The sequence below is a fragment of the Cervus elaphus genome, chromosome 31 (genome assembly GCF_910594005.1).
Source record: "Cervus elaphus chromosome 31, mCerEla1.1, whole genome shotgun sequence".
NCBI classification, from domain to species: domain Eukaryota; kingdom Metazoa; phylum Chordata; class Mammalia; order Artiodactyla; family Cervidae; genus Cervus; species Cervus elaphus.
Window position 1 is genome coordinate 51818192 of NC_057845.1, and position 288358 is coordinate 52106549.

Here is a 288358-nt window from a genome sequence, read left to right on the forward strand (position 1 = left end):
AGGAGTCCTATAGTAGTTTCAGTGTTAGATACAGTTTTTCCCACCATACATCTGTGCATTTTCTCTTTAGGTGATTGAATGTTTAATTTGTGTGCATAGTTACTCAGTTTTTATGAATTGTTGTATCCTGTTAATGCATATTGCTCTGTGACTCCAGTATATCTTACCTGTACTGACCAAACTTAAATAAAGATTTTTATTGTAACTCCTTAAAAAAAAAAAAAAAAATTTTCTTCAAGTTAATTCAGTCATTTTTATTATTGATTTTACAATGTTGTTTTATTTTCTGCTGTACAACTTGAATCAACCATCAGTTCAGTTGCGTCTGACTCTTTGCGACCCCATGAATCGCAGCACGCCAGGCCTCCCTGTCCATCACCAACTCCCGGAGTCCACCCAAACCCATGTCCATTGAGTCAGTGATGCCATCCAACCATCTCATCCTCTGTCGTCCCCTTCTCCTCCTGCCCCCAATCCCTCCCAGCATCAGGGTCTTTTCCAATGAGTCAGCTCTTCGCATGAGGTGGTCAAAGTACTGGAGGAGTTTCAGCTTCAGCATCAGTCCTTCCAATGAACACCCAGGACTGATCTCCTTTAGGATGGACTGGTTGGATCTCCTTGCAGTCCAAGGGACTCTCAAGAGTCTTCTCCAACATCACAGTTCAAAAGGATCAATTTTTCGGCGCTCAGCTTTCTTCACAGTCCAACTCTCACATCCATACATGACCACTGGAAAAACTATAGCCTTGAATCAACCGTAAGTATACATATATCGCCTCCCTTCCGCCTCCCATCCTACCTCACCAGGTGGTCAGAGTGCCAGGTTGGGCGCCCTATGTTATTTCCTCCCACTAGGAAAAAAATGGTGTTGATGAACCTATTTGCAGGGAAGGAATGGAGACAGATGTGGAGAACAGACTCGGGAGCACAGTCAGGGAGGGAGAATTGGGGCAAATTGGGAAAGTGGCACTGACATATACACAGTCATGGTTAGTGGCTTTTAAGTTTTCCTTTTTTAAAAAGACAACATGTCAGACATTGTAAGCTAGTGTGTTAATCACTATAGCATTTCTTCAAAATGTATTATACTTTAAATTTTTACTGTGGATGGTCAGAAAAAGAAAATATTTAAAAATCATTTCACTACCTTTAGGTTATTAGATTTTCTTTCTTTTTTTTTTTTTTTTTTAACGGCAGGCATCTTTATCCCATCAATAGTGAATGTCTTATAAGAGAGAAGACTTCTGCTAACAGCTGGGTGTGGTGCAAGTGTCCTGAAGGAAGTCAGCTCAAATGTACCCAAAACATCCAGTGGTTTTACCTTTCCTCCACCTGCTTTTCCTACTGCTCACCTCCACTTCACTTGTGAATCCCTAGCAGAGCTATGGCCGAGACAAGGGAAATTATTAGAGAGTTGAAATGTAAGGTGACATCAAGGTATCATCTCCAGACTTGGTGGGACACAACCATTATTTTCCAGAAGCAGGACTTGCAGGTGTGGCGGACAGAAGGTGGGTGATACAGTGTCTAACCACGGGTGCATCTGCTTCTAGGCCTTGTTCCTGTGTCTCCAGGGCTGACGGATCAATACAGTCATTTCCTGGGTAGTTATTGTGTATATTTACCAAAAGGTCACAGAAGCATCTTCCCTGCGAAGACTGAGCTGGTCTGTTATAAGGCGGATACTCCAATATTTCCATAAAACTTTATATTTTATGATATTTTGTGATGATTCATTTTACGAGTCTTGCTTCAGTGATCACAGTTTTTGGTCTCACCTGGGCATGATGGATGACAATGTAGATTGAACAATGTTGCCTTTAGAACATTTGGTATTTTATGATAGGGCACAGTGGGTGGGTGGTCCTAACACATTTTCTCACCCAGGCTTCTAAAGCGCTAGGCAACCTCTGCCAGGAGACAAGCAAAAGTATCTTCATTGTGTGGTTTTAAAATGGGCAGCCTGGCTAATCTACAGCCAAAGACTATGGTTATGGGTGAGGAGACCTTTTTACTTAACTAAGTGCAGCCTCTTTCAAAGGCTCCTGCAAGCAAAACATTTCCTGTTTTCATTGGAGCATTCTGTTGTGTAGTCAGGCAAATTAATCCTCACAATTTGCAGTTAGATCTCCCTTTCCAATTTTCATCCTATTAAGATTTTGTGTAAATTTGCATTGGTGAGACAGTTCTGGTGAATGTAATTTAATAGTTTGTGTTCATCTTGGAGAGGGCTTTAAGTAAAATGTTTCTTCTGTAAAAAAGAACAAATCTTGTCTTCAATTGATCTATAGATTCAGGATAGGTAAGAGGGGGGGAAAGGAACTACAGAAAAGGCAAGATATTTCTCCAAATGTGACTAGGAGGCATGCAATAGAGAATGTCCAAACCAGCTTTTCTTTGGGGCAATCCAAAGGAAAACTAGTGTTTCTGTGGTTGAACTACGGGAGCCCCCACGGCACATAGAACTGTAAGAAGTCCGACATTGGCCTTGAGCCAGAATGGGGGTCATAAATTCTATGTCAGAATCAAGTGTGGACATCAAAATACAGATTCCTAGACACTAACGTGAATTACAGCATCAAAACTACTTGGGATGGAGTCCAAGAAGCTGCAGTTTCCTCAGGTGATGTCTTATATGTCCTAAGATTTGGGAGTCATGGACCTATGCTGTTTTTCTTATCCATGTCTATCTTCGTAGACAATGATAACATCTAACAACTCTCCAAGTGGCTCTATAATCATGGCTTACTCACACGAATTTATAAACCTTTATTCAGACTAATTAGAAAAATCATGACCCACAAGATTCAGCCTCAGAATGAGTCATGAGCACAGTCTAGCCAAAAGTTAATTTCAAAATAACAGCAAGTCTTTCACTTCTGGAAGGTGACTTGCAAGGCATTTATAGGTTTCTGCACAAACCCCCTTCCTCTCCCATCTGCTCTCCCACGCTCATCCTGGGCGGTCTCCACTGCCCCCTTCCTTCACGTGCCTGCCCCAACCACGGGAACAGTTCATTCTTTTATTCCAATTTCTTGTATTTCTGAATCACAAAACTCTAAAAAGTGAGTTTGGTGAGGGAAGGATCTTCTTTAGAGGTTGAAGGGGGTGGGGGGTGGAAATTGGATGAAGACAAAGCCATCTGGCGAGCCTCAGGAGAGTTTGAGAGTCTCTACACAGTTTTATTCCCAAAACGTTTATGGATTTATATATCATGTTCTCAGGATGGAGTAGACTACAGGGAAGAGTTAAATGGGGGTCAAGATATGGAAGCATAAATTTCTGTTTCCTAAGGGAGTTTGGTTCCATTACTATGTTGTTTTGTGGAGGGTGTTCTAATGAGGGGGAGAGAGATACATTGAAACTTAAGCTTTTTCATGGTCTCTCTGAAATGTGTGTGCCTCCCTTTACATCTATAAAAGTTTAAGAAAAAAATTTTCCCCCAGGAGGTGAAATTTTAGAAGTATATGATAAAAAACAAGGGAAACAAAGTCATGTAGTACAACTTCGGCGCAACAGAAAATACTCAGGTGGAATATGATCTCCAGGTGATAGTCATGACCTGCCATGAATCAGTTGTTTTAAAAGTGGGATCAATTTGAAATGAAGGTAGAAAGTTAAAGCTGATATGCACGTGAAAATAGCCGATTTATTATTAAGTAAAAGAACAACCGTTAGTATATTTTGGGGAACGGTAGGGGGGAGGCCCACATCCCAAGACGCATGCTGGCCACTCTCCATGGGTTCTCTCTCATTCTAACAACAGCCTTACAGGTAGCCTTACTCTTATTTTACAGAAGAGAAAACTGATCTTCAGAGTTTAAATAAACCAGCTAACGCAGCAAAACTGGGATGTGGGTGGATCCAAGACTTAAGATCTAGTCAGCCTTCCTGGGGTTTCCCCAGTGGCTAAAGAATCCACTGCACTGCAGGAAACGCAGGAGATGTGGCTTTGATCCCTGCACTGGGAACACCCCCTGGAGAAGGGAATGGCAACCCACCCCAGTATTCTTGCCTGGAGAATCCCAGGGACAGAGGGGCCTGGCGGGAGACAGCTGTGGACTCACAGAGTCAGACACGGCTGAAGCGACTGGGCACGACCTTCCTCTAAGACGTGCCTTCATATCACACAACACTGCCCTCGATTTACTAAAGCTGAATTCTCTTTCTGGAATAGATGGGACAGGCTCAGTGCAGTGGGTTGCCGTGGACTTCTGTGTATGAGCAGCTTGTCAGGGCAAGTGTGTAAGGTAAGGTGACTCAGGGTCTGAAGACGCCGCACCTGGGAACCTGTTTCCTTCAGACCTGGTGCTGCCCAAGGTGAAGCCGGCCACGTCCTTCAAGCCATTTAACCTCAGGGAGACGCGAGCCTCTCCTGCGGGCCCTCGGCCACCACACCCACCTGGCTGAGCAGGACAGGAGGTGTCCGCCCTCCTCTCGGCCCCTTCCTGCGTCCAGGTTTGAGGAACACTTCTGTCCATTCTGGAAGCCTCGGCCCCTCCCTCCTGGCCCAGTTTAGCCGCCAGCACCCTACAGACAACAGGGCCTTCCCAGGTGGCTCAGGGTAAAGAATCTGCCTGCCAGTGCAGGAGACGCAGGTTCAATCCCTGGGGCGGGAAGATCCCTGAAGAAATGGCAGCTCACTCCAGTATTCCTGCCTGGAGAATCCCATGGACAGAGGAGCCTGGCGGGCTAGTCTATCAGGTCACAGAGAATCACACATGACTGAGTGAGCAGGCACACATGTGTATCCTCAGACAACAGCCTCTCACTGCTTATGGCTTCCCCCAGGGATATTCTCCCTCCAGGAGGGCCAATGAGATGAATCAGTACACACACCAGTTCTCTTCCAGCGGACCCTGTTTAGTCCTCACCCACACTCTTGGCTAGGACACTAGAGCCTTCCTTTACGACTGTGGAGTTGGTCCTTGCTTTGGCTCATCATTTCCCCCTCTTGGGGGCCTCCCACCTGCATAAAAACTCTCACTCCTCCATTCTCCACGCCTTCTAAAGTGAAAGTGAAGCCGCTCAGTCGTGTCTGACTCTTTGGGACCCCATGGACTGTAGCCTGCACCAGGCTTCTCTGTCCATGGGATTTTCCAGGCAAGAGTACTGGAGTGGGTTGCCATTTCCTTCTCCAGGGGATCTTCCTGACCCAGGGATCAAACCCAGGTCTCAGGGATTGAACCTAGGTCTTCCGCCTTGCAGGCAGACGCTTCATCCTCTGAGCCACCAGGGGAGCTTCTAAAGCCGTTGATTAAAATCTCACTGTCGGTATCATCTGAGAGGCTCAATATGGTCCTGTGATCTTGAGTGATCTTGAGATACAGATATTGAAATTAATCTTAGTGTATTTTCAGAGACATTCTCTTCAGAGTTTTGTCCCAATGACAGAGCCATGAATTTATGAGCTGGGTAATATTATAAAAACTTGGCTTCATTTCATGATTCAAAATCATGAAATTTCAGCTCTGGAAACAGTCCTTCATTTCAGATGATGAATGAGCTAGACTAGTAATAATCATCATGACAGCAGTGACAATTGTTGGTGTGATGTAACCCTTGTTATACATTTAGGACTAGGATTGTGCTTTACACATATGGGCTCATTTAACCCTAAGGAGGCCCTAACGGTATTAACCAAGAAGCACAACATCTGAGTTCTAGTAACATTATCATGGAAATAGAAATGAGTTATCATAACTAGCTACAAAGCCGCATTTGTTCTTGCTGAATGGGCTTCCCAGGTGGCACCCGTGGTAAACAACCCGCTTACCAAAGCACAGATGCAGGAGATACAGGTTCAATCCCTGGGTCAGGAAGTTCCCCTGGAGCAGGGCATGGCAACCCACTCCAGTACGCTTGCCTGGAGAATCCCATGTGGCCTGGTGGGCTACTATCCATGGGGTCGCAAAGAGTCAGACCCAACTGAAGCAACTCAGCATGCACACACCCCCTCATAGTCAGGAAAATAACCCAAATCCAGCAGAAATCCAAACTTTTAGCCCAGATTAAGACTTATTTCCTCCCACAGCACTGACTTTCTACCATTTTTCATAGAATCACTGTCTGAGAAATTCATGAATCGTCACGGTCCCTCACCTGCAGACATTGAGATGTTTTCATTCTTTCACGTGTGACACCTCAGTGACGTTTTGCCAGCTGTGGCAGGTCAGTAGCAACATATGAATTGAAATTTCTGCCTGAAAATGGTTCCTCAGATGGTCAGAAGGAAGCCCAGAGAGCAAGGGATAAGCACATTATATATGGAATCAACAACTGTCAGTGATTCTTAACTTGCATTTTAAGAACTGAAAAGAAAGTAGGCAATAAGCGCTATCTGTCACATCAAGTACCTGTGAATGCTTTAAAACATACTTTTGTGAATTTTTTAAATCTGTAAGGAAAACTTGATGTTCAGCATTTATGACCTAGCTCATTTTCACCCACTGACTTCCAATAGCAAACGAAACCTCTTTCAGTCATGGAATTGCTGGAACGTCCTGAGGAGGCTCACCTCTCCAAGAAGAAAATATGCTGCCGGCCTGGGAAATGGATTCTATAATGTGACTGTTATGCTGATCAGACTCAGTTGTTCTCGACTTGGCCACGACTGTACAAGATTCGAGGATTCTGGGACAAAGATCTCAAACTAGCTCCTGGTGTTCATAGGCTTTCTGGATACCCGGGAGCTGACCATCGGCCCCTAGAAAGCCGCCAGCTCAGCGTGCCCTGCCCACCATGACTTGGAAGCTGGTCTCAGATGCACTTTACGAGAGGCGAGACCCTTGTCCAGGTTTGACCACTTCTGGAGCTAAGTATGGAGACCGACGCCAGACTCTAATCGCTGCCTTTTGCAAAGAACTTCAAGTGGCTGATGTGGGTTTCTCATCAGCATCGTCTCCTCAAACCAATACTACAATAGACAAAATCTAGGCTCACCCTAACTCATTCAAAGCCTGTCTCCCAAGACTGCATTATTTCTCCTGGAAGAGTTGGATGTTTGCTCTTTAATGACTAGGAGAGGTGATAGGGGCTGTGGACAATGGCAGACTAGATGGTGGAAAGTATGTAGTATATTCCAGGCATTTTTTATTCTCACTATAATTGTAACTAAAAGGTCAGAGGAATTGCTTCTGAATTATTAGTTTGGGACCCAGAATCCCCTTTTTATAGGCATCCATGGTACACAGTTCTTCAGTGGGGGCAGAAATTGGCTGAGAAACCAGTTTTCTTCTACTTTGTGGTTTTCCTGGTATAACAGTGCTGGCCACACGTTTGAATCATCTGACAGCATAAACAATTTTGATTTAGTTGGGCTGAGGTGGAGACTCAGTCCCTGGTATTAACATCCCCAGGTGCTTCTGTTCCGAATCAAACTCGTGTCTACTCGCCTGCACGCAGAAGAGCTGATCTACTGATGCCGGGATGCGGCGAAGGAAAGTGCAGCGTTTGTTTGCAAGGCTGACCAGGGAGTATTAGCCTCTAATGCTCGAAATACCCCAACTCCCCAGTCGTTTCAGGGAAAGGTTTATTAAAGACAGGGTGAGCGAGAGGTTTGCAGGGTGAGTGATCAGCTCATGGACAGTCTAATTAGTCAGGAGTCAACATCAACCTTCTGGTTCCAACCAATTTGGGATCTATGTGCTTGTGGTCAGCGTGCAGTTTAACTTCTTCCACCTGGTGGGGGTTTCAGAATCTGCAAACAGCTCAAGGGTATGCAGACTCAGAAGAACTAAAGGTCCTTGATTGTGTTTAGTGGCTAAGCTATTGTTACTGTCTTGCTTGGTTGTTTTCCTTTGTTTCTGCATTTTCTCATTTTTCTGATTAAATTTTCTCTTTGGAATTTGGGGAAGGCCTCAGAAGCTAAGTTTTCTATAAGCAAAGGCCATGAGGTGGTCTTTCCTGGGAAGGTCCCATAGGGTCCTATTCAGTTTAATTTTAGTTATTTAGCCAGAATTGAGATCCAGCAGGTCTTATTAAAATATGAGTTACAACAGCTTAAATGTACACCAGCAGGTATAGTTTAATGGGCGAAAGTCTGAGAGGCTCAGCCAAAATGTTGACAATTGGTGGTATATATGAAAATGCTTTGTAAATTATGAAGTGCTAAACAGATGAGATTTTTTTTTTAATTAATCCCCAGCAAATACTTCCTAAGAGTGCCTATGCTCGAGGTTCTGAAGTTAGTAGCCTTGGTCTTTTTACCGTTAAGAGACGGTGGCCTAATTGTTTACAATCTAATAAATGGTCATGTTTCAAATAAGTATGTCTTATGAATAGTGGCAGTAATTGCGGTCACCTTATTATAGACCAGACAACCAGATACAGTGTTATAGTCTACAGGGCAGCCAGGGGAGTAATGATCTGCAGCAATTATGACACGAGTTAAAAGCCAGGTTGCTTGCTGCAATTTATAAGCGCTCTCACATGAGGAGAGGCTAAGAAATCAGACAGCCAAAGGTCACTTCTGAATTTCAAGTAGAGCTAGGGCTTCCTTTCAGATATCCTGGGTTAGACAAGACAGTATAACCTCAGATGATTCCCATGTAATTAACTGCATTCTGTGACTGGCAATCATTGCGTGGAGCCAGTGTAGCCCCCAAACAGCACAAATGAATGTCTGATGCACTCAGATCAATAAAAGAAACTGCAGGAAAGCAAACCCTGTACTTCTAGGCATGTCTCATTTGGAAATATAATCTGAGCTCTATAACAAGGAGAGAGTCTCTGCGGAGGCTGAGGGCAGTGTTAACTGCATTTTACGGGCTTCCCAAGTCGTGCTAGTGGTAAAGATCCCGCCTGCCAAGGCAGGAGATACAGGAGACTCAGGTTTGATCCCTGGGTCAGGAAGATCCCCTGCAGGGGGACATGGTAACCCACTCCAGTAGTCTTGCCTGGAGAATCCCATGGACAGGGGAGCCTGGCAGACTACAATCCATGGGGTCACAAAGAGTCAGACATGACTGAAGTGACTTAGCAGGCACATCTGCATTTTACAGACAAGCATACCCTCCTTGGTGGGCTGTATTACACATTTTTTCAAAGTTTTCTCCAACATTATCACATGAGCGCAGTGATAATATAGGCAGGATAGGTTTTGTTAGGTTGGGAATTTAATACTAACACAGGTCATGAGCCTAGTCCAAGAGTCACACATCACTAAGGGTCAGAGTGGGGTCAGAGCCCGGCAATCCCACCCTTTCCAAGGTGCTGCCCCCACTGTCCCTATGGTGACCAGCTGGTGATGGAAGAGCCCTTCTGTGAATCTCATTAGGAAGGCTCAGGATATTAAAGCAAAGATTTAAATCGTATACATATTATTGGTAAACTCACATTGTGCTCATTCAGTCCCGCAGCTTGCCCTTTTTCCTTAGTTTTCTTTCTGTAGACAGGCTAATCACCCATGTTTCTCAGAACTCCTCACCATTCCCTCACTCTTGAGTCCCAGGATTTGTCTGAGGTTGCATAATCTGAGAACTTGGGTTGGCGGTTTTGTTTTATCCTAGTGTTCTGATTATCTTCGCTGATGACGGTTTATCTGGCTCAAACCACCACTCCATGGTTTTGGCACAGAGACAGAACAGAATACACACCACACTGAAATAGTTTCCCTCATTTTTAGCTTATAGATTTGACTACTTCAGCCCTGCATGTCAGGAGTTAAGCATTAGAGAAAAGATGTTTTCCTGTGCCCAAATAGCTCATTAAGTTCCCTTAAAGTTCCCATCCCGTGATCCTTACTTGTAAGATAGATGCACTTCTAGCCTAGAAAGCTTTCATGTAAACAGAGATGAGAGGTAAAGTAAGAGTAACTGCTAACAACTTGAATTTTTGCCGGAGCTCTGTGATCTAGCTCTTCTGAGTAAGAGGAGAAAGGTGATGCTTTCCCTCGAGAAGGGGTTGGTGCTCCAAGAGGTCTGCAATCCCCTTCCGGCCTTTACTGGAAGCCCTTCCCATTCCCCCTTTTTCCTTAGAAGAGAAGCCTGAATTAGGATAGTTCTTTAAGATATTAGCCCACCCTTTTCTTCATCTGTGGCTTTTTGAAAACTCACCATTCCTTGCCTCAACATCTTACCTCCTAACTTATTGCAGTGGGAAAGGCCTACGAACTTTGACTCGGTAACAGTTTGAATTCCAAATTCAAAGAAACTCTTCTACCTCCCTTGTAAGACCTTGGTCTATACAGGAGACAAAGCTTCTGATAAGTCTTTTAGGCCCATTTCCCACTCCCCCCGCATTCCTTCTGTACCAGCACTCAGGCTTCTGTTACCCCACTTCCATTACCCTATTAGTTAACAGCTCCATCCCAGCCCTCACTGAAGGTATCTGACAAAAGATCATTTTCAGAGAAGCTTAAATTCAGTTTGAGAGCTGAAAGTGGCCCTCTGCTTGGAGGCCACCATTATAGTTTGTTTTGCCCTAAGCACAGCAAAGCCAAGATGCCTAGATTTGAGGCAAACAGAATCATTTGCAGCAAGAGAGCAGAACAAAGAGACAGAAAAACAGAGCTCAACTCTTTCCTCCGAAGGCCAGGGCTGGGGGTATATATGGGATGAGGACTAGAGAAGCACGTCTTGGTCTGGGACATGAGGAGCATGGGGAAGTAGGGACAGGTGAGTGGGGAAAAGTGAGTCATCATCGTTCTGCACAGGTGTAGCTAGGCTATGGGCCTCTGCACCTTCAAAGGTCACTGAGCGGACACTCACACATGCCTCGTTGGAGGGTCAGTGGTCCTAGCTAGTCTTAATGGGCTCGGCTTGACCCAGGCACATCTGACGCCAAGGAACCTGGACAACAACTCAGGCAAACATCTCATTGTTGAGGTTACATGCACCTGGGAGGACGTGCAGGTTTTAAAATGATCTTGATTAGAAAAGGCAGGTGAAGGGGATTTAGCCCAAGGTTTCACGCCCAGATGCCTTGGTGTGGCCCTGAGGGTTATGCATTGCCCTTCACACGTGTCACAGAAGCGGCAAGAATGTGGAGCAGGAGCCTCAGGGACTGAAGGCTGGCTTTCCGCTTTGAGATTCTCCAGGCAAATCACTCCTGGCATCGAGGTGCTTTGAGTGCCTCATTTCTCAGCCATGATGTTAGAATCGGTGAAGCCCCAGAAACTGACTGGTTGTCTGCATGGAGCGCAAGGGAGTGTGTGCTCCCCAGTCATGCTCCCGCAGTGACCCTCTGCTTTGGCGAGATCCTCAGTGATCCGTCTCTCTTCTACCTTACACTTTAAGTGAACTGTTTTCTTTATTGAAATACTCAACTATTTTGTAAAAGGTGGGGAATACCAGAGTAATTTAGAGTGCAACCTTTGACGTCAGACTATCAGCGTTCCAATTCTGCTGTGTTGTTTTAGGCAAGTTACTTAGCCTCTCTGTGCTTCAGGGTCCTGATCTGTAAAATGGGAATGATAAAAAATAGCACCTACTCTTGTGTTACTGTTGTGAGAATTCTATAAAATAATAAAGTGTTTTATGACAGTAACTGCTATGGAAATGTTCAGTAACCATTAGCTTTTATTAGCATAATTCAATCTCTTCATTTCTTTGAAGATCTTAAAATGCCTCCACAAAATCTTTCTTAACTAACTCTACAACTTGGTTTTCAATGCATTTTCTGATCTCAGTAAATGTACCTTGAATAGAACAGCCCTGCTATAGTTTGCTGTATTATATTGACTTATTTTCATCTTAAGTCATTTCATTTTGACATGACTTTTATCCACTAGATTATCAACTCTTTCAGGGCACAGAAATCATGTCTTCCACCTACTTACTCACCCCCACCTCCACAACCTTCCAAAACTTGAGTGTGATTTTTCTCCTGTTACCTGCCCTGCTGGGATGGAATTGAAGAGCTCTCTGGCCCTCCTGGTCAAATTGACTAATAATAGGCTGGACAAGTTTTAAAAGTAGCCCTATAGTCCCAAGACCCATCATGAACCATGAAACTAGAGAGTAAGTATAATGCTTTTCTTTCAATCTTTGATTCTTTATTCACTAACTTATTTTTATGAGGATGCATTTGTCATCTGGCTAGATAACATCTTTGAGGACAGGGACCAATTCCCATTCATTTTTGTGCCTACCTTCCTTACATCATGTGTCCCAGGAGCTCAATAAAATATTTGCAAATAGAGTGAGATAATAATGTGGTGTATTAAGGATGTGACTTTGCTCCAGGTAATCCCTTCCATTATTCAGCCCTCCCACGTTCAGCAAAGACAGTCACTGCCTGAGCTGAGACAGGGCAGCAGGAAAGCAGAAATCCAGAGGTCATTCTTAGCTCTTGAGTTTCAACTGTTTAAGCTATTTGGGATTCAAAGCATAAAATTTATGCCATAAACAAAAGATTTGGGAGAACACATAATTAGAGCGAGTCTCTCTAGCGTCTCCTGGCTACTCTCAAGTTAAATAAGAATCCCACAGGCTGGGGAAGTGACAAGTAGGGAAGGAAGGGGGAGTTGCAAGACGGCGGGAAGAAGGCACCGCTCTGTCAAGGTCCAGGCTGGCTGGAAGGTTAGACCAAACAGCAGGTGATGTTGGCAGAGGTAAGGGCAGAAGCAGCAGGAATAAAGGAACAAAGTAGGTGATTAAATGTTGGTGATTCGATAGTTAATCCCACTAGGGGATTGTGAATAGAAAATGTATGAGCTGTTGTTGTTGTTCAGTCGCTAAGTCAGGTCTAACTCTTTGCAACGCCGTGGGCTCAGCACGCCAGGCTTCCCCCTTCACTGTCTCTCTGAGTTTGCACAAACTCATGTCTATTGAGTCAGTGATGCCATCCAACCATCTCATCCTCTGTCACTGCCTTCTCCTCTTGCCCTCAATCTTTCCCAGAATCAGGGTCTTTTCCAATGAGTTGGCTCTTTGCATCAGGGTAGCCAAAGCATTGGAGTTTCAGCTCTATCCCCAGTCCTTCCAATGTCCAATAATCAATATTCAGGTTGATTTCTTTTAGGATTGACTAGTTTGATCTCCTTGCTATCCAAGGGACTCTCAAGAGTCTTCCCCAGCACCACAATTCGAAAGCATCAATTCTTTGGTGCTTAGCCTTTATGGTCCAACTCTCACATCCATACATGACCACTGGAAGGACCTTTGTCAGCAAAGTGATGTCTCTGTTTTTTAATACCTGTAAATTAATGATCATTCAAGAAAGAAAGTTTACTCAACCACAAAGCCAAGCAGTCTTGCTCAGCAACAGAACCACATAACTGAACCAAGAGACATGCCCCCAAACCATAAAACAACTCTAGCGTGAGCCCCACTCCCTGCCCAGTGAGCTCAGTAAATTAGGACATTCTCTCAGCACACATAAAAAGTGATAATTCATAAACCTAGCTTGACCATATAGGGGCAAGAAAACTCCCCTGCTCAGGAGGAGAAGCTGATGATGAAAGCGTAATGTTCACTCAAGAATGATGAAGAAGGTATTCTCCCCTCCCCACTTTCTTTGATTACAAACACGTAAGTCACGAAGTACTCAAGACAGCACCCTCTCACTGTATTCTAATAAATCACTTGTCTATGACTTTTCTTCCAGCTAAATTCTTTCTGTGCAGAGACACAAATGACCAGAGCTCTTCAGAGCCCCTGAAATGCTACCTAATAGTTTCAGAAGCACCTGTGATTTACTGGGTAGAACATATTGAGCTTGGGAGGATAGGCTGCGAGGAGTGTCTGGCCAGACAATCCTGAGCCAGCCTACCAGGCCTCTGTGGCTAAGAGTGGAGACGAACCAAGGGAGAGAATCCGACACAGCAGGCCTAGCCGTGTGGAGACAGCGACCTTCTATGTGAAGCAGGAGATGAGGAGAGATTCTGTCTCAGCAAATGCAAGGGTGGGACAGATGCTCCTCTGCCCTCTGTTAATTCTGTGAGTTTTAGGGGCACCCCTGGGGTTTACAGGCAACCCTGAAAAGTTGAGGGAGAAATCTCCTAGGTAAAATGGGGACTGAAAATAGAACTTAATTATGGAAAACTAAAGCAGCATGTTTTAAATGCCTGAGTGTGTGAGCTGAAATTCTTACCAGCTATATAAATGAAAAATACATTTAAAATCTGTGAGATTAATTGAGATAATCTCTCCAGTTGATCACTAGGTTAAAATTTGGAAGACACAGTAGCCCTCCCTGGTGTAAATATGGGGAAGACAGGGGAAGATGAAGGAGAGAGAGAGGAATGGAAAGGGGTCCATGTATAAAAGGCTACTAGAGTTGTCACTTTCCTTGTTATTTTATTCAATGACTCAGTAAATGTTTGTTCAACATCCACTTTATGCCACTGGGCTTGCTGCCTCGTCTTGGGAAACATGTGGGCCTTAAAGGGGATGATTAATTTTCCATTTTTATTCTTCATATTTCCGCACTTTTGTTTCATTAGGATGAAGACATGCATCACTTGCATTTAAAAAGAGAACAGTGAAATGAGGCAGAGCAAGCCGGAGGTGTAGCAGGAAGCCAGCAGTGCAGCCGGAATGAGTGGAGGACAGGAGGGACAGCGGGCAGGCTCTCGTCGTCCATCACCAGGCTCTGCCGGGACCTCGGCAGAGCGGAAGTGTTAAGAAGTTCAGTATCACCCACGCTGGATGCTTAGATCGCAGACTGCAGCTTCATGTCTAGTTTAGGAAGTAGTTTCCAGGGAACTGGGTGCTTTGCATCCATCTCCAGGTGAAGCATGTGGATGCTCAGGTAAGGACAGGGCAGCCGTGCCCACTTTCACAGCCTCTTAGGAATGGATAGCACATTTTTCATAATGTTTTTAGAATACTGGTGCTGGCCCAGACCCAGCTCAAATGCTCATCAGCCTCCCATCATCTTTCGCTTTGGCAGGGAGTTGTGAGGAGAGACTCATTCTCCCTAGCAAATCGATGGCGTAGCAAGTCAAACGTGGGGAAGGAGGCAGCCCTGGTCAGTCCTTGGAGCCCACTTAACTTCAAGTCCCGCTGTCTCACCCTCTGTGGGTTTATTACGTGATTTCACTGTGTTGTATATTTTAATGGAGACTTCATGTTTTGATGAAGTTACTCACTGCCAGGTTTGGGTCAGGCTGAAGCTAAAGCTCTGGTAGTTCGGCCACCTGATGTGAAGAGCCAACTCACTGGAAAAGACCCTGATGCTGGAGAAAATTGAAGGCAAAAGGAGAAGAGGGCAACAGAGGATAGATGGCTTGATAGTATCACCGACTCAATGGACATCAATTTGAGCAAACTCCAGGAGATGGTGAAGGATAGAGGAGCCCGGTGTGTTGCAGTCCATGGGGTTGCAGAGTCTGACATGACTTAGCAACTGAACACCACCACCCTCAGCTTCAAGTCCATAGGATTTCCATAATGGAAGGGACAATTCCTAGTGCTAGAAATGAAGGAATCTATGTTGTGCCTTGCACAGAGACAGACCTTAGTTTGGAGGACAGCAATTTCCATCACTGACCTCACCTACAAAGATTGGCTAATATAGTAATACCTTTATTCCATCTCTTTTTGTTATAAAATTTTAAAACTCCGTTTTTATTTTTATCATGCATATCATACATGTACATATCTAAAATTAAAAGACTTATAATTTAAAACTTTGAACTTTTTGTTTTTTCCGCTAGCCTTTTATTTACACGTTTACAATTGAGATGTTTATTCTGCTTATGTCTTGATTTATCAATTTTAGACTTTATCTACTTCCTGTTATAGCAAATGACAAGGATTTAACTCTTAAGACTCTTCTACCCATCCCAGTGGTGTGCTGGAGCTTACTCTACCTGCTGGTAGAGGCTGAGAGTTAAATTTTCAGAAAATTTGCAAGCCAAGTATTAAATGATTGTTAGCTTGAAATTGGTCAGGGTGGGCATATTTATACCATGGAAACCAGAAAATGTTACCAGGGCTATTTCCCCCCAGAACACTAGTTGTTAACATTTCCCAGTATACCACTAGTCTTCCTCCTTATTCTTACAATTGTAGATTCATATAGAAGTCAGAAGTTTCATTTTAGTGACTCTGGTAAATTTTGTTCTCTTCATAGCCCATTGGTATACTAAAATTCAATCCTGGTTTGGGGAAATCCCCTGGAGGAGGAAATGGCAACCCACTCCAGTATTCTTGCTGGGAAATCCCATGGACAGAGAAGCCTGGCGGGCTACAGTTCATGGAGTCGCAGAGTCAGACACGACTTAGCAACTGAACAACAAAATTTTTCCTGAGTGTCAAATATCAGCCTACAAGGGAGTGTGATTAGCCAAAGGAATAAACTCAATACTCTAAATTTTGGAATCTATTTACTCTAAGCACTATTCTAATAGGCTTGAGTACAAGCTGAAGCCAGTCAGAAATGGCAGGGGAGGAAAAGACTGGGAGCTTTTTAGTGTAATGATCAGAAAGCTGGGCATGGTATGTTTCACAGCAGGGAAAGGAGCAGAAAAGCAAACACAACAGAAGCGTGTACTTTCAGATTTCTGACATTACGAAGCTTAGCCACAGCGACTTTAGCAGACACACGTACTTCTTGGCATTTCATAAATCTAACAGTCAACGTTCATAATGATGGCTAATATCAAGAAAACGTTTATCAGCATAGGAAAGTCTTCTAGAATGATTTCCACACAGAATAGTAAAACTGCAGAGGAGCTCCATTGAAAGAGTAAATCCTCTGGGTTTCTGGATAGCTGATAGCTTTATTGATCAAATAAATATATGGCTTCTTTTTGTTTTCCTGTGCATAACTGCGTATCATTTCTTGCTACCACCTGATAATGAGCAACTTGTACTCTTCTCGTTTTATGGCTTGATTTTATGCTGAGATCCCCACAGCTTTTGTGGCATTAATCATCACTGCGTAGGTTTACTTGCTTCCTAAGCAAAACGGTATCTTTATGATAAATCATAAAAAGAGACAGAAATCACAAATATCTTTATGATAAATCAATAAAGGAAAGAAATAGTATGGAACTAACAGAAGCAGAAGATATTAAGAAGAGGTGGCAAGAATACACAGAGGAACTGAACAAAAAAGATCTTCATCACCCAGATAATCATGATGGTGTGATCACTCACCTAGAGCCAGACATCCTGGAATGTCAAGTCAAGTGGGCCTTAGGAAGCATCACTACAAACATGTCTAGTGGAGATGATGGAATTCCAGTTAAGCTATTTCAAATCCTAAAAGATGATGCTGTGAAAGTGCTGCACTCAATGTGACAGAAAATTTGGAAAACTCAGCAGTGGCCACAGGACGGGAAAAGGTCAGTTTTCATTCCAATCCCAAAGAAAGGCAATGCCAAAGAATGCTCAGATTACCTCACAATTGCACTCATCTCACATGCTAGCAAAGTAATGCTCAAAATTCTCCAAGATGGGCTTCAAAAAAATGTGAACTGTGAACTTCCAGATGTTCAAGCTGGATTTAGAAAAGGCAGAGGAACCAGAGATCAAATTGCCATCATCCACTGGATCAAAGAGAAAGCAAGAGAGTTCCAGAAAAACATCTACTTTGCTTTATTGACTACACCAAAGCCTTTGGCTGTGTGGATCAAAACAAACTGTGGAAAATTCTTCAAGAGATGGAATACCAGACCACCTGATCTGCCTCCTGAGAAATCTCTATGCAGGTCAGAAGCAACAGTTAGAACCAGACATGGAACAACATGGTTCCAAATTGGAAAAGGAGTACGTCAAGGCTTATTTAACTTGTCACCCTGCTTATTTAACTTATATGCAGAGTACATCACATGAAATGCCAGGCTGGATGAAGCACAAGCTGGAATCAAGATTGCTGGGAGAAATATCAATAACCTCAGATATGCAGATGACACTACCCTTATGGCAGAGAGTGAAGAGGAACTAAAGAGCCTCTTGATGAAAGTGAAAGAGAAGAGTGAAAAAGTTGGCTTCAAACTCAACATTCAGAAAACTAAGATCATGGCATCTGGTCCCATCACTTCATGGCAAATAGATGGGAAACAATGGAAAGAGTTACAGACTTTATTTTCTTGGGCTCCAAAATCACTGCAGGTGGTGACTGCAGTCATAAAATTAAAAGATGCTTGGTCCTTGGAAGAAAAGGTATGACCAACCTAGACAGCATATTGAAAAGCAGAGACATTACTTTGCTGACAAAGTCTGTCTAGTCAAAGCCATGGTTTTTCCAGTGGTTATGGATGGATGTGAGAGCGGGACTATAAAGAAAGCTGAACACTGAAGAATTGATGCTTTTGAACCATTGTGTTGGAGAAGACTCTTGAGAGTTCCCTGGACTACAAGGAGATCCAAGCAGTCCATCCTAAAGATCAGTCCTGAATATTCATTGGAAGTATTGATGCTGAAGCTGAAGCTCCAATAATTTGGCCACCTGATGCGAAGAACTGATTCATTGGAAAAGACCCTGATGCTGGGGAAGATTGAAGGCAGGAAGAGAAGGGGACGAGAGGATGGAATGGTTTGATGGCATCACTGACTCAATGGACGTGAGTTTGAGCAGGCTCCGGGAGTTGGTGATGGACAGGGAAGCCTGGCGTGCTGCCATCTGTGGGGTCACAAAGAATTGGACACAACTGAGCAACTGAACTGAACTGATGATAAATCACGAAAAGCAGAACTTCCACGTCATTTCAGTTGAGCTCTGATATGGCTGTCCCACAGCTGTCCCTGAGAGGATTCCCACTCCAGCGGCACACACATCCCAGACACTTTGGCCACTGTCTGCCTCCACTTCCTGGACACCATGTTGCTGTTCTTGCATAGAAACCACCCATCATGCTTTCCCAAACACAAGGCTGACAGCAAAACTGCTGGCCTGGGGCATAACATCAACACCTTTGAAAAATAACCAAAGTGCTTGATGCTTGATAGCTTATTTTCTAAACTCTCAGGAACACCACCGTCAGAGTCTGAAAAGCCAGTGTGTAGCAGCAGACTTCCGTTGGGAAGCTCACAGCAGGCAGAGGGAGCAGGTTAGCAGCAGCCGCACGAGTCAGACAGAGAATGTGGGGCGGGTGCGTGAGGAAGCATGCAGAGAGAGGCGCAGCCCGGGCAGAGGCGGGGAGTCACGGCATGACCGTGTGCCCAACAGGCTGCTACAGCAAAATCACCAGAGACAGGAAGGCCGACACAAACACGGACTCCTCACCGTCCTCAGGCTGGAAGTCCAGGATCAAAGGCACAGGCAGACTCCGTGTCTGGTGAGGGCCCACTTCCTGGTTCGTAGACAACCGTCTTCTTACCGGGTCCACCCATGGAGAAACGGGCTGGGAGCTCTCTGGGGCCTCTATAAGGCCACTGATCCCACTCACCAAGGCCCTGCCCTCATGATCTAGTCACCCCCAAGATCCCTCGCCTCCAAACACCATCACATTGGGGTCTGGGGTTTCAACATATGATTTGAGAAGGGATCATAAAACATTCAGCCTATAGCATATCAAAATCCTTTTTCATAGTTAAGAACAAAAGCAGAATCTGCCTCATTTTCCTACTGACTTGTAAGCTCTTTGGGGGTAGAGCTGGGTTTGCTTGCATCTACACTACGTTAAATTAATGAGGAAGAAAACACTGTCATGATAAGCATGCAGTCCTTAATGCATATTTGAAAACAAAGAACAAAGGACAATACTGTCCTACAAAAAACTCTGTTTCTGTCATTGCCACAAGGATTAAAATAGCTGTTAATGTTACTCAGGTTTAAAACTCCCAAATTCCTGGCCGTTACATCTAAGGCATCTGTTTTTTGTGTGTTTTTTTTTGGCTTAAAGGCTCTAAAAGCTGTATTTGGTTCCATCCATCCTAATGGACAGCCAATAGCTTTAACTGTACTGAGTTAATTATCCCTTATCTTCTATTATCATGCACAGTCTTCTAAAGTCATCTATTTTTCTATGAGCAGCATTTTCCCATGCCTTTTATTCTAGATGGAATCAGTACATTTTGAAATATACAAATCTATAGGTAAAACAACTGAAATGTACAAGGAAAAGCAGATAGGAAGAATTTAGCCCAATATTTCAGATTGTTACTTTTTAATCTTATTTTTCCTATCCTATGCTTTTCTTTTCTCATTTTTCTATTTTTAAGACATGTAATTCAATATGTAGTATCTCCTCAGGAATGAATAAATTTGAGACAATAGTTGAGTAAGAATCTTTAGAAACTAACATTTATCTGAATTTAAAATTGTACTTTTTTTTTTGGCTTTCCCCAAACTAAATTGGTCAGACATGAAAAAAAGGAAAGGATTATGAAGCATTCTAACTTTTGATTTGAGTATGAACAACATGTTGGCTAATTTTTATTGATTTTATCTGCCAATCCAGATGCAATCACACTTTTAAAAGTAGGTTCCTGTAATTTGCTCTTCTATAAAATGTCACCAATGCATTAAATACTTTGAAAACAGTCTTTGTAAATCAATCTGTGCTTATTAGATTTGTTTAAACGATAGCATTAGAATTCCATGCCGAGATTTAATTTGGTTTTAAAATAACTCCCTACATGCAGAACATTTCCAAGGGCGAGAGGCTAGTTCCCAATTATTTTCATGCCGGCAGTGCTAAATGTGTTTAATGACTCACTTACCTACAAGCTGCGGGTTCTCTGAAGACCTCACAATTCAGTGGAACACACACATTTTACCTCAGGCTATTTTATTTATTGAAAAAAGGAGGAAATGCAGAACCATACCCAAATGATAAGTAAAAGCTCTTACCTTGTTCTTGTCCATGGTATTACAAACTTGATCAACATGTCGACTGGCTTTTTGATTCAGACCTTGCAGACCCAGGCATGTCAAACTCAGGCAGTGTTTGCAGACTGGATGGGTATTCCATTGTAAGTTTTCTGTACCACAAGTCTCGTTAGCAGGGACTGCTGTCTCACCACCTGCTACAGATTTGCTAGTCCCCATCCTGATTCACAGTCTACAGCCTTTTCTCTATTTTCATGTGAGGTCTTTCTGAATTGAGTCTCTCACTCTTCACTAAAACTTGAGGTTAACATAAGCCCTTAGAAAGCTCCTCTAAACCTCTAACAGCTATAGGCTAAATAAGAATAGAAAGCCAGTGAGATTAATTCATCTGTACAATTTTAAGACCAAGGTCATCAGTTAGTATCTGATGGGATTGTTGCTTACTACCATTCAAATAAATACTTTTCTGTAAAGGACAGAGACAATATTTTAGAGCGTACTCCTTGCCATATTGTTAGCCGTAAATTACACCTGTATTTGGAGAAAGAAATGGCAACCTACTCCAGTATTCTTGCATGGAAAATTCCATGGACAGAGGAACCTAGAGGGCACGGTCCATGGGGTCACAAAGAGTCAGACACGATTGTGCATGTACACACACACACACACACACACACACACACACCCCTACATTATTGAGTAGTACAGTGGGGCTTAATGGAAGGAACTTACAATCAAGAAGTGTAGGTTCTAGGCTTTATTCACCACTTATTAACTATTATTACTTCGGTAAGACTCAAGTTTCTCATCAGTAAAATAGTATCAAGAGTCTTTTCCTTCTCAACTGTGAGAGAGGCCGCTGAGGGCCCGCCGAGGCCTGGCACAGGCTGGGAAGTCACTTTCAGTTTTCCACCAGTGCTCAGGCCGCACCAGTGGTAAAAGAGCCGACCTGCCGATGCAGGAGATGTAAGAGACTCGGGTTTGACCCCTGGGTCAGGAAGATCCCCTGGAGGAGAAAACAGCATCCTACTCCAGTACTCCTGTCTGGAGACTCTCATGGACAGAGGAGCCTGGTGGGTTCCAGTCCACGGGGGCACAAGGAGTTGGACACAACTGAGCGACTTAGCCACAGCACGTTTTCCTTCTCACATCTGAATACTGTGAAGATAAATTTAGACGAAGAACGTGTTTTAAGCCATGGGAAAATGAAACATTCTGAGTATTGTTAAAATGAAAGGGACTCTACGTACAGGAGAGGGAAATAAGTAAATAATAAGCAGTAAGAAGAGTTGTAGATGTGACAGCTATAAAGTGTGGTCTGCAGAAAAAGGAAGGTATGGAGCTGTGTCTTCCGGCATGATACTGGCCACTGCCTCCACCCCCTTTTCTGTTCTTGTCTCGTTTGTCTCTCAAACCTGCATCTACCCTACTCTCTGCTGCTCGTTTTATCTCACTCTGGTCCCTGAGCTTATCTGGTCCCAGCCAAGCCCAAACTGCCAGTGGACTTCAAAGCTGAGCCAATGGGCCTAAAAACTGTACCCAAGGTCTAATAATGGAAACGGATTGTCTGTGTGGTCCCCAAGCCATCGTGCTACAATCCATATTTAAGAGTAACAGGATTCCATTACTTCCTCCTAGAGTCCTCTGGTCCCAAGACGAACCTCCTCCCCTAAACTTACTCCACTTTATTTCCCCAATTCCCATGTTGACTCAGTTCATAAGTCTGGTCACTGCTTTCGTCCCTATTCCTTCATCTTCACTATAAAACCCTGCTGGAGCCTAAATGAACTGCCTTGACAGGAAGCGGGAGGTTATGATTAGTTTTCTTTCAAACACATCGATGTGGGTGTTCAACAGAAAATTTCTAGTTTATAATTGGAGTTAGATAACAGGTGTTCAATAAAGTCATGGAAATTGAGGACTTATTCGTTTGGAAGTATTACTTGAAACCATCAGAGTAGATGAGATTTCTTATGCTGAGTAACAAGAGAAGGTGAGATACTGGGGACTCAGTCCTGAGGATTATTCCGTTAGGAAATACGAGGGACACTCTGTTAAAATGTTCAAAAACCGTCTCTAAGGAAGTCCCACTTCAGACTCTTTCTAAATGTCTGCCAGAAAAGTGCTCAGAGGCACTGACTTCTTCTCACCATTAACATTTATTAATCACCAATTCTTAAAGGAAGAATGGACACTGATGATGGCAGAGGAAGATAACGAGTTTTTAAGGGGCCAAGAAAATCCCTTATGGAAGGAAAACTTTGGATAGATCAAGAATGTAAGGACCTGAGATCCACAAACTGTGCTTAGTCATACCAATTATGCTTTAAAAAAGTCTGTATAATGATTACTTGAGATAAAAAGAATTCTTACACTGGATATAACATTTATATCTAAAAATCAGAAATCTTGCTATATAAAACATCAACCAGTCCAAAGATAGAGGGGAAAAAAAATTTCACTTATAATAGGCCATATGATAAATCTAATTAATTACAATAAATATAATTCTAATATGCTAGATGTAGTTGAAGAAAAATTTAAAATTCTAATATAGGTTACTAGTGAAGAAGACTTGAACATAATAGAAAAGCCTATTTGGTCTTGAGTAGACAGATATATATATGCAATTCTACCTGTATTAACCTATAATATTACTACAAACCCATTAAAATACCAGTAAAGTTTGAGGGGTAGATAGTGAATGAACACCTAATTCTCATTCTAAGTTTGAATGAGAATTGCACATGCAAGGATACAAAGGAATATTTCAAAAAATAAAATTATTAACTAGCCCTAGCAAAACAACATGGATCCAACAAGAGAATAAAAGATGAAATGATCAATAGAGAAAATAGAAAATTTTTGTTTTTTAGAACTCAGCAAAAATAAAAATAGAAAATTAACACGCAATAATATGGTATTGCAGATCACTGGGGAAAAGATTGATTATTCATTTGTTAATTCTGGTTCATTGTTATGGCTATCTTGAAACATACACAACAAAGTCAGATTTCTAACTTACCTCTTACATCAAAATAAACTCTAGATTAATCAAAGATTTAGTAATATGATCATCAAAATTATTAGAGAAAGCAAGGGAAACTTTCTTTATAATTTTAGCATTGAAAAGTACTCTCTAAATATGACTAACAGTCCAGAAGCCATAAATGAAATTAAACCAAAAATTTCACGTGACTCAAAACACCATAAAAAATTTTTAAATGAAAAACTGTGAGAAAATATTTGTGATACACATCATATAAAAAAGATATAAAAATATAAAATATTTAATATAAATATAAAAATAGCTCCTATAAATTAGCAGGGAAATATAGCCAAGTTGAAAAATGAACAAAGGCCAAATTATAAAATTCAAAGGAATTCTAACCATGAAAAAGCACTCAGTTTTACTTATAAGAAACGTGCACTAAAGCTAGAAGTATATGTCACTCTCAGCTATTTGACTGACAGCGTAAGAGAGTTTGATAGTTCATGATTTTGGTGAAGGTGGGAGGAAACAGGCGTTCATATATTGTTGGGGGTGTTTATTAATGCAGTTTTTATGAAGTGCTATTAAGCAATATATAAAATGTACATATACTCTGACCCAACAATTCATCTTCTGAAATTTTATTTAAAAAGTACAATTGCACACATGTGAAATGAACATATTTATAAGAATGTTCACTGTTGTGTGCATGTAAATCCAAAAGGATGAGAAAATATAAACGTGGAAAAAAGAATGAATACTAACAATGAGAAAACAGAAAGGGAATATAAAAGAACAACCCCTTTTAAAATTGCTTAAAAACAGCATGTATATTATTTATGGTGAAACAGGTCACCAGCCCAGGTGGGATGCATGAGACAAGTGCTCGGGCCTGGTGCACTGGGAAGACCCAGAGGAATCGGGTGGAGAGGGAGGTGGGAGGGGGGATCAGGATGGGGAATACGTGTAAATCCATGGCTGATTCATATCAATGTATGACAAAAACCCACTGAAATGCTGTGAAGTAATTAGCCTCCAACTAATAAAAAAAATAATAATAAATAAATAAATAAAATAAAAAAATAAATAAAATTGCATAAAAAATATTTAGGAATAAACTTGATCAAGGAGGTGAAAGATTTATATGCTGAGAACTCTAAAATATTAATAATGGAAACTAAAGATGATTCAAAGAAATGGAAAGATATTCCATGCACTTGAATTGGAAGAATTAACATTGTTAAAATGGCCACACTACCCAAAGTAATCTACAGATTTAAAATAATCCCTATCAAATTCCCCATTACATTTTTCACAGACTAGAATAATCCTAAAATTTATATGGAACCTTAAGGAAAGACCCAGAATTGGCAAAGCAATCCTGAAGAAAAAGAAGAAAGTAGGAGGCATAACCCTCACAGATTCAGACAATACTACAAAGCTACATTAATCAAAACAGTGTGGTAATGGCAGACATATGGATCAATGGAACAGAACAGATAGCCCAGAATTAAGCCCAAACACTTACAGTCAATTAACCTTTGACAAAGGGGGCAAGAATATACAATGGAGAAAAGACTGTCTCTTCAGAAAGTGGTGCTGGGAAAGCTGAATGGCTGCATGTCAATAAATGCAGTTAGAACACACCCTCACACCATACACAAAAATAAATTCAAAATGGCTTAAAGACTTAAACCTAAGACATGGGACAATACAACTCCTAGAAGAAAACATAAGTAAAACATTCTCTGACACAAATCTTACCAATGTTTTATAGGTCAGAATCCAGATGCAATAGAAATAAAAGCAAAAATAAACAAATGGGACCTAATCATACTTATAAGCTTTTGCAGAGCAAAGTGAAGTGAAGTGAAGCTGCTCAGTTGTGTCTGACTCTTTGTGACCCCATGGACTGTAGCCCACCAGGCTCCTCAGTCCATGGGATTTTCCAGGCAAGTGTACTGGAGTGGGCTGCCATTTCCTTCTCCGGGGGATCTTCCCGACCCAGGGATTGAACCTAGGTCTCCAGTATTGCAGGCAGACGCTTTACCGTCTGAGCCACCAGGGAAGTCCTTCACAGAGCAAAGGAAACCATACAAAACAAAAAGAAAATCTATGGACTGGGAGAAAATATCTTCAAATGATGTGACCAACAAAGGCTTAATTTCCAAAATATACAAACAGCTCATACAACTCAACAACAACAAAAGAACTAAACAACCAATCAAAAAATGGGCAGAAGACCTAAATAGACACTTATCCAAAGAAGAAATACAGATGGCATTAGGCACATGAAAAGATACTCAACATCACTGGTTATCAGAGAGATGCAAATCAAAACTACAATGAAGTACCACCGCACACCATTCAGAACAGCCATGACTAAAGAACAAATGCTGGAGAGGGTGTGGAGAAAAGGGAATCCTCCTACACTGCTGGAGGGAATGTAAACTGGTGCAGCCACTATGGAAAAACAGAATGGAGATTCCTCAAAAAACTAAAAATAGCACTGCCATATGATCCAACAATCCCATTCCTGGGCATTTATGTGGACAAAACTATAATCCAAAAGGATACACATACCTCCGTGCTCACAGCAGCACTATTTACAACAGCCAAGACATGGAATCAACCTAACTGTTTATCAACAGATGGATGGAGAAAGATGTGCTACAAATGTACACAAGATTACTCAGCCATAAAAGAGTGCAATAAGGCCAACTGGTGCAACACAGATGGACCCAGAGGTTTATCATACCAAGCAAAGTCAGTGAGAAAGAGAAGGTCAGATATCACGTACCATTTATATGTGGAATCTGAAATATGAATTTACCCATGAAATAGAAACGGACTTACAGACATACAGAACAGATTTATGGCTGCCGAGGGAGGAGGTGAGGGGGAAGGAATGAATTGGGAGTTCAGGATTAACAAATGCTGCTATTATATACATGGATAGCTGGATGACTTTGCAGTACACCAGAAACTAATAAAACACTGTAAATCAACTACACTTTTAATAAAATTAGTTAAAAAAAGAATGAAAAGCACAAGCCTTATGAAAGAAAAAAGAAGAAAAATGTAAATGTCCCTCATAAAATGTATATTTATGTAAAATAAATTTTGGTGTATCTATAGAATGGAATAATAAGGAGCAGTTTAAAGATAAGACAGTCCTACATGTACTGACTCTGATATGGAATGATCTTGAAGATAAATTAACTGAGGAAAAAAACCAGCATTTTTGGATGCTATTACATCCATCAACCATATTTATATCCATAGAATAATTTATAAAGTTTTATATACACTGACTGATTTTGGATGAATTCATAAGTAACTGTTAAAAGCATGCCTCTTAAGAAGAGTAATTAAGTAGCTAAAGACAAGAACATGGTAAAAACTTTCACCATATTCCATTTCACCTGTTTTCAATTTTGTACTACATGCATGTACATAAAAATAAAATTACACAATTACACAAACTATTAAATGTTTTATTGCTCTTATCCAAAGTTGCAAACATTCCTAAACAAATAAAAGTTATCAAGGAAAATGTACAATTCTTACACACATGTGTAATATGTATTCACATTATACCTAGAAGATTGGTTCTTTCTGTAACTCAACAATAAAATTATCATATAAAATATATCCCAAAGTTGTTTTGGGAATGTATATTACCTGCTTTACTGAGTGCTGGTTGTAGTGGAGAAGGGGTATAATGTCTTTTTCAACTGAAGTTTCATAAGGAAGTGATTCTGTAGTCTTTGCGTATTGCTCTTAGGAACCACTGTTTTTACAATCTTTTTAGTGAAAACAAAATATAAGCCTAAACGACATATCTATCTTTCTTAGTAGCTCACATGAGAATTAGAGAACTCTGGAAATGGTTTCTGAAAGAACAGGAAGAGTTACAACACAGAACTGGGAAATATGCAAATGATAACTCAGTCTCCATTTTTAAAATATAAAATTTTCTTACCATTAAACAAGATGAACTTTACAATAACAAGAACAGAGGAGATTTCTCTTTTAAAGACTCTTCCTTTTTTTCTTATTAGCATTTTAAAAAAGGGAATGCCTTTTCTGACTTCTAATTTTGAGAAATACTTTCCTCTTTTTCTAAAAGGAGACGATGCCCTGTATCCGTAGTCACTTTATTAACAAAAGCCTTCTGAAAAAGGAGATTATCTTCTTTTAGCAAAGCTTCTAAGTAAGCGTCAATCTGCTCCAGGTCTCCGGCTGGACCACCCTGGAAAAGACAAGCAGCAGTCATAATAGGGGAAGAAGCTATAGGGTTGAGTCTGGTTGTCTGGGTGACCTTGGACCAGTCTTCCCTACAAGTCATGTAGCAACAAAACCCAGTTTGCATCTGAATAACACTTTTAACCTTTTGAAATGATTTTGAATTTAATCTCATTTTATGTCCACAAGTGGTTAGGACCTTGGATCTTCTTCTTCTTCTTTAGTAGAGGTTGTTTAACTGTGGTCTTTTTTTTCCTTTTGATTTAATTACTTGTCATATTCCTAGAGCCCCCACTCATCTCATGTGTGTGTGTGTGTGTTAGTTGCACGCTCTCCTCTTCCATCTTAAAATTCATGAATTTTGAGCCTTAGAGGCAAAAGAGATGGGTGGGCAAATTCTGACTTCCCTGTCTCTCCTTTTTCCCCTGCAGCATCTCCCCACAGCCCGGGCTTGCCGCCCTGACCTGTCCCCCCCTTTCTCTCTCTCTCTCTTTCTCTGCTGGGGTAACCTCACGCTCTCCTTCCCTAAGTTTCTTGATCCATGAGCAGTTGGACAAATGCTCCCTCTTTCTCTAAATCTCAGTCCCCAGGCCCGACCACGGGATCAACTTGCTCTCCAACTGAGCTCACGGACAGAAGGGATTTTAGGAAGGACCTTTCAGGAATAATCCCGATGTTGTCACTGTTTCCCGGTATCTGGCACTGCCGTAGCTTCTCCATCCCTCTTCTGGTCCCAGTAAACGCGCTGTCTGCTTTGCTCCCGTCGCCCTGGATTTGTTCGGTCCTCTAACAAGTCTGCACTACGCCGCCCCCCAGCTTTCTAACTCGGACCCTGTTTCTGCAGCTGGGTCTCCATGATGCCGATATTCACGAGGATTTCAAAATATTCACAGACCCTGAGGCAAGCCCCGTGTGACCTTTTCTGACAATAACGGCTCTCAGCCTATTCAGTCCGGTCTAATCCCCTGGCCCCCGCTTTCTACCCAGCAGGCCAGACTCCCTCCTAGGACTCCAGGCTGGTTCTTGTCCTCAGCTTCCTCATGAGCCGCCCCAACATCTACCCTCTTGTCTCTGCTCTATTCCATCGTAGCTGCTCAGGCAGAGGCAGTGACAACGGAAATTTCCAGTAGGGAAAGCAGGAGCCCTTTGAGCGCCTCTCAATGATACTGGATAAAGCATTTCACGTGACGTGGCGAAAGCCCTTCACCTCTTTACTAAAGTTTGTGAATAAAACAAATTAAGTTAGTGCTGGTATCATTACTTGGGTTACTTTGAGGAAACCCAGGAGAAGCATAAACTACTATTCTTTCATTTATTTTTTCTTAGCTGAACAGATTTGCTATTACGAGAACCAAAAATTTTTATGAACTTTCTTGACAGAGAGCGGTATTCTGTTACTGTGATAAAGAACTTTGGTCTCTAGTTTTTCTCGTTAGTGAAAGAACAGGCATCACTGAAACCCTACCACGTGTGGACCCCATTCACCAGCAAGGCCGTCCTCCAGGCCGAACTCTCCGCGGGGGACAGCTCCCGCCTTCTCACCCTGCATGGCCCAGGAAGGACCCATCTCCTGTCCCAGACTCAGGGCCGACGTCCGAATTTCCTGTGCATCCCAAGACAGTTTTCTCCCCCTTCAGGCCCTGTTCCGCATAATTTTAAAGCAGGTTCTAGGATATCTAAGGGTCTTCCAGGTTACCATGACAATGAGCTGAGCCAAAGGCTGGCCGGGAAGCAGCCTGAGAGCATGCAGGTGCCCACCCACAGTGCTGGGGAAGCAACCGTGTGCGGGCGCTGCGTGTATGATGCCAGCTCGCTCCAGACACAGACCTGCCCCGAGGGCCTCCGCAAAGCTCTCTGAACCCCTCTTAGGGATCTTTCCTAGGAGTCCCACTCAACAACCTTCGTTTACACCCCAAGAAAAGCTGAGCAACACAGACATAGTTCCTGGGCTCACTGTTGATTTCTCAATTTATTTTTTTAACACCTACAGAGACTTTTCAACATTGGCTATATATATTTGAATTTTTGATGTAGTCTCCCCAGCATTTCTATATACTGTAATCAAAGACAGACTGTTCCTTACTGACCCAATCTATCACAGAAGCCCAATTCTTTATGTATTTAAATATACAAAAAACAAATAAGAACAGTAATTCATACTTACATGATATTTCCTGATTTCTCTAACCTCGCTTCTAAGATTAGAAAAGTCTATTTTTAAACCTATGTATTAGGATAAAAATTAAAATGTTTTGTTGTCTGAAAAAAATTTTTTTTAATTCCTACTAGAAATATGCTACTGAGAAGACAGAATAATCGAAATATATCAACAGCCCAAAGCTTCTGATTTTTTTTTTAAGGGAAAAAATAGGCCTTTTAACAGTGTTCTAACTTACACTTTGAAGGCTCATTTATACGTAATCTCCAGGCCTTCTTAGGGAGGGTGAGGGCTACAGGAAGTGACCCGTCCACTCAGTAGGTGGACGACGAAGTCAGGAGAGGAAGTCAGCCCGGGGCTCTCTCCACTGCGTGCGTTCCTACTGCTGAAACAACACTTCACTACTCACCAGCTGAAGCTTCTGCAATAATACGGCCAGTTTTACACGAAGCTTATTCAGTTTTTCTTCAGTCAGTTTCCTTTTTTCTTCACACTGTCCCAGAGATGCTTCATTAGCCTCTTCTCTACTGTTTGCATCACAGATAACAGACTGCATCTTTCTCTTCAGTTTCTTTTCATACTGGACCATGTACACATCACGGATCTGGGAACGGTTTTAAACCGGTTTTAGCATATTTTAAAAAGACTACGTTCCCCTTCATATCACAGTTCTACACAGCTGTCCCTATATGTGTGTGCCCTGGGGAGTCTACGTTTAAGATACACTCATCCCTTACGGGAACTGACAATCTGATGGAAGAGGAAGAGAAAGGAGGAAAAACGTACAACAGTCTAGTGACTGCAATACAAGCAGGCACACCAAGGGCGGCTCAGAAACCCCTGCTTTGAAATGAAGCAGACAGTGAGTGACGGTTGGATCTCTTCTCCCAACAGGGCTACCATATTCCTCAGGACACGAGGGGGCAGGCGCCCGGGCCCCCTCTCCACAGCACCGGTGGCCACAGACGAGCAGCAACGTGGGGCTTCTAGACAGATTATGTGTCACCCGTGACTCAAATCTGGAGCGTCTGAGAAGCACAGAAGCTGCGATAAGAGGAAGTCCTAGTTTGCCAGTCTCCTTGGGTTGTCTGATATGACGTAAAGGCTACGGTTATCTGCCAACATGTATGCCCTTTGCTGATTCAAGAGCCTTGGTGATTTTCCAGGAGCCCATGTTTATTATGCCTCAGACACTTAACGGAGCAGGGAGCCGGCATGGAACAGCAAATGCTGCGATTTCAAAGTGACGTGAACTGCCTGCATCCACATTTTGAGGAGGCCGGGGGTATTCTGAGAAAAGAGATACAGGGCAAGTTCTGTTCTGACCACCATCTGAATGTCTCTGCAATAAGGAGAGTCCCGTGTTCTAACACGCTGGGTCGCCGGGAAAACGGTAAGGCAGCCGGGCCTGTGTTCCGCCACACCTCACCGCACGGGCAGGCCCTGGCCCGGCTCTGTCCGTGTTATTCCGTTTCACTACGCCTTGACCTCCCACACAATTCTCCTTTTTCTATACAATTCTTGAAACAAGCAAACATCCCTAAGTACACTGAATTCTGTTCAGTAGATAGTCACTAACCACTTCCTAAATTCAGGCACTGAATTTTATAATAGGTGATGAAGAGATCAGAAGGTTCATTCTTTGCCCTCCACAACCTTCTAGTCTACAGAATAAGAGAATACAAGTGTGTGAATACTGTATCTTATGGGAGAAAGTGTACTGTGTCCCAAGTCAGGCACAGGTATTACTAGAGTGGAGAGGAGGGTGCGGACTCTCCATTAAACTGAAGAGCATTGAAGTCCTGACTTAAGGTACTTGAGTCAGGTTGAATCAGTAATTTACCTGCAAACGTAAACTTCTCATGTGCTATTAACTGAGGGGATATTTGGGAGTGGGGACCCAAATACCACTCTACAGTGGCAAACATGGGCCATATATATATCATGTGCAGTATTAAAGACAAGACTGCATTGTGAGATCTATAGATTGCCGCATGAAGGAATCTCAGGTATTGTAGAGACTTACACGGCCTGGATGCTTGTCTGAGGGCACAGGGCATTAGACCTGAAACCCCTGACCTGGCTTTCCCTCGTCTTACCTTACTTCCTAAATCCTAGCCCTCGATCTTCCTGGCATACGCCAAGCTCTCTCTTGTCACAGGCCCTCTTGTGCTTGCTGCTTCTTTGTTCAGTAAATTCAGCCCCAGGTCTACACAAGGCTCATTCCTGGCCTCAACTAGTATTAAAACATGGCTCAGATATTCCTTGCTCTCTGACTCTGAAATAGCCTCCCCTTCCCCAACACAGCGTGACTGTCTTGCACAATTATTTTACAGCATATCACACTGTATGTTTATGTCTTATGTAAGTGCATACTATCTATCTTTCCCTCTGGAATGTAACCTCAATGTAAAAAAAAAACGAAAACTGGTTTCATGCACCTTTATTACCAATGCCACAGGGAACTAAACAGTGAAGAGTTGGGATTGCAGATGTTCAGCATTCACCAGCAAGGGGTTTTCACACATGTGGGCCAATCCTGCCTTGAAAAACAGGCTACATTCTGAGATCCTGAGCCATTTTTGAACATCCTTTCTTCAACCTACAAGAAGCTGATGGCTTACAACTAAGGCGACCACCACCTCCTCCAGGAAGCATCACAGACACTTCCAGTGGAGGCTTCCATCAAATCTAGGAAGTGAGATCTCCCACGGCCTGAAGGGAGAGCAGGGTAAATAATTCAACACAGTGGGAATAATGACGGCAGAGTTATAGACAGCTCAGATGTCAGCAGCCAACTATAGTTCTTAGTTTTCAGAACTTTAGAATTTACAGCTTTTGCCATCCTGAACAATAGCCAGGAAAGACTTTCTTATAAAAGGCAACAACAATAATAAAACAAACCCAAACAGAGAAAATCAAAAAGAAATACAGAATATGAAAAACAATATTACTTAGACACATAATAGTATTGCTCATCAGCAATAAAAAGAAACACACAACTGTCACACGTGATGGATTTGAAGGAAATTTCATTGATGAAGAAAGCCACTCATAAAATGACACCTACTCTATGATTCCATTTCAATAACACTCCTCAAATGACACAACTATAGAGATGGATGACAGATTCGTGGTTGCCTGGGGTGAGGGGTGTTTGTGTGTGTGGCACGTGACTATAGCGGGCTACACACTAACACAGGGAGATTTTTGTGGTAAAATGGGAGTTTGAATCCTGACAGGGGTGGTGGTTACACAAATCCACACACAGGATAAAATGAGACACACACTCCACCGATTTCAATTTCCTGGTTTTGATATCATACTATAATTATATGAAATGCTTATATGAAAGATATAAGCATTGGGAAAACTTGGATGAAGGGTACACGGGACCTCTCCACTATTCTATAATTTGCTGGGTATCTATAATTAATTTTTTTTAAAGTTCAAAAGACAGCACTGTTAATACAGTATAGCTTTAAAAATGTTTATACAGCATGCTATATTCAAAATCATATTCAGTCTCTCAAAGTTCACTATCATGTAACCACTGAACTATATTTACTCCAAACACTACTGGCCAACTTAGCCAGTTTCTTGATTTATGCTTCTTCCTTTCTCAGGCTAACATCTCCATGAGGTTTCTATAAAAGGTGACAATTTTGACAACTTTTAAAGCTCAATGTAAAAAGACTTCTGGCTGTTTTAACATTTTAATTAAGGTGGGTAGAGAATTGTTAACAGGATGAGAGGCTTAGTTCTGCTGGGTAAACTCACTCTTGTAGAGGTATTTGTGGCGGATCAAAAATGGAATTCTTCCAAACCCTATTAATTCAGCATGGAATTAGGATTTGAAAGAAAGGATATTCAACTGAGATTTAATTTTCTGCCTGAATTTAAAAAGTCAGAGCTCTGGCAGCTCTGGAGCTCCAGAATCCTAACAAGTTTGCACAAAGTAAGGCAGGCCTACAAGATCTATAGATTTTTGTCTTCTATAGATCTTTGTCTTCTATTTATAAGAATATGCATGTGTTTGTGCAGGCAGGCACTACAGCAGAAATAATCAACTTTGATTCAATGCATGATAGTAAGGTCCAGATGCATCAAAGGTTCTTATTGATGCCTCTAGAATATGAGAGGATTGCTAATTTCAAGGACTCTATAATCTAATTGGGGAGAAAATGGAATACAAGAAACTACTGTAATATAAGGCAGAAAATTTAATTAATGCTAAAATAGAGGTTTTTTTTTAAGGTTCACTCAGAACACAGAAATCAAGATTAGCTAGCTTCATATGGAGAGACTAAGGTAGGCTTGAGATAGAAGGAAGCATTGGCTAAGCTCTACAAAGAGTGGGTAGGACTTCAGTGGGCCACCTGTGGACTGGGGAAGTGGGAAAGAGTATTTGGGGGGGATAGCATGGGCAAAGGCTCAGAGGCTGGCCAATGTAGCAGGCTGGGGCAACTCCATTTTGGATGGAGCAGATGGCTTGCAAAAGGAAAGAATGAAAGACGGTAGTTAAGGTTGGGCTACACAGGACCACCAATGGTGCTATGAATCAGCTGCTGTCCTAGTAGTTACGGACACTGCTGACGCAGTCAGGGCAAGGTGACCAGAGAAGTTCGTAACTACCAGGGGTCCTCTCCTCATTAAACACACATACCTCAAAGCAAGGTGCGCAGTTATCCCCTAACAGATTTCAACAAATGATTTTAATATTAACAGTTTTTATAACCATGCACTTAAGGCTACCAGACATTAACAAAGTCCCTAAGATCATGTGAGGAAACTCATGATTTCAATTGTTCTGTATTTTGCTTGTGATCTCAGTTTCAAAAGGAACTCATAGTCTCCTGACTTTATTTGCTTTGATTCTTTGAGTCCTACTTGCCCTGAACATTAAGAGGATTCTACTCATCCTCTGTTAATATGCTGAATAAACACTTATTCAGTCTGGCCTCCAAGACCCAACAACTTGGTTCCACTACCAAGTGTAGACACTGAAAAAATATCATTTAGAACAGACATGAAGGACATGGATAAACCTGGATATGCTGAGATGTATGACAAACTAATTCTTAGCAAATTTCTAAGTTTTACAGTGTAAATATTTAAAACAGAGTTCCCTAACCAAGAGATGAAGATCTGTTGAGAGACCCAGGAGCCTCACTGGCTTGTCAAGCTGTCTACCACAGAGCTGGGGCCATTCCTGGTGGGACACTGAGCAGCCTGCCCACCACACGCCCTCCCCACACCAGAGCTTACTGTCAGCATCTCCCCGTATACCACTCATCCTGCAACGTCAAGGCGGCTAGTAAGTCAACAAGAATCTCTTATACCAATGGGCTGAGACGCTGCAGTATACCTATCGTTGCTGTTGAGTCACTAAGTCACGTCCAACTCTCTGGAACCACATGGACTGCATAGCCCACCAGGCTCCTCTGTCCATGGGATTTCCCAGGCAAGCATACTGGAGTGGGCTACCATTTCCTTCTCCAGGGGATCTTCCGGACCAGGGATTGAACCCACATCTCCTACGTAGCAGGAGGATCCTTAACCCCTGAGTCACCTGAGAAGCCTGTAATATACCTACTACAAGTAACACATGAAAATTCTGTAAGGATGAACTGTTACAGTCCGGATAAGAATGAGATGGAAGAAGGTGGGGTCGTGAAAAGAGCTCTGGAGTGGGACAAATCTGGGTTCCAACCCTGAATCTCCTCCTGACTTGAATCATGACACTGGAATGTTGTCTTTCTGATTCTCCACTTCCCTACTGCTAACATGGAGACAGTGGCACCTACCTTCCCGGTGACGTGAGAGTCAAATGAGGCCACATAAATAAAAGCCTAGTTTAGTGCCTGACACTAGTGACTCTTAGTCAATCACAGTGTCAGATTCACTGATGAAAATATTAGTGCTAGTATTAGCTAGGATAAGCAGTAGCTAGGATAAGCTACTACTTATCCTAGCTACTAAGATAGTAGCTACTACTATCCTAGCAGTAGCTAGGATAAGATAAAAAATAAGCTGGAAAAAAAGGCTGTCTTTTATTCTATTAGGAAACGCTGACAGCTAAGTCTTCATACTGAAAATGTTCAATTGCAGCTTTCTCAAAAAAAACATTATCCAGAAAATAAATTCATTTTTCAGTTGAACAATGATGAGAAATTAAGAGCTACAATATTCCTTCATTTCCAGTTGCTTATCACAGGCCAGCAGACACTCAGGGAGAGACATCAGAGGCAAATATATCAACAGGGGTATTACATTTAGACACACCCGAAAATTCAAACACTTTGTGACACAGCCTTTTTAGAAGAAATCTAGATTAGGTTCTAATTTTCATTTCAAGTCTGCCTAGTTACATGCTTCGGGGAACTTCTATTTCATTTATAAAACATGAATATTCAAATGTTACTCCATTCCCTACAAAAGGGATAAGGAGATGCCTCTGCTTATGGCTATACTGAACACAACTTCGGGGAGCATGAGTCACCTCCCAGTCTTTACAGATTTGCATGTTATTACGAGAGCTTTCCAGAAGATGGCTGTAAACGTAAGCACCTGGAAGAAGATGCTAGTATGTGTGCTAGTGATGGAGCTGGTGCACCTGTCAGAGCAAACACAGGTGAAGGGTCAGCGGAGACCAAACATCTCCGCGTTGACCCTGGTGCCATGAAAAGTTCCAGACTGTTGTGGCCTCCATGAAGCATCTGGGAACTTCTGGGGTGGCACTTGGCTCCAATGCTAATCCCTTGTATTGACTGGGCCAACTTCACACCTTGCAATCTCAGTTCCCTTAAGTGTGAATTAAAGAAGTTGAGGGCATATGATTTTGAGATATTTCTCCAGTAGAGCCAAAGGACTCTGTGGACTCTCTTCCCCTCCCCCACCAAGGGAATCTTGAAGAACTAGATACACTGTATTATAAGAAAACTTAATTAAAAAAAAAGAAAGAAAAGCGTCTGCTGAGAGAAAGATTATAATGAAATACACCAAAAAATACCAGTGATCTCTGAATGGTTTGGGACAATGGATGAATTTCTTAAAATTCCTTTTAATTTCTTTTATCGGCATTAACTATTTTTATATCCACTTTTAAAAGAGAAAAATCATAAACTTAAAAAACTGTTGATAGAATTTTAGAAACCCAAGAGATATCATATTGTCCAAAACAAGGACGTTGACGTACAAATGATTTCTGATTTAGCACAGTGTATCGAAGATTCAATGACTCTATTTCTTAAAGACTCCGAATGTCACATTTCCTGTTCAAAATATAGTCCAATTCCAAGTGTTTCATAAGCTTTATGGTTGGGAAACATTTGCATCTTTAAAATTCAAAACGATGTTGCTTTGTGACATCTGACATGCTACACATTAATCTAAGTCTTGATAAGTGAATGCAAATTTGATTTTCTTTCAAATGTAACATTTGGAAATGTGTATTATTTCTCCTTTGGAACACAGGATCATTTAGAATATAAATGACTGCACTGAAAGGAAGCTTACCTGGTTGAAACACATTTTCAGCTTTTTGTTTGTCTGTTCTGGGCACTGCTCCAGCTGTTTTCATAAATGATAACAGAACAGGATATTAACTTTTAGAGAATGAGCTGTCTACAGCAGAGTTATAGCGTGTAAGTATCTGGTATAAACAAAGCATCAGAGTCTAGAACTTGCCAATATTGGTACTGTGGGTCTTTTAAGTCTGAGTCTAATTAATTACCTACAGTAGACCTCACCTCATTCTAAAAAGCGATTAAGGTGGCTTACATTATACAATATGGTTTGTAAAATTTGCAGATGAAAAAGAAAATCAAGGTGAGGGAAAAGTAAATGATAAATAATAAATAAAGAGGTTGGAGTCAGGATATCATGGATGGGGACACAACAGAAATAATCTGGGGACAGACACTGACCCATGGGTCGGTATTTAAAGCTAGAGACTAGTTGAGGTCACCTAGAAACATTTAGTAGAAGAAGGTGGGACAGGAACATGTCCTCAGAAATGCCAATGCCTAGCAAACAAATGGAGAAGAGGCGGCCAGCACAGAGGGTGGGAGGGAGGGAAGCAGGAAAGTGAAAATTTTCTGCTGTCATGGAAGTTACACAAAGAAAGTGCTCCAAGAAAGAAAGAGTGGTCAACTGCACTGATGTCTCCAAGAGGTCAGGTAAGAGAAGCGACTGCTGCAGAGGTCAGGAGAGTGGTCACCAGTGGCCTGACGAGGCAGCCCAGCGAAGCCGTGGAGTCAAGCTCCACGGGAAAGAGTGAGCTGAGAGTCGACGGCAAAGCAACAGAAGCCGTGATGCAGGACTTCATCCAGGATCAGACGAAGGCATATGGCACCTCCGAGAATCATCACGCGTGCTCTTTTCACTGATACCTGTGACTTCATCCAGGATCAGGTGAAGGCACGCAGCACCTCTGTGAATCATCACGTGTGCTCTTTTCACTGATACCTGTGACTTCATCCAGGGTCAGATGAAGGCACATGGGACCTCTGTGAATCATCACACGTGGCTCTTCTCACTGATACCTGTGACTTCATCCAGGATCAGGTGAAGGCACATGGGACCTCTGAGAATCATCACACGTGGCTCTTCTCACTGATACCTGTGACTTCATCCAGGGTCAGATGAAGGCACATGGGACCTCTGTGAATCATCACGCATGCTCTTTTCACTGATACCTGTGACTTCATCCAGGATCAGGTGAAGGCACACGGGACCTCTGAGACTCATCACACGTGGCTCTTCTCACTGATACCTGTGACTTCATCCAGGATCAGGTGAAGGCACATGGGACCTCTGCGAATCATCATGTGTGGCTCTTCTCACTGATACCTGTCACTTCATCCAGGATCAGGTGAAGGCATATGGCACCTCCAAGAATCATCACGAGTGCTCTTCTCACTGATACCTGTGACTTCATCCAGGATCAGGTGAAGGCACACAGCACCTCTGAGAATCATCACGCGTGGCTCTTCTCACTGATACCTGTGACTTCATGCAGGATCAGGTGAAGGCACACAGCACCTCTGAGAATCATCACGCGTGGCTCTTCTCACTGATACCTGTGACTTCATGCAGGATCAGGTGAAGGCACGCAGCACCTCTGCTCTTCACTGATCCCTTTTCGCATGCTCCCATCTTTTCCACAAGCGACACCAGGCGTGGGGGTGGAGACGGAGCCCCCCACCCTCTGCACCCGCTGGGCCGCCTCCAGCCCCGTGAGCAGCTCGGGTGGCCTCGGGCCTGCACCCCTCACTCAGCCTGGGCCCAGCCTGCGGGGACTCAGCAGCTCAGGGCCTGCCTCCTGGGAGCTGGTGCCACGCTCAGCCCGTGTGCCCCAGGGGATGCTGGGCAAAGTTTTCCTTCTCATCACAGACAGCTTCGCCCCTGAGAGGAGACTGCGTAAATGTGGACACCATTTCCTTCATCCTTCCCTGTGATGTCCTACTGACTCTAACCCAGTCTTCTCCTTGGTTCCTCATAAAAGGGGGCTGAGGGAGAGTACCTAAGGAACAGGGACCGTTTCTGGGGCAGGGAGGGAAGTCAAGGACCATGTCCTGCTCTTTCCATCTCAGTGACCAACTACTCCCAGTCTGCACAATCTTCCCAGAGTTTAATTAAACTTTGGCCACCTTTGTTTCCCATGCAGCTTTAATTCTCAGCCACCCACTTGATTCACTGAATCTATTCTAGGTAACCCTTTACATTTCTCTGCGCTGCAGATTCAATTCAGGGTATTATGTCATCTTCTCAAAGTTTAAAAAAAAAGCCAGCTTACCTCAAAACTTGCTGTAAGTTCCTCCAGGGATGTGTGGCCAAACTCTGATGGTAGCTGATACTCAGGAAAAAAATACAGAAGAATCTCCCTGGGAACGTAAGCACAGTAGAGACGGGAATACACCAAGAAAAGAGACGCAGCGCTCATCTGTCAGAAACAGACCTGTCTCCTGGGTTCTGTGAAATTGTCTTGGCAAAGATAAACATTCACAACTGGCAAACAGTTAGTTTTTATCACTGGCGTCAGAGTGTTCTACCAAAGGCATGACTGGGCAGAGGGAAGTGGCTGTGCTGTCAAAGGACAGCAGGAGGAATCCTCTGGGGATGGAGTGCTGTGTATCCTGACTGTGTCAGCGCCAATATCCTAACTGATACATTGTTCTATAGCTTTGCAAGATGTTACAAAACCAGATAAAGGGTGCAGGGGACACCTCTGTATTACTTCTTACAACAGCCTGTGAACCTGCATTTATTTTAAAATAAGACGTTGATTAAAGCAAGTGAGCATGAGCTCACGACGCCCATCCCTAAGCAAGCAGTCCAGGAGACCCCTGCACCTACTTGAATGGTCTCCCTGGCAGAGGTCCGAGCCAACACTGCAAATCTCCTGGAGGAAAAGAGGCTGACTACAGGCTGACTGATTTTTTTTTCCTAAAAAATCCAAAGAACTGAACTCTCTGGAGTAATGTTTTCATCCAGGACTATTTCAAGAACTCATACATGGACCCAGCTCCTTCTAGACAGCAATGGTCACTGTCCTGACAGGCGCTTCATTTTGTCAAAAGGCAGGAGCACTCTGTCCTTCTAGTGTGATGACTTTTCTAGGATTAATCACATAGATGACACGTATTTCATTCCTGGGAGAACAGGAAATCTAGAAATTTAGTTACCACATCTTCAAAGTGAATAATGTTATGTTGAAGTGTTCCAAGAACTTCCAAGGGATTTACAAAATTTTTTCAATTATAAAATAACTTGGCACACAAAGAATAAAACAGCTCTTTCTTATGTAATTTACACTCCCAGTATTTTAAGTATATTATTGGTGGTGATATTCATTTGTAATTTTGAGGCGATTTAATCTGAAAAGTTAAAACTCCTCAGGATTTCACAGTAGTGAACGTAAAACACACAGACACAGCACCTCAGAATTATCTGCCTGGCTAGAAGAAGCTGAGTGGGTAGGAGGAAGGAGGACATGGAGTTTCTGGGTATTTGAGCTGAGCAGAAATCAGATGGCATAGAAAGAAAAGCTTCAACTAGACTCCCTGGGAAAGGGGGCCTGGGGTCAAGTTTATGGTGGGTTTGGTGGGGCAGAAGCGGTGAGAGGTTTTTAAGTACAAACCACCCCTTTCCTTCCCTAAATCTAGCCTCCTTCCCTCCAATACAAACACAGAGTTGAAACCGCATCTAAGCATCTCCTTTTCCTGGTGGGTATAAATTCTTTTGGGTTTAGATTCAGAGCTAATCAGCAATCTTCCAAGGAAGTATTTGTAGAGAAACAAATATGTGGAGGTGGTGGCATGTGGTGGGGAATGGGGGAGGGTAAAGGGGCAGGTTGGGGAGAGGCAAAGTCCTGAATCCGTTCTGGATTACTCTCAGTCTGTAAAATCTCTGCATCAAAATTCACATGAAACATCATTATAGTCTGAATAATGTCTCACACATGTGTACTATTATTTCTAAAGACAGAGAGGTAAAGACACAGACACACACAGAGAGAGAAAGATTACTTTTTAAAGTAAAACACTTTATATAAAGGTTTTATGGAATCACTTGTTACAAATAGCTCTTGTCATGGTTGTATTTTCTCAGTATCCTCAAGCTCATTCTCAATATCCTCAAGCTCATTCATTCCACCGACATTTCCCAAACCTCTGCTAAAACCCAGCCTTTATCTAGTGGCGCTTTCCAGAGCCTGGCATCATGCCCCCATGCTAGGAACCCAATGCAATCTTATTACACCGAATTCAGCCTAGTAGAGAATGCAGACGTGGAAGCAAACTACCCAGTAGAGTGTCACAGAGGCTAACACGAGAATGCAGCCTCGTGGTTACCTGGGGGAGGGGCCCGGCTCTGCGCTTGGCAGGCCCCAGAGGAGGAGCTGGAATTAGCCAGCTGGAGGGCAGGGGGTTCAGCCTGTGAAGAGAGAATTGCAGGCCAGCACTGTATGCTGGAGAACTGGGGATTTTCTGATGGCGTTGAGAGCCCTGGTCAGATTCAACCATTCTTTCTAAAGTGCTAAAAATGTGCTAAATGTTGCCATAGGCTTTATATACAAAACTTCATGAAATACTTACGGAAGCTCTTTGATTGAGGATTTAGTCCTATTTCAGTCTCTCTGGTTCTCTAATTGTTAAGGACCCTCATCCCTACCCTGGGACTTCCCAGATGGATCAGTGGTAAAGAATCTGTCTGCCAGTGCCGCAGATGCAGGTGACGTGGGTTCGATCCCTGGGTAGGGACGATCCCCTGGCGGGCTACAGTCCATGGGGCCACTGAGAGTCAGACACAACTGAGAAACTCAGCACACGCCCACCCCGACCTTTAGTCTCCTTCTCTGCCCCCTCCCTCTGGGACCCCAGTGTCTAGCTTTGTACCCTCTTCTCCATATGGCTTCTGCTAAACAGCTCTTCCCTTGGGGATTCTGTCCCATGAGACTGACAAAGAAAACAAATTATTAATATCCTGCTCCTGCAGTTTGCAAGCACAGACACACAGACCTTCATGTTTTCCTTTTCCTGAAAAACTAACTCAGGAAAACTCTTAACACTACTGAAAAGAGGGTAAGCTACCAAGAATCACAAATGTAGGGTCTGAAAGGAGATGCTTGAGAACTCTTTAAAAATTCTTTATTTATTGTCCTGAGTCCCTTTCTTCAAAGATAATCTTCAATGACACCTTCTTCTGTTCCTGAGGATGTATTTCATCAAACCTCTCTCCACCCTCAAACTTTAGGTTCCCTTTAAGACAGAGATAGTGATCCTCTAATCCACAGAAGGTCCCACAAGGAGGTACTCAGCACAAAACAATAGGAATAAACTGCTGTCTGGAGTATCCAGGTGGACGCTGTGTATTCCGGGGGGACTCATGAACTAAGTGGGCTTCCCTAGTAGCCCAGACGGTAAAGCATCTGCCTGCAATGCAGGAGACCCGGGTTCGATCCCTGGGTCGGGAAGATCCCCTGGAGAAGGAAATGGCAACTGACTCCAGTATCCTTGCCTGGAAAATCCCATGGACAGAGGAGCCTGGCGGGCTAGAGTCTACGGGGTCACAAAGAGTCGGACACGGCTGAGTGACTAACACACACACGAACCAAGCGCCACCATTCACGGGGAGTCTTTTTGCAGCAGGAACACCCCTTCTTCCCTTGGAGCATTTGCTCACAGCTCTACCCCCAAACTTGATAATAAAATCAGGAATTTGTCTTTAATAACATTATCTCTCTTCTTGGGAGCTCAAGAAATAAGCACCCTAAAGATCCTTCAGACCTATTGTTTGCCTCCAGGACTGTGATAGTTCTTGGCTATGCTGCCCGTTTCTGCAGAAACCAAGTATCTGCAAGTCTGAGCTGCAAATTTTTATCGAGTTCAACTAGTTGAGCTACAACACGGAAATCAGCTCTGTCTCCATATACATGAAGACCAGGCTTTGAAAAGCTCCAGCTCAGGGCCACTTCCTTTTCAGTCCATGGTCATATCCTTTCTCAACAGAGTACTTTTTCCTGAAGAAAAATCTTTCTTGCATTCACACAGCTCCACTCTTTCTATATACAAGCAGAGATGCACAGAGTTTCCACATTATCTTGCTCTCTTTGAAGCATAAATTAGTTAATAAGAAGCTTGGTCTTGGCTAAGCAGAGGAGCAAGCCTCCTACCTCAGGAAGAGTGAAACTCCCTTCTTCACTCCAGTGAAAAGGCTACAGAAATGACACGGCTCCACTTTTTAAACCCAGGAGTCAAATCCTGATTTCTGATAGACCTCAACTGCTAATTTTTTTTAAAAAAATTGTGATCTTTTCTTTTGCTTCCATAATTCGTAGGCATACATGCTCAATTGCTCAATCATGTCCAACTCTTTACAACCCTATGGACTGTAGCTTGTCAGGCTCCTCTGTCCATGGAGTTCTCCAGGCAAGAATATTGGAGGGGGTTGCCATAACTGGCAGCAACCTGTAAAAAGTAACTTTCTTTTTAAATTTTTTTTGGTATTTTTAAAAGTTAAGGTAACATAAAGCATATTTATACTTTTGTACAGATGAAATCAATGAAGTCTGACATTATCAAATTTACATATACAATGATAAACTAAAAAGGCATTACAGGTTAGCATTTATGAGTAAAAACTGTGAGACCAGATTGCCAAGATTTAAATCCCAGTTCTACCACTTAAGAGTTATGTAATACTGGGCAAATTACTTAACCTCTGCATACCTCAATTTTCTCATCTGTAAAATGGGGATAATGAAACTATCTATTTATAAGGCAGTTGTAAGGTTTAAGTGAGTTAACATATGCAGAGGCCTCAGGACAGGGCCTGGCACACAGTAAGTGGATCATAAATAGTACTGTTGTCATTGGAAGTGATCTGAGATTTGATACTGCTCCAATATTTAGGACCATTTGACAAAATTCAGCAATCCGGATCTCAGTTTACCTTATTTACCTCTTACTAACTAACACAACTCAGATGCACCCCATTATTTGAAAATACTTTAACATCCAGCATTATTATTCACTGCTTTTTACATTAATCCCTTTCAATTTAATTAAAAGTGTTCATTGAAAATCTACTAATATATGTCAGACACGGTGTGGAAGATTCAATCTGTTTTCAAAGGAGTTACTACATTTGCAGATTAAACAAATTAATACATATAAAACAAAAAATAATGCAAGATAGGAAAATGCTAAACTGAGCATAATCAGGTGATAAAATGGACAATAAGAACTACCATTTTTATTAATTTATAAAATGAACCTAGTGGAAGAGGCCCACTTAGCAGTGTTGAAAGGGATAAGGAGGACGTCACATTCGAAGTGACCCAAGTGGAGGGAACATTCCACACCCTGCAAAGGAGCCGACGGCTCTCTTATCTGTGACAAGCAAGAGAAGCCTGGTGGACAACCATGATCATAAAGAATACGGTGCCCTCCACGCGGTAGACAGGCCACCAAAACCTTCATGCCTGGAAGAAGTTAAAGTCTAGTTAACACAAGGACTAACATGTGGACCAAACAGTAGAACAGTGCAGAATAAGGAGAAAAAAAAACAAAACATAATGCGAAGACAAGAAATCTTTCTTCACTGGTGAAATGTAAGAAAACACACTACATCTTGCTAGAGGCAAAAGAGAAAATCGGTACATGAGGAGCTCCTTTTATTCCAGTTAAAACCCGGTGTTGTGTACAATTCTTTTCCCAGTGAATATTTTTATAAAATAATCACCACAAAAAAATTCAAGCCAGTATAGAAAGGAGCTTATTTATTAATTCATTTGGCTTTCAGAGAATTCCATTGATAATACTATGATGATTTTAAGTACTGAAGATTCTGCATATTCATTAGGGAGATGGTTTCTGGGAAATTTTAATTTTCTACTGATGCCTAATGATAGAAGTAGATGCACCCTACAGTCTCAGCACCCTCAATCAGACCATCTCCTTTTTCATCACGTGTAACTCATTAAACTGAACAGTGATGATATACTTAGAGGCAGAACAAAAATTAGACAAGTAAAAAAATAAAGAAAATGATAATGTATAGTTGTACATCCAAACTCTGCTACCATACAACCAGGCAAGTCTCTCCAGGCTTACAGTGTAGAGATAGCAAAGCATGTGTGGTATCTGTATGTGTGTACGTATTATAAAAAGTGTGTGTGTGTGTATGTAAGTGTGTGCATGTGTGTGTATGTAAGTGTGTGCATGTGTGTGTGTAAGTGTGTGCATCTGTATGTATGTGTGTGTATATATATGTAAGTGTGTGCATCTGTGTGTGTGTGTATATGTGTGTGCATCTGTGTGTGTGTGTGTGTGTGTGTGCATCTGTGTGTGTGTGTGTGTGTGTGTGTGTGTACACTGTGATTAAGAGGATGGAATTCCAAATCAGGCAGCCTGGACTCAAACGCAGCCCCGTCCTTGGCAGCTGTGAAATTCTCTGACTTCAAGTGTTACTTGGTTTCTATCTTTTTTTTTTTTTTTGGCCACACCAGGTAGCGTGTGGGACCTTAGCTGGATTGAGACCAGGCCCCCTGCACTGGAAGCTCAGTGTCTTAACTACTGAACCACTAGGGAATTCCCTAGTTTCTCTTTATCAGTTTAACTTAAAAAAAAAAGTTAAAAATAATATCAGCCTTGTAAGTTTGTGTAAGGAGCTAATGTATACAAACCACTTGAGTGAATGAATAAAATATAATAATAATGACTTTTAAATGGTGGCTATTATTATCAAGAAGGTCTGGTTCACTTGAAGCAATGTTCCAGTCATTGGACATGTCATATACATTGTTCATACATTTAAAAATAATATGCACATATTTATTCAGATGTACACAGGCATATTCATATATAATTTATTGCATACTACCATGTCTCAGGGACCAATTGACATGCCTGAATCTCATAACTAGTAAGAATCCAGGATTCAAAGTTATGGCTACCCAACATCAAAGATGAGGATCTTACATAAAACTTCTGATCAAGTACTGACAGAAGGCAAGAAAACAGTTGGAGAATCCCATTCTTTAGGGACTATGCCAGAGGCCACGGCAATCTGACACTGACACCCACCGTATCACTGGGTGATACTGGGGCTGTCCTGAGGTCTGGTTTTCTGTTCTACTCCCACGCTAGTACAAGCCTGCCAACCCTGGCCACATGCAGAGTCGGTGGTCTTGACTTAGTGTTCAGGGATGCAGCACGCTGACTTCACCCCTTGGTCAACAACTTGTCACTGGGTTCCTACTGTCATTAGTGAAAATGCGTCCTGATGCAAAGTTCAAAGTGGATCCACCTACATATAACAGGAGCGCCCCTCTTTCCCCGGGGCAGGACAGGCATCGGACGCATGTTCCTGAAGCACAGCAGGTGGGCCTTCATGCTCATGTAGCGCAGCCCCACGGCCCTGGATGCGGCCACAGAGACTTCCCGAAAGCCCGGGGCAGCTGCAGAAAGGCATCCAATTCTTACAGTCATTTGCAGTTTCACACACAGGACCCTAGACCCCATCATGGGCCTGAGTAGGGGCCCTAGCTCCCTGTATATATGCCCTACCTCTACCTCTCTCTTCCTACCTGTTTGCATTCTTTGCCGACTCTCTTCTTCAGGAAGATGTTGTCAGTCTCTGATGAGAAAGTCAAGGTGTCCTAAGGGGAAATATGCTTCCAGCTAGAGCATGCTGTATGTTTCCTTCTGCTGAACGTCTCTCACCTTAACCAGGCCGCTCACAGTCTCTGAAGCCCAACCAGACCGATGGGCTGCACTGATTTATGGTGTTTCTGCTCCTGACCCCCAGCCTCTCATATGACACCTATTTGAGGGCATTCTTCTGTAGAGTCACTTCTTTGGCTTGATTGCAAAGACCCCTATCTTTGGTCCCTACTTGGAAAATCTCTGAACCTTGAACTTTACACTCATGTCTCCATCCTTGCTGGTAGTACAGATGTGAGACCTGGGCCGTAAAGAAGGCTGAGCGACAAAGAATTGATGCTTTTGAGTTGTAGTGCTGGAGAAGACTCCTGAGAGTCCTTTTGACAGCATGGAGGTCAAACCAGTCCGTCCTTAAGGAGATCAACCCTAAATAACTCATTGGAAAGACTGATGCTAAAGCTAAAGTTCCAATTTTTGGCCACTGGATGTGAGGTGCTGACTGATTGGAAAAGACCCTGATGCTTAGAAAGATTGAGGGCAGGAGGAGAAGGGGGCAACAGAGGGTGAGATGATTGGATGGCATCACCAGCTCAATGGACAGGAATCTGAGCAAACTGCAGGAGGCGGCCATGGCCACTCACTCCAGTATTCTTGCCTGGAGAATCCCACAGACAGAGAAGTCTGGCAGGCTACAGTCCACAGGGTCTCAAAGAGTCGGACACACAGCAACTGAACCACAACTCCATCCTTTGAGGACTGAGATCCAGACATTTAAATCCCTCATTAACCACACCCACGAATGGTAAGATTCTACACTGAAGCAAAAAGTAAAACTTAGTTTCTCCAAATAAGTTCAGTATCTAAAGCTACAAAAAAGACTTCTTAGAAGGCCATACTGTCATTAGGGTCTGAGTGAGGCAGAATAGAAAAATAAAAGAAGGGACACGACGGAGGGAGGGAGGGAAGGAGGGAAGGAGAGAGAGGGGAAGGAAGAAGGAAGGAAGAAATTCAGTAAGAATTTTCTCTTTCCCCTTCACAATAAATGTCCCTCATTCATTTGTTTTTAATAGCCCTTTCTGTCCTATCTTCTGTCCTTACAAATTCTGATTCTTTATTTCACTGGAGAGAAAACTAACAGCCACTATATCACTGGACCATGTCACAGCACGGCAGTTAGTGACAATAATTTGGTTTCCAAAGACACTAACCCACACTATATCTAAATCAGTGCAGTTAGGAGACAGGTCGTTCTATTGAATTTTCTCAATAATATTACCACTCAATCGAGAAAGAAAATCAGCAGTTGTCACTGCTTAGAAAATTCAACAAAGCAGGTAAATATCTTTACCTTAAATTAGATGTCAGTTTTCTTACTGTTTCCTTGACAGACGTGCTTTGAGAAGATTCTGTCAGTGAAGAAGCAGCTATATAACCACCACTCACAGAAACTCTGGCTTTGTATCCAGAACTTGGATTTAAATCTTCCACTGGCATACTGGGCAAAAACAAGCTGAGGTTTAGAATTTCGAAGTGGAAATCATATTAGAGCTAATAAATGAAAAAATATCAATACACAACAAATGAGGTGTCAATATACAACAAAAGAATGCATGGACATAAATGTAATGTTGAAAAGTGTCATTTACACAGCTATATAAAAGCAATTCTCAATTATATGAATACCGTTTATTCCTGAAAAATCTTGTTTCAAGGTTTTTGGGTAACCACAATTAAATAGAACTGGCGGTAATTTATTTTTAACAACAGCAGTCATCCACCACTTGCCTCTTATTTGTTGAAAGAAGTTTTTAAACCCAAGTTCTACTTTAGCCTGTGGGGGAGGGACACTGTTAGCTGCTCAGTCATGTCTGACTCTTGGGGGCCCCGTGGACTGCAGCCCGCCAGGCTGCTCTGTCCGAGGAGTTCTCCAGGCAAGAATACTGGAGGGGGTTGCCATTTCCTGCTCCAGGGGATCTTCCTGACCCAGGGATCAAACCCGGGTCTCCTGCATGGCAGGCAGATTCTTCAGAGTCTGAGCCACAGCCCGTGGGAGGGTAGGTACTGAAGGTGGGTCCAGAAATAAAGCAAAGTCAGTTGAAAGAAATAGTCAAGATCTGAGGGAAGAAGTGTTTCAGGTGAAGGTAATGATACTAGGGTATAAATAAAGCAGGGTCTCTGAGCGATACTTGAGAAGGCCAGGCTGCAGGGGCGGGCCCCCAGGGAGACGCAGACAGAGGGCCTGAGGGGCACCGGCCGTGGCGTGGGGACGGGGGCTTCTTCTAGCAGAGCAGGCGCTCCCACCCGAGGGTTTCTTACATGGGGGGCAGGCAATCTGACGGACACATGTTTTGAAAGGGTAACTGGCTGCAGCATGGAGATTAACGAACAATGATGATCCATGAAGCAGTGTGCAGGGTGTTAACGAGGCCTACGGGTTTCAGTATTAAGAGAATAAAAAAGCTTCAGAGGGCTGAGGGGTACGCAATATGGGAGGCAAACCTGGGTAGGTAGGTTGGGGCAGATGACGCAGAGTCGTGTCTATCAAGCGAAAAGGAGATTTTTGTCATCCCTTCTTGCTAACATTCATGAATTAAGACCACAGCTCTAGAGAGCTTCCTGTATTCACACCATATGGGTCTTTTTTAAAAAACTGGATAATAGTTTATAGCAAATCAAAGTGGTTCTACTGTCAACAGTTCTTTGGCATTAATTGTACTGTCTAACTTCAGCTGATACTGTACTTAAGACTAAGAACATTATAACTAACGCTTAATTGTCCATTAAAGAACATTCACACAGTGTCTGGCACTTATTAACTATAACCTCCTTTATGCTGAAATTTTATTAGAGAAGTCCTTAAAGTTTTTTTTTTATTTTATTTTACCATTTTGGGGAAGCTGGACACTCAGGCTGCTGTTGGCATGGACAGACACGCCTCCCTGAACCTCTGCATCTTCTCCCTCCACATAATGCCAGAGCCTACTTCACAGAGCTGTGCCCGATTATACAAGGTATACACAGAATCTCTGCCTCCTGTTACTAAGTCCTCAGTAGACGGTACCGAGTTAGCACTGTCATTATAATCATCTTCATTATTACTACCACTACTAAATGAATTTGATAAGATTCTTCCATTAAGGTTTTCTTAACTGGATCATAGTTCTAACACTCATATTGTAGTTACGATTCAAAGATTATTTGAAGAAAATCACAAATTCATAAAAATCTAAAAGTAATATATGAAATAATACACAAACACACATACATGACATGTGTATACACATACACACATACAGACATATTCAGACAGAGTGAGGTAAGAATTTGCTTCCTTGAAAACATTTTTTCCTTCTATTGGAGGGCCAAAATATTCAGCTGATTATATTTAAATGTGACAAAAGCCTCGTGTCAAGAATATCCTAGCATACAATGATTATTACACTTACATACATGTATGGAAATAAGATTATAAGCCATACAAAAAAACTAGGTCATGATTTCATAGTCATACCTTACATATACATGACATTTTCATTCTTTGACTATATTAGAGTAATTTGAGTTAGCTGCTTGCTGTGAGTAGGAAGGTAAGCCTGTTCCATTCCTGAATCCTCACAAAAGAAAATGAAAAGGTTTGGGAAAAGAATAAGAAATCTAGGGTATTCTATTCTTTCCTGTCTCCTTTAAAATTCTGTTCCACTTTTAATTGCCTTTGTTTGTTGCTATTATTTTCTCTCTCCTTGTATTTAAACACTGATAATTACTTTTCAACAGTATAATTGTACTCCCTTGGAATTTTGTATAATTGCAGTACACTCACCTTTCCCAGTTAGGTGATGAAGAATTTCTCTTTATTTCTGGGGTATCACTGCACAGCTCCTGTTTTTCTTCAAAAGAACACAGACAAAAATGAAGATACCCACATTTTGGCAATCACACATAAGAGTGAACCAAAAGAGGTGTTAGCAGCTCATTAACAACTTGCATGTAATTTGGCTTTGTATTCAAACACTCTTTTGTTAAAACTGCACCAATATCTTCTCAAGACAATTTACAATAACCTCTTAATACAGTGTACATAGTGTACACGAATCTGAGAGCCTCTGTAGCTTGTTTTTCTGTAGTTTCTTCCTAATGATGCTTATTTTCTGTCACTGGTGTGCACCGGACGACTAACTGGAACTGTCTGGTGCCCCTCCTCTCAGCAGCCTCTGCACCCAGACAATCACTTGTCTTCCCTGGATCTTACTCTCTTCCTTTGGGTTCAAGTTCACAGACATCCCGAAAGACCCCGATCAGAAATGCGCCCCTAGAAGAGAGCTGGGTTTTAAAGCAGTAAGAGACCTACAATCATTGAGTTCGTCTTCTCACTCAGGGAGCCTCAGAATCGAGAGGGCCAGGGAGCTGAGTGCTTTGTTAGCAGTCCACAGAGAAGCAGAAGTGCTTTGATCCCCTTGGACTGGTTTCGAGAGGATCTTGGGGAGAGTCTAAGAAATAAGTCAACGTGTCCTTCTTCCATCTAACTCTAGAATTCTTTGTGATAACTGTGATATTGTTCCACCAAGTAAACCCTTGCTAGAAAGTCCAGGGCAATGAGGGCCAAGGGGAACAGGACAGCAAGAAGGAATGAATGTTTTAGATGGTGAGGACCAGCCCGACTACTCTAAGGAGACATGAGAGAACACACAGGGAGGTTTTCCAAGCACACTGCAGGCAGTGTTGGTTTTACTCAGGGTCTGCATGCAAAGTGAAATTTCTTAACCTAATAGCCAACTAATTCATAATTACAGTCATTTGAAAATATTTCACAATTTGTTCCTTCCAAATCCAGGATGAGTATTTGAAATTAAATGTTAATTTTAGGATCAAAATTGTACGAACAATTTTTCTATTACAACTTGGAAATCCAACAGGCACATACTTGAAGGCACAGTAATAGTTTGAAACTTCTATAAAAGATTGGCTTTAAAATTAAGAGACTCTTACAAAAGAAATCTTGATTGTGTAATGGCAAATTATCCCAATTATGATGAAAAAGAAAAAGTGTGATTTCTTATGGCCCGCACTAATGGGTTCAAATATAAAGATGTGAATGAATGACTGATTAAGCAACAAAGTATAAAGGAAAGGAGTGCTTACATCTAAGAGTGAACACGAAGTGACGGCATGGATCAACACAAAAATGACTGGGAATGACTGAGTCAAAGTGAACAGAGACCTATTTAGGAGACTAAGAAAGCCGTTAGAACTTATTGCAGATTAAGAAGATGACAATGAAAAAATAGTATTTCTGCTGTTTAAGCCAATGGCATAATATTACAATAAAGGAGACAATGGTATAACAATAACATGAACATAATGAATTCTAGTAATAACAATGAATGAACACTAAAGAAAATAAAATTTTCTGAGTCTAGTTTGTTTCCGGCTCCTCTGTCCTGGGAAATTGTCTTTAGATTGAAAATTATAACATGGCAACTTTATGTTTAAAAAAAGGTCAAATCTCTCATCTGAGACAAATTACACCCCATGGATAATAAATGTGTTTGTTGAACTACTGTTAGTGATCTCAGAGGAATCATGCAAAATAGGGAAAGAACTACATGATTGAAAACAGAGGAAGGTCATCATCATTTTCAAAAATAGCTTCTGAAAATGACAGGCCTGATATCAATCCTCAGCAGATTTCTAAATAAAATTCAATGAGGAGGGTGACATCCGTGCACCCTTGGGGATTCTAGGCAGTGAGGTCACGCGGGGGGCATAATTCTCAGGCAGGGAGCGCCCCTGCAAAACCCTTCAAAGTGTGTGAGGCCAGCAGCGCAGTCTCTATCACCTCTCCTCCCACGGCTGGAACAACACATTTAATTTTTCAAAATCCAAACTGCTACCGTAAGATACGTCACATAGGTCAAACTGAGGACGACTCAAGACATTACAACTAATATATGTAAACGGAATTCTTTTTTTTACCTTTTTTCATAAGAGAAACTTCCTTTTCCTCTTGTTTCAATGGAACATCAGTGTCACTTTCATCTAGAATCTGAAAAACAAGCTCTTTATTTAAAGCTGCACCAAAACAAAGGGTATATTGTAAGGTGAAAAAAGGACCTTGAACATCAACGCCCGTATCAGAGAGAGCCCATAAAGCATACTTTAGGGACATGTCATGAAGGGAGACAAACAGACGTGTTGTCAAACATTATACTGGTGTGCAGCTCAAGTATGGTGGCATTAGAAATGTCACATTGACATCTATCATCTCTTCAAGGGAGTATTTACATTCCTACCAATACTGAGACAGATTTTTTAAAAATCCAAATCTTAGGTGGATGTCATGATGACTGTAACACATGGGCCAAGTATTTGATCACCAGGAGCAACCATGGAGCCTCCGTTGTTTGGGAGGGGCAGTCCCAGCCCGAGCTGCTACAGAGCAGACACAGGGAAGGAGCTCGGCATCAGGGCGATGAGCAGGCTGGGGAGGCCGGGGCCTGGGGCGCCCGAGTGTGACGGGGAGGCACACGCGGCCGGGACTGGGGCGCACACCCGGGAAGCTGGGGGAGGGCACGCCTGGTCTCCTGATAAAACAGGACGTCCGCTTCAAGCGGGCTGCAGAGCCTCAATGTGTTAAATGCAGGAGTCAGGAGGGCTGGTGGTACTGACAATGAGGGGGGTGTGTGTGCATGTGTGTGTGTGTGGTGGGGACAGGGGCTAAGTGGAATTGGGAGAATTTGGGGGGTAGAATATGACAATCAGAAGCCAGGTATCCCATACCTTTGTGAACTCTGTAAGCCTATTTTTCAAGGTTCACACAAAATAAATTTATATTTTGGGAATACACTTCTTTAGAGCAGAGAGATGGGGGGTGGGAGGAGTAGAGAGTTTATTTATAAGTGTGAGTCACTCAGTCGGGTCCAACTCTTTGCGACCCCATGGACTGTAGTCCACTAGGCCCCTCTGTCCATGGAATTCTCCAGGCAAGAATACTAGAGTGGGGAGCCTTTCCCTTCTCCAGGGGATCTTCCTGACCCAGGGATTGAACCCTGGTCTCCTGCATTGCAGGCACATTCTTCACCGTCTGAGCCACCAGGGAAGCCTGAGACTGTTTATACCACTCAGGAAAATACACCCAGAAGCTCCTTTCATGTATTTCCAAGTATGTGAGAAGGTGGGGCCAAGACAGTAAAAAAGGACTATGGAGAAGATAGGGGGCAAAGCAAAAGCTCTGTCTGCTCCTTGATCTGAAAACCTCTGAACACGTGCTGAGATGCACCAGGCTCCCGACTACATCACCTGTGTGTGGCATGGGGCTGTCAGCTTTCTGGAGCTCACCCTTTGTGTGTGTATCCTTTGCCTTTCCTGTCCCCTCTGCTAAATGAATGTGGAACAGACAAGCCATCAACCCTTCTTCTCTCCTCTCCCAGGAAACAAAGGCATGTATTTTACATGGTGTTCGGGAAACAGCGCTCTGTCAGGAAGCAGGTTAAATGGGCACACACGTTACCTAGCAACGAAACAGCAGTGAGGCTGTCCGTCACCGTCATTTTCTATTCCACCCAAATCAAGAGAAAGCAAGCCTTGCAGGTAGGGGAAATAAATAAAACTGATTCTAAGCTACTTTGGTCTATTTCAAAATGTTTTTATTCTTACACTGTGAATAAATTCATGTGTTACGAAGTATATAAAATGCATATACTTTCAAAAGTTCATCTTGCAAAATGACTTTAAAATGGATATCTTATTTATTTCTGATGTAACAGAAAATTTAGGTTATCTTCTGATGTGTTGACATGTAAGGAAGATCTACATACTTTAAGCGTCTCTCCTTTGAACTGAATCTTTTTTGACTAGTTTATAAGCAGCATGGGCTTAGCTGGTGGCTCAGATGGTAAAGAATTCACCCAAAGTGCAGGAGACCTGGGTTCGATCTTTGGTCAGGAAGATCCCCTGGAGGAGGGCATGGCTACCCACTCCAGTATTCTTGCCTGGAGAATTCCATGGACAGAGGAGCCTGGAGGGCTACAGTCCATGGGGTCGCAGAGTTGGACAGGATTGAGGGACTAATACTTTCACTTAAGCAGCACACACTATTTCCCACCACAGTTAACAGCAATCACAAGGGAAGCTCAGGAGAGGAAAGAACTACTTAACGCCTTTAGTAATAACCACTTTGTAATAATCTATGATGATCGTGCTCAGATGTGTTCATTTTCTTTGGTAACCTCTCCTTACGATGGAAATCAGACAAGATAAAAGAACCCAAGCTTAACAAAAATGGCAGGACTCTCAGCAGGAACTCTTGGTGGTGGTATTATTAACTCAGTCTCCTGAAATTACTTCTGTGTTTTATTATTTAGCTCTCTGCTTTGAGCTTGCTATGTGTTGGGCTGTTTCCATGAGGATCAGATATGTCCACTCACCGCCCCCCACATGTTACTTACACAAAGCTTTACCATCTCTATTGCAGGAGAGACTTCTTTTCTTTTCCTTTCTTATATTTCCTTTATTCTTTGGCATAGGAATGTTTAAAATATTTTGGATAAAACATTCACAGCCTACAGTATTCCTTTTGAATGACACCGTGTAAATATCTGAGTTCACAGGAAACTGTTTTTTGTTTGTTTACAATGTACTTGTAGTTTTGAAGGTCTGGATTTTTTCAAGCTGAGACAAGAAAATGCGCAGTTGTCTTTTCAATGACACTATTTGTATACTTTGATACTTGTGGAGCTCTTTCACATACATCATTTCATTACAGGAATGTTCTCCAGTCTCTTAGGCTTAACTGTGTCTCACACTCTGCAGTCTGGGGATATCTCTTTCCTAAGATTTTACCTCTAGTCATGAAATAGATAACACTTCCCACATAGTAAATGAGATTACAGTTAAGTCTTAACGAGAGGTTTCAGATACCTTAATTAAAATTATGTTAGCAATGAGTAGAGTGGGATTTGTCAGTTCTCCAAGGGATACAAAGGATCAGCATAATACCACCTGCTCAGTCTTGTGAAGGATCTATTTAAGAGGATAAATAAATCATAAAAAAGTTGGGGAGAGGAGAAAGAACACACCACAGTCAACTGTGTAACAATCTCACTCAACTGTCCTAAGGAAGCCTTAGAACTGTTGATATCACTTTGGTTTTTCTCTCTTTGCCCCTCCCCACCCATTGCAAACATCTTATCCAGGACCCATAAAGGCTACCAGGCCAGTTTGTGCCCTCCTGACAAGTTCTGAGACCCTTCCTGTTTTTACTCTCCCATAGTTAATGTTCTAGGTACCTCCCTTTGGTTTGTTAATTTATTCAATAAAATTGGGTTCCCTGTATGGGTCACACGCTGCTATGATGAAGACAACAGAGCCCTTCCTTTATGGAGCTTATTTTCTAGTGAGGCAGAAAGATATCAAATAAGTAAAATGATAAGTTCTGTAACTCTGCAAGTTCTGTGAAAAAAATAACGCAGGTAAGAGGAGAGTGAATGAGGTTACACAGCTGCCTCTCTGGGCTCACTGTTCTCTTCCACACCCTTCTCTTCCAGGTCTTGGACTTGCTGTGGATTTGTTTATTCCCCCAACTTTCTTCTAGTCTCTCCTCAAACCCGCTCCCTCAGCTTGGCCTTGCTTGCCGCCTCTATATAAACCTGCCGTCCCTCTCACCATCCAGCGATGACCCTTCCGACCCCTTCCTCCGCTCTGTTTCTCGCCTCAGCACTGATGTTGCCCACCACCGAACGCAGCTTACTTATTTATCTTGTCTGTTGTCAGATCCCCCCACTAGAACGGAAAGGCTGTGAAGACGGGGAGTGGTGCCCAATTTTCACCTGCTGAATCTCCAGTATCTAGGTCAGTACCAGATACTCACAGAAATTCACAGAAAGAAATTCACAGATATTCACAGAAAGAGAGTGGGTTAAAAGCAAGTCAAGAAAACCCATGTGGGTCGCTGAGGGTGGGGAGCTGTGGAGTCCAGGCATTATGAACAAGGGGAAAGGCTGTGAAGGAAAAATAAACTTCGAGAGCTGGAGGCCAAGGAAGATGGGGGTGACTAGAGCGAAGTGAGAGAAGGAAGGAGGAAGAGGCAGTGAGGACAGAAAGGAGGTGAGGCCAGGTCACACGGGGCCCTGGAGGGCACTTCATTTTGTTCTAGGTGTGAGCAGCAGCCATCAGAGGGTCCGCCTCCCACACTGTTGGTGGGAATGTAAACTGGTGTAGCCACTACGGAGAACAGGACGGAGGTGCCTTTAAAAACTAAAAACAGAGTTGCCCTATGATCCCGCAATCCCACTCCTGGGCACATATCCAGACAAAGCTCAAAGTTAAAGAGACACGTGGAGCCCTATGTTCATCACAGGGGCCAAGACACACAAGCAGCCTAAGTGTCCACGGGCAGACGGGCGGGCCAAGCAGGTGTGGTGGAACGTTACCCATCCATGAGAAAGGACGAAGCAATGCCGTTTGCAGCAATGTGGATAGACCTAGACATTACCATGCCAAGTGAAGTCAGTCAGAAAGAGAAACGCAAGGACACACGTGACGCCACTTACGTGTGAAATCTGAAATAACCACACAGGTGAACATGTGTGTGAAACAACAGGCTCACAGCCCCAGAGAACAGAACCTTGTGGGTTCCAAGGGGCAGGAAGGATTGGGAGACCGGGATCGGCAGAGGCAAAGTGTGGTCCATGGGATGGGTAACAGCAAGGCCCTCCGTGCGGCAGAGGGGACCACAGTCAGCATCCTGTGACAGACCACAGGGAAAAGAGTGTGACAGAGAATATATATACACACACACACGTATAACTGAGTCACTCTGCCCTACAGAAGAAATCAACACACATTCTAAATCAACTATACTTCAGTAATTTTTTCTAAAAAAGAAGCCATCAGAAGGTTCCATCAGTTAAGTAGGAGAAAAGCATTAATCTGACATATTTTGGATGAGATACTCAGATTTTCACACTGTGGAGTCAAAAATAAGCAGTGGAATCATTTATAGGGCTACTATTGTGGTCCTGGTGAGAGGTGTTACTGAACTGGCCAGGTGGGTAGCTATGGAGGTGATAGAACGGAGTATATATTTGAAGGCTGAGTCAGTAAGATTGGTAGATGGGTTAATAACAGGATGTGAAAGATGGAGAGAAATTCAAGTTTTGGCCTGAGCAGCTGTGAGTGATGGTAACATTACCGATATGGGGAAGCATGCGGAAGTCCCTTGGAATTTTTTCCCTCTTGATTTAGATAAGCTTCTGTGCCCCAACTCATCCTGGTAATTATTATTTTTCTGTCTACATTCAATCCCTCAAATAAAACTTCCGGGAGTTAAATTATAATAAACTGTGGGAAATTCTGAAAGACATGGGAATATCAGACCACCTGACCTGCCTCTTGAGAAATCTGTATGCAGGTCAGGAAGCAACAGTTAGAACTGGACATGGAACAACAGACTGGAACAACATGGAACAACAACAACTTTTCCTATTTTCAAATAGGAAAAGGAGTACATCAAGGCTGTATATTGTCACCATGCTTATTTAACTTATATGCAGAGTACATCATGAGAAACGCTAGGCTGGAAGAAGCACAAGCTGTAATCAAGATTGCCGGGAGAAATATCAATAACCTCAGATATGCAGATGACACCACCCTTATGGCAGAAAATGAAGAAGAACTAAAGAGCCTCTTGATGAAAGAGAAAGAGGAGAGTGAAAAAGTTGGCTTAAAGCTCAACATTCAAAAACTAAGATCATGGCATCCGGTCCCATCGCTTCATGGGAAATAGATGGGGAAAAAGTGGAAACAGTGGCTGACTTTATTTTTCTGGGCTCCAAAATCACTGCAGATGGTGATTGCAGCCATGAAATTAAAAGACGCTTACTCCTTGGAAGCAAAGTTATGACCAACTTAGACAGCATATTAAAAAGCAGAGACATTACTTTACCAACAAAGGTTCGTCTAGTCAAGGCTATGGTTTTTCCAGTGGTCATGTATGGATGTGAGAGTTGGACTATAAAGAAAGCTGAGTGCCGAAGAATTGATGGTTCTGAGCTGTGGTGTTGGAGAAGACTCTTGAGAGTCCCTTGGACTACAAGGAGATCCAACCAGTCCATCCTAAAGGAGATCAGTCCTGGGTGTTCATTGGAAGGACTGATGCTGAAGCTGCAACTCCAGTACTTTGGCCACCTCATGTGAAGAGCTGACTCATTGGAAAAGACCCTGATGCTGGGAAAGACTGAAGGCAGGAGGAGAAGGGGACGACAGAGGATGAGATGGTTGGATGGCATCACCGACTCAACAGACAGGGGTTTGGGTGGACTCCGGGACTTAGTGATGGACAGGGAGGCCTGGCATGCTGCAGTCCATGGGGTCCCGAAGAGTCAGACACAGCTGAGCGACTGGACTGACTGAACTGATGCAAACAATGGCTTCACTGCATCCCCCACCCTAACTCCACATCTCTGCCCCAGTTATTTTCAAATGACTTAAGGACACGGACCCTTGCTGAAATTTCAAATCCTCAGTCCCACCCTTGCCCACTTAGACTCCTCTGGTCAAGTCCTCTTTATATTTATAATGACATCATTGTTCCAGGTTTCCATCTCAAAACTGTCATCACTGTTTATGGTTCAATCTACCATACACCTTTCCAAGTTGTGCTATTTTCCCCTCAGAATGTTCCATTATCTCTTGCCTTCTTGTTCTAAAATCTCCAGGCAGCAGAATCCAACTTGATTTCTTGGTCCTTAGCTTCTCATCTTTGCAGTGCGGCTTGACTATCGCAACATTTTCATAACACAAAGAATTAATTCTTTAGACAAAATCTCCACAGTTCAACTTTCCTTCTCAAAACTGGGCTACAGGTCCTGACTACTTTCTCCCTCAAGTACAAACCCTCAACTGGGTTTCAAAGCTCTTTTCAATGTGATTCTAAGATATCTGGAATTATTTTCATTCTTAATAAGCATCCTCTGTAAGAACCAAAAAAGTTCTCTTCAGAATCCCTTGTGAGCATTAGGTAGCCTTCTGCCTCCATGCCTTTGCCCATACTGTCCTCCACCTGAAATACATTCCTCTCTTCCTTTTCTTGTAAGTCTCTCCCACATTTTAAGACAAGTCCCACTCTTTCCAAAATGTCTTTTTTTATTTGCTCTAGCACATACTCTTTTCCCTGAAGATGTATTAACAGTAAATTACAAATAGTTTTAATTATTTTCATATTTGTGGGACCCGGACAAGAGTGGAATCCTGTAGCAGCCTTGATTCTCATCAAGACACTTCAAAGCAGAATTCAAAACCTGAGTCCATCTCACAAAATCAAATCCAACCATACAAAATATACAGGTTTTACTGAATATTGTGTTGAGAAATGGAGAAAGCATTTACACAAGGCAAAAATCAGCTTAAAATGACGATGAAAACACTCTCGCTGGCTTCTTCGATTGCTAGCTGCCTCGTCTCTCTCTGCACACCTCCAGGCTCCCCAGTTCCGCAGCACCAGCGTTTCTCTGCTTGTGGGGTCACCTCCTTCCCCTCCCTCCCGCCTCCTCCCACACACACAGGGTCGCTCTCCAGCCCCGGCTCTGTCACTTTGCCACACTGCATTGGCACTCTCTCAATTTGCATTCTTTACTCCCACCCCTGGCCCGCCGGAAGGCAACTGCCTTCTTTGGAATTACATAAGGTGGTTTTTAAAAATCTTTTTCATAATATAAAGAATTATTTTCATTCTGTTACAAATTATCCCATGAATTCTCATAATAACCCTAAGAGTAGGTAATATCACTATTCCCCTTTTATAGGTAAGAAAACAGAAGACCTTGAGTTGATACAACTGACATGTGGCATGTAGGGCTGAATATGAACCTGGATCAATCTGTCAGAATTCATAGTCTGTCTCCTTTCCATAAAACAATGCTAACTCATGGTTTTGTAAAATTGTCTTCCAATTTTTCTGCTCCTTTAGGGTAGAGCTAATGGTTTTTGTGTGTCCTTCCAAATCCCTAATGGAGATTCAATAAATGTGTCTTGAATTGGTGTATGGTTGCTGACAGTTCACAAACTGGCCTTTGAATATTTAGATTCATTATAATTCGCCCACGAGACTTTCCTCTAGGTCAAGGGCTGTATCACATATTGTCTTTGTGTCTGGCAATCTGTTGGTGAGTTGATGAATGATGCTGCAGAGGGTGAGTATAGACAATTTTTCTTCCAAAGCCCTTGGGGGCAGCTCTGGTTTTTATCTCATCAAGGGGCTGCTATATCTGAAATTTCTGATACCATCAGCAACAATCATAGGACAATACAGGCTTCTATAGAGGCAAATGGAGAGGGAAATGGCAGTCCACTCCAGTATTCTTGCCTGGAGAATCTTACGGACGGAGGAGCCTGGTGGGCTACAGTCCATGGGGTCTCAAAGAGTCGGACACGACTGAGCAACTAACACATAGAGGCAATGGTAACATCATCAACCAGGAAAACTGACTAAGAAATGCCCTGCTTTTGAAAGTAACATATCTTCAATCATCTGTAATCATATGGCAATATCAATGCACTTTTCTACCAAAATTTTTTTCTGTTAGAAGTCGGAAAATTTTATATATTTAATTTGTGCATTTAAAGAGTGAATGCGGCTGATTCAGGGACTAGCTCTCTAGGTTGTTTATTAATCTTTTTTTGAGTTACTGAGTCATCTTTTCATTTTTGCTGTCATACAGTACTGATGCTAAAACTTACTGTTGTCTTTTGTTTGTTTTTGGATTTGGGTTGCTTCTTGGGGGTACTATCATAGAGCATAAACCTAGACATGGGGAACTCATCAGCTCTTCCAGACCTTCCTCAGCTTCTGTGATCCCCCTAAGGAGGCCCTGTCAATGACCTCAGGGATTCAGAGTTGGTTGATGCCTTTCCTGGGCTGGCATCAGCGTCTTTGAAAGATGCCATAAAGAGCTCATCAGGTGCAACTGGGAAAGGATTTAATTTACGCTGAGACTGGAAGATGGTTCCACCCAGTCATCAATCTTTCTTCAGGTCCAGAAAGTGCCACACTCTGAACTAAATGCTGGAGGTTACATCTTTCAGAGTAAACCCTAGAGACTCCAAATTCTTAAAACACATCTGTCAATGCTGACCTGGCCACTGAGTTTTTTAAATGTCTGTGGTTTTGAAAAATGAAAGGAATCCATCTGTCAGTCTGTTCTTCAGGCCAGGTACAAGGAAAAAAGACTTAAATGACCACAGAGGACAAAAGGGCTAAGACCAATCCAACCAAAAAGGTAGTATATTCCACAGTTATTAAACAGGCAGGTCCAACCTGACTTAAAACAGCCACACCATAGATATTCTTTCATTACCTCAGCAAATGATATTCAGAGCAGTAACTGAAAGAAAGATTATTATAAATACGGAAAAGCAACAAATACCGCTATAGGAAAAGGTAAAGGCTGTTTCACGTTAGAGTCAGAAAATTTGCATAATGTCAACTTGGAGTACAACTTGTGCCCAGATGAACAAGAGCATGCATGTAACAGAAAGTACTTTTATCACCCTGACTTGAGTCTCAGAAATTATTCTTGCTGTACTTTTCTAACTTACTGCTGGCATTGGTAATTTTATTCCCCTCAGGTTCCTGCATTGTGAAGCCTTCTTCTAATTGATCATTTGCTTGCCTGACCATCTGTTGTGGTTTGGCAACCTAATTTTCCCCATCACCTTTCGGAACAGATCCCCGAGGATGTCTGTTCCATTGAGTCACTTCTTACATCTCAACTGGTGACATAACTTGAGACTGCTTACCTCTTTGACAAGATGCTTGAGAATCTAGTCCTATTGCTTCCTTTTTACTTTTATTGCTTCTGTTAAGCGTGGCACAATGACAGCTGATCAGATCCCATCACTTTGAGGGGCACTGGGGTCCTGCGGAGCTCATATGCCAAATTTTTGCCTGGAGTAAAGTTGGACTGCCAATTTATCACAGAACAGTGCACAAGGAGTTTTTAATTGAACTCAGACAAACCCTTAATTACAACAGTACCACGGGGCATTGCTCCAGTAAAGCAGAACTGCCTAGCAAGCTTCGCTCTGACTGGGACTCCTCAGACGTCTGTGAGAGGTGCTGCAAAAGAATTTCTACTTCCTCCCCTTCTGGAGTTAACTGGGACATGTTTGAACTTTACACTTGGGTGTGTAAATGTCTGACACAGAAATGGTTCAGAATAGCCAGTATTCATTAAAAGGGAGGGTGGGGTGTGTGTCTTGAGCATGGAAGATGGAAAATAATATTTTCTGGAGGCCAAGGGTCAGGAGACACCAGCTCATGGGAGGGGTTGACAGTACAGTTATGATCACAACTATATTATTAGACTTACAACCTTAGGAGAGGAGAAAACTCTCCTTTCTAGGAATCAATCCTGAGACGATGATCCTGATGATTACTATGAGATTCTAGGCTGACTGGAAAGAAAAGAGTCAGATCTTGCACACAAAAAGTCAGATTTGGGGGTAGATAAGATAAGAAATGGGTTAAAGGGAAGTTAGCTTAATCTGGGCAATGAATGGATGATGACTGGATTAAAAAAAAATGAATTCAAGACTCTTGGCCGGAGAATGCCCATCTATGAAACTTTGGAAACCTATCTAAGCCAAAACAGGCTGAATGTGAATCAATGCGGTATTTATCTGTGCCTTCAAATCCTGACCCCTGAGTAAGGAGTATTGGTGCACTCCAACCCATCTGTGTGGAACGGCCGGGCTGAACTGACGTGGGGTCAGCCACGGACACGAACAACAAAGGGAGGAGTCCTGACGAGGAGGGGTTAAGGAAGCGGGAGCTAGGGCTGACGGTGACCGCTTCCTGAGAGCATGGTCCTCAACAAGTTTATTTCCCTCATCCGTAAAAAGGGGGATGAAAAGAGAACATACCCCTTCAGTTATTAAAAGGATTAGAGGAGATGACACATGTGAAATATTGTAGCTGAATTTCATCATGGTCACACAGAAAAAGGAAAGGCTAATTCCACGAAAACACACATAGTTCACACACATACAGAGCAGAATTTCAGAAAAAAGTACAGTTTTACAGGAGCTGAGATTTAAAAAGTCTGGACTGCACTAGTTACCTTGAAATGGGGAAGGGAACCACGGCCGTGCTAACAAGATTGAGCAAGATAATGAAAGAGGTCTGCTGCGGTGCAGACTGGTGGTCCCACAAATAACGTCTCTGAAGGTCCAACTGAACGGCTATGTAGGGCATTCAGAAGAGGGCTAAGATGTCCTTAAAAAAAAACACTCCTCATTATTTTCATGACAGTTTTTTAATCTCTAAAAAATGCCTGGAGTTTTAACTGAATCCCAGCTGGATATTTCCGCAGCTCCAAACGACAGGCAAGCAAGGTCTTACCAAGAACACTCTTACTGCATGGATTTTGAAAATGCATGGCCCACGGTGGCTGAAAGGCCAAGCATAAATTAGTATCAAAAAGGGAAAAGTGAAGAGAAAGAAGGGAAACTGCCACAGAGGTGGCATCTGCAAACTATGTGATCAGAAGGAACTGAGATAAGGAAAATGAAGTCCAGCACCCCATGAAGGACTAGGGGGCATTAGAAGTGTGATACACATGAGACACAAACATTCAAAGTGACTCAAAAATAAGGATTACCCCACTGAGAAAGAATATTAAAAAAAAAAATAGCCTCCAGAGACTAGGCCTTGGAGAAAAGACATATAAAAAGCATTCAATCAAGGGCTAAGGGGAGTAGGAGGAGGAAGAAGTTAGGAAACAGATCAGACTGCTGTAACCTTGAGCCCAGCAAATGAGGCGACTTTGGAGATTATGACAATATAACTGAGATAATCAGCAATGGTTGGCTTCAATATCAATCTGAAAATCAATACTTTTATCATTTCACTTGAAATTGCACAACTGTTGGTACAAGAGCCAGGGTAACATGTGTCTGAAACTTGGAAGAGAGGAAAATGGAGCACCCTAATGTGGGAAAAAGAAAATTCTTTCCAAAGGCAGACTGACAGACATTAACAACACACAAAAGAGAGAATGTGCCGATCAGAATAAAGACGTTCTCAGTATTATTTATAATAGCCAAGATACTGAAGCAACCTGTGTCCAATGACAGATAATAAAGATGTGGTGTATGTACAGTGGAATATTACTCAGCCATAAGGTAGAATGAAATCTTGCTATTTGTGACAACCTGGATGTCCGTGAAGGTCACTATGCTTAGGGAAATAAGTCAGATAAAGACAAGTGCTGTACGCCTTCATTTATATGTAAGCATGCACATGCATTCACGCTTAGGGAGCATGTGCAATGTGATACACATGATATGCAGACATCAAAAGTGACTCGAAAATGAGGATTATCCCACTGAGAAAGAATATTTTTTTAAATAGCTTCCAGACACTGTAGGCCTTGAATAAAAGAAGTATAAAAAGCATTCAATCAAGGATTCAGGGGAGTAGGAGGAGGAAGTAGGAAAACAGGAAAACAGATCAAACTGCTGTAACCATGAGCAGGTCATTCGTTTGAACAAATGTAACAGAACAGAAACAGATTCACAGATACAAGAACAAACAGGGGATTGCCAGAGGGAAGTAGGTAGGAGGAGGGGTGAAACAGGTGAAGGAGGTTAAGAGATACAAATTAGCAGCGATAAAGCCAATAAGCTACCAAACATAGGGTGTAGCACAAGGGACGCATTCCACGTTTTATCACAGCTTTGTACTGTACACGGTCTATGAAACCAGCGAATGACTATGTTACATACCGTAAACTAATGTCATGCTGTCAGTCAATAAATACTTCAATAAATATTAAAAAAGAGTGGACATAAAGCCTACTGTTGGGTACTTAAAAAAAAAAAAAAGAGAGAGATGTTCTCTGTGTAATGTGAAAAAAAAACCCAACACACTGGAAGAGCACACGATGAGGGTCCCGGGTCAGGGCCCTTCCAACGTTACCGTTACAACTGGTAACATCATCCCAGTCATCCTGGGCAGGGAAGGGGACACAGCAGGCTGTCTTAGCTGGAAACTCTTTAAATATTCAGGCGCACAGCTCACCAGCGCTGTCAACTGTGCTGGCCAACCCACGCAGACCGGCTCAAAGGGAGAAAACACACGGCGGAAGTCAGAATGCGTCTTCCAGTTGGACTAAGGCTGGGTTTATCTCTCCAATGACTAAACGGCTGCTATGATAGTATACAACAGTCTCATGAGTTTGGATGAAGTGAAATCATTCCTGTGAGATAAGACTTTCTTTGGTGAGCCGAAGATGTATTTCACAGCCTATGACACCCGATGCTTTCAAACTGTGGTGCTGGAGAGTCCCATGGACAGCAAGGATATCAAAACAGTGAATCCTAAAGGAAATCAACTCTGAATGGTCATTGGAAGGACGGATGCTGAAGCTCCAATACTTTGGCCACTTGATGTGAAGAGCTGACTCACTGGAAAAGACCCTGATGCTGGGAAAGATTGGAGACAGGAGGAGAAGGGGATGACAGAGGATGAGATGGGTGGATGGCATCACTGACTCAGTGGACATGAGTTTGAGCAAAGTCCAGGAGATGGTGAAGGACAGAGAAGCCTGGCGTGCCGCAGTTCATGGGGTCACAAAGAGAAGGATACGACTTAGTGAGTGAACAACAGCATGACAGCTGAAAATAAGACCCTGGCTGCAGCAAGTTCACCAAAATAATAAAAACCACCTAACTGTGGCAAGTGGTGGGTAGCCAACCACTCTTCCTTAAGTGATGACCCAATGCAGCCCTGCGTGCCCTCTTTCTTGAAATCTGACAGCTGCACAGTCAGAATTAAAGCTCATGCACACACATGTGCACACACACACACACACACACACACACACACACAAGCATCACACTTAGAAGATAACTGGGGAGGAGCCCAGGGGTTAAGAACAATCTTTTTTAATTTCTAAGTTTAAGGAAGTACAGGCAGACAAACATGTAGAAGCAATTATTTCCTACTTGAATCGCTGCAACCACAGCCAAACAGAAAAATTAATGGGCATCTCTGGATAATGTATAGTATTTATCCAGATTAATTAGATACCATGAATTTGAAAACAGACTTCCTGCTAGGATCACAGGGACATAAATCAATCATACCTCACACATTCATGCAAGTAACACAAGAACTTGAGAAATACTACATAAAAAGACAACAACAATTTTAACATAAATGTCATACTTAATGTGTGAAAAAGCACTTGCTAAAAGCTACATGCAGAGGACAGAGAAGTGACAAAGCAATGGCTACATGAAAAAGACACAAACTTCGAAGATTCTGCAAAGTGGCTGGGGCCTAGTAATATGCAAAGGTACAGTTCTATCACCTTTGGCTTCAAAGAGGTACAGAGGCTGAGTTATTCACAATGCTAGTTATATAGTCCTCTCTTCTTTTCTGGCCTCTGATTAAATGTTGACCCTTTTCCTTTTGAAAATATGTTGGTGCTCACTTCCTTCACATCCTATATTTAATTGTTTCTTACTATCAATATGAAGGGTCTTTTTTTCTTTTCCCATTCACAAATCACTTCTAGAGCTTTTCAACATCCTTTCAGATTCCTTCTTAAAACAATTCTGATTATGGAGGAAATGATATGATGTTTGGGAGAAAAGGGGGTGGCCGGGGAGGGAGAGGATACAGATGAAACAACATCAATCACGAATTGATAACTGTTGGAATGGAACTAGGAAACGGGCACACAGGGGTTGACTGTGCTGTTTGAAATGTTCCATCTTGGAACATTTTTAAAATAAACCTCCATTATTTTTTTTTTTTAATTAGTTGGAGGCTAACTACTTTACAATATTGTAGTGGTTTTTGCCATACATTGACATGAATCAGCCATGGATTTACATGTGTTCCCCATCCCGATCCCCCCTCCCGCCTCCCTCCCCATCCCATCCCTCTGGGTCTTCCCAGTGCACCAGCCCTGAGCACTTGTCTCATGCATCCAACCTGGGCTGGTGATCTGTTTCACCCTTGATAGTATACATGTTTCAATGCTATTCTCTCTGAACTTCCCACCCTCGCCTTCTCCCGCAGAGTCCAAAAGTCTGTTCTGTACATCTGTGTCTTTTTCTGTTTTGCATATAGGGTTATCATTACCATCTTTTTAAATTCCATATATATGCGTTAGTATACTGTATTGGTCTTTATCTTTCTGGCTTACTTCACTCTGTATAATGGGCTCCAGTTTCATCCATCTCATTAGAACTGATTCAAATGAATTCTTTTTAATGGCTGAGTAATATTCCATGGTGTATGTACCACAGCTTCCTTATCCATTCGTCTGCTGATGGGCATAGTGTTATATCATGTACCTTGTGACAATGTTTTTCTGCTGAAGGGCACATAAATTAGGCTAAACTCAGAAGACATTGTGCTTCTCATTGACTCATTTGTAATCGAAACTTAATCCATAATCCTCAATTGCATTTTGAGATAACTTACCTAAAGACTGAACCTAAAGACATGAAAAATGAGGCAGGCATTTGTCTAAATACTCTCACTTACATTATCATGTCGAAAAATTATCATCTAGGCAAAAATAGTTATTCTTATCTAGATTAAAGTTTAGTTATAAGCTTCTTGGAAATCAAGGTACAAAGAGAACTATAGTGAGTAATAAAATTCATATTCTGATAAAAGAAAGTATCAAATAGACTTTTTTTCATGACATTAAATTCTAATATTCAAATGAACCTTTTTATTATTAATATAACACAAGGGGCGCCCTACAACATAACAAAGTCTTCAACATGGCTTCACAGATAAAGTGTTTCTCATAATCCTTGAGTCAATTCTTCCCACACATGCATGATTAGTTGCTCAATCATGTAGGACTCTGTGACCCCATGGACTGTAGCCTGCCAGGCTCCTCTGTCCATGGGACTATCCCAGCAAGAATACTAGAGTGGGCTGCCATTTCCTCCTCCGGAGGATCTTCCTGACTCAGGGACCAAACCTGCATCTTCCTGCACTGGCAGGCGGATTCTTTCCCACTGAGCCACCTGGGAAGCCCTCTGGCTACACACCAAAGACTCTTACCCTGGGGTGAGCGAGGAAAACCACCTCTGCTGGGGTCTATGGTAGAACAGTATGAACATGCGGGTCTTTGATACTGACTACCAAGTTAGAATCAGGGACACACAATCTATACAGAAGCACGTGGGAAGCGTGTCCAGATTTCTTGGAGAGACTTCTCTCTGAAGGGTTTTTGGAAGTGTCCTAATTTAAGTCAGTTTAGAATTATACTTTCTAGTAAGAATCCACACTATGAATTACAGAAAGGTTCATATGCTTTGGATTTGGGCGTGTAGGTAGGTTTTGAGATGAACTTCAAGTTTATACACACACATACAGTTTACATATATATAATGTTATACATATGTATGCATTAACCCAATAGAATGGGGTCACAACAAGTTGGACACAATTGGGCAACTGAACAACAGCATTAAAGCTTTCTCACCCTGACAACTAAAATGAAAAACACTCCAGATTAATGGTCAGGAGGCATAAGTCCCAACTGTATTTTTATGAATTTATGTAGCTTTGGGCAAGTAACAAAGTTTTCTGAGTCCTGTTTCTTCACCTAAAAGCAAGGTAATTCAATTAAAGGTTTCTGTTACTTTGGGCACAAGTGTGAAATACCTCTTCGGTTCCTTTAATCTTTACAAATGTGAATAAATTTCAAGGTATTATTTCGTCAGCAAAGTTTGTCTCACCTGGATTATATCCGAATTGCTGCTGCTGGTTTCAACTTCAACTGAAGTCTTACATTCCCACGTAAGGCTTTGACTCCTCTTTCTCTTCATTTCCCAAGAGGCCTGTAGCAAGGTATTAACAAAAAATATACAAGGATTAGTAGCAATCAATGGCACACATTAAGCCACTGTCACTCTTTCCTTCCTTCAGCCTCTATTAAGTGCTGGCTTCTGTAGGATAAACAGAGGGAATTCAACAAAAAAACATCATAATGCAAGTTCAGTGTGAAATGAGTGGTACAGATTATGGCACTCAACAGGGAAACAAAGGGCTTGTAGTATTTTGCAAAGAGTCTGCACGAATTACTGTCTATATACTGAATATATAATGTTTCGTATGGAGATATATATATATATATACATATATATATATATATATATATATATATATATAGACATTGTTCTTAGAATTTATGTAGATGTTGCTGGGAAGAATAAGATATATATTCATTTAAAAGTATCTATGATGGCTTTCTTTTACTATGTCATCCTTAATCAGTAGATATTGAATATGCCTAGTATGTGAGATATCTGCAGTCATTTAAAAATTTTTTTGACAGTTTCAACGTACATTTTATAAAATATTGGCTGTATTCCCAATGTTGTACAATATATCCTTGTAGCTTATTTTATATATAATAGCTTGTATCTCTTAATTCCCTACACTTACATTGCCCCCTTCCCTTTCCTCACTGACAATGACTAGCTTGTTCTTTATATCCATGTAACTGCTTCTTTATCCTTATAGTCACTAGTTTGTTGTATTTTTTGATTCCATATATGTGATATCATATAGTGTTTGCTGCAGATGGCAAATTTTCACTCTTTTTATGGCTGAGCAATACTCCATTGTACATACATGCCACCTCTTTAGCCATTCATCTGCTGGCGGACACTAGGGTTGCTTCCACACCTTGGCAATCATAAATAATGCTGCTAGGAACTGCTATGAACACTGGGGCACTTGTATCTTTTTAAACTAGAGTTGGGTTTTTTAGAATATATACCCAGGAGTGGGACTGCTGGGTCATGGGGTACTTCTTTTGTTTTTTCAGTGTCTGCAATCAATTTCATTTTAATATAACCTAAACACATACCATTTAGAAAATACCAAGAAAAATTTCTGTACAAAAGTTGATACTATTGCGTTTGGACAAAGCTGGCGAGTTCCTGCTATGAGCATAGCCCAGGAGGCATGACCGAGGAAACCTAATATACTGGAGTAGATGTTATGACCTTTGGTCCACAGTTTGATAGTTCTCAGGGTTAACCTGAAGTTGTCAATGTTTGGTACTAGATGTAAAATTTCACTGGTTACCCTGCAATCATTAAGACTTCTTAGACATATCTAAATTTTAAAGCAGACTTTGATCTAGAAGTCCAAGTCTTTTAGAATAGTCCGTGGTGCTAACCTTGCAAACCAATATCAATCTCTATCCTATTAAAACACTATTGTTTGAGAAACCATACTGTTTGCCACAGTGACTGCACCAATTTACATTCCCACCAATAGTGCATGAGGATCCTCTTTTCTCCCCAACATTTATTTGTGTTCTTTTTAATGACAGCCATTCTGACAGATGTAAGGTGGTATCTCAAAGGTTCTGATCTGTATTTCCCTGATGATTAGTGATGCTGAGCATCCTCTCATGTGCCTTGTTGGCCTTCTGTATGTCTTCTTTGGAGAAATGCATATTTAGATCTTCTGCCCATTTTTTGCCTAGGCAGTTTTATATATATACACACACACACACACACACACACACACAGAGTTCTATATATATATAGCTGTATTAAGTTGTTTGTATATTTTGGAGCTTAATCCCTTGTGGTTACATCATTTGCAAACATTTTATCCCATTCGGTAAGTTGTTTTTTCATTTGGTTTGTGGCTCCCTTTGCTTTGCAAAAGCTTTTAAGTTTAATTAGGTTTCATTTGTTTGTTTTTGCTTTTGTTTTCCATTACTCTAGGGGACAGATCAAAAAAAAAAAAAAATCTTGCTGCGATTTATGTCAAAGAGTGTTCCGCCTATGTTTTCCTCTAGGAGTTGTATAGTATCCAGTCTTACATTTAGGTCTTTAATCCCTTTTGAGTTCAATTTATCAATTACAAAGAAAATACTGCCAAAAAAAAAAAAAAACCCACATGGAGGCTAAACAATACACTACTAAACAACTAGTGGATCACTGAAGAGATTAAAAATACCTAAAAATAAATGAAAACAAAAACAAATTTTTCCAAAACAGAATATGCAGTTCTAGGAGGGAAGTTTATAGTGATACAAGCTTACCCCAAAAACAAGAAAAATCTCAAATAACCTAAAACTTCTTCCCAAGAGTTGACATACAACATGTCTTCATTTCTTCCCCTTCCACTTGCTAATCAATCCATTGTAACCTGGTTTCTCTTCTCTCCTATTCAATAACAATGAAATTCTTCCTGTGATCATTCCTATTACCCCTAAGTCATGAAGTTAGTGGACTTTTTTGCCCTTTGGCCTGGTTGAGTTGACCGCTCAACAGAATTCAGCCTCTCTGATCGTCTACACCCAATATCTCAGCAAACGGGTCAGTGTGCTCTCCTCAAGCCAAATACATGGGAATAAACACATCCACTTCTCTCCCCGCCACATGATGACCTCACCCACACCACCATTATTTCCCCCCAAGGCCACTGCAATAGCCTTTTAACGGCTCTGCCCACATTCATTCTGAGAATGAATTTGCTGAGAATCCATTTTTCATACTAACCCAAAGCAACCTTTTCTAAAGGAAATTTTGATCATACCACTTCCCTGCTTAAACTCCTTCCGTGTTTTTCTGCTGCTTTCAGGATAAATACAAAATCCCTTATCGAAGCATCCACTTGCACGGTCTGATCCCTCCCTGCCCATCCCACACCACAGCCCGTTTCCCTCGCTGCCCCCACAGCTCAGCTGTCTCCCCCGTGTCAGTCACGTCCCACTCTTTGCAACCCCATGGTCTGCAGCCCGCCAGGCCCCTCTGTCCATGGAATTCTCCAGGCAAGAATACTGGAGTGGGGTGCCATTCCCTTCTTCAGGGAGCTGTCTTCTTAAGGAACTTTTTATTCCATGTTCCCTCGTTAGCAAATAATGTTTGCACTGATTGGAAATGATCTTCCTCTCCATTTAGTCACTTAATTGGAATTCAATCCTAAAAGTTATGTCATCACTGTTTCAAGGAAGACTTCCCTGTCCTCCCAGGGCCAACTCTCCTATTACAAGGACTCACACTACTATGTCATAAAAACTGCCTCAGTTCACATTTATCTGTATAATCATTGGATTGTCTGTCTCTATCACTAGACTATAAGTTCAGTGGGGACTTGGGACCATAGGTGGTTTTGCTCACAGCTGAATCCCCTGTAGCTGGCTAACATACTGAAAGGCACATAACTGATGATTTTACACATATATACATATATATATATATTCACATATACATATGTGAATCTCCATGTTTAAGTTCTAAAATGTGCTATTCTAACACAACTTTGTGATCACTTGTATGTTGTCTTTGGAGCATGCAACCTACCCATAAAATAAGTCTACAAATCCAAAATCTTGAAATTCCACAGTTAATGAACAGAAATCAGGAGTTAAAGGAGATATAATTATAAAGTGATAACAACTGCTTTTTATATTATAAGCATGCAAAAGTTGAGTATCTGCTGAATAGATGAATTTTTACACTCAAATATGATGCATAATTCAAACTAAAATTCTGAAGAAGGTAGAAAGATTCAGTTTGGTCTCAAGAAGAGACTTAGGGCCAAAACTTCAAAATTATAGGGAACTGTATTTCAAATAATCTAAGAGAATGAGCTACCCAAAAATGAAGTAAGAAAAGGCTACGTAAGGAGGTAACGAGCCTATATCACTAAAGATTTTCAAGAATCCACATACCATTTTCCAAAGATATTACAAAGGAATGTGTGAGATATTTCTGTAATGTAACTGTTATTCAGAATAATTCTTTTTTAAAGAACCATGCCTGAAATCTTGTCTTCTACCATGCTTAATATAATATCTTACACAAGGCAGAAGCTCAGTGGATATTTGCCAATGGAATTAGTTCCTTGCTTTCAGAGATGATGGCAACTCATTTGAATATTTTCCATGTGGCCCATAGTCACCTTTTCAGAGTAAAGTTAATTTTTAGAAACAGTAAAAAGACATTAGTAATCAAGTTTTATCAACACAGCAGATAAACTAAGCATAAATTTTGGCTTATAAAAGATTTTTTAAAGGTAGTAAGATAACGAAGTGAAGTGAAGGGAACGTGTCAACTGCTCAGTGGTGTCCAGCTCTTTGCAACCCCGTGGACTGTAGCCCTTTGGGACCCCATGGACTGGAGCCTGCTAGGCTTCTCTGTCCATAGGGATTCTCCAGGCAAGAATACTGGAGTGTGTAGCCTTTCCCTTCTCCAGGGGATCTTCCCAACCCAGGGATCGAACCTGGGTTCCCCATGTGACAGGCAGATTCTTTACCATCTGAGCCGCCAGGGAAGCCAGTGAGATAATCGCTGTGGTCACTGAATACTGAATCGGGCACAGGGTAAATGCCCACTCAGTTTTAAGTGTTGTTATTATTATACACTGACGCTAAGGGCAGATACTCAAAGAGGAATTAAATAAGCATCAACACTGTAAGAATGAAAGTGTAATTTTTTTAAAAAAAAATAAACCCATTTAGATAAATGGAAATCCTAGGGCGCACATTCATTATAATCAAGCTCAGCACTTAGTTACGTTATCAACATCACATGTTATTTTTCCAGAACTTGGACTACAGGGATAACTACCTATGTAAAATTTGACCAAGCATTTTTGCTATAAAGCATTGAAAGCAAAATTCTGAAGATTACAGGTTTATCCTATGTGGATATTTCCCTCTTAAATACAGATTAAAATCTTTATCCCACAGAGGTGTTTTTTAGGAGCCCCTCAGTGCTGACATTAGCAATCTGACTTTTCCTCCAAAAGAGACAATGCAGGGAAAAAATAGAAATTGGGACTTTGTCCAGGGAACTCAGATTACAATGTGTATGCTATAATTAGAGTGCTTTAAATGTGTGAAATGAAGCAAAACCTTTAAAAAATGCTATTTCTGGAAAAGTGAATTACTATACATTTTTGTGAAAAAGTAACAACAACAAAAAAAATCACCTGGTCTCTGCTAGCTAGTTTGACACTTTCCAGTGGAACTGCTGGATACCTCTCCTGTTGAGGTTTCACGTTCTTCTGACTGGACTTTTTCATAATTTTAGTCTCTGAAATACACTCTACGTCGGAGTCCGACCCTTCTGTGTTTCTTTTCCAGCTGCTGTGGTCGACCAGAAGCTCGAAGGATGAAGGAGACTCATGCTTCAAGCCATCGCCGGGAGGTCTGGTTCTCTGAATTTTCTTATTTCCCTTAAATAACAAAGAACACGCTTTTAATTTTGGGTAGCTGGCTTATTTATAATTAATTACCATTCGCTTATAATCTTATGACACTAGGTGATATTTACGACTAACAACAGTTTTAAAAATCAGAAGCTTAGAAAATAAACTTCGGCAGAGGTATACTGCTATAATGGCTGATTCAGAATTTGATTCAGCAGAGCTGGGCTGAGTCAAGAAGTCTAATCTTGAAGATGCAAAAGACTCCAAGCTGGTAATACACTCTGCTTCCTGACTTACTCCTGAGCAGAGATTTTCTTGCTTTTGGGTCCCTGGTGCATGTAGGTCAGCTGTCTATTAACTTAAGATTTGGTTGAGGTTTACAATCTCCCCATTTGCTTGTTAAGAAATCTGAATAACCAAGTTGTAAAGAGTTTTCCATAATTTTTTTGTGTGTGATTGATATAACTCTGAAGGTTCAAAAATTTTTAATTTTAGATAATAACAGACATTTGAGGAATAAAATGTAATATGACATTTAGCAAACATAAGAGACAATGTAGGATTTACACATATTTCTAGGTAAATATACGCCCACAGACTCACATGCACTCTCTCTCTCTCTGATTTTATATGCATAATTTTATATAGCATATATATTATAAATAATATATTGGAAAGATATAACTATAAATACATTAAGATATCTAAAACGGTCACCATCTCCACACAGTAAGACAATGGGTGGTTTAAATTTTCTTATTTATACTTTATTTTCTGAGTTTTTCCTAATAAACATGTATTGTTATAATAAAAAATGATGATGGTGAAAAAATATGTATGAGTGCTTCACTTTCTGAACATATTAAACCATGATGACATTTGGCCCTTGGTAAGTCTTATCATTCATATGGGAACTGTCACAAATGACTCAATCCCACTTTAATTACTCACCTTAGATGTTGAAGTTTGGCAGGGGCTAGTGAACTCAGAGACCCTATTCACTGGTATAAACAGAGGCTATTATGGAAAAAAATCATTAGACAAATGTAAGTAAAAACAACTTTTAATTGGCATATAATAATTCAATGTTCTTCATTTTTTAAAGGAAGTGCCAAGCTCACACACTCTTGCCAATGGTTGAGGAGTCCCTTCCGGTTTAGACATACAGTAACGGTATATGACTGGCAGTGGCTGAACAGTACAAGATAATCCAGTGAAGCATCACAAGCAATTACAAGCAAAACATCTTACGAGCAATACAAGGGTGCCGTGGTATCAGAGGTTGTCTCCACAGCCCTCATCTCCCCTCTCTGGAGACCCTTTTTCTCCACATTTTTCTCCAGCATCTGGAACAAACCTTGACCTTTAGCAACAGCCCTGCACAGGTCAGAGCCCTGGGTCTGAGCCTCAAGGGACTGTTGAGGGTACACGGCCCTTACCTGTGTCCCTAGTAACTGACGTCCATATTTGTACGGTGTTATATTCATATCTTACCGGGATATTCTTTTCTTATTTGTAGACAGTTAGCTGCTATCATAGTATCTTAAACACATCATTATAAGAGTTTGGTTTTCCCGGACTATCTATCTGCCAGAATTTTTTATAGGAAGGGTAGGTGGAGGATAAGAGTCTATGCGAGTTTTTCTCTTTTTTTTTTCCATAAGCAAAATATCTTTTCTCATCTCTCCCCAAGAAATTCCTTTCCTCATCTTCTGCAAACATGGCTTTTTGAGTACTTTCATGTGCAATCCACTTCTGTGAACCAAAGCAGGTCCAGTAAGGTTCCTGTTACCTCCCAGCTATTGCAGATAAAGGCTATAGATTTTCCATCTCCAGATGAACCCTTCTTTAGTAAGTGTATTTGTGTTGATTCTTTAGAAGTGCTATTGCTGGGCTCTTTCTTCCATTTCTCTCCTTTTCCTCCTGTGGGATTCTTGCATTATCCTGACTGCCTTGGGCAGCCCTGGGGTATGCTGGTATGTATTTCCTAGCTCGACTGAAACTGGAGTTTGCATTTTTGTTCTCTGTTTCCCTGTTGCTCTTACAAGACTCTCAGGAAAAGAACAGGAAGATGCTACATCTATATAGCCATGTTTATAGCAGAAATCGTGGTATTTATCACATTGTCTCATCGTCATGGTAACACTCGCATCTCTCTCTGAAAGTCATTTTTTATCTGTCGTACCCAACACAGTGTTTAACACTTTATAGGTGCTCAATAAAATGCTGGTGATTAACAGGATAAACAGATGTTCCCAGAGACTATTGCTCATTTCTTTCTCTGTTGAAACACCGCCACAGTTCTATTCTGCACTCATAATGTGACTACTACTTCATTACCTGTCAGATGTTATCACATATTTGAGATGCTTTATATTAAATGTCAGTGTCTTGTTCCTGATAGAGAGAAATGGATTGAGTGTAGCCTAGTAACAATGTATGATGCACTTACATCATTTGGGTTTGTATCATTTTTGGTGCTAGCTCAAAGATAATTACTTTTTGATAAAAAGTTATATTACAGTGAGTTTTTGACCTGAACAACTAATCACATCACTGAAGTTGTAATAAAATTTTTTAATTCCATTCATTTTCCTCTTTTTATATTCATTTCAGACTTGTGTTTCAACAAAAGAACTTCAGACATCACAGAGAAACACAGCAAAAATGTCTCAACTACATTTTGAATAGAAAAATACCACTAGTGGTGGCACATCTTTGCATTTTTTGTAAAACAGAAATCTAGGTAACATAGCTAATCCATTTCAAATTCTGTCTCAGTTACTTAATGAACAGTTGTTTACTAGTGGTAATGTCTTTATCACTATCATCAGCTCTTCAGATTTCAGAGACTCATCATCACCTTAGAAAGCTTGCTAATATTGGTATTTATTTTTACATGATAGTCATAAACTCTCCCAGCAAGACTGTTATATTTCTTTCCATGTTTGGAAAGTCCTGAAAACCACAGATTCAATAGCAAAAGCTGCAGAACATGAAGTATCTCTGCCAGCAGGAAAACCAAAGGATCCTTAAGCCAGGAATAAAGGAGAAAAAGGCTGTGTTGCATAAGAATCATGTGGAGAGCTGGACAGAAAAGCAGATTCCAAGGCTTCTGTCCCAGAGACTCTTGTTGAGTCAGTCTGCTGTAGATCTCAGGAATCTGAATTTTTACAAACATGTGAAATTCTTACACAAATGACTTGATCATCATAGACTCACGGCCCTGGAAGGCAGAGGATTCTACCTTTTAATTTTAAATTCATGCTTAGTGGGACTGTAGAGACAATACTTTTATGTTTCTGTACCATGAAGGCTTTCTGATCAAATTTTACCAAAACTTGAGACCTAGCCTAGAAGAACAAATTTTAGAATTTATGACTGATTATTAGTGAGAGAGTATCTGAAGAGATTTATCCCCCTAGAGGTATGTATTTACATGTTAAGGAATGAATGAGATCTGAGGATACAGAAGCATAGCTAAAGAAGCTAATCTTATCTTTCCCCTGAGAGATTTATTTATATTCCAAAGGGTAACAGTAAGAATCCAGGATCCTTCTCAAAGCGCAAAGAGGTGTGTGTGTGTCTGACAGGCAATAAGGTGGAGTTAGGGAGGAGGCTGTCCCTCTCCTATACAAATAACCAGATTCATTTTTTTTTTCAACTTTCTCGCTGAAGGTACAAACCCCAGCATATGTAGGATAACATATGATCTGCCTCATCTCATCCACTGCCCCAGGGACACAAATCAGGGCAAAAAGGAATCAGAGTGATTATTGCTATAATTAAACAATAGATCTGCTCTGCTCCAGAAAGCTCATGTTTGTATTCAGAATAAAACGAATATATATAGGCATTTCAAACTTAACACCCTGTAAATGAAGATGGGCAACTAATACTCAAAGGCTCTAAAATTGGACAAAGGTGAAAGTAAAAAGTAAAGTATCAGTTGCTCAGTTGTGTCCGACTCTTTGCGACCCCATGGACTGTAGCCCACCAGGCTCCTCTGTCCATGGGATTCTCCAGGCAAGAATACTGGAGTGGGTTGCCATGCCCTCCTCCAGAGGATCTTCCTGACCCAGGGATCGAACCCAGGTCTCCTGCATTGCAAGCAGCTAAAATTGAATGGGTCTTCACAAATATCTAGCTTAATCCCATTTTTACTGGGCTGAAGGGGGAGGGATGGGCTAGGATCAAGGACCAGTGACATCAAACAGACCTGAGGTCACTCAGCTTATAAACGACTCTTCCATAAAAAAGAATCAACTCCTGCCATCTGTGACAACATGGATGGGCCTACAGGGTATAAAGCAAGTGAAATAAGTCAGACAGAGAAAGACAAGTATCACATGATCTCACTTACATGTGGAATTTAAGAGAAAAAAAAAACAAAGCAATTAAGAAACAGACTCACAGATATAAGTTAGTGGCTGTCAGAGGATAAAATGGTGAGGAAATGGGCAAAATAGATGAAAGGGATTAGGAGGCACAAACTTCCAATTATAAAATAAATAAGTCAAGAGGTGCAATGTACAGCCTAAGAGATGTCGTCAGTAATATTCTAATAACTCTATATGGTGGCAGACAGTAGCTAAACATCGTGGTGATCATTTTGTAACATATAAAAATATTGAATCAAAAAAAATATTGAATTATTATGGTATACACTTGAAACTACTATAACACTATATGTCAATTAAAATTCAAGAGAAAAGAAAAGAACGTGGACAAGCAAATCAAGCTAAGGAGTTGAACAGCTACTGTTGGACATCTGCTTTGCCCAGTACTGAGCCAGATGCAATGATGGGGGATGCCTGAGAAAGTGACTCAGGATACCTGCCCTCGAGGGACTTCCACACCAGTTCCTCATGAGCAACAGTAACTCACTTGCTCTAGTGTGAACACAGGGCCCACAGATGTGGCTGTACCACGCATTATCCCTTTTGGAATGACAGGCATCACCACGGAGAAATTAGGCCTTTGTCACAAGAGTAATAAAGTAAAACATTTCGATTACAGTGAGCAGCGTCAGCCTCTTGTTAGACAGAGTGTCACAACAGCTTAGGTGTCATAAATTTTAGATCATGGAAGTTTATGTAAGGAGACTGAAAAGCTTGATAAACAAAAAGATTTTCTAAGGCATCTAGCTCTTATAGGATACAGATTAGAAATCTCAGCATCCTACACAAGAATGACACGTTAAAAAGATTACATTCTAAATGGGAAAATGTGTTCACATTCTTCATTATAAAGTTGTGATCAGATATGCCATTTCATTTTGAAAACCACAGCTGGAAGTTCAGCGAGCCTTCTCTGCCTTCCATTTACTGCTAAAATGTACACGTACTGTGGGAACTGTCAGACCACACGGCCTCAGTTTTTGTGTCCATGCAAGCACCACAAAAGAACAGAATGCTACCGAGTTTTCTCAACAGGCATGGAATTTTACAGAGGCTCTTCCTGTGATGCAAAGACTATGAATGTGACAAATGAAATCCAAATATAGTCTCTATACTCCCACTCAAATGCAACACTTCATTTTGACCAAGTGTGAGAACATTATGGTGTCCAAGAATAGGTGCAGACAGTTTTAAGTCTAACCTACATAGCTTCAACCAATCTAATGAAAAATAGTTATCTTTGTATCTAATTGTGAGGAATTCTGCATAAACCAAATTGTTCCTTCAACCCTTCACTCATTTGGTGAACATCTACTATGTAAAAGGTCCAGGTCTAAGTGTTATTAGGAACACAAAGATGAATAAAAACGTTCCCTTAATCCAAAAATCTTACAGTCAAACATAGGAGACAGATCAGATACATGACTAACTATAACACCAGGTAGAAAGTGAAATGCGGGGACCTCCCTGGTGGTCCAGGGGTTAAGAATCTATCCTCCAAGGAAGGGGATGCAGGTGTGATCCCTGGTCGGGGAACTAAGATCCCACGTGATGAGGGGCAACTAAGCCAGAGAACCACAATTAGAGAGAAATCCACATGCCACAAATAAGACACGGCCTACTCAAATAGATAAACAGAGTCTTAAAAAGTGAAATATGCCCTGAAGAAAGACACACATGAAGGGTAAGAGGAGTGGAAGGAGGAGATATTTTTACAAGCAGGGAAATGAGAGGACCTCAGACAGCAGTGCCGTGAGTTTTGGACCTTGAAGGACTAGGGAAGGGCAGGAACAAAAGGCACGCAGACAACGCACTCAGCATCATGGAAGCAGAGAACACAGAGGAACCTGGGGAGCCTGGGGGAGCTCAGAGGAACCTGGGGGAGCTCGGGTGCTCTTCCCGCAGAAGAGAAGAAACTTACGCCAAAGGACTAGTGTCAGATCAGAGACAGCCTGGACTGCGACTCCAGATGGGAAATTAACATTAATCGGAGGTTAACCCAGAAGGACCCAGAGGATAAAGCAACACAGCACGTCTGCACAAATGAACTGATTACATAAATACACTATACTACCCACTGACTTTGAAAAAAGTGGAAGTATGGGTCAGCCAGTCACGCCCGCCTATGTGCGACCCTAGGGACTGTACTCACAGGCTCCTCTGGCCACGGAATTCTCCAGGCAGTGGATCGTTAACGGATCCTCCAGTGGCGTGGGTTGCCACTCCCTTCTCCAGGGAATCATCCCAATGGTACAAATGCGTAAACACAGAGTAGGCTTCATTCAAGGAAGCAAGTTATCATTTGCCTTATAATGATTTGAAGGCATTAAGTGGATTTAAAGTGGTACCAAAAATCCCTGAATGAAATGGACCTAAAACAATCCTCCCTGTGTGTGATTACGACACAGGTGTCCTGCTGAACAACAGAAAGCAGAAAAGACTGTAAATTGTGACGAAAAGGGCAAAATTGAGTACTGCCAAGTCCTCAAATGCAGAGGACTTGATTCTGTAACTCTGTCTTATGGTTTTAAAATTCTTGTCTAGGTTTACTGAAAAACAGAACGACAATTATCCAGCTGATGGGACAGTTAGTAGCTGAACAATCAAGAGTGACGATGAAAATGAAAATGCTTCATTACTTGGCCAGCAGGTGTCACTTGTCACTCGGTATAGGAAACAGCAGGTGATGAGGAATGAGGGGAAATGCACAGTGAGGAACACTCATTCATCTATTCAGAGAGGAGAAGGAGCAGAATGGGCTGCTTCGGAAGCACAATTTATAAAGTGGCTCTTGGCTTGCTGACACAACACATCAATTACATCTTGGATTTGAGCCCTCCTACTAGGTTTATGAACTTATACATTTCTCTTAACAAATATGATTTGCATTACATCAGCTTGTTGCCTGTGTAAATGTTTTCATATCCTTTTTGACTGTATTTATCGTATGAGATTGTGAGCAGACTGTGTTGGATCTAGGCAAAAAGGAAACCAAAGTTAACTTCACCATTTAAAGATGTATGAGTGATTCAACTTACTGAACTGCTCTGAAATGCACTCTCCTTCTGATGTTGTAATTGTTATACCTGTAATGTGAGGATTAAATACGATACCACCTGTGAAATGATAGTAGCTTTGAACCAACGTGTTTAATTTTCTCCTAGAGGACAAGATCTAACCACTGAGGTACCTCTTCTACCAGCAGTTTTCTGACCCACTGTGAATTCTCTCTCACTAGGGCATCCTGCAGTGGGGCACCTAGAATCTGGACTTTGTCGCTCTGCATACCAGCAGTATGTATAACGGGTGGAGAAGACACCGCGGCTGCTGATTTCTGATACTAGGACCATCATACCACCCTTCCTACCGTTGTTCCATCCTCCCTGGCTGTCAGTGACACAAAACCAAGAACCACAGAATCTAAGATCCTGAAAGGCTTCTGATTTACCAAGTCAACTCCTAGTTTTCCAGATCAGGAGGCCTTCTGCCATTAAAATGGAAAGGCAAGAGAGTAAGAGATGAGGCATGCAGATTTGGGCCACTTTTATGTCTGCTCCCCAGATTTAATCAATGAGTACATGAACCTTGGTGTTCAGAAGCGGAAGAGCGAACAGGAGGCGGGCAAGCCATAATTTCATGGCATGTAACTCATTATTTCCTGATATTGAGAGAATGGGCACTGCTGACAGATACGGTGGAATGATGGTAATACACTAGCCATTAGTTGATCTTCCAGTGGAGTCTATCCCACACCTGAATCGTGTGTGCGGAACCTGAATGGCACCAAGGCCCTGTTTTTCTGATTTTTCCACCCTTCCTATGTCATGGTCTAACAGCACTTCTTCTAAAAAGCAGTCAGGAACACAGTAAATTCTCACTGAATATCGGATGGTTTTGAGTCTTTTTTTCTGGCATCAGGCAGCTATCACCAAATTAGCCTTTGAATACTTTCATAACTAATTTTTGTGAAAGGGGAACTGAGCTCACCTTTCAGAGGTCCTCTATTCAGTAATTACCGTATCTTATAATGACTTACACAGTTTTTAAAAGACAAGTATGTCACAGAAATGCTGAGTTTATTTTTAAAAATACGTAAGCTTAGCACGTAACTTAAAAGACGGGTTCCATGAAGGAAAAAGCCCGTGCTCATCTCCAAGTCTATGTTCATAATGTTCTTCTCACCTAGAATGCCCTGTTCTTTCCCTTCATTTACCCTAAATAGACTTTAAGATACAAGCTATTGTTTTACAGAGGTTGTTAATCTTTAAGTAGCTGTCAGACTTGGTCCTCGAAGGGACTGAATTTATCCAAGGTCATGTTTTACTTCATGATTCAACAACTATCTGCTGAAAACCACTACATGCCAGGCAGTGTTTCTGGTAACAGAGACAGTGAACAAAACCAAAACTATCCTTGCAATCATGGGGCTTACACTCTGGTATTAGAGTTACTCTAGTCCCGCATGCCAAGCACAGGGCAGATCCAAGGGCAAGGAGGTGTTTAATGACCACCTCAAAATTATGCCAGCAACAGAGGGATGGAAAAGAAGGTGTGGTACATGCATACAATGGAATATTACTCAGCCATAAAAAATAAAGAAATAATGCCATTGCCAGCAACATGGATGGGCCTAGAGATTGTCATACTGACTGAAGTAAGCCAGACAGAAAAGGGCAAATATATATGATTTTGCTTATGCGTGGAATCTAAAAAAAAAAGGTGTAAATGTTATTGACAAACCAGAAGGAGAGCCATGGATATAGCAAATAAACTTACGGTTACTAGAGGATACGGGGCAGGGAGGATAAACTGGACGACTGGGACTGACGCATACACACTACTACACATAAAAGAGACAACCAACGAGAATCTACGGAATAGCCCAGGAACCTCTGCTCACCACTCTGTGACGTCCTATGTGGAAACAGATCTCACAGAGAGCGGACACGTGGGTACACTCGATCGATTCACTTTGCTGTGCAGTAGAAACTAACACAATATTCCAGTTCAACTAGACTCCGATGAAAAAAAATTAACTGCTGCTCATGGTTAGGTGGACCCTAACCAAGCTTCTCCTTGATTACCACAAAAACCGGGTCAGTTAAGGACCCCGAACCCTGGAAGCGTGTTAAAGACGTGAGGACTGTTTTCACAAAAGCAGGCGAGGGGAAGATGGTGAGGAGTCTTCACATCCTTTGAAATGTTTGGAGTAGGCTTCTATTTAGGTACTGATAAACTTTTTTGTTTATATCTGAAACAGACTGAATCTATAAACCTGGCTAAATTTTTTATGAAAAACACCAACTACCAAGAGGAATAAGTAGAATGGATGGCTCAAGTCTGTTATTCCATCAGCCTCCATCAAAATCTCTACCTTGATGATGAATAAAACATCCAATCCTAAAAAGAAAAAGGTAATTAAGACTTCATGACTGACACTCACTATCCAAGGGTCAGTGCTGACCTCTATAGGAAAAAATATCCAGAGACTGCAATAAAGATAAAACCAGTTCAAGATGTGCTGAATGCCCTCACAAAAATACAAGGGGTGGTAAGCAAAATAAGAAGTAAAATGAATAAAGATATTTAACATTGAAAAGATTTTTCACATAATTGCTTATTAAAGTAACAACTGGTGATGATATCTTTATGTCTGACCTGTTATAAAACCCAAAAGCAGACACTCTTAAGATATGTAAAAAGTTGAGCAACTTGAGGACTGAAGACTGAATATGTTTCCAAATGACTTTCACTCTCCTCCCTAAAGAAACTCTGAGACTTCAGGCTAAAAGGGGACAGTCAGTGTTTGTTGTCTGTGACCCCAGGTGGAGGCTGACCTGCATGTCAGATCCCCAGCAAAACGAGAGAGGTAAGAAGATGAAGCTGGGGTAGAAAAGAAAGTTTATTTTCCATGAACCCAGGAATACAGGTAGTAATACTGAGTGTCTTAACTCCCAATTCAGGAAGGGAATTTTCTACTCAAATGAGCATTTTATTTCCTGACATCCACACAGGAGTCAACACATTTGGACATATGCTGCTGATCTCCTCAATTTCTATTTGAGGAGCTTGATAGGCAACACAGTTAAAAAAAGCTGAACTTGGGTGCTAAATCTATACAAAGGGATGCAATTACGTTATTAGTTAAGAGATTAAAACTGTAATTCTGCATGTCACTTTTTCTTTCATTTGCAATTGTCATGGTTATCTACATTTATGGATACTGTTTTATTTATTGAATTTTCTTAACAATTAAATAAGACTTTACGTTTCTGTATTAACAGGCTAATATTTTTTAAAAGAATAACTTTTTACCTCAAAACATCTACCCTCAGGGAAGAAGCCTAGTGAGATAAAAAGAGCATAATCTTTGTAGTCGTATACATCTGGGTTGCAAACCTGACTCTGTGACCTTTGACATACTGGCTGACGTCTACAAGGCTGGACACACACCCTAGAATGGAAATATATTCCCCTATTTCTCACAGACTGTTGTGGAGATGGACTTAGATTATCACATATAAAAATACAGTATTGGGCTCCGGCGGGCCCGGCGGCCCCGCCACGCCGTCGCCCACCGGCGGCAGCGGGCAAAAAAAAAAAAAAAAAAAAAAAATACAGTATTATTTGAAGAAGTCCTTTCCCTTTCTGGGTCCCTGGAGTACCTGTGATCACCTCTAAACAGTCCTTAGATCCAAAATGAGAATGAGGTGACAAAGAAAGAAGAAAAAAGAGGCCACACATTTACTTGGGTAAACCACTTTAGTCAATCCGTACTCACGAAATCACCAGCTCAAGAGTCTGGGTAGCTTTTGGAAAGGATTACTGACAGCTCACCTGTTGACGCGGTTCCGCCAGTCGATTCTGACACCTCTGGACTGACTCCTGAAGCCGCTTGTCTCTCTCATTTTTGGATTGTGATTTTGTGCTCGTAGTGCCCAGGGGTATGGAAGGTAGATGCTCTGTCCGATGACAACTTTTCACAATCAAGTACAAGGGAGAACATCAGGAAGAAATATAAAACTATTTACTAACTGCAAAAGGCTATTTACTTCGACAAGGAATTGTCTCTGGCTTACACCCAAAACTCAAATACAGCATTGCTCACATACAGCATTATATTGAGAATTTAGGTAATACATTAAATCTTCACTTTTCTTGGAAAAGAACTTAATGGAAGATGTGGAGGGTATATAGATTTATGAGAAAGGGAGACTATTCATTATTTACTAACGTTTCATTTATCCTGAGTTATCACCAAATGAGAACTTTTGCAAAAATGTTTTTTAGATAACTGAAGCTTAATTCATTACTACCATGCATTATTCTTTTCCAAAAAAAATCTGGGATAGAAATCTGTGGTGGTGGTTTAGTCCTGAGTCGTGTCCAACTCTTTGCAACCCCCATGGATTGTAGCCCTCCAGGCTCCTCTGTCCATGGAATTCTCCAGTCAAGAGTAGTGGAGTGGGTTGCCATTTCCTTCTCCAATGTGTCTCTGTAAAATATACCAAGTAATTCTGCTTCGGAAGCACACAGATCCCTCGTTGAGGACTGAGACTCGCCGTGAAGACCAGTGACTACTGTGATGGGAGGCGGCACCCGAGATCACCTCAGGGGCTTCGGGGCCACAGGGCGGGGCCCCGTCGAGCAGCCCCGCACCCCATCTTCCTCTCCCTGCTACTGGAGGCGCACCAGCTGCTTGGGGACTCTCAGCTTCCTGGCCGTACTGATGGGCTGTCTCCAGTCACCAGTGGGCTAATACATGTATTACATAATCAAGCTGAATTGTCCATAACTTGCAATAAACAGGCTGTGCCTGAGGGCTTCTGTCTTTATGGTTACAAAGAATACTAATGATTTTTGAGACATATGCTTGGGAAGGTTTGAGGCCTTTTTTCCACCCTACTTCTGGTTTCATGGCTATGTTCTGGGGAGCTGAGGCTAGCCAAACTGCTGAAAAACTGAGATACCATCTTATTTCACTTTGGTACGGAGGCCTGGCGGGGACAAGAAGTTCCATTCCCATTGGACATGGCCTCAATCCAGGGCATGGCTGAGGACATGCAATGTGGGAAGGGGTACAAAATGCTGAAGTTGACTCTTAAAGCCTTACACAAGAGTTTTTCTACCACTGGTAGGTACCAAAAAGAGGGGGAAGTGCGTCTCATAGAATACACGGGTGCTAAGCTAGGAAAGGCAGGAGGAGGTTGAGAATAGAGAGAAGGGCTTCTTCAACCTGAAACAGTGCAGGGAAAGCTAAGCATCTCACTCCCATTACACTTCTCTACTTCCCAGGGTTCAGCACATATTTCTCTTGCCCCCACCAACAGAGAAGAGTGAGGACTACAATCAAATTCAAGTACTGCTGTGAAACAACACTTAATTCCACCCACATATGGTATTTGTTTTTACTGTTATTTTCAAAGAAAGGTGGTAGATAAATCAGGGGGACACCTACCTACACACACATATATATATATAACCACATGCAGTGTTCATCTGAAGACATCTGTGGGATAGTACCCACACAGGTTTCTATTTCATTTGAGAAAAGAACCTTGTGGTAACATTAAGCTTTTATTTAGAGAAGAAAAACCTCAATTAATTAAAATGCAATCTGTTTGATTGTCCTCTAAGATTTTTATAAACAAATTAAATCTTAATATGCAATATAACCCATATTTTAAATATTTTTAAATATCCTTTCCAAAACTTAAGACTTTTGGGTCTAGTCAAATGATAGGTATCATTTTTACCCTGCTGGTGATCCCTGTTCTAATATACACAAATACACAGAATGAATGTAATGGAAGCACACTGATATTTATTTCTTGGGTACTGTGATCAAAATGAATAGCTTCCCTCTGTGCTTAAGGTGGAAAACAAACAAAAAAAAAGGTGACTTGGGAAAGAATGACTCCCTTTTAAGCTGCCTGAGTCACCAACACAGAACACTATCATTTGTAAAATGGTATGTTTTACCACCGTAACATATTTGCCTGGAATGAGGCTTCCTGAGCTAAAGATCCCTACAGAGTGTGGGGGGTAGTAAGGCAGGAAGAGCGCACGTTTTGAATCATAGTGCTTGGAGTCCAGTTTCAGGCTTAGGGAGGAATCGTGGACAGGTCACTGAGCCTCCCTTAGCTTCACCGCTTTCTCCTCTGAGAAATGGAGAAAGCTCACAAGCTTATTGTACTGAAAAGACATAACATGTAACTGCAATGTAAGAGGGAGCCATTATGAGGTTTCCTGTCCCAGTTCTGGTTACACAGACATTGTTCATTCAAACGCTGTTCATTGGCTTTAACCCTGCTGACAACTGGCAATTAACTGCTGACAATAAACTGCATTTTCCGTAAATACAAATGATGCCACTTTTCATCCCGTATTGCTGTCCTTTCACTCATCCAGTATTGCCTAAAAAATAACTATACTTCCCTTCTCGTCACTTTAACACACATTTTATCCAAGTCCAACAGTGCATATATATATCAGAGTTTTGCTATTTCATGGCAGAGTCTCAAAGTATGCATGGTCCATTTAAATACACTGAATCAGACGACTGAATGAGGTCATCAGATCAACTTCTCTTCCCATGGGAATCTTCATCTGCATTGCTGTTGATAATCTCCCTTAACGGAAGTATCAACTTTCAAGTAACTGCCCTTACAATCAAGAGTTTTTCTCCATAGCTCCCATTTCTGAATCTCTTGCTATCACTTTAAGCATTGTTTTTTTCCTCATCTTTTCAGTGGAAATGAAATGCAGATGGTCAAAATTATGTCAGCATATTTAAAGAATCAAGGACTTAAGAAATTATAAATATAAGACTTTTTGCATTTCAGGCTTTTAAGGGCCATCCGTTTTCTGTGAACATGGCAAATTTATCTTGCCTGTCATCAGAAATGGCAGTGTTTTGACATATAGAAGAGACAGAATTAGTATGGCTTTGAAACTAATTTTATAACACTCAGTGATGGCATCACCACTTTTCAAGGAGAAGGGACAAGCATGTCAATTCAAGGATAATGGTTAGCTGGAGAAAAGGGAATCTATAAGAGGCCAGATCCCAGTTCTGTGGATCTGAGATGGCCTAAGGCTGGAGTGAGACATAGACATATGGCTAAAATATAATGAAAAAAAAGTGAAAGTGGTAGTTGCTCAGTCGTGTCCTACTCTTTGCAATCCCGTGGACTGTAGCCCGCCAGGCTCCTCTTTCCGTGGAATTCTCCAGGCAAGAATACTGGAGTGGGCTGCCATTCCCTTCTCCAGGGGATCTTCCCGACCCAGGTCTCTTGCATTGCAAGCAGATTCTCTGCCATCTGAGGCACCAGAGGAATCTAAGTTCTCATGACTTATTACTAAGGGGCTCCCAGTGACCAGGGACTTAAGACTGTCCTTAACAGGGGGTTCAGCTGGACCTAGAAAAGATGCAGAGGGTACTATTACTGCACGCTATTTTAAGTGATGGGAAGATGAGTTTAAGAGAGGCTTTGTCATTTGTCCAAGGCTTCACAGGCTAAAGGAGCCAGGAGTCAAACCTAGGCAGTCTGGCCCCAGAGTCTGAACTTTAAACACTATCCTACACTGCATGAAAGTTTTGAGCTCACAGAAAGTGATCGATATTATCACCTTTTTTTTTTTGGACAGTTGGGGGGTGGGACCAATTTTATTTACATTTCCAAGCACAAGTCTTTCCACAGAGAAATTTAAAAAACAAGATGAAAACAACAAAAAAACTTGTTTTAAACAACACATGGGTGAAAATAATGACAGTAACAATGACAACACTATATCCATCAGACTATTCTTAATACTGAAACTGAACCACTACTGTGTTCCTATTTGGGAGACAGTCAAGTTACAGGTTAGGACTAGAATCAGGTTGGCAGTCAGAAGATCAAGGCCAGCAGCTTCATAAACAGTCTTCTCAGCTCCTGTTTGGGCTTCAATTTCCACTTCTCTTAAATGAAGAAGTGAGTCTAGATCGGTGTTTTATAATCGTGCTCCCTGGAGCTCTAGGCTTTTTACAGAGAGCAGGAGACAGAATTGAGAAGTAGATACCTCTGGCCCCAAGATTCTCAGCCTCCAATTCAATCAGGACAGTTCTGTTTTTATCTGTTTTATATACCTGAGGTCAGAGACAAATTTTATTTGGGGATTAAAGAAAAAAAATGTTCTGCTGCAAACCAAGAAAGGGAGACTGAAAAACCCCTTGGGCCATGTGAAATCTAAGAGCCCTATCACCTATGACATTTTTCATTAATCTCTAAATATGATTAACTTGAAGACTCCAGGTTGAAGAGGTTTTAGAAGCAGTTTCTAAATGTTTTCTTCCTTCTTATTTTTTTTTTCCAATTGCTCTTTTTTTCAGGGCTGGATAAAAATAAACAAGAATTATTACCCTAATGTCTGTATTAGCAATATTGATCCACTCATCCAGGTCAAAGAACTTAGAATAAACTCTATGGAAAAGTGATGCTTCACTTAAGGGTGTCTCTGTTAAAGGGGCGCATTAACTCTTTAGCCCACAAGGAAAAGAAGTCAGTCAAAAAGGGTTTGCAATAACGTTGACATCCATCAATATTTAATTGACCTTTTTCCTGTTTTAGTCTGAAGTTCTTCCTCCAAAAGCACAAAGCAATGAAATCAATATATGACTTTAACAGAAAAAGCACATGGTCTAACACTTAAGCATCCAGATAAGACTCCTGCACTATAAGACTGTGCATCGCGTGGAAATGAACGGGAAGGCAGAACTTGAACACCGAGGTAAGGTCTTCCGCCAGTGGGAGTGCAGGGCTGAACACCCAACATTAACAAAAACTTATACCCATGTGTCTTTTAACTTGATGGAAAAGAGCACTAATGGAATATCGTTCTGGAGGTGGCAATAGGCTAGAAAGAGTTAGAACGGATGACAGCTACTAAGCTAAAGTTTATCTATGGCTGACATTTTTCAGCTTCATACACATAAATTATAGGAATTAAAAATGGAAAAAGAATTTTAGAAAACTATCAAAAACTACCTGTTTTCCGAGCGGTTAGGGTTATTAGCACAAATCCAGATGTCAAAGAATTCTTTTTCCTGATAATCAGTAGAAGGAGGCAAGACTCTCCATTTAAGGCAAAGATCTAAAATCATCAAAACAAAAGCCACATACAAGAAAGACCACAATCAAAAGTGAATCTACCATAGTAAGATGTCAGGCTGTATATACCAAAAGTATGAAGCTATCTTTCAGTCCAAAAACAATTGAATTCTTGACCATATACCATTATATTTGATGGCACAAATAGTCCAGGATTCTGAGCTACCTAGGACATCGTCGATAAATTATTATTGTTGCTGCGGTTATTATTATTACTGCCATCATTGCTTAAGTTCTTTCCAGTTGGTTTCTACTGATTCCAGCCAAAAGAATATGAAGTAATAGGTCCCTCTTCACCTTTTCTTAAACTACAAGAAGGCATCCAGACTGACACTTCCCTTTTTTCTGACCCACCATTTATCTGCCAAGACTACCGTCCATCTCCACCCACATGACTAAGGTAAGAAGGAAAATCAAACCCTACCATTTACACGGTTCCTTGTTCTGATTTCGTATAGCTCCTACCCTGCTCTCCAGCCTACAGTTCGTGCTTCTCTGTCTCTTTCCCTCTTTCAGCCCCTCCCCGTTTTCACGCACTCCACGCTCTTCCAGCTCCTCCGCCCTCGAATCCTGAATCCCCTGCACACCCTTTGCTAGCGGCTCTTGGGTAAAGACTTCTTTCTCTCTGTTCATCTAAAATGGAGGCAGTCTGCACAGTGGTTAAGAATACAAATAGTTTCACTACCTACCAAAAGCGGTTCCTGAGGCTTATAAGATATAATCATAACAATTAAAAAGACAACATTAGTGGCCATTTGTAATGGTTAATTTTACGTGTCAATTTGTCAGGGCCATTGGGTACCTGGATATTTGGTCAAACATTATTCTGACTGTCTGTGCTTTGGATTAGATTAATATTTGAGTTGGTAGAATGAATACAGCAGATTATCTTTCCTAATATGGTGGGTCTCAACAAATCAGTTAAAGGCTTGAATAGGGGAAAAAAGTTGATCCTCTTGCAAATAAGAGACAGTTCTTTCTGTCTTGAACCGAGACATCAGTTTTTCCTATCTCCAAACTAGAACTAAACATCAGTTCTTCTTGGGTATCAAATCTGTCAATATTTAGATTGGAACTATATTATCAGGCCTCCTGGTTCTCAGGCCTTAAAGCTCTGGAATTAAACCAATGGCTCTCCCAGGTCTTTAGCTTGCTGACTAAGATCTTGGGACTTGTCAGCCTCCTCAATCATCTGAGCCAATTCCCTATGATTAATATCTATCTATCCATCCATCCATCCATAAATCTATCTATCCTCTTGGTTCTCTTTCTCTGGAGAACCATAATACACTATCCTAAGCACTGAATAAAATCTACATGTGTTAATTAATTGTATTTTCACAAAACTTCATAATGTAACTACAAATACAAACTTCATTTTATAAAAAAGAAAATCGAAGCTCAGAGAAGTTAAGAAATTTGCCCAATTTCACATAGCTTTCAGGTACTAGAGATTGGATTCTGGCAATAAGTTGCACATATCAAATACACACAGTCATTTTTAACCAGTAATATTATCATCCGATAGGTTGCTGCATATAGTCATCAATTTTCTCAATTATACCTTCTAAGTGCCTGTCGTATGTGTTCCTCTTAAATCTCACTGCCATACCTTTATTCAGACCTGTGTAATTCCTCACCTGGATCCTGGATTGTGCCAGAAGTCTTGTCCGCAGAGGTATGACCCTAACCTTTGCTTTAGGCCTTCTCCAAATCACCTTGCACTGAGCTGCCAGAGCAACCTTTCTACAAGTGACATCTAATCAGTCAGGTCCCCTTTGGACCACCCAGGCTCAAGGTTGGGGAGGTGCTCCCTTGTTGTTCGGCTGCTAACTCATGTCCGACTCTTTGAGACCCCATGAATAGCAGCTTGCCAGGCTCCCTTGTCCTTCACTATTTCCCAAAGCTTGCTCAAATTCATGTCCAAGGGGTTCCCTTGGCCCTGTGTAAGGAGCTACAGTGTGATTTTTTTTTGTTTGTTTGCTTGACTACTTCCCCCACTGGATGACAGATTCCCTGCAGACAGCAGAGACCCATAATAAATGCTCAATGCTTCAGTGATATTTCTCTACTTTGGAAAAACTTCCAATGCCTCTTCATTGCTTATTAAAGTTAAAACTCCTTATCCTGGCATTCAAGGCCATTGAACATGTTTACACAACCTAATAATTTTATCTTTTATTATTTACTCATTATTGATTCACTCAGTAGTCAACTGCTAAGTATCTACTATTATTTAACACAGTGTTAAGTATTAAAAATAGGAAAATGACTGTTTCTATTATTCATCACAATAATATTAGTTGACGGGCACACTATATATTAACACGTATTTCCAACTATACCTCTGCTTTCAAAAACTGACTTTAAAGACCATGGCAAAGGCTACCTTGTCATGAAGCCTTGCTTCAATTTTCTCTCTTCCCTTTCTTTGAAACCTCAAAGAACTGTGGGTCTCTTTGACATCATTTACATTATTTTCACCTCTATTACAATTATTTTCATGCTCATCTTAACCTTTCTCCTAGACCTTAATCTCTTGGAAAGCAAGAACCCTGTCTTATTTCATCTTTGTCTTTCTTCTTATTTTTTTTTTTTTAACACAGTGACTTGCAATATTAGGGTCTTACTAAAAGTTTGCTAACTTGAGTGGAATTTAACACTCACCACACTGAATCATGCATGGGATGGCCATGGCTTGTCTTCTTTGATACTGAATAGAATCTGAAGATTTTTCCATGTCCTTATTACCTTGGTATCCAAATTCATTCCAAAATAATGTTAGATTTCTGTTACCTAGAAAAAAAGAATGAAAAAAAAAAGCAGGAAGGAAATAATGAAAGAAAATAAAACCAATAAGATCAAGATGATAAGTAAAGGGAAATTTAGATATAAACACATGTACATATAATATGATTTCAAATATGTAAAAACTAACAACATATAGAAACAAGTGATTAAGATGTTTAACATTGGTTTTCTTTGAGTATGGATGAAATTGGTTTTCCACTTTACACTTTCTTGCATTTTTCCAAACTATATACAGTAGATATGCATTATATTTATAATAAAACTAACCACAATTATAGTTATAAAATATGTCTGTACTTTTATTGTTATAATAAAATACACTGACATTTAACATTTCTTTCTTAAATACTCCTAGGAGGGATTGGACTGATTACAAAGCCACCCTTAAGACTAATGGTACAAATGTTTATCATCTTGCTTCACAGCCAGTTTCTGTTTTATCTCTGGCTCCCTTTTCTCTCAGGCTCTGCTGTTTATGCCCCACCCGTGCCCCAGATTCTAAACTGCTTCCTTGTTTAGAAACAGCACTTGTCACGGAGATCTCTCAGGCATCCTCCCTAAGAGGCTGTGTTCTTATCCACGGATCCAGCAACAGAACTGTTAGGAATCTTCCCTACAAAACATACAGCGCAATGGCCACATATATGAGAGCGCTGTATGAACAGAAACAAAACAAAAAGCCCCGGAGACAAAGTGAACGCCTGGAATTGTTGTTTGGCCACTAAGTTGTGCCCGACTCTCTTATGCAGCCCGCCAGGCCCCTCTGTCCATGGGATTTCCCAGGCAAGAATACTGGAGTGGTTGCCATTTCCTTCTCCGGGGGATCTTTCTGAGCAGGGATCAAACTCATGGCTCCTGCATTGGCAGGCAGGTGGATTCTTAGGGAACTGATAAATCCCATTTTCAAACAAGGGGACACTAGGCAACCTTTAAAATAGAAAGTCAGAGCTAAATATACTATTGTGTCAAGACCTCCAAGACAGAGTTTTAATAAAATTTTTTTAAAAGATGTAAAACAGAAAATCTAGTATAATCAACTTTTGTAATGTAAAAAAAGAGTATACATATAAATTTTGATAGCCATGCTTTTCTTTTCCTAAAAGGATACAAAAGAAAGTTTTAACGGTGGATACTTCTGGAAAAAGGATAGAGAGAGGAAGGCAGGGAAAGGTACTTTTAATTTTCATTTTTTACTTTCTGAACACTTGAGTATTTTTGCATGTGTATTTATTACTTTAAAAATACTTTTTTGACTTTTTAAAATTTATTTATTTTTTCCATTTATTTTTATTAGTTGGAGGCTAATTACTTTACAAAAAAAAATACTTTTTTGAAAAAGAATACATATTTAACATTCTGTCCAATATGGTAATCAACTGGCCACATGTAGCTACTGAGTGCTTGAAACGAGGAAGACACAGAACATTTCATCAAAGTATAAGGTTAAAAAAGTAGGTTCTAAAATATATACCTTGGAAATAAAATATATAAAATAGGGCCAGCTTTATATCCACCTTAATATATGACCAAGTAATCCAAGCAAAACACCAATAAACACCTCTACACTTTCCTATACCTGTTAAGATTTAGGTTCAGAATGTCATATGCCTTTAAGACCAGCAGGGAAGGGACTCAGTCTTGAAAAGGTGCTTTGCAGTTGGATGGGTGGACAACTGCCCCACAAATTCCCTGGTCTCCTACCTTGCCTCTTCACAAAATCTCTACTAGTTCTTGCTTAAATTTCCCTTTGAATTCTGCTCCCTTGGCTTTTCTCAACTCGGACTTTCAGTTTTCTGCTTGTTGCTCAGTACGTGGTTTTGGGCCAGCCCAGACTTCACTCTCTCATGCACACCAGAGCCGGACACACTCTCTGGTGTCTGGAAAGGGCTCCTGAGACCCTGTCCTCTGACTTCCACAAGAACTACTCAACTCTTGCTCTGTGAAGGCAGCAGGAGCTGGAGATTAAAGTCTGGTGACTTTGCGTGCTGTCTCTACCACACACTATTGTGTAACTGTGGGAAGCCAGCAAAGTTTCTTACCCATAAAATGAGTGTCCACTTTAACATGCCTTACATGGCTATCACTAAGAATAAATATGAAGGTGCATTAGAAACTATAGTGCTGTGCAGAAACTTAAGCTGCTGCTGTATCGTATTTGTTCTCTTTAAATGTTACTTCCCCAAGAACGCCTCACCTTCTCAAAAAAGGGACTGTGTTTATTAGGTACTGTACCCTGGACCTAAGAAATCTGCAAAAAGTTTTGCTGCCATTCTTAGCAAAATAGCTCCTTAATGTGTTCTTTGGGATAAAATCAAAGTGAAATAATGTCTCTCCCTGAAAATACCAACTCATCACAGCTAACACAACCCAGAAAACGTATAAAACAAGTGTCAACTGTGAAGCCCGATATAAACATCTTAAGAGCAGGAAAACTACTAGGATGTTAGAAATGCAAGCACATGCCTCTCAAGGATGGGTGACACCTGCTCTGTGATCATATCACTCTTACAATGCTCACACATTATATTTCAGTTCACTTCATGCCTATTTTCTCTCTAAAAAGTGAAATTCTTAAAGATAATGGCTGTGTCTAGGATCTCGTTTTCACTAGCTGACACTCAGAGCTTAACGTTTACTTATAAAACTGAATAATTCTCAAGAATTACTGGCTGTCAATGGCATGAGAACACTCAGTAGCCCAACATCTAATGACCAGGACTGACAGAGGATTCGCCATTTGAAGTCAGTATTAGGACAAAAGAAACAACCAGCTATATTCAATCTGGGAATCAGAAATGGTTTTCCCTAATTGCCAAGGCAATCTTGACTTTTTTTCCCATCAGACAGGAGCTATGCCAATATGCACAGTTTCTAATGTGTTAATAAAACAAATTTCCATTGAATGAACCCTGAAGACTATGTAGAGGCTTCAGCAAGTGGGTAAGTTGGCTAAAGAAATGGCCATGGGAGGAAACATACCACAAAATGTTTTTCACATGTTACTCAGTCTACAGAGATTTATACAACTGTCCTGAGGGGGAAAAAAAAATTTCTCCCATACAAAAAAATAACCCCAAAAGGCTATCAGTGGATTTTCAGCAGAAACCTTATAGATGAGGAGAGAGTGGTATGATACAATCAAAGCGCCAGAAGGAGAAATAAAAACCTGCCAACCAAGGATACATTACCAATACTGAAGCTGTCCTTCAGAAATGAGGTAGAGATAAAGAATTTCCAAAACAAACAAAATTGAGGGAATTCACTACTAGTTCTGCCTTACAAGAAATGCTATAAGAAATTCTTCAAGCTGAAAAGAAAGGAAACTAGTAACTTAAAAATGTGAAAATACAAAACTCACTGGTAAGGGTAAGTATACAGTCAAATTCACAATATTCTAATTCTGTAATGACGGTATGTAAGTCACTTAACTCTAGTATTAACATGAAGGTTAAAAGACAAGGTTTAAAAAACAACCATAGCTACAATAATTTCTTAATGAACACACTATTAAAATATGTAAGTTGTGAAATCAGTCAGTTATTCAGTCACTCAGTTGTGTCCAACTCTTTGCAACACCATGGACTGCAGCACGCCAGGCTTCCCTGTCCATCACCAACTCCTGGAGCTTACTCCAACTCATGTCTGTTGAGTCAGTGATGCCATCCAACCATCTCATCCTCTGTCGTCCCCTTCTCCTACTGCCTTCAATATTTCCCAGGATCAGGGTCTTTTCCAAGGAGTCAGTTCTTCGCATCAGGTGGGCAAAGTATTGGAGTTTCAGCTTCAGTGTCAGTTCTGCCAATGAATATTCAGGACTGATTTCCTTTAGGATGGACTGGTTGGAACTCCTCACAGTCCAAGGGACTCTCAAGAGTCTTCTCTTTTCACCACAGTTCGAAAGCATCAATTCTTCGGTGCTTAGCTTTCTTTATAGTCCAACTCTCACATCCATACATGACTACTGGAAAAACCACAGCTTTGACTAGATGGACCTTTGTTGGCAAAGTAAAAACATAAAATGTCTGTAGGGGGAGGGAGTAAGAAAGTTTTTCTATGTGACTGAAGTTAAGTAGTTGTAAACTTAAAATAGACTGTTATAACGATAACACGCTTTATACTTATAGTTTCATAACCACAGAGCAGGAATCTATAGCAGATGTACAAAAGAGAAAGAGAAAGGAGTCAAAGCATAGTACTACAGGAAATGATCATATAACAAAGGAAGAGACCAAGAGAGAAAGAAAGAAACAAGCTACAAAAAAGCCAGAAAACAACTGATCAGATGGCAATAGTAAGTCCTTATCTATCAATAATTATTTTAAATATAAATGGATTACATTCTCTAATCAAGAGACGTAAAGTGACTGAACAGATAAAAACCAAGACCCAAGCATACGCTGTCTATAAAAGAGTCACATCAGTTTTAAGGATATACATAGGATCAAAGTGAAAGGATGGGAAAAAACATACCATGCAAATGAAAATCAACAGAGTGGGTAGCTATATCCAAAACATACTTTAAGTAAGTTGGAGGAGAAAAGATTATTATTTAATGATAAAGAAGCTGATTCACCAAGAGGCTATTAACATCATGTAAACACATACACTCAACATCAGAGCACCTAAATATACTAAGCGAATATTAACAGACCTAAAGGTAGAAATAGAGAGCAATGCAATAATAGTAGGGGACTGCAATACCCTTCTTTTAACAATGGATAGACCATCCAGAGAGAAAACTGTAAGGAAAAATGGACATTAAATACATTAAATAAAAAATGGACCCAACATTAGAAAATACAATTTCATTCAAAAGCAATAAAATTCACATTCTTCTTAAATGCACATGGAATATTTTCCAGGACAGAACATATATTAGGTCACAAAACAAGTCTTAACAAATTTACAAGGAGTGAATTGTATCAAGTATCTTTTCTGACCATAATGGTATAAAACTAAAATCAACAACATGAAGAAAGCTGGAAAATTCACAAATATGTGGAAATTAAACATCAGCCTACTGAAAAACCAATTACTCAAAGAGGAAATCAAAAGGGCAATTTTAAATATATTGAGGTAAAATTAAGGAAACAATCCCATTTACTACTGCATTAAAAAGAATGAAATGCATAGGAATAAATCTACCAAAGAGGCAAAAGACCTATACCCTGAAAACTATAAGACAGTGATGAAAGAAACCAAAGACAACACAAACAAATGGAAAGATATCCTGTGTTCTTGGACTGGAAGAATGAACATTGTTAAAATAACCATACTACCCAAGGTGATCTGTAGATTCAATGCAATCCCTATCAAACTACCAATGGTATTTTTCACGGGACTAGAACAAGTAATTTTAAAATATTTATGGAAATACAAAAGAGGCTGGATATCCAAAAGAATCTTGAGAAAAAGAAGGAACAGAGCTGGAGGAATAAGACTCCTTGACTTCAGACTATACTGCAAAGCTACAGTCATCAAAACAGTATGGTATTGGCCCCCAAATAGAAATACAGATCAATGGAACAGGACAGAAAGCCCAGGAATAAATCCACGCATAGTGATAAACACTTGCACTAAGAAATAAACAAGAATGATATAACAAATAACATTAAATTAAACACCTCAATGAACTAGAAAAAGAACTAAGTCCCAAGTTAGCAGAAGGAAAGAAATCGCAAAGACCAGAGAAGAAATAAATGAAATAGAGAACACAAAAAACAATAGAAAAGATTAATCAAACTAAGAGCCTCTTTTTAGAAAAGATAAACAAAATTGTAAAACCCTTAATAAGACCTGGTTTCCCTGGTGGCTCAGCTGGTAAAGAATCTGCCTGCAATGCAGGAGACCTGGGTTTGATCCCTGGGTCAGGAAGAGCCCCTGGAGAAGGAAATGGCAACCCACTCCAGTATTCTTGCCTAGACAATCCCATGTACAGAGGAGCCTGGCAGGCTACAACCCATGGGGTCACAAAGAATTCGACATGACTGAGAGATTAGCACTTACTTAGACTAGATAAGAATAACAGTGAAGACTCAAATAAATAAGATCAGAAATGAAAAACAAGACATTACTGTGGATACCAGAGAAATACAAAGGATCTTAGGACACTACAATGAAAAATTATATTCCAACAAATTATATAACATAGAAGAAATGGGTAAATTCCTAGGAACATACAACCTACCAAGACTGAATCATGACGAAACAGAAAATATGAACAGACCAAGAGTGAGTAAAGATATTGAATCAGTCATTAAAAATCTCCCAACAAAGAAAAACCCAGGATGAGATGGCATCAGTGGTGAGTTTTACCAAACATAATAATAATAATAAAAATAATAATGCCTATCAATCTCTTCCAAAAAACTATTCCAAAAGAATTTTTCTTCTCTAAAGAAAGAAAATTTCCAAAATCTTTTTATGATGTCTGCTTTGATTCCAAAACCAGATAAGGAAAGAAAAATACAGGCTAGAATCACCAGTGAACATAGATACTAAAATCCTCAATAAATAGAGAAGGGAATGGCAACCCACTCCATTATTCCTGCCTGGAGAATCTCATGGACAAAGGAGCCTGGCGGGCTACAGTCCATGTGGTCACAAAGAGTTGGACACAGCTGAGTGACAAACACATACACATATAGTCTTTTTAATAAATGGTGGGAAAACTGGATGTACAGACAAAAGAATGAAGCCGGACCCTACTTCACACCACTCATAAACATTAACCCAAAATGAATTAATGATTTAAAGGTAAGATCTGAAACCATAAAATTCCTAGAAGAAAATATACAAAAAGCTCCTTAACATTGGTCTGGGCAATGAATTTTGTTGTCATTGTTTCTGATATAACACTAAAAGCATAGCGGAACAACAACAACAACAAAAAAAAGTGGGAGTATATCAAACTACAAAGCCTTTGTATAGCAAAGGAAACACTCCAAAAAAAAAAAAATGAAAAAGCAACATACAGAAAGGGAGAAAATATCTGCAAATAATTTATATGATAAGGTATTAATGTCTAAAATAGATAAATAACAAAAAATTGAATACCAAAAAAAAAAACCCTCTTATTGAAAAATGGTCTGAAGACCTGAACAGACAATTTTCCAAAAAAGACACACAAACGGCCAACAGGTACATGAAAAGGTGCTCAACATCACTAACAATCAGGGAAAGCAAATCGAAATCACAGTAACTTAAGACTTCACACCTATCTGGATGGCTATTGTCAGGAAGAGAAGTGATAGTGTTGTTGAGGATGTGGAGGAAAAGGAATCCTTGTACACGGGCTGGTGGGAATGTAAACTGGTACAACCATTATGGAAAACAGTGTGGCGTTTCCTCAAAAATTAAAAATGTAGCTATTACGTGATCCAGAAACCCACTTCTGGGTATGTCTGAAGAAAATGAAATCAGTAATGTTGAAGAGCTATCTGCACTCCCATCTTAACTGCAACATCAGTCAGTATAGGCAAGACATGGAAATATGGAAGCAATCTAAGTGTCCAACCATGGATGAAAGGTTGAAGAAAGTATGTGTGTATGTGTGTGTATGAGAGAGGGCGGGGACAGAGTAAAATACTATTTAGCCATGAAAGAGTTGAGGATTCTCCATTTGTTATAAGAATGAAACTGTAGGGCATTATACTAAGTGAAATAAGCCAGACAGAGAAACATATAATATGATTTACAGGTGGAATCCAATAATACTAATAACAAAGTTGAATTCATAAAAACAGAAAGTAGAATCATGGCTGCTGGCAACTGTGGGCCAGAGATAATGGGAAGATGTCAAAGGGTGCAAGCTTCAGTTATAAGCTCAATAAGTGCTGAGGATCTAATGCACAGCATGCTGACTATAGTAAATAATACTGTACTGTATACTTGAATGTGCTAAGAAATCTGAAGCATTCTCACACCTACATAAGCAACATGGTAACTGGGTCAGGTGATAAGATGTTTTAATTAACTTGACGGTGGTAAATATTTCATAATGTATATGTATAGTGAATCATCGTGTTGTTCACTTTAAGCATATATAACTTCTTGTCAATTATACCCCAAGAAACCTGGAAAAAAATTATTGTCTATCCTAGCCTGGCAAGAAAGAGTAAAATGATTAATAAAATTCATTAAATTAGGTAGGCCTTAACACGTGAAAAAGTATTAGCTGTTAGGTCACGTCCAACTCTTTGTGACCTGTAGCCTGTAGCCCACCAGACTCCTCTGTCCATGGGATTCTCCAGGGAAGAATACTGGAACGGGTTGCCATTCCCTTCTCCATGGGGTCTTCCAAGCCAGGGATTGAAGCTGGGTCTCCTGCATTGCAGGCAGATTCTTTACCATCTGAGCCACCAGGGAAGCTCAAAAGATTTTAATAAGCCATATTTTGTTAATGTGTATTAAAGAAGGTTTTAAAATTTCTCTTTGATCCAGAAGTCAATTAAGAATGAAAAATTGTGTCTCAAATATTTCCCCCCACCTATGGAGAATGCTATTTCCCTTGTGGTTCAGGTGGTAAAGAATCTGCCTGCAATGTAAGAGACCTAAGTTGATCCCTGGGTCAGGAAGATCCCCTGGAGAAGAGAATGGCAACCCACTCCAGTATTTATGCCTGGAGAATCCCATGGACAGAGGAACCTGCCGAGGTTCAGTCCATGGGGTCACAAAGAGTCAGATAGGACTGAGTGACTAACACTCATGGAGAATGCTATGTAGATAACCCAAAACTATTAATTTCATAATTATATTAACATCCTCAAGGTATTCTGACTTTAAAATCCATTTTACTTTTGTGAACAGGAAATAGAGGAGTACATATTTTGAGACTTTTGTTTGAATAATCAACAAGCTTGTTAAACTAATGGAATAATCAGGGTTTAATGCACATAGAGAATTAAAGTGCTAATTTCTAGAATAAGTATCTGAGACAAGCTGTGAAAATCTAATTTACTGCTAGCTAGATATGGAGTACTGTATTCAGAAGATTCCTGAAGTTTAAATTAATCTGATTAATTTTTTTGAAAAAATAATGGAACTACTGCAATAACTTACTAAAAAATTGTCAAAACCCAGTAACTAAAAGAGCAGTTCACATAGATTTTGACTCTTCAAAGGAGAAGAAATCTAACAGCCTCTTAGAGGTCCATTTCATATGTATTATAAAAATGTACAATGACATTCAAGGAATCAACTGACCAAGTGTAAAAGTAATAAAGTTCAGTAATAAACTACCAAAGCAAAGTTTGATATTTCCAATCAAATAATAAAACCTAAAACAGTTTATGAAAACAAAGCACCAAGAAAATTTGAAGATGGCAATGGTATTTAAACAAGGTCCTTGCCTTCAGGTAGTTCTGCATCTAAATAGATATTTATGTTCTACTTTTAAAGATCTCATGATCTGAGCCACAGTCAGGTCCTGGTCTAGTCAAGGCTATGGTTTTTCCAGTGGTCATGTATGGATGTGAGAGCTGGACTCTAAAGAAAGCTGAACACCGAAGAATTGATGCTTTTGAACTGTGGTGTTGGAGAAGACTCTTGAGAGTCCCTTGGACCACAGGGAGATCCAACCAGTCAATCCTAAAGGGAATCAGTCCTGGGTGTCCATTGGAAGGGCTGATGCTGAAGCTGAAACTCCATTACTTTGGCCACCTGATGCGAAGAACTGACTCATTAGAAAAGACCCTGATGCTGGGAAAGATTGAAGGCAGAAGGAGAAGGGGACAACAGAGGATGAAATGGTTGGATGGCACCACCGACTCAATGGACATGAGCTTGGGTGGACTCCGGGAGTTGGTGATGGACAGGGAGGCCTGGTGTGCTGTGGTTCATGGGGTTGCAAAGAGTTGGACACGACTGAGCAACTGAACTGAACAGGTCCCGGTCTTCTTTTTGCTGTCTGTATAGAGCTTCTCCATCTTTGGCTGCAAAGAATATAATCAATGTGATTTCAGTGTTGGCCATCTGGTGATGTCCATGTGTGGAGTCATCTCTTGTGTTGTTGGAAGAGGGCATTTTCTGTGACCAGTGCATTCTCTTGGCAAAACTCTATTAGCTTTTGCCCTGCTTCATTCTGTACTCCAAGGCCCAATTCGCCTGTTACTCCAGGTATCTCTTGACTCCTACTTTTGCATTCCAGTCCCCTATAATGAAAACGACATCTTTTTTGGGTGTTAGTTCTAGAATGTCTTGTAGGTCTTAACAGAACCGTTCAGCTTCTTTAGCATTACTGGTCAGGGCATAGACTTGGATTACTGTGATACTGAATGGTTTGCCTTGGAAACCAACAGAGATCATTCTGTCATTTTATTGATTGCATCCAAGTACTGCATTTTGGACTCCTCTGTTGACTATGATGGCTATTCCATTTCTTCTAATGGATTCTTGCCCACAGTAGTAGATACAACAGTCATGTGAGTTAAATTCACCCATTCCAGTCCATTTTAGTTCACTGACTCCTAAAATGTCAATGTTCACTCTTGCCATCTCCTGTTTGACCACTTCCAATTTGCTTTGATTCATGGACCTAACAATCCAGATTTCTATGCAATATTGACTTTACTTGCAAAACCAGTTACATCCACAACTGGGTATTGTTTTTGCTTTGGCTACATCTCTTCATTCTTTCTGGAGTTACTTCTCCACTCTTCTCCAGTAGCATATTGGGCACCTACTGACCTGGGGACTGACGCTGAAGCTGAAACTCCAATACTTTGGCCACCTGATGCAAAGAACTGAGTCACTGGAAAAGATCGTGCTGCTGATTGAAGGTGGGAGGAGAAGGGGATGACAGAGGATGAGATGGTTGGATGGCATCACCAACTCAAGGGATGTGAGTTTGGGTAAGCTCTGGGAGTCCGTGATGGACAGGGAAGCCTGGGATACTGCAGTTCACTGGGTCGCAAGAGCCAGACACGACTGAGTGACTGAACTGAACTGAACTTTAAAGATCTCAAATAGAAATTGCACATCCATTCTTGGAGGACTGTAGATCACACTTTCTCCTCTGGTGATATTGTCCTGTTTGTCCTTATCTTTGCAATTCTTAGCCAAGCCAGATATGAGACCCTGCTAAGCTGATCCCTTGTGTGATCATGTATCATTTATGGTCTCGATAGCATCTCTGGGTTAGGGATAGGAAACTGGTTTCAAGCGACATGCCAACTCTGATCAGCTGGTAGTGATGCCTATCCACTCTCGACGCCAACTACCACTTATCAGGAAGAACTGCCATGATGGCTTAGAGAGTGCGCGTGCATGTGAGATGAACGAGGCCCTTTAGGATAACTTCCCAAAGGACTAGATTTGAACTGAAGGATAACAAGGCGAGATGTCTTCAGCAGCGGTGGAGGTGTTTGCAGCGCCCTTCTTTCCCTTGGCTCCTGGATGTGGCTGAGGTGGCTGGGTCCATCGCCCAGTAGAGTACAGTCAATGGTATGAGTAGGTGGCAGCTGCTCCACAGCAAAACTCCAGGAATCTGCAGAGTTGGTCCAGCTCTGCAGTAACATCATGAGTTCCCCTGACAATGAAGCATCACTTTCTTTCATTCCATATCAGCTGCTTCCCACGAGGATCTCCTTAAGCTGAAAAAAAATGATTTTAAAACCACCACCATCCCGACTTGAGAAAATACACGATGACAAAATAAATAAATAAAGCATGAATTCAATCATACTTTCATGTGATTTTATGTCTTACTACTTACAACTATATCTCTATATTTGAAAAAAATGTAGCACATATATGTATAAGACATAATGCCGTCTTAGACAATCATCAGTAGCCAGGGATTCAAGGAGTCCAAGCCACACTCTAAGGTCCCCTAGGCTTCGTGACTCCTCCCAGTTCAGAACCACACCATCTGTGCAGGAAGATGGAGGGAAGCCTATGATGACATTTTCAAAAACAAACTGAAGGAAAGTTAGGTTTCTACTGAGTTCTTCCTTACAAAGAAACAATTTCACTTTCCCTTTTTTGGTTATATTTAGTCCTGTACATGGCTTTTCTATATATGCACCAATTTTTTCCTATTTTTTCTAAAGAATGGAAATAAAAATTAGACATAATAATATAAATATATTCATAAAACATTCTGTGTTACCACAGGCAATAGCCTAGTCAGCTACCTAAGTCTCCCCAACACCTAGGTTAGCATAATTTTTCTTTCTACCAGGATTCTCTTTACCTTCAGTTCAGTTCAGTCGCTCAGTCGTGTCTGACTCCTTGTGACCCCATGAATCGCAGCACGCCAGGCCTCCCTGTCCATCACCAACTCCCGGAGTTTATTCAAACTCATGTCCATTGAGTCGGTGATGCCATCCAGCCATCTCATCCTCTGTCGTCCCCTTCTCCTCCTGCCTTCAATCCCTCCCAGCATCAGGGTCTTTTCCAATGAGTCAGCTCTTCGCATGAGGTGGCCAAAGTATTGGAGTTTCAGCTTCAGCATCAGTCCTTCCAATGAACACCCAGGACTGATCTCCTTTAAGACGGACTGGTTGGATCTCCTTGCGGTCCAAGGGACTCCCAAGAGTCTTCTCCAACACCACAGTTCAAAAGCATCAATTCTTTAGTGCTCAGCTTTCTTTATAGTCCAACTCTCACATCCATACATGACCACTGGAAAAATCATAGCCTTGACCAGATGGACCTTTGTTGACAAAGTAATGTCTGTGCTTTTTAATAAGCTGTTTAGGTTGGTCATAACTTTCCTTCCAAGGCATAAGCGTCTTTTAATTTCATGGCTGTAATTACCATCTGCAGTGATTTTAGAGCCCCCCAAAATAAAGTCACCCACTGTTTCCCCATCTATTTGCCATGAAGTGATGGGACCAGATGCCATGATCTTAGTTTTCTTAGACATACACAAAGCACCGTGACTTAATGGTCTCAAAAGTCTAAAGATTCTTTGTTGTTGTTGTTAACACAACTTATGTTTAATTGTTTAATTCTGATTTCACTGTCCTAAATTCAGTCATTAGATACAACTTATTCTGTTTTCTAAAGTGCACACATAGAGACTAATGAAGAGTGTTAAGGCCTTGCTTCTTGTATGGCAGGGAAAAATCGAACTGTAAGACTCAAAGTGTATTTAATTCTAGACAAAAGAAGGGCTGGCTTTTTCATATTTTATTTGCAATACAGGTGAGATCTTCTGAGATATTTTAGCAAGAAATTTCCTTGTAGATGTTAAAAATATCATTATCATGATAATAACAGAAGTGCAGTCAGAAAGAAAAGGAAGCGTTAAGTGCTATCAATGGTGATAATTTCAATTATCAGGTGAAAGCAGTGTAAATGGGTAAGATCTAAGAATGTGATATATTTTAAAAAACAGAAGTCAATCTATTGAACTCCTGAACCATCCTGCTATTTTCTGGGAACTGGCACAAAGTAACAATTTTAAAGAGAATATATATTTATGCAATAAAAATCAAGCAAAAATGTCTATAATATTTTTTGATATTGTATCTCCAATTCCTCTCACAGAAAGCGTTTAGCCAGTGCAATTCTTTTAGTGGCATAGAGTTCTGTTGTTGCTGCTGTCAATAGTAAGGTCCCAACAAACATGGGTAATCGAACGGTTGATAAAAGAAGTTCTTCTTTATAGAAGAATTAGTTAATAAGCAATGAAAATATGATTGAATTAGAATGCAAGATTTTGGGACTCTTAAGGGATAGGAGTTTTGATCACTAATTGTTAATATTATTAAAAGAGAGACAATCGAACAATTTATGGCTCCTGATAGAACACTCTACAACCTATGAAGCATCTTGATAAAACAGCAACAAAAGAACACACCTGAATTTGGTCAAGCTGCTAGATTCTACCAATCTACAGAGAAATAAAATAAACAGAATGGAAGAAATCTGTTAAACTACACCCAGTAATGCAGCCAGAAAACTTTAAACTGTGAAAACTGTAAGACAACCAATTCTTCCTACAAATAAATTGCCCAAAAAAAAAAAGAGAGCGCAAGAGGGAGCAATAAAGAGAAATATGAGGATAGGGTAGAGGGGCTATGAAATATAACAGAAAATTCAAAATGTAAACAAGAGATAGGATACTTTTATGATATTAAGAAAGTATTGATAATTTTTAGATGTGATATTTGTATTGCGGTCATGTTTTTAAACAGAGTTCTTTCTTTAAGAATATATGCTAAAATATATACAGATATAAAGTGTCTGGAATTTCCTTCACATTCCAATTGTGGGGGCGTAGGTGGGAGTATGGATAAAAACCAGTTTGTTTAGGAGTTGATAATTGTTAGGGTTGGATGATGGGTTTATGATTTCACAATATTGTCTCTAAATCTGTCTAATTTTGCAATTTACCATATATATTAGTTTACTAGGGCTGTTATAACAAAACCCCGCATACTGGGTGGCTTAAACAACACAAATTTATCTCCTCGCAGCTCTGGAGCCTGGAAGTCCAAGATCAAGGTGTCGGCAGGTTTGATTTCTCCTGGGGCCTCTCTACCTGGCTTGCACACGGCCACCTTCTCCCTGTGTCCTCCGCGGTCTGTTCTCTGGGCACACCCATCCCTGGTGTATCTTTGTGAGTCCACATTTCCTCGTCTTATAAGGACACCAGTCACATTAGATTCGGGCTCACCGTAATGGCCTCATTTAAACATAATCACCTCTTTAAAGATCCTGTCTCCAAACATAATCACATTCTGGGGAATCTGGGAATTAAGACTAAAACATATGAATTCAGAGGAGACACAGTTCAGCCCCTAAGACCAGAATGAAAATGTTTTTAAATAAAAGATAAAATATTCTTAAAATACAATACACAAAATTCATAACTTCAAAAACTGAATTTTAAAAAAATATGACTTGCTGGGGCTTCCCTGGTGGTGCAGTGGTAAAGAATCGGCCTGCCGAGGCAAGAGACACAGGTTGGATCCCTGGTCTGGGAAGATCTCATATGCCACGGAGCAACTAGGCCCATACCCCCCAACCACTGAGCCTGTGCTGGAGAGCCCGGGGGCCAAAACCAGCGAGCCCGCGAGCCCCAGCTCTGCAACAGGAGAAGCCATCGCAATGAGAGCCTGCATGCTGCAACCAGAGAGGGGGCCTGCTCTCCGCAACTAGAGAGAAGTCTGCACAGGAGTGAAGACCCGGAATAGCCGTAAGTAAATAAATCTAAATATATATATATATGTGACTTGCTTCTCGGCCGACATCTTTAAATAAACTTGTCTCCCAGTCTCACCTTTTAGTACTCGGCCTCCTCACCCAGTGTGGGTTCCTAGCAGAATGCTGCGTTTCACTCTTCTTAAAGTACCTTCCTGTGATCTCAGAGACTTAAATATATCGTAAGAGAAACAACATTTTGCTGTAGGTAGCTCACTCTATCGAGCTACTGGACAGTTACGGGTTGAATGTCTGTGCACCTCCTAAATTTCTATTTGACACCTGATTTCTAACGTGATGGTATTCAGAGGTAGGGCCTTTGGGAGGCAATGAGATCATGAGGGAAACCCAGTGTGAATTGCATCAGGGCCCTTATAAGAAGAGGCCAGAGGGCTTACTCACACTGTTTCCACTATAGGAGGGTACAACACGGTAACAGCAGTTTGCAAACCAGAAGAAGGGCTCTCACCAGAACCCAACCATGCCAGTACCCTGATCTTGGACTTCCAAGCTCCAAATCTATGAAAAATAAATTTATGGTGTTCATAAACTGGTCAGTTTATGGTATCTAGCTATAGCAGCCCAAGCTAAGGCATAAAGAATTATCTGTTTTTAAAAGGATTATTCATTTAACAAATATCATCCCTTACTTTCAAAATTACAAAGACTGAGAAATTGAGAATGTGGCTACCTGTCCTCCCTCACCCAGTGGCCCATTTCTACCTCACAGGAGGTCATCAGTAGAAGGCCAAGTACTTGCTTTCTGTATCCTGTGCAACAGGATTTAAATTAAATTCATACAGAAAATACTGGCCAAACCTAACATACCAGGAAAACCAGCACATTAGAGTAAAAGTCAGTATCAGATTCCAAAAAAGCTCCCACTTTTTTCATATGAAAAACTGAGGCCTAATAAAGTGATAACATTTAATAGGAATAAATGTAAGATTCTACTCTAGTACCCAAAAACACTTATTGGAAAAACATAAAAGAGATATGACTTCACACATGTTAAACATTTTATGAAGGATTTTAATTGCTAGTAAAGACACTGAGGGTCAATAATGTGCTTACTGAAATGAATAGGTTAGGCAACAGCAACAGAATTACAACTTAAAGAAATGATTATCCATTTTACACAAGATTTCACCTGAAATTTCTGTTTCTAGGTGATACACTTTATAAAGGATAATGTTAAAATGGTGAATATAAAAAAAATGGTGAATATATTTAATGCCTTGTCAAAGAAAGAGTAACCACAGAACTTGGAAGTATTGGGGTAAAACAAGACTGAAAAGACAGACAAAGGACTTCAAACACCTGAAGGGCTGCCATCTGAAAAGGCTGTAGGCCTATCTTTCCTGCCCCAAGGGGGAAGAAGGACATTAGCCTTGCAAACTCCTTCCCACCCTTCAGGAAGTATCTCTTCCTCAGGGAGGCCTTCCCTCGCTTCTACACTGCGAGCTCCTGATTGCGGGCTCCTACACACTCATTCTTCTCTCCTGAGCACCAATCCCACTTCTAACTGTCACACTGTGTTAGCCCTACTAAACTGTAAATTCCCAGAGAGGGTGGACCACGTCTGATTTATCGGTCCTGTAACATTCTGCGCCTGGCACCAGTGAATGAATAAAAGAACACGTGAGAAATAGGTTTGACATTAATATAAAAATGTATTCTCTAATACAGTTCTGCAAAGATTCATGGCTGCCTCAAGAAGTAGCAATTTTTCTTTCATGAGAAAAATTTTACCCTGTTTAGGCATAAAACGGCTTCCACTTGTCTGGGACTTCCCAAGTGGCTCAGTGGTAACGAACCTATCTGCCAACGCAGGAGATGTGCGTCCGATCCCTGGTCAGGAAGAGCCCGTGCAGGAGGAGATGGCAACCCACTTCAGCATTCTTGCCTGGGAAATCCCACGGACAGAGGGGCCTGGCGGGTGATAGACAGTTCGGGCGCTGCAGAGAGGCGGACGTGACTGACATGACCCAGCACACACACACACGGAGCCTGGGGCAGGGGTGGGTGAGGTGAAGGGGATTCACGGGGCTGGGAGACTGGATTAAACAACGTTTAACCTTACTGCCAGCCTGGGCCCTGTGATTTGAGCTCTGCTGGTAAAGGTTGTGTTTACTACACCATAAATTTCATTTTAGCTGATCAACTACATTCTGATCTGTTTTGAAAAATTTTAGTGATACATTTCTATGTAATTACTTCTGTTCAAATTCAAATTTCATTTGCTATTTCTCCCTATCTTTTCCTTCTCCTTCTCTCTCCATTCCAAAAAGCTGATGATTAATATTTCCATTTTACTGTAAGGATGCCTAAAGTTTCAGAAAACACAATAGCAGACAGTGATGTCAGGACAGACACAGAAATAAGAAAAAGACTTCTGAGATTCTTAGCATCAGCTGTGCCAAAAGTAAATGCAGATCTGACTAATGACACAAAATCATTACCTCGCCATTTCCTTTTATGCTGATTGGATTTTTAAATACAAGGGCCCAATTTTCCATAGAAACAGATCAGATTTACAGCAAATACAAAAATTGCATCTTTTATTTATAAGGTAAAAAATATACCCAAATACTTTTCATTAAAATCGTGTGTCTGTAATATTGACTTTCAGAGGATTAGTCAAGCATTACATAACTTTGCTTCTTCCTGTGGGAATTAATAAGCAGAGACCTTGAAGGTCAATCTCCTCAACACAGTTCCTGAGACTACCAATTCTGACCTTGATTATTTGATTCAGTTTGATACTGAAGTCTGGGGATGAAGTTGTGAGATATATGAGGAAATACACGTGCTCACTCTTCTTTTTCCACTCTCTGCTTTCTTTCCAGAGGAACATCTTTTGTGAGAGCAACCTCTAGCCCTAACTCCATTCATGGACAATTATGGAAGTAGGACATCAATATGTTTTTAACCATTAGTGCTTAACATACAAATATAACTTACTTATTTTGAATCATACTACATCTTCTGTTGAGAAGACTTTGAAAAGGTTAGGTAGATAAAGCAGGGATAGGAAGTTACAGAGAGGGGAGAAACCTGGCCAGTCACACTCTGTGGGGTTGATGATACCATGTTGGGAGGGCACCCACACTCCAGACAAATGAACTTCCAGAGAGGGCCCCCACAATCAGGGCTGCGTGTGACTGTCGTGAGCAAATCTGGGCTGGACTGAAATCATTCCTATAATCTTTAAACTGAATGCCTAATTCCTTCTGAGGACTTAATTCTTTATTCTAAGGATAAGCTGAAGCTTAAATACTTTGGCCACCTGATGCAAAGAGCCGACTCACTGGAAAAGACCCTGATGATGGGAAAGATTGAGGGCAGGAGGAGAAGCGGGCGACAGAGGATGAGATGGCTGGATGGCATCACCGACTCAATGGACATGAGTATGAGTAACCCTGGAAGTTAGTGAAGAACAGGGAACTCTGGTGTGCTGCAGTTCACAGGGCCGTAGAGTCAGACACAACTTAGCGACGGAACAAAGATAAGGATAAGCAAGACAAAGAAGGGATTATAGAGAAAATATGAGGATGGAGGAAGTTACATAATTTTGAAACACTTAACGTTTTCTTTTTGGACCATGTTACGCTAGCATTTAAAGACCAGTGAGTAGATCACTGATTTATACAACCTCACTCCATATCTTCCAATCTTTTATACAGCTTCAAGCACACCCTGCCAAATAACGTAGTTTTTCCTACGTTCAGTATAACTTCAAACGTGTCTCTGAGAAAAAAGAATACATGTAAAAAAGTATGCCTTTGCTAAGCCTAAGTAACATGCACGTACTCTTCAGAGAAGTGTTTCTCAAACTTTATTGTGTGTTCACATCCCCGGAAGACTTTGCTAACATGCAGATTTTAATCCAGTAGTGTTGGGTGGGGCCTTAGATTCTGCATGGACACCAAGCTCTCAGGTGATGCCGATGCTGCTAGTCCACAGACCATACTCTGAGGCTTTAGACTATGACAGGAAAATCCAGCCCTGGCAGGAAATTAACACCCTCAATGTCATTCCCACCTTCATATTTTTTCCCCTGAGTTCTTTCACTCTTTCCTGTTTGACCGGTATAAGACAATTTCAGGACCGAGCAGAGTGCACAAAAGAGAAAAAATATTCTAAAATTACAACTTCAAGTGAAACAATAATAAGATTTTAAGTTGTCTCAAAGGTAGAACATAATTTTTGATATGCATGAATTATACATACTTCGTGCAATTCACTGAACAAATACACAGTAGCCTATGTCTCTCCATAAATGAATCAGTATGTCTGCAAAATTTAAAGGGAGCTTGATTAACGCACAGCACACCACTTCATGTGGCTTCCCTCATAGCTCAGCCGGTAAAGAATCTGCCTGCAATGCAGGAGACCTGGGTTTGATTCCTGAGTTGGGAAGATTCTCTGGAGAAGGAAATGGCAACCCACTCCAGAATTCTTGCCTGGAGAATTCGAGGGACAGAGGAGCCCGGCAAGCTACAGTCCATGGACTTGCAAGAGTCAGACACGACTTAGCGACTAAATCACTCATCATCATCATACCACTTCATTATCAGGCGTCTCTGGATAGTGAGGTTATCTGAATAAATCAGATTTTCTAGATAAGTTCAGTTTATCTTTTTACATTTCCAAGTGTATGTAGTGATTTTTCTTCTAAATCTTTCTATAATTAACATATTCAAGACTTGTCAGATATACAAAACAAGGCTTAACATATCTGCAATTATTCAGGGTCAACAATGATTACTCTACAGAAAGGCTGAGGGCAAGAGGAGAAGTGGGATGAGATGGTTGGATGGCATTACCGACTCAATGGATATGAGTTTGAGCAAACTCCAGGAGACAGTGAAGGACAGGGAAGCCTTGTAGTTCATGGAGATGCAAAGAGTTGGCCACAACCCAGCTACTGAATAACAACAGGAGCTGCTTAGGTCTGTGTGGGACTCTGCACGCCTGTACAGTAGAGTCCTAGAGTGTCCTTTGGGTGGTTCTCAGCTTATTTCCAGCAAACTTCTGCCCCCTTCCTACATGATCAGCTGCCACTGCATACTGCTCTCTGATCGCCCTCCTCTTGTAATTTGTAATCTGCTGCTTTATTTTTCACCTAACATTCTAGAGAAGATTCTGAGACTAACTTCTTTCCTATTTCCCCTTTGTTTTATTAATTCAGGTGCTCTCTTTCAGGCTTTTGGGTTACTGTTTATCTGAATCAGTACAATCATTCCAGCTTACAGACATCATCAATTTAACCCCCATTAAGCATCTCTTATCATGGCTACTGAATACTCACTGATCCCGGTGTCCTTACAGTACTGGACCAAGTATTGTCCCATAACTTTTAGAAGATGATTATACTCATGGACATTGAGAAATTCCTGCTTATTATGGGATGGTTCCATGATCTCCAAGGGTATATTAACAATTCCAACCACACCTGCACCAAGTCTGGAAGAATAAATACATATATAAATTATGTGAAATTGAGCTAAGAAAACAGAAAAGGCTAGTATTCATCTTTCAAAATCAATTAAAAAAATAAACTCAGTCATTCGGTCCAAAGCATGTCAAAGTTAACAAGTTATAACCGTACTTTTTAATGTAAGTGTATGGTCATTCCAGTTTCGTTTGGTCCCATAATACAAAATCTCTTAATATGTCATTACTGAATTAATATGACTCCTTTTCTAAACCTACAATCTGACAGGGGAAGTCAGGGTGAGTAGGAAAATGAGGCCTTGAAGCAGTAAACACCCCTAACAATCCCTTGCAGAGATAAACTGACACAGTCCTCTTAACAATACAGGCCAGACAGTCGCTTTTTTCCATCCTTGTTTCACCCGTCAGGTTGGATTTCTCCTCATCATTGCAGAGGTCCATGGGTGCTCAGTGAAATCTATTAAGGGGATGTATAAGCTGTACTATCTGAGAAAGGAATAGCCTGATGGATAAACTCGATTTATTTTTCACATTTCAGCAGCTTATGATGCATGTGGCTGGGCTCTTCTACTGAGTGCTGTAACCTGTGTGGGGAAAAGGCATCCAGAAATCGGGCTCTTCAGGGGCTCCCACGGCCTGCTGCCTGCAACTGGCCTACAAGCCATGCCTTCCCAAATTGGGGCTTTCCGTCATGTTTTCCATCACTTTCCCTTTCCACTCTGCCCTTCCTTCAACTAGTCACTCTGGAAGCCTAAATTTGGGCATCCTTTCTTCCAGGAGACCTAACTTAACTTTCCCAGGTTTGGTTCACTGCCCCTCCTAAGAGGCTCTTTTTGCACCTGGTCCTTGCCTATAACAGATATTTGTTTGTTCATTTATCAATCCATTCATGCTCAGCACCTGGCCCCATTCCAGAAACCAGGAATACATTACGAATAAAGAAGATAAGGTCCCTGTTTATGAGGCTTCTCTTCTATCAAAGGCTGAAAGCCATTATGGGTGACAAGATAATTTCAGATGGTGTAAGCGGTGTAAGCAAAATACAGCAGGTGCCATAATATGTGAAGAGAGATAAGGTGGAAGGAGAGATGTCAGAGGCTAATTTTAATTAGACCAAGAAGACCTTCCTGTGGAGCAGACTTCAGAGCTGATGCCTGAGCGACATGCTAGGACCGTCAGTAAGAAGATCTGAGGACAGAAGTTCAATGCAGAGGGAACAGCAAATGTCAAGGCCTAAAGGCAGAAACGAGTTTAGGGTGTCTGAGAACGAAGATGCCTGCCGGTGTGCAAGGAATGCTGTCAGAGGGTGGGTATTGGAGCGGGTGTTCCTGAGCCAGGCAGAAGCCAGATTACTGGCAGAATATGAAAACCAGTGCTATTCTATTTAAAGCAAGAGAGGAAACTAGTTTGTATTTTAAAAGATCATTCTCACTGTTTCCACACAATATAAAAAATACGTATTAATACACTTGTCCTTCTCACTGGACTATAGGTTCCTTAGCAAAAGGCAGGAGGTCTTCACCATTCTGTCTGCAGAGTTCAGTACAGGGCCTGGCACACGGTCCTGTAATGCCAGCGCTTGCTGAATAAACGAATGAGTGAATCACGATCTCCTTGAGAGTGAGGGGACAAGATGAAGAAATGCTCCCCTGAGCCATCCCACTGCTCATGGTTATCCTGTCTGATTCTGTAATTTTCTACAGTCTCTCTTCAGGGCTCTGCGTAATTCACGACAGCAGCTTGTGGAGCTTCAGACCGACCACGGGGAAAGCACCAGAATGTATTCCTCTGGATCCAGGCAGGCTGGCGAGTGCTAAGAATATACGCTCACGCAGGTAACTGGCAGGAACTCATGCGTGCTGGGGCTACACAAAATGTTGGAAGGGTTGTGTTATGAGACTATGGATTTTTCTTTTCTACAATTTCTTTACTCTGCTTGCATTATTTTTTAATTGGAGAAATGTCAGCAACTTCACCCGAGTAGATGGCACAGAAATGGTAAAATTTCCAAAAGTGTGCTTTTTCCTTAGAGCAGGCATGCGATCCTACTGATATTATAAATTAGGCAGATGAATGCCTGCACAGTGATGGGAAGGGTGGATGGGGGACACGACACCTGCTCCCATTATGATTAATTACTCATCTAACTCCACAGACAGGATCCTACCACATCTTCCCTCATCCTGCCTGTGCCTCTGAAAACAAAAACATACTTACAAGGATTTCAGTTTCAACTGTGGGCCCACTTTCTCGTGCATTTTGATCAAGCGGTTATTACTGTAAATGAACATCCCAGCTTGGCTTCGGTTTTCTATGTTCACACCAAAGAACAGGGTGAGTGTCCTTGCTTTTCTTAATTCCCTAGCATCACATTTAGGAAGTTAAAAAAATCATTAAATAAAAATAGACATTTTACAAACTAATAATAAATAACTCAGAAGATAAATATCAAAGGAACTCTCTCTCTCTATATATATATATATGTATATAATATCCAGGTATTTTGCAAAACCTAGTTGGCGCATTCAGTATCTCTCTATAGCCAAGTATTTTGCATAAACATGATCGACAATAACCATACCATTCAAACATAAGCATTCCTTGATTCACAAATGAGTTTGCCAATTTAAATTTATAAGAACTAGAAAGTGCAGCAGAACTGTGAAACATTAACTGGTCTAATATGTACATTGCAGCATTTTTGAAAAAACAATGGTCTGACTATCTGAAAATGTAGGTATTTATAACACTGAATGTGATTTGTAACTTTCAGCATGTTCTCAAACCTCCCAATATTCTACACAGATTCAGTTCAGTTCAGTTCAGTCGCTCAGTCGTGTCCGACTCTTTGTGACCCCATGAATCGCAGCACGCCAGGCCTCCCTGTCCATCACCAACTCCTAGAGTTTACTCAAACTCATGTCCATCGAGTTGGTGATGCCATCCAACCATCTCATCCTCTGTCGTCCCCTTCTCCCCCTGCCTTCAATCTTTCCCAGCATCAGGGTCTTTTCCAATGAGTCAGCTCTTCACATCAGGTGGCCTAAGTACTGGAGTTTCAGCTTCAGCATCAGTCCTTCCAATGAACACCCAGGACTGATCTCCTTTAGGATGGACTGGTTGGATCTCCTTGCAGTCCAAGGGACTCTCAAGAGTCTCCTCCAACACCACAGTTCAAAAGCATCAATTTTTCGGCGGTCAGCTTTCTTCACAGTCCAACTCTCACTTTCATACATGACTACTGGAAAAACCACAGCCTTGACTAGACGGACCTTTGTTGGCAAAGTAATGTCTCTGCTTTTTAATATGCTGTCTAGGTTGGTCATAACTTTGCTTCCAAGGAGTAAGCGTCTTTTAATTTCACGGCTGCAATCACCATCTGCAGTGATTTTGAAGCCCCCAAAAAATAAAGTCAGCCACTGTTTGCCATGAAGTGATAGGACCGGATGCCATGATCATAGTTTTCTGAATGTTGAGCTTTAAGCCAACTTTTCCACTCTCCTCTTTCACTTTCACAAGAGGCTCTTTAGTTCTTCACTTTCTGCCATAAGAGTGGTGTCATCTGCATATCTGAGGTTATTGATATTTCTCCGGGCAATCTTGATTCTAGCTTGTTCTTCCTCCAGCCCAGCGTTTCTCATGATGTACTCTGCATATAAGTTAAATAGGCAGGGTGACAATATACAGCCTTGATGTATTCCTTTTCCTATTTGGAACCAGTCTGTTGGTCCATGTCCAATTCTAACTGTTGCTTCCTGACCTACACAGATTGGAATGTGCCAAAAGATATTCTTCAGTTTTCTTTTTTCAAATTCAAAAGTAAATCAAAGTTAATGAAGCAAGTTTACAAGGAAAATAGCTTCTGTTTTTCTGACTCTGTCTGTTGTACTATGTTTTATGTGACATTTGCATTAAAAGTATAAAAGCAGAAATTAAGAGACAGCAGAATACGCAAGACACAGTCATAGGAGCAGGAGGCTGAAAAGTACTTTCATGTAAGAACCAGAAAGAGGGGCGTGACTTCAAGTACAAGCTCATCTTTGAAATAATCATATGACTATGGATGAGCCACTTCAACACTTCGTCTCTTCTGAAAAATGGGAATTATATCCGTCTAGCCACTTGGGATGCCATGAGGATTAAAAGAGATGATATTCAGCATGAATGTGGAAGACTTTCGGTGCCTGGCAAATGTCACTCTCCTTTTCCACCAAGAATGGTATCATATGTAGTTCTTTCCCTCCACTCATCCTGTAGCTTTCCTCATTCCACAGAAACAGCTTCTTTCTTTTCAAGTTCATGATCATGGGCTATTAAAACTAATATAATATACTTGCTGGACTGATTAACTGTATCTATCATTAAAGGACAATAATAAAGCCACCCTTCTATATGGATGTAATGACAGAGTACATTAGACTCTCTGAGGGAGCTACTGACATGAATTAATATATTATGTATTTTTAAATGCACAAACATGTAGGGTTAAATATATATGAATCAAACTTTTTCTCAAAAATGTCTACTCTATAATTAGATTTCTGCTGTTTAACCAAAAAGAATACTGATTTTGTAAGGAACCTCAAAACAGAATATTAGAGGATATGACATAATCACTCTGCAATATGTCATACTGATTGATTGTCTTCAAATTAAGAAAAAAAAGCATTGTGCTATAAAAACAAGTTCACCGCAACTAGCATTATTATAAAAGATAGGTTGCTCACCTTTTATGTCTACCATTGTGATAACAAAAACGTCATCAACCAGCTCTTTATTTCTGAAGACTTTAAAGTGGCCCTTGCTTTTCAGTAAAGAATCCTATGGCAGTTATTCATTATTTATTTTGATACATGCATAATTAACAGTTCAAATTTAAGTTGTGAGGAAAGTTATGGTTATATAGTGGGTTTCCTTGGTGGTCAGACAGTGAAGAATCTGCCTGCAATGCAGGAGACCTGGGTTCAATCCCTGGGTTAGGAAGATCCCGTGGAGGAGGGAATGGAAACCCACTCCAGTACTCTTGCCTAGATAATTCCATGGACAGAGGAGCCTGGTGGGCTACAGTCCACGGGGCTGCAAAGAGTCGGACACGACTGAGCAACTCACACACACACGGTTACATAGTATGTCACAGTTCACACATACCAAAAAATGCTGAAAACCAGTAACACTTCCCTAAAAATTTGTTTCTAAAAGTTACCACAGTTTTCAAAATCTGGCTTAACTTGCACAATAGCTATTATCTTCAGTTTAATTTGTTTAATACCTGAGCTGGACAGCAAGTCAACCTTATCAATGTAAACAATGGTTTTGTAATACAGGCTCACTATTTTTACTTGTATATAAGTTGACACTTTTACCTGAAATATCATCCATCTTAAATTGAAAGCAGTACTGGAAGATGGAAGAAACTGGGACTGACCATTCAGATTTCAAATAGCAAAGGACACAGAAAAGGGAAGTTACCAGGTGACCCCTTGAGAAGCTCACTTCTTCATCATAAAATGATGAATATCATAAAATGTCACAGGCTAAGGAAGAGAAACTGTCATAATAACCACCAAATCTGTCTACAGTGAAATCAGAGTTTGTTTTAACATAGTGCAGAGGGTTCCAACAAACAGAAGATCTCCTGTCTTACCTCTGCTTCTCTTGAAGAATCTTTCGCTTTGCTTTAACATCTTCCAGAGCTTTCTGTAATACATCCTAGAAAAGTACATTTGGTTAGGAGAGAACATAATGCCATTAAATTAATGAGAGCTGAGTTGGTATTTATTATCCTATTATCCAGAGGTTTCACAAGGGTAACAGTGATAGGTCACACTGCCTAATGCAATTCTACCACAGCAAATACTCAATAGTTGATAGATATGAAGTTCCAATAACTAAGAAGACAAACCAAATCCAAGCCTGCAGTTCTCTTTTTGAGGATATTCCAATGTCCTCTCTGTCTTTAGAGAAAGAGCCACTGCTCCCATTAAAGGCACAGTGGCTTTCACACAAACAACAAGAAAGCTTGGGAAAGTCATTCTGTAGACCTGGCCTTTGTGCGAATGGACAATGCTTCATTCATCATGTGATCCATCACTAAGGCCTTTTTCAGGAAAAAAAGAAATTGTGACTACAAAATTTTATCAAAGGCCAAAAAAGAAAATGTCTCCTCTATCTCAAGTTCCGTACGGTCCTCACTAATACTCCCCGAACTCTCCCCTTACAGGGTATCCCACCCCTGGATCTTCTCCCTTTCAGAGTGCCTCAGTAACACTGCCCGCCTGTCTTTCTTTTCTTCTACCTTGATATATCAGCTCATTCACAACTCTATCTCTAGTAGCTTCCCTCCAGTCAGGCAGAAAAGAAATAATGCATCGTCACTATTTCACAAATAAGAACAAACTTTTAATGTGCTCCATCCACCTGATGTGAAAGCTGGGCATCTCATTTGATGGGCAGACCACGGAGTGAACCTATTTTCACTGACTTGTAAAAGAAAATGGTCAATGCTTGGTAAGTATTTCACTTCAAATTCAACCACTCAACTGCCTAGAGGAATTTAAGAGGTCAAAAGCTGAGGTCATTCTGCTTAGCTCTCTCCTCTGAGTTGAAGTCCGGGCACATCAGAGCAACAGAGTAAGTTGCTCAAGGACGTCCCCGCCCTTCCTGCCAATGGACTTCAGGCACAAGCAGGGAGGCGGGGAGCGGTAACGGGCTCAGGCGGGAAGAAGGGGGGTCCTGACCCGTTAGGAAGCATCTGTTTCTCTCCTCTTGCAGATACATAAAGCAAAGGAAAGTGATTTTTTTTTTTAGAGACAAAATAAAGCTTAAACTTCTCTTTAAAAAATCTGTAACAATAAGATGGGTCTATATTTACCTTAAAAAAAGTGAAAAGAAAAAGGTAAAAGAGTCTTGGGAAAACCATGGAGCGCTTTGGGGAATTACCACGTGCTACTCTCTGATGTCATCCCATATTCATGACAGTTAGATATGAGAGCTCCTCCTCACACACAGCCTTGGTCCTTGAAAATTTAAGAGCAAATTACAGAAAGAATTCCTACACTGAGACTGCAGTAGAGGAAGAAGGAAGGGTGAAGTGAAGCATTTTTTCCTCCAAATAACTCCTTACCCCATGCAGGCAAAGAAATACGCCAAGTGACAAAGATGCACTACAGTAGAAAGTCTGGTACCGTATTTTTGGTAAAAGTTAGCAAACTTAACATGTCCTGCAGCAACATTCTTTTTCTCTTAGTTGCTATGTATTGTAATTAATAATAATAGTTCTTTATAACCTATCTTACTCATGGGCATATTGCAAGGATTACAGAGAATGTTTATGAACTGTGTGGAATAACTCATAAGAAAAGAGCTTTGCAAGCTGGAAGCACTGTTATTAATATTCATAATTATAGTATATAACTCCTGGCAATAGAAAGAAGGATTGCTTATTAGTGTTCTCCTTGCTCTCCCCATTCATTTAGGTCCATAGGGAGCTATAATTTGAAGAGAGATTTTCAGGGAGACGTGATAGGCTAGTTTTTTCTTTTAGCTTTGCATTATTGTCTCCCTTTCTTTATATACTTCCCTTCATTTTAAAGAAACAAGTTGTGATGCCCTTCCCCGCTGTTCCCAATTCACCCATGTTTAGTTCCATCTTTGTTCTCAATCTCAGCCTTTCCCCGACTTGCTGAATTTCCTCCCCTTTCTCTGCACTCATCTGTTTACCTTGTGTTAAAACGAACTCAATCTGCTCAGCTTGTTTAAAGGTTAGGAAGTAAGTGATAGGAGACAACTATGTACAGGAAAAAGCAAATGACCCTGTGTGCCCTTGAAGAAGACCATAGTCACACCTCAGCGGAGGAGGATGAAGACGTTCTCTCAGAGGAGTTCACTTTGATTTGTGCTTCTTTCAGGATGAGTTCGGCTAGAAGCAGAAGCAAGATAATTTAATAAAATAAAATTCTTTCAAACGTCTTTAAATTAACATTGCATATACATAATACATACATGACCAGTAAGAATGGCTTACAGATAATAATTTCAGGAAATTCTATATTCCTGCTACAGTTCTCCACACATTCCAAGATTAGGTAGCTGTATAGAGTTTCCTCTCAGGCTTAACAGCTTACAGAGCATACGCCTGTTGTTTAGTTGCCAACTCATGTCAGACTCTGTGCAACCCCATAGACTGCAGCCCACCAGGCTCTCTCTGTCCATGAGGTTTCCCAAACACTAGAGTGGGTTGCCCTTTCCTCCTCCTGATCTGGAAATCAAACCTACGGCTCCTGCCACCATCTCCTGCAATGCAGGTGGGCTGTCTATGTCTGAGCCACCTATACACATACATACAAATTCAAAAGTCATGACTGAATGTTTGGTTGACTGAAAGTCTCTAAAATCCATGAAATATGGATTCAAAGCTACTCCTCACTCCTGGATCACTGCGGAAGGATGACTTTGTCCTTTTGTGGGAGGACTGATTGTGTATAGTATTCTGTCTTAAAGTGGATGTAACATCAGTCTCTAAAATTACCTAACTCTGCAACAGAACAATGGGGGTTTCATTTTTTTTTATTTGGCTGTGCTGGGTGGTTGTGGCACGTGGGCTCTTTAGCCACGACATGTGAACTCTTAGTTGTGGCATGTGGGGTCTAGTTCCCTGACTGGGGATCGAACCCGAGGCCCCTGCAGTGGCAACATGGAGTCTTAACCACTGGACCACCAGGGAAGTCCCTGGGGTTTTCTGATATACATCAATCTAGTGTCAAGTGTGTCCTTAGAATTTAATTACTTTTGTAATAATAAATAACATCATATTTAGACAAAACCAAAGATGGAAGATGTGTTATAAAGTTCCTGAGAGGGAGGGAGGAATTACATTTGACTAATTGTGATTATTCCTGCAATGGTGAGAGCAGCATTCAGTTCAGTTCAGTTGCTCAGTCATGTCCGACTCTTTGCCACCCCATGGACTGCAGCACGCTAGGCCTCCCCATCCATCACCAACTCCCAGAGTTTACTCAAACTCATCTCTATTGAGTCGGTGATGCCATCCAACCATCTTATCCTCTGTCGTCCCCTTCTCCTCCCGCCTTCCATCTCTTCCAGCATCAAGGTCTTTTCCAGTGAATCAGTTCTTTGCATCAGGTGGCCAAAGTATTGGAGTTTCAGCTTCAGCATCAGTTCCTCCAGTGAATATTCAGGACTGATCTCCTTTAGGATGGACTGGTTGGATCGTCTTGCAGTCCAAGAGACTCTCAAGAGTCTTCTCCAACACCACAGTTCAAAAGCATCGATTTTTTGGCACTCAGCTTTCTTTATAGCCCAACTCTCACATCCATACATGACTACTGGAAAAACCATAGCTTTGACTAGACAGACCTTTGTTGGCAAAGACAAGCCTCTGCTTTTTAATATGCTGTCTAGGTTGGTCATAACTTTCTTCCAAAGTAAGTGTCTTTTAATTTCATGGCTGCAGTCACAACCTGCAGTGATTTTGGAGCCCCCCAAAATAAAGTCTGCCACTGTTTCCCCATCTATTTGCCATGAAGTAATGGGACCGGATGCCATGATCTTAGTTTTTTGAATGTTGAGTTTTAAGCCAACTTTTTCACTCTCCTTTTTCACTTTCATCAAGAGGCTCTTTAGTTCTTCCTAGCTTTCTGCCATAAGGGTGGTGTCATCTGCATATCTGAGGTTATTGATATTTCTCCAGGAAATCTTGATTCCAGCTTGTGCTTCATCCAGCCCAGCGTTTCTCATGATGTACTCTGCATATAAGTCAAATAAGCAGGGTGACAATATACAGTCCTGACGTACTCCTTTCCGGATTTGGAACCAGTCTATTGTTCCATGTCCAGTTCTAACTGTTGCTTCCTGACCTGCATACAGGTTTCTCAGGAGGCCGGTCAGGTGGTCTGGTATTCCCATCTCTTTAAGAATTTTCCAGTTTGTTGTGATCCACACAGTGCAGCATATGCCTCAGAATAATTGCTCAATGAATGTTTGCTGAATAAGTGGACAATAATGATGTAGGCCACAAGTAATTACATACCTCTCTTTACTGCTTCTTCTGCCTTTTTAACTTCACATTTAAACGCTCCTTTAAAAGAAGATGTGACATACAGATACTTTCTGAAACAAAACAGGAAAGGACATAATCAAGTCAGATTATCATTTTAAAGTTCACAACACAAAAATATTCTCTAAGAAGACTATATACTCCAGAGATAAATTATTATTAAGAAAAATTCATCAAGTAAGTTACATTCAGCTATTAAATCAGCAAAGTTTATAACTAAGAAAAATCCCTTGCTTTGTAATACTAAGTAATTTTGTTTCTGCAGGGAAACTTCAGGAGAGAGAGAGGAAAATCTCTGCCCACACAAATATTCACTTGAACATGTAAAATATGATAATTATCTTAAAAAGAAAATTTTACATTGAACTGCTTCATTATCAAAGTTTCTGGTTAATATACCCATCCTTCTTACCCAGAGCATCATTGATACTGGGTAAACTGCTTCTCTCTGTCCATAAACAATTATCTCTAACTGAAATGCTCAAAAACACACATTAATGTATCAATTTAAACTACTAAAACATATTTTCTAATTTATTGCTCAAGAAGCCTGTTTTCAAGGTTCAGGGTTTTACTGAAAACAAAGACACTCTAGAACAATCACGGAGAAAGAAATGTTACATATTTTTTCCTCACTCAAAGTGAGCAAAATAGAGATGAGAAAGGCTCTGCAGAATCAGAGGTTCTCTGAAAGCAGTTGAAACTATGTTTTTCTATAATAGAGGATTCCTGGAATAAGGATTTTAAATGCTGGTTTAAATCATCATAGAAAACTCCAGATCAATATTTGGTCTAAGAATACTCAAAGTTCTGTATACTTCATTCTATAACTTTTGCCTCTCATATCCATGTAGACTCGGAAGCTTAAAATTCTCTGATAAGGCAAGGTTTAGAAAAGCAGTGAGAGGTAGATGGAGAATTCTAGAACATCTTTTGAAGCCAAAACATTTTAAGACATATAAAAAAAGGAATTTGTTCATGCAGAGGAGAAAGTCTAAATCTATTAATATATATCTATGCCCAATGAGTCTATGCCAGGGATAGGCAAAATACTGCTCATGGGCCAAAGTAAGCCAGTAGCTTGTTTCTATTATAGCTTAAGACCTAAGAATGTTTGCATTTTTTTTCCCCCCATTTTAAAGGATTAAAAAAAAAGGAAAAAAATTAAAATATGCAAAAGAGGTAGAATATGTCCAGATATCTACTCTCAGGCCCTTTACAGAAAAAGCTGACCAACCCTGGAATCTAGGCCAGTATCAATGGCTTTTGAATAAGAGCTTGCTTTTCCATGCTCTGGTTTTTAGGCAATGTAAGCAGTAGTGGAAATTCTTCACAATACAAAACAGGTCACACATAATTTACATGGCTGTTAGCTGGGCTCTGTTTGTTTTAAGACTCTTCCATTATCTCAACAGAGGCTGTACAGATATACTCTGGACAGAACACCATCATGATTAATCAAGATTTGGTTGGAGCCCCTTCTATCTGGGTTAAAGGCCTTTGTTTGTCCCTTACTAGGAGTACAAATTACAAAAGACTGGGCAAACAACTTCATTTTCTGTGATTCCATTTCCTTATCTGTAAATTGAGATAAAAATAATGATGTCTGTCTCACAGGACTGCTAAGAGAATTAAAGATATCAGCATAGCTAAAGAACTTAGAATAATGCTGGTTCATAGTAAATTTAGTTAATAGAATGTGTTTTATCTAATAAACACCTTATAAGTTGTGTCCATTAGATGTATGGTATAGAGGAAATATTAGTATGTATTTTAGAGATAATATACATTGGGAATATGAAATAAAATGAGTAGTTGAATCAGTTGTTTTTCTTTTAAAAATCTGAAAAACTTGCGGAAGCATGCCTAATTACCTACATAAAAAGGCTTAATGCTAAAAAAAATTAATAAAAACAAAAAAATCCTCACTAAATGACATCCTACATTCATCTACTGCAATGGTTTAATGAACTATTCAAGTTATAATAACTACGTATCTTTACCTCTGAACTCAATGTTCATTTTCCAAGAAGATTTACACAGTTAGTACACGAAAGGAACACTCTTAAGAACCTAAGGTGAAGCAATTCTCCATTTGTTCCCTTGATTTTCTTTTACAACAAACATTGTTCATTTAAGTCATAACCAAGGTGTATTTCAAATCAGTCTCTGTTACATTTAGAGAACAACCTAAGTTTTAAAGTAGGAAATCATTGATCACTATATACTGGAATTATCATTTGCTTTTTAAAACAAAATCACATATTAATCACATAATTATTTTTATTTGAATCACTTAAATCAAATCTTTATTTAAAAAATCAAAGTGAAATTAAGGAGAAACTGGACAATGAGGTGATCCTTCAAACTTGACGTGAATTACACTACTCAAGCATTTTCAGAGACGACATGCTTACAGACAAGAAAACACAGGAGGCCTAAAAGGTGCCAGGTGCGCATTAGTGCTTAAACAACAAAGACCAAAAATGCTCTCTGCTCACGGCGAGGGTCACTGAGATAACCTGGGCTCAGCTAATGTGTACATCTCAGATGACAGTTTAAAGTTTATTATTCCACGGACAGAGGACCCTGGCAGGCTGCAGTGCATAGGGTCACAGAGTCGGACTCGACTGAGTGACTGACATACACACACACACACACTGCTAACAACAATTAAAGAAAGCTACCAAATATATGTGATTTTTTTAATCCGGTAATAAATCTGCCTGTTCTCATAAAAGAATGAATCGTTGTCCAAATCCCCATCCATCATCAGAAGCCCCCATCAGCATCACACGTAATTTTTTCCTATTCATGGACTCTTGAAGATAAAAATGCTTCTGAGAGTCAGAGTAATACCGGAGGAAAAGGAAGAGAATCCATCCAGTTTGACTTCTCAGTCCTTGCGACGCTCCCTGCAAGGGAATGCTGTCCCCTCGAGAACCGGGCTGCCAGTTTCTTAGTGGTTGGAATGGTTGCAACACCATCTCCCAAACTCTGAATATACCTGACCTCTGCCCACACTGGGGCTGTGGTCTCTGTTTTCACTTTATTTCTGCCTTCTCTCTCTGCCTCATTTTAGGTTTCTACTCCTCCTCACACATTTCACCTTCTATGTCCCTACTTTCTTCCATCAATGAAATTGCATTCAAATGTTTTGTTTATGTCCACTTTTTATATAAATCAATTTACTGAATATTTTCTTTCTCAACGATCTTAAAAACATAAGGTCAATGAAAAGTATTGAAGGAAAATGAAAACTAACACAATAAATAATAAAAGTTTTGTTCCTTAGAATGGCAAAAATAAACTAAGAAAATGCTGTTAATAACACATATGGATTTGGAACCACACAAAAGCTCACTTACACAACTGTTGGTGTAAAAATAAATTGGTCTCTACCTCTTGGAGGGTAAGTTAACAGGACCCCTCAAACTTAGCAGTGTGTCTATCTTCTGACTCATAATTTACTTCCGTAATCTGTTCTACAGAAATAATCATATTTGAGCATAAATGTGCATATGTCAAATGATGCCCAAGCATATCCAATTCAGCACTGTAACAACGAAAGCGCTGCTTTACTGTCTGGCGGCTCAGATGGGAAAGAACCTGCCTGAAGTGCAGGGGACCCAGGTTCCATCCCTGGGTTGGGAAAATTCCCTGGAGAAGAGAATGCAATCCGCTCCAGTATTCTTGCCTGGAGAATCCCAGGCACAGAGGAGCCTGACAAGCTACAGTCCACGGGGTCACAAAGAGTCAGACATGACTGAGCGACTCACACACACAGAAAACCATAAAATCTAACCACACATCAGTGAGCAGTTACCCACGGAGCACTGGGCAGTGTATCTAACAGTGCCCAAGAAAGGTTTCCAAGAGACCACTGGTGAATTAAAAAAAAGTTACATATGATATTATGTTTAAAAATTGTGTGTGTGGTTCATTGTATGGAAATATGCAGAAGACGATCCGGGAGGGTATTTGTTAAACTCCAGGCAGAGATTCTGCTTTGGGGAGATTACAGATCGCCAGAGCAGAGAGTGACAACAAGTGGTAAAGGGAGCTTTTAGTTCTTTGATCTTCAGTATCTAACTCTGTACTGTTCATTTTTTTTAATTTAATTTTTTTGCTGCGGTGGGTCTTTGTTTCTATGCACGGGCTTTCTCCAGGTGCGGCAAGTGGTGTGTGGGCTCAGCAGTGTGACACGTGGGCCTAGTTGCCCCACGGCATGTGTGACCTTCCCTGGCCAGGAATCGAACACATGTCCCCTGCATTGACAGGCAGATTCTTACCCCAGCAAAGCCCCTGTCTGAGTTTTAATTAACAAATTCCACTATTTTAGGAGCAAAATGGAACCACAACCCCTAAAGAGAAATCAAAATATGAAAAAATATTGAGTAATTTTTAAGACTTTATGTGGCAAAACTACAGACTGTAGCATGATACAGCACTTTGAGTGACTGTTTTAATCAGAATCACCTGCAAAAATTTAAATCTTCATTGGTTTTTAATGCTCATACTTACAAAATTGGTCCAAAACATGTTGGCTAATATAAAACAAACTATTCTTTAAATTTTAAGTTGAAAAAACAGACTACAACAAAATTAAAATTCTAAACTTATAATTATGCAGAAAAAATTAGCCCACAGTTACGAATCGCAACATTATAGTACTCACAACCATAATTATTGTCTTTGTTTTAAGTACAAGTTTGCCTGATTAGTCATACTATAAAATAGTTATAGCCCTACATTATTTATCAAAACATCTAATGAGGAATGATCAAGAATTTTCTGGCTAGTATGATGTTGACAGCGAGACCCAGGTGTCAGACAGACTTTTCAAACTTAGCGTGTCCAGTACAAGTGGAAAGAGTCCCATCACCAGTCTCCCCGACCCCACACGTGCACCTCCCGTATCATTAAAGGCTTCCATGCCTCCTGTCTTCACCTCACATCCAATCCGTGAGCAGGTTCTGTGGACTCTTTACAATCTAAAGATAATCTAAACACGTGTAATCTAAACACATTCCACAACGTCTACCATTACCACCTCTGCTCAAGCCACTGTAATTTCTCACCTAGAATACAGCAATGGTATTCTACTAATTTCCCTTCCTCCCTTCTTGCCCCATAAAATCAATTCTCCACTAAGCGGCCACAGTAACCCTCTAAAGTAATAAATTAAGTAGTGTCCCTCTTCTCCAAAGACTTTACATCCTCAATACAAATTCTCTCGTTACCACTTGGTCAAGCCCTACAGACCCCGCCGCCATCTTCCTTGCCTCTTTGCAACTGCCAATCTCCAGCCCTACTCTCCTTGCCCCCTGCCTCTGCGAGCTGCCGTCCTCCTCCCGGGAACATCACCCCATAAAATTCTGTGACTCACAGTGGAATCCACCCTCCAAGCTGTCCTCGAATGGTTCTTACTTCCTGGCGTTCACGCCTTTGTGTAGTCCCCTCCCACACCTGTGTGAGCAAAACATGGGAGAAGTGGTGGTGGATGACTCTCGAGCCTAGCGTTGAAAAGACTGCGGTTCCTACTCTGTTCTCTTGAGCTGCACACTCCAGTGAAAAGCAGCCCTTGCACAAATACTCAGGCAGTCCTGTGTCGTGGTCAAGGTAAAGCGGAACCAGAGTGCCTGCCAACTGTGGGAGCCAGCCAGTTTGGAAGGGTACTTTCTACCTCCCATCAAGCTCCACAGCAACCCTGGCCAAAATCTCTTGTCAACTTCATGGGGGATCCCCAAACAAAGCTACCCTACAAAACCACTATCAAATTACTGACCCACAGACACTGAGCAATAACAGATGGCCACTTTATTATTAAGTCACTCAATCTGCAGGCGATTTGCTTCTACAGGGTTAGATACATTCACTTGCTCAGTTTGTTCAGCCATCTGCTCAAAAGTTCTTTATTTAAAACAGTAACTTCCCTAATTTTCTGTCTAAAATAGTCATCCAAAACCCCTCAGTCCACGAATCTCTGTCTATTCACAAATGTGTGGGAACTATGCTGAGCATTATGTTTAAAATAACATATTTTTATTTTAATCCTTTCAGCCACCCCGAGGGAGAGAGGAATTTTCAATACACAGTGGAGAAGCATCAGGTTTCAGCAATTGCTGAAGGTCCACAACTAGTGAAAGGCAAAATCAAAACTCGAAGTGTCACTGATCCACATTTTGCTTTCAATCACTTTCAGATATTGAACGATTAAATGATTTAAGATAAAACAAACTCATGAAGGAATATATAAGATGTGCAGCTTACAAAAGAGACACTTTTAAAACATTGTTAGTCTGTCCCAGTGGGTAGGAGGTGAACAGCCGGGGAATATCCCTAAAAAATGAAGACTGTCCCAGAAGCACAGCATTGCAGGATATTCAACAGCAGACCATAAACTCAATGTTCCTGAATATCTTTAAAAGGATCATGCTGCTCCTATGAAAATGAGGGACTCCAACTCCATACCATTTGGGTGCCTTTCAGTGCTATGAATCCACAGCAAAGCAGTGATAATGAGGAATGGAGATCTTCAAATAGATACTTTGGCTCTATCTCCCCTAAGGAGCTTTCAAAAGTGTCCTTCCTTAGTCCTAATGTGCAGAGATTTAACGCCTGCATGTATCTGAGAGTTATTTCTCTACTAAACCTAAAGAATCCAAAGCCAAAGGAAATCAGTAATGTCTGTTGCTGAAGATCAAATAATACACCCATGTACTAGCCTGTCTGTATTATATAAACAAACAATATTTAAGACCCCAAGACTTCTAAAATCTTTACACTGAAAAGTGTAAAGAAATCACCTAGCTGAAATTCTTACCTAAACAATAATTCTTTCTACAATCTAGGCTCTTTCAGGGACAAATTTGCCCTCATCTTGAATGAGAGTGCCTTTCACTGCTTCATTAATTTCATGCCACACTCACAACTCCTGAGTTGCTATATATACCTGATGTCATGTATCTGGGAAACTAAACTTCCCACCCTGTACATACTGGATTGAGAATTCTGGACATCAACCCTGCTAAGTGGACCAGGGACTGCTCAATCAAAGGAAGCTCTGTGAGGGATCAAACCTTCCCAAACTCTTGTCCTGTCCTAGACTCTGTCCAGCAAGGAAGCTTTGAATCTGATGGTGGAAAATCCACCCTTCGTGAAGCAAATACTAAATAGGCACGGCAAAGTCAGGTCAGCAGAGCTCAGCCGGAACCTGAGAAACCCTGGGCGGTTCCTTCAGCTCTCCGGAACACCGCAGCCCTGGAGAAACGCTGGGACAAAAGTGACAGGGGGCACGCTGCATGGGGCCCTGATCTGTGGCTTCTCTGAGTATCCTCACCTTAAACATCAACGGAAAAAGGTCATCTGTGTGTCTCTGCCAAAAACCAGCACAACACTCATGCTGAGCTAGCCTTCTACTTCTACCCAGCCATTCAGGTTCTACCCTCGAGAATTCCAACCATCACACGGCAGCCTTTCAAGTTTTCACTTACTCTTCTCTCATTCACAACATGATGCTCAATTCCATTAATCAGCCCCTACCGGATAACTTACCTTATTTATGAGCCAGGAAGTCCCCTTCCCTTCTAAAGCATCCTCATTTGAACGTCACCCTCCAGACATGGTGTTAGCTGGACACGGTTTATTAACATCTTGTTCTGTTCACTAAGTTCCATAAACAGTTTCAGCAACCCCATCATCCTATCAGCTTGTATCAGGCTTGTGGTCAACGAAAATACCTAGCTTTTTTCATGTAAATCAGTATCTAGTCTAGTATTAATATATTAACACAAATAGATTTTTTAAATCTAAATTCAGGACTGTACATATTAATATTACATTTATCTTTTGTACTTCAACTCATATCCATATTGTGCCTGATATAAGATATTCCTCCTAGTTAAGGGTCAATTATGAACTCAAAATTGCTTTTTATCCAAATTATTGATAAACATACTGAACAGAATATGATTAAGGGATTAAAAATTTCCCTCAGTCCCTTTTTTTTTTTTTTTTTCCTCAGTCCCTTTTTTAACTTGTTAGAGACATTGGGGAAAAGAAGCTACAGTAATTGAAACTCAATACACACAGCTAAAATCCAACATTCTTTTTCATGTTTGCAATAAAAGCACAGAGAAATGACTGATGTATAGATATGTATTCTTACAAATAATATCCAGTGCTCATTTCTAGAAGTATACTGGAGCTTGGGTGGTCAAGTGGACAGAGTACATAAATATTTTTAATATATTTTAAATGTTTCTATTCTGGTCACATAGGGTCACAGCTTTTCATTTGTTCTGATATGGCCATTAGAGATACAGTGCCTTTCAGGGAAGAAATAAAGTAAGGGTGACCCCACAAGTGGTGAGATAATGAGGACAGAACTCTACATATTTCTTACATAAAACTTTTGCCACTAGAGAACTGTGAGGAAAATAATATGCAAGTAAATAAGGCAAATGGAGAGAAAGTTAAGCCTAAGGGATAAAGCCATGGAAAATTAAATCTTTCCTTACTGGAGATACCAAATATCAGATTTAACAGTTTATCAGAGCCCTGTGTAACATGGCAAAGTTTCAAGCCTTCTTAAGTATCTTTTAAGGAATAAAATAAACATTTATATCATGTCTATTCCTGGTAAGATATATCTAAAAATAGTACATTGAAATGTGCATTTAAAAAATACACTAGGATGGGAAACAGCCATCACTTGATTTAAGTAATTTAGGTAGACAAAATTCAATTTAATAAAATTCCCCCCGAAAATAGAGACAAACCCACATATTCCATTGGCTTAAACCATTTTTTACCCAAACTTCCTAAGAGAGAAATAATTTAATTTGAAAAGATCAGCTATATTGATTGATCCAGGAGACTCTTGGTACTTCCCAGAAGAATGAGGCTGATGAAAAGAAGTACCACTTTGATATGAATTAGGGAATGAATAGATTTATAGAGTAAGTCTCAGGCTTCATATACTTCACTTTTCAAAATATGACCTGCAGTATAATCAGAAATCAAAAGTAAAGCTTTTGAGGAATCCTCTGGTGTGTGGTCAGCTCATTCAATTCAGAGATCCACAATTTTTAATATCAATATTGACATGAGTGATTGCAAGGCCTCAGGACAGCAACTACTTTTTCAAGAAAATAAGACAACATAACAAATGTGGGTCTATTATATAGAATTAGTGTGCTGTTGGGGAAGCAGCATGGAATTTGAATTGATAAAGAATTCAGAGTAAGAAAATTTGAGTTCTTATCCAGTTCTGACATTTATTTATTTCTAAATAATGATAAAACATAACCCACAGTGTCACTGCAAAAGTCAACGAAAATAATGCATATCAAAGGGCATCTATATATATACACACACACACACACACAACATACAAGCATTAAATGTTCCTCCCAGTAGACAGTGAACTGAAAGCTAGACCTAATCTTATCTTTCTAGCACAATCTCAGACTCACAGAAGGTTTTGATAAATGTTTAGCAAATAAATGAATGGCCACCCACATATCACACACTAAAAAAATAAAATACTGTCTTGATTGCACACACAGTTGTACAAGGTAAGTTATACCATATGCAAATATAAGCTTAAAAAAAAGCTTATGCTAAAATATAAATGAATTAGATGCATATTTATACATATATTCTTTCTATATATAAAATATACATATACATATACGTATATGATTTAACAGTTCAAATACATTGTATAAAAAGAAAATGTAAGAGAAGTGATTTTTTTTTAATAGAACCTATCACAATCAAAGCACCTAGGATTCAGTACTGTAAATAACAAATTTCTACTCAAGGGGGACCATCTGACTGAGAGTGTTCACTACAGCACATTGCTATTACGGCCAAATATTTGTTTCACATGATTACTCTTCAGCAAACCTTCCAGAATGGAGTTAAAATTTTATTTGCCATTGTAAAAGTCTTCCAATCAAATTAACAATTGGGATCAGGGGCTATTTTACAAATGAAAACTCTATGAACACAATTGAACGAAGGTGAATTACCTGGGTCTGTAGAGGCAATAGCATAGGTATTTTGTTCTAACTCTTTTGGCCTGAATGAATATTCTCATCCAAGGATCAAAATATAGAACAGATGTATAGGCTCTGAATGACCATCTCTCTGGAAAACTAGGAAAGAAAATAATTGAATATAATAATGACATTTTGTGAGAAGAAAAAAATAAGACTACCAAGTCATAATGATTACTACTAGCAACTCCTGAGAGCTTTTTCCTAAACCTAATGACATGACAAATACCAGCACATTTTATAACACTCACAGACCCCTAAACGCAAGGGCTTACCTGAATAACCTACACTTAGATTAGAACTGCCCGCAGTGCGGGGGACCTGGGTGGGATGAGCCCCCGGAGGAGGATGTGGCAACCCACTCCAGTCTTCTTGCCCGGAGAACACCCATGGACAGAGAAGCCTAGCAAAAAGTCGGACACGGCTGAGTGGCGAAGCACGCAGATTAGTATTGAACTTGGGTTGGCAACTAACTGATCTAAGCAGACTGACATCAGTGGAGAAGGAAATCGCTACCCACTCCAGCACTCCCGCCTGGAGAATTCCTTGGACGGAGGAGCCTGGCGGGCTACAGTTCACGGGGTCGCAGGCGGACACGGCTGAACAACCTACACACACACAGACATACGTCAGCAACAGAAAAGACGCTTTTCACTAAAACTCTCAGCCCAGAGGGACAAAATCCCATCCAACGGACAAAATAATTCCCGTGCTTAAGCGTAACCAAAAGCATCTAGGCCCACATGAATGAAATACATCTCCACGGAGTTACTGTGCAGAGAGAAATACAATAAAATGTTTCATTTGCCTTGAAAATCATGAACAAGAAACATAAAACTTCAATCTATAACTGAAATAAGTATTAACATAAGGATGAAAACAAATGTTAATGGCCAGCTGAAGGGAGGAATCCAACACGGGAAGTGAAAAATAAAGAGAGAAACGGAAAGGACGGAAAGGCAATGAAATTGAAGCGGAGCCGCGGAAACAGCCCATGAGGAAAACAGCTCCTGTAAAACCGCATGGTGTTGAGAAGTCTTTGTGTTGCTGTATATACCAACCACTCCAGGGGCCTTCAGTATCACAGTACATTTACAAACTGCAAATCCTCTCCAGATAGACAAGAAATAAAGATCAAAAAAGGCCTAGCCCGTGCTGAAGAAGTAGCACTCTTCTTCATCGACTAGGTCCCAGAAAAGACTGCTATGAAGGCTATAAGGCACAAAGAGAAAGTGCCTATCAGTTTTACAGTCCCAGCTCAGTCCAGAGGGAGGCAGGCTGATGGAAAAGAAATCTAGACGACTTGGGGCGCGTTGCTGCTCAATGGGTCACAGTGTTGGCAGTTACTCAGTGAAAAAGAACAGAACTCCAAGGAATGTATAAAAACGACGGCAAAGCCCACAGGCTTGCGGTCTGAGGATTTCCTGCTTGGTTGTAAGTTCCTCCAGGCAGGATCTGAAGCTCATTATAAATCCATTAACTGCTTAAAAATAAACTCTTTTATAGTAAGCCTTCAGTGCTTGCTTCGGCAGCACATATACTAAAGTTGGAACAATACAGAGAAGATTAGCATGGCCCCTGTGCAAGGATGACACGCAAATTCACGAAGCGTTCCATATTTTTCAGAACTGCCATATGACCTAGCAATCCCACTCCTGGGCATACACATCGAGGAAACCAGATCTGAAAGAGACACGTGCACCCCAATGTTCATCGCAGCACTGTTTATAATAGCCAGGACATGGAAGCAACCTAGATGCCCATCAGCAGACGAATGGATAAGGAAGCTGTGGTACATATACACCATGGAATGTCACTCAGCCATTAAAAAGAATTCATTTGAATCAGTTCTAATGAGATGGATGAAACTGGAGCCCATTATACACAGTGAAGTAAGCCAGAAAGATAAACACCAATACAGTATACTAGCACCATATATATGGAATTTAGAAAGATGGTAATGATAACCCTATATGCAAGACAGAAAAAGAGACACAGATGTACAGAACAGACTTTTGGACTCTATGGGAGAAGGCGAGGGCAGGATGTTTTGAGAGAACAGCATCGAAACATGTATATTATCTAGGGTGAAACAGATCACCAGCCCAGGTTGGATGCATGAGACAAGTGCTCGGGGCTGGTGCACTGGGAAGACCCAGAGGGATGGGATGGGGAGGGAGGCGGGAGGGGGGATCAGGATGGGGAACACATGTAAATCCATGGCTGATTCCTGTCAATGTATGGCAAAAACCACTACAATACTGTAATTAGCCCCCAACTAATAAAAATAAACAAAAAAAAAAAAGTTAAAAAAAAAAGAGTAAGCCCTCAGTAGAATTCCCCAATATTCAACATATAAAAGTATCTAGTCATGGCTGTTGTTGTTTAGTCACTAAGCTGTGTCTGACTCTCTGCGACCACATGGACTGTAGCCCGCCAGGCTCCTCTGACCACGGTATTCTCCAGGCAAGAATACTGGAGTGGATTGCCATCTCCTTCTCCAGGGGATCTTCCTGACCCGGGGGTTGAACGGGGGTCTCCTGCATTGCAGGCAGATCATTTACCGTCTGAGCCACCAGGGAAGCCCATGGTTAATCACAGTGGTCAATAAATGGCAAATGTGAGTGTAGCTTTTCATACACAAGAAAGGCCGTGGGCATGGAGGTGTAGCACTGGAATAATGAGGCTGGTTATTAGTATACCAGAAGCTATGCAAGCCAGCTACGTTCTCACCAGTAAAGAAAAAAAAGTCACCCTGGGACACTATAAAAATTCTGAGTATTTTACCATTATTCAAATCCTTCCTGGATCTCCTGATTTGAAATTGCCCTTACAGCGAGAAGCATTCTTTTAACTTTCCTCAAAGCTAACACTCCTCTGTCGTTTGAAGGTAAAAGTCAAAAGTAATTCAGAGCCAAGTATGAGAATTTGAGAAATATGGTAAGAGATCAAACTGGGTTAGACAAGTTTTGATTAAAAAAACATCACACAAATATAAAATAAGGACACGAATCCTTCTACCTCTTAATAGGTCATTTTCTACTCATTCAATAAATATTCAATGAACATCCGCAGCGTGTGTGTAGGGGATCCTCGAGACCTTCCTCTGTGAGGAGGGGCAAGCACTAACTAGAAAGTCTCATGGGACGTAGCATATAGCACTCCCATGCACTCAAGGCTAGGATTTACCATGGAGATGAGTAAGGACACACAGGAACTCTAACAGAGAAGATAAAGGTGTCTGGGAGAACCTTTGCCTGGCTCTCTCATGTTCCCTCCCTCTCACGAAGGGTCACACAGACAACACTCTTCCGCAGCTGTGAGTATGTAGCGACGTGTGTGTGACGCTTCTGCCTAGGGAAGCCCGTTGAGAGAGTGAGCACTCAAGGTTTTTTTTGTCTTTGTTGTTTCTGTCTCTTTTTTTTTTTCCCTGAGGCTGGTCATATAAGAACCCTCTGCCTAGCATGTATCAAATCCCAGAAATAACGTAGATCTTCAGCATAAATCAGGTTATTTGCACAGTCTGCACAGTGAGCCCCCTTTATCTGTTAGAGAAAGTTCTGTATCAGTGATGGGGGACTGCTTACCAGCTAGGTTCCCAGAAGCCAGCCAAGGGTCAATCTTGTAAACAAACCTTTTAATATTAACTTCCCATTTACTTGTGACTGACAGAATGGCAATAATTCTTATGCTGTTATGACATTTCAGTGATAGGAAGAGAAGGCTAAATAGGAAATCTGTATCTGAAACAGGCCAATCAATGTCATTTTCAAATGCTTTTATATGATTCATAAGGTCCTTCATGACCCCAACCCCACTTAATTTTCTAGCCTCATCTCCTGCCAGCTTCAGTCTAGCCATTCAGGACTACTGACTTCTCCAGATATGGGATCACGCTTTACAATCCTCAAGCCTTGGCACATTTCAATTCGTTGGCCATTTTCAGTTACCTCCTCTGCACGCTTCAGGAGACCTCATTTGCTGTCAAAGCCTTCCCTCACTCCCCAAGACGGGGTGAATCACTCTCTTCCAGGGCTTCCCTCCTTCTCTGCCTGCTCTTCTTAGGACCTGGGCTTCCCAGTGACTCAGCAGTAAAGAATCTGCCTGCAATGCAGGAGACCTGGGTCTGGTCCTTGGGTGGAGAAGATCCCCTGGGAGGAGGGCATGGCAACCCCCTGGAGTGGGAGAATTCCATGGACAGAGGAGCCCGGCGGGCTGCAGTCCATGGGGTCAGAAAGAGTCTGACACGACCAAAGCTACTGGGCATGCATGCACACCACTCCGTCCTGTCACTGCCGTTTACCTCCTGTATCCCCATCAGGCTGTACCCGCTATGAGGCTACCATCCTCATCAGTAAGTATTTGTCAAATAAGTGAAAATTATTCAGGACTTCCTTGGTTTGATTTAGAATGAACAACAGAGTCGTCTCTGTTGTTTTTCAGTTGCTAAGTTGGAGCTGACATTTTGCAATCTCATGGATTGCAGCACACCAGGTTCCTTGGTCCTCCACTATCTCCTGGAGTTTGCTCAAATTCCTGTCCCTTGAGTTGGTGATGTCATCTAACCATTGCATCCTCAGCTGTCCCCTTCTCCTTTTTCCTTCAACCTTTTCCAGCATCAGGAGCTTTTCCAATGAGTCACCTCTTTGCATCTGGTGGCCAAAGTATTGGAGCTTCAGCTTCAGCATCAGTCCTTCCCAATGAATATTCAGGGTTGATTTACTTTAGGATTAACTGGTTTGATTTGATCTCCTTGCAGTCCAAGAGACTCTCACGAGTCTTCTCCAACACCACAATTCAAAAGTATCAATTCTTTGGGTTGTTGGAAAAGGGTGTCTGCTATGACCAGCATGCTCTCATGCCAAAACTCAGTTAGCCTTTGCCTTGCTTCATTTTGTACTCCAGGGCCTAAACTTGTCTGTTACTCCATGTATCTCTTGACTTTCTACTTTTGAGTTTTTTGTATTTCTTCCTACAAAGAGTATTCCAATCCTCTTTGATGAAAAGGCCAACTTTTTCTGGTCTTAGTTCTAGAAGGTCTTGTAGGTCTTCATAGAACCGTTTAGCTTCTTTGGCATCAGTGGTTGGGGCATGGACTTGGATTACTACAATGTTAAATGGTTTGCTTTGGATATGAACTGAGGTCATTTTATTATTTTTGAGGCTGCACCCAAGTACTACACTTCAGGTGAGGGCTACTCCCTTTCTTCTAAGGAATTCTTGCCCACAGTAGTAGATATAATGGTCATCTGAATTAAATTCGCCCATTCCCACCCATTTTCATTCACTGATTCCTAATATGCCAATATTCAATCTTGCCATCTCCTGCTAGGCCACTTCCAATTTACATTGATTCATGGAACCAACATTCCAGGTTCATATGCAATACTGTTCCTCACAGCATCGGACTTTACTTCCACCACCAGACACATCCACAACTGAGCATCATTTCTGCTTTGGCCCAGCTGCCTCATTCTCACTGGAGGATGAGTAATCACCCTCCACTCTTCCCCAGTAGTATACTGGACACCTCCCATCCTGGGGGGGGGGGTGCTCATCTTTCAGCATCATATCTTTTTGCCTCTTTATACTGTCCATGGGGTTCTCCAGGCAAGAATATTGGAGTGGGTATCCTTCCATAGTTCAGAAAATGACTCTAAAATCCAGGAACGGGACTAAATTAGATCCCTTCTGGAATATCTCAGAGGTGCCATATTTCTACTCACGAAAACATTGTATGTTATAACCAAGACAGTTTTCTAAATTTACTGCCAAAGTCCCTAAAAAATCTCTGAAGATTTTGTGAAGTTGAAACTAACAAGACCTAAATTATCTTGAATATACAGATATATATACAGAAGTGTATAGAGATTTTTAACTAGTTTAAGTTCTGAACTATAAAGGGGATAACCAAATTTAACCTTAGGGATTATACCTAAGAGAAATATCAACTCAAAGAGGTAATTTGAAAGGAAAGTTATAAGCTTTGCAAAGTAATGGAAGTGCTTCTACCATAACCACAGTACAGTAAGAAGCACATTATAACAATTTGAAGCTGTAACTTCTGATGTGTTCCCAGGCAGCTCAGTTAAGACATAAACTGGAGACATTACAGAATGCTGCCCAATGACTGTCAATTTAGAAATACACTGACAACACGGCACCTAATTTCAAAACATTACTTAGTACAAAATTTCAACTCTGTGATTCTGTATTATATCATTGCTTTCAGAACTGCTTTGTCAGATGGGTTCTTCTAGCTGCCTGAGATCTGGAACTGTGATGGATTCCCAGAGATACGAAAGGCCCTTTGGATGGCAGCCAATCCACGACATGCCTTTTTTTGTTGTGAGTCTGTGACAAGAGTCCATGCTTTCTTCCATTTTCTCATAAGGGTTGAATATGTTAAGAAGATAATCAGCAACTGAAAGCAACATGGGTACAAGGAAATCACATGCACAACAGACCAGATGAAATGGTCATATGATCCTAGCCCCCACAAAAAGGGAGTTGGGAAAAATGCTACAGGAGCGATTAAGCCTTCACAATTTGAAAACGTAATTCACATAAGACACATACACCCCAATGATCACTGCAGCACTATTTACAACAGCTAGGACATGGAAGCAACCTAAATGCCCAGCAACAAATGAAGGGATTAAGAAGATGTGTTACACTTATATGCAATGCAATATTACTCAGCCATGAAAAGGAACACACCTGAGTCAGTTCTAGTGAGGTGGCAGAACCTAGAGTCTGTCATACAGAGTAAAGTAAGTCAGAAGAAGTGTCATATAATTACACATATATATGGAATCTAGAAGACTGGTATCGATGAACCTACTTGTGAGGCAAGGATAGAGACACAGACGCTGAGATAGACGTGTGGACGCAGGGCGGGAGGGAGAGGGCAGGACGAACTGAGCGCGTGACCCTGACATTTATCGCCACCACATGTGGGCAGCCGCTGGACAGCATAGGAGCTCAACCTCTGCTCTGGGATGGCTCAGAGGGCTGGGGTCGGCGGGGGGCTGGGAGGGGGGCCCAAGGGAGAGCACGCACGCACACACAGCTGCTTCCCTGTGGCTCAGCTGGTGAAGAATCACCTGCAATGCAGGAGACCTGAGTCTGATCCCTGGGTTGCGAAGAATCCTGGAGAAGAGAAAGGCTACCCACTCCAGTGTTCTGGCCGGAGAATTCCATGCACTGGTACAGTCCCTGGGGTTGCAGAGTCGGACTCGACTGAGCGACTTTTACTCCATAACTGATTCACGTTGCTGTACAGCAGAAATTAATACAACACTGTAAAGCAACTGTATTTCAATTTAAAAAAAAAGAATATTTTACATAAAACTCCATATCAACAAATTTGAAAATCTAAACAAAATGAGTATTTTAATAAGAAATTATAAATGATAAATTTGCCCTAAGAGCAAATGTGCCCTAAGAGCAAATTCTTAGTACCCTAAGAATTTTAAATTTTGAATAGATTAACAGTTATAACCCAATTGAAAAGTAAAAAAGGTAGTAACAGGACCACCAAATTTTCAGGGAACTTCTATCCAACCTATAGGTAAACGAAAGATTCATTTTATATAAATGCTTTTAAACTAACAAAAGAGGTGAAAAACTTTCCAGCTCATTCCACTATAGACTATACACCAATAGTAAGATAAGGATAATAAAAGCATAATTATAGCCAGTCTCATATGTAAACATAGAGACAAAGAAACAGTAAATAAAATACTAGCAAAATTGACACAGTGAATAATACATCATAAACTAGTTGGGTTTATTTGAACAAAGCAAGGATGGTTCAACATTATAAACTCTAATAAAAGAATACATTGCTTTAGCAGATTAAAGGAGAAAAACAAATCTAAATCACTTCAACAGCTATCAGAAAACACTGACTAAAATTTAATACCCATTTTCTGATGTAAAAAATAAATAAAATGAACTCAATGAACTAGAAATAACTGCCTTCCTGAAACTGAAAAGGCATTGATTTGAAGGAATAATAACTAGAATAATCATCACACCTAATTTTCAAATGTAAAAAAAACTCTATTAAGACAAAAACAAGACAAAAAAGCATGTCTGCTAGTACCACTTCTATTTAACTAGCTAATTAGTTAAAACAAGGAATAAAGAAATAATAAGTAGATGGTTGGAAGGCATCACTGACTCAATGGACATGAGTTTGAACAAACTCAGGTAGATAGTGAAGGACAGGGAAGCCTGCTCTGCAGTTCATGGGGTCGCAGAGTCAGACACGACTTAGCAGAGGAACAACAGAAATGAAGACATAAAACTACCATTGTTTGAAAATAAAAACTACATAGAAAATTTAACTGAAAACTATTAGAATAAAACAGTTCAGTAAATGGTGAGATATAAAATCAACAGGCAAAAAGTCAATGCTTTGCCATCAGTAAACTAACAAATAAATAACTTGAAAAAGCAATGAAGAAAAAAATAAGTCTTATCTGAATGCTAAGAAAAGTCAGAAGATGCCCAAGAATAAACCTAACAAGAAATATACAAGACCTAAGTGAAGAAATAATAATAGCTAACAATTACTGGGTATGTACAATGTGCCAAAGAAGAATTTAAGCACTTTTTACACCATATATCATTTAATCTTTACAACAACCCCGTGATATAATACCATTACTATCATTACCATTTACAAATGAGTAAATTGAGGCTCTGTGAGGTTAACTACTTTCCCCATAAAAACACAGCAGGTAGAACTATAAATTGAGCTAACTACCAAAGCTCTATTCTTAATTAGTATGATATACTATGCTGTTATAAAACTCCACGCAACTATATAAAAGTAGACAGGAATAAGGACCAAAACATAAATATGCTAGTTCTCCCCCAATTAATCCATAAATTCAATGGACTACCAGAAAAAAAAACCCAAGAATTTTTTATAATAAAACTTGAAAAGCTTATTTTAAATATTCATATAAAAAAGAACATCTACAAGTATAGACAATTTTAAAAAACTTTAGGGGTAGTCTTATCAAATAACAAAATGCATTATAAGGGCTATAGCAATTAAGAAATTCTAACGGAGCAGGAATAAAAAATTGTATCCGTGAAAAGGGAGACTATCTAGAAATAGATCCATGAATGGTGGCAATCTAGTTTATATTAACAATACACTTCAAATAAGTAAAAAAGGCTGGATTATTTTTTTTAATTCTATATCCTTTAGGAAAGCATGAAATTATTCTTCCCCATGCATATATACTTCAAAAATAAATCCCAGATGGATTAAAAGAAAATATGGAAATAAATTACAAATATTAAAAGAAATGATAAGAAGACATATTTGGCTAAGGACAGACTTTCTGAGTTCAGAATGCAAAAGAAGCAGAGAAAGGAAGATATTAGTATTAACAGATTTGACCTCAAAAAATCAAAAATTTCTGTAAGACAAAGGACAATACTCACAATGTTAAAAGTCAAGGGTGGAGCTTCCCCGGTGGCTCAGAAGTAAAGAATCTGGCCGCAAATGCAGGAGACACGGGTTCAATACCTGGTCCAAGAAGATCCCAGATGCCGCGGAGCAACTAAACCCTCACACCACAGTGACCGCGCTATGCTTTGAGCCTAGGAGCCACGGCTACCGAGCCCAGGTTCTGCAACTACTGAAGGCCCCACGGCCTAGAGGCTGTGCTCCGCAACAGGAGAAGCCAGCACGTGAGAGGACCGTGCACCGAACTGGACAGCAGCCCCGCTCGACGCAGCTGGAGGAAGCCCGCACGCAGCCATGGAGCCCGGCACAGCCAAAAACAAACACAAATACACACAGTTTTTAAAACGTCAGGTGGGGGAAAAGGAAACGAGGTGTGTGTTTATAAAAAGCAAAAGGAAGCGTCCTCGTGCTGATGCACTGGTGAATTCGCATCAAAGTTTGTTCACTGGGTTAATGTCCACATCCTGGTTATGATATTACACTACAGTTCTGCAAAACGCCGCCACTGGGAAAGGGTACACCGCCTCTCTCTGTATTGTTTCTTATTACTGCATGTGAGTCTGTAATTATCTCAATAAACGTTTCCCTTTAAAAAAGGCCAAGTGTCAGTCTGTGTGTGTTCAGTCAGCTCAGTGGTGTCTGACTCCTTGCGACCTCAAGAACTGGAGCCCACCAGGTGCTCCGTCCACGAGACTCTCCAGGCAAGAAGACTGAGTGGGCTGCCGTTTCCTCCTCCAGGGGATCTTCCTGACTTGGGGATTGAACCCGCTTCTCTTGCAGTGGTAGGCAGATTCTTTACCACTGCACCACCTGGAAAGAGTGTCAGACTAGAGGAAAGTGTTTTCTTCATATTTAACACCCAAAGCATTAATAGCTATACTACATTAAATATTCCTAAAAATCAACAAGAAAAACTATATAAAAGAAATATAAACAAAACACACGAGAAAACTATGGAATTTGCTTGTGTCCAAAAAACATGAAAATATACTCAATTTTTTTCAATAATTAGGAGGAAACTGGAGTGCAAAGAAATATTTAATCTACCTGCTAAATTTTTTTAAGTAACAGAAATTCATTATCTCACAGTTCTAGCTTTTAGAACTGTGAGACAAAGATGTCAGCAGAGCTGGCTTTTGTGTGAGCTGTGAAGAAAAATCTGTTTCATGAGTTTTGCCTAGGTTCTGAGAATTTGCTACTTGGCAAAATTCTTAAAGACTGATTACATCAAATCATGGTGAGAATCTTAGGGCACTGAGAAAATTCAGACCATTGGTTAGATGCATAGAAATATAAGCATTTCACATAGCACTTTAGCACTATTTAAGTTTAAAATTACTACCACTTAATCCAGCAATAATTTTTCTAAGAATACGAAAGAAGTATGTGTACATGTGCCCTAAAATAAAGCCATCAGCATTGTTCAAAGAGTGAAAAAGTGAAGTTTAATCAATAGAGGAGCACTGATATATAACATCACATTATACATTATATTGTAGTGTATAGTAACTGAATATTACACACAATTGCTATATACCAACATACAGTAATTGATCACTATACAGCCATTTCAAACATTAGGTCCAGCATTTTTAAGAGAGTTTCTTTTAGAATGAAGCGCAGCATCACCTTCTAAACGGAGCCAGGGTCTCTTGGAGAAACGACTACAGTGCTACAGCTGGGAACAAAGGAAAGTAACAGAGTCCAGAACATCGTGTGGTTCCCGCAGGTGCAAAAGTGTTTTAAAATGACGGTGACATGAAAAGAGCATACGATTCCGCTTGAACAGGCTCCCACTAGCCAAAGCCAAACTTAGAACAACGTCAGCCAAATAATTTATATAGACAGTAACAGATTACGACCCTTAAAATAGAAAGAATAAAAAAGAATCCAAGGATCCAAACTACATGTAAAAAAGAGGAAGAGCAAGAGGTTGAAAGATAAAGCAAGTGTGGTAAAATACCAACATCTGTGGAATCGTAGTGAAGTATATTGGAATTATTGGTATTATCTTTGCAACCCCTTTTGAAAAGTCTAAATTATTTAAAAAAAAAAAGGCAAAGAAGAAAAACAAATCGGCATTAAATCTAATACAAATTGACAATTATTGAGATGAAAATTAGATGATATATTTAAAAACTCAAGGTGCAGAAAAATTTCTAAAGAAGAGGGATTAAAAGGAACTGGGGTGGAAAATGAGGAAGCACCATTACACTGATCTGCATGTTTATGAAGTTTGATTGGTTTTCAATACATAATATATGTATATTGCTTGAAGCCCCTCCTGTCACACACACCCCATCCTCTGCCCCAGAGATTAATGCCCCGGAACAGGTGATGGGCCACCAGGTAAACAAGCAAGAGTGAGATGCAGTGAAGAGTAAAGAAAACTAATACACAGATCCAGGGTTCACTGGCATAGCTTACATGTAATTGCAAAGTCTTAACTATAAAATTATAATTTCATACCAGTATCCACATAATGGGCTTCCCTGGTGGCTCAGATGGTAAATAATCTGCCTGCAATGCAGGATACCTGGGTTCTATCCCTGGGTGGGGAAAATCCCCTAGAGAAGGGGGTGGCAACCCACTCCAGTATTCTGGTCTGGAGAATTCCATAGACAGAGGAGCCTGGAAGTTTACAGTCCATGGGGTCACAAAGAATCAGACACAACTGAATGACTGACATGTCCACATAATGAGGTTATATGTCTTATGAATGAAATTTAAAACATCCAAATTACAGAACTGCAATTCCACACCTGGCATCTACATAAACTCTCTGAGCCTCAGAATGACAATGCTGTAGGTTTTGTATATGCCAATTTACACTAACCACAGATGAGGTTAATGATGGGCACTGACTCATTTTAAAACCTTTCACCAGTCTGTCATCTTGCACTTGCTTAGTCCTACTACCCTCCATCAATATACAACCTTTGAAAACGACTTTTAATTTTAATAATCTGTGTGACTATTATTGAAGGTTACTAACAACCACCAGTGAGAAGATAAAAATGGATTAACTTGATTCTGTCTTGATTCTATTCTGCACAAACAGACTACTTCAAAAAAAAAAAGTTTGGTGGGGGAAAATGTTACAAAGGTTTGAGGTGTGGGACTTGGTTCAGAGTTCCAAAATCTAGCATAACATAAATTAATAAACAACAATTGGGGTGTCCCCGGTGGCTCCGTGGTAAAGAATCCACCTGCCAATGCAGGAAATGTGGGTTCAGTCTCTGATCTGGGAGGATCCCACATGCTGCAGAGCAACCAAGCCCACGCCCCACATCTACTGAGCCTGGGCTCTAGAGCCTGGAAACTGCGACTACTGAAGCCCACGGGTCCTGAAGCCCGTCCTCTGCAACAAGAGAAGCCACAGCAAAGAGAAGCCCCCACAACACAACTAGGGAGCTGCCCCCTCTCACCTCAACTAGAGGAAGGCCCACACAGCAGCAAAGACTCAGCACAGCCAAAAATAAACAATAAAATTTTTATTTGTCTAAACAGGCCCAAAAGAGACATCTTGTTTTCTGTCATTAGTTCACTTTTATCTCTTTAATATTTAGTATTCTCAGCCCTCTCCGGCTCCTCCATTTTGTTCCAACTTTTGATTTGTTACAAAGCTATATTTCATACCACCTTCTTCCCTTTCGAGAACTCTGCCTAAGTTTAACATGATATAATTCAACACTATTCATTTTCTGTAGCTACAACTCTCTTTCTGCATGTTGCCCTGGAACCCCTGCACCCTTCTCTTGCACTCTCCACATACCACAATCACAGGTCCAAACTCCAGTTTAAAATATCACACATTAAATGCAAACTTATGCGTCATCTGCATTCTGAAATTGTGAGATGACTGTTATATACCTACACATAATTTTTCTTAAGTGAAGGCAGTTTATCTTCAGACTGATACTGCCCAAGCACAAGCCACCGCCCTGCGCCTGAGCGTCACACTCAATGCAATTTTCACGAGGCTACTGTCATCCTGAAACAAGGCCCTGCCAGTGGTCAGATTACTGCCGTTAGCGCCTCAGCCCAAGGCAAAATGACGAAGGATTTCGACTGCTAAGTTTAAAATAATAAATCAAAACGCTGATGATGCCAAAGATTCACAAGAACTGTATGAAAGTTCAGATCCTTTGACTCACTGGTTCCCTTCCGGGGACTCTGTCTTAAGAAAATAATTCAAAAAATTAAAAAATTTATGTTTACAAATATGTTTATTTCAACATTACCCACAAATAATGGGAAACACTGAGACCAATGTTACTGTACAAAAATGCAGGAATTGTTATGCAATTTATGATCAATCAATGCAACGGCCACTTACCAAGAAATCATGAAATGAGGCTTATTAAGACCATACATGGAACAGAATAAAGTTTAGAAGCAAATCATAAATGAAAAAAGAAAAATGAGAAAATGCACTTAAAAACACTAGAATGGACAAATATAAATTAGTAATTATGATACAGAAGTTCTTTTCCTTAAAAAGTTTTAAAATATTGTTTTACTTTTGATTTTAAAATAACAAAAATAGGAAGAAAATAAATTATACCAGAAAATCAATTCTCTGAAGCCAAACAGAAGCCTGAAAACTTGGGTTTTCCTATTTCTATGTAGAAAATTAAATTATTTTCAGAATTGGCAGGACCACACCATCTAAGACGAAAGGTGAAAATTAGACAGTTCAAAACCTTGAAACTTGTTTTTTGGATGGATGTCAAATCATGCCCTGTGGCTTCAAAGAGATACAATAGCCAGAATAGAAAGAAATAGTGAAAAAGTTGTTTTATTACAAACCACTTATTCTCAAAACCAAGATATGTAAACTGTACTTGATTAGAAGTTCAAAGTTCAGAAGTCATAAATGGAAGAGGAGTCAGAAAAAGATCCATCTTGGACCAGACGTAATCTTTCAGCCTCAAGATTTAATGGTTTTACTAATCCGTTAGTGAAGAGGAATTAGATGTTATTGTCAGAATCCACTGACGTTTTAGAAGAGAAAACTGTGGCAGTATTACTGCCTCCCCAGGAAGTAGTATTGCTCTCTCGACTTGACACCGGCTGGTACTTACAAAAGAAGCCATGAAATGTACTGCATCTTTGGTACAGAAATTATGCCACCTCTTTACAATAAGTCCTTCCTCATAAAATCCCATCCTTGTCTTTAGAAAACTTTCCTTGTGATTGAAATGTGAAAAATTTTGTTGAAAAATCAATCAAATAAAAAATTCCAGGGTGGTCAATGTTCCAAAGTGAAATTGTATATTTCTGAGGTCTGATCCATTTTCTTTATTTTGTAATTAACTGCCTAAATGCCTTAAGAGGGCTTCCCTGGTGGCTCAGATGGTAAACAATCTGCCTGCGATGTGGGAACCTGAGTTCGATCCCTCGGTTGGGAAGACCCCCTGGAGGAGAGTATGGCAACCCACTCCAGTATTCTTGCCTGGAGAATCCCCACGGACAGAGGAGCGAGCCTGGGGGGCTACAGTCCATGGGGTCACAAAGAGTCGGACACGACTGAGCGACTAAGCATAGCACAACAAATGCCTTAAGAAGCTTCTAGCTTCATTAAACAATCTGGGAACAGTAGGAATTTTCCCCGAAGAATTAGCTGTCAAATTGGTCCTCTAATAATATATTATTTCCTAATGCTAGTGTTGAAATGCTAAGTCATTCTGACAGATAACTATTTGAAAATTTGAGCTCAAAGCTGCTAGGCAGTATGAAATATTGGTTTTGGAACCAGTTCTTACGTAGAGGACAAGGCCAGCAAGAGAGGAGGAGACGGTGATGAAGGCGCCAGGAACAGTCTGGGCACCCTTTCTGATATTGGCATGTTAATGTTGGCAAAGGGGTTCCCAACACTTGTAGAACAGTAATTAGGCTGGATATTAAAAAAAAACAAAACAAAAAACCTTCATTTGTGTAAAATGAGAATTCCACGTTTCAGAATGAGATGATAAAAAAATATACATTAGAAAAATACAGAAAAGATAATTTAAAGTGGGTTATCATATGTTAAAGTCTCTAACTGGGAAAAGAACTTTCAAAATTTCACCTCCAAGGAAAAAGAAAAAGTTGTCTAAGCTGATGTGCTTACTTGGGTCTCAACATCTTAGTCTAAAACTTCACTGTCCAATACCATAGCTTCTGGCCACACGTGGCTATTGAGCACTAGTCCAAGTTGATATGTGGTACACGTGTAAACCACAATGGATTTCAAAGATTTGGAATGGAAAAAATTGAATGGAAAATGTCTTAATATTTTGCATACTGAAATTAAAATTATAATATTTAATATGGACTAGATGAAATAAAAACCTTGTTAAATTAATTACACCCATTTCTTTTTACTTTTCCTAATGCAGAGACTCAAAAGTTTAAGATGACGTATATTGTTCATATTTTTGGCTTTCACTATATTTCTACTGAACCACAAGTTTTCATTAAATGAATCAGTCCAGATTAAATTCCTTTAAAATCCCTTCTAACTGTAGCATTCTGACACTAACAGAATAAAGGTCTAAGCTAATAAATTTTTTTTTCCTTCTTCCTTTTTCATTGAAAGTTTTTTTATTATTGGAGTATAATTGCTTTGCACATGACATTCACTTCTGCTGCACAACAGAGTACATCCGTTACATGGATACATGTCTCCCCTCTCTTGAGCCTGCCTCCCAAGCCAGCACTCGAGGTCTTTACACCCAGACTGGTGATCAGTACCGAGCACTGAGCCCCAGTCCCTGTTACACAGCCTTCCCAGCAGTCACTTACTTCACACGTGGTGGTATGTACATGTCAACCCTATGCTCCCAATTTGTCTGCTAATAAGCTTTAAACACAAAGTGAAATACAAAGAAGAAATCTAGGTTTAATCACCATTTCGTATTTCTCCACACTTTTTCACCCATGCCCCCTCCTAATTTCTCATTCTGTTCCCTGTGGATCCCCAATAGCCAAGAAAAAGGAATATCCATCTATTTATTTATAAACTGCACGTAAGCAGTTCATAGGACCATTCTGAACTGTCATTCAGCGATATTCCTCTGAATCACCTCTGAAATGTGTGAAAACTATTGATTCCTAGGCTTGATATCCAGAGATTCTGACTCAGTAGATGTGGGATAAGACAGGATCTTGTGCTTCTCAAGAAGCTGTCTCACAGGCTCAGCCAGGTTTGGGGATCAGTGGTCCAGCCTAACATACTTTATCTGTAACTGGGGTAACATGATTGGCTCTGGTGCTGCGGCCCAGGGGCCTCCGACCTGGAGCCAGGATGCAGGTTTCCTAACCCCAGTTCACTGGCATCGTTGACACGCGTTCTGACAAACACTCATAACACTCACTCTTCAAAAGCTCCCGCCACCAGTATATCTTCTTTGTCAGTTTTAACATCCAGCTCAGGTTCTCCACTAAGCAGAAGCTTCAAGTTATAAATAACCAGCAAAGTACCTAGCGGAAAAATAGATGTTTGACTTTTGTCAGTATTTAACTACACTAAGCATTAGACATGGTGCTATTATCTCACCTAGGGAATTAAGCCTGCAAGAGACTAAATTTTTTTTTGTACTTCAGTAAATAAAATGCCTTAGTAAGTTCCAATATATATGTCTTATATATGTCTTATACATGTCTTATAGCAAGCCCCACTTTCTGCCAAAGAGCATTGAGTTTCTATAGCATCATGCTTCTTTTTAACTATTCAACTTATTATGTCTTTCAGTGTGGATCCTTCTCATAATTTGCATTATAAAAGCTGTTAGAAGCCTGAGCCAAATTTGTATTATAGGTAAAGCTCTCATTGCCAGAACTGAAATCAATGCACATAAGAACAAAGATGAATTTCTACCATTTGTATAAATATGAAGTATTGCTTTGGTATAAATGTGTATAAATAGGAAGTAGACACTAACAGAGGTGTTGGTAAACTTTTTCTGTAAAGGGCCAGAAAACAAATATTTCAGACTTTGCAGGCCTCTTACAACTACTCACAACTCAGCTCTACAGTGGAACATGAAAGATGCTGTAGGGAATACACAAACCAATGATGTAGTTATGTTCCAGTAAATGTTAATTAAGAAAAACAGTCATGGGGCCGATTTGACCTGCAGGCCCTAGAGCTTGCTGATCCTTGCTCTAAAGCACAGTAAACAAAAACAATCCAAATTGTTTATAAAGTGGATTATAATATAAAGACAAACAGCACTGTCAGAGAAATTTGAAGGACAACCAATTACACTTTTCTTTTTGGTAATAGTAAAATGGAGGGGAGAAGAGCAGAATGACTAAGAATCTGGACTTGGACGTGGGAGCCTAAATACATGTGTCAATACCCTGGACCAACCATTTACTATCACAATGACTTCAGGTAAGGTTCCTAATCTATATGATAGAGCTCATGAGGCACTTAAAACACAAGAGTTGTTTTGAGGATTAAATGAGTTAATTTTTATAAAGCATTTAGAAAAGTGTTCAGGAAATAGTGTATTTTTCAGTAGTATATATATCAGTATTTCATAATTAGAAGGCAACTAAAGAGATTATACATTAACCATCCTTAAAGTACACCATGTATCTTGATGAAACGAATATTCAAGTGCCATTATTTTTCTTCTATGAGAAAGGGAAAAGGATGACATAAAACATTACTTTTAAACAGACTGCCACAAGTTAGAGGAGAAATTTGCTATAAACATGACATAAAACAGAATTTTAATATAACAATAGAATTTTGCACATTAACATTAGAAAAAGCAGAATGCAAACAGCTTTCTCTAGAGCAGGAACCTTCTTGCTTCTAGACATGAAAAGTGGCAGAAGTCTGGGGAAAGACAGGCACAGAAGCCTGGACTTGTTACTTTATAAGCTGCTGACTCTCCTATAAACCCTGGGACGATCTAGTCTTGGATGCTGTAGTAAAGCGTCTCCCGACGCAGAGCGATGGGGAGAGATCGTCTCTGGCACAGAGACTGTGGCTCCCCAAGAGAACAGCCTGCGTCAACCTCTCCTCCCCTGGCTTCACCAGGCTCTTACAAAGACAGACATTTCTCAGCGCCAGTGACTTCAGAGTTATTCCTCTTTGGATTCTCTAAGACAAAATGTACATAAATAAAATGAATAACTGCCCCATATGAGATTCCACATGGCATTTTAAATAGAAACAAGTGTGAAATCATAGTTACAGTCTTTTGTATGATACTGAAAACAAACACTTCCACATTAAAATTTCAGGGCTGTGAGGATCTTACCACATTTGCCGTAGATCACGTTAAACTGCTGCATCAACTCAGCTTCAGTTTTAAATGGAGAATATTTATAAATTATAGACAATTCTGTTGAGAATTTTTGAGGATCATCTGTGATAGATTCTCTGGTCCTTGTTAACCATGAAGGTATTGGAACCACAACCTATTAAAGAAAACACACACACATCAATTTACTATGAAATACACAAATAAAAACCATCATTTTTTTGTCTGACCCTAATTCAGCCCACTTACCATCCAGCCAAATGATATAAGACTAAGTGAAGAGTGCAGCTGCCCCCGGCATTCTAGTCTGATAAGGAAGGGGCACAAAAGAAGAATGTTTACCTAAGAGTTTTATTCTAAGATGTTCCACCACAGAACACGGTGACTGAGGGAAACTGCCTCGGCCCCCTACAGAAGTATGCGTCAAATGGCAGAGGCAACAACAGAATCAGCATTTCAGAGGGTGAAAAGTAAGACAGCGTATCCAAGTAGCCAATCCGAAGCCCAGGCCAGAAATGAGAGGCAGCAGGCTCATTTACAGCTCAGAGCTCCCTCCAAGTCTGAGACCGATGGCATGAGTCAGCTCTCGAGGTGGGGGTAGCAGGAGAGAGCTGCCGGCAGCCCCGCTCCCCACCTGCACCAGCTCCTCCCCCTCCTCACCGGGCCTGGATGCTTACTCTAGTGGAAATAGGAGAACAGAGCATGTCTGGGTTAGCGGACACGTCAGGCACGGTCGGCAGGTGACCTCGCTGAGACTGTGTGCTTAGCCACCCCGTCGTGTCTGACATTTTGGGATCCCACGGACTGCAGCCCCCCAGGCTCCTGTGTCCCTCGCCTGGGGATTCCCCAGGCAAGAATACTGGAGTGAGCGGCCATGGCCCTCCTCCAGGGGATCTTCTCAACCCAGGGATAGAACCTGGGTCTCCTGCATTGCGGATAGATTCTTTACGTTCTGAGCCACCAGGGCAGCCTGTGAATACTGGGGTGGGCAGCCTATGCCTCCTCCCAGGAATTGAACCAGGGTCTCCTGTGTTGCAGGTGGATTCTTTACCAGCTGAGCTACCAGGGAAACCCTTGCTGAGATTACAGGGATTCAGTGAAAGTACACATATTGGATGCTGAGAACTGCAGATCTCTCCTCTCATTTGGCTCCCAGGTTCTGCCAGCTAGGCCTTCAGGTAGAAGACTGTAGGAGTCTTGTCTGAGATACCTGACCAGCCCAGAGGGAAGGACATAAGGAAAATTACATTGAAGATTTCTCAATAAAACAGCCCAGTATGTATTATTGCGACCTGCATGGCTGCCAAGCCCCACCCACACTCTCAGAGCTTTCAATTGGAATTTTATTGGACTAATCTTAAAATCTGGAAAACTCAGCAGTGGCCATGGGACTGGAAATGGTCAGTTTTCATTCCAATCCCACAGAAAGGCAACGCCAAAGAATACTCAAACTACTGCACAATTGCACTCATCTGACACGCTAGTAAAGTAATGCTCAAAATTCTCCAAGCCAGGCTTCAGCAATATGTGAACCATGAACATCCAGATGTTCAAGCTGGTGTTAGAAAAGGCAGAGGAACCAGAGGTCAAATTGCCAACATACGCTGGATCATCAAAAAAGGAAGAGAGTTCAGAAAAACAGCTATTTCTGCTTTATTGACTATGCCAAAGCCTTTGACTGTGTGGATCACAACAAACTGTGGAAAATTCTCAAAGAGATGGGAATACCAGACCAGCTGACCTGCCTCTTGAGAAACCTGTATGCAGGTCAGGAAGCAACAGTTAGAACTGGACATGGCTCAATAGACTGGATCCAAATAGGAAAAGGAGTACGTCAAGGCTGTATATTGTCACCCTGCTTATGTAACTTATATGCAGAGTGCATCAGGAGAAACGCTGGGCTGGAGGAAGCACAAGCTGGAATCAAGATTGCCGGGAGAAATATCAATAACCTCAGATATGCAGATGACACTACCGTTTTGGCAGAAAGTGAAGAGGAACTAAAAAGCCTCTTGATGAAAGTGAAAGAGAAGAGTGAAAAAGTTGGTTTAAAGCTCAACATTCAGAAAATTAAGACCATGGCATCTGGTCCCATCACGTCATGGCAAATAGATGGGGAAACAGTGGAAACAGTGGCTGACTTTATTTTTCTGGGCTCCAAAATCACTGCAGATGGTGACTGCAGCCATGAAATTAAAAGACAACTTGCTCCTTGGAAGGAAAGTTATGACCAACCTTAACAGCATATTAAAAAGCAGAGACATTACTTTGTCAACAAAGGTCCATCTAGTCAAGGCTATGGTTTTTCCAGTGATCATGTATGGATGTGAGAGTTGGGATATAAAGAAAGCTGAGCACAGAAGAATTGATGCTTTTGAACTGTGGTGTTGGAGAAGACTCTTGAGAGTCTCTTGGACTGCAAGGAGATCCAACCAGTCCATCGTAAAGGAGATCAGTCCTGACTGTTCATTGAAGGACTGATATTGAAGCTGAAACTCCAATACTTTGGCCACCTGATGCAAAGAACTGACTCATTGGAAAAGAAATGAGATTCACAGCATCTTTCCCTGATGCTGGGAAAGATGGAAGGCGGGAGGAGAAGGGGAACGAAGAGGATGGGATGGCTGGATGGCATCACCGACTCGATGGACATGAGTTTGAGCAGGCTCCAAGAGTTGGTGATGGACAGGGAGGCCTGGCGTGCTACAGTCCATGGGGTGGCAAAGAGTCAGACACGACTGAGCGACTTAACCGAACACTGTTGAAAGTCATTGCCACTATATAAGTGGAAAAGAGAAGGTCGCTGGTTTTACTTTTTTAAAAAAGAGAAAAGGAAATGGCTCATTTTAGGAAAGCTATAATCGCAGCTTTGGCCCAGTTTCCCATGTCCTTTACATACATAAAGTACAACACAAATGCTTAAAGTATTGCTTTTCCTCATGTCAGAATCCCACTCAGCTACTCTCTGTTGCTTCTAGACTATTCCTATTAACTAGCCAGACTCCAGCACTGCCAGCAGGCACGCTGGGCTCCTGCGGGACAGTCCTACACTTTCATACAACCCCCCAAACCCCACGGTCATCTCAGGTCTGAGGCTTGCCACGTGCCATTTCTCACCAGTCCAGATGCACCACTTTCCAGATGCAAATGGTCTTTTCCCCATAAACTCTCACTCGAGGCTCTCTAGTCTCTTCATCCATATCCTGCTTTAGACAATTTACTAGCAGCAGGAATACCCACTCATTGAACAGCACGCTTTTAAAACACCTTCATTTTGTTATTCACCCAGTTCATCCATGTCTGCTTGATTTTGTGACTAAACTGAAACACTCTGACCGTCAGGAGGTCTTCTTGTTTTCTACCTTCCACAGGGAATATCCAGCACTGGGCAGACAGCAGTGACTCTGCGTGTATTTGTTACACTGAATTACAACTGATGTTCACAATACTAAGACTCAAACACTGCAAATTAATAAAATGTCTCTGGGCCAGAAAACGGAGTTAAAATTATGGTCAAGAGAGTAAGATTTTAAAATGTATTTTGCATTCCGTTTCTTCAGATGTTGTTTTCCAAGTCTTCTGTATTCAATATTTTATTTACTTTAAAAGTGATAACCTATTTATGGATAGGTGGTGGAAATGTTTTGCAGGCTTCTTCCAAAAAGCTCACAGCACCAAAGGGAGCCTCTTATTCTGGAAGAAATGTGTACAAGGATAGTAAAAATAATGTTCTGAAAACAGGCTAGGATTAGAAAAACTACTCAAAAAAAGATCAATAGGACAGGCCTCCAATGACCCCAAAATGGTCAGCTACTCTCTATTTCCCAGATGTATTCCTCAATTTCTAAATCGTAATAGGAAAGCACCCATGATAGACTTTACGTCCTGAAATGGTAAATGAAAATAACTTTATTACCAAGGAAAGCAAAGGAGACTCTCAGCCCTTACCTCACTCAGGCCCTCTCTTTCACAGAATGTCTGAGAAAAAAACACACAGGTCATTGTTTCTTCCTTCTTTGTAAAAAGAATGAAGTCTTTTCCAATCCTCATGGATCCGCTACATTAAAAACCAAGAATATAAAGGTTTACATCTCAAACACGAGACAGAAGGGACAGGGGAGCACAGTATTGTTCTATTCACTGAAATAATGCCACTGTTTTGCTGACTCTTCACCAAGGGAGTACAAGAATAATTTTTTGTTTGTTTGTTTTCTCAAAACAGAGCAGAGTTTGAACTAATCCAGCCCCACAGTCTCACTTAAGATATGACTGCTGAGGTAAGGTGCTGTCCAGGGCTGCAGCAGAGAAGGATCATGTCGCAGGTGCCACACGGGTGGCGTGGCCTCATGTCCTCACTTTTCATCGAGCAGACTAATCACTAATCACATAAGCTCTGGACACATATAACACCAATGCAAAGACATGCATCAAGAAGCAAACACAGAAATGTGATGAAGCTCTACGGTACACGGAAGCTACTTCCCCAATCTCTGAAAACAAGATTCATCCTCTATTCGCAAATTAAATTTTTAAAATGCTGTAAAGATTTAAGTCAGTTTGGGCATGGAAATTATAAAGCAAGGTAGGACTCTTAGGTTTATATTCTTTTTTAAGTTTTTCAAACGTGGATCATTCTCAGTAAGACTTCCTTTAACCAAGTATCATTCCTGATAATCAATATCGATAATACTTACATTATAAGAAAAAAGTCCTCACCTTTTAAGGCCATTGCCATACTGCCCAATAAACTTCAAGGTTGATAACCGTTTCTTGGATGTTCCAAAGTAAATGATATCTGACGCTTCCTCTACAATTGACAAAGACAATATAAGTGGTTAGGTCATAGGAGTCTTCACGTTGGCCAGAGGTCGAGTTGTCAGGATGTCACACATATATTAGGGCAGATCCATACATCTTGCGTGAGCGCAGAGAAAATGATCCTTGTCAGGCTCCATAATCTCTGCTGCTGCTGCTGCTGCTAAGTCGCTTCAGTTGTGCCCGACTCTGTGCAACCCCATAGACGGCAGCCCACCAGGCTCCCCTGTCCCTGGGATTCTCCAGGCAAGAACACTGGAGTGGGCTGCCATTTCCTTCTCCAATGCATAAAAGTGGAAAGTGAAAGTGAAATCACTTGGTCATGTCCGACTCTTCGCGAGCCCATAGACTGCAGCCTACCAGGCTTGTCCATCCATGGAACTTTCCAGGGAAGAGTACTGTATAATCTCTGACAAGGATCTTAAGAGCAATGTACTGACAAGAGGTCAGAGAGACCTAACTGTGTGACCCTGGGAAGTAAAGCTTTAATTTCCTTGACCCTAAATGGGAGCTATTAACACATCACAGAGTTGTTGACAAAGATAAAAGGAACAAATGAGATGATGTGTCAACCTTGAAAACAATACATGCCATTTGATAAATGCTAATAAATTAAAGATGCTATAATTATTTGTACCACTAGTAAATTTTCCATGGTTTTGGCCCTTATCCAGCCCCATGTGAGGTTGCTAACTGGGGAGAAAGAGCTATCTATTTCTGACTTTGAGAGTTATTCTCATGATCTCTCCAGGCATTCTGGAATTCTGGAAAAGAATCCTCTTAACTTCAAAACATACATACCTCTAAGAAACAGGCATGCTCCCAGGGAAAGGAAAAGACAGAAATGGGTCTCCCAATTGGGCTACACGCCCTGAATACATGCCCCAGATCTGTGCTGAGGACCCTGTGTCAGGCTGGGTGCAGACCTGCTATGGTGCAGTGGCATGGTTGTGTAAAGCCACTCCGCTTGTCTGAAGCTAACTGGACATTTTATCACATGCTCTTATTAAGGGCTGACTATTAGATGAGGGTGTCAATAATGATACTATTAGCTACCCCTTATTGATCATTCAGTATATGCCAGGGACTACAGCATATGCTTTATTTGCACCACCTATTTAATATTTAATATTAATTAATAACAAGCCTACAAGGAAGATATGATCTGCATGTTACAGATGAGGAAATTTAAGTTTCAGGAGTTTATGTAACCTTCCCAAGGTCACACTGATAAATGGTACCCCCAGAACTATAACCCAGAGTTGCAGAAGACCAAATCCTCCGGTTTTTATCACCTACCACACAGACTCTAGTGTACGGTGGGCAAAGATCTGAGCGCATGGACAGAACACTGAACAGGACAGACATGACCCCTGTCCTCAATAACTTTATGTCATGGAATAAGAAGAAAGCGGACAAACGAGATCCTTTCGGAGAGTGTTAAGTGAAGGACACAAAACCAGGAGAACGTTACAGGGAATTAACAAGAACACAGCTTGCAGACAGAATGCTCAGGAAAGGCCTCCTTCATAGGGTGTCCTCTGACCTGAGGTTCAGATGATGGAGGGCCAGCCAGGCGTGACTGGGGTGCCATAAGCAAGAGAGTGCAAGGCATGAGAAAAGGTCAAAGAGGTGGACAGAGACCAAGCAATGCAATAAACTAAAAGTGTTGGGGAGTACGAATTTTATTCAGAAGTAATGAGAAATGACTAAGGGCTTTAATCAAGGGCATCACTATGATCTATTAAAAGAAAAAAGTCTGCTCAGGATTGCTGTGTGAGGAATGCTCTATAATGCAGAAAGGCTGGAAGTGAAGAGTTTGGACATCACCTCTTCCAAAAGGTTGAGATTGATCCAACTCAACTTGGACAACTGATAGATTCTATTTTCGGTTAACACTTGAATTCCAATGTTAATAAAGAATTGCTCTCAACACTAGTGACCCTTCTTAAAATACAACTGTATCTGCCAACTGAAGTGTGGATTTCTTCTAAAGAGTTCAATATTTGCCACTTGTCTGTGTTTTGATTATTTTGTTTTTGGACCCATGTAAAGGAGCTGCTTCTTTTTTAAAGAACTGCCTTAGAATACATCCACACATAGTCTGACTATTTAGACCAAGGGGGTCTTCTGAGATTTGAATATAATTGCTTTAGTTTTTATTCTGAGCTTCTATTAGCAATGACGATCATTCTTTCCTCTGGTGTGGAACTGACCAGAACACTTCCATATTATTTAAACTCCCTCACCATTTGTTAAATCTGGCTTGTGGGATATACACAACTGTTATAAGAATTCTAGGAGGACTTCCTGGTGGTCTAGTGGTTAAGAATCTTCCTGCCAAATCAGGGAACATGGATTCAATCCCTAGTCCAGGAAGATTCCACGTGCTTTGGGGCAACTACTACTGAGTTACTGCCATAACTACTGAGCCTGCTCCCCCTAGAGTCTGTGCCTTGCAACAAGAAAAGCCGCCGAAACGAGTCAGCCCGCATACCACAAGCCCCACTTGCCACAACTAGGAGACGCCTGCACGCAGCGACGACGACCCAGCACAGTCAAAAATAAAATAAATGATAAAATAAAGAGTTCAAGGATAAGGTATCTCAATTCATGAAAAGCCTTTCCCTAAAGGAATACTATCTCAATTCCACAGCAAACAGTAATTTGTACCTACTATGTGCTGCCTTTCACTAGTCTTGAAGATACAAAGATAAATCATGCAGTGCATGGCAGATACTTTCACTATGATGAGAACATTCAGTTGAAGCAACTAAACCTTTGAACACGCAGGGAAGAAGCACAAACCACTAAAAACAAGGAAGGGTGACCCCTACACCTCAGGGTTAAGCTGAGAATTTTAAACAGTGTAAAGCCACTTCAAACTGCCTCAGGTCTCTTACAAGTTGTACCTGCAGCGTGTGCCCTAGATAATCTCGGAGTCCATCCAATTACTGTTCGGTTCATCCATTCCCAGATGCTCTTCCTTATAAGAAATCTGTACCTCGTGTCTGTCATTTTTCCAGCAACACTGATTTACGTTCACTTTTGGTCTTGCTTCAGATGGTTACAACGAATTTACTCTGTCAGCGGTAACACTTAAGCCTAAAAAGCTCAACAATAAGTCTGGGGTTTATTTTCCCTAATAGCTCCATACCTGTTTTTATAGAGATAGCTAGATTTATTCTTATTTATTTTATGGGTTTTCAGACTGTTTGTTCTAACAGGCAGGTAGGAATCTAGATAATTAACTTACCAGGACTCATACCACATCCGTCATCCAGGAAGCACAACATGAATCCACCCTGCAGTTCTTCATTATCCACTATAAGGGAAAGCGGTTATTACTAATAAATAGTGGGCTTCATTTGTTCATCAGAAAGGCATGCTGCTCACATAATTATTTGTCCTCCCCAAATGCAGTCACTTATGGCACAAGGAAGAAGCTCAGAAAGTCATCTTGGCTATAGTTTCCTGAGAAACTGCAGTGGGGAAACAATCATGCAACAAAAAGGCTTTAAACTGACTTTAAACATGTTAATAAACTACATATACAGCATGCGTGCTGCCGTCCATGGGGTCGCAAAGAGTCGGACACAACTGTGCGACTGACCTGAACTGACCGCATGACAAGCCCTGTTTGGGAATCAGACTGGTCCTTTAAACTTCAGGTGTTTTCTCCCTGGAGGAGGGAATAAAAGGAGCCAGGATGGGACTCCAGGATCTCTCTATCAAATCGATCAATGCTGATACCCTTCCACCAAAGCACTAATTTTAAAGTCAATCCAGGTCATTCTCATTAAACTCATCAGGCTCTATTCCAAGTAGCTAATTCCCATGAGAGCCATTTGTGGCTGCTTCTAAGTGGCAGCAAATACTTACCTCTTGAAAATGTAAATATTTTTGAAAATACCTAAGTTATTTGGAATCAATTTTGATGAGATATCATTCAATTACATAATATAATCTCTTATTTAAAAATTTTGAAGGTGTAACTAAAACTAATGAAGACTAATTTCAATGCATAGTTTGTAATCTGGCTCTCAAAGTAATTTCAACATTTGGATATGGCAAGCCTCTCTAGCAAGGCTCTCTCTTTCAATAACAACTTTATGGAGAAATAGATTACACACAAAAAAAGCTACACATATTTAACATGTTATGATCTGACACATTCTGACACAGGTAAATATCCGTGGAACCATCATGTCAAGGCAGTGAACATGACCATCATCCCAGGCGCCTCCTCCTGCCCCTCAGGTCTCTCCCTTCTGACCCTTTCATGCTCTGTCACCCCCGCCCCATCTCCAGGCAGCCACTGATTTACGAATTCCATCCTTACAGATTCATTTCTAGCACACCAGTGAAGTCAACTCTGTGTTCAATGCTTACCTCTAATCTACATTTTCTAAATGTTCAAGATAATCGATAAATAAGTACCTAAAAATCTTACCTTTCTGGGTTCATAATGTTATAGTCATGTGTCCACTTGTAATCCCCCCTCCTCCAACTCACTTCCTGTTTACAAACCCTTTGGATCTCCCCAACCATCTCATTTCTGGTCTGCTTACCTCAGCTTCTGTGTCAGAATATTCCCACCCTCTTTACGAATTTTCTCTGTTCAGCCCTCCCCTGACCAAGGCTGACCCTTCTCCATATTCAACTCCAGTTGAGTTCTCTGCACGGCGCAGCAGTTCTCAACCCTGGCTGCATCTGTGAATCATCGAGAGGGAGTCTAGCTGGTCTCGGACGGAGTTTAGGAATAAAAGCTCCTCCTGACTACCCTAAGGTTTATCAGAACTGGCAACCGCCTGATACAAGTCTCAGGCTGCACAGTTACGATAACTGATTCTGCAGCTCTTGGTACATAGTTCTCACCAAAGAAAGCAGGGCACTTCTCTGGTGAATGGTAGAAAAGACCCCAAATCCCCAAGAGTTACACGTGCATGCTCAGTCGCTCAGCGATTTCCGACTCTGCAACCCCAGAGGAGCCTGCCGGGTTTCTCTATCCATGGGATTTCCCAGGCGTGAATACTGGAGTGGGTTTCCATTTCCTTCTCCAAGGGATCCTCCTGATCAGGGATCCAGCCTGCATCACCTGCCCTGGCAGGTGGTGTCTTTACCAATGAGCCACCTTAGAAGCCCATACAATGCTTAACTGTTCCATAAATTCCAATGAGGGCTTACAGACAATCACCACCTCAAAATGTAGTATTCCCTCCCCTAGAACTCACTCTGAGCCTTGGCCTTGTTTTCTTCGGCCCCTTAAAACTACGGATCTCAGACTGATTCCTACTACCGGTTAAGAGTGGGTGTGTGTGTGTACGCGCTTAGTCACTCGGTCATGTCCAACTCTTTGCGACCCCGTGGACTGCAGCCTGCCAGGCTCCTCTGCCCATGGGATATCCCAGGCAAGAATTCTGAGTGAACTGTCACACCCTCCTCCAGGGGATCTTCTTCTTGACCCAGGGACGAACCCAGCTCTCCTGCATTGCAGGCAGATTCTTCACCATCTGAGCCATCGGGTAAGTATGCATGTCCAAAGCAAACCACAGCACCTTCTCCCTCATCAGACTACCTCCTCCTTCTGGGGCTTCCCGCTCAACAAATGGCATCACTCTGCCATTAGGCTCTGGCTGCCTAAGTCAAAGTCTCAGGATCAAGTTCTCCACTTCCTGACCTGATAGAGAGACATGTCTGCTCAATTCCACCTCCTCATGTGTCTCAAGTTTGACCACTTTCTCCATCCCCACAATACGGCCTTGGTTCAGGAAACCACCATGTCTCTTCTGGATTCCAGCAGCAGTCCCTACCCCCTCTGCTCCTTGCTCCCACAAATGAGAGGGTGCAGCCAGTCTACAGCCGATCACGGGTTTCACTGCTCTCCTGCTTATGAGTCCATTGGACTGCAAGGAGATCCAACCAGTCCATCCTAAAGGAGATCAGTCCTGGGTGTCCATTGGAAGGACTGATGCTGAAGCTGAAACTCCAGTACTTTGGTCAACTGATGCGGACAGCTGACTCACTGGAAAAGACCCTGATGCTGGGAAAGACTGAGGGCAGGAGGAGAAGGGGACGACAGAGGATGAGATGGCTGGATGGCATCACCGACTCGATGGACATGGGTTTGGGTGGACTCCAGGAGTTGGTGATGGACAGGGAGGCCTGGCGTGCTACAGTTCATGGGGTCACAAAGAGTCGGACATGACTGAGCAACTGAACTGAACTGAACTGGACTGCTTATAACCCTTACATGCCTTCCCAGTGCACACAGGATGAAAGCCAAATCAGTTAACAAGTCTAGCTGTCTTTCATAAACTGACCCTCCCACCTCTCTAAGATGGTTAATTTTATGTGTCAACCTGGTTAAGCTATGGTGTCAGCTGTTTGGTCAACAAGATGTTGCTATGAAAGTATCAGTATAATTAACATTTACAATCAGCTAACTGTAAGTAAAGCAGGTACCCTCTATATTGTGGGTTGGCCTCATCCAATTGGTTACAGGTTGTAAAAGCAAAGACTGAGGTTTCCCAAAGCAGCATCAATTTTCTGCCTCAAGACTGCAGCACAGAACCCTGCTTGGGCGTACAGGCTGCTGGCCTGCCTAAAGATTTTTAACTCAGGACTGCAGCATCAACTGTCACCTGGATTTCCGATCTGCCAGTGGCCCTGCAGATTCCACACCTGCCAGGCCCCATAATCAAGTCAGTCAACTCCTTAAAATAATGTCCCTCCTCCTCTCCCTCTCTCTCAACTATACATCTATCAGCTAGAATGAGAGAGACTGAGATGGATGGACAGACAGACAGACAGAGAGGGCAGAGAGAGAACGGGGTTGGCAGACATCTCTGTCTACCTACCAGTGGTGCTGTTCCTCTGAAGAACCCTAATGCACCCTCCGCGTTCATCTCTTGCCATCCTCTCCCCTGCCCTTACTGCACTCTTCCACCTCCATACAAATACTCACCTTGGGCTTAATCTCGAACATCTCAAACGTTTCTACAACACTACCAGTGTCCTGTGTTCTCTCCAGATTCAAGCCACTATATATTGTGCTCCTTCACACTTTCTACGCTTGATTCTCCAGGCTCAGGCCTATTTTCCTTTCATTCTCTAGTTCATATACTATTTCTTCTAGGAAGACTTCCTAATTCTTCCACATCATCAAGCGGCCATAATGAATGCTTTCCTTGTAACTTGTGTTTCCTAGTTTTCAAAGTATATTCAAACACCTGTTGAGGCATCCGTTTCTCTTCCAGACAAGTGGTTCTTCTACTTTTTGGAACTCAGCTAACTCAGAGATATGATGAAAGCTAAGGGCCTTCTACTCATAAAAGTGAAACTGCATACTGGATTTTCCACACATCCTTTACTAGGATGGTGATTTCTTAAAAGGAGGCCCTGTGTATACTCATCACTTAGCCCAGAGCCTGCCACTTGGTAAGCACTAAAAAATGTACAGAATACGTATCCATGCTTACTAGAACTAGTACACTCAGACGGATAAAACAGCCATGTCTGAACATATTCAGTTTGGATTTTATAGCCCTAAAGTTAAAGGAAACTTAAGATTGGAAAGTAATTCACATGCCTCAGTAAACTTAAAAACTAGTCCAGTGCTTAATTTTGCACCCCAATACCAATTCTATCTATTGGTGCATAAGCCTTTGCCCTAGTTTATTTTTTTCATCTTTTTTAAGAAAAATCAATTTGCTAGGTTGATAGCCATATTACGATTTGCAGCAATAAAGTTTTATAACATGAATAGGTAATTTAAAATTAAAAAGCTGTAAGTTCAGTTTTTCACAAAACACGTTAAAACCTAAATACAGAAAAAAGAGCCCCTTTCGATGCAAACTGCAAAGATGCTTGTTTATTTTTTGTAATAACGCCAAGTGCTAGAGAAAGTGGAGTGAAGTGAATATCGCGATGCCCTGCTGGGGTCCTGTACTTCCCCAAAAGAACATACTGTGTGAATTCTGATCATTTGATCACTTTTGTTGAACTCTGTGATTCCAGACAATTCTTCTCAACCCTTCAACCCTTTGTCAATCATATGTGTGCTCTGAATGAAATTCAGCTTGAATGTCTTCTCCCTTCTCCACTGTGAGGACCACTGCCTTTGTTTGAATCCGCATGAAATCTTGTGTAGATCATTCCACAGACTCCGCCTTGTCTGCTATCCTTTCACACTTCTGCAAACCATCTACAAACCATCCTGTAATCTCGCTGGAGTAGCTTTCTTTAAAAAGAAAAGAGCACATTTCTGATTTGTCAAATGACATTGCTCTAGACTACTGAATGGTCCACTGGCTACAGAAAGAAAATAACCTTAGTATGGTATTCAAGGTGCTCATCCGATTTGGCTCTAACTCTTAGCTCTAGTCAACCTAGCCCAGTCATTGTCTCCTGGATGCTTTTTCTCCAAATATACATAGGGCTCACTCCCTCATTGTCATTCAGGTCTGGGCTGGCTTATTACCTATTTACAGTAACCTTCCCTAATCACCCCATGAAAAATGGTACATCTTTATCACCACTCTCTGTTCTTCTATCCCCGTCTTCTTTTTTCTTTTTAGCACTTATTATGGCCTGGCATATTATTTTCTTGCCCACTTCTTTACTGCCTAGCTACCCTCATTAGAATGCACGTTCCACGGGTGCACAGGCTTCAGCAAACATGTGCTCCTTGCTCTGTCCCCAGCACCCAGGAAAACTGCTTGGCCCATTCGTAACAGACACTCAGTAAGCTGTTACTGAATAAATGAATGAGTCTCCGAACTAGTCTACCTGCATTCTTTTTCTCACAATTCTTCCTCAGATGGGAAAATTCTTCTCTTCCCACACTACCTAACACCAATCACATCCATATTTCAACCCCTGGCTCTTTAGGAAGAGGCATTCTTTCTCTGTGTTCCTACCATGCTGAGAGTTTCTCCTAGGCAGGAGACACTTGTCCCATTTCACTTATATAACTGGATATGGATGGAAGATCACTTTTTCTCCACTGCTGACATTTCCTCCTGGGGGGACCGGAGTTCAGGCAGCAGTGGTAAGGGGCCCACCCTTTCCTGTCCCTTGATCCCCTCCTCCTGGAGCAATGAGCACTTTCAGCTGACTAGTAAGCTGGGGAAGGATAACTATGAGAAGGTGCAGCTCAGATCCCTCCTGTTCCCTCTGGGAGCGAGCTGCCCGCAGAGCACGGGGCCACGACAAGGGCAGGCCCCTGACGCGCTCCCACGCAGAGCCCCACGCTCCAAGAATCTGTCAGCAGTGAAGACCAGCGCTCTTATTTCTCAAACTTCTCAGAACCCAGGGAGCAGAAAGCGAAGGAGAGTGGCATTTACTTGGTTTCCTCAAATCTTTCAAGATGTGCATGAACCAGAACCAAAACCTCTTCCTCACGGGTCACAAGCACCCACCTAGCACAAAATCTTAAACACTTAGAAAATGGAATTGAACTGAGTCACTTTTTAAATACTGATAAGGATTTACATTATGAACCGCGTCCTCTGGCCTGTGACCAACAGCCAATATCTATAGGAGAGCTGACAAAATCCGGATTGGGATCTGCTTTAACCCAACAGGTGTTTCTCCAGGTAGTGTTTTAACTACAGGACTGGATCACAAACCTAACTTCTTCTGTGTTCTAATGAAAAAAAACTAGTAAGTGAAATAAATATTTGGTGACTGAAAATGAAGTCAATAAAGAAAACATGCTTGGTTTGAATTTTATGGCCTTCCAACATTCATACTGCACATTCACTTACATTCACTTTAAAACTGTGATAAGTTGGGAATGACATATAGTTAATTATGAATACGCATCAAGTTAATATTCATTTTAAAATAAAACAATTTTCCCGTGGCAGACAAACTGCTCCAAATCACTGCTGCTTTCACAAAACCCTGGAAGATCTAATTTTATAAATGAGTCCCCTAACAAGTGAACAATTTCACTCAGAGTGTACTGTTCTCAACCTGGCTCCCCACAGGGTTCCTGAATGCATGAAGCACTTAAGATTGCATTAATAATCTATAGAATGTGGTTTGATTTTCATGAAATAAAAGAAAATCAAAATAACTACAGGTTTTCCATTAGAAGAAAAAATAAAAAAGCAAATGTGCTCACCTGAAAACACATCGAGCCTCGCAGCCCCTGCATCTCTGAAAACAATATAAAAATATTATTGCTTCAGTCTGATATTGTGCTTTTGAAAATTACATTAATCTGAATTGCTCATGTGACAGATGAGCTACTGTCAGATAACAATGGAGAATTCCACTTAAATTTCTTTAAAAACAACTACTAAAATATTCTTCCCTGCATTTGTAGACTAAGATTTATGATCACTCATAATTTGAGAATGCTACAAAGCCTAATACTCAGAAATTTAAAAGAAGAGATAAAATTTAGTGGTAATTAGACAAGAAGCTCAAGTAAATGGATATGAACATTAAAAAAGTTAGTTGGAAAATAATCCAGAAGTCATATAAAGATTTTCATATATTTTAGAACAAAAAAAATTGCTTATAGCGATTGGGGGCAGGAAGAGAAGGGGACGACAGAGGATGAGATGGCTGGATGGCGTCACCGACTCGATGGACACGAGTCTGAGTAAACTCCGGGGGTTGGTGATGGACAGTGAGGCCTGGCGGGCTGAGATTCATGGGGTCGCAGAGTCAGACACGACTGAGCAACTGAACTGAACTGACTGACCATATGACCACATTTTAAAAGAACATATCTGATATACATGTGTGTGTCTATAAGGAAAGAAAGCAAATGTTAACAGCGGTTTTCTCTAGGTCAGAGTTGACAATCTATGGTCTATGGGCCAAATCTTGACCATAACTATTCTTTGTGAATAAAGTTCATGGAACACAATCATGACCACTTATTTACATATTGTTATTTACACATTTGTTTGCATGTTGCCTGCAGTCTGCCTTCACACTGTAATGGGACACTTGAATGGCTTCCACAGAGGACGTGTGGCCTGCAAAGGGGAAATCCTTAATACCTGGCCTTTTACAGAGAATTAAGTTGTATGCACCACCCTCCGGCCCGCCCATGAGGAGGTTACCAGCGCCTTAGCTTTTTCTTAGTTGTCTACAATTCACAGATACTATTTGTGTATTCTCTTAATTTTTAAAGTAAAAACTTTAAAAGGCAAGGAAAAAGAGCCAGAAGGTCCAGGTTTCCACATGAAAGCTGAAAGGCAGAAGATAGTGGGGTCTTAACTGACGAGGAAGTGAGCATGTTGAGGACAGGGGGGATCTAGAAGGAAACTCAGAACAGTAACAATGGGACTCAGACGGGGAAACCTGTGTCTCCCAAAATTTCTGTAAGTCTCAACCAGAAACTAGCCTAGGTCAATCAAGTAGGTACACTGTCCTTGTCATACAAAGCTGGCCCCTTAGCTCAATTCTCCACCCAACTTCTTCTTCTAATGCTTCCTCCACAGAAATTCTGGAGTTACTATGGCCCTTTCTTGGGCATCTTCTATGTGACAAATTCTGAATAAGGTATCCTTAAACCTTTCCACCTAACCCTTACCACAGGTATCATAATCTCCATTATATAAGCATACATTATACAAGGTACCATGTGTACAATAATTGCTCAATAAATGCCACTATACTATTTTTTCATATAAACAGTTTCTTCACAGAGAAATTCCATGGGGTAAGACAAAGAAAAGTCATTCACCTTTATAGCATGTTAAGACATTCATAATAAGCTTTGTACTTAAATCCAGGTACTTTCTCTCTGAACACCTGTTGTATTAGGAGGAGTCCCCTAAGGATTTTCTTCCTGTCCCATATTTTTTCCTACTTTTTCCACAATATTCTTTTAATACTGTCCAGTTCTAATTTAGACAATAGAAAACCATCAAAATCTTGAATACAAGGATATGAAATAACATCTCAGAGTAACACAGGGACTTTACGAAGACTTTCATAAGATCAATAGAGGATCTTGAGTAAGTCTGTTAAATAGCTTTATTTATTGTCAATTACTGGCATCGAGACTTCCCTGATGGCTCAGATGGTAAGGCGTCTGCCTACAATGCAGGAGACCCAGGTTTGATCCCTGGGTGGGGAAGATCCTCTGGAGAAGGAAATGGCAACCCACTCCAGTACTCTTGCCTGGAAAATCCCATGGGAGGAGCCTGGTAGGCCCCAGTCCATGGGATTGCAAAGAGCCGGACACGACTGAGCGACTTGACTTCACTTCACTGGCATCTAAGCAGTGGGGACAAACTCCAGTATCCCCTGAAGACAGACAAGTTGAGGAGTTCAGGCTGGCCATGGAGAACCCTGGGAATGGCAAAGCTGAAGACACAGGTTGGTCCCAAGAGCACACCTGCTACATGCCTGATCCTACTGAGTTGGTCTCAAAGTTGCTACATATAATCTTGGGGAAGAAAAAGCATGGGATCCAGTTTTGGGTTTTTTTTTCACATGGCACTTCATCTTCTGAAACTTTATACACAATCCTTCCTCTTATTCTTTATGAATACTGTACAAAGTTTCACTCTGAGTCAAACATGAGGCAAGCTAGACTTGGTCAAGGTGCTGCCAGATTACAAGCGCTGCTCAAAGAACTGCTCAATGGATCACATTCCTACCACTCCCCTGAGTCTGCAGTCAATCTTTCTTTGCCAGTCACTCTCCATAAACTAGTCCCATTGTTGGATTTCTTCTATACTCTGATATTGCTTGCCCTCCTTTGCTAAAATGAGCAAGTGAAACAACTTTATAGGCAAAAAGACAGTAGGAAAAACGCACCGGTACATTCTTTCACAGTTACAGGCACCAAGTTGCTGAAAACAGAACTTTAGTAGGACAGAGGGTTAGTGGATACGGGAATACTGCTTCAGAGCTTGAGCAAACAGCAGAAACACGGCCTTCCTGGAGAGAGACGAACCACGAACGTTCGTGTGCAGCGGCCGGATCCCTGTTAGCTCTATCTAAGTTGAGTTCACAGCTCTTCTGACCAACCGACTTTATTTTTTCTTCTTTTCCCTCCTTTTGTTGATGACTATGATTCCATGTGTTCTGCAGAGTTTCACAAAAAGGGGAGCCAGGGACTTTTTACTTAGTGTTGGGCTTTGCTGAGCAGGAAGGAGGTCTTGCTGGCTGCTTAAATGGCTACACCCTATGGCCACAGTCACCTCCCTTCTAAAGCTAAAAATGAGGGGGAAATGTAAAACACTGAAATACAGTGATCAATCAGTGGCAGGGAATATATTTACTAAATAATATACAATATACACTGTTCTTGTTGTTCTTAGTTGCTAACTCATCTCCAACTCTTTACAACCTCATGGGCTATAGCCCACCAGGCTCCTCTGTCCGTGGGATTCTCCAGGCAAGAATACCAGAGTGGGTTGCCATTTCCTCCTCCAGGGGATCTTCCCCACCCAGGGATCAAACCCACCTCTCCTGCACTGGCAGCAGATTCTTTACCACTGAGCCCCTGGGAAGCCCCGTGCCGTGCTATTCTTAACTGCTCACTACTGCGTGACTCCTTGTGACCCCATGGACTGCAGCCCACCAGGATCCTCTATCCGTGGGGATTCTCCAGGAAAGAACACTGGAGTGGGCTGCCTTACCCTCCTCCAAGGGATCTTCCCAGCCCAGGGATCAAACCCAGGTCTCCTGCATTGCAGGAGGATTCTTTACCGTCTGAGCCAGCAGGGAAGCCCAATAATACTGGAGTGGGTAGCCTATCCCTTTTTCAGGAGATCTTCCTGACCCAGGAATTGAACCAGGTTCTCCTGAATTGCAGGTGGATTCCCAGCTGAGCTACCAGGGAAGCCCCATTACATGGTTATTAACACAAAAACAGATGTCCAATTTACTGGCACTTCAAGTCTAATCATAAATACAAACTGAATAAAAATGAATAATTTCTCCCTTCAACTGTTCTTTTTCCTATCATGCCTTGATTTTATAGGAAATCAACTCATGAAGCGTTCCAAGTGGAGAAAATGACATCATATTTTCATCTAATATGGCTAGACTCTATTAATGTCACAAAATTCCTTTGAATAACCTTTGTTTACAATAAGCCTTACCTTGCATTGTCCAGCAATTCAGCCAGTGCTCCAAAAAGGAAACTGTGAGTGGTGCTAATGAAGAAATAGAGGGAAAATAAAAGTTAAACCAATTCTTTAATCAATGTAAAAGGTTCAAGACACATGCAATGTTCTCTAGTTTGAGGTAGACAATCAATTAAGAAGTTTTCTAGAAATTTCTCAGCACAGTCAAGATTCTGAAGTGCAGGTACTCCAGGACAAAGCCAGGGCGAAGGCCCCTATCACCAAAGTATCTTATTTATTCCTAACAACACAAAGACTTCAAGGACCTGACTGTACTTAGAGCAAATCTGGACATTTTAATATTGCTTTATAAGCATTTCAGCTTTTCAGAGAATGTTTCACTAAAACTATATTATTTAAGGCCAAATAATTTCTGGAAACCCTTGACCAAAATCCAGACTCACTGGAAGACCTTAAGGTTTTGTCTGTGGACACAGGTATTGGCAGGGTACCCCTGTCTGGACCACTAACCTACATTTTTCTGCGGAATCTTTTCACCTCGGAAAAGCCCACGCCCTAAATAATGTCACAGATGCCCAGCATTCACCCTCCCCTGCACCTCCTGACACGTCCCGGGTACAGAGAGCACTAGACGGCCATCACTGCCACTCCTTCGAAGGCTGGCTGCTTCTCTGCGGGCGAGTCACACCGCCCTCAGGTTCCCACATGTGCCTTCCATTTCCTGATGTGGGTATTTCAATCGGCAACCTTAACGCAGCATGAGGGGAAGACTCAGTCAGCAGTTTTCTTTTTATATATAGTACACAGGTAGCAGAAGCAAGAGAAACACATTTATCAGCAAACATCTGCGCATTTGTCTCATATTACCTCCTCCGTTTCACTCTAATCTGTGAGCAGTTCAGAAGAGCCACTCACTGGCCTTTTTATGCCACTCCTGCATTATTAGAAATTAAGTTTGGCCCTATTTGCCAGATTTGGGATAGTTAGGATGATGGGAAAAGGAATCCTCAGGTTCCTTCTTCAATCCAAACAAAACTAAACTGGATAACTAAATTGGATATCTAAATTTGGATAACTAAATTGGAATTTAAAATGGAATTAAATTTTTTTAAAAATTTAAACCTTTAAAAAACCTTAAATTCGCTAGTATTCAAAGACTTTGTTGATCCCCTCTAGTTTGAAAATATTATCCTCTTATAATAAGAGTGAAAAGCTTGGGTACAAGCTTTAAAAAAAACAAACTACATGGATTGCAATTTTTGCTTTAATGACACAAAAATTAATAGACTGTCTTACATACAGCTATCATAGACTGTTCTGTGATTTTTTTTTCCCTGCAGAGTTGTTATGCATGCTCACTGATTTCATTGTTTGACTTACAAATATCTACCGTTGCTTTCAAAATGTTAGTATTTTAACATTTTGGTATGTTAAAATATGGTTAGTACTAATACTAACCATCTGTAATTTCCTTCATTTCTCAATAAAGAAATAGCATAGGATGGTCAACAATTTAAAAAACCTGCTCATTTATACAGGAGAAAGGATCATCTGCAATGTCTCAGCAACTCCAAATACCCCAGACCACAGGACAACGCTGTAGCCAAAAATTTATTTCTTAAAAACGTATATACATATCTATTTTGGGAATGGTGACTGCAGCCATGAAATTAAAAGACGCTTACTCCTTGGAAGGAAAGTTATGACCAACCTAGACAGCATATTAAAAAGCAGAGACATTACTTTGTCAACAAAGGTCCGTCTGGTCAAGGCTATGGTTTTTCCAGTGTTCATGTATGGATGTGAGAGTTAGACTATAAAGAAAGCTGGGTGCCGAAGAATTGATGCTTTTGAACTGTGGTGCTGGAGAAGACTCTTGAGAGTCCCTAGGACTGCAAGGAGATCCAACCAGTCCATCCTAAAGGAGATCAGTCCTGGGTGTTCATTGGAAGGACTGATGATGAAGCTGAAACTCCAACACTTTGGCCACCTGATGCGAAGAGTTGACTCACTGGAAAAGACCCTGATACTGAGAAAGATTGAGGGCAGGAGGAGAAGGGGACGACGAGGATGAGATGGCTGGATGGCATCACTGACTCAGTGGACATGGGTTTGGGTGGACTCCAGGAGTTGGTGATGGACAGGGAGGCCTGGTGTGCTGCGGTTCATGGTGTCGCAAAGAGTCGGACACGACTGAGTGACTGAACTGAACTGAACTGAAACTATAAACCCATGCTGATGACAGTGGGATCTCTTGACTCTAGTCAGCTTTCAAATTTTTCATTAAAATAAACCCACTAATACAACTGTTGCAAAAAGGTGTCCTTCAATCAAAAGAAATTTAGTACTTAAAAATCTAAAATACAGCAAAAGAAAGTGTCAGTGATATGCTTTACAAAAGCAGTACTTCATACCATAAGCCTTTCTAAACAATCCTTCAGAGAAGTAACTTCAATCATTCTGACCAAAAAAAAAAAAGAAAGCCATATAAGCTTCTGTACTATTTCACTCAAGACTTTTACTGACTTCCTGCCACGTGCCAATGTGGGCAGACATGGGCTTTACACTTTCGGGGCTCAAGCTAGTGGGGGATATGAAAAATACACAAGTAAAACTTATAAAGATGATAACACAGTGATGCAGAAGTGTGCTGAGGAAGGCAGAGCCTCTGTTCACAGAAGACATGGACTGAACCCTGGAAGACGAGAATTCAGTCCCTTGCAGAGCTAGAGTAGAAACCCTCCAGCAAGAACAGGACGTGCAAAGTCCTTGAAGCAGAAAAGACCAAAGGAGGCCAGTCTGCTCCTGCTGCAGTAAATCTAGGCCATCACATTGAGAAGTGGGATGGTCAGGTCATGGAGCACCTCCTCCTCCACAGTTAGGAGCTCATACTTGGTCCACACGCAACTGGAAACCATCACCGTGCTTTAATAAAGGGACGTATCTGGTGTACGTTTTGAAAAGCTCACTCTGGCAGCTTTCAGAAAACCTGAACATAGGGGAGCAAGAACAGGAAGCAGAGAATCCGGTTTAGAGCCTATGTGAGATCCAGAAAGGAGATGGCATTAAATACGAAGAGAAACATGAACCTGAGACACAAAAGAGAGCATGAAGAGGGCTTGAGGATGGACTGGATGCGTGGGTGACGCAAAGGAGGAATAAAAAAGTCACTGCTGTTTTACTGAGGCAAGTCTCCGTAAAGGCAAGTCTCAATCAAAAATCTGAACTCGAATCTGTATGATGACCCTTATATTAGAATCTAAAAAGAAATGATACAAATGAACTTATTTAGAAAACAGAAACAGAGACTCACAGAGTCAGAAAACAAGCTTACGGTTGCCTGGGAGTAGAAGACAGTTAGGGAGTCTGGGATGGATGCACTCACATTGCTACATGTAAAATGATAACCAACAAGAACACACTGCAGACCACGGGGCAGCCTGGATGGGAGGCGAGTGTGAGGGAGAGTGGATGCATGTGTACGCACGGCTGAACCCCCTCACCGTTCACCTGAAACTATCACAGCATAATTACTCAGCTATGCCCCATTACAAAATAAAAAGTTTACAAAAATCTCATCCCAGGGACCTGAGAGTTGGCCAAGTTGTGGCTGATTTTGTTGCTGCTGCTGCATGCTGCCCTCACTTCTGGTACTAAGTTACCAGACCACCAACTGATAATGGGGTGGTTTGAGGGAGGTAGTTTGCCGGGAGGGGGCGGCTAGGTAGCAAAAGAGCTGCAGAAACGGTACAAAAATGAGGCTAAAGAACTTTCTAAGATAAAATGCAGCCTTTCCAGCACTCGTAATTTTTCTTCCACTTACTCAATGACTAGCTCTTCATCTGTCTTCTGCCTCAGCTAACGCTTAACATTCTGCACCATCCTTCCCAGCTTAAATCATTCTCCATGATAACAAGTGAAAACTAAGCTCCTGCTGAATACTGCCTGGGCGTTTTCTTTTGTGGTCTATAAGAAGGACACTGCTTGTCCCAAGCAGCAAGGCCTGGCTTCTTCACGCTTCCATTTCTGTTGCTTCAGTTCTGCTACATTCTTCCTATCAATCAGGACTTTTGGTAAACCCAAATTACTAAAAAGGTTCCCCAGAAGCTACCTAGCACTCACTGCTAGGCTTTGCTGTGCTGGAAATAACATGATAAAAACGCCGCCATTTGCCTCTGCCCTGTGAATATTCGAAATAACCCCTTACAGGGTATTCAAAAAGGATACTGGCCGCCTGACAGAAGAAAGTGTCCTAGTAAGAACTAGCATGTGAGATCCCTGTCTTCAAAGAGGTTACATTTTCAGGAAGACCCGGGAGGCAACAGCAGCTGGAATCAATAAACACAAATTGCCCTCTGGCTTTAGTCGTCAGGCGTGTCCCACTCTTTGCGACCCCATGGACTGTAGCCCGCCAGGCTCCTCTGTCCATGGGATTCTCCAGGCAAGAAAACTGGAGTGGGTAGCCACTGCTCTCTGGAGGGCAACTTTAATCTTTAAAATGTCAGCGTGCTCGGTAGAGAAATGACTGTAGACAGGCCAAGTTGGTAGAACGAGGCTTCTGCAGACCTACAATTAAGTAGTTTTGTTTAGTGATTAATGTGGGGCCTTCCTATACCTGGGTATTCATTGAGGAGCACCACAGGCGTTCAGCCTGATATAGAATATACATCTTCATCAATTTTTTGCTGCTTAAAAAAAAATATATATATATATATATACATTTTAAATAAATAAATCCATAAATCAATGATACCAAGTTCCTTTTTTTTCTTTAAAGGGCACTTGGCGAGGAGATGGGCAAAAGTCCTGTCCGTTGTGCGGAAAGCCTCCCCACCGACCCAGCTACACGGGGGCACTCACGAGTTGGCGTGGATGAAATCCAGATGCAGCTGGGCGCGGAGCAGCGTGGCATACCTGTCGCCCATGTCCCAGAACTCGGCCCGCGCAGCCCGAGCCCGGGGCCCCGCGGCGTTCGGCGCAGCGCCACGCCCACGCCCGCGCCCAAGCCACGCCCAGGCCACGCCCCACGCCCAAGCCGCGCCCAGGCCGCGCCCACGCCCACGCCCACGCGCGCGGACTCCCGGGGCTGCGAGCACGGGCTCCCCCTGGCGGCCGGGCCGCGAAGCTCACCCTGTGCGGGGCGTCTCCCAGATGCCAGGCGAGCGTCCGGCAAGGCAAGACCGTTGCGGATCTTGGATCCACCTGGAGAGGCTCAGGAGGCTGAGCTAGACGCCTCTTCCCGAACTGAGGCTTAGGTGACCTTCCTAAACACTCGTTCTCTGTTATTCTCCAGCTGGAAAATAGAGCCCAAGGCGGGGGCTGTAATTCGATCAGAAGTGATCGCACCCAGAGACACACGAAACCGCGCAAGACGGGAAGGACGTGTGGCGACGTCGGTGCCCGAGCAGGACAGGCGGGCTGAGAACAAGGGCGGCTTCCCTTCCGCAGAGCTGAGGGCGCTGTGTTCTCACCCAGCACTCGACCTATGTCACTTGGGTTGTGTCTTCTTCGCTTGAAGGAAAGAAAGAAGAAAAGAGATCCGCCAGAGAGAGAAAGGAAAGAACTAAAAGCTATGAGAACAGAATGCTGAGCCTTGGGTCCCCAGGGAACCGTTTTCACCTGTCGGCTGACATTCAACGCAACTGTTTGACGTGCTGGCCGGGGCTTGAAGGACAGACGTTCTGTTTTGTTCCAAAAGACAGAACTGGGAAAGTGGAAGGTGGAAAGAGAGAGGTTGGGGATAGATATAAGGAAGGGCTGTCCAAAAGGGGACCCGAAGCCGAGTTACCAATACCCAAGCTGAAACAGGATTTCTCAGTGATGTCTTATGGAAAGGTCCTGCTGCAATGAGAAATTAATAGAATTGGTTGGCCTCTAATTGCTCAAACACATTTATTCTAAGGCAATATGGCTTGCAAATAAGGTAGTTCAGTAGTACCAGGCAGGTGTTTTATATGAGACTTTTAAAATCAGAAACAAGCATCTATGGAATAAGAAAGTTGAACTAGATGTGTTGGTGATTTACAGGCATTACACAAACAATGAGACTCACAAAAAAGAAAAAAACTATCAACTTTGGGGTGCTCATTCTACTTCTAGAGAAAGAAGTTTATCAGTTACTGCATTTATAAGACTCAATAGAGGAAGAAAGAATTTGAATGGCAACCCAAGGACACATGATGCTCCACTTTAATTTGAAAACTGGAAGTAAATATAAACATTTCAAGTAATCTTCCTGATTGCATTTTTGTTTTAACAGTGGCTATGATGGTGTTTTGATAGCAAAATTCTCTTTACTAAGCAATGTGAGCTGTCTTTCCAATTTTTCCTTTCATAGAACTTCAGTGAAATACGACATTTTATTTTCATTTTATGGGTTCGAAAAGCTTGACGAGCCTCTTCTGGATTTATTTTACTACCCCAATTTCCAGCTGCTACCGCAAAGCAATTTACTATTGGGAGAGCACCAGAACCACAAGCCTGTAATTAGTAAAGGGCTGTGATACCTAATTTCTATCAGAGGGAAGGGTGTGATTATCGCAGAAGCACTCCTTCTAATAATCTGAGCAGAGCCCTGGTCCAGTGAGTGGGCAGTCCTAAGGCACTAGATAGGAGTTGGCCCGGATGACAGGCACACAGGGGATCTGCTCGATGGTGCTGAAAAAGGGTCCTGAGAGCGCTGTATGTGTGTGCGCGGTCATGTCTGACTCTGCGACCCCACGGGCTGTAGCCCGCCAGGCTCCTCTGTCCATGAGATTTGGACCTCTGTCCTGGCAAGAATGCTGCAGTGGGCTGCCATTTCCTCCTCCAGGGGATCTTCCTGGCTGTACACGATCCACCAAAAGTCTTTTCCCCGTTTCAACTCCGCTTCACCACCCTGCTGCCTCAGAGGCAATTCCTGCCCCTCTTGAAGGTACACTTTTGGAATTGCCTGTCTTCGTCCTGTCCCTCAGCCCTGTCTCGAGATTCATTTTAACATGATTTCATGATAAAATAAATACCAGGGGACCAGCAGAGAGGGGCGATCTTAAATGAGAACAGCATCTGCTCATCTTATGGTTGATCCTGATGTTAAGGACAGTCAATCTGGGATAACTAAACATTTCAACTTTGCAACATTCATGTACTAGTCACAAACGATGGATCAAATCTTTCAGACTCCACTTTCTCCCTGTCACTTAAATAGTTGTGTATGAACCAGCATTTAATTACACGAACATGTTTAAACTCAAGACAAAGTTTATAAACATTATAAAAAAAATGCTTGTACCTATCAACCATGCACACTGTTATGCCATCTCCAAAGAACTATAAGAAAAAGTTCAGCATATGATGATAAACACAGAGAGCAAATGCTATTTAGGTGAGACTATTTAAAGAGGCTAATGACCCTCAACTGATACTAGTGAAATGTCTCTGGAAGCAATTCACACCCTTCTTGCTCATTTTCTTGCTTTTGTGTGAACGTAGTCAGTGTATTTTCATTTCTTCCAGTCTATTCCATGTTAGACAGTGGGGGGGTTTTCATTACAGAAATTCTGTTATCCATATAATTGACCACCTTTATATTCCAGATATTCAGCACAGTGATAAGCACCTCTGGAAATGGTGGCAAATATGAGGCCCAAAGCATGCCCAAAGAATAATGATGGTATTAAATGAGTTAGAAAATACGGTATTCACTTTGGGTTGGCTAACCCACTAGCCATTTCCCCAATTTTCCTCTTTCTATTCTCAAAGCTGAAAACATGCTTTTCTAGACTCCCCTGTAGCAAGGGCGGCCATCTGACTCAGTACTCATAAATAAGGTAAAAGCAGGCCATGTGCTGAGTGGTTTCTAGAAAACCACTAGATAAAAGGCACAGGCGGGGCTGGTTCTCCCTTTCTTTCCTGTTTCTGCCCTAAGTACAGGCACAACACCAGAATTTGTATTGTCATTTGCATCCATGAGGGGGAGTTCAAGAGAACTGTATGAAGCAGTCCCAAGCATTCTTGAATTACTAAACCAAAGCCAGAAGTCACTCACCTCCAGTTTTTTCATTATGAAATAAAACTTAATCTTTATTAGTTTAAGTAATTATAATCGGATCTTCCTTTAGTTGTAGCCAAAACTATTCCGAATAGAAAGAGAGACATAGATTAATGCTAGAAAGCACCAGAAGCATAACTTCTTTCCATCATTGGGCAGATTATTTATTATGATCTATTATTTATGTCTTTTTGTGCCAGAACTGGTAAATGTGAGTTGAGAAGAAGACACTTGCAGGAGCTATCAGAACAAAGAGATAGAAAAGGGGGGAGATGTGTGTATGTGTGTGTGTGTGTATGTGTGTGTGTGTGTGTGTGTGTACAGAATATTGTTACTAGAACTGTTAGATTGAATCACAGGAAGAGACAGTGTTGGCCAGACAAGTAAGGAGAACATTAAAGAGAAGTTGGCGTGTCAGTGTGAGATTTATGTTTAGTGTGATGGATAATTTGGAGCTGTTATTGGCTCAGGCAGTGAATCACTTCTTTGGTGAGAGCCAACTCCATGGTGGGCTCCAAGAATACAAAAGCAAAAATACCTTGTTTCTTCCTTCGAGGTGCTACAGTTTAATACAGGCAGAGTGTATCAGATTTCAATGCAGGAAAAAGAAACCATTCCAGGTACACCAGACACCAAGGAATATAATAAAGGGAAATAGATATTGACAGAACCCATGGAGCAGATAGAAGGGCCCAGATTAGGGGTCCACCACAGGATAGCTGAGTTCAACCTCGCCCCATGAAGCAGAACAGAGGGCAGCAGTCTCCTGATGCCTCTGATACGAGTGTCTCCAGCTCCCCATGAGGACGGTTTCCACATGCAGGAATGCTAAGGCTGGCCGGGGCCGCTGTGCACCCACATCTCATGGCCTGCAGGGTAGCAGCGAGACAAAACAGCATTTTTCACATCCAGAATCTAAGAATATGTTCTAGTTTTGTAATCTCTCTAACTGGAGCTATTAGAGAGAAGATATATGGTGACTAAGGGAGACAGTGCAGTTTCCACCACACTGATGAACTTTTAAAGCCTCTATTAGTGCGGTAAGGTGTTACAGGTCCTCTGAGAGAAGCTCGGACTGCAGGGAGGGAGGTGGGTTAGGAAAGATTTCAAAGAAGTGGTGGGACTTGAACGGTGTTTTGAAAGATGATCTTACATCTGCCAGATGAACAGAATCAGGATCGCCATGCTAGGTAGAGTGCTCAGTGGAAAAAGGGAAAAGCGTGAGGCTACGCAGACATTCAATAAACAGCTCATCGTGTCTGGAGTGTGGGGTGCAAGCTGTAAGAAGACGGGAGGAAGCGGGAGTCAGACCATGGTGGACTCTGCATTTGCACTGAAGAATTTGGAATGGCTCCTGCGGGGTGGGAAGCCAGAGTCAGGCCTTCAGCAGTGGGGTGCTATGAGTGAATCTGTGGTTCATAAGGATCACTCCGGATGCACGTGAATACTAGGTTGGAGGAGTTCAAGCCTAGAAGAAGGAAGGCCAGTTAGCAGAGTATTGCAACAGCAAGTGAGGAATAACATCCCGAGCTGGGGAGAATTTGATGTTATGGAGAAAAGAAATGGACTGGTTGCCCTGGTAGCTCAGATAGCTCTAAAGGTCATCTCTAGAAGATTTGCAACAAAGTGGAGAAGAAACCACGGAGATGAGAGATGAGGACTAGAGAGAAAGAGATGAATATGAAAGGTCTTGATTAGGAAAATGTGGAAATTGAATTTCTAAGATCACAAGATACTAGCAAATGCAGGGAGAAAATACAAATTTGGTTGGCTTAACTTAGTTCTTCAGGGGTCTGAGTGAAGCAGGAAAAGAAAAAGGCAAGTTACTCGGTGGTTTTAAGGTTGAAGTCCTGGGGGGATGGTCTTCCTCCTGCTGGTATTAGGTAAGTCACCCAAAATTACCAGTTGGAAAGGCAGAAGAGAATAAGTTCATGTTTGTGATGTTAGGATTTCGCATGACACAGCAGATCCAAGCAGAGGACTGTCTGTGCATTTTAAATAAATTTGTGTTTTTTCTGTCTTAAATGGAGGTAGTTAACAACAGGCTATCATTTTTCAATAAAATCTAATTTTGTGTTATGAAGGATGTTAGTGAAATTATTGAGCTTTGTGTGCCTCTGAAGTCAGAGGCTGAGGAGCTCATGGGACTGGAAGAAACTGGTTAAAGGCACCAGAGAAAAAAGAAACACACTTAGAGAAACGTGACTTTTTTTGAACATGAGTTAATACTGTCAAAACTGATCCAAAAAACTGCAAATAAATTTTCTGTATTGAACCCCCATTTAAACGTGGATGTCTAATATCTGAATTGAGACTATATATCAACTCAATAGGTGGCCAAGAATTATACACTAGCCTCACCCTGAAAAAACAAGACAGTGTTTTCTAGAATTGTATTTCCTGGGATTTGTTCATAGAAAATGAAGGGGAAATAATGTATCCAGATCCATCTCAAACTTGTTCTGCCTTCTTTCAACAAAACTGGTTTTAACTACAGAACAAAAATAAAGTTGCAGACACAGAAAACAGACTAACAGTCACCAGGAGAAAAGTGAGGGGGAGGTGAATTAGCAGACTGGGGCTGACATATGCACACTAATGTATATAAAATGGTTAATAAGAACCTGCTACGCAGCACAGAGAACTCTACTCCATACTCTGGAATGGCCTATGTGGAAAAAGAATCTAAAGAAGAGTGGATACATGTATGTGTATAACTGATTCATTTTGCTTTACAAAACAAACACAGCATTGTAAATCAACTATACCCCAATAAAAATTAAAAAGAGAGAAAAAAATCACTGCCAATAGCCAAATGTACTGCATTGTTAGAATGCAAAGTGATGAAACCACACACACTGATCTCTGAGACACTCTGTAATAAAAGCCTTTAAAAGTTCAAAGGTAGGAAAACACTTCACGTATGTAAGTGAGACTTGGACTCTGACCTTTGGGAGCCCAGCACTTACAGATGCGCAATGAATCACTGACAATTCAGAAGTAGGCACATGTTTCCTGCTGTGGCAAAAAAGAACCAACTCTTAAAATTTCTTATCTAACTCAAATCGCAGGCCTTTGAAATGAAACAAATTACCCGCTATGGTCTCCAGCAGACAATTTTCAGTCTGCGAACCTTCCTTACCCATAATTGTATTATCTTTCCCTCATATCATACCACAGTTACATCCAGAAAATGCCTGGCATATTTCAGATACTTAAACTTTTGTTTCTAATGTAAAATGTGCTATTTTTACTATTCTTATATCTCTCCCATATCAAATTGCCAGGCTTCTGTTATTTGAGGTAAGCTCAAAGAATATCGTAATGATAAAAAGAAGTTTTTAGAGCAGGGACAACTTTTGTCTATAATCAAAGCTGCACAACACTTTTAGAATAGTTTTTGATTTTATTTCTTGTACTGTTGAACTTCAGTTATCTTTGTTCTGCCATAAATACAAAAACAAAGTTATGTAAAAAAATCCAACATGTAAAAGAAGTGAGCCTCTCACCAGCCTAACGCTCCACCATCTTGTTATTTGTAGCCTGAAATTTCCTCGACAAGGTGTGAAACCTTTCATTTCACAGATACTGCTGGGGAAAATAATAGGGTGTGGTGGAGAAGAATTACTGAATGTGGGCCGAATACAGAAGCAGCTAGTCTCGGGGTGCCCTGTTCAAACACTGATGCCATCTGCTCTTCCGCTCAGAGATACTCACCAGGTACCCCTCCCTTTGATGGGGACTGGAGCATTGTCCAAAATGGGCCCCTTGCTCTCTTCACCCCAGGAACATGGTTTAATGCTGGAACACCTTCCTGGGTGTGGCGACTGGGACCACGTAATGCTATTGGAAAATTATCTATCAACAAAAAATGCCAACAGGCTTTGATATGAAGTGTGCACATGGGGATTGAGTGGACAGCGTCTCTCAAGTTTCCAAGTTCCACACCCTTTCCCCCCAAATCATCCAGTCTGGGTGTGGCACAAAGAGATTGGGGGTAGGAAGTGAGCCATTTGTTTAGAGCCTGAATCCTTTTCGCGGTGGCTTCCTGACTTTGGGTCAGTTTCTGTAACATGCTTCTCTCAGTCTCTCTTTCTTTAGGGGTTGCCTCTTTCTGATTAATTTTCTCACCTGTTCCTCCCCATTTCCAAAAGAAGCACTCTTACCCTCTGATCACTAACCACCAAACTGGCCAACTGGGTTGTTATCTCCGTTCAAAACATCACTTCCTGCCAAAGCTACTCACCCCATCTTTTAAGGGACTCCCATCACGAGGTGATTTATTACTGAATTATGGATGAAAAGTCATATTTGCCATAGATATCACCACTCCAAAAGTGGTATTTCCTTTCTTCTTCTTCTTTTCAGTTACTAAGTAACGTCTGACTCTTTGTGACCCCTTGGACTGTAGCACTCCAGGCTTCCCTGTCCTTCACTATCACCCAGAGTTTGCTAAAAATTCATGTCCATAGAGTCAGTGATGCTATCTATATCTAACTCTTATAGATAAAAATACCCATAATACCAGAGGTGATGAGTAATTATTATTATCAACTTTCTACTGGTGGGATCTTCTCCCACAAAGAGGCATGCCTTCAAATGCTGAGGAATTCAAGGGAGTGGGTGCATTAGACTTGGCTGGATTTATTAAATATTGTCTCACTTTATTTAATAACTTAGAGACTCAGAAGTTCCTTCAAAAGCTAGGTGCGTGATATAATAGTATACAGTTGGACATTTACCTGCCCCTTCTCTGTCAGTCTCTCCTAGAGCACAAACATATCCCAACCTCTGTCATAGTCTTGTCTTCATAATATATCAAGCAGACCATAAATATCTTTAATAATCTTAGTCTGAGTCCTAATGGTTATTCTTTCTGGGTTTGGAGTTTGTCCTTTTTTCTCATCCTTCTTTGCAAGACCACCTCACTGATCCTATCCTCACTTAAAGTTCTCTTCTTTCTGGCATCATAATTCTCATCTAGAGTAACCAGAGGATTATTAATCCTGAGCAGAGTCTGATGATGACAGTGGAGAATAAGACAACTCTCTGACCTACAGGGTACTGGGGCATTGAAACAGGCTGATATTCTATAGCCATTATCCCTCTATTCAAAGTTAAACCTCTGTTCCTTTTAGCAACGCTCTGTATGGGGATAATCACAATTTCAAGAGCCTTTGAACCTAAAGTAAAATTTGATTTTTTAGTTGCAAAAGATAATATTCTCAAGACTTCTTGAGAATGATGTTACAGTGAATAACAACAAAAAAATGACTATAATAATATACTTAATGTCTATGATATGACCAGGAATAAACCAAATAATCTGGTTTTAGTGTGTATAAGAAATCTGTGAATTCTATCTGCATAACTTCCTAAAAATGAAACCAATGCTTCCGTGGTATGAAGGCCTCTTCCCAAGCTCCCTAACTCTTCCCCATTTATACCTGACCTGATACCCTTTGTTTCCATGGATAAGAAATGTGCCCATCAACCTGGTTGGTGGCCAACCTTCGTGGGAATGGGAACTAAAATTCCACATTAGCCTCAGCATGTTGACCCAGAGATATAGATCAGTCAACAATTTAAAAATTCCTGGGATGGAAACTGAGTCAGGAAAGACAGCGAGGGAAACCTGTGAGAGAGGTTTATCTCCCTTAAACCTCTCTTCTACTGAAGAGTGAAAAACAATTTCACCATGCCAGACGTCATTAGCTGACAGAGCCGTATGGGACTCTTCTTCCATCTACTATTTTTCGTCAACTTTCCAAATACTCTTTCCTATTCCTTATGGACAAGCAAGAGTTGGGAGAAGCAGGACTGCCCAAGTTTGAAGGGTTTTTCCTTGCTAACTTGTTCTGGAGCGAATTGCATATCACCCTCCCATTCATACGTATTCATAAGGCCCAGTACTGAATGTGACCGTATTTGGAAATAAGGCCTTTGAAGGGGTGATTAAGTTAAAATGAGAATACCGGGGAGTGCTCTCATTCTATCTGACTGGTGTCCTTGTAAGAAGAGGAGATTAGGACAGAGACACCAGGGAAGTGTGGATGCATAGAGGAAAAATCATGTGAAGAGGCAGCAAGAGGGAGGCCAAAGAAGAGCTGAAAGGAGGGGCCTCAGAGGAATCAAAGCTGTCAACACCTTGATCTTGGATTTACAGCCTCCAGTACAATGAGAAATAAATTTCTATCTCTTCTGCCACCCATTCTGAGGTATCTGCTATGGCAACTCCAGCAAATTAGTGCCCCCTTGTTCTTGTTTAGTCACTCAGTCGTGACCAACTCTTTGGCAACCCTGTGGACCTTAGCCCGCCAGACTTCTCTGTCCACGGGATTTCCTGGGCAGGAAGACTGGGGTGGGTCTCCATTTCTGTCTCCATGGGGTCTTCCCAACCCAGGGATCAAAACCCACATCTCTTGCATTGGCAGGCGGACTCTTTACTGTTGAGCGACCAGGGAAAGTAAAAGTATTAGTCGCTCAGTTGTGTCTGACTCTTTGCAAGCCCATGGACTGTAGCTTGCCAGGCTTCTCTGTCCATGGAGTTCATACTGGAGTGGGTTGTCATTCCCTTCTCCAACAACAATTAATGGGAAGCAGCTTCTGCCGCTCTTACCCAGCCACTGCACCAACCACTGTTCTCCTTTTGAACGCTTGTGCCTCCAGCCAAGGACTCGAGATTCTCTGGTTAATGCTCCCCACCCATGGCACTTTCAAATGTCCTCACCCATAACCTTCTCCAGTATCTTAACGCCCCCGTCTTTTCCTCAAGGAACAAGGCATCACAAGCAGTGAGTTAAATCCTTTAGAGCTCCTCCTTTCCTGGGGAGTCCATCTGGTTGATTTTATAGAGGAGATGGAAGCACACGCACTCTAGCTGAGTCAGTCACACTGGAAAGGGCTCCATTATAGGTCGCAGCAGAAAAACAGCATCATAAATTGATAGAACAGCCCTTACGTCAAATCTGCCCTAGATTATTGAGTTTATCTTCTGAGATTACCGGAACCACGGGAACAGATTGCTTCCCTATGGAACTAATACTAATGCCCACAGGGCCACCTGCAGAGAAAAATCTGGCCCCATTCACGACTGCAGTGATTCTTGAAAAATGCTTTCTTTGCTTTTGGTTTAGTGGAGCATGGAAGACTTAGCAAATGACAGGCTGTGTTTTGATAGTGAGCCAACTGGGCAAGATCCCTTGATAGTTTTGTGCTCTGTGAACTAGCTAGCACATTGCTGATGCTCAATAAATGTCACATATTATCAACTATCAATTATTCAGTGTATAATGAGGAAGATGCCTTGGCATGCATTACCTCAAAGCTTAATCAGAAAGTGTGTGATTCCAACACCATATCATAAAACAGATTGGCATTTTTACTTAAACTGCTAGACTGTCTACATTTCTATTAGTGACACATCTTTAAATTATTCCAAGTATTTGTTTATAGTGACAACCAACAGAAATCCCTGAAATTACTGAACATCAATAACAGAGAATTGCGTTAGTAGGTCAGTACAATAAATGTTTTGTGATAGCCTCAAATGTGTTGTCTCCATTCTAGCACCTTGATCTGCACCCATTTTCTTTCCTTTCCTGGAATTTTCTTCCTCCGTCAGCTGGATTAGTCCTCATGAAAAAATCCAACTGGCCTCACTGGGAAACTTTCCCTGAAAGGATGTTCTCCCACACAAGACACAAGGTTTGATACATCTTCGTAACTCTAGTACTCAGAAAGGTGTATATGGAATGTGTCCAAAATAGACTGATTCTGAAAAGTGCCTGATCATAGGAAAGGCTCAGTAAATAGCTGAGTGAAGGAATACCTGAAGGATAAATCTGCAAATTCCCCACTGTCTTCACACCGCTCTGTGGCCAGTGTCCAGATTTGGGGAAAGAAGGAGAAGACACCCTTGCACAGTAGGGACAGTGAGCCCCGATTGTGGGGCTCTCCTCTCCTCTCCAAACCAGGATCGGTTCAGTCTTCCGAAGACCCTGAACCACCCACATCTGGTAAAAGATAAGTCTACTAGGCAACTACTTAATTTTACTAAACCACATTAAACCTAAGGCATCTCAAGCTGTAGCAAGTTTTAAAATCTGTAGCTGTCACATTGAAAATGAACACGTGGGCCAACACTCCACCTTTTCTTGATGCTGATGATGTCATTGAATTATATAAGCTGCACTATGCCCTCCCTACGAACACTGCATTCTCCAAAGCTTTGCAGTTTGTTGTATCTGATTGCATTGGCCGCATGACTCAAGCAGAAACTAAAGTCAGCTTGCTCCTTGGTAGAATAAAGTCTTCTTTCTTTTCTTTTTTTTTATAAAAAAAAAAAACTTATATAGTATTAGATCTGATTTCACACTTTTTCCTTCTAACATGTATATTACATTGATATGAAAGAGACCACGGGAGGTTACCAGGTCTATCAGACCACATTAAAGTAATAATTTCTGAAAATAAAGCATCAAAGTTGCAAACAGACTCCATTGATGAGTTTCATTAATTTATGTCGCTTGATATTTCTATTTTTCAAATACAGATATTCAAATTTCATCTCAAAGAAAGTTTCATGCCTCTATAATTAAGATTACCAATTTTGATGGGTCTGACTTTTTTTCATAGATCATAAGAAGAGAAAGTTGCAGGGAACACTGTTTAAGCTTAACATAAAAACAGAACTGCTGTATTTTCGTTGTGTTTTTTTGTTTGTTTTTGTCTTGTTTTGCTGCCAGTAGGATAAGTCTGTATATTGATAGAAGAGTGCAGGAAAATGCTGACTCGGTTTAATGCCGTTAGGTTTAATATGAATTGGTTGATTCAATTAAAATCAATAATGTTTATTGGGGGCTGTTATATGAGGCTGTTGTATGAAAGGTTCTGTGCCTGGTGGGTGCCGAAGGCATACACATAGAAGCAAGATGCAGCCCCAGCCTTCAGGCAGCATGATCTACTCCGGAACACCGGAATGTGCACACAGAACCGTGATGCAGGGAAACATGACCTAAGTCCTGCTCCCACCCTCCTCATTTTAGGTCCTGGAAGTTGAGCGATGAAAGGAAGAGGAGAAGGGAGGAAGATGAATCTCTCCTGCGGTTCTATAAACTTCCAGTAAACAGGAAAGTACATAGTTTGCTGTTAAGAGTAAATTGTATAATAATGAATTTATTCACTTAACTGTTAATCATACCACTGAAGAAGGGAATTGTTTGAAAAATAAAAATGAAAAAAGTGTTCTGATTTTATCATTGTATTAAATGATATATGGTTTGTTTGCTTTGTTGGAAACAAACAAATTTACCATGCAGTCAAACCACTCCTTTTTCTTTAATTAAAGTTTTTACTTTTTGATCTGTAGAATTATTTGCACTTGTAAGAGTGCCATACAGAGAGATCCTGGGCACCCTTCACTGAGCTTCCCGCAAAGGTAACATTTTGCAAAGCTACAGTGCAGTGCAATATCACAACCAGGACACCGACATTGATGTATCTACTAATGCTATACGCAGATTTCTCCAGCCTCATATGTACTCATTTGTGTGTATGTGCATGTGTGTGTGTGTGTGCAAGAGAGAGAGACTTAGTTCTATGGTATTTTATCACGTTTATGCTCACATATCCACCACCACAGTCAAGACACAAAATAGTTCCATCACCACAAGCATCCCTTGCATTGCCCTTTTACACCCACACACACCTACCCTACTTTCTCCCTAAGCCCTAGCTACTAATAAAATGTTCTTAATCTATAATCTTGTCATCTCAAGAGGTTTATATAAATGGAATCATACAGCTAGGTAATCAGTTGAGATTGGCTATTTTCACTCATCATAACTCTTTTGAGATTCATCTAAGTTGCTGTGTCTATCAATAGTTTTCACTAAATTATTATTGAGTAGAAATTCATGGTGTAGATGGACCTCAACGCATTTAACTTTCAGCTCTTGAAGACATCTGGGTTGTTTCCACTGGTTTTCCAGTTTTTGCCTATTATTAATTAAGCTGCTAGGAACATCCTTATACAGGTTTTTGTATGAACATAAGTTTTCATTTCCCTGAGATGAATGTCCAATAGTGCAATTGCTGGGTTGTATGGGAATTAATTGTATACTCAGATTTATAAGAAACCGCTGAACTGTTTTCCAACGTGACTGTACCCTTTTATACCCCCCAGCGAGGTCTGAATGATCCAGTTTTCACCTTCTTTGTTTTGTTTTGGTATGGCTTTTTAGATTACAGTAGTCCGTGTGGATGGTAAAGTTAGTGAATAAATACATGGCCCACATAAGAACAGCCTGTAAACAGTCAGTCCAGAGAGTCCAAAGGGTGAAAAGGCAGGAGTCATATAAAAAGTCGTCTCAAGCAACAGCCTCCCTGACGGAGGTCACAGGGCTTCAGGGGCAGGAAGTGCTTCACGCTCTTGGAAGGTAACCAGTATGCCCTAAAGCTCTGCTCGCTCTAAATTTAAATAAATAAGTCTTTTGTTTCCAAAACAGGATCATGGCCTGTAAAATGCTTCAAGCGGCCCTGTGTTCAACATTGCTTATAGGTAAGAACCTATTTCTTTTTTTTCTTTATCATGTCTTTTACAACTGTCAGATTGATAGATAACCTCTTTTGAGTTTTTAAAAGAAATGGGCAAGCATGTTTTATTCCTAGGCCAACGATAAAGCATTGGGGAAGCCAAAATGTTGTGTCGTGCTGCGGTTTTGAACATGTTAGTGTTAATTGTATGTGTGATCATTTCGTCCCTAATTATGTACTAACATGTCACTATTGCTAAACAGCCTATTAACTGCTGCCTCTAAAGAAGTGCTCTTGTGTCCTTGAACAAAGAAGAATTTTAAATGCCTTTTAGAAAATGGAATACGTACATGATACAATTATGTGGAAACCTCAAGGTCCTCTGAGAGTGTGAATTCATTAACCTTTAAGGCAAGCCGTAGCTCAGAGAAGCGCTGAAGGCGTAGGGGCCAGATGATGTGCTGCCAGACTGGCCCAGTAACTCAGCGCCTAATATCTGAATTGAACCGAGAGGTCATTTCGTACACAAAACCGCAAATACTTAGAAAGGTGTACATTATCTTCATGCTTAAATCTTTATCATTTATAAACACTTCTGATGAAGATGTTTAAATCAGAATTTCTACTTTTTTAAGCTTGAGACCCAACCAAAAGAAATGTGTATTTCCCTTGAGATACACACACAGATGAATAGGTATAGATACATACCTATATTTAGAGTATGAACCTAGATATGTGTGTTTACACATATATGTGTGCATAATTGGTCCTTTATCCCTAAGCATATGAATAATTTTGACAAAGAGTTTTAATAATCTATATTGAACTTTGCATTTAGGACATGTTTAAACAAATGATTTGGCAAATTTTAGCAAAGTTCTTTTTAAGCCATTGTCCGCAAGGCATATACAGCCATACCCAGTTACAGCCCACACCTCCAGATGAAGAAAGTGAGGTTGGTTCCATTTAAGAGGTTGATTACAATCCAATGGTACAATGCTTTGCCTGGACTGCTCATCCACACAATTGACTTGAGAGTGGGTGATAGTGGATGACTGCAAGGCCAGAAGCACTACTATTGGTCCGCATTCCATCTGTGAACACAGCAGGGTCAAAAATACCAGCCAAAAAAGAAAATAGTTCTGTAAATGGACTTTTATAGACTTTCTTTAAAAACAAGTTGGAATTAACTTTAAGTCCAGTTGAAAAGAGAGTATGTTTACCTATAAAGACAACTGGTTTGACTAGCTGTACTTGATAGATAAATAAATAAGTAAAATTAAGTAGTCAAAGTTCATGAAAGAACAAATCGAGGATCAGAATCCAAGGATGGAGTAACCCTTCAGACCTCAGGAAAGAAGCCTTTACTACTTCAGTTGGAGGAGACTGCAGTCACTAGAACCAGATTTATTTGTTCCACTAAAAACTAGTTCAACTGACATTTTCTAAATCACATAGCTCTAAAGTAGGAAATAACAGCTTGAATCAACTTTCTTTGTTTTTTCCCCACCCACCCATGCCCCATTTTTCGTGTAAGAACATAGCCTATTCATCTGCACTTCCCTGAGCCCTTCTTCTCTCCATAAGAAAACAACAATTTTTTAAAGTTTGTTTTTATTATTAAAAAAAAGTTTTCTCTGTTACAGATTAGCTGTCTAATAAATTACTTTTGTCTAGAACTTAATTTGAAGTAAGTAGGGAAGAGATCTCATTATCTATTTCCCTAGTGGGAATGCTGAAGAGCCTACTAAGTAATTAAATTTATGAGCAGAGTCCCCAAATTATTTTACTGATTTTCTCAAAATAGTAATTTATACACCTTGGGGCTGATTCCCCGGTCAGAGAATTAGAAGTCCAAGTGTCACAATTTCATTAAAAAACAAAACAAAATCCTCTCTTCAGCATTTAGGTCAAGAATTGCTTTCTTCTATAATAAGACAGCAAGTATTAATACTGCTATTTTAAATATTTATTGTGTGTCAGGGGCTTTCCATATGTTACCTTAGTTCAACTCTCATAATCACTCTGAAACTAGGTGTTATGAGTCTCGTTGTACAAAGAGGAAACTGAGGCTTAGAGAAGTTAAATGACCAAGATACACAGTCAGTCAGTGGTCGATATCAGATTCAGAGGGGCATCAGATAGGTAGCACCACACACAACTCCTCCCAAAAAAGTGATAAAGCCAAAATCATAGCCACTGGTTCCACAAGAAAAGGTCAGAAGTTAGGGAGCTGGGGAATTTTATCTGAGAAAATAGAGCCAAACAAGGACATAACTAAGAACTCTTCCTAGTCGTACCGATTTAAAGAAAAATCCCAAACTGAACATGTTCCTCCTCAGCAGGGAATATTGCAATGTGAATCAGCCATAAGTATACATATATTCCCTCCCGCCTGAGATTCCACAAAGAAAGTGATATCATGTGATATTTATCTTTCTCTGTCTTATCTACTTAGTATGATAATCTGTAGGTCCAAGCATGTTGCTCCAAGTGGCATTATTTCACTCTTTTTATGGCTGAGTAATACTCCTTTGTATGTGTGTGTTTGTACCTACCACCTCTTCTTTGCTCATTCATTTATCGATAGAAACTTAGGCTGCTTCCATGTCTGGGCTATTGTAAATAGTGCTGCTATGAACACTGGGGTGCATGTATCTTTTTGAATTAGAGTTTTCTCTGGAAGTCCAGGAGTGCGATTGCTGAATCGTATGGTAATTCTACTGTTTTTTAAGAGACTGTTCTCCATAGTGGCTACACCAAGTTACTCTCCCGCCGATGGTCTAGGAGGTTCCCTTTCTCCACACCTTCTCTAGTGTCAGTTATTTGCAGACTTCCTGATCATGGCTCTTCTGCCTGGTGTGAGGTGATTTGGACTTGCATTTCTCTAATAATTAGCAATGCTGAGCACCTTTCCATGTGTCTGTTGGCCATCTGTATGTCTTCTTCAGAGAACTATCCACATAGGTCTTCTGCCCATTTTTTGACTGTGTTGTTAGGTTATTTCTTTTTTTTAAATTGAATTGTATGAGTTGTTTGTATCTTTTGGAAATTAAACCCTTGTTAGTGGTACTGTTTGCGAATCTTTTTCTCCCAATCCACAGGTTGACCTTTCATCTGGTTCACAGCTTCCTTTGCTGTGCCCACGTTTTTAAGTTTCATCAGGTCTCCTCTGTTTGTTTCTGCCTTTATTTCCTCTGCCTTGGGAGACTGACCAAGAAATCACTGCTACAATTTATGTCAGAATGTTTTGCCTAGGTTCCCTTCTAGGAGTTTTATGGTGTCATGTCTTGTATTTAAATCTTTAAAACATTTTGGGTTTTATTTTTGTGCATGGTGTGAGGGAGTGTTCTCACTTCACCGATTTACATGTGGCAGTCCAACTCTCCCAACACCACTTGCTGAAGAGACTGTACTGTTTTTCCACTGTATACGCTTACCTCTTTTGTCAAAGATTAATTGACTGTAAGTGTGTGGGTTTATTTCTGGGCTCTCTATTCTGTTCCATTGATCCATATGTCTGCTTTTGTGCTAATAATATGCTGTTCTAATTATTATAGCTTTGCAGTATTGTAACAGGGCACTTTAAAACCTGAAACAGCCCCACTTTACATTAGGAGGAAATATGGAAAGAGCACATATTTGGAAAGTGCTTCACTCAGTAAACCAGTCCTTGGGGCTGACCCATCCATTAAAGAATTGGGGGTTCGTGTCCATATTGTTGGCTATGGTCAGATCTACCCATAAAATGCAAGCATGCCTTCTGGTTTTAGACAGGGTGAAAAATAAGTGGCCTGTGGTCTGTTTCTCTAGTATAGTTCCAGCTCTTGTTTTTCAATCCAGAGTTAGTAACCAAGGGCAATTTGTCTTGAAAGGTTTTTTGTTTGCTTTTGTTTTGACAAGAGCCTTGAGGCTCACAGTTCTTCCCCCTAACCCTGTCAGCACCTCCAATCCTGGCCCTTGCCGTCTTCTCTGCATAGAAGGAATGGACCTTCTCCGTCATCCCTGCAAGTGCTCCACTTCCTCGGAAAGCCTATATTCCCTGATATAGTTTTAGTTTATTATATAAGGTTTTGTTCTTAATTTTACCTACTCACTTTGGCTTAAGATTGACTGGCGCTCTCAAGAAATTGAGCATTGAGAACACACTCACTGCCTGTGACTAGGTTCACTGAGCACCCTGTGTGCTGTGGAAATCTGTTAACCTACGCACATGCCAACATCAGTTATGGCTCTGGGATTGGGAATCCCATCCACGTATGTAGGCAGTGACTGAGAAGTCATTACTGATTGGATCACATAAAAAGGTGCCTTTTGTGAGTCACAGATGTCTCTGTCCACAAGATTAAAAACTAATAAAAGCACTGCCAGCTTCAGAAATACTCCCAGGAAGTTACGTGGCCATCCGTGGGAGCACGTATACGGGTGTGTGTCAGTGTGCTGAGAGTGGGTTAAAACAGATTGAAGTTTAAACTCAAGTGATACCAGTTTCTGTTTGCTTTTCAAAGTACTTGATACATCAGCAACGGTAACGTCAATAATGCCAAAGTTCCTGAGTTAAAAGTTCAGTTTCAAAAGCGTTTTATCACCAGACAGATTGATCATGAGGATCTGTAAGCTGGCCCTGCAGTTAGCACCTCTCTGTTCTCCAGCTCACTCCCATTGACCCTCTTTATTTTCCTGCCTTTACTCCCCCTGTTTGCCTTGCCCCTTTCCCCGTGACTTTTCACCCTTTGTAACCTTTGTAACCCCCCTTCTTCTGTCTCTCCTTCCTTTGAGTTCCTTTCTTGATTTCTCTCTTCTCCTTCTTCCTTCTTTTCCCTTCTTTACCATTTTCCCCTCACAATCCTAATTTCTCATCTCTTTATCTCTGCCCCTTCCCTTCTCTTTCTCAACTTTATGTGAACTGCAGCAAAGTGAGAGGATACCTTATACTAAAATATGATTCTTCAATCTTCCACCATGAAGTTTTGGGTTAGTGACCAAAGTTTAGAGTGGGAAGGAAAAAAAGATAACAATTTCACTATTTGTAAAGAAAATTCTTTACTTACAGAATTTTCAAATCTAAAAATATGAATGTAAACATGGGTATTTTAATCTCTCACAAAATTATAAAATTTGTCCTACAGAGAGATCTTTGAAAATTTTATCATGTTGCCAAGACATCTGTGTATTCTTTTCTCCTCATCTTCTTTTGTACTTAATTCTTAATGATCACTTATGCTTTCTTTTAGTACTTAATTTACAAGCACACAAAATTGCCTGGGCACTTATTTCATCTTTTTTTTTTTTCTTTAAGACATAAACATTTTAAGGACAACCCCCCCCCAAAAAAAGTAAATAATAAATATTCTTACTACTGGAGTTGGTTGCCCTTCCCTTTTGCAGAGAATGTTTCCAACCCAGGGATTGAACCCAGGTCTCCAACATGGCAGGCAGATTCTTTACCATCTAAGCCACCAGGAAACCCCTTAATTGCTTGTACTGACTTTTAAGGGCTCTACCCCCAGCATCCCATTCCTAAGCATTCTTGAGCTTGTGGCAGGACTGTGGTGCTTACCTCCATGGTCAGCATGAACATCAGTATCCCCTACACCCGAGGGGAATAGCTCACTCAGGGCCTATCCTATGACACTGCCTCTGGCAGTCTTTCTGTCCCCACGGAATCCCTTCACATTTGCTTAATAGACAGTGAATCAGGAATGGCAAGCTACTACTGGTTGGAGTGTCCTTGTCTGTGCTCCTCTTTTTGTTTCCTGTTTCTTAGTGAAGCTCCGAGACAACTGACCTGTTGGGTTCTCTGACACCTTCTAACACATGGCACTCCACTTCTTGGCCCTGGTTTTGATCAGCTTGAGGAATAAATCAGAGTTGATTATGGAAGGCAGCCATAATCATTTATTACTGAGAAAGGCCAATGAGGCAAATGGAACATAGTTGGATCCCAGAGTTTGGCAAATTTCCTATACAGTTTCAGCTTGTAGAACCAGAACAAAAAGTGTGCCCTCTGAGGGCAGCTCACTCTCAGGAGGATGAAGGACAAATGCGCTGGACCTGCCAAGTGATGCCTCTTGGATCTACCAAGAGGGAGCTGTCAGTGAGCCCCCTCTGTGCAGAAGGAAAGGGAGTCTGCCGTCAGACTCCGCCCTTCTGTTCTGCATCTTAGGTCTCACATCAGGCTTTCTGATCTTTTTAGTGTATATGCCGTGCTTACTTGATCAGTCATGTCAGATTCTTTGTGACCCCATGGACTGTAGCACGCCAGGCTTCCCTGTCCTTCACTATCTCCTGGAGTTTGCTCAAACTCATGTCCATTGAGTCGGTGATGCCATCTAATCTCATCCTCTGTTGCCCCCTTCTCCCCGTGTACTTAGAAATAGAAAAGCCTATTAAAAAGTTAGAGAAAAGGCCTGGGAAAATGCAAGGAAGTCTCAAAACTGGGGATGCTGTGCTGGGCTTAGCTGCTCAGTCGTGTCCAACTCTTTGTGACCCCATGGACTGTAGCCTGCCAGGCTCCTCTGTCCATGGGGATTCTCCAGGCAAGAATACTGGAGTGGGTTGCCATGCCCTTCTTCAGGGCATCTTCCCAACCCAGAGATCGAACTCAGATCTCCCGCTTTGCAGGCGGATTCTTTACCATCTGAGACGCCAAGGAAGCCTTTCCTATTACAAGTGCCATTTTCATAGTCATGAGCACAGTATATAGACCATTTAGTCATTTCTCCATTATTGAATTTAAAGACTCTTTTTCAACCTCTCCTGGGTAATGGCAATATGGAGAGTCTTTCCACTTCTGACTATACAGCTTCCCTTTTTAATATTTATTTTATTGATTATTTATTTGGATGCACCACATCTTAGTTGCAGCTTATGGGATCTTTAGTTGAGGCATGCGAACTGTTGGCTGCAGTACATGGGATCTAGTTCCCTGATCAGGGATGGAATCTGGGCCCCATGCATTGGGAGCAGGGAGTCTTAGTCACTGGACCACCAGGGAAGTGCTATATAGCTTCCCTTACGTCCACACTGCCTATCAACCCATGATGGGCACGCATCCATTTGTGCATAATGTGAATACATTTTTATTTGTATTGCTTTAATTGGCCAGGTGTATTTTGATTTCCCTTTCACTTATTTCCACCTGTCTCAGTTTGAACAGAACGAAGTCTCGGTAAATCCCTTGACAATAGTAGGGGCTGTGCCCACTCAGCATACTCTATACACTTTCAATAATATAAAGCCATAGAGAGAAAGCAATCTTCAGGTAATGACCTATTCGCTATGAATATATTCCAGTTCAAAATTTTAGAGCTGAGAAAGACCTTGGAGACCATACGATCTAGGCTTGTTTTGCAGAGCAGAAAATGGAGATGCAGGAGAAAGAAGTGGCTTAGCGATCCAAGTTATTGCAGGGCCAGAGTAAGACTCCAGGTCTCTGACGCTTCTTGGCCTGTGTGGGGGAGAGCTGTGATCTTAAATATCTCCGTATTCTGAAGTGTCTGCCTTATTTCTACCATACAAGCTTTTCTGCAGAAGATGGTCCACAAATGTGTAGATGATAGGTTGAGCTTGACAGGTCCTATTAAAACTGACTATAATACAGGATGAAAGCAAGGAGGGTGTGTAGGGAGTTGGAAAGAAAGAGAGGAAGATTTTTTTCATAGCTTATGATTATAAAGTTTAAAACTAATCTGGTTGATACTGCCTACATTAAAACACACACACACATATTTAAAAACCAAAAGAGTAATAGAACTCAAGGTTCCGTTTTCAATCCCCAGCAGTATTCCATAGGTTTGCAAACACGAAAGTCTGATCTTGCTCTCACTAACTTTCAAGGTTGATCAGACAGAATGAAAAAGGGAGGGGAAACTTCTCAAGCAGAGAGGATAATAGCATGCCCTTCTCTATTACTTGCATTTTATTTCCAGCCCTGCCACTGACTTACTATGTGACCTTGAGTGAGTCATTTCATTTCCAGATGTCAATTTTCTCATTTGTAAAGTAGGATAATAAATACTGCTTTCTGTCTTTCTCATGGGTGATGTTATTATCACCACCAATTAATATTTATTGGGTGCCTGTTGGGTGCATAATGCTGAGGTAGGAGCTTTGTTCTGGAAGGTGGGAAGAAGAGGAGATGAAACATTTTCCATAAACGTAGAGATTTACAAAAGAAAGAATTATTAGAGCTTAAAATAGCTATGGCTTATATTTTAAAGCATGCCTCTTTGCCAAGATTTATGTAACAGCATTTTTTCTTAATTATTGTACAATACACCAGGATAATTATGATACAGAATATTGGTTTTACTTTTTGGATGTTATGTTCCATATAACATTATTTTAAGCAATTACTATACTTTCTTATGTAGCTGTAATTTATATTCTAAACATAATTTATTTAGAAATATTTATTAGATATGGATGCCATTAGATCTATTTGCCTAGCCACTACCTCTGTTTCTCTTTTTTTTAAAGAAAAAAAAACTACATTAAACATGTAACACTATAATTAACACCTTTTCAAAGAGAATGAAGAGAAATCTGAAAAGGCACTTATTAACACATCCTAGCTAAAACCAAAATGTTAATGCTGGTTCATGCACAGAAGTCAGTCTGAATGGATGAGTCTCCTATTCTCTAGAAATCAATCCTGTCTTCCCGTTCCTGCCGTCACTTACCAGGTTCAAGTCCTGCTAATCGCTTGTCTGGAGGATTTGACGAGCCTCCTGCTTTGCGTCTTCACTCTGCTCTCTTCCTTTTAACCACCTGTTCTCCACACCCCTGACAAAGGAGTTTTCCAAGGTTAACCTGTGAATAGACAGACAAAATGTTGGCATACACATGCACAATATTATTCAGCCTTAAAAGGAATGAAATGCTGGCATATGCTACAACATGGATAAACCCTAAACACTAAGAGAAGTCTGTCAGATACAAAAGGACAAATGTTGCATGGCTCCTCTTCAGGTGCCTAGAATAAGCACATTCGTAAAGACAGAAAGTAAATGGTGGTTACCAGGGGTTGAGGGAGAGGGTAATGGGAGTTATTACTTAAAGAGTAAAGAGTTCCTATTGGGAATGATGAAAACGTCTGGAGATGGGATGGTTGCATGACACTGCAAATATATTTGATGCCACTCAATCATATAATAAAAGATGGTTCAAATGATATCACAATAAAAAGATTTCAAAAGTACATCTAGTCTTATCATTTTCCCTGTTCAGAAAAGATAACTATTTACAGAGTAAAGTCCAAATTCCTTGGTATGATGGTAGGATCTTCCTGAGTGTAGCTCCAGCTTATCTTTCCAACATTAACTCTGACACATCTATACCACGAACAACCCTACCTTTCAAACATGCTGGCAAAGTGAGGGTCACTGAGTCACACAACATCACGCAGAGCAGTTCCCGGGGCCTTGCTCTGCTCTTCTGATCCTTGGCTCTCCGAGTTTTTTCAGCCTGAAATGTGTGTTCCTTGCTTCCCCTCCCTTCCTCTTAACTGTGGAAACCTCAGCCTTTGACGCTTAATGCAGAACCAACTTCTCTGTGAGACCTTCCTTCCAGTATCGGAATTCATCACTGCCCTTTCAGATAATCTAGTCAAAATATATCGTCTTATAATTATTTTTCAATTCTGAATATAATATGCGTTTCCTAGTGGCAAGAGTTATTTACTGTTTATCTTTCCACGCAGTGATGATTATAAGAGTAGGAATTAGGGTGAGGCAAGTAGAGGTCTTATGGCACAAAATTTGTATAACCCTAAGAGAGAATTCCTTCTTTCTTTATACTTTTTAAATTGAGGTATAGTTCACTTACAATGTTGCGTTAGTTTCAAATGGGGCTTCCCTGGTGGCTCAGAGGGTAAAGAGTCTGCCTGCAATACGGGACACCCAGGTCCAATCCCTGGGTCTGGAAGATCCCCTGGAGAAGAGAACGGCGACCCACTCCAATATTCTTGCCTGGAGAACTCCCCGGACAGAGGCGCCTCGCGGGTTCCAGTCCATGGGGTTGCAACTTATCAAATAACATAGGAGTGAATTCTTTACTTTTTTGTATATTTTAAGTTGAGATATAGTTCATTTACAAGGCTATGTTCCAAGCATACAACAACAATAAATGTCATTTATACATATGTGTGTATACATATACACATTTTTTCAGATTCTTTCCCTTTATAGGTTTTGATAAGATACTGAATATAGTTCCCTGGGGTATACAGTAAGTCCTTATTGTTTTATCTCTCTGCCCCTCAGTCCCCCACTATCCCCTTTGGTAATGATACATTTGTTTTCTATGTCAGTTAATTCCGTCTTATATTTTATGTCCTACTGACTTCACTTGCCTCGTCTAATCTCAACTTTGGTGTTTAGCAGTTTATATTGACACTAGTTAGAGCTTAACATGCATTGTTTTAGTTATCTACTACAGCATAACTCATTTCCCCAAACTTTAGCAGCTTGAAACATTAAATGCTTATCATTTCACGATTTCTAAGTGTCAGCGTCTGGGAGGGTCTTGGTTTCTGACTGAGGATCTCTCAGGAGGTTGCAGTAAAGATACCGCTGGGAGCCTTGGTCCTCTTGGGAAACGACTGGAGCGAAAGTGTCAGGTTCCCAGGCGGTTCACCTACACCACTGTTGGTGGGACGCTTCGTTTCCTTGATGCGTTGGCCTCTCCTTCAGGGCTGCTTGAGTGTCCTCACACGGGCGGGTGACTGCCCTTGGTGTACGCCTTCCAAGAGCGGGCGCAGTGGGAGCTGTAATGTCTTTTATGTCATAGCCACAGAAATCACACACTGTCCTTGCCTCGGTGGTCTGGGATTACACAGGTCAGCCCCGCTAAGAGAAAGAGGGGACCACACGCATACTAGCAGGCAGGGATCTTTGGGCATCATCTTAGAGGATAGCTTTCATAGACATGTTGCTTTGATTGTATTGGTTAGATTACCTAGCAGCAGGTTAGTAACTGTTATCTTCTGAAGTCAGCATTTGCTTTTTACTTTTAAATCACTGAATAAATCAAACTGCTAATTTTTTATAAATGGAGAATATGTCTGAGTCACTCTTCGATCCCCTGTCAGTAGTACTGTGTTTTGCACCCAGAGGCATCTCGACTGATGTATAATATCCAGAGAGGCCGTGGTTTCCTCTTTTTTAAACTATTATATTGCAGTGTTGCTCACCAGCAATGTCGTGGTAGTCTCAGGTGGACAGCAGATGGGCTCAGCCACGTGTACACATGCATCCACGCTCCCCTAAACACCCCTCCCATCCAGGCCGTCACGTAACATTAAGCAGAGTTCCCTGTGCTATACACTAGGTCCTTGCTGGTGATCCACTTAACATAAAGCAGGGTGTGCATGTTGAGCCCAAACTCCCTGACTATGCCATCCCCCCACGCTTCCCCACTGGTAACCCTGGTTTGTTCTCTAAGTCTCTGAGTCTTTCTGTTTTGTGAACAAGTTCATTTGTGTCATTTCTTTTTAGCGTCCTCATGTAAGGGACATCATATGATCCTTAAGGGATATCGTATGACACTTCTCTTTCTCTGTCTGACTTACTTCACTCTCTATGACAATCTCTAGTCTCATTCCTGTTGCTGCCTGCACATGGCATTATTCACTCTTTTTAATGACTGAGTAGTTTTCTCCGGTGTATATGTACCACATCCTCCTTATCCACTCAATAGACTATCATTTTCAATACCTGATTGGAACTAGAGCTTACTAGATTGACAAACCTAACTAGAAATAATAGAGCTGATAACTAGAATCCTGCTTAGAACTCAAGGCCAATCTTGGGAAAGCATGAGATCATAAGGAATGTATAAGTAATGATTATTTCCTTTTTTGCCATGAACAAAATATTTTTATAATCTGACCCCAAGCAACCCTCCCTCTTAGTAACAATATAGTGCAATGGCTCTGAAGGGAGAATTCTATCTCCCTCTCCCACTAGCTCTGCGGCCTTAGACCTATTATTTAACGTTTTTGTGCTTTAGTTCCCTTGTATACAAAATAAAGTGTTAACAGGACCACTTCTTAGGTTTGTTGTGAGTATTAAATAAGGGCTTCCCTGATAGCTCAGTTGGTAAAGAATCTGCCTGCAATGCAGAGACCCCGGTTCATTTCCTGAGTCAGGAAGATCTCCCGAGAAGGGAAAGGCTACCCACTCCAGTAAATAAAGTAATTCAGGTATAATATTTAGCACAATGCTCAATAAATGTTAACCAAATTTATATAAAACTCTAATCCAGCCACCTCTAACCACTGTTTTCAGACATTGGTCTTGTAGATTCCTAATGTCATACCTTTGTTCACATCACTTTTTAAGCTTCAAATTAAAAGACTTTCCCCTTCTTTCATTATGCTAGACATAATCTTTCCTTATGCTAGACATAATCTTCCCTTCACAAAATAGGTTAAGCAATTTCCCTGACCATGAAAATACCTGCTTGTGCTCTGGTACGCCAATGCTTCCTAAGCACCCTTGAAAGTAAGTGAAAGTAGAGAGTTTTAGTCACTCAGTCGTGTCTGACTCTTTGCAGCCACATAGCCTGCCAGGTTCCTCTGTTCATGGGATTCTCCAGGCAAGAATACTGGAGTGGGTTGCCACTTCCTCTTCCAGGGGATCTTCCCAACCCGGGGAACAAACCTGGGTGTCCTGCATTTCAGGTAGGTTCTTCACCATCTGAGCCACCGGGGAAGCCCCCTCACACAGTCAAATCCTGTGTATCCTTGTTCTGTTTTGTATCTTGGACCCTTCCTCCCCTCTCCTATAGAAGGGAGCTTTCCTATTTATAGATCACTGTAACCCTAACCTATATAGATTATTGGTCAATGAAGGCTTGTTAATGATGAAGACATAAAGTGTCTAATGTAATATTACTTACAATTTGATTAATAATAAATGCTTCTTTGTCACAAGCAATGAACAGATTTATATCGTTACCATGAATAAGTCAGGAGTATGTTCTTCCTTTATAACATGATTGTGTTTTATTCAAGAATGAAAGCATAATATAGACTGTTAAAATTTCAAGATCCTAAAGAAGTATGGGTTTTTTAAATTACTTTTTTCTCAATTCTAGAGTGAGAAGAAGGTAGAAAATGCAAGCCTGCTTGCATTTAAAGAAGGCTGTTTCAATGTTAACAATTTTAACTACAGTTTCAGATTGGGGATAAGTCTACTTCAAAACGAAAGACACGTTCTATTTTAACAGGCTGAGAAAGCAAAAATAAGATTGTAGAGTTATGGGTTTGAACCAAGTGGTTTACATCTATTAATTTATCCAATCTTTATAGTAAGCCTGTTATTGTCTGTTATTATTGTTTTTATTATTATTATATCTCCTTATAGATAGGAAAACTAGAGCTCAGAAAAACCGAGCAACTTGCCTAAGAAAGGGATAGAGCTGAAATTTGAATTTAAGTCTGCAGTCTCCCATACATGAACAGAAACTCTGAAACTCCTCCCCATCCACCACACAGCACTGGCTGCATGCTGTGTGGTACCCAGGTCACAGACGGTGATGACAGGGCAAAGATGCCAAAGGACTGAGGGGCGGCCAGCGGCCCCCGGGTGCAGATGTTTCAGAGTTTCCTTCTTAGGTGTCCTTCCTCGCAAACACCGTGGCTGCTTTAGGAGGAAACACTGAGATGTAAACTGTTGCCTTAAAAGATGCTGTTGGACTCAATTACAGGAGTACTGGGAGCACCATTTTTACTGGAGGACCCAGCAAACCAGTTCCTACGTCTCAAAAGACACATATATTTGCAGGATTACTGGAAGCCAGATCACAGTCCGAATACGTGGGGAAACACGCTGGTTGACCAGGTATTTGCATTACGAACAAAAGGCCTTTCACTAGCTCCCTTTTTAATAAAAATGACATTTTTATTTTGTATTGGCGTCCAGTTGATTAACAACGTCGTGTTCGTTTCAGGCATACCACAAAGTGGGTCAGTGATACACAGACACCATTTCTGTTCTTAAACAAGCTTGGTAGCAACTGGCATTAACACACCACCAGCCCAATTCCCATTTTTTTCTCTCTAGCTGTCCTGAGCTATACCTGCTCTTTCCTCCCCATGAAGAGGTTTTCATCTGGTAAATCCCACCTCCTCCTTCAAGAATAAGATCAAATGTCCCCTTCTTTCTGAAGCCTTTTCTTTCTTTCCAGGAAGGCATCTGTCCTTCCTTCTTCTCTCATCTTTGCAAGCTGATCACATGTGATTAGTTCTCAAATGCCGCCCTGGAATTATTTGTTGCGTGCACCTGATCTCCCTACCTAGACTAAAAATGTAAGGAGCTTGTCTTATCCACCAAGGTCATTATTCTCAAGTTTCAGTGAATTAATTATTACATGGTTGGGCAGGTGGATGGAGGGATCATGGTCATATTTTAGTCCCCTCTTGGCAGTTCACTAGCTAGTTTTTCTCTGTGATAATTATCCAACCCTTTACTGTCATTCTTTCATTTGCTTGCTTTTTGTTCATTATCCTATTTATTTGTATTCTCACCCCACGAGAAATGAATAAATTTTCATTACCCAGTTTTATTTCATTCTTACTTTTTTGACGGAAGACGACATTGAAACTCCAGGCCAAATGAAATTGCTGAATTATCTGAGGATCTCAATCATTCATGACTTTCTGCTATAATTTTGCAATTTAGGAAATAAAGATGTACAATTTATTGATTAATTAATTAATTCCTTCACTTATTTATTCTTTCTTTTCACTGTATCAGGCTCTGATTAGCACCAGTCATAGGGTATATAAATAATATATTTATATAACATAAAGTCAGAAAGGAATTGAATTGTCCTTATTTTGCTGGGGCCTGGGTCTCATCCTTACTCTGCTTGGCAGGATTTTAACTGGTTTACTAGGATCAGCTTGTTTCTGCTTAGCATTTGTTGGTGTAAAACACCAGCTTGAATAATGAATTTAGTTTTATGCCTGTTTTTCTCCAACAGGCATCATTTAGAGGTATTAAAAGAAGACATTTGTTTATTTGGCAAATGAAATAATTACATAAGCTGGTAGACTGGGTCTTCTTTGTGGAATATTGAAATTTTCAAGCACATTTCTGCCTATAATTGTAGACTATTGCTATAATCAACTGACAGTTACCATAATGTAACAAGACTCTACTGCATTTGTTCACCCTGTGGCCCCATATGTACTGCAAAGTATCTGAGCACTTAAGTAAACAGGTCACTGAAAGTGTGAAAACCAAATCTTACTCTTCCATAGCATTTCTCTCAGTCTTTCAGGAATATCTGCATGCTAATCAGAATAACTGATGAGACGTGTTCTAAATACTGAGAGACCATGACTTAAGTTTCTTTTCTTGCAGGCTCATGAAACATGGACTGCTTTGAAAACGACAGCACAGTATTATCTGAATCTGAGTACTTTCACCCTTGACATGTCTACTGCCCAGTAAATGTACCTCGCTGGTTAAGCCAGGATAACAAGAATAGTGGGACCCAAAAAGTGGCGATGGACCCCAACCACCAGCTTTGGCAAATCCACACCTCTTACTATATTATTTATGTCTGCCTCATGGAGTTGTTGAAAGGAGTAAATATGGAAATCCACACTGATCCCTCGAATTAGAAGTTCTCAATAAATGGTAGCTCTTGAAATGAGAACTGAAATAAAGACTGTAGTAACAACATCTACCAAAAAGGAGCTTTTATGGGAACAGGAAATATAAAGCAAAACATAGTGTCATTAAAACTCTCTGTCCAGGGACTTCCTTGGGGGTCCAGTGGTTAAGAATCTGCCTTCCAATGCAGGGGATGAGAGGTCAATCCCCGGTCGGGGAACTAATATCTCACATGCCGCAGGGAAGTCTGGGCAGCAGAGCTGTGGAGCCTGAGGGCTGTAGATCCCAAGCGCTGCAACTGGAGAAATGTCTGAGCGCCTTAATGAAAGATGCCGCATTCCACAGCAACGGTCCCGTGGGCTGCAGCTGAGTCCAGATGCGGCCAAGGTTTTAAAAAATAATTAAAATTAAGAAAACTGTCCACAAAGGAAACAAAACAAAACAAACCTCCTGTTGGTAACTCCTGCTTTCTACTGCCTTTTCTTTGAGAGAGTTAGTTCACTTTCCATTCAAGGAAGGAAATGGAATCTCTCAAATGGAGCTGGTCCTCACCTCTTTTCTTCAATATTTGTCACTTCCTGAGCAGCAACAAAGCCAATCTATTCCAAGACCATACTTCTTTTAAATCAAAGCTGTACTGCTGTGGGCAATAGAAAACAAAATCCTAACTCATTTTGGCAAATAGATGATGACTAGGAATCCAGTGGAACCCACAAATCTGTAAGCCTTCCTTAGAATTTTTGTAAAATTTGTGCAATTTTTGTATTCTGGTTAATAATATATTTATGATTGTTTCAATATGAAACAACAATTTTAAAGAAGTCTCACATCCATTATCAGTCACTGCCCATCCCCACCACGCCCCAGCCTCTAATAGCCACTAATAAACTTGCTGAAGCTATTTTTTTTAAAGGAAGAAAGGAATAACATCTTAAACTTACCAGTCATGTGCTTTTATTCATCTTTGCAATAAAGCTGAAAAATTGACTCTACAGAAAATTGGACTACATTTACCCTATAGTTTTCCATATATCCATGGAATACTTCAGTAGTCTAGTTTGAGAAGTGCTGAGGGATGATATAACCAGTCACCAAGACACTCGCCAAAATCACAGATAAGTGGATTTGCCCTCAAAAGTCCATTTCTCTGTACACCTGCATCAGTCGTCCTCTGCAGGGATTTCTTTTGGTAAACAGAAGCATCCCCTGCAAGACCATAGTTGATCTAATGGTCTTAAAACAGTCTTGAACACTTTTTCAGCAGCAAAAACCAGATGCCAAGAGCTGTACTGTAACGACGCTGCCCAGCACTTTCTTCTCCAAAAGGGAACCGGCGGCTACTCACTATTCCCCATTTCTTATCCCATCCCTTGGAGATGTTTTCAGTGAGAAATTTGAAGCTAATGAATAATTTATTATGTTAACTGTTATCCTTTTCTAATACAGATAAACAGATTTTTCAATCAAAGCACAACTAAATGAAACAAAATAAATCATTTGGTTTTATACTAAGAAATAAATTTGACAACAATAACATACATTTTGCTACCATGAAGTTCTACACTTTCATTGTTTAATAAAAAAAAAAATAGAGAATGTCTATGTATTGCTCAGGGATCCTCAGAGTCAGAATCAATAGAATGTGTATATAAAGAGATTAAGGAATCTACTCATGTTTACAAATGCTGCAGAGCCCCAAACCACAGGATAGGTTGGCAGACTGGGGGCCAGAGAAGAGTCAATGTTACAATTCAAGTCTAAGGACCACTGGGCTAGAAAACCAGGGAGGAGCTAATCCTGTGGTCCCAGTCCTAAAGCCATCTGCTGGCAGTATCCCTCTTGCTCAGGAGAGGCCAGCCTGCTGTCCTATTCAGGCCTTTAACTGATTGGATGAGTCACAGAGGGCGATCTGCTTTGCTCAAAGTCCACTAAGTTAAGTGTTAATCTCATCCAAAAGTACCCTCACGGAAACACGCAGAATAATGTTTGAAGACATGTCTGAGCAGAGTGACCCAGCCAAGTTGGCACATAAAATTAACCATTGCAACCTATTTTAAGTGATGAAACTGTCTGCACACACACACACTCCGTTGTGACTGGAGTGATATATGGTAGGGAAAAAAGAAAAAGACCTTGATTCATTTTATTCAGTATAGCATAAGAAAGAATCTTGGTGGATTGCGAGGCACTAATGCGAAGTTATAAGTTAGCTACCATGTTGATTTTGAAGTAGGTTAACATTAAGAAACAATTCTACAATTAGATTGTTCTCTGAACAAACAGCATGGAAAGAAGGTTTCTTATTTAAAGATGACTTTAAGAGAAATCGGTACAAATTAATATATCAGAAAATGAACAACAAAGGAAACCTAGGTCTACCTAAAATAATTTATCTAGAAATCTAGTGGTTACCTTCCACATAGCTGAGCAGGAAGTGAGTAGTCAGTTGTATAGACACATTTTAAGAAAACCCAGATACCACATATTTAGCATCTACATACAAAATTGGCTTAGAATACAACTCTGAATTCAGTGTTTAAATAAATTGATTATATTGAGATACCAATTATCTGGTTGACTCCATTTAACTGATTATTTTCGCAATGATATGTAAATTGATATAGTGAATTTTTTTTTCTTTTTGTGGAGGAAAGGGGATTTTTTTAAGTCTGTATCTAATTTATAAACCTTACATAAAGGTATGTATAATTATATACATTATATACATATATACATTATATGCATAAATCTATGTATAATTTATAAACCTTATGTAAACCTATGTAAAGACTGAAGACCCTCAACATTTTTAAGAGTCCAGAACAACCTAAAGCAATCTGGACAATATTAGGAAAAATAGAGAGGATCAGAGACTACCCTTCTGGTCCTTTACTTCCTGAGACTCTACACCACCTCTGTGGCTGGGGCGTTTACATGTTCTACTGCAGCATTAAGAACATACATGCTGTGGTGACCCTGAACTCTTCTAACCAGAAAGTTTTCATTTTAGGGTTTAAAGGGAACCATGTTGATTTACTCTCTTTGTCTGACTGATTGAAAAGGCCAGTATTTAAGTGGAAGTAACTGGTAACGATATTACCACTAAATTCAGACTCCACTGAGACTTTGGCGCAGATTTGAAGCTCACCAACTTCACTCTCATTACATTATCTGCTAAGTTTTCAGCATTTTTTAAAAATAGTTAACCAATTAACCAATTGGTTAACCAGTTAACCAATATGCCAAAAATCAGACTGATCCTTTCGATGGTCTCTTAGATACTCTGCCCTCCAGAATTCCTGAAATGCTGTTTCATACGGTTTCCCATTAGATGTTCCAGTGCTAAACTAGTCCAAGGAAACAATTCTAAGTCTTCCTCAACGCAATTCCTAAGAAGCATGGCTCTAATATTGTTATATATCCAAAAATCTGCCATTGTTTTAAAACTTTTGGCTGATTAAGAGGGGAGAAAATAATTTTTTTAGTGACATAGTCATTCTTGTGTACTATTCTGGACAGTTTACATACTTTACTGTATTAAATTAGGATAACATTTTGATAAGGCAGGTCCTGCAGATCCTACCTTAAAGAAAAAAAATAAGGCTTAGATACATTCTGCTGATGCAGCTAACTTAGAGGTAGCTCTAAAGTGGTAATTAGAATGTCTCACCTTAAATACTGGCTTCACCATTGCTGGCTACGCCATCTTGTGCAAGTAACTTACCTCTCTGGGCTCAGTTTCCTCTTGTAATGTGGGAATAATTGAACACACTTAATGTGAGGAATGCTTAAAATGGTATGCAAAAAGCACTTAGAACATTGCCTGGCACGTATACAAACACTCAATAGAAGTTAGCTATTACTCTTAAGAAAAGAAAAAAAGTGAGCTAGTATTCTTACCTTGCCAAAGGTTACATGAAAGTTCATGTTCTTTTCACTTACCACAATTTTGCTCTAGAATTCTGTTGCCCAGAACACAAAGTTCCCCATGGTCTGGCTGGCCTCTCTCCTATTTATTTCCTCTACTTCCCTGAAATACTCTTGCTCCTTTGCATCATTTATTGATCCATTTTGACTACATTTTATACTTACAGTGTATACTTATACTATTATAGTATAAATTTATACTATTACACTATTGTAGTATAAGCTTTTTAAGATCAAGATTTACAAGAGATTTACATTTGTAACTCCACCAGTATCCAGGATGGTGATGTGTATGCAGTGAGAATTTGATGAGTAAATTGGTACTGTTTACGAAGATGCTTATCAAGAAGGTGAGTGGTATATACAAGATTTTCCTGCTACCCTTTATTATAGACCAAATGGTTGTAACTCCAAAATACATATATTGCAGTCTAATCTCCAGTGTAATGGGTTTGGAAGGGGGAACTTTGGGGTGATTAGGTCAGAGAGGGGAACTTTCACGAATGGGATTAGTGCCTTTATGCAAAAGACCCTAGAGAGCTCCTCTGCACTTTCTGCCATGTGAGGACGCGGCAAAATGTTCCTAGAGGACGTGTCTAGGAACTAGGAAGCAGGCCCTCACCAGACACCAAAGCTCCTGGCACCTTGATTTTGAACTTCCCAGCCTCCAGAATTACAGGTAATAAATCTCTGTTGTTTATGGTATTCTGTGATAGCAGCACACACGGATTAAGGCACATTCTTATATCCGTGGTCAGACAAACTAATAAGATGCAGTATAATTTATCCACATGCTGTCCAGTGAATCAATAAGGGAACTAAGAACTCAATAATATTTGTTTTCATTTCTGGCCTTTAGTTTCATCTACACAGCAGATCCAATCTCAAAAGACATCCATCCTCCTGTGCCAATTCATTATAATTTAAATAGAATAACTAATGGATGGGAGTACTGTACATATAGAACAAATTAAAAATGAAGTTATTTATTTTCATGTGTTGATTTTACTTATTCCATTTATTTTCTTCAAATTGATCTAAAACATCTTAGACAATAGAACCAGCAGAGAATATATATATATATATATATATCACACTATTATCTTCAATGATAGAGACAGCCTGAATGAATTTTATTGAAAGTAATTTAACATTGACTGGTTAAACATATAAACTACCCATCTGAAGCAGAGATACTGCCAGACTCCTTCAAATTAGAGACAAAAAATAAATGTCTGGAGATTACATCACAAATTGGAACTGTCTTAGATGGCAGTTCATATGTAAAAATAAAATAAATTATATACCTCCAACTAATAAAAAAAATAAAAAAAATAAAATAAAATAAAAAAAAAAAATAAAAAAATAAAAAAATTAAAAAAATTAAAAAAAAAATTAAAAAAATAAAAAAAAAATAAATAAATTATATAAATTCAAAATATTCTATATCATTATCATCCATCACAGTGACAAAAGCAGCTGCATTTTCTCCTTCCGATCATAATATTTTTTTAACAGATAATTTCAGGAAAGGTATGACTTCTTAGTTCTACCCTCTTTTACTCCATCAAAAGTGCATTTTAAAAAGTTCCTTGATGATCTTTAATCCAGGTAACAACTACAGAGAAAAAAATGACTGGTGTCACTGAAATTTTAAAAGCCTTTAAATTTTCCATGCACAGACTCTCTGACGTTTTTCTTGAGAGGCCTAAAGTTTACATCCCGGTTCTGCCCCAGCGCTGGGGGCGAGGAGGATGCGGCCTGGGATTGAAGAATGCGGGCTTTCCTGGCGGCTCAGGCAGCAGAGAAGCTTCCTGCAATGCAGGAGACCTGGGTTCAGTCCCTGGCTTGGGAAGATCCCTTGCAGAGGGGAATGACTTCCCACTCCAAGGTTCTTGCCTAGAGAATTCCATGGACAGAGGAGCCTGGTGGGCTACAGTCCATGAGGTTGCAAAGAGTCAGACGCGACTGAGCGACTTCACACACACACACACACACACACACACGCTGGAGAACGCAGTCTCTGGAGCCAGAGGCCTGGGCCATTTTCCCTTCCTAGCACTGTCTCTTTGGTTGCATCACTTGGCCCCACTGTGGCTGACTTTGCCATTGGGAAACAGCAGTGGTAAGTGCCCCGACTTCAGTGGGGTGGCATGGGGCTTGCAGGAGATAAACTTCTGGCACATAATAGGCTCGACAAATGCAAGCTTCCAGTAATCGAATGCACATATCTCCACTTTGGTTTCCAAAACAGGTTTAACTATAAGGAAAATTCTTCATCTTATAAGCACACAAAGGGTACTTTTTCTAAGCTAGAAATATACCTGATTATGACAACAGTGTTGAAGAAACCTCCCCTAGGGGCCCCAGTCAACAATTTTGTTTTGTCACCTGAATTTCTGCTTTTTAGTTCACATACCAACACAGATCATTTTCCTTTAATGTATCATAAAATGGTTACCCAAATGATGACTAGCAGGGAGAAATTAAAACTTAGGTAGCTCCCCAGTGTGGATATTTCCAAACCAACAGAGATGAATCTTACTAACGCTCTGTTTTTCTGAAGAATCTCAAACACTGGCCCCACAGTTATACATTTGTGACTTGTTATGTTTGAGCCCGCTCCAGGACTCCTGCCTGGAAAACTCCATGGATGGAGAAGCCTGGTGGGCTACAGTCCACGGGGTTGCAGAGAGTCGGACACGACTGAGCGACTTCACTTCATGTTTGAGCCACCATGATCCTTTGTGCTGAGGGTCAAAGATGAACGGGAGCCGTCCCTGCTCTAAAGGATCTTGAGGGCCTCAAGTGAAGTGAGGGGTTTCCTTATGTGTCCGTCATGGTAATGAAAGTACCACATTGGAAGCTACAGAAGCAAAAGGCATTTGATGGCCTGCACCTGCCTCTAGCTCAGACCTCATCCTGGGCTCCCTCCCATGACATGTTCCAGTCACGTTGGCTTTCACCACGACTTAAAACATGCCAAGTCCACCTCATCCGCAGAGACTTACACTTCCCTCTATCTGAACTCTTCTCCCCATGAGGTTCACAATGCGGATTTCTTCTTCCCACTCAGACCTCAGTTCAAGTGTTCCTCCTCAGTGAAGCATCCTGGGCCAATGGGTGTTAAGTAGCTCACTGCATTAGATTACTCCTGCCATTATCACGCCACAAACAGAGAGGATTCAACAATATGAATTTAGAATCTTACAGCTCAGCCAGTCAGAAGTTCAACACCCATCTCACAGGATCATCTCACAGGATCACCCATCTCATCTCTCATGTCAGCAGGGCTATGTTTCTTTCAGAACAATCTTGGTGAGAATCTGTTTCCTTGTCTTTCCCAGATTCTAGGAAATCCTTGGTTCATAGTCCCTTTCCTGCATCGTCAAAACCAGCAATATTGCATCTTTTGCCCCTTTATCTACCATCATTCATTCTCCCTTCCTCTTTCTCTCTCTCTTCCCTCCTCCCCCATCACTTCTCTCTCTCCCTCTGTCTGACCAGAGCTAGGAAAGCTTCTCCTTTTGTAAGGACTTGTGATTAGATTCAACCCACATAACTAACCCAGCATTGTCCTTGTTGCTGTTCAGTGGCTCAGTCATGTCTGACTCTTTGCGACCCCATGGGCTGCAGCACGCCAGACTTCCCTGTCCTTCCCCATCTCCCAGAGCTTGCTCAAACTCAAAACCATTGAGTGGGTGATGCCATCCAACCAATTCGTCCCCTATCGTCCCCTTCTCCTCCTGCCTTCAATCTTTCCTAGCATCAGGGTCTTTTCTAAGGAGTCAGTTCTTCGCATCAGGTGGCCAAAGTATTGGAGTTTCAGCTTCAGCATCAGTCCTTCCAATGAACACCCAGGACTGATCTCCTTTAGGATGGACTGGTTGGATCTCCTAGCAGTCCAAGGGACTCTCAAGAGTCTTCTCCAACACCACAGTTCAAAAGCATCAATTCTTCAGTGCTCAGCTTTCTTTATGTTCCAACTCTCTTATCCATCCATGACCACTGGAAAACCATAGCCTTGACTAGACGGACCTTTGTCGGCAAAGTAATGTCTCTGCTTCTTCTTTTTTTTTTTTGTCTCTGCTTTTTAATATGCTGTCTGGGTTGGTCATAACTTTTCTTCCAAGGAGGAAGAGTCTTTTAATTTCATGGCTGCAGTCACCATCTGCAGTGATTTTGGAGCCCAAGAAAATAAAGTCTGTCACTCTTTCCATTGTTTCCCCATCTATTTGCCATGAAGTGATGGAATGGAAAGCCATGATCTTAGTTTTTTGAATGTAGAGTTTTAAGCCAGCCAGCATAACCTCCCCATATCAAGATTCTTAATCTTAACACATCTGCAATATATCCATTTTGCTATGAAGATAACATACTCACAGATCTCGAGGATTACCGTGTGGCCATCTTAGGGTCTCATAGTTCTGCCTACCACAGTACTGCACTTTACTTTCCCTTAATCTCTTGCCTTTTCTTATTATTTTTTGTAGCACCATATGAAATCCTCTTAATTATTTGTTTACTTAAATTTACTCATTTTTATGTATTTCTTTATTATATGAAAATCCCTCCACCCATTTCCCCGACACTGTTGTACAATACTGAGAAAAGAATTTGATCTAGCTTGTGAGAGCACCAACCCCAACCCCAAAGCCGCATGACAGACGCACTGAATCAATTATCTTTAAATGAATAAACTCAGCTTTGGTCATTGAGGTAAGCGTTAGAGAAAAATGCTTCCTAGATTAAGTCTTGAAGATATGTAAGGAGACCATGGGGTGAAAATCAGGGGTTGGGCTTTCTGACCTGTGCAAGAGACAGCGGGGTCACTGCAGAAAGACAGTGCTCTTGGAGAACCGGCCAAGGATGAGAGAGGCCGGGGAAAATGAGTCGCAGGCAAATCGCCAACGTCTTTTCAGATTTCATCTTGCGTGTAATGAGAGCCATTGAAGGGTTTTCTATGGAGGCGGAACTTGATTAGCTCTGCATCCAGGAAGACACTGCCTGGTGTCATTGTCAGAGGAGATTATTTGCAGGAGGGCCAAATGCGAGGCTGAGAAGTGAGTTCTGTCCTTTCTTCCAAGGTTTTAGCTGATTAATCTGATAAATGAAAGAATGCAAAAGTGTTAGCCGAAAATCTCTTTATTCCACCTAGTAAGGCATATTATAATAGTTGACCATTGGAGATAATTTTCTTCTTTCCCTTAGCAACTGTGAAAGATTTCGGAAGCATACTGGACTGCCTTCTTAAGATTCTCTTGAAAACCTAAAGAAGATAGGTTATGTAAAAGCTAACTGGTATCATAATTTCTTAAAAACCTTTAAAGATGCAGTTTTGTACGTTCCAGGCTATCAGTGCCATGTAAAATTACGCTTGGCACGGTGGTCCAGCTGTCTTTTCCTCACTTGCTCCAAGTGTACGATGGTATAAACAAAGCAGAACACCGTGATGTGATGAGGGCCTGTAACTAACGGTGAGAAACAGGAAGGAGCCAAAGACGACACCAAAGTTCCGAATGTGGGCGACGTGGGCGACGAAGCCTTCAGGAGAGGCTGATGACAGGAGGAAACTCCCACAGGTTCACGAGGTCAGGAGACGCCGCGCTTGATTTTAAAAACATTTAATTTCATGGTCCATTCTCATTTCATTGTCCTTTATATTCAGTTCACATCATGCACAAACACAGCTGCTATATTTGGAAGTTATGGACTCATTTCTTAATGAAGATTTTTATGTGAAAAAGATAGTGCTACTCTGGAAAAAAGCAAAACAGACATCAAATAAGTAAATAGTCAAAAAACCCATGTTATTTGGTAAATTGCAAAATGCTTCCCTCACCTCTTTTTGTCTCTCATTTCTTCAGTGATTACTTTTGAATACATGGCAATTTAAATATTAATAGTCATAGATTATATTGCCTTCCAGTTAAAAATTTTTTTTCATAATAGTTTAATAGAAAATACTCTCTTTTATGTAAATTCTTTGTCTGACCAAAAATAATCATGACCTTCTTCCTTATTGTTGATGGTTAAGACTGTCTCTTTAGATTAATCATATTTGATGCATTTTAGGGGACCCAAATTGGAAAAAATTATTAAATTACTTTAACATATGCACAAAATGACTTACATAATTAAGGAAATTCTGTTTGTACATGGAGGCCTACATGAATTACTGATGAGTCGAGAGAAACAAAAAGAATTTCAAAACTGCCCATACCTACTGTAGCAATCATGCAGAGCAATGGAAAGTCACTCACTGCTGGGAATGCAAAACGGCACAGTCACTTTGACGACAGCTGGACAGTTTCCTACAAAGTTTACACACAGTCTTATCATAGGATCCAGTAATCACACTCCTAGGCATTTACCCAATTAAGTTGAAAACTTACATTCACACAAAAACCTGCATATAAATATTTATAACATCATTATTCATAATGGCCCCAAACAGGAAGCAACCAAGATAACCTTCAACAGGTGAATAAATAAACGGTGGTACATCCATAGTGCAATATTATTTCGCAATAAAAAGATGTAAGCTATCTAGCCGTGAAAAGACACGGAAAAACCTTACATGGATACAACTCAGTCAAAGAAGCCGGTGTGAAAACACTACATATCGTATGACTCCAACTACACCACCTTTCAGAAAATGCAAAGCTAGAGAGAATAAACAGATTAATGGTTGCCAAAGGATTGGGGTGATAAATAGGGAGAGAAAAATAGGTAAAGTGCAGGGGATTTTTAGAAGGTGAAACAATTCTGTATGTTACAGTGATGGTAGATTCATGACACCCTCAAAACTCATAGAATACTCATTACAGAATAAGCTTTAGTGTAAATCATGTACTTTACTTAGTAAAAATGTCTAAATATGGGTTCATTACTTGTAACAAATGTACCATACTAATGCCAGATATTAATAGGGGAAATTGCATGTGTAGGGGTGCAGTACATGGGAACTCTAGGTACTGTCTCCTCAATTTTCTGTAAATCTAAAACTATACTAAAAATAAAGCTTATTAATTTATTAATGAGGAAGAAAAAAGCACTATACTGACATTTTATAAACTGTTTAAGTGTCAACAAGCACACCTACTTTCCAGAAGATTTTACTTGGAGGAAGAGTGATCATGCACCTGATTTGCCTGGGATGGCCCCAGTTTATGTCAGTTGTTCAGTTATAATCATTAACTGAGCCTCTCTTTGTACCCAAAAGTGCTTCCTTTGGGATGATAAGCTACGTTATCACTGTACTTAGGGAAAAGGGAAGTCACGCCTTTCTAGCATCTGTCTTTGGACGCAAGGAACTAGGCCATGCCCTTCCATTGGCGTCTCATTCAAGACTCACGATGCTCCTGTGAGGACGACTTTGTCCACCCCAATCTGCAGATGGAAAACTTGAAGCTTAGAAGCTCACTTACTTAACCATACTCATAGTCACTGGCAAATCCTGCAGTTAAACCCTCATCTCTAGGACTCCAAAGATTTTGCTCTTTCTACTGCACTATCTGAATGTTGAAGAAAAGCCAGGTCATCTTTGGACTTCTTTCCAGACTCTGTAATTCTTTAAAGAATGCTATGGTAGTTACACCTAAGAAGCTCATATGCACGGTACTTAGCTGGTATAAAGTAGAGATTTTTAGAGTTTCATTTATAAAACTCCTGAGGAGTTTCTTCAATAAATGATGATGATGTTACACGTTATTTTCTGTTTATCCCCGGGTATCTGACAATGACTCATAGGTACAACGCTAGGTAGCACCCAGATCTACTGTGTGATCGGAGTAGAGAAAAGCTGCCGTCCTGCGCCACCATATGTCTGCAGCGGGAGTGACCCTTTGGGGAAGCAGAGAATCCTGTGGATCACGGCAGCTCACTCTCCTGACTGGCTGGAAACAACAAACCGACCTTTCTGGTTTTTTTACTCTCAGTACAGCTGGGCTCGGTTCAAAGACTGCAGTTTCCTGGTAGGTCTTCCGTACAGATTCTTCTCCGTCACTTCCATAGTCTTCTCAGAGCATCTCAGCCATCTCAGGCACTTGCTATCTTTCCAAAAAGAAAGGCCTGCCTTGGGATGTCATTTTCAGTCGCGACAGAATACGCTGGAGTGGAAGTTGCTTCGTAAAGGATCTCTTCAAAGGATGATTAAACTTCCCTACCTAGGCGAAACTTTGGAGAAGTGGGTAAGAACTTCACTCTCTGTCATGCCTTAGGAAGCAGGCTGTGTAGTAGACACGAGTATCATCTCTAGAGTGGGTATGAGGGCTGCCATTGGGAACTCTGCCAGTAGAACCTCTTCTCTGGCCGTCAGTTTTCTCGGGTGAGACGTGGAAGCAATAAAGCAGACATTTCATAGGGATGAGCTTGTGATGCGCTCAAACAGGTGTATGAGAGACTTAGTCTTGCCATGTGAGTTCTGTGAGGGTAGGAGAGATCTGACTCCACTCTTCCAGTTCCAGAAGTTTTTAAACTGTGATCTAAGGACGCGGGAAGGGGGCAGTCCTGATGTCAAAACTATTTTATTAAAAACACTCAGACATAGGTTTATGGACATGGGGAGAGGGGAAGAGAGGGTGAGATGAAACAAAGCAAAAACACTAAGACATTATTTATGTTTTTAACCCTCATTCTCAAATGAGTGCAGAATGGAATTTTCCAGAATCTACATGGTGAGAGATATTATAATAGATAGAATGCAGAAGCAGATCTGAGAAAATCCAGCTACCTTTTATTGAAGAGATTTGCAAAATTATAAAACAATAACACTCTTCTCACTAACATTTTTTGCTTTGAGAAAATAGTTGTTCACATAAAGATATGTTTTATGTTAACATGTAATGGATTTATATTATTATTGGTAAGAGAATAAATGAATACATATTTTTAAATATTCCAGTTTAACTTTCTAATATAGTAAATATCAATGGCTATACCTCACATAATCGAATTTTCTTTGAGGCCTAAAACAATTTCCAAGAGTGTGAGGGGGTCGTGAGACCAAGAAAACCAAGAGCCACTAATTTAGCACAAGCGTGGCGCGTGGTAACCACTTAATGAAATAATGATCCAATCGCCAGGGCCTGGCTTGGCGTAACTGCTCAGTAAGCGAGATTGCTGCCGCTGTGTTGATGGTGGTGATGAAAATCGTGATGTGAAGTTTGCTGGGAGCCTTCTATATGACCGGTGTAAATATAACAGTGATTTTTAATGGAAATCTTATCTTGCCTTAGGCATAGCAGATGTTAGAGTTTAAAGTAAAACAAAATTATTTTCAGTGTTTAGACTCCTTTTCTTTGCTTATTCTCTTCCTAATGGGCTTGCTCATTCTCATTCTACCAGAAGCTCTTTGGAATTGAGCCAAGGTCTGAAAAATTCTAAATACTATGTTTGGTACCAGACTGAATGATATGAAGGTCAGGATCTTTGTGTTTCACAAATTAAGGAGTCATGGGCATGTACTTAATATTTACTGCGAAAACTAGAGGGAGAACATGCCTCTAAAATTTCTCAACAAACAGGGTGATGGAGGGTTCCACGTCCCCAGTCCTCCTCTCAATTTCCCCTTCCTAGGAGAAATTGTCTAGTCCGGCTACTAGAACACACACTTACATTTTGTCTAGATACGCTGCTACACTGGCTTACCAGGAAGAAAACCATTTCTGGGGAGTGTTCACTGATTTCCATGGTGTAAATGCGGGGCTTCGCAGGTGGCTCCGTGGTAAAGAATCTGCCGGCCAATGCTAGGAGTCACTGAGTCGGTGCTCTAGCGTCTGGGAGCCACAACTGCTGAAGCCTGCGTACCCTGGAGCCCACGCTCCTCAGCAAGAGAAGTCACAGCAATGAGAAGCCAGCGCATTGCAGCTGGAGAGTGGTCCCCACTCATTACGACTAAAGAGAAGTCCAAGCAGTGACGAAGAACCAGCACAGCCAAAAATATATAAAATTGTTTCTTAAAAAGTTTGTGACTCTTAAATATTTTTAACATACTGCAAATTAAGTATTTTGTATAAGATCTCAAGGTCTAAAAGGAACCATTAGGGGAAAATGATTTGAGGAAATATTTTGTTCACATGTAGCTTCATGGGAATTATATGATGATGCAGTCTCAAAATTCAGAAAACTAAGATCAAGGCATCTGGTCCCATCACTTCATGGCAAATAGATAGAGAAACAGTGGAAACAGTAGCTGACTGTTTATTTTTGGGCTTCAAAATCACTGCAGATGGTGATTGCAGCCATGAAATTAAAAGACGCTTGCTCCTTGAAAGAAAAGTTATGACCAACCTAGACAGCATATTAAAAAGCAGAGACATTACTTTACCAACTAAGGCCCATTTAGTCAAGGCTATGGTTTTCCAATAGTCATGTATGGATGTGAGAGTTGGACTATAAAGAAAGCTGAGCGCCGAAGAATTGATGTGTTTGAACTGTGGTGTTGGAGAAGACTCTTGAGAGTCCCTTGGACTGCAAGAAGATCCAACCAGTCCATCCTAAGGGAAATCAGTCATGAATATTCATTGGAAGGACTGATGTTGAAGCTGAAACTCTAATACTTTGTCCACCTGATGCAAAGAGCTGACTCATTTGAAAAGATCTTGATGCTGGGAAAGATTGAGGGCAGGAGGAGAAGGGGAAGACAGAGGATGAGATGGTTGGATGGCATCACCATCTCGATGGACATGGGTTTGGGTGGACTCCGGGAGTTGGTGATGGACAGGGAGGCCTGGTGTGCTGTGGTTCATGGGGTCGCAAAAGACTCGGACATGACTGAGCAACTGAATGGAACGGAACTGAACAGAATAGTGGGATTAATTTTTATCTTGATTGGTAATACTAGATGATTCATTTTTAAATGTCAGCTTTATTGAGGTATAACTGACATACAAAACTGCATGATTTTTAAAGTGCATGCGCATGCCACAGCTAGAGAGCCCGCATGCCACAACTTCTGAGCACACGTGCCCTAGAGCCCATGCTCCGCAACGAGAGCAGCCTGCCAGCCACAACCTGAGAAAATCCACGCGTCACAACCAAGAGCCCGCACACCACAGCGAAGACCCGGAACAGCCAAATAAAGATAAGCAAATAAATAGAGTGTACACTGTGGTGATTTGATATAGGCATCCATTGTGAAAGAATCCCCCCATTCAGTTAACATGGCCATCACTTCACACAGTTCTGTTTTGTGTGTGTGAGCATTGAAGTTCTACCCTCTTAGCAAATACCAATTGTGCAAAACAGTATTACCAACTATAGCCGTCATGTTACACATTAGATGCTTAGAACTTACTCATCCTATAGCTGTATAATAAACGTACACACCTGCTTACCACCTTCTCCCAGTTTCCCCCGACCTCCAGCCCCTAGTAACATTTTTCTGCTCCGTTTTCATGTTTGACTTTTGTTTTAGATTCCACATAGCTAAACTGTATTCTTAAACAAAGCAAAACCAATCTAGGATTAAGTCCCACAGTTCTTTCTCTCGTATCTTTCATCAGTAAACTCAAGTCTAGCTCCAATCTTTTCAGAATCGTGTGCTTATTTTCTCCTTGCTCTTGTTAACTCAGTGTGTGGTGAGGTAATTGGAAGGCAAGGAGCTGTGTTTAATCCTTTTTTGCATGGCTTGACTTGGCATTCCAGAATGCACAATTTCACGGAGACAAGCAGAATGACTCAAGCTAATATCAAATGCAAATTTCCGGCCTGTTTCTCAGCATGCTAGGTAGTAAAATCAAGGGACTATAGGTTGTAAATGAATTTAGAGGTCATTCATTTCCTTGCAACTTACAATATAGTTAGGAACCAGCAGCATCAGCAGCGTCAGTTTGTTCAAAATGTAGAAGCTCAGATCTCATCTCAGACCTGCTGAATCAGATTCTATTTTAACAAGACCCCAGGTAATTTGCTTACCTGCAATATACCAATTCTGAAGTGGCAAGCCAGCCTCTCTCTCTGAGTGTGTGCAGTCACAGGGACTCATTCTAATTTCTTTTTCCTCCAAAGCATTTTAGCCAGTACTTAAGTTTAATTTGGAACTATTGGGTTTTTTTTTTAATTTATTTTTATTTTTTTTATTTTTTTTTATTTTTATTTTTATTTTTTTTTTCCAGTGGGTTTTGTCATACATTGATATGAATCAGCCATGGATTTACATGTATTCCCAATCCCGATCCCCCCTCCCACCTCCCTCTCCACCTAAATTTATTTTTAATTGAAGAATAATTGCTTTACAAAATTTTGTTTTCTGTCAAACCTCAACATGAATCAGCCATAGGTATACATACATCCTTTCTCTTTTGAACCTCCCTCCCCTCTCCCTCCCCATCCCACCCTTCCAGGTTGGTACAGAGCCCCTGTGTGAGTTTCCTGAGACATATGGCAGATTCCCCTTGGCTGTGTATTTTACACATAGTGATATAAGTTTCCATGCTATTATCGCCATGCATCTCATCCTCTCCTTCTCTCTCCCCACGTCCGTAAGTCTATTTTCTATGTTCCTCCACTGCTGCCCTGCAAATAAATTCTAGATTTCATATAATGCATTCGTACACAATATTTATCTTTCTCTTTCTGACTTACTTCATTCTGTATAATAGGCTCTAGGTTCATCCACCTCATTAGAACTGACTCAGATGTATTCCTTTTTATGGTTGAGTCATCACTTCATGGGAAATAGATGGGGAAACAGTGGAACAGTGTCAGACTTTATTTTGGGGGGCTGCAAAATCACTGCAGATGGTGATTGCAGCCATGAAATTAAAAGACGCTTACTCCTTGGAAGGAAAGTTATGACCAACCTAGATAGCATATTAGAAAGCAGAGACCTTACTTTGCAAACAAAGGTCTGTCTAGCCAAGGCTATGGTTTTTCCAGTGGTCATGTATGGATGTAAGAGTTGAACTATAAAGAAAGCTGAGCGCAGAAGAATTGATGCTTTTGAACTGTGGTGTTGGAGAAGACTCTTGAGAGTCCCTTGGACTGCAAGGAGATCCAACTAGTCCACCCTAAAGGAGATCAATCCTGGGTGTTCATTGGAAGGACTGATGCTGAAGCTGAAACTCCAATACTTTGGCCACCTCATGCAAAGAGTTGACTCATTGGAAAAGACCCTGATGCTGGGAGCGATTGGGGGCAGGAGGAGAAGGGGATGACAGAGGATGAGATGGCTGGATGGCATCACCGACTCAATGGACATGGGTTTGAGTAAACTCCGGGAGTTGGTGATGGACAGGGAGGCCTGGCATGCTGTGACTCATGCAAAGAGTTGGACATGACTGAGCAACTGAACTGAACTAACTGAATATTCCATTGTGTATATGTACCACACTTCTTTATCCATTCATCTGTTGATGGACATCTAGGTTGCTTCCATGTTCTAGCTATTGTAAATAGTGCTGCAGTGAACAATGGGATACATGTGTCTCTTTCAATTTTGGTTTCCTCAGGGTATATGCCTAGGAGTGGGATTGCTGGGTCGTATGGTGGTTTCATTCCTAGTTTTTTAAGGAATCTCCACACCACCTTCCATAGTGACTGTATCCATTCACATCCCCACCAACAGTGCAGGAGCTTTCCCTTTTCTCCACACCCTCTGCACCATTTATTGTTTGTAGACATTTTGCTGATGGCCATTCTGATCGGTGTGAAGTGATATCTCATTGTAGTTTTGATTTGCATTTCTCTGATAATGAGCAATGTTGAGCATCTTTTCATGTGTTTGTTAGCCATCTGTATGTCTTCTTTGGAGAAATGTCTGTTTAGGTCTTTTCCCCACTTTTTGATTGGGTTGTTTGTTTTTCTGGTACTGAGTTGTATGAGCTGCTTGTATATTTTGGAAATTAATCCTTTGTCCATTGTTTCACTTGCTATGATTTTCTCCCATTCTGAGGGTTGTATTTTCATCTTGCCTATAGTTTCCTTTGTTGTGCAAAAGCTTTTAAGTTTAATCAGGTCCCACTTGTTTACTTTTTTTTTAATTTCTGTTACTCTAGGAGGTGGGTCATAGAGGATCTTGCTTTGATTTATGTCATTGAGTGTTCTGCCTATGTTTTCCTCCAAGAGTTTTATCATTTCTGGTCTTACATTTAGGTCTTTAATCCATTTTGAGTTTATCTTTGTGTATGGTGTTAGAAAGTATTCTAAATTCGTTCTTTCACATGTAGCTGTCCAGTTTTCCCAGCACCATTTATTGAAGAGGCTGTCTTTGTCCCATTGTATATTCTTGCCTCTTTTGTCAAAAATAAGGTACCCATAGGTGCATGGGTTTATTTCTGGACTGTCTATCTTATAATTTGGAACTACTGTTTTAGAGGTGGATTTCACTTGCTCAAATTAATCACTTGATGTCCACAGTATTACTCCAGAATTTGTAGCCAAACACAATCTTTCCCTTCTTATTTTCCAGTTTAGTTTATATGGTGCTTCTACTCCAGCAAAATTGACTATATTAAAAGTGCCCTGAAAAATCGACTTACCTGAGTCACATAACAAACCCAGCGGTCAGTTCTGTAGGTACCACGTTCTGCATCACTCTTCCTCTCTGGAACCATCTTTCCTCACTGGTTTGCTTGTGTAGATTCTATTCCCCCACGAAAGTCCACCTCAGGGCTCTCCAGAGGACAATCCGACTCACCTGTGCTTCCAAAGACATTCACTGGACCAGGGCCAAAGGGCCAGTGCCTTATCATTGTGTTCCATTGAACCTGTATGGGGGCTTTAGAAAATTAGAATTTCAGTGCCTTTAAACAGGACATGCACTGTCTGGTTTGACCACAGATCTCACTTTCTGTATCATCCTTGAGCAGATTCATACATTTACAATACCAGCTTTTCATTTAGCATACTCTGACCTGGTAATTCTTCCCTAAACAGAGGGCTTCTCCAATGCTCCGAGCCAATTCCCAAATTATACACAGTTTTTCTTTCTACATTTAATCTCTTGAAATTAGTCTGCATAGGCAATAATAACAAAAAACCACAGACTGGGTGGCTTAAATAACATAAATTCATTTTCTCACATTTCTGAAAACTAGAAGTCCAAGATGAGGCACTGTCAGGGCTGGGGTCGGGTAGGACGGCCCTTCTCATTGTGGCCTCACGGGGCTCTTCTCTGTGCATGCACATAGAGACGGATCTCTGGGGTCTCTCCCTATAAGGACACCAGTTCTATCAAATTAGGATCCCACCTTATGACCTCATTTACTTCAGTTACCTCCTTAAAGGCGCTGTTTCCTGCTACAGTCACACTGGCAGGGCTTAGAGCTTCAACATATAAATTTGGTGGTTGTGGGGTGCATAATTCAGTCCATAACATTATCAAAACACATTTGTATCCTGAAGAATCACACATGATATTGTACAAATTTCCTCTGTCTTTATCATCTAAGGACATTGTCATCAAAGACATTCACCCAGACTCGCCAGCTGAGCTGAATGCAGGGTCAGAACTGCTTTCTGCTCCAGCAGCGACCCACAGGGAAGAGAACCCAGCTGATTTCAGCTCAGTTGCCACTGACACAGAGCCGCTCAGAGAGTTTGCTGTGTAAGACACCGGTGTGAGCATTTCCACGTGTACGTGTAGACTTCTGGCCTCATGACTCGGTATGATAGAAGCATTGCTTATATTGTTCCCATTGCCCTGATGAGAAAGCCGACATACATAAGTAAATGGACTGCCAGAGGTCACACCTGAGAACGTGCTGAGCTGGAACTCAAGGCCAGGCTGCTTGGCTCCTGGGTCTGTGCTCCAGGCCACTGTACCCGACTCTGCTTCTCGACCATGAAGACAAAGGGATGAGGTGGATCTTACTGGAAAGGATTACAGCACAGCCCCGATGTGATTGTATATTCATTCATAAATATGCATTCATTCACATATATTGAAGAGTAGTAGTCAGTAGTAAAAGTTTAAAAGTACATTCGTTGATAGGACTATTGACTGTCCAAACTTGGAACACTGGGTAAAAGGGGGTGGGGTGGGGTGGGGTGGGGTACTGTTAAGAATTATGTTAGAACAATAGGAGGAAGCAGAGCATCCCAGGCAAAAGAAGATGTAGAATCATACTGCTTATTTGGCATCTCCCATAATGCCAGTACTATGCTAAGAACTTTACATACGTGATCCTTGTAAAATCCCTCAAAGACAGGTATTGCTCTCCCTATTTTACAGGTGAAGAAACTGAGGATCAAAAAAGTCAAGGAACTTGCCCAAAGACACAGCTAACTTAAGTAGCATAAATAGTATCTAGACTAGGTCTGTTTGAATCCAAAACAGTGCTCCTAAATAGCACCCGATGTCATTTTCCTCTTCCTACAGACAGCAAACAAGTTATGGATGCTTAAGACAATCATATGGGATGATAAGTTCAGGGAAATAATTATGTATTTATTAGGCTTAGAAATTTATTTGTCTGAAGAAAACACTCAGCAGTTTTGTAACTGGGGCTCGTCATATAAAGTTATCTGCAACAAGGAAGTTCAGAAAGGACACAAAAAAGTAAGATCTTTGTGAGTCTGCAATCAAGTTTAACAAGTTACATCTGTGCATTCATTCATTCATTCATCAGTTATTGTTGAAAATGCTGAGAATTATACCCTGAGGAGATTTGTATTTCAGTTGGAAGAACAAGATACACACAAGAAATTTAGAAAAACAGACATACGGTATCAGGAAAGAACATGTTTAACTGTCTAATGAGGGTCATAGGTGATGATGCTGGATGTTCATAGGAGAGTAAGTTCATTTTAAGTTGATAAGCTCAGGGAAAGTCTCATGGAAGAACTACACCCCTGGGATGGCCTTGTGAGATTTGCCACTCAGTATAGCATGCTTTCCCTGTTTTAGTTGTTTTATAATTATTGAGGTATGGGAAGGCCAGCAGACAAGAAGACGACTGACACTGAAATGATAGTTTGTTCAGTTCAGTTCAGTTCAGTCGCTCAGTCGTGTCCGACTCTTTGCGACCCCATGAACCGCAGCACGCCAGGCCTCCCTGTCCATCACCAACTCCCGGGGTTTACTCAAACTCATGTCCATCGAGTCGGTGATGCCATCCAGCCATCTCATCCTCTGTCGTCCCCTTCTCCTCCTGCCCTCAATCCCTCCCAGCATCAGGGTCTTTTCCAATGAGTCAACTCTTTGCACGAGGTGGCCAAAGTATTGGAGTTTCAGCTTCAGCATCAGTCCTTCCGATAGTTTGTTACTCATAGGTTATCACAGGAAAAAGCACGAGGGTCAGTCAAGAGGCACAGGGCTAACATGCACCAGTCTTTTTCTGGTTTCTGTGGGGATAAATGAGAGACAGAATGAGCAGGTTTAGGACTGGCTAGATTAAATAACCCCAATGGGCTCCGGGGCAGAAGGGGCTGTCCTCAGTTGTAGAACCTGATAAAGGAGAGGACCAGGAATATGAGCCCTGGATTGATTGGTTTCTATTTGAAAGGCATCCTAATGGGTGAGTTGTTTACCGTGTCTTAGAATTGGCTAGCCCTGAAAGGGTCAGCAAGACCTCAAGTGTCAAAGCATCAGAATACAGAAAATTAAAGAAACTCAGGAGTGGTTTTGTCTTAGTTTGCAGCAGGAACATTTCTCTTTGCACTTTCCATAGGAGGTTAAGAGAAGGAAATTTGAACAATTCGATCATCCTGCAGTAGTACCTTCAGTTTACACTCTTAAAGATAACAGTGCATGAAGGCATCGTGGGCACAAAGGAAGATTAATGAGAATGCCAAAGATGCTGATAAGAAAGTCCTTCCCCAAGCATTTCTCTCTCCCTCCCTCTCTCTTTCCCCGCCCCCTTCCTATAGGAAAGATAGAGGCGCTCTCTAAAGATTGTATACAGGTTTTAATTCATCAACCAAGATGTTTACTGGTGACAAAACTGGTTGACTTCTGAACGGTCACATGGATGGCTCTGAGTTCAGCAAGAAGGGTATCCTCTGGGGTTCTGACTGCTTTGCTAAATTATTGATTTCTCAAGAAGAAAAGTCAAAGTGTACCAGTAGTCTGGTGCACTTCCTGTCAGGAAGCTTGACAAACACTCACTGGTTTGCAGTGGAGCCTGAGTAATGAGTGCATGCATAAAAGAGCATAGGTACACACGTGCCTACACATGCACACAAGTGTGGACACCTAAAACACATGTACACCCATGGCCGATTCATGTCAGTGTAGGCAAAAACCACTACAATACTGTAAGGCAATTAGCCTCCAATTAAAATAAATAAATTAAAAAAAAAAACAACCCAGCAGATAACAGAATACTCTGATCGAGATCCCAGTCAATATGTATCTGAACCAAAGGCAATTTTCTCCTCTTTCAGTCTGACTAGAAGTCTCACATTGTTACAGGAGGTCACGAAATGCAGCAAAGATTTACATAGGTCCTTGTTCATTTAAGGATCATAGGCAACACCGTAATCAAGGGGAAAAAAAACAAAGGTGTGGATAATTTAAAACAGGAAATAATTCAGAATCCATTTTATAATGCAAAATTACTATTCAAAACTGATTTTTGGTTTCTGGTTATCCTTGACTGCCCGTGCAGTCAAAAGAATGAGCTGCCAAGAAGTTGACTGAAAGTTCTGTTTCTCAGTCAAGCTGGCTTGCTCACTAGAGGTGGAGGGAAGGATTTGCACCATTTAATTGCGAGATCTCCAGTTACAGAGGAGGTCTTTTCCTTGGCGTGTCAGATTCTCCAGTGTCCTAACTGGAGAGGTAGACATAGTATGAACCGAGCTCCTGGGGCTCTGGGATGAAAGAGGGAAAGATGAGCTGAAGAGACACACCATTCAGTACAGATTAGCTTTCTTTATTCTCCAGTTTTCAGACGGGCTTCCTTCTACTCCAATCATGTAATTATTCTCCCTTCTAGAAAGCAAACTTCTCAGCGTCCTTGACAGTGAGGAGGGGAAGTGACCTGGCTGCTCAGGTCGGAGGAGGGGACCCAAGGTATCACTAGTAACTGTCCCTTGAGCAGAATTCCCATCAGTCCCATTTCTGATTTTGCATTTGCACCCCTGCCTCCAGATACACCTGGCTATCTCCTGCTGCTAAGTCCTTTGAACCTCTGTAGCAAGAATCCTGCTTCTTGTTAGCTCCTCCTACTGCGAGCTCCCATGTCTGTTAAGACAATTACGCTGATCCACTGCTGTCCCAGCTGTAAAATTCTCTGGTCCTCCCTTGAAGGTTGTCACAACCTCTCTTGTTATCTAGGTTCGTGATGTTTGGGAGAAGGAGGGAGAGCAGCATCTGTTAAAGAAAGATGAGTTAATCACGCTTCTCAGTTCCTGACACATCATTATTTTCCATTACGAGGGTCTTCTCCTACGTATTTTTATATGCATATTTATTCTCATCCATCCTCCCACCCCCATCTCTTTCCTTCTTCAAAGACAGTCATACCATATAGGTTTAATGCACATGTTTTATTTTAATGTCTTTACTGAATCTGTTACAACATTGCTTCTGTTTGATGTTTTGGTTTTTTCTTTTTCTTTTTTTTTTTTTTTACTTGAAGGGCATGTGGGACCTTACCTCCCTGATTAGGGACCAAACCCTCACCCCCCTGCACTGGAAGGACGATTCTTAACCACTGGACGACCAGGGGAGTCCCCATGCATATGTTTTTATCTGACTTCTTAGAAATGTATATTTCTGTTTCATATATATGAATTTAAGACCGGGAGCTGACTGTGGCTCAGATCATGACCTCCTGATTGCCAAATTCAGACTTAAATGGAAGAAAGTAGGGAAACCACTAGACCATTCAGGTATGACCTAAATCAAATCCCTTATGATTATACGGGCTTCCCTGGTGGCTCAGATAGTAAAGCGTCTGCCTGCAATGCGGGAGACCTGGATTCAATCCCTGAGTTGGGAAGATCCCCTGGAGAAGGAAATGGCAACCCACTCCAGTACTCTTGCCTGGCAAATTCCATGGACTGAGGAGCCTGGTAAGCTACAGTCCATGGGGTCGCAATAGAGTCGGACATGACTGAGCGACTTCACTTTCACTTTCTTTCACTTATGATTATACAGTGGAAGTGAGAAATAGATTTAAGGGACTAGATCTGATAGACAGAGTGCCTGATAAACTATGAACGGAGGTTCGTGACATTGTACCGGAGACAGGGATCAAGACCATCCCCAAGGAAAAGAAATGCAAAAAGGCAAAATGGCTGTCTGAGGAGGCCTTACAAATAGCTGTGAAAACAAAAGAAGCGAAAAGCAAAGGAGAAAAAGAAAGATATTCCCATCTGAATGCAGAGTTCCAAAGAATAGCAAGGAGAGATAAGAAAGCCTTCCTCAGCGATCAATAAAGAAATAGAGGAAAATAATAGAATAGGAAAGACTGGAAATCTTTTCAAGAAAATTAGAGGTACCAAGGGAACATTTCATGCAAAGATGGGCTCAATAAAGGACAGAAATGGTATGGCCCTAACAGAAGCAGAAGATATTAAGAAGAGGTGGCAAGAATACACAGAAGAACTGTACAAAAAAGATCTTCATGACCCAGATAATCACAATGGTGTGATCACTCACCTAGAGCCAGACATCCTGGAATGTGAAGTCAAGTGGGCCTTAGGAAGCATTACTATGAACAAAGCTAGTGGAGGTGATGGAATTACAGTTGAGTTATTTCAAATCCTAGAAGATGATGCTGTGAAAGTGCTCCACTCAATATGTCAGTAAATTTGGAAAATTCAGCAGTGGCCACAGGACTGGAAAAGGTCAGTTTTCATTCTAATCCCAAACAAAGGCAATGCCAAAGAATGCTCAAACTACTGCACAATTGCACTCATTTCACACGCTAGTAAAGTAATGCTCAAAATTCTCCAAGCCAGGCTTCAGCAATACGTGAACCATGAACTTCCAGACGTTCAAGCTGGTTTTAGAAAAGGCGGAGGAACCAGAGATCAAATTGCCAACATCCACTGAATCATCGAAAAAGCAAGAGAGTTCCAGAAAAACATCTATTTCTGCTTTATTGACTATGCCAAAGCCTTTGACTGTGTGGATCACAATAAACTGTGGAAAATTCTGAAAGAGATGGGAATACCAGACCACGTGACCTGCCTCTTGAGAAACCTATATGCAGGTCAGGAAGCAACAGTTAGAACTGGACATGGAACAACAGACTGGTTCCAAATAGGAAAAGGAATACATCAAGGCTGTATATTGTCACCCTGCTTATTTAACTTATATGCAGAGTACATCATGAGAAACGCTGGGCTGGAAGAAGCACAAGCTAGACTCAAGATTGCCAGGAGAAATATCAATAACCTCAGATATGCAGATGACACCACCCTTATGGCAGAGAGTAAAGAGGAACTAAAAAGCCTCTTGATGAAAGTGAAAGAGGAGAGTGAAAAAGTTGGCTTAAAGCTCAACATTCAGAAAACTAAGACCATGGCATCTGGTCCCATCACTTCATGGCAAATAGATGGGGAAACAGTGGAAACAGTGGCTGACTTTATTTTTTTTGGCTCCAAAATCACTGCAGATGGAGATTGAAGCCATGAAATTAAAAGACGTTTACTCCTTGGAAGAAAGGTTATGACCAACATAAACAGCATATTAAAAAGCAGAGACATTACTTTGTCAACAAAGGTCTATCTCGTCAAGGCTATGGTTTTTCCAGTGGTCATGTATGGATGTGACAGTTGGACTGTGAAGAAAGCTGAGCGCTGAAGGATTGATGCTTTTGAACCGTGGTGTTGGAGAAGACTCTTGAGAGTCCCTTGGACTACAAGGAGATCCAACCAATCCATCCTAAAGGAGATCAGTCCTGGGTGTTCATTGGAAGGACTGATGCTGAAGCTGAAACTCCAATACTTTGGCCACCTCATGCGAAGAGCTGACTCATTGGAAAAGACCCTGATGCTGGGAGGGATTGAAGGCAGGAGGAGAAGGGGATGACAGAGGATGAGATGGCTGGATGGCATCACCGACTCGATGGGCATGAGTTTGAGTAAACTCCGGGAGTTGGTGATGGACAGGGAGGCCTGGCGTGCTACGATTCATGGGGTCGCAAAGAGTTAGACACGACTGAGCGACTGAACTGAACTGAACTGATATGAATTTAAGCTCATACATATGGTATTGTGCTATAGTTCTTATTCAGTTTTCTTGCCTTTTTTCCTGCATAATGCTTTTAAGGTTCAACCATTACTGTGTTTATATGTAATGATTTATACCTTTTCTTATTTAGTTTTCAGTAATTGCTTTACTCATAGTTCTACCAATTAAAGTTCCAGATTATTTTTATTTCTTAAATAAAAATATTTCTATATTTCACTCTACAATTTCCAAATTTAGTCTTTTTTTTTTTTAATGGAGCAAGAACTTGAAGATATTTTTTAAACAATTCAAGTGAGAAATTATCTGATTTTCTCACTTGCTAACTAGCATCTAATCCAGGACTAATTATTTTTGAGATTCTTTTTAAAAATTACTTTCCTGAAGAGTTCTTGTTGAGAAAACAATTTTCTTTCAAATCATATTTTATTAAGTATTGGCAAAATGTAATCAGATTAGATCATTGCAGTAATGAACACAACTAGCCTAATCCAGTTTGAGTGTAAACACACAGAATATTGATAAATATACTATTCAACTCAAGGGAACTGTATGTCAGCATGGTAGAGAATATGGAGTATTCATTCAATAGGCTGCTGGCATCAGTTGGGATATTTTACAATGAACATAAACATTAGTTAACAAAGAGTGGTCTAAGAAAATTTCTAATACTATAGGTTCCATTGGTCTGCTTGTTTTTGAAAGCACCATATCTAGTTAACTCCTTTTTGTTTAATTTATTTAGGTTCTATTGTGCTTAAGTAAGCAGCTTCACAACAGGACAAAATGCAAACAACTTAAACGTAGACGTCTCAAAAGCTGAAAGGTAGCCATAGGTACTGTTGTGAGATTATTTATTCCAAATAAGCAGTATCCAATTTCCAACAAATCAAATCTCATCTTTTACCCAGGATTTAAAATGGGATCATGGGTGACTTCCTCGGCAGTCCATTGGTTAAGTCTCTGCACAGTTCCACTGCAGGGGGTACAGGTTTAATCCCTGGTTGGGAAACTTTAAGGTCCTATATGCCATATAGGCAGCCCGAAACAAAATGAAAAATAAATAAATAAATAAATAAATAAATAAAACGAGAGCATGGTTGGAGACCAACCAAAGAGATGTCTGAGCTGGAAAACAACTAATGCCAGCCTCTCGGTGGTTTCTGATCATCGGCCACCCGGGCAGGTTCATTTCCCAGCCTGTTCTCTCAGCGTCAGTCCCAGTATTATCTCAGTTGTTGTTCAGTTGCCCAGTCACATCCAGTTCTTCAACGTCCCACGCCAGGCCTCCCTGTCCCTCACCATCACCTGCAGTTTGCCCAAGTTCCTGTCCACTGCATCAATGATGCCATCCAGCCATCTCATCCTCTGATGCCCTCTTCTCCTTCTGCCCTCAAGCCTTCCCAGCATCAGGGACTTTTTCCCAATGAGTCAGCTTCTTGCATCAGATGACAAAATACTGGAGTTTCAGCTTCAGCATCAGTTATCTCAGGTGAATATTTATGTTCTTCCAGAAGACTTGTCCTTAAAATGCTACCGAGGATCTCTCCTCTAAGAAATATAAAAGATTCTATGGACATTATCTCATCCTCTCTTCCAATGTCTTCCACAAGGGATAGATAAATGACAAACTGATGCTCTGTTTTACTTTAAAGGAAACTGAAGCTCAGATGATGGTATTCAGAGATCCCACCCCAAAGGTGACAGGAGTTGACTGACAATAGCTTGGGGCCACTTTTTGTGGAAACTCCTCTTCTCATTCCAAGTAACAAAAAGCAAAGGGCAACACACACATGGATAAAGTCAACCATGTTTGTGACACTGGTATTATAATCCTTATTGTTTTAATCTAACATGACTGATCTAAGTGGTATTTATTGAATTAATGTTGAAGCCTCTTTTACTCCTAATGTAAAAGAAGACATCACTTTGCTGCTGTTTTTAATTGACACTTGGAAAACAGAAATGGAGTGATGAAGTGAAAATGAATAAATAAACCAGTAGCACATGGCCAATGGCAAGGTTTTTATTTTTCTTATGTTTTAGCACCCTAGGATATTTCTTGGCACATGGAACCTTTATCAACCAATGATGAGCTAGCAAACAACCAGCCAGAAAGGACACAGGAATTTAAATTCCAAAGGCAAAGGAAATAGAAATGAAAAATAATCATCCTGCCATTTCTAAGATTTTTTTAATTAAATTTTACACTTAGGTCAGGTCTTGAAGGAAATCTGCGGCAAGAAGGAAGCAAATATTTATACTTGTGGTCTATTCAAAACCAAATTGAGATACAATTAAACAGAAATCAAATCTATCTTCATGTGTAGCAGGAGCCTCAGCATGAATCTAAATTGTACCTGTCTTCAGATTCACTTCTCTTGGCAGAACTGAAGACTGTGGTTCACGAATCCCAAGAGTCTACCCACAGACAAGCCTCAAGACCTCTGTTCCGGGAGGAAGGGGCCCCTTATCCTAAGGAAGGGCCCGTGCAAAGTTCTCCCTCTTGATTCAAGAACAACGGGACAGGATGTGAGAGGACGGCGTCTCCCTCCAACGGCAAGTCGGGCACTCGGCCCAGAGGCAGCAGAGGGTCAGTGGCTGGAAGCAGAGCCGTCATCAGCTGCGGCAGTGATGAATCCCCACCCGATGAAACTCATTTCTCTACGCTTTGGTTCCCATCATGATGAAAAATGCAAGATTTTAATAAGGTTGCAGAGCAAATGGAATTGATTTATAGTTTACAGTTACATAGTTCATACTGCATATTGCTTTGTTTCCCATTTCTAATTGGTGCATTTTGTTTTCCCTCCAGGACAAGAGTACACAAATCTTTCTCTGTAAACGGCAGTAAATATTTCAGGCTTTCTGTGTCACATGTGTCTGTAGCATATTCTGCTTGGCTTTTTGTGTTTACAATCTTTTAAAAGCATTGAAATCGTTCTTAGCTTACTGATCAAACAAGAACAGGCGATGGACTGGCCCTTGCTCTGGGAAGTGGACACTTGTGGAGCATGCTGTGAAAGCCTGGGGGTTTGGTGTGCCTCTGTTCCACCTTACCTCCTGCCTCTTCCACAGTTAGGACTCCTGGTCAAGTCATTCATGTGCATTTCACCAATCCCGCAGAGCCATATCTGAAACACTGGCCTGGGGATAAGGACTAAACAGGTAATTCTGCTTTACTGGAGACTTAGGAGGCGACGCCCTGCTCTCCAAGGTCCAGAACATGGTGCTAAATTTGAGGAGGTGCAGGAGATTCTCTCCATTTCAGGGGAATATGGACACATGAACACCAAACAGGGGCTCTTAGCAGTGAGCTGACCGACAACCAGAATCCTGCAGAAGAAAGGAAGAGACAGCCGCGGCTCCGCAGGGGCGCCAAGCCTGTAGGTGTGCACCTGGCAAGCCGTGGCTACAGATCTCATGCCAGCAATTAAAATAAGAAAGCAATGCAAAGACGGGTGTCACGTGGGAGCTGGCAGAACTGTGTCTGCAATCGCATGCAAGACACCACCTGGCAACATCCAGGGAAAATGGCAGCAGGAACTTTATAGGAGGGTGGAGTGAGACCCAAAGAAACACTCTTTCCTATGGTTGCTGCTGCTGCTAAGTCACTTCAGTCGTGTCCGACTCTGTGCGACCCCATAGACAGCAGCCCACTAGGCTCCTCTGTCCCTGGGATTCTCCAGGCAAGAATACTGGAGTGGGTTGCCATTTCTTTCTCCACTTTGCTATGGTTAGTGTTAACCAATTTTATATTTTAATTGGCCTGGAGAAACACGAGTTTGTCAGAATGGTCCTGGTATTGTTTCCTCCCACAGAAATGGAAGCAGTCATTTTAAAATAAGAATAGTGTTGTGTGAGCAGGAAACCAATGTGCTGATCCAGTCACGCTACTCAATCACTACATAACTTTGGGAAAACCCCTTTATTTCTCCTGACCTTGTGTTTGTTCCCCCATATAGTAAGAGGTTAAAACAAAAATATCTAAGGAATCTTCTCGTTTTCAGTGCGTTATGTAATAGCTTAATATTAAGTCGTTAATATTAATTAAGGGCTTCCCAGGTGGCACTAATGGTGAAGAACCTGCCTGCCAATGCAGGAGACACACGAGACTTGGGTTAGATCCCTGGGTCGGGAAGATGCCCTGGAGAAGGAAATGGCAACCCACTCCAGTATTCTTGCTTGGAGAGTCCCATGGACAGAGGAGCCTGGTGGGCGACGGTCCATAGAGTCGAAAAGAGTCGGACATGACTGATGCAGCTTAGTGCAGCACAAGCCGTTAATTAATTAGCCATTGTTTATCAGATCACCCACCATGTTCCAAACATGATGCTGAGTAATGAAGCTGCCGAAAGACAGCCTCTTAAGAATCTCTCTAAAAGTAAACTAATAATTATGGCATGGGCTATTTAAAGTTAGGATAGAGATTGCCACAGGATTTTGGAGGACAGGTCCTTCCATAGACATCAGAACCCAGGCCAAAGTTCCTGGGCTAGCATTTTATTGAGGAGCAAGGAGAAAAGAAAGGAAAACAAAGGTCTGAAGAAACAGCTAAAATCTTGGTCACACTAGACTTCCCCAAGGCTGTGTGGATGCCTCTGTGCTTTGGGACTGAATGGGGTTAGGGCGCAGGGAGGGAGATAGGAATAAGCCCGGTCCATCGTTGCTTGACGTTCATACCGTAAAAGGAGTGCCCTTCCTTGCGTTTCTGGATCTATGACCTCACCTCAGGGCTGGTCAGGACTCAGACCCCACTGCAAAGTATTTCATCTGACTCGGAAGTGGCTGGGGTAGACGAAATAAACAGGGCACAGTGGGTCAGCCTCAGGAACCAGGGTCTCTGCAGTGCCCCTGTGGTGGGCACGATGGACTCATGTCACAGCCAGTCCTCACCCGAGAAAGCCTGAGAAAAGAGAGGAGGTAGGTGATGTCTGAACTGCTGCTGGGAAGAAAGAAGGAATGCCCTGTATACAAGTTAGAGGTGAGCGAGAGGTCGAGGGGCTTGGCAACAAGCAGTTTTCAGACTGAGAGAATCATGTTTGCAAAGGCATTAGGTGTAATAGCAGATTATCAGTGGAACGAATGGCGAGCATCACCTGCTTGGGGAATGGTGGTGCATGAACAACCAGAAGCTTCTTCACCCTGAAGAGCCAGGCTACCGTCACTAATCCCCAACCAGAAACTGAACTGACATGGGGCTGGTGAAACAGGAAAGGTTTTGTCACACATAAATGTCGTGTTCAAGAAATGACTCCTCGTCCTTTATTTATTTAGTCAGTACATCGAACAAATACTTGTTTTATGCATAAGCCATTTTATAAACTGTGTATAAACCATTTTATGGTGCTCAGGATTTAGACCACAGAAGGAAAGTCTGCGTTCCACATAAGCTGCCTTCTTTAGGTGTTCTGATGCAAGGATATGTCCAGTGACTACTTTTCAGTCTTTTTAATTTCCTCTATGGTTTTAATGATCATGTGAGAGATATAGATACATATATATATTTAACTTCCATATTTACCTGACAGGAATTCATTAATTCTTTATTGTATCACTAACACTCTCATACTGTGCCATCTCTGAAATGAGCATGGCAACTTGTTAATTAAATATTGACTCTTGGAATATTTCTAAGCACCGACACATTCAGTCATGAACAGGCTATTGCTCTTTTCTGGCCTCTGTGCAATGATAACACACATCCGATTGTTGTTCCCTCTAAGAAGACGAGTAAAGGGAGCTGTATTCACAGCTTTGCATGTCATCACCCGAGTTCACATTGAGACCATCTCACTGAGCATTGAGCTCTCGGTAGGACGTCTGTGCTGCTGGATTTAGGTGTCTGGGGGTGAAGCCGTTAGAGGGCCTTCCCTTCTTTACTGGGCTTAAGGGTCATGGCTCGTTATGGTAACATTTGTGTATATACCCATAACGCTTTACATATTTTCCTGGTCTAGTCATCTGAAAAAAAAAAAAATCCAAACTTATTAATCCAACTTTGCTTACTCAATACCTGTTCTTATTTTGTAGGTGGAAAAAAAAAAAAACAACACATGCAGACAACTGTGGTGACATGTCCCAGTTTAAATGTTGCAAAACCAGTAATCTCACACACGGGCCTGTGGCTTTGCCAAGGTCAACTATATTTCTCTAATCCTTTCCTTCTACCACTCTTCTGGAGAGGCATTGAATGCTCTCCCCTTTCACAAACCTCGCATAGCTCCTACTCTTGGCCACTCTTCCCCACTCTTCCCCTCTTCCTACTCTTCCCCTCTTCCTACTCTTCCCCACTCTTGGCCAAAGGCTTGGTTTCTATTTCTCTAAGACAACAGAACTGGCGAGGAGAAGACGACATGCTCCTGACCACGTCTACCTGCCTGCCTGCACCTGTGCCCTATGCATCCACACTCCTCCTGTTAAACACGGTGTAAATTGTCCGGACCCCGACTTAAGGATGGTCCTCCACTTGCCACTAGACTCCATCCTCCTCACGTCCATTCAAGGATATCACTGCAACCATTCTTTTCTTTTCCCTGAATTATCCATTTTTACTCCTTCTGTGGTTCTTTGCCATCAGCCTATAAACCTGACTTATTTCTCCCACTTTATTTTCATTCTTCTAGGCAAAAAAGAAAATGCTATGACTAGAAACAAGAAAATTATGAAATGAAAAATTTCACTAATAAAGGCAAACATACAGTAAAAGTAGGAAGTCATCCACACATAAAGATAGGGAGGTTAGAAAACAAAAGTAGTGAAATCATTTATAGTCAATATAAGTGACTAATGGGTACACAAAATAATTAGATATAAAATATGATATCAAAAACAGTTATCATTAAGGAAGGAGAATACAAAATCAGGGAATCAAAAATGCATTTGAAATTAAGAGATCAGCAACTTGAAATAATATATATGAATATACTAATATATACATATATATACATACTAAAACCTCATGGAAACTGCAAACCAAAAATCTATATAACACATCTACACACAAAAAAGAAAAAGGAATCCAAACATAACACTAAAGATAGTCATCAGATCACAATAGAAGAATAAAAGAAAAAGAGTAAAAAGACCTATAAAAACAAATCCAAAACAGTTAATAAAATGGCAATAAGAACATACATACTGATAACTAGTTTACATGTAATTACCTCTCTCCTTTTCCTGTCACAATGCTGAGACTAGAAATCAACTACAAGAAAAAAGAGAGAAAAAAAAAAAACAAAACTGCAGGGACTTTCTTGGCCCTGCACTGATTAAGATTCCATGCTTCCACTGCAGGGGACGCATGTTCAATCCCTGGTTAGGGAATTAAGATCCTTCATGCCACACAGTGTGGGCAAAAGAGGAAGAAAGAAAAAAAAAAAAAAAAACAGCAAAAATAATAGACACCCATAAACACATGGAGGCTGAACGATATGCTACTAAACAACCAGTGGATCACTGAAGAAATGAGAGGAAGTAAAAAATACCTAGAGTGGTCACATATGGATGTGAAAGTTGGACCATAAAGAAAGTTGAGCACAGAAGAACTGACGCTTTTGAACTGTGGTGTTGGAGAAGACTCTTGAGAGTCCCTTGGACTGCAAGGAGATCCAACCAGTCCATCCTAAAGGAGATCAGTCCTGGGTGTTCATTGGAAGGACTGATGTTGAAGCTGAAACACCAATACTTTGGCCACCTGATAGGAAGAACTGACTCCTTGGAAAAGACCCTGATGCTGGGAGGGATTGGGGGCAGGAGGAGAAGGGGACGGCAGAGGATGAGATGGTTGGGTGACATCACAAACTTGATGGACATGAGCTTGACTAAGCTCTGGGGATTGGTGATGGACAGGGAGGCCTGGTGTGCTGGAGTCCATGGGGTCGCAAAGAATCAGACACGACTGAGCGACTGAACTGAACTGAGACTGAGAGACAAATGAAAATGAAAACATGATGATCCAAAGCATGATGCGATTTGAACAACAGGAAAAGCAGTTCCAAGAGGGAAATTTATAGCAATAAAGAACAAACAAACAAAAAAATCTCAAATATACAACCTAACCTCACAACTAAACGAACTAAAGAAAAAAGAATGAACAAATCCCCAAATTTACAAGGAAAAAATCATAAAGAGTAGAGCAAAAATAATTGAAATAGACACTAAAAGCACAATAGAAAATATCAATGAAACTAAGAGCTGGTTATTTAAAAAGATAAACAAAAGTGATAAACCTTTAGCCAGCCTCATCAGTAAAAAAAAAGGAAGAGGGCCCAAATCATTAAAATCAGAAACACTACATAAATACAGAGGGTGATAAGAAACTACTGTGAACAACTGCAGGCCAACAAAATGGACAACCTAGAAGAAATGGAAAAATTCTTAGAAAGGTACCATCTCACAAGACTGCACCAGGAAGAAAGAGAAAATATGAACAGGCCAATTACTAGTAACGAAATTGAGTCAGTAATTTTAAAACTCCCAACAAATGTTCAGGAGCATGTGGCTTCAAAGGCGAATTATACCAAACATTTAGAAAAGACTTAACACCTATCCTTCTCAAACTATTTCGAAAAACTGCAGAGGAAGGAACACTTCTAGACTCATTCTATGAGGCCAGAATCACCCCGAAACCCAAACCAGACAAAGATCTCACTTACAGGTCAATATCACTGATGAACATAAATGTAAACACCTTCAACATTCTCAACAGAATATTAGCAAACCAAATCCAACAACACATAAAAAGGATCATACACCACGAACAGGTTGGATTTATCCATGGGTCACAGATGGTTCAACACACATAAAATCAATCAATGTGATACACCAGATCAATAAAAGAAAAAGACAAAAACCACATGATTATATCAATAGATACAGAAAAAGGTTTTGATACAATTCAATATCCATTCATTATTTAAAAAAAACACCTTTTACCAAAGTAAGTATAGAGGGAATATACCTCAGCATAATAGAAGTTATTTATAACAAACCCAAGCCAACACAACACTCAATGGTGAAAAGCTGAAAGCCTTCCCACTAAAATCTGAAACAAGACAAAAATATCCATTCTTACCACTGTTAATTCAACATAACACTGGAAGTCCTAGATACAGAAATCAGACATGAAAAAGAAATACAAGGTATCCAAATTGGAAGGGAACAGATAAAATGTCATTATACGTCAAGGACATTACACTATGTGTATGTGTGTGTGTGTATGAAAACCCTAACAAGACTCCACACCAAAACTATTAGAACTGATAAACAAACTCAGCAAGGTACCAGGATACAAGATTAACAAACAGAAACTTGGTGCATTTCTTCATACTAACAACGAAATTTTAGACCGGGAAAGTAAAAAAAAGCTAATCCCTTTTAAAATCACATCAAACAAAAAAATAAAAACTTATGAATAAACATCACCAGAGAGGTGACAGATGTATATGATGAGAATTATTAAACAGCGATAAAGGAAACTGAAGGTGATTTAAAGAAACGGAAAGATATTTCATGCTCTTGGATTGGAAGAATGAATATTGACATATAGATCAATGGAACAGAATAGACAGCCTAGAAATAAACCCACATAGTTATGATCAATTAATCTATAACAAAGCGGGCAAGAATATACAACAGAGAAAAGACAGTCTCTTCAGAAATTAGTGCTGGGGCTTGGAAGGTTCAAACTGTTTCATAAAAAATCCATTACTAAAACAATTCTTTTTAGATTTTTTATTGAAGAAAGATTACTTAAAATAATATATTAGTTTCAAGTATATAACATAGTGGTTTGATATTTCTATAGTTACATGCCACATAAAGTTACTTTTAAAAACTGAACTAAAGAAAGAAATAGCACTGGGAAAACTGGATAGCTCCATATAAAACAATGAAATTAGAACATTACATAACATCATACACAAAAATAATTTCAAAGTGGGTTAAAGATCTAAATATAAGACCAGAAACTTTAAAACTCCTAGAGGACAACATAGGCAGAAGACTCTTTGAAAAAACTCAAAGCAAAATTTTTTGGCTCTGTCTCCTAAAGCAAAGGAAATCGAAGCAGAAAAGAAACAAATAGAACCTAATTAAACTTAAAGCCTTTTGCACAGCAAAGGAAACCATCAGCAAAACAAAAAGACAAAAAAAAAATAAAAATAAAAATAAAAAAAATAAAAATAAAATTAAAAAAAAATAAATAAACAAAAAACCAAAAAGACAACTGACTGAATGGGAGAAAATATTTTCAAATGGTAAGACCAATAAGTGGTTAACATACAACATATTCAAGCAGTTCATACAACACATAAAAAAAAAAAAACAACTCAATTAAAAATGGGCAGAAGAACTGACTAGACATTTTCCAAAGAGGAAATGCAGATGGCTAACAGATATATGAAAAGATGCTAAATATTATTAATCACCAGAGGAATGCATATCAAAACTACAAGATATAACCTCACATCTGTCAGAATGGCTATCATCTAAAAGAACACAACATGTATTGGCAAGGATGTGGAGAAAATGGAACCCTTGTACACTGTTGATGAAAATGTAAACTGGTGCAACCACTGCTGAAAGCAGAATAGAGGTTTCTCAAAAAGCTAAAAATAGCACTGCCACAGTTCAGGTCAGTCAGTTCAGTCGCTCAGTCGTGTCTGACTCTGTGACCCCATGGACTGCGGCACGCCAGGCCTCCCTGCCCATCACCAGCTCCTGGAGTTTACCCAAACTCATGTCCATTGAGTCGCTGTGATGCCATATAATCATCTAATCCCCTGTTGTCCACTTCTCCTTCTGCCTTCAATCTTTCTCAGCATCGGGGTCTTTTCAAATGAGTCAGCTCTTCACATCAAGTGACCAAAGTATTGGAGTTTCAGCTTCAGCATCAGTCCTTCCAATGAACACCCAGGACTGATCTCCTTTAGGATGGACTGGTTGGATCTCCTTGCAGTCCAAGGGACTCTCAAGAGTCTTCTCCAACACCACAGTTCAAAAGCATCAATTCTTCAGTGCTCAGCTTTCTTTATAGTCCAACTGTCACATCCATACATGACCACTGGAAAAACCATAGCCTTGACTAGATGGACCTTTGTTGACAAAGTAATGTCTCTGCTTTTTAATGTGGTATCTAGGTTGGTCATAACTTTCCTTCCAAGGAGTAAGCATCTTTTAACTTCATTGCTGCAATCACCATCTGCAGTGATTTTGGAGCCCTCAAAAATAAAGTCAGCCACTGTTTCCACTGTTTCCCCATCTATTAGCCATGAAGTGATGGGACCAGATGCCATGATCTTAGTTTTCTGAATGTTGAGCTTTAAGCCAATGTTTTCACTCTCCTCTTTCACTTTCATCAGGAGGCTTTTTAGTTCCTCTTCACTGTCTGCCATAAGGGTGGTGTCATCTGCTTATCTGAGGTTATTGATATTTCTCCCAGCAATCTTGATTACAGCTTGTGCTTCTTCCAGCCCAGCGTTTCTCATGATGTACTCTGCATATAAGTTAAATAAGCAGGGTGACAATGTACAGCCTTGATGTACTCCTTTCCCTATTTGGAACCAGTCTGCTGTTCCATGTCCAGTTCCAAGTGTTGCTTTCTGACCTGCATACAGGTTTCGCAAGAGGCAGGTCACGTGGTCTGGTATTCCCATCTCTTTCAGAATTTTCCACAGTTTGTTGTGATCCACACAAAGGCTTTGGCATAGTCAATAAAGCAGAAATAGATGTTTTCTTGGAACTCTCTTGCTTTTTTGATGATCCAACAGATGTTGGCAATTTGATCTCTGGTTCCTCTGCCTTTTCTAAAACCAGCTTGAATATCTGGACATTCGTGGTTCACGTATTGCTGAAGCCTGCTTTAGAGAATTTTGAGCGTTACTTTACTAGTGTGTGAGATGAATGCAATTGTGTGGGTAGTTTGAACATTCTTTGGCATTACCTTTCTTTGGGATTGGAATGAAAACTGAACTTTTCCAGTCCTGTGTCCACTGCTGAATTTTCCAAATTCCCTGCATGTTGAGTGGAGCACTTTCACAGCATCATCTTTTTGGATTTGAAATAACTCAACTGGAATTCCATCACCTCCCAGCTTTGTTCACAGTGATGCTTCCTAAGGCCCACTTGACTTCATATTCCAGGATATCCAGCTCTAGGTGAGTGATCACACCATCATGGTTATCTGGGTCGTGAAGATCTTTTTTGTACAGTTCTTCTGTGTATTCTTGCCACCTCTTCTTAATCTCTTCTGCTTCTGTTAGGGCCATACCATTTCTGTCCTTTATTGAGCCCACCTTTGCATGAAATGTTCCCTTAGTATCTTTAATTTTCTTGAAGAGATCTCTAGTCTTTTCCATTCTATTTTTTTCCTCTATTTCTTTGCACTGATCACTGAGGAAGGCTTTCTTATCTCTTCTTGCCATTCTTTTGAACTCTGCTTTCAGATGCTTATATCTTTCCTTTTCTCCTTTGCTTTTCACTTCTCTTTTCACAGCTATTTGTAAGGCCTCCTCAGAGTGCCATTTTGCTTTTTTGTATTTCTTTTTCCTGGGGATGGTCTTGATCCCTGTCTGCGGTACAATGTCACTAACCTCCGTCCATAGTACATCAGGCACTCTATCAGATCTAGTCCCTTAAATCTATTTCTCACTTCCACTGTATAATCATAAGGGATTTGATTTAGGTCATACCTGAATAGTCCAGTGGTTTTCCCTACTTTCTTCAATTTAAGCCTGAATTTGGCAATAAGGAGGTCATGGTCTGAGCCACAGTCAACTTCCGGTCTTGTTTTTGCTAACTGTGTAGAGCTTCTCCATCTTTGGCTGCAAAGAATATAATCAATCTGTTTTCAGTGTTGACCATCTGGTGATGTCCTTGTGTAGTCTTCTCTTGTGTTGTTGTAAGAGCATGTTTGCTATGACCAATGCATTCTCTTGGCAAAACTTTATTAGCCTTTGCCCTGCTTCATTCTGTACTCCAAGGCCAAATTTGCCTGTTACTCCAGGTGTTTCTTGACTTCCTACTTTTGCATTCCAGTCCCCTATAATGAAAAGGACATCTTTTTGGGGTGTTAGTTCTAAAAGGTCTTGTAGGTCTTCATAGAACCGTTCAACTTCAGCTTCTTCAGCATTACTGGTCAGGGCATAGACTTGGATTACCCTGATATTGAATGGTTTACCTTGGAAACGAATAGAGATCATTCTTTTGTTTTTGAGATTGCATCCAAGTACTGTATTTTGGACTCTATTGTTGACTATGATGGCTACTCCATTTCTTCTAAGGGATTCTTGCCCACAGTGGTAGATATAATGATCATCTGAGTTAAATTCACCCATTCCAGCCCATTTTAGTTAGCTGATTCCTGAAATGTTGACAGTCACTCTTGCCATCTCCTATTTGACCACTTCCAATTGGTCTTGATTCATGGACCTAAAATTCCAGGTTCCTATGCAATATTGCTCTTTACAGCATTGGACCTTGCTTCCCTCACCAGTCACATCCTCAACTGGGTATTGTTTTTGCTTTGGCTCCATCCCTTCATTCTTTCTGGAGTTATTTCTCCACTGATCTCCAGTAGCATATTGGGCACCTACAGACCTAGGGATTTCACCTTTCAGTGTCTTATCTTTTTGCCTCTTCATACTGTTCATGGGGTTTTCAAGGCAAGAATACTGAAGTGGTTTGCCATTCCCTTCTCCAGTGGACCACGCTTTGTCAGACCTCTCGGCCATGACCCCTCCGTCTTGGGTGGCCCTACGTGGCATGGCTCATAGTTTCATTGAGTTAGACAAGGCTGTGGTCCATGTGATTAGATTGGTTATCACTGTTTAGTCACTAAGTCACGTCTAACTCTTTTGTGCCACCCATAGACTGTAGCCCACCAGGCTCCTCTGTCCATGGGATTTCCCAGGCAAGAATACTGGAGTAGGTTGCAATTTCTTTTTCCAGGGGATCTTCTCAACCCAAGGATCAAGCCCACATCTCCTGAATTGGCACACAGATTCTTTACCACTGAGCCCCCAAGGGAGCCCCATAAATGGAGCATAATTTTTAAAAATTATGAATCACTAAGTTCATTATATACTTGTAACTTACATAATAATTGTACATTTAGTACAAAAAAACAAAAAAACATGGATTCCTGAAGAAGCTCAACATATGATTAACATATGACCCAGCAATTCCATTCCTAGGCATATACCCCCACAAAATGAAAATATCAATACATGTCCCCACAAAAACTTGTACATAAATGTTCACAGCAGTGTGACTCATGATAGACAAAAACAGAAATAACTCAGTTGTCCTTCAACTGATACAGTAAGAAGCCACACAGGTGTGAGGACTCCAAAGAAAAGAGAGCTAGGAGAGCAGAAGGTGCTGGGGATGAGAACAGAGGAACCAGATCACACAGAGACTTACAGGCTTGGTTAAGATATTTATTTTTAATATTCAACAAGAGGAGGCAAAACAATTGAAAACAGGGACTCAGGTATATGTGAATGTTCACATCAGCATTATTCACAATAGTCAGAATGTGGAAATGAACCACATGTCCTGTAAGAGATGAATGAATATACAACTTGTGATACATTAATTTTTCCACCCATTCATGTTATTTTTATTTATTCATATTTTTAAAAATTGGAGTATAATTGCTTTAAATGCTGTTAGTTTCTACTGTTTCTAATGCTGTTAGTTTCTAGTTTCTAATGAAGTGACTCAGTGATATGCACACATATACACCCCCTCCCTCCTGTGCCTCCCCCTCCCCCTCCCACCATTCTAGGCTATCACAGGACATGTGGCATATTCTTACAAGGGAATATTATTTAGCCACAAAAAGAAATGAAATTCTGATATATAGACATCAACAACAGGGATAAACCTTGGAAAAATGAAAAAAGCCAGCCCGGAAAAGGACAAATATTGTATGATTCCATTTGTATGAAACATCTAGAGTAGATAAATTCATAGAGAAAGAAGGTGGATGAAATGTTAGTACGCCCTGTGCAGAGGGGAAATGAGAATTGAAGTGAAGTGAAGTGAAAGTTGCTCAGTCACGTCCAACTCATTGCAGCCGCATGTCTAGTATTCTCCAGGCCAGAATACTAGAGTGGGCAGCCTTTCCCTTCTCCAGGGGATCTTCCCAACCCAGGGATCGAACCCAGGTCTCCTGCATTTCAGGCAGATTTTTTACCAGCTGAGTCACAAGGAGAAATGAGAAGTTACTGCTTATTGACTACAGAGTTTCTATTGGGGATGATGAAGTTTTAGGAGCAGATGGTAAGGATAGCTGCACAGTATGAATGCACTTAATTTCACAGAACTGTACACTTAAAATGGTTAAAGTGGCAAATTTTATGTTGTATGTATTTTTACCATATTACCATATTTACCATTAACCATATTTCAAAAAAATGAAGAGAAGCCATTAACAGGTTTAAAGTAGACTGTAGGAGTGTGAGGCATGACTTGATCAAATTTAGGTTTTGCAAGGATCACTTTGGCTTTAGCACAGAAGAAGGATGGAATGAGTTCCAAGATGTATGTGAGGACATCAGCTAGATTTGCAATGGTGATAGACAGAATTGAGATATACAAATTTTATTTCCTATCTGTATAAATTTTGGCTTGGTGATTAAGTGAGGGGTAGGGAGGTAATAAAGATGTCAGTCTAGAGACCACTGGAGTAAGTCCAACTTTGAGTATGATAGGCTGTGTGACGTCCATGGAGTGATATCAAGTAGACAGCTTGCCATATGAGTCTGGAATTCAATGGAAATGTGTACACTAGAGATATAAAACAAAGATTTGAATCTCTCTTCTAAAAACTGTCAAAATGTTTGATATCCAATAATTTTTTAAAACTTTGGAGATACAGAAAAGAGAGAGACAAATGCAGTCCAGAATTATATATTGCTTGAAGGATAAAATTATTGGTACCCTGGGAAGAGACACAAGATTTAGTTTATCAGAGAGAAGGCAGAAATTGCAACACAGCCAGTGGTGGAAAAGCTACACTAATTAGTAAGAGATGTAAAAGGCTCAGCAAAGATAAAGCTAAGGAAACAACTGGGACTATGACAGATGGTATAACAGTTATACATCACCATTCACTGGGCACTTCAGACCATGGACTTAAGTCCAGAGAAGGCCAGGTGTGCTGGCCTCTCACCCGAGTGCCTTTGAAGCAGCCTGGCCTCCTAGCAGGACTCCTGCTTTCCTGCTGAACCTCTGTGCTGGGAGCCAACCATCATGCCCAACTTGGCGCTAAGAGCCTCACCACTCCGCAGAGCATTCTTGCTGTTTCCTGTAGATGGCCACCTGGCCTTGGGAAGGAGCCATTAAAGACCCAGGCCTATCAATGGCTGCCACAGAGTCAGCTAAGGGAGGCGAGACGATGAGGAAGCAGTATTCAAAGAGGAGCATCAGACTGGGGCTTGGGGCACGTGAATCCCTTTCAGACACAGTGACTCATAATACACCCCACTTCTGAGTCGGTGTTCGGGTTATAGTCTTATGTTCACTGCACAGAACCTGGCATAAAGAAAGCCTGGTGCAGTGTAACAGGTTTAAGGCCTCCATCCACACCTACCAATTGAGACATGGTTTTGAGGTGGGAATAAGCACCAAATCAGCTGAAATTTCAAAAAGGAAGAAAACACCTATTGTTGAAGAAACTTTATAGAAAGAGTGCTGGTTTCCAATCCCACTTCTGGGCATACACACCGAGGAAACCAGATCTGAAAGAGACACATGCACCCCATTGTTTATCGCAGCACTATTTATAATAGCCAGGACATGGAAGCAACCTAGATGCCCATCAGCAGATGAATGGATAAGGAAGCTGTGGTACATATGCACCATGGAATATTACTCAGCCATTGAAAAGAATTCATTTGAATCAGTTCTAATGAGATGGATGAAACTGGAGCCCATTATACAGAGTGAAGTAAGCCAGAAAGATAAAGACCAATACAGTATACTAACGCATATATATGGAATTTAGAAAGATGGTAACGATAACCCTATATGCAAAACAGAAAAAGAGACACAGAAATACAGAACAGACTTTTGGACTCTGTGGGAGAAGGCGAGGGTGGGATGTTTCGAGAGAACATCATGTATATTATCTATGGTGAAACAGATCACCAGCCCAGGTGGGATGCATGAGACAAGTGCTCGGGCCTGGTGCACTGGGAAGACCCAGAGGGATCGGGTGGAGAGGGAGGTGGGAGGGGCATCGGGATGGGGAATACATGTAACTCCATGGCTGATTCATGTCAATGTATGACAAAACCCACTGAAATGTTGTGAAGTGGTTAGCCTCCAACTAATAAAAAAAAAAATAAAATAAAACAAAAAAAAACCAAAACAACAACAACAAAAAAGAGTGCTGGTTTCATGGTTTCGTATATATATGTATGTGTATATATATATATATGAAATGTGTGTGTGTGTGTGTATATATATATATATGTATATATATTTGTAAGCAATTTGGCAGTATAGTAAATTTTCCTTAAAATTAGCACAGACATTCTATTCCAAGAAATGATCCTCAAGAAATAATCTAAAATACAAATATAAGCTTTAGGCACAATGATGTTCTATTATACAATTATTCAAAATAGTAAAAAGTTGGAAAAATCACAACGTTCAACAACTAGGGAGCAGTTAAGTGAATTAAGGCATTACCATGCATTATAATACTAGTCACCAAAAATATTTTTATAAAGATTATTTTTATTTGCTAAAAATGTTTATATGTAGTGTTAAGCCAGAAAACAAAAACAGAAAAAACTGTATATAGAATGTGACCTCAATGGCGACCTTTGTGAGCGAGCTGGAGGCGGCGAAGAAGAACTTGAGCGAGGCCCTGGGGGACAACGTGAAACAATACTGGGCTAACTTAAAGTTGTGGTTCAAGCAGAAGATCAGCAAAGAAGAGTTTGACCTTGAAGCTCATAGACTTCTCACACAGGATAATGTCCATTCTCACAACGATTTCCTCCTGGCTATTCTCACGCGTTGTCAGATTTTGGTGTCTACACCAGAGGGTGCTGGATCTTTACCCTGGACAGGGGGTTCTGCAGCCAAACCTGGAAAACCAAAGGGAAAGAAAAAGCTTTCTTCTGTTCGTCAGAAATTTGATCATAGATTCCAGCCTCAAAATCCCCTCTCAGGAGCCCAGCAGTTTGTGGCAAAGGATCCCCAGGATGACGATGACTTGAAACTTTGTTCCCACACAATGATGCTTCCTACTCGGGGTCAGCTTGAAGGGAGAATGATAGTGACTGCTTACGAACACGGGCTGGACAATGTCACCGAGGAGGCTGTCTCAGCTGTGGTCTACGCGGTGGAGAATCACCTTAAAGATATACTGACATCAGTTGTGTCAAGAAGGAAAGCTTACCGATTACGTGATGGTCATTTTAAATATGCCTTTGGTAGTAATGTGACTCCACAGCCACACCTGAAGAATAGTGTAGTAGCTTATAACAGCTTAATAGAAAGCCCTCCAGCCTTCTCTGCTCCTTGCGCCGGTCAGAACCCAGCGTCCCACCCGCCCCCTGATGATGCTGAGCAGCAGGCGGCCCTCCTGCTGGCGTGTTCTGGGGACACACTGCCCACGTCTCTGCCTCCAGTGAACATGTACGACCTTTTTGAAGCTTTGCAGGTACACAGGGAAGTCATTCCTACCCATACCGTATATGCTGTCAACATTGAAAGGATCATTATGAAACTCTGGCATCCAAATCACGAAGAGCTGCAGCAAGACAAAGTCCATCGCCAGCGCTTGGCAGCCAAGGAGGGGCTTTTGTTCTGCTGAATTAGGATTTGATGGTGTGGGACCCTCAGCAACCTCATTGATTATTGAATTGAATGTTTTGGGGATTCACATTTCAAGACTTAAGTGTATAGTGTACATATAATCTTTCCTATGGAAATGAGACAGTACATTTTGTGTTGCTACTGTGACACCATTAATATAAATCTGATTTTGATAATGACCCATATCTCTCTTGTGTATGTGTGTGTGTTCCCAATTATGGGACTAGGCACTGAGAAAGTTCTGTGCCTGGAATAGCGATGTTTGGGCATCTGAGCCCTAGTATCCTATGGTCTTCATGTGAGGTAGGTGACATTCTAGAACAAAGAAGCTGTTATAACTTTGTCTCCACAATCAGGAGGATGTCTGTTTGTTCAGAGACATCATGTATTCTGTATCTGGCAAGTCTAAAATCTCTGCTTTTCTCCTGAAGAACTGTTTTTTCTTAAACTGCTTTTAACAAAGTGTTAAAAGTTGGTTATCTTTGTTAGTCATCAGTTTAGTATACTTTTTTTTTGTGACCAGTTTTAACAGATACAGTTGCCTATTACAATATCATAGAAAATAAGACTTAGAAATACTATGCTGTTTGATAAGATAAAGTCTCTACTTTAAAAACCAAATGAGAATAATCTCTTAGGATGTAATTAACTTTATAAAAATATCTTCTCATAATTCCTTTCTTTTAGAGTTGTTAGGCCCAAAGACTTTGATTGGTAGGTTCATCTATTCCTATAGATGTCTTTAAGAAGTTCAGGTAAACATACTGGATTTATACTTGGTTAATTCTCCTGTTCTTGTGAAATATCCTTCCAAATGGCAGTGTTACTAATAACCAAGTTTGTTTCTTAAAAGATATGTTGCTTTTTTTATTCAAGAGATGTTATAGGTAGATACACTAGAATATACAGATGGGTTTAAGTAGGTCTAAATAATATATGTGTAGATAAGTATGTGTGGTTCAATATCTGGATCTGTGCATTTGTTTTTGTATTTTAAATGCAACAAATAAATCTTTTGGGGGAAAACTTACATAACGAATACTGCCTTCAGAAATATGAAGAGCCTTGCTTTCTGAGATCTTAGCAGAAACTTTTCAAAAGAATGTATCAGAAAGATAAAAAACAGGTTCCAAAAAAAAAAAAAAAAAAGAATGTGACCTCAAAGATACTAAGAAGGAAAAAAAAAAAGACAACAATTGAACAATAAAATAAATTTAGTTATCTCTGTAGTTCACAGAATTATGAGTGACTTTCTAAATCTCCAATAGCACTTTACAGATTTTCTGCAATGAGAAGATGTTTATTTTGTCATTGTAAACAATAAATATTAGAAAAAAAACAGAAAACAAAAGGATAAATTGGAAATTATGACTGAATTATCTCACTTATATGGGATTCAGAATTATATTAAATTTTGTCCTATCATAAACACTGCATTTCTTCTACCCAAAGTCATCCCTTTTCACCCCATATTAAGTCAGCAGAATACCACTGTCAGAGGAAGTCCCAGGGCAGGCAATCTTGTTATGTTTCTCATCAGGGAAGCTGGCTGGCCTGGGTCTAGAAGGAAGCTTTCCCGCCTCGTGAGTGTCAGACGCTGATTTCAGCATGGCCCCTGCCCTATCACGCCTAGCGTGGCAAGGTGCAGGGCCAGCAGGGCAGCCTAGACTCACAGCTGGTGCCCTGGGCTTTGCCAGCCCTGCTGAATGGCTAGCCAGCTTGAAAAGGCAACAGGAAGCAGACGGCCAGCAGTCCCTTCTTTTGCTGGCCAGTGAGCCATCTGGAAAAAAGGAAATTGATCTGCCGCCTGGAGAGGAAGGCACTGGTAATAAATATCTCTGATCCTCACATTTTACAGTGTACAATGTCCAAGGAAGAACCCAGGTATCTGCTTCAGGAGCTGATGGGAAAACAATCCCAAGCATCACAGCTCATAGGATATATGTGTGTGTGCTTTGTCGTTCAGTTGTGTCCAACTCTTTGTGACCCTGTGAGCCATAGTCCGCCAGGATCCTCTGTCCATGGGGATTCTCCAGGCAAGAATACTGGAGTGGGTTGCCATGCCCTCCTCCAGGGGATCTTCCCGACCCAGGGATCGAAGGCAGATCTCCTGCATTGCAGGTGGACTCTTTACCATCTGAGTCACCAGGGAAGCCGAAGAATAGTGGAGTGGGTAGCCTATCCCTTCTCCAGTGGATCCCCCCCTACCCAGGAATTGAACCGGGGTCTCCTGCATTGCAGGCAGATTCTTTACCAGCTGGGCTACCAGGGAAGCTCCACAGGATATATACGGCAACCTTACTGGGGGGGGCAGCTTTCTGCGGGCCAAGAGCCCACAAGGCTCCACAACCCTACTAAGGCAGTGACTCACAGTGGCTGTGAGTGCCAGCCAAGCAGACAGGAGAATGCAGAAAGTTCTTTCTCCTCCTGGGAATGCAGCCTGGACAACGACCACACAGTGTGGGATCCTCCAACCCCCTGCATTTGCCTCTGAGTCTTCAGGTTCTCCAAATGCCCTCCATTGCCGCTGACGTAGAGTAGGTTCAGCAAGGAAACATCTGCCGCCTCAGAACACTCCAAGTATACGTCTGGCTCCCCACATGGAGGCTATAATCCACAATATTTTTAATGGTGGGAATACCTGTGTTCTGGAGGTTGAAATGCAACTAAAGGGATGCTCAAGTGAGGGCCAGAGGGAAAAAGAGAAAGAGGTGAGAGAGTCTCCTGCTTCTGAGGGTCATCGAGCTGTTCCTTCCTTGTGCTTTTTCTTGCACCTCTGTAGTCCACAGACGGCCAGGTAGACACCACTCCCTGGTCAGAGGCCTCTCGAGCCTCTTGACACCACCATGGACAGCCAGGTGTAAGTTCATATAGGGACTCTGGGCAAAGAGAAAAAGTACTCTCTCCAGGATGATTGTATTAATGCAGAGACCAACCAGCACAACCGTAGGCAGAAACCCTGCCTTCGGGGAGTTAGCCAGCCTATATCCATCACCAACACAAAAACAGAGCCTAAAGTCTATCATCAGCATAAACTGCAATTCACTCAGGGGCCTCGAAACCCATGATTTAATGTGCATGCATGCAGGCATGTATTCACTTATGCAACAAACAGTTATCAAAGACTTCCTGTTACTAGACATCAAGATACAATGTTGAGTGAGCTATGATCTCTACCTACAAAGTCTTCCTTGTGATAAGGGAAATAGAAATTTTAAAAAATTTAAATACATAGACACATATATGTATAATCATACATATATATCTCACACATTTGAGATACATAACAAATATCTGATAAGCATGGGAGAAAAAACTTCTGTGTGTGGAAGTTAAGGGAAAAATAAAGGCATTTTAGCTGGTTTTTAAAGCTATGGGTTAGACTTTGCCTTTCTATCAGAAATCTTGCATTTACAAGGGGTTGGGAACAAATCCAGTTCAAAATCTACATTTTGCAGCTTCTCAAGTAACTCTGCATGGTTATGTGACAAAGTTCTATACAGTGAGATATAAGAATATGATGTGAGATGTCCAAGAAGTTACCTTACAGCGAAAGAAATGAATATTTCTTCTTGATGTCAGTTTGGAACTCAAATGTGGCCATTAGAGCTCTGAAAGCCACCTCGGGTTATGAGCATATTTAAGAAGTGCAGAAGGAAGTGCTGACAATGGAGAGAGAAAGAGAGGAATCCAGGGCTGAGACAACTGCGGGGCTGCCACGCCAGCCTCGGCCTGCCTATCTCGCGACTTATTTTATGTGAAAGAAATTCAAATTTTATTTCTTGTGTGAACCAATTATAACATTTTTTCCCTGTCTCCTAAGTCCAGATTTAACCCTAATGATGTAGAGACTTACAGGGCAAGTTGTGTTTTTTGAAATGACATAATTTAAAAAAGCCAGAGTGGGTAAGTAGTAAATACAGATACATATGTATACACACACACACGCATGCACACATAGGTATTCTGGAAGCAGCTTGATTAGATTTAGGATATCATTTGAAGGAATAATTTGGATGTCTCTGCATACAGAAGGGACATAGTCACAATTATTTCTTTGGAAACCGTACGAAATGACGGTGGATTAAAAAGGTTAAATAAATCTGTGGCAAGAAAATTACTTAGAAGACTGTTGCTGGAGTTCAGGTGAGAGATGGGAAAAGGGGAAGGTGGGAGAATAAGGGTGGAAAAAACCCGATCCCTTCAAAAGTCAGTTCTGACGGAATTAAAAGACATGCCCTCCTTAAAAGTGGATAAGGAGGGTGGGGCTGACGATTCCATCCCGGAGAATGGTCATGGCGTTAGCTGGAACAGGGATGCAGCAGGAGAAACAGATCAGGGGCAGGTTGTAGTCAAGCTCCCCTATACACTATTTGCCTTGTGATATCGGGCAAGTCAGTTAACCTCCAGGAGTCAAAGCCAAAGAGGTAACAAAACGGGCACTGTGGTGAGATAAAGACGGGAAGTGAAGCCTCAGGGGCTTCCCTGGACTTGTCAAGGCGACTAGTAAGGTGACTTGTTAAGTGTCTTTTCTGAGGGCTCACTGGGTTACACAAGCAGAGGACGAGGTATCATGAGAGCTGAACGAACATGAGCGAGCTAAATTTTATGTGTTAAAGAAACAGCCACTTTCTGCCAGGTCTTCTTAGCTCCTCCTGATCTGAGATTTAGCCTATGCGTATAGAACAGAAAAGAACTGACTTCAGGGACTGCTAGGAATTCAGCTCTGTTGAACTGTCTTCCTAAGAAAAACGTACTATTTTTCATTTTTATTTAGAATAAACTCAATACCCTCATCCACAGATGAAGTATGACCTCCAAGAGTCACTCCCCGTGTGTGGTCCTGCAAGAGATATACTGTCCAGCGTTTCCCCAATGGGCTTCTGCCTTTTTTTAAATAAACCCATTCTATCATCCTTTCTATCATCCCACTCACCCTGATTCCTACTGCTGGTGGTGTTCTCCAATCAGTTTTCAACTCACAATGAAATTTTCATCAGCTGAGCCATTGCAGTGGAATGGAGACAGTTGTGTCTCCAGGAAGCGGACCAGATGACCTTCATTTCCATCTCCAGTGATAGCATGAATACAGTGCAGCAGGCAGAGTGCCCAGCACTATGCAAGAACTGAACTTTTATATCTTCAAAATAATCAGAGCTCATTAGAAGCAGAATAGTGTAAATTAGTGACCCTATCACTGGAAGTTAGAACATGAACATTTTATTCCTAGCTTTATCACTGATTTACCACGAGACCTGAACTGACATGCTGCATTTTCCTTGGTTTTATTTTCTGTAGTTGGAGAGTCTGAGACCACTTTCATTCTGAGCTTCTGATTATCGGTGCTATCAGAAATGAATGGGAGTACAGATAATCAAAAGTCATTTTCATTTGGGTTGAGAATTATTAATTTATGTTTGTGAAACTGACTTCTGGGGAAGTCACAGTTCTTAAAATCAGAAAACAAAGCCACACTGTAAAAACTGATTTAAGAAAAATTGGAAAAAAAAAATATATATATATATACACATTTTGTATCTTTTTAAAAAATATTTCATCTCCCTTCCTTCCTTCCTTCACTGTCCAAAGTAAATTTGTCCTTCCTTTTTCTTTCCAAACAAGCATTCTAAATCTCACCTTGTCTAGAGGCTGGAAAACAAATGAGTTAGTTTTTAAGAAGGGAAGTTGAATTCTCTTGGACTTTAAACATTTATGTCTATAATACCTGTTGCCAAGTAAGACAGCCTGTAAAACAAACTGGATCAGATTACAAGTCCCAAGGTCCAAGGTCAGAAAAACCCATGTACCCTGATTTCAGTGGCTTCCTGCTTTGAATGCCTTCAGGTAAGGAGCCAGAATGGCTTTCCACGACTGCCTGGTCCCAGGCTTTCAACCAGTAATCCCTGAAAAGTCGGAGTAAAAAACACGGCCATATGGCCACATGCTGTGTGCCCTGTGACCTTCCTTGCCTTGAACCTCCCTTGATAGGGTAATCTGTCAAATTGTTAATGGTTTAGCAATTAGGGAAAACTCTTCACAGTGTCCTCTGGTCATCACTAACCTCAAAGAAAGTTTTTAATGTGATGTTACTGAGGCTATCAGGTATTTTTTTCAGGAGCAGTGTACTTTATGCTGTGTCTTTACTTGCCTATCATAATTAATAAAGATTTGTCAGCATTAATACATATCGGGGAACATCAAAAGCCTTGCCCTTCCTAACTTTAAGAAGTCTTTGCTCTAGCTTTTCCAGAATCCTGCCAAAAATGATTATGTCATCTAAATAGATAAATGCCTCTAGGTAATTTATATCCCTCAATTACCTCCTCCATTAAACACTGAAAACTGGCAGAGGACCTGGAAACACTTTTGGGCACCCTTTCAAATTAACACTCTATTCCCATTCGACACACAGGGCAGATGAAGTAGGTTTTTTTCTTGTTCCTCCGTAGACCAAATTGGTACTTGATCTTTCTGACTCTTCAAGTGCAGGTATGACCTCCATCCAGTATCTCCCCAGCAGACAGTACAAGGCGGCTCAAACTCCAGGGACAGGACTTTCGTTTATTTTAGTGCACAGTTACTCAGAAAGTCACAGTCCGTGGAATCACACTTGGTCAGGTTGCTTTCACGCCACCATGCCGGACCACACCTAAGGCTCTGGGACTCGGATGTAGTCCTGCTGATGAATAACTCTTTGGTATGTTTACATATCCTGGAGAAGGGCATAGCAATCCACTCCAGTGTTCTTTCCTAGAGAAGTCCATGGACAGAGGAGCCTGGCAAGCTACAGTCCATGGAATCACGCTTGGTCAGGTTGCTTTCACGCCACCACGCTGGACCACACCTAAGGCTCTGGGACTCGGATGTAGTCCTGCTGATGAATAACTCTTTGGTATGTTTACATATCCTGGAGAAGGGCATAGCAATCCACTCCAGTGTTCTAACCTAGAGAAATCCAGGGACAGAGGAGCCTGGCAAGCTACAGTCCATGGGGTCACAAAGAGTTGGACATGACAAACACACACACATGCTCACATACATGTTTAATTTCAGACCTTGAAATCTATCTAGAATGCTTCAGAAAAGTGAGTGGGTCAGTTTTATTCTATTATTTGTTGTCTCTCTGAACGTATTTCTCATTCTTAAGAGAAGAAAAATTTACTGGTGTCTTAAAAAGTTTCCCTCCTGGTCTCTTGCTCCTTCATTAGGAACTGAGATATCTTTAAAATCCCAAAATTTTAACTTTAATCTGGAAAAGACTACAAACGCAACTCTAACTAGAAAAGCAAGGGTTTTATGGCGCAAATCTGTTTGATCAATATGCCCATTCTCTCTCTTTTTGAGGCAGCAGCAAGAAAAATGAGGAGAAAAGCACATCTAAATACGAAGGTCTGCCCTTGCTGATGCTGCTGAACTCAGAACACTGGAATTCATTCTTGTAAGTAATGACACACTCCACAAGCCTCCCAAACTGGTGCATATAAAGCTAGATTATCTACCTGCTAAATGATCCCAAAGTCACTGAAATTCTAGCCTAAAATTAAAAATAAATAGACAAAAGATAAGCACAATTGTCTGAATGTAAAACACGCAGGCTCAAAACCATCTACCTCTGCATTGTGGGATGGCATCAGCATTCCCCATTAGGGCTGGATCCAGGCTTTTAGGGTCTTCAAATTTCGGATCTCTCTTTAACAGAAAGAATACAAAATTATCTATACAAGATTTCATACAAGGATGTTGGCCAGGGAGCACAAAGATGAATATTTTACAATACGTTCTTCCTATCCTTGAGCATCAAACAGGAAGTAACTCATCTTCTCTAAGAATTTTACTCCTTCAGTTATCCCTCCTTGCTTAGACAATCAACTAACCTTTCCTCCCTGCTGGATCATTCTTCTTATGCAAAGATGTGCTATTATCATCCATCCTTAAAAGTGTCACCCTAAAAGTCTATTAACAATTCCCAGGACATAAGTATAGAATCTGGAAGACAAAATGAAGTCTAACCGTTTTTTGGTTTTAGTCCAGTTTCACTTGTTCACAGGGTATGCGTGCAGAGGCCTTGCACCCAGCAATTTAGACCAGTGTTCCTGATGCAAAATGGTGCAACTGACACTTCACCTCATCAGGTTGTGTGCAGAGATGGTACATCTGGCACTTCAACCTGGAGTGTCGGGAGCAGCAGAGCTGTGCCCCGTCTGTAGAACTCCACCTCCCTCCCCTCCCTGCAGACAGGAGCTCTATGAAACAGCCATGTTCCCCATGGTCTTTCAGGGAGAACATGTACTCCAGAGTGTGAGCCTACACCGCTCAATTCTTTGATCAAAGAATGAAGCTTTCCTTTGCCTCTGAACTGATTTGGTATTGTTCTATTGGTTTGAATGATACCAGGCAGAAGCAGCCTTGCTGGGTGACTGTAGGAGGTTCAGTAACAAAATTTTGGTGACCACAAAGGGACAGACCCTGGCCTTTTTGGCTACACCTACCCACTAGGCTGGCCAACCTGTAGGGTCAGCAGTAGTATTCTCCATGGTAAAGTTCTGATTGGGAAAGAAAAGCTACCAGCCCTGTGAGCCAAGAGGCAAGACCAGGAAACAGCCCAGTTTATTAAGGACCGCCAGACAAACCAGAGCAAAGACGTTTAATCTGAGCTCGAGAAATGGCATTGAGGATGCCTGAGTGTCAAGGTTGGTACAAGGCAGTGGCTGAACCTCTTCCGTCAGTGCTAGATTTTCTCAAGTGGGCAGGGGAGCCCTCACAAGACCAGGCGCCCACTTTACTGAGAGTCCTATGAGCTGCTGGGGCTTCCCTGGTGGCTCAGTGATAAACAATCCACCTCCCAGTGCAGGAGATTTGGGTTTGATCCCTGGGTCGGGAAGATCTCCTGGAGGAGGAAATACCCCCAGTATTCTTGCCTGGGACGTCCCATGGACAGAGCAGCCTGGTGGGCTCCAGTCCATGGGGCCACAAAAGAGCTGAACAGCAGGCTGGCAGGGACAGGAAGGAGCCCCGGCCACCTCTCCTCTCCTCTCTGCTGCGCGGGACCTTGGGTTATTCTTTACCAACTGAGGTGCTGCAGGCTCCCCCCCAGTATCAGCACAGAATTCCAGCTACATCTGCAGTCTGGAGACTATCCTGTGGGAACCCCACGTACTCTTAGCTCTCATCCAGCAGGAGGTCTGCAAACTCCTCCTTTTCTGCAGAAAGGAAGAAAGAAAAGGCCGTCACCTCAGACAACTGTGCCACTCCCTAACGGACCAGTCTGTTCAGAAACTAACATGGCTAAGCTGCTGTTGCCCAGAGGCAGTCCCATCTAAACTCCGGTGGGACATTCTGACTGAGGAGGGACTAACTACAGATTCAAGGGGGACCACCAGTTATATCAGAGTCCACACCATTTGGATGCCTTCTATTTTGGTCTTTTGAGGAATCCATTAACAGTTTGGGGCTGGTTCCAAATTTCCTGAACTGGAAATCTTATTTGGGTCAAATCTTGTAGTATTTGCACAACTAATTATCAGCCAGGGTCTAAGCAACACAGGAGAAGTACTCCTTTTGAAGCAGGTCCCAATGGAGACGAAGGGCACATTCCATTTACCACTTCTGATCTGTATAACTGGAAATGTCAGAGTAAAGGGTTGAGGGAAAACCCAGAGGGGTCCAGAATACAATTAGGGGGACCTTTCAGACACATGACCCCACCTGGACTGACACCAAGAACCTCCTCAAAGTACTCCCAATGAGGGAATAAGACCAGACAAAGAGGACAGAAGCAGGGTAAATCATGCCATTTTCACACTAGGGAAAAAGTGGTCTCAGATACCAAACCCACCGGGTCCATCAAGTCAATGGAGAAGGGGATAGAATACAGAGGCTGGCCTATTAAAAAAATACAATCCTAAAGGGAATCCAAGGAGCCAGACAGAAGCCTATCAACTGGTATAAGATAAAGGAAATCGATCAGGAGCCTACAGAAAACCCTCCAAGATTCCTAGAGCACCTCAGGGAATGCCTTCAAATCTACTTCCACTGACCGTGAGTCACTGGAAAGGAATGCAGTCCTGAGGTCATATTTTATTTCCCAAAGTGCCCTTGACACTAGGCATAAACTTCAGAAAATGGAAACAGACAAAATGCCACTACCTGTTGCCTGGTCAAAGTTGCCTACTGAAGGTTGAGGGTGTTTAATAATTGAGATATAGAGGGGGAAAAAACAGAGGATAAATAGGCCCAGAGGCAAGTTGTTGGCCTCCAATGTCAACTGATGGGCAAGGGAATCTGAACTAACTGCCCTTGGAGACACTCAACTCCAATGAGCGGCACCCACCCCACTGAGTGATAGCAAGCCAAAAAAACTAGGACCTAATCAATGCACCATTTGCAAACAAGAAAAACACCGAAAAGGACAATGTTCTCACCAACCACAAAGAGGAATGCAAGTGGCAGATTCTGGCCACGACCCTCCAAGGCAGATGGTCCAAACAGATGAAGAACGATGGGACCAGAGGACTAAGCCAGCACTCCAATTGATCCCCAAGGAGCCCCGGTTGATCTGGACATAGGGATTAGACTGTCAAATTCTCAGTTGACCCCAGTGCCACTTACTCAGTTCTGAATACCAGATCAAGTAAACTCAGTCATAAGAGGTGCAAAATGATGGGGGTACAAGGGAAGGCCAAGAACAGGCATTTATAGAGCCATTAGAACATAAATTGGAGGAACAGTCACTCATCCACTCCTTCCTATATGTCCCTGAATACTCTATATTTCTGTTAGGAAGAGATATCTTACATGAAGTGGAGGCTACTATCCACCTAATGGGAGAAAAAATGAAGACAGGTGTCCCCTGAGACAAGGGCACAAGGTGATAATGTGAATGGCTGAGGGAAAAAACCTCCCTAGGCAGAGCAAGTTGATCTCCCTGGAGAGAATATCTAGCGTATCAGGAGCAGGTGGGATGAGCTGTAGGCGCCATCCTGTGATAGTTCATCTAAAGTCTGGACATCCATGACCCAAGAGAAGACAGTATCCTCTCCACAGGAGGCCTTTTTGGGCATGGCTGCCATTTTACAGAGCCTGATTGACAGGCCCTACTGGACGTTGCCAGTCAGCCTGCAGTACCCGTTCCCCCTGTAAAGGGGAGAATTCCCAGTGAGGAATGCCAGATGGTACAGGTCCTCAGGGTACTCGGTGAAGCCGTCCGGGGTATACATCCTGTCGTCCCTAATCTTCCACCCTGTTGGTCACTCTACCAGCCACCAGGATTCGGCATTCTGTGTTAGATTTAATAATGCCTTATTCTATATTCCATTAGCCCCAGAGTCTCAAGAAATGTTTGCTTTTGAATGACAGGACCCAAACATGCAACAAAACAAAGCAAAACACTGCTGGATTCTCCTTCCCCAAGGGGTCAGAAATTTCCCCATCATCTTTGGGGAAACTTTGACCCAAAAGATCTGCATCTGGAGGAGGGAGCAAGATGGAATCAGAATATAAATGACATTATGATTACCAGCCTAACTATGGAAGCCTCTACAAAAATACTGTAACCACTCTGAAATACCTAGTCCATAAAGGATATAAGCTGTTCAAGAAAAAGGCTCAAATATTATAAACTAGAGTGACTTACGTAGGCTTCATTCTTCTGGAAGGCTGGAGAAGCCTATTCTAGGAGAGGAGAAAAGCCACTTGCTGCCTCATCCCTTCTAAAACCTGAGAGTGGCCAGGTTTTGCTCACCTGGATCCTTAACTATAGTCTAATAGCTAGACTTCTATACAAAAAGCTGAAAGGAAAGGATAATGATCCTTTTGAATGGAATTTAGAATATGAAAAGGTGTCTTCAAGAAGTACAAAGCTACTGGGGGAGAACGGATGCATGCTGAAGATTAGCTGTATGGCTGAGTTCCTTTGCTCTTCACCTGAAACTATCACAACATTGTTCATTGGCTATATTTGCATGCTAAATCGCTTCCGTCGTGTCCGACTCTTTGTGACCCCATGGGCTATAGGCCACCAGGCTCCTCTCTGTCCATGGGATTCTCCAGGCAAGAATACTGGAGTGGGTTGCCATTTCCTTCTCCAGGAGATCTTCCTGACCCAGGGATTGAACCCAGGTCTCCTGAACTGTAGGCAGATGCTGGGGCTCAGATCGTAAAGCATCTGCCTACAATTCGGGAGACCTGGGTTCAATCCCTGGGTCGGGAAGATCCCCTGGAGAAGGAAATGGCAACCCACTCAGGTACTCTTTTTGGAAAATCCCATGGACGGGGGAACCTGATAGGCTACAGTCCACAGGGTTGCAAAGGGTCAGACATGACTGAGTGACTTCGCTTCACTTACCATCTGAGCCACCAGGGAAGTCTAGCCACCCCAGTATTCTTGCCTGGAGAATTCCATAGACAGAGGAGCCAGGCGGGCTGCAGTCTTTGGGGTTGCAAAGTGTCAGACATGACTGAGCAACTAACACTTTTCACTTTGACCTTTATGTTCATGAGAGAAAGGGAACCACCCTTGGGATATTAGCTCAAAAACTAGAGGCCCTTATTCCAGTGGTTGCTCATTTCTCTAACCAATTAGATCAAACTGCTAAGGGATGGTCCTCCTGCCTACAGGTAATAACAGCTACTCCAACCCCACTAAAGGAGGCTGAAAGTTAACGTTTGGTCAGCCAGTCACTATATGGACTCCACACCACATTCAGGCCTTAGTTAAGTTCTAAGGGAACAGAATGGCTGTTCCCTGGAAGGTCAATTCAAGTTCAACCTATGCTTCCACGCAACACAGGGGCTACCATAAAAACCCATCACACTCTAGACCCTGCCACCTTGCTTCCCACAGAAACAGGGCCCTGGGGCATGACTCTATAGAAGCCGTATGAACGTGCTGAGCCGCTCAGTCATGTCCGACTCTTTGCGATCCTGTGACTGTAGCTCGCCTGGCTCCTCTGCCCACGGGGATTCTCCAGGCCAGAATACTAGAGTGGGTTGCCATGCCCTCCTCCAGGGGATCTTCCCAACTCAGGGACTGAACCCAGGTCTCCCGCATTGCAGGAGGATTCTTTACTGTCTGAGCCAACAGGGAAACCCAAGAATACTGGAGTGGGTTGCCATGCCCTTCTCCAGGGGATCTTCCCGACCCAGGGACCAAACCAGGGTCTCCTGCACTGCAGGAGGATTCTTCACCAGCTGAGCTACCAGGCAGGCTCACAGAGACCACAGACACAATCGACTCCAGTTGCCCCAACCTATTTAAATGATCCTTTCCCAAATGTCAACGAGGAACAAATCACAGATGGGTACAGGTTTATGACAGACAGGAAAAGGCTAGCAGGGTATTCAATGACCTCCTAGACCCAAGTCAAAGAAGCACAAAACCTATCTCTATGGACTTCTGTCCCAAAGATAAAACTGACAGTCCTCACCTGAGCCTTATAGCTTGGGACAGAGAGGATCTTAAATGTTTATACAAGTTCCTGGTATGCATATGCCATCTTACATGTACATGGGATATCTGGAAGGAAAAGGGCATGCTTACTGCAGACAATAAACAAGTGAAACATGGCTTAAGCACATTGAAGCTCTTAGAAGCAGTACCGCTTCCAAAAGAGGTGTCAGTGATTCCTTGTAGGTGTCACCAAAAGGGGACTGCAGAGGTAACAAAGGAAAACAAGGCAGATGCAACTGCCAAAAAGGTGGCCCTAGAACCAGGTAATTGGCAACTACTCCTCACACCTCGCAGCCCAGAACCAGACAATTATCTCCCAATCTACAAAAAGGAAAAATTAGACAAAGCCCCCAAATAGGGCTTCAGTAGAGATCTAGGAAGCCATGAGTGGTTCAGTTCAGTTCAGTCACTCAGTTGTGTCCGACTCTTTGTGACCCCATGAACTGCAGCACGCCAGGCCTCCCTGTCCATCACCAATTCCTGGAGTCCACCCAAACCCTAATTGATGAAAATTAGTCACTTTTCATCAACAACACTTCTTTCCCCCAACTGCAGCTTGTCAAGCCATGAGAGGCTTATCAAGGACTTACTGTGGGAGAGAAGCCTTGTATAATTAGTTGAGGTCATGGTAACTCCTGGCATGAAAAGTATAATCACCAGAATATTTGAGACATGTCTCACCTATACCATTAACAACTCCAGCACCGTATTCCCAGAGGCCCCCAGATAAGGCTCATTCTGACCAGAGGGACATATTCTGGAGAAGACTTGTAGACTGATTTCACTGTCAGGCCCAGAGTACCAGGCAATTTTAGGTATCTCTTTGTATTAGTAGACACTTTCTGGTCAGATAGAAGCATTTCCCACTAGTCCCAGTTTTGGGGCAAGTCCCCTTCTATCATTCCTCACTTAGTTGAAGTGACTAGGGCATTATTAAAGAAATAATGCTCAGATTTGGCCAACCAGGATTCCTACAAAGCAATAATGGTCCAGCATTTTGTCGCTAGTGAAGAAGGGGATTACGTGAGCCTTGGACATAAAATGTATATTGCACTCAGCCCAGAGACTCCATCATTGAGGAAAGTAGAGAAGTTCAATCAGACTTTGAAAAGGGCCAATGGATGTCAGGAAACTTAAGAAAATTGGATTGAGTTGCTTCTGATTGCCCTGCTCTGCATATGGTTAGCTCTAGGGGGTAAGTTAAAGTTAAGTGCATTTGAACTTATATGTGGTAGACTCATTTCCAAACCCAAAAAAAGGGACAGTTTAACCCCCTTGAGATAGGACAACTCAAGTGTGCCCTCCAGGTAGGAGACACCATGACAGCAGCCATGGAATATGGTAACCGGGTGCTGCCGGTACCCACTAATCTAGCCTGTACCTCTTCCAGCCAGGAGACTGGATGAACCTAAGGGCATGGAAAGCTGGTAGACAACAAAACCAACTCAATCGTAAGTGGAAAGATGCCACTTGGTGATCCTAACCACCCATTCTGCCCTGAAGTTGTGGGGATCACTCCATGAGTATACCACACTGGAGTGAAGGAGGCTACAGAGACCAAACCTTCCAGAGACAACCTGGGGTAATGGACTCCTCTGACTACTAGTGTGAACCACTCTCCGCCTTGAGGCAGCCCCACCCACATCCTGTTGGGAAGAGCACTAGATCACATCGCTCCATCCTCTGATTCAAGAACAAAGCTTTTCTTTTGTTTCTGAGAAACTCAGTCTTATTCTATTGACTCAAATGGGCAAAAGGACCCTTGTTGAGGATCTACTCAGAAGGGTTGGTTAAAAAGGCAAAACCAAATAAAACATCCTTGACCTTACAATTCCCTCCAGTTACTGTAACAATTCTTTTTTCTCCCTTACAGTAAAACACTAAAGAAACTCTCTACACACATCATTTCTGCTTCTTCACCTTCCATTACCTTCTCAATCTACTTCACTCTCAATAATAACCTAAAAATCCTTCATGCTAAGGTTACCAAAAACATCCAGTCCTCTGATATCATCTTGACCATGCAGAAGCACTGACACCATTGTATACTGTCTCATTCTTGAACGACTCTCCTCTTAGCTTCCCTGACATCATCTTTTAGTCTGGCTACTTTACTTCAGTCTCTTCTGCCTGCATCTCATCTAAATGTTACAAATTCACCTGTATCATTTTTCTCCCTACGCATTTTCTTTGGGTGATCTCATTTATTTCCATAGCTTTTAAAACCATCTATGCTGACAACTCCCAAATTTATGTATCTCTTTCACGCTCTGACCCCCACAGTTGTACGTCCAGCTACCTACTTCACATCTCTTAGCAATTTTACATGCACTTCAATATGCCAAAATAAAACTCATGATTTTTCCCAGGGCTTGGTAATTGAATGAGAAACTAAGCTTGCAAACAAAGCACCAACAAAATATGGGGAACTCCCCAGTTTTTTAAGGAACAAAATTAGTGTTTAATATGTTAAAATAAAACTATAGAGGTAGTCATCAGGGTTGAGGCTTGATTAGACAACTTTCATTTATGTAATAACTTAGTGTTATTTTTGTTTTGTATTATGCTTATAGAAGCAATTCATTATTTTTTTAATATGAGACCTCTAAAGATCCTTATCTGCCCCCATCCATGCCCAGTTTTCCACGTATCAGTAAATGCATCGGCATTGTCATTCATTTGGTTTCAAAGTCAGAAACCTGGATTTCATCCTTGATAACTTCCCTCATTTCCCACACTCAAGCCAGAAACAAGTCCTGGGTTGAGTCCTGGGTTAAGCTCCCCAAATAACTCAGCCCTGCTCTGTTCTCTACCTCTGCCGCTATTACCCACCTAAGCCCTGTCAGCCCAACTGTTATGAGAAAACGTCTTACTGTATGTTTCACACGATGCTTACTCCCTTCTAATACATTCTCCACTCAACAGGCAGAATGTCCTTTAAAAACACAAAATGTTACTCCCTCAATGGTTTCTCATTGCTCTTCAAATAGAATTTCAATCCCATGTCAGGTTTTTGGGCCCTGCCCGATCCGGTCACTATATATTTTGCAACCACACCTTGAGATCGGATCACAATCCAGCCGTGGCTTGATCCTTCCCGTCAGCTGGTCTCAGCAGTCTTCAGCAACACCCTCTCAAAGAGATCATGTAATTAGAATCTTCTCTCTGGTTTTCGATCACTTTGCCCTGTTTGTTATCACAGTTTGTAATTTTTTAGTTTGTTTGCATCCTTTCTATCTTACTTAGACTGTAAAGTGAGTGAGAACAGAAGCCTGTTTTCTTTACTCTGGATTCTCCTATGTCTGACAGATAATAGAAGGATCAAAAAATTAACGGTGAATTACGGGTTCCACCCTTAAGTGGAATGAAAGGTCAGCCTAATTCAGTGACAGTAGACCCAGTGCTTCTTTCACTCTCTCTCCCACTGAAAGAAACAACTCTGAAATTCTGGACACTTCACTGAGCCACGACTTATTCGCTTTTGATCATGGGATCTAACAGTCAAGCCTGTAGACCGTTTTTAGTGAATGACAATGGAATGGATGAATGTGCGAAGTGAATCTGGTCTTTTGCTTCCCAATAAATAAAATGAGGGCAATAATATTTAAGTTCCTTCAAGCTCTAATTTCAAGACCCATGAAAGTCTCATCAGACAAACTAGTCACAAGTCTGAATGCTGCTTCTGGAAGCGTCCTATCAAGTTTAGTCCTTAAAGTGCTATTGAGGGATTATCAGGCATTCAGTACAATGCCATCTTCCTGTCTTCATTCTGTTTGGAAAAACTGAGTAATATTTCATTGTCTACTTTGTAAGAAAATGGGGGTGCTTGATCTCAATATGAAATTCACCAGTACCTTATATAGACTGATAAGACTGAAAGGTATTTACAGGTCATACTATGATCCACATGAATACTTATTACAAAGTAAGTTTTCAATAAGTGACAGTATATATAAATTTTCTAAACATATTGACACATACACAAAATTCACATGGTCTAAGACACAGGAGAACTTTCCAACATTAAAACAGGAAAATTTGGTATTTTAAATCTTCTGACCCAATTCTGTCTGAAGAAGAAACGTCACGACAGCTTTAAAAAAATAACTTGAAAGCACAGATTTGGCCTTCCTAAGTATGCACACTTTCTGTTACGCTACTCTGAAAAAGGCATGTTAAGGAGGGTGGGCAAGCTGACAAAATTCAATAAGACATTTAACAGCTTCTGATGCATTCTGACCCACGGCTTCTCAGAACAAATATTCTAGCATCCATGGAATTTTGTATTAGGCTTTAGTAAATATATTTGACATGTTAAAATTCAGTCACACACTACATGCAGCATGGCGCTGAGACTGTTAATTTCAGGGCCTCTTTAAATAGTGGATATTATTTCAAATAACCTATCATATCAAACAAAATTGTTTTCTAAGACTTTTTTTTAAAGATTCTCACTAGTGTTTACTGTATTAGTGGTCAAGTATTAAACCATAAAATTTATCCATGAGAAGCTAGGAAACATACAACCCAAGATGGAATAAACTTGGTAATCATTTTGACAAGGGTGAAACTGCAGTAAGAGGCCTTGCTTAATCCACAGCACAAAATGGGAGGAAGCAGGACAGAGACACTGTCCTTCAGCATGGTGCTCCACCAGACACGCGTGTCTGGGGTTGCGGAAGCGGGGCCACCAGCAGCACCCTCACCACACGTGAGGATCTGTGGTCCGCTACGCTTTGAACAAGCTGGCACTGAGTCCCTACTTGGGCACGGGCACGCAATCTAAAATCTGCTCTGAGGCACAGATGCACTGGCACAAAATCTGTCCTTAGGCCCAGAAACTGGGAACGTTGGCTATAGTTACATAATACTTTATTCCAACAAAGTGATTGAAGCTACATGGGGTGGGCAAATTTGATCAAATGAAGCAGGCAGAGCCGGAAGAATTCAGACATTGTTGGCAACAGATCCAGGGTTTTAAGGAGGAAAAAAATATTTTGTGTGGAAAATTTCTGGAAGAATATATGCCAAACCAGTAATAGTAGCTATCTCTTAGAGAAAGGATTATTAGAAAAATTTAAAGTGTTTATTTCTATAATTTTGATTTTTTTAAAAAAATGTACAGGGAAATAATACAAATAATTGGAAAATAATAAAAAAATGCCACACCCATAATCCATTCATCAGCAATCATTTCCCAGATTTTTACTTTTAGATCACTGGAAAGGAAATTTGAGGTTTCTTCCTTTTGACTTTTCACACTGGATAGTCTATCATTTCCTTCACTAATGTTAAAGGATTCTTTTTTGCTCTTATGGAGTAAATATCCCATAAAGTAGATTTGCCTGGCATTCATTGTGAGGCTGAATCATGCATATAGTATAAAAGACTTTTAGTTCATCTTCAATAAAACAGAACATTCTTTAAACCAATAGTGCTAAGAGGAAAAATTATTTCATTAACTGAAATGTTTGGCCAAGATACTGGATGGTGCTTTTCACCTGCCACGGCAATTAAGACGTCTCTAATGAAATACCATCGAGATAAATCACAGCCCTTTACTCAGAGCTCATCAGAGAAGACCTAATTTATAGCACTGACTATAGCATGTTAAAAAGTCTCCATTTGAAAGCTAATTCCGTGATAAATTTTAATCATGTGGATAGAACTAGCTTCAAAGCTGTATTAATTATACATTTAAGCTCTACCTGCAAACTAGTACATCACAGCACAGCCAGAACATGTAAAATATAGTCTGAACCGACCTAAAATACGCCAATTTCCTCTGCAGTTATTTGCTTTTGATATACTGTAGCTCTCTCAGCCCACTCTTTATAAACATTAAATTACTGCTGTGCTTTCTTAGCCATTTTGCTCCCCTAGAAAGAACTCCAGGCTCTGGTTAACTTCATGGCATGATTTTCTACTTTCACAGAGTACAAAGGAGATATCCATCTAAGATAAACACCTTAATAAAAGGGGTGAAAGTTGCTAGCAAGTTTTCCTTCCTTATCCCAAAGTCTGCCCACCCTGCTCACTGTAATTCCTAGTCTCACCCTTCTATTTCTCTCTCTCTGGGTTTTCATCTCTGGCTCAAAACATAGGTCAAGTCACCAAAGCCCTGTTAAGTACAGGCGTGCATTTCTTGCTTCAAAAAGAGACTAGAGCAGTAGCCAGTCAGCAAGCGCAGTCTTTGACAAGAGGCCTGTTCCATATGTGAACTGAACATTTCATTCTCTAACTAGAAAGTCTTAGCACCTAGAAAATATCAAGTGAATTGAAGAACGTGCTTAGTGTTGTCACTATTACATGCATGAATACCTCACATGGCAAAAAATGAAAATTTGTAGATTAAAAACTTAGCGTATTTCATCTTTCCTGCCCCTTAGTTTCCTAGCTTCATTCCCTGGAGGTAGACTGGTCACTCCACAGGTGTACAATGCATATGAGAACATACAGGTATAAAACAACAACAACAACAAAAATGTGCTATATACTGTATTCTTCACTTTAGTCTTTTAACATATATATATATATATTATATACTGGAAATTGTCTAAAATAAATACAAATAAATAGGTCCATTCTTTAAAAGGTTGCATAGAATCCCATGCCATACAGGTACATAATTTACTTAACCTGTGTCCTGACATAGATATTTACGCTGCTTCCAATCTTTTTGTTATTTCAAACAACCCGATAAGGAATATCCTTGTATGTTTGTCACTTAAGATGTGGCAAGCATATCTGTGCATAAATTCTCAGAGCAGTACTGCAGGATCAAAGAATATATGCATTTGCAATCTTGATAAGATATTGTTAAATAGTTTTTAGACAGTTTATACCAAATTACATACCTAATAGTAGTGTATTAAATACCTATTTTCTCACACCCTTTTCAATATAGTACGCTACCAAAATTCTTTTATCTTCGCCAAATTAACAAAGGAAAATGGCATTTCATTGTAGTTTTAATTTTTAAATTAATGTTTAATTTATGTTATGTATTAAATGAATAACTTTTCATATTTTAAGACCCATTTACATTTCCTTTGATACCAACCATTTTATCCTTTATCCATTTCTTGTAGGATTATTGGGCTTTTTCTCATATATTTATTTATATATGCTAAGAAACATAGCCTTTGGTCTATGTCATCAGTTGCAGAGAAAATATTTTCCCCTGGCTTGTCATTTGCATTTTTCAATGGATTTTAATGACAAGATAATCTAATTTTAGTTTTATATGGTCAACTTAATCTATCTTTTAACTTAATATTTCTTAGTTTTGGATCAACCCTCGGAATGTCTTCTGAACCTTGAAACATTTTACACACACACACACACACACACACATACATACACACACACACCTGTGTGTATACACACAAAGTATTTCCATAGTATACTTATATTTTTCTATTTAAATATTTGAAATATTTGGAACCTGGGGATAAGAAATGAGGTCAGAGCCCCAAAATATTTTTATTTTCCAGATTATTATCCAGTTATTCCAATGTTGTTGTTGTTCAGTCACCCAGTACTGTCCAACTCTTTGCGACCCCATGGACTGCAGCACACCAGACCTCCCTGTCCCTCACCATCTCCCGAAGTTTGCCCAAGTTCATGTCCACTGCATTGGTGATGACATCCAGCCATCTCATGCTCTGACACCCTCTTCTCCTTCTGCCCTCAATCTTTCCCAGCATCAGGCACTTTTCCAACGAGGCAGCCGTTCGCATCAGATGACCATACTACTGGAGTTTCAGCTTTAGCATCAGTCCTTCCAACAAGTATTCAGGGTTGATTTCCCTTAATTTTGACTGGCTGGACCTCCTTGCTGTCCAAGGGACTCTCAGGAGTCTTCTCCAGCACCACAGTTCACAGGCATCGATTCTTCTGTGCTCTGCCTTCTTTATGGTCCAGCCCTTACAACTTTACGTGACCACTGAGAAGACCGTAGCCTTGAGTATACGGACCTTTGTTGGCAGAGTAATGTCTCTGCTTTTTAACACACTGTCTAGGTTTGTCATAGCTTTCCTGCCGAGAAGCAAACATCTTCTGATTAGATGGCTGCAGTCACCATCTGCAGTGATTTTAGAACCCAAGAAGCAGAAATCCGTCACTACTTCCACCTTTTCCCCTCTAATTGCCATGAAGTAATGGGGCCAGATGCCATGATCTTAGTTTTTTCAATATTTAGTTTTAAGCTGGCTCTTCCACTCTTCTCCTTCATCCTCATGAAGAGGCTCTTCAGCTCCTCTTCGCTTTCTGCCATGAGGGTGGTATCATCCACACATCTGAGGTTGTTGATGTTTCTCCCGTCTGTCTTGATTGCAACTTGTAACCCAACCAGCCCAGCATTTCTCATGCTGTGCTCAGTGTATAGACTGAACAAACAGTGACAGCAGACAGCCCGTGTTGCAATCCTTTCTCAATCCTGAAACAATCAGTTGTTCCATACCGGGTGCTAACTGTTGCTTCTTAAATAATTCATCACTTACCTACTGATTCGTTATGCCGTTCTTGCCATACACTAATATCCAACACATATTAGGTCTACTGAGCAGACTTTCTTGTCTGTGCTGTTTATATCTGCATGTCTAGTCATACATTGTTATTACATCACTGTAACTCTATTTGCTTGGTCCTCATTGCTGAGTCCAGGCAACTCAATATTTAAAATATGGGAGAGACTGTAACTTGTTACTCTTCTTAGACCAGAATTTTCTTGAACGTTTTTCCTATTTTCCATGTGAATCAGTCTTTCCAGTTCAAAAAATGAACAAATAAGTAACACTCTACTCTAGTTGTTGATAGAGAATTAAGTTTGTGACTTACATTAGGAAGAGCTGACATCTTTATAATATTGAATTTTCATATTAAAGAAAATGTATGTTTTCCTAATTTGTACTGATTTTGCATATTTCTTGTCAAATTTATTTTTTTTTCTATTGTAAATATGGTATTTTGTTTCATTATAACTTCCAATTGGTTATTGTATGTACTTATAAAAGTTGTTTGCTCTTTACTATTTTACTCAGCCATCTAAAAATTCTTTTGTGTATTCATGTAAGCAAGTATAAAATTTATAATATTACAACGTTTTTCATATATGTATGTATGTGTATATATAAACCAGTAATCTCCTCTCTAATTGTACTGGCATGTACCTTCAGAACCATGTTAAAAAAATCAGTAGTGAGGGCTTGCGTGGGCAACACAAATGCTAAAACTGGAGCAGTCCCAAGAGGATCAGCATGGCCTCTGAGTAAGGAAGGCACAGAAATTTGTGATACATTCTGTATTTTATCTCCTTGGGCATGGGACACAAAAGCAAAAATAAACAAATGGGACTATATCAACTAAACAGCTTTGCACAGCAAAGGAAACTATCAAGAAAACAAAGGTCAGCCTACTGAATGAGTGAAGATATTTGCAATACCAGATATATGCAATGAGGTTGATATTTAAAATACATGAAGAACTCATGCAACTCAATACCACAAAAACAACCTCAATTAAAAAATGGGCAGAGGCAATGAATAGAAATTTTTGTACAAATGGCCAACAGATCCCTGAAAAAATGCCCAACATCACTAATCATCCGGGAAATGCAAGTCAAAACTACAGTAAGCTATCACATCACACCTATGAGAATGGCAATTATCAAAAAAATAAGAAACAAGTGTTGGCGAGGATGTGGAAAAGAGGGAACCCTTGTTTGTGGGATCATAAATTGGTGGAAAACAGTATGGAGTTCCTCAAAAAATTAAAAATAGAACTGCCATATAATCTATCAACTTCACATCTGGGTATTTACCCAAAGAAAACAAAATCAGTAATTTAAAAAGATATATTCACCCTATTGTTCACTGTAGCATTAAGTAGACAAGACATTGAAACAATCTAAATGTCCATCAATAGCTGAATGAATAAAGAAAATATGGCATGCATATATATATATATACACATATACACACACAATGGAATATTACTCTGTCATAAAAAACAATGAAATTTGCCATTTGTGACAACATTAATGGATCTAAAGAATATTATGTTAAGTGAAATAAGCCAGATAGAAAAAGACAGACACTGGATGACTTGACTTACGTATGGAAGCTAAAACACAAAACAAAACAAATAAAATAAAAACAGACTCAGAACAAACTTATGGTTGCTAGGAGGTGGGAGACAAAGTAAATAAAAGAGATTAATAGGCACAAACCTCCATTGAAAAATAAATCACCCATGAGGATGTAATACACATCATAATGAATATGGTCAATAATATCTTAATTATTTTGTATAGGAACAGATGGTTACTAGATTCGTCATGATGATCATTTCATAACGTATGCAAATGTCAGATCACAATGCAGCACACCTGTAACTAAAATATTACTCTACATCAACTACGTTTCAATTGTTGCTGTTCAGTCGCTCAGTCGTGTCCAACTCTTTGTGGCCCCATGGACTGCAGCACGCAGGACTCCCTGTCCTTCACCATCTCCCAGAGCTTGCTCACACTCATGTCCGCTGAGTTGGTGATGCCATCCAACCACCTCATCCTCTGTCACCCCCTTATCCTCCTGCCTTCAATCTTTCCCAGCATCAGGGCCTTTTCCAAAGAGTTGGTTCTTCGCATCAGGTGGCCAAAGTACTGGAGTTTCAGCCTCAGCATTAGTCCCTCCAATGAATATTCAGGACTGATTTCCTTTAGGATTAACCAGTTTGATCTCCTTGCAGTCCAAGGGACTCTCAAGAGTCTTTTCTTATACCACAGATCAAAAGCATCAATTCTTCAGTGCTCAGCTTTCTTTATGGCCCAACTCTCACATCCATACATGACTACTGGAGAAACCATAGCTTTGACTATATGGACTTATTGGCAAAGTAATGTCTCTGCTTTTTAATATGCTGTCTAGGTTTGTCATAGCTTTTCTTCTAAGGAGCAAGTGTCCTTGCTTGAAATAAAAAACTTGGAGCAAGTTTTTCAAGTAAAAAAGTAGTGATGCTCTGGCTTTATTCTTGACATTATGGGGATTTTCTCACTGTGTTTTCATTAACACATCATACTAACTTTTAGATGGTAATTATTAGTTTAAAACGTTACCATATAGTTCCTAGTTTATTGAGTTTTCCCCCCAATCCTTGATTGGTATGATTATGTTATTTCTTTTATTTGTTTTCTTCTAGGTGAATTATATTAACAGAGTTGCTAATGTTGAATTATTTTTCCATTTCTGGCATAAGCCAGTATTATGATCCCTACCATGCTCAATCAGTGTCTGAGTGCAATCAAGGGGAAGGAAGAATGGTTTGGTATGAATACCACGGGGGTTTTATAGGGTTTGGAAGCTGGAGTCTGTCATCAACTATGGTCCTCACAGCAGATTCTCTTGAAGGAAATTTAGGCAACACATTTCCACAACCATCACGTGAGTCAGTAGAAGACTGGAAGTCAGAAAGCGTGAGCTCCGGGGCCATCACTGCCAACCAGTCATCAGGGTTACCCTAGGTAATGGACTTGCTGAGCCTCACCTTCTCCTTGCTTGACAAAGACAGACATAATAACAGCACACGCATTTAAAGTGCCTGAAAGAGATTCTAGCACACAGGGTGTAGTAAATATTAGCTGTGATTACTGTTAGTACCAAAAATCCCTTCAGGGCGGAGCCCCAGAACCTGAATAGTAGCGAGGTGCTCAGTCGCTCAGTCATGTCTGACTCTTTGTGACTCCATGGACTGTAGCTCACCAGGTTTCTCTGTCCAAGGGATTTTCCAGGCAGGAATGCTGCAGTGGGTTGTCATTTCCTACTCTCGGGGATCTTCCCAATCCAGGGATCAAACCCAAGTCTCCTGCATCTCCTGCATAGGCAGGCGGAATCCTCACCACTGCACAATAGCTGCCATTTATTGAGCACTTATTACACCCAGTCAGTGTTGACAAAGACAGAGGCTCAGAAGGAAATAAAGAAAAGGAAGAAATCGTGGCACTAGTCAATGTTACCACCTCGGGCAACCTATACCACAGGAAGAGGCTCTCTAGCATTTAGAATTTTCTAGAACAAAAAGAAAGACTTATAAGGAAGAAGAAAAGTGAGCCTAAAAATTCCTTTCTGGATGTGTTAAGTTTACTGAGAAGGAAAGATAGAAAGGATTTAGGGTATCAGCAATAGCTTCCCAGGTGGCTCAGTGGTAAAGAATCCGCCTGCCAATGCAGGAGATGCAGGGTTCAATTCCTGGGTCGGAAACATCCCCTGGAGTAGGAAAAGGCAACTCACTCCAGTATTCTTGTTTGGAAAAAGTTCATGGACAGAGGAGCCTGGAGGGCTGCACCTTGGGGTCTCAAAGAGTTGGACTGACTGAGTAAACACACACAACGTTCAGAATAGAGTAGGCCCTTGGCTGGAGCCTTCATTTGGCTCTCTATCATCTGGGTCCCCCTGGTGGCAGGACGAGTGAAGGAAAATGAACAATATCAACAGATACAGAGCAAGAATTCAGCACATGCAATCAGGGCTTCTGATCCTGCATCTTCCACTTACCAAATCTGAACAAAATCCTTAACTTTCTGGTCCTCATCCTTAAAAGGGATTGCTCTGAGGAATAAATGAGATAATAATATAGAATTTATGTAAAACACTTGACATAGAATAGTTGTTTAATAAGTATGGCTATTATTATTAACGGAGAAGGCAATGGCACCCCACTCCAGTACTCTTGCCTGGAAAATCCCATGGACGGAGGGGCCTGGTGGGCTGCAGTCCATGGGATCACTAAGAGTAGGACACGACTGAGCAACTTCACTTTCACTTTCCACTTTCATGCATTGGAGAAAGAAATGGCAACCCACTCCAGTGTTCTTGCCTGGAGAATCCCAGGGACGGGGTAGCCTGGTGGGCTGCCGTCTATGGGGTCGCACAGAGTCGGACACGGCTGAAGCGACTTAGCAGCAGCATTATTATTAAAGCATAACTCATATGTTTTATAATGACCTAAGTTTTACTTATAAAACTACTCTCAAAAATGATGTTAATTTGGGAATTCCTAGGCAATCCAGTGGTTAGGACTCCACTCTTTCCCCTGCAGAGAGCACAGGTTCAATTCCTGATCAGGGAATAAGAATCCCACATGCCACATGATGGGCACAAAAATAAAAATATACGTTAACCTTTAACAAATATTGACTGCCACCAAGAATATTTTTCATGAATTTTAATCTTAGAACTTTCAGGAAAAACCACATCAGCTACAATGATTTTCAATAATGACTTTGATGTTCTAATTGCAGTTTTGACCTTGCACTGAAAAAAATTTAAAGGAACTTTTTTTTTTTTTTAGTAAAATCATCTCATGGACAAACTACCTGAAAGGATCCTTTTAAAATAAACATTATCCAAAACCTACTCACTACCCAACTCCTAAGTTAAATGTATTAATAACATTTAAAAACATGAGAATCCTGGAATGTGAAGTCAGGTGGACCTTAGGAAGCATCACTATGAACAAAGCTAGTGGAGGTGATGGAATTCCAGTTGAGTTATTTCAAATCCTAAAAGATGATGCTGTGAAAGTGCTGCACTCAATACATCAGCAAATTTGGAAAACTCAGCAGTGGCCACAGGACTGGAAAAGGTCAGTTTTCATTCCAATCCCAAACAAAGGCAATGCCAAAGAATGCTCAAACTACCACACAATTGCACTCATCTTACATGCTAGTAAAGTAATGCTCAAAATTTTCCAAGCCAGGCTTCAGCAATACGTGAACGATGAACTTCCAGATGTTCAAGCTGGTTTTAGAAAAGGCGGAGGAACCAGAGATCAAATTGCCAACATCCACTGAATCATCGGAAAAGCAAGAGAGTTCCAGAAAAACATCTATTTCTGCTTTATTGACTATGCCAAAGCCTTTGACTGTGTGGATCACAATAAATTGTGGAAAATTCTGAAAGAGATGGGAATACCAGACCACCTGACCTGCCTCTTGAGAAACCTGTATACAGGTCAGGAAGCAACAGTTAGAACTGGACATGGAACAACAGACTGGTTCCAAATGGGAAAAGGAGTCCGTCAAGGCTGTACATTGTCACCCTGCTTTTTTAACTTATATGCAGAGTACATCATGAGAAATGCTGGGCTGGAGGAAGCCCAAGCTGGAATCTAGATTGCCGGGAGAAATATCAATAACCTCAGATAAGCAGATGACACCACCCTTATGGCAGAGAGTCAAGAAGAACTAAAGAGCCTCTTGATGAAAGTGAAACAGGAGAGGGAAAAAGTTGGCTTAAAGCTCAACATTCAGAAAACTAAGATCATGGCATCTGGTCCCATCACTTCATGGGAAATAGATGGGGAAACAATGGAAATAGTGTCAGACTTTATATTTTTGGGCTCGAAAATCACTGCAGATGGTGACTGCAGCCATGAAATTAAAAGATGCTTACTCCTTGGAAGGAAAGTTATGACCAACCTAGACAGCATATTAAAAAGCAGAGACATTACTTTGCCAACAAAGATCGGTCTAGTCAAAGCTATGGTTTTTCCAGTGGTCATGTATGGACATGAGAGTTGGGCTATAAAGAAAGCTGAGCACCGAAGAATTGACGCTTTTGAACTGTGGTGTTGGAGAAGACTCTTGGGAGTCCCTTGGACAGCAAGGAGATCCAACCAGTCCATCCTAAAGGAAATCAACCCTGAATATTCATTGGAAGGACTGATGCTGAAGCTGAAACTCCAATACTTTGGCCACCTGGTGCGGAGAGCTGACTCATTTGAAAAGATCTTAATGTTGGGAGGGATTGGGGGCAGGAGGATAAGGGGACGACAGAGGATGAGATGGCTGGATGGCATCACTGACTCAATGGACATGAGTTTGGGTGGACCTCTGGAGTTGGTGATGGACAGGGAGGCCTGGCGTGCTGCGGTTCATCGGGTCGCAAAGAGTCGGACACGACTGAGCGACTCAACCGAACTGAAGCCATAAAAACCCAGTCATCATATTAAGATGGTCTTTTATGTCAACATGAATCAACACATGCCAGACAGACTTCAATAGTCAATTTTGAGATGTTGTGGAAGTTCTTGCTTCAATGGATGAAAATGCATGTCTTTGAAAAATTCAAATGTGAACATTTTTTTATCTAATAGATTTCTTCTGATTTGAAAGGATAGCAAAAACCGGGTTAAAAGTTTGCATGAAAACTTTAAAAAGCAAAGGTTACTGTTGATATAAGATCATGTCGAGAGAGAAAGCATTTATTGTACGGCCTTGAAATTGTTTCCATTCACATGGAACAAACCCAGCTGTTTTAAAAAATCAATAGATGATAAGCAGAAGGAAGGTGGGATGAAACCACAGCATTTTTGTTATATCCAACTGATAAACACTGGGCTGCATATATATTATGCTAAGCATAATTAAGCACAGAATTAACATCATTTCACTGCATTTGTAATACAGAGAAATAAGGCAGTTGAGACAAATGGAAAAAAAGTCTCCAAAACATAGCTTTGAGGATCTAAATTGGCACTATCAAGTTATATATTTACAAAAAATATGGACAAAAAGGTCAAATAATTAATTTTTTCTGGATGTATGTGCATAGGCTATGACTAAAGGTCATCCTGTTATTCATGTAGTTTGATAAATCCTAACCTTCCATGAACCACATCTCTCACAGCGTATCTAATTACCTAGAATGGATCCAAAAACAGTACTAATCCTGCATTTTAATAAAGCATCATAAACAAAAGATAAATCTTTTCCTTGATAGAAATTGTTGGAGATGCAAATTTACAAAAGAAGTCAAGAACAAAATATTTTAAGTGCCAAGCAAGTACCTGAAATACGTCATTCATTCATTTAACATTTACTGAACTCATACTCTTTGATGAGTAGGTTCTCTATTTACGTGCTGAAGACATAAAGGTTATAAGGATATCACAGTCTAGTGGCAAGTGACAGGTATATGTAGATTCAATTTCAATACAATAAGAAATGCAATGATAGGTGAGGGTCCTGGTGTAGAGTGGGGGTGGGGGAATGCCCAGAGACAAGGTAATTTTACCCCATCTTATGGGAGAAGAGAGGCAAGAATACTTTTCAGAGGAGGACTGGCACCTCAGAGATGAAGATTGGCTGATTTTCAGAATTATCTCTAATAACTCTCATATGTAGGTAATATATTTATTCCTATCTTATAGATGAGGGAAACAGATGTATTCTGACTCAGAGATAATAACTGGTAGGACCAAGTCTACCTGATCCCAGTATCACACATTTTCCATTGCCTTTGAGGGCCAAGAAAAATACTCTGTATGTCTCTCCAAGTCAAAAACTTTTTTCACCATTGCTTATCCCATTTAGGGATTCCAATATAACATTCCTTTCTTGCATTTACATTCTCTCTTTCTCTCTCTTTAGTTGCTAAGTCATGTTCGACTCTTGCGACCCCATGGACTGTAGCCTGCCAGGCTCCTCTGTCCATGGGATTCTCCAGGCAAGAATATCGGAGAGGGTTGCCATTTCCTTCTCCAGGGGATCTTCCCAACCCAGGAATCGAACCCCAGTCTCCTGTATTTCAGGCAGATTCTTTACCGACTGAGCTATGAGGGAAGCCCTATGCTTCCTAATTCGCATTATGCTGAACTAAAAGAATATGTAGTAATTGCAGGCTTGTATTTCTGCCGTATACTGTTAGAAATTCTCATGAAAACCCAAAATATTACTGTCATCACAGAGAAGAATAGATATAAAAATCTAAAACTGTCACTGGGAAAAATGGAAGCCCTATTAAAACCTTATAATAAACATCTGAAAACATTTCCTTTAATTGATCAAATAGTCTCAGATTCAATCAGAGGGAGGCAGTAGTCTTAAGACCATCTAGAAAAAGGAGCTGACTTAGCTCTCCTCATGATGGGACACACTAAAATTTTCTTGATCTTTTGCCTACCTTTATAAAAGGGGATTGTTTTATTTTCAGCCTACTGTCATTACCAATTGAAAGACCCTATGTAAGAGCTGTAGGAATTCAAGAGCCTTCCTGAGCTGGGAAAACTCATCCTCCTGTGAGTCTCCCCTCTGCCACTCACACAGAACACGTCCCTTCTGAGGCCGCCGGTCACTAAACGTGTGGGAATTGTTCCCATACCAAGCAGTCCTGTGACACCGGCTGGGTGTCCTCCAACTTAACTCATCTCTCACACTATCCAGTCTGAAGAATCAGTAGACACATAGCTTCAGCAGTGCTCTGCCCCACTAGACTGCTCCCCAGCCTAACTTCAACAGCAAGTCCAGTTTGTCAGTGTTTCTGAGCCATTAGCTACAAATCAGATTCCCAAAACCCTCACCTTGGGTTCAATTAATTTGCTAGAGCAGCTCACAGAATTAAGGAAAGCAGAATACTTGCTGATGACTGGTTTACTGTAAAAGGATATGATAAAAGATACAGATGAACATTCAGATGAACGAGACGTGTACGGAAGTGGCACAGAGCTTCCATGCTCTCCCCCAGAGCACTAGAGTCCTAGCTCCTCTAAGCAACCACCAACCCAGAAGCTCTTCAGACTCACTTCAGGGGTTTGTATGGAAGCACCATCACCTAGGCATGATGGATCATTAACTTCATTTCCAGCTCCTCTCCTTTCTCTGGAGAATGCGGAGTAGGGTTGAAAATTCCAAGTTTCTAATCATGGCTTCACCTTTCTGGTGACCAGCACCCATCCAGGAGCCCGCCAAGAGTTACCTCATTAGAACACACACACACACACACACACATGTATTTTGTTATCTCACACTTTCTAATCACTGATGTACTATGTGCTGGGCAATGTGCTATACACTAATTACAGTTGAGCAAGCCACACTGCCTGACCTTAGGAGTTTGCCAACCATGGTGGGAGACAGTCAGGCAAGAATATAAAAGCATTTGCTCCAGCCAACTCATTTTACACATGTTGAAAAAAGGATAAGAAAAGAAGTAGTTTGTCAAACTCTGATTATGCACTGTTGATGGGAGTGGAAACTTGTATACCTTTTTTGGAAGACAATTTGGGAATGCCTTTTAAATTTGCAAATGCTCTTATTCTAAAACAGATATTCTAAACAGAAATTTATCCTTCAGATGTACTTGCAGAAATTCCAAACATAAGTATTTGAGAAAATCTATGCAGTTTCGATCATATTAAGGAAACACTGGGAACAATCTAAATGTCTATCAATAATTGACTGACTGAATGAACTCTAGAACACTGTGTAGCAATTTAAAAGATGAAATAGATTCAACAAAACGTAAACACAAGAAGTTATTCAAGAGCTATCGATGTATGAAAAAACTGCCTGATAATGACGTTCTATCTTTGTTTAAAAAGGAAAAAATCACCACAAGTAAATGTTTAGAAAAGTAAATATCAGGGAAATGTATACTAAACTACAAACAGTGGTTAATACAATGCCTACAGATAATTTCTATCTTTTACTTTATCATTTTGTAATGCTGGATGATTTTTTCTAAATAAAAAGTGTGTTTGACTAAATTGATGTGATTTATAAACACTGTATCTTGCAAAAAAAATTGATATTCCTAGGTTTATATTTATTAAAGTTCCTTGAAAACTGTAAAAGCTTAAATAAATTATGGGATTATCTATTTATATACTAAATAATATTAGACATTATTTTGAGGCACTCTAAAAGAGAATATATTTACACAGGAAAAAAAAGATTTTAAAACCATTAAAAGTACCATTAAAAATTAGGATAATAGCATAGTTTCCTAGTTTCTCTCAAGCATTCTTGAACTTTAATCCAGGTCTCTGGAGTCTTGGTCTAGTTCTTTTTCTATGCAGTTATCTCTAGCCTATGGGTAATCTCTTAAAAGCTTTTCCTCAAAGGCAAAAATTCTTCTAAGCAACACTAATTCTCATTACAGAATATGCAAATTTTAGAGTGTCTCTGTGAATGGAAAAGAAAGCTGCTATTATTGCTAATAAGCACTTGTGATGATATACTGTGGAAACTGTAAACTCTACAGTACAAGAAAGTAAAACCACCAGTGACTTAGCCTGTCAACATGGAGGCCTCACATATATCTAAAATTCATAGTCACCAATGCATTCATGAGTTACGTTTGTACAAAGTAATCATAACCTTATTCAAATAAAATATTTATATTTGGTTGGAAGAAGGTGTAATATGAGGGCCCCCTCTTACCCAAATTGAAAACTATCAAACTGAGATCAGAAACCCAATGTGTAAGGTGTGGAATGACTGAGCAATTGAAGTTCCCATGCCTCTGGGCAAACTGCAGCCAGGCTCTGAGCTCAATTAAAGAAGAAAAGTTTGCCTGATTAGCAAAATCAAGTGTAAAACCATCTAACAGGGACTCTAATGTACGCTGGGTATTTTCTTTCCAGCTCATAAAATTCACACCATAAATTGAAGAAGGTAAAATTTAAGAGAATGTAAAATTTATCAATCTTCAAATTTTGTTATTTTAATGTATAGAACTGAAAAGTGAAGATACAATTTTATTCAACCCAAGCTTTGAATATATAAGGGAATGTTAAGGTAAAATTTTCTGTTGAGACTTTAAGACAAGTGACATGATACACAAAAACAGTTGTGAAACAAGCCAGCCTCTAGAATTTGGAATAAAGTCTGTATATATATATACATTCCCAACCTTCTCACATAAAAGGTAAAAACTGGTACTCAGGTAAGAATACATGAATGGTAAGAGAAACAGCCTTATTGCTGATACAGAGAAAATGTTAGTGGTCTGCATGGAAGACCAAACCAGCCATAACATTCTCTTGTTCAATCCACTTTAAAGAGGGAGACAATTTGGGGCGGGTGGGAAAAGTAATGATTACAACACCATGTGTCAAGAGCTATAGAAAGAGAGAGTGGTATGGTGAAAAGAACATTTATCACAGAGCAAGGCAGTGAAAGGGAAAGTATTAGTCACTCGGTCATGTCTGACTCTTTGCAACTCCATGGACTATAACCTACCAGGCTCCTCTGTCCATGAGATTCTCCAGGCAAGAATGCTGGAGTGGGTTGTCATTCCCTTCTCTAGGGCATCTTCCTGACCCAGGAATCAAACTCTGGGTCTCCCGCATTGCAAGCAGATTCTTTATCATCTTAGCCACCAGACTTGGATTCCAATCTTGGCTCTAATCTTAGGAAAGTGGCCTTGAGTCATTTCACCATCTCTGCCCCACTTACATCTCCTGTAAGCATAACATTCCTCATTTAGTTTTGACCTATATGGTACTCGCTTGTTCTAGACTGCCTCAGGAATAGTTTTATATTTTTTAAGAGAAGAATGGATTTTTTATTACTCTACTGAGCAGTTAAAATACATATTTTTCTCGTGACCCATCAACCAACATATAGAGTAAGCAATATCATATGCTCCCAATTTGTTTACTCTGATATGATCTTTTTTCTTCCATTATTTCATGTTTTGTTGATCAGTGTGACCTCTTAATGGCTGATGAATAGCAAACAAATTGATAGTGTTGGAGACGTTGCAAGACGCCGTGGCAGAATTCACAACAGATGTGGAAACGCACATTTTATGATAAATGAGCAGTCAAAAAACTGATGGAAGGAACTAAGTAATGGGAGAGTTCAGAAGTCAGTCAGGGATCGATGGAGGCCCTTTGACACATGAAGGTCAATTTAAATAGCTTAGGGGGAAGTGACCAACTGTTGTTTGTATAGTAGTTTGCAGAAAGTATGAGTGAGTATATGTTACAATTTCTGATTTGAAAAGAAGCAAATGGTGATTGCCAGTAGATAAGGAAAAACATTCCTATGACCCTTTGCTATACATCCCTCATATAGTCCAGATTCAGTTATCCTTCCGTGAAATGGAATAGCTCTCTACTAAATGGAATTTGTCTGCAATACTTCTTACAGTGCAGGTTGTGTGGATTAAATGAGACTGATCTAAAACCTCAAAGCAAAGATGGGAAAACCACTGTTTGCTTAGGACAAGCCTTGCTAAGCCTGGAGAAAATAGTTTGTATTTTGCTTTTCTATGTCTACCAAGTAGAGAAACTGGATGACTGCATTCAGTGTGGAGAGAGAGCTGCTTGAGCTAAGGATAGAATGTGAGAATACTGGATATTCTCACAAATGTGTCGGCACATTTGCGTGGCTAGACAGAGTGATGGAACAGGATACGAGACAAGGAAAACAGACTGAATCAGAACATAAGGAGCAATGGGCCTTATTCAGGAATGATGGGGAAAGATGGTAAGTAGGAAAGACCAGCTCCATGTTATGCACTGGCTATAGCACACGAACTGTATTGAAGTCATCCCTAACAAAACAGACGTTCTATTGACAGAGGAGGAGGGCAATGGAATTATAGCCAAGTAGACATTCAACTGATAGAATTGGGAGTAATATCTACTTGGATATAATTCCTGTGCACAGTTCTCTAACTGTCCCAGGCTCTATGGCAGAAAGGTCATTTGCCCATCTGAAGCCTTTGCCCTCCTCCCATTAACAGAACATCTGTCTTGTTAGGGTTGATGATGCATCCAGTCACATGTGGTCAGCTGTGACTGATGGAAGGCAATAGTGCTGGTCTCATTGCATTTTTTCATATACTTTTGCAAGTTCTCATGAAGCAAGCAGTGGCCATGTGACTTTTTCCCAGCAATTAAATGTAAAGCAAAATTCACAAGGAGGCTTTTAAGAAAAATTTTCTTCCTGTAATAGTTTGGGCTGCCATAACAAAACCCATAGACTAGGTGGCCTGAACAACAAAAATTTATTTTCTCAGAGTTTTGCTGGCCAATTTGATTTCTGGTGTTAATTTACAGATGGTTCCTTACCTGTGGCTTTCTCCTCACTGGAAACTCCCTATCTGCAGATTGCTGATTACGTAAGATTGTAGATTGCTGATTACAAAAGATGGTAACTGGCTAAGCCACTCCGTGTTCTGATATTTTTAAGTGAAAACACTCTTAAATGATATGGGTGCCTAAATCTTGTCTCCAACTTTGAAGGCAAGAATCATGTGCTTGACCTCATTCAATCTTGGACTTCAACTAACTCATTAACTGACTCCTATTTCCTGCTTCCCATGTACATTTCTCTAAATTTACCTTTAGAGAACTGTATAGAAAACTCCATTCTAGGATGAGCCCTGAGCACATCCTAAGGCAGAAATTGACACCTTGCTACAGGGAGCATGGGACCTTATTCAGCTTTGATAACACCAATTCCTTTCTTCCCTAAAGGTCGTTTAAGATTGTGTCTTTCATCCTTTATAGGATTTAATATCCCTAAAGCCAGGGGCTAACATCTGACTCAACCTCTTGATCTCCCATAGTGTCTGGTTCATCTTAGATCCAAGGTAAATATTAGTTGAATGACATTGATCTTCCTATGACTTTAGACTTCCAGTGCCTTTGCTGCAACTTCCTTGAGATTTGGCTTTTTCCTTGGATGAAGTCTTCTAACAGACATCTGTTAAATTGATAAACCTGTTAAACTGGGAGAAAAGGTTAAGAAAATATAAAGTATTTTTGCAGCAAATATACTTAGAAAAATGTTGCCAATCAACTGATGACACAAACTCTCTCCTGAAGAGAACTGGATTGGGGGCAACAAGAGGG

At 41.0% G+C, this 288358-nt stretch overlaps 4 protein-coding genes, 1 non-coding gene and 1 pseudogene across 7 annotated transcripts in view; 5 read left to right on the forward strand and 1 right to left on the reverse strand.

The window, feature by feature from the left end:
• The window catches only part of LOC122687552 (pre-mRNA-splicing regulator WTAP-like), a 1974-nt gene extending 1746 nt beyond the window's left edge, over positions 1-228 (forward strand). The window contains exon 1 of the mRNA XM_043893108.1: positions 1-228. This exon is cut by the window's left edge and continues 1746 nt beyond it. The gene's annotated coding sequence lies outside the window, so the exon portion shown is untranslated.
• A 26914-nt stretch (positions 229-27142) lies between these two features.
• MORC1 (MORC family CW-type zinc finger 1) lies at positions 27143-178200 on the reverse strand. 3 transcript variants are annotated; one of them, XM_043892898.1, is made up of 27 exons: positions 178074-178200; positions 173229-173282; positions 169274-169308; positions 162398-162466; positions 159043-159133; positions 158275-158383; positions 154324-154483; positions 152422-152527; positions 135541-135666; positions 125474-125553; positions 123270-123343; positions 121070-121134; positions 117643-117786; positions 115280-115434; positions 94669-94797; positions 91879-91984; positions 86687-86825; positions 76401-76466; positions 75231-75476; positions 70004-70105; positions 53207-53276; positions 51054-51120; positions 48582-48728; positions 39865-39952; positions 37584-37637; positions 30475-30669; positions 27143-27914 (listed from the first exon to the last, which is right to left on the reverse strand). In XM_043892898.1, exons 1-27 carry the CDS (start codon positions 178136-178138, stop codon positions 27756-27758), a joined length of 2901 nt encoding a protein of 966 aa, XP_043748833.1. In that variant the 5' UTR covers positions 178139-178200; the 3' UTR covers positions 27143-27755. The 3 variants fall into 3 exon arrangements, with proteins under 3 accessions (XP_043748833.1, XP_043748835.1, XP_043748834.1); XM_043892900.1 differs by lacking the exon at positions 48582-48728; XM_043892899.1 differs by lacking the exon at positions 37584-37637.
• On the forward strand, positions 137084-137190 carry LOC122687638. Its single transcript, XR_006339203.1, has one exon. It is a non-coding gene; the product is annotated as a U6 spliceosomal RNA (small nuclear RNA).
• A 13407-nt stretch (positions 178201-191607) lies between the features above and the next one.
• C31H3orf85 (chromosome 31 C3orf85 homolog) lies at positions 191608-207447 on the forward strand. Its single transcript, XM_043893068.1, has 4 exons — positions 191608-191681; positions 191751-191803; positions 205492-205625; positions 207153-207447. Exons 2-4 carry the CDS (start codon positions 191755-191757, stop codon positions 207240-207242), a joined length of 273 nt encoding a protein of 90 aa, XP_043749003.1. The 5' UTR covers positions 191608-191681; positions 191751-191754; the 3' UTR covers positions 207243-207447.
• Positions 207448-251206: 43759 nt separating this feature from the next.
• On the forward strand, positions 251207-253291 carry LOC122687567 (transcriptional adapter 1-like). The gene has a single exon (XM_043893142.1). The coding sequence runs from the start codon at positions 251252-251254 to the stop codon at positions 252257-252259; it is 1008 nt and encodes a 335-aa protein (XP_043749077.1). The 5' UTR covers positions 251207-251251; the 3' UTR covers positions 252260-253291.
• A 21630-nt stretch (positions 253292-274921) lies between these two features.
• Positions 274922-275020, forward strand: LOC122687658 (annotated as a pseudogene).
• The last annotated feature ends 13338 nt before the right edge of the window (positions 275021-288358 follow it).

Excerpts from the sequence above, each read along its gene's own strand:
- LOC122687567 (XM_043893142.1), top strand. The coding sequence starts at position 251,252 with ATGGCGACCTTTGTGAGCGAGCTGGAGGCGGCGAAGAAGAACTTGAGC.
- MORC1 (XM_043892898.1), bottom strand. The coding sequence starts at position 178,138 with ATGGGCGACAGGTATGCCACGCTGCTCCGCGCCCAGCTGCATCTGGAT. Across the intron at positions 158,384-159,042 it reads TATGGCAATGGCCTTAAAAG|CGGATCCATGAGGATTGGAA; the intron begins GTGAGGACTTTT and ends TTTTTAATGTAG. Across the intron at positions 48,729-51,053 it reads TCATCACCTAACTGGGAAAG|TATGCCAGTGGAAGATTTAA; the intron begins GTGAGTGTACTG and ends GTTTTTGCCCAG.
- C31H3orf85 (XM_043893068.1), top strand. The coding sequence starts at position 191,755 with ATGGCCTGTAAAATGCTTCAAGCGGCCCTGTGTTCAACATTGCTTATA. Across the intron at positions 191,804-205,491 it reads GTGTTCAACATTGCTTATAG|GAGTACTGGGAGCACCATTT; the intron begins GTAAGAACCTAT and ends ACTCAATTACAG. Across the intron at positions 205,626-207,152 it reads GAAACACGCTGGTTGACCAG|GCTCATGAAACATGGACTGC; the intron begins GTATTTGCATTA and ends CTTTTCTTGCAG.